At 45.1% G+C, this 288358-nt stretch overlaps 2 protein-coding genes across 2 annotated transcripts; one reads left to right on the top strand and one right to left on the bottom strand.

The window, feature by feature from the left end:
* Window positions 1-166206: 166206 nt before the first annotated feature.
* On the bottom strand, window positions 166207-166656 carry LOC138520312 (ribonuclease H-like). The gene has a single exon (XM_069632749.1). It carries the CDS (start codon window positions 166654-166656, stop codon window positions 166207-166209), a length of 450 nt encoding a protein of 149 aa, XP_069488850.1.
* A 47349-nt stretch (window positions 166657-214005) lies between these two features.
* On the top strand, window positions 214006-214935 carry LOC138520311 (olfactory receptor 4E2-like). Its single transcript, XM_069632748.1, has one exon. The coding sequence runs from the start codon at window positions 214006-214008 to the stop codon at window positions 214933-214935; it is 930 nt and encodes a 309-aa protein (XP_069488849.1).
* The last annotated feature ends 73423 nt before the right edge of the window (window positions 214936-288358 follow it).

Here is a 288358-nt window from a genome sequence, read left to right as displayed (position 1 = left end):
CCGAAAGACGTCCCTGACATCCCACAATACTGCGTATTTGGGCTCTGGTGGCCTTCTGAGTTTCATTCCTCTCAGCAGCCACAAGACTGCCGGGTGTTCGCCTACGGCACTCCCTTTTACCTTGTTGTGCCCGGCTGAGATAACTGATCTATAAACACCCATTGCTCTGAAGGCACCGCCGTCTTGAAATGTAAATGCTAAAACGTTGAGGACCTCCACTGCAGGGGCAGAAACGCGATCCAACTCGTGCTCTGTACACCACCGAGCCAACCCGTTCCATACCGTACTATAGCTCCTAAGGGTGGAAGGCACCCAGGAGCCTCTGATACAATCTGCAGTGAGTTGCGAAATACCTGGCAACTCCCATCGCTTCCTGAAACTTTGCAGGCTATCAAGAGTAATGTGCCTGCTGCCATGAGCAGGTGAACCTGACCGGCCGGGTCAATAAGAAGGTCCGGCCGATGCGGAACTATCCTCAGAAAATCCGTAGAAAGTTACATCGCTACTGGAAACCATGGCTGTGACTTCCGTAGGGGTAGAACAATCACGATCTCTGCTTGGTCTCTGCAAATCTTCACTAGTGCTCTCGTGATCATGATGAACAGTAGGAAGGCATAATGGACCGCTCTGATCCACGGTTGCAGTAAGGCATCTGTGCCAGCTGCAACAGGGTCTATCCTCCAACTAAAATACTTTTGTGTCAGGGCGTTCAGTCTGGATGCAAATAGAGCTAAGTGTAGGGGCCCCCAAAGTTCCTGTAATCAATCGAACACATGGGGGTGTAACTTCCAATTGCTGGAACCTACAAGATATTGTGAATTCCAGTTTTGCCACTTCGTTCTGCGTCCCTGGCAAATGCTCTGCTGATACTGCAATTTTTTACTGGAGGCAGTAGTGCCAGAAGTCTTTTGCCAATTCCGCTAACATTCTGGATCTCGTTCCCCCTAACTTGTTTATGTATCATAGCACTGAGATGTTGTCCATCTTGAGCAGCATGCAACACTGTATCATTTCTTTTTAGAAAGCGCTCACTGCAAAGGAACCTGCTAGTAATTCGAGACAGTTTATATGCAGACGCAACTCCTCTTCTGACCATTTCCCTCCTGTCTGAACGTGCTCGCACATGGCTCCCCAGCCTGATCTGCTTGCGTCTGACTCTATTATAAGGTCTGGGACGTCGCTGAAGATAGCTCGGCCGTTCCAGGCTTCCATATTCTGTAACCAGCAGTGAAGTTCTGTGAGGGCTTCTTGATCAACGGTTACTAAGTGATGATAACCTACACCTCCCTGCAGATGTTTTATTTTGAGTTGCTGGAGTGCTCAATAGTGGAGCGGGCCTGGAAATATCGCCTGAATGGAAGCTGCTAGCAGACCCACTACTCTGGCTAGATTACGAAGCAAAATATCTCTCTTCGCTCTCACTGTCCTGAGCTCTTTCTTGATCGCTCTCATTTTGTTCCCCCGGGAGCTCGAGGGTTGCTTTCATAGGGCCTCATTACGACCCAGGCGGTAAGTTACCGCCTGGGCCGTGACTTTACCACCATGGCGTAAACTACGTTTACGCCATGGTGGTAGGCGGACTTACTGCCCCATTCCGAGGTCGGCGGGGCGGTAAGTCCCCAATCCCCATTTACCCTTCCCCATTCCCATTTTTGCCCCATAGGGCATAATGGGAGTGGGGAAGGCGTTAATTACGCCACCGTAAATTACGGTGGCATAATTAACAACATGGTCCCTTAGCGCCATGGATTTTAACACCTGCTAAAAGCAGGTGTTAAATCCGCCATGGCGCTAAGGGACCTCGTACTCAGGCGGTAAGGGTCGGCACTGTTTACGGTGCCGTAAACCCCTTACCGCCTGAGTTGTAATGAGGCCCATAGTGTCTATTGTGAAACCTAGAAACTCTATCCTCTGAACTGGCAGTAACTCTGATTTGTCTAGGTTCACTAGAAACCCGAGGGAGAATAGGAGAGTGAAGACCCATTGTACTCTCTTGGTAAGTGTTGCTCTATCTGGCCCCAAGAAGAGGATTTCGTCTAGGTAAATAATACAGATCCCTCTTTCTCTTATGGCGGCCCCTACTGGCTTCATCAGTTTGGTGAAAGCCTAAGATGCAGATGATAGGGCGAACAGGAGGCAAGTGAAACGCCATATTTCCTCGTTCCACCGGAAGCGCAGATACTTCCGAAATGCTGTCGCTATTGGAATCGTAAGGTACGCATCTTTCAGATCCAGGCGTGCCAGCCAGTTGACTGTATGTACAAGTTCTTGGAGCAGATGAATGCCCTCCATCTTGAAATGATTGTATACTAGCCATTCGTTTAAGCTTTTCAAGTTTATCACTGGCCTTACCTTCTCTCCTATGTGAACAAGAAACATGTTGTTGAGGATACCTGGGCCTCCCTGGTAATCATGCTCTATTGCGTTCTTGTCTGTTTATCCTTGAAGCTCTCTTTGTAAAAGCGTTGCTTCTTCATGTGCCATGCATATGGGGCGGGGATCCAACCTCTGAAAGGGTATTCCCATAAATTCTAACTGTAGCCCTGCTACTGCTTGCAGCACTCATGCATCGCTCGACAAAGCTTGCCACTTGCTTAGAAATTGGAGAGTTCTCCCTCCCTCCGACTCGCACACTTGCTGCACTCACCGCCTGCGGCCCCAGGTTTCTGGTCGCTCCTCTTCCTCTGCGACCTCTGGGAAATCTTGATCTGTCTGGAAAGAAAGTATCCTGCTGTCTTCCCTCCCAGTACTGGGCACGCGGCCCCTGGGGTCTCTGCTGGAAATTGCACGGACCGGACGAGCAAACCCTATGTCGTCCGTTCCGCCAAAAACTTGCCTGGGAAAATGTTTACTTATGGAACTTTGGGCTTTTTCTAACGCGGAGTACGTTCTTATGAATTGTGACATTTCCTTTGCGAACGCTTCTCCCAACAACAATCCTTTGGCTCTTTCTCCCGCCTCATAGGAGGCCAGATCGCTCAATTTGCTGTCTATCTTTCATAAGACCCCTCTCCTTCTCTCTGAGGAGAGGGCACAGTTGGCGTTGTCAAGGAGGAACACAGATCGCTGTGCCTAATTACCTAGTGCAAGGGAAGCTACTGGTGTATCTGTATCTTTTGCCTTCTCCGCCAAGTCCATCATTTTGTCCAATGAGCCTGCTAGGTCCAGGAACTTGTCCTGACATCCCCTCCAGGCGCGGTCTACACCTTTTCTGACATCTCGAGCCACCTTTGTTACAAAGGTAACCATTTTGCGGTCGAGGTCTGGCATCTCCGCTAGGTTACCTGGTATTTCTGGCCTTGGGCATTCTGATCTCATTTGTGATCTCACTTCTCTATCCAGAGGTTTTCTAATATAACGAGCCATATATAACACCACTGTAGGCGACGGCACCCACTCTGATGACTTGGGGTGTTGAATGGCCTTCGGATCGAACATGTCTGACATGTTTTCCATGTCTTGGGGTTCTTCCACCTCTTTATCAGTGTCTTCCTCTTCTTCTCCCCCTTCATCATCAGGCGAGTAGCCCTCATCCAAATCCCCTGAATTATTCACCCCTGGGGTAGGGGGTCTGTCTTGGCCATCTCTCTTTTTTATCAGGAGGGCTATTTTCAGCCTGGCGACAGGGTCAACTCTGCTTTGGGGAACAGTGTTAACCCTTTCTTCATTGCCCGGGGGGGTCAAAGAGTTCTTGCTCTTCCGGGCTACCTTACACCCCTTTCTCTCAACCCCTTTTTGGGGGTGTCCTGCTGACGTTCCCTCTTCAGGGCTGCTAGCCCATCTTTTTCTGGCTGCCAGCTGCTCTTGCTGTTCAGCCATGATCGTCTCCAGTGTCTCCAGCCTTTGAGCAATAGGCTGTACTCCTTGTGTGACAGCCTGCTGTAAAGAGTCTCCAAGCACTTTCTTGAAGCTCAAGGAGACTCTGTCTCTTGTTAGGGAGGATCTTCCTCCCACTCTTCTTGACTCCATTCAGGTGTAGTGGATGGAGTACTTCTGGGGCTGATGTATTGAGCCATGGTTCTTGTGTTGGCAGAGCCAAATGAGGGGAAGTCAGCCCAAGCGTGGCTCTGAAAGTGCTGTAATCTTTGCTAATCATGTCATAAAGGAGCTGTAGCACACATGTAAAATATGCATTTTCTCTGTTTTTTTTCTTTTTTTTTATGTTTGCTGGAGCTCTGTAGTGATCTGTCTTCATTCACATTCAATTCGAAATACGAATGTCGTAGTATTACCTGGGGATGCCGGGAAGTTGAGGTGGTTCCCGTTCCCCTGGGTCCTGCAGGTCGCCGTGTTCGCCGGCGTGCCTGTGAAACTGTGACTGGGAACTGCCTGTGGCGGGCGAAATTGCTCGCGGCTCTGGCCCCAGGTCCCTCACCACAATTCCCCTCTCCTCACGAACGTCTGCACGGCTACGCCGAAATTCTAATCTTGCTGCAACATACCTCGTGGCTTGCTGCGCTTCTCTTACCTCGCCCATTCCGGGTTTCAATGCAACCTGCAAGGGAGAAGGAACAAGGTCAGCATTAACAAAGCACTTACCTGGGTAAGCAGCGGTTTGATCACTCATCACTCTGGAACATCACTGCAACCTGTAAAAAGAAGAGAAGAGAATACAGGTTAGCAATTAACACCAAGAAACAGCGCAACGCTCCGCGCATCAATAACTCTGAGAGATCGGAACCATCCCAGTGGAAAAAAAAAGAGACATTGTTAGGGAACAGCGTAGTGGAGCAAGACGCTGAGAAGACAGAGAAAACGGAGGGAAAGAAAGAGACAGAATAAAGACGGAAAACACATTATAACTCACCTGGAAGACAGCAAGCAGAGTCAGAGTCACAGCTGGTCTGGACCCCCCCCAGATGCTGGGCAGGCTCCATTGCCAGGAAGTATTCCGCTCGTTCCAGCCACATCCGTCAATCCAGTGCAGGTGGTCCTCCCTGGGGCAGTTCCTTTTGCCCCACGGAATGTTTTACGGGGACACAAGAAAATATGCAGTATTCATGAACCAGTGCCGCCTCCATTTTCTTTGTAGACCCGGAGTCTTTCCTAACGATCAGTTGCGGGTTGCCTTCGTTCTGGCACATCTGAGTGGCAGTGGATTGGTAGATACCGTTATTAAGCCAGGATGACCCACTCCTGCAGGATTTCAGGGGCTTTCAACAGGAGATGGAGAAGCTGTTTGCCCAACATACCCAGGGCCAAGCTATGGATAATGAACTTCTGTCCCTCCGCCAAGGCAGCCAAGATTTGTTAACATATATCGCCACTTTTAACAGACTTGTTGTTGAAACTGGGTGGCCTGAGGAGAAACAAACAACGTTATTCCATTGAGGATTATGGGGGGAATTGAAAGACGTCCTAGCTCAGGTGGTAAACCCGCCAAAAGACTGTGCAGAGTTCATCAACCTAGTGGTGCAGCTAGACCACAGGCTGCAAGATCGAAGGACAGATTGAGCCATAACGGAGAATCGGACTGTGCATGTCCGCTCAACGGAGAACATTCCGCGTTCATCAGAAAACACTTCGGAACCCATGTAAATTGGGGGGGGGGTACGGAGCCCATTAACCAAGGCTAAAAAAGGGTTCCATGTAATAATGTTGCCACAAAAATCTCGCCATGCAAAAATATCGCCGAAAAAATGGCCGTTTTTTGTGGCGAGATTATTGCATGGAACATGCGGGGGACAACCCGCAAACCCCAAACTTTTTTTTTTCTTCTTTTTTTAAAAAAAAAAGTTTTTTTTTTTTGCCCATGTCCCCATATGTTTTGTCACCCAAATAATATCGCCACAACATTTTCCCGCCGATATTATTGACGGCGACCATATATATGGGGATATTATTAACTGATACCCAAAAAAGACAGAAGAAGACAACAGCAATTATGCCTGTACTGCAGGAAATCAGGTCACTTCCTCAGAGAATGTCCCGTAAAACCCCCTAGGAGAATAGTTGGAGCTAGAGAGAAAGAAGGAGGAGAACAAGTGTCGGAAAACTTCCAGGCCCGGCAAGCGTAGAGGTCTGTTTGTCGAGCGAGGGAAAAGAGCCACAGACCTCACACCTTGCCCTACCTGTGATTTTGATCAGTCACCAACAACCATCTCGGATGCATGCTGTGGAGGCATACATAGATAGCAGATCTGTTGGTAACTACATAGACCAAGGCCTGGCAACAAGGATGGGGCTTCCCCTCTGTCAGAAAACGACAGCTGAGAAGGTCACCACTGTCGACGGCACAGAGATAGCTTCTAGTCCTGTAACTTAAAGTACAGCAGAATTGACCATTCTGTGCCAAGATGGACATCGGGAAGTCATTGCCTTTGACTTTATCAAGGCCCCTCAGTTCCGGGTGATTCTAGGGATGCTGTGGTTGGTGGCTCACAATCCTAACATCGGCTGGCGTGCCAAAAAATTCGCTTTCTCCAATGAGTGTGCTCATGTGTGCTACAAAGTGGAAATGCCATTGTCTGACCCAGAGACACCTGTCCAAGATAGAGAGACGTTGGCACTAGGTGTAACAAGTACACTACCAAGCGAATACCACGATTTCCAAGACATTTTTGAAAAAAACAGGCTAATACCTCAGCCCCTCACAGGCCATATGACTGTCAGATCGACCTTGTACCTACTGCACGAATCCCGTGTAGTCGAATTTATGCACTCAGCGAACCTGAAAATCTCCACTTGAAATCATATCCGGACCAATACCTGGCAAACAGTTTTATCCACCCGTCCAAATCCCCAGCAGCCTCGCCCCTATTCTTCATACCCAAGAAGGAGGGTGACTTGAGAACGTGCATCGACTACCGCGCACTAAACGAGGTAACAGTTAAAAACCATTATCCTCTACCCCTTATCCCAGAACTGCTGGACCAAGTCAAGGATGCACAAATTTACACCAAATTGGACCTCAGGGGGGCATACCATCTTGTGCGTGTAAAGAAAGGAGACAAATGGAAGACTGCCTTTCGTATGGTATGGGCTGTACGAATATCAGGTGATGCACTTTGGGCTTTGCAACGCTGCTGCCACATTCCAGTTCTTCATGAACGATGTACAACGGGAATTGATCGACGTATGTGCCCTAGTTTACATTGACAACATCTTGGTGTACTCCTCTTCTAAACAGGACCATGTCAGGCACGTTCGCTCCGTACTTGCAAAACTCTGACAGCACCAGCTATACGCCAAACTTGAAAAATGCTCCTTCCATGTCACTGAAGTCGAGTTCCTTGGTTTTGTCCTCACTCTCAGAGGAGTCCGGATGGATATGCACAAAGTAGACGCAATCCTTAGCTGGCCATCACTGTCTTCAGTCAAAGATGTCCAAAGTATGCTCGGCTATGCATACTTTTATCGCCGATTCATCCTGGGTTTCTCCCAGATTGTGCACCCGATCATTTCTTTGTTTTACGAAAAACAACAAACTGTTCCAATGGACAGAAGAGGCAGAAAAGGCCTTCCAGGAACTCAAGAAAAGATTTACCTCAGCCTCGGTGCTACGACACCCTTGCCCAAACATGCCTCCAGCATGGCAATGGGGGCTGTTCTTTCCCAAAGGGTTCCCGAAACAGGCCAGTTACATCCCGTGGCCTTTTGGTCACGGAAATTTACTACACCTGAACTTAACTATGCAATAACAGACAAGGAACTCCTAGCGATCAAGGCAGCTTTTAAGGCTTGGCAGCATTACCTCCTAGGCGCCAGACATACCATCACAGTAATCATCGACCATCGCAACCTACAATACCTCAAGACGGCAAAGGCTCAATCATTCCGTCACCTCTGATGGGCTTTATTCTTCGCAGAATATGATTACATAATCACATACCGACCTGGAGTTCACAACGGAAAAGCCGACGCCCTATCCCGCATGGGTATTGATGAGAACGCATATTCAACCCCAGAACTGGTGGCCATTATTCCAAGCGACAAACTACTACAACAAAGTTATCTCTGGACGAAATCCAAAAGGAAATTCGGCTCCTAATGAACACAGAGGCTCTACAAGACTGGAGCACTCAAGGTGAACATTACACAACAAAGAACCAACTCCCATATTTCAGAGGGCATTTATATCTACCGAATAAGGCACTACAAGAACAAGTCATTTCTGGTTATAACGACCCCCTTATAGAAGGACATCCAGGAATTGCCAAGAACCTAGCCAAGGTGAAAAGATATTATTGGTGGCCAACTGGGCGAAAGGACATTACGCAGTTCATCCTGTCATGTGGCATTTGTGCACAGAATAAATCGCAGAAACAAAGACCTGCGGCCTTCTTCAACCCCTGGAAATTCCACCTGCACCTTGGCACACACTCTCCCTCAATTTCATCACAGATCTGCCTCCCAGTCAAGGGTTCAACACTGTCCAATTTGTTGTTGACCTATTCTCTAAAATGGACCATTTCATTCCGCTTCAGGGTCTACCAAATGCATCCAGTCTGGAAAAGGTGTTTTTAGAGCAAATCATACGATTACATGGTTTCCCCTCCCTCCGTCCTGATTTCTGACGGAGGGAGTCAGTTTGTGTCTAACTTCCCAAATCGATATTCGTCTGCCCACTAGTCACCATCCCCAAACTGATGGCCAAACAGAGCAGACGAATCAGACACTAGAACAATACCTATGGTGCCTATGGTGCATGTTACATCAAGTGGAAGAAAGCTGGAAGGATGTGCTGTGGATAGCCGAATATGCCTACAACAACTCGCTAGACACTAGTACCGGACAAAGTCCATTCTATACTGTATATGGAAGGCACCCACGTACCTCCGAATTAGATAACCCCATGGCCTTGGAAATGCCCGCGATGAAGACTTTATATACGACCCTCACTCAAGCCTTCAAAAAAACAGCAGAACATCTATTCCAAGCCAAAGAAAGACAGAAAAGATTCTCTGATCAACACCAAAGAAAAGCCCCAGACTACCAAGTCAGAGATGAAGTCTGGTTGGCGTCTCGGCACGTGCCCATAAGAGGAACTCGAACATTTCGTCCCGGATATCTAGGGCCCTATACCATCAAGGCTATTATAAATCCTGTGGCAGTAAAACTAGCTTTACCACCAAATATGCAGATCCATCCCGTATTCCACGTGTCACTCTTAAAACCTGTTCAGCCTGGAACTCGGATCAAAACACCACCAAGTCCAGTACTGGATAACAGAGAACCCAAATTTGAAATCAAGGACATCCTAGATTCCAAGCTCACCAGGTCCAAGTTTCATTCATTTCATTTCATTTCATTTTTATATAGCGCCGGTAGCCCAAGGGCATCAGGGCGCTTTAAACGAACAGAGACACACATAGAACACATAAAGAGGCCAGTCCAAAGCTGAACCCTGAAGATGTCCCTGATCCAACTTATCCCGGTTCATCATCTGAAGAGATATGTTTTCAAACCCTTCCTGAAAGCAAGAAGGTTTGTTTCAGACCTGAGTGTTTCCGGAACACTATTCCACAAGCTGGGCGCCTGAACCAAACCCGATTTCAGCTTGAACTTGGGAACGATCAACAGGCATTTACCCCCGGAGCGAAGACTTCTACTGGGGGTGTGAAGCACTAACCTCCTTTTTAAATACTCTGGAGAAGAGCCATAAAGGCATTTATGAACCAGGCAGAGAGCTTTAAATTTTATACGATCCTCTACTCTTAGCCAGTGTAACGCCATTCTATCTTTAGTGACATGGTCTCTTTTCCTCAAATTTTTGACCAGCCTAACCGCGTTATTCTGAATCACCTGACAACTAGAGACATCCCTAGAGGAAGCCCCTAGCATCAGGGCATTACCATAGTCAAGTCTTGATAATATAATGGCTCTGGCTATGGTAGCCATGTTGCCCTCATTAAGGTAAGGCTTAATGGCTTTCATGAGCCTTAAGTAATATGCCGTGTTTTTTTGTAGATAGCTAGTCTGAGCATGAGAGTCTACCACTGCGTTAACCATCATTCCCAGGGTCTTCACTTTCTGGACTACTTGGATAGTGGCGTTCTTGATTTTAAATGACTTATACTCTGCCCCCAAGTTGGCAAGCTGACGACTAGATCCAAACAGCATAAGCTCAGTTTTGGAGTCGTTCAGACACATCCAATTTGTCTGCATCCAAGCATTAATTATTTTATAGACCCTGGCTATTACTTCACTGTCTGCGTCATGATGGCTGCCATCCAGTTCCAATATGAGTTGGGTGTCGTCTGCTTAATTTGTAAACGACACCCTCTCCTTCACCAGTAAGCTGCACAGAGTGCGCATGTATATGTTAAACAGCATTTAAACAGTTATATTACTTAGTGGACTGGAAGGGATACGGCCCTCAGGACAGGACATGGGAGTCTAGCAAGCACATCCATGCGCCATGCCTGGTAAGACGATTTTATCGGAACCATCCGACCAAACCAGGGCCAGAGAGAACAAATACCTTGAGAGGGGCCTTAGGGGGGAGTGCTGTCACAATCCATGCCCCTGACCCTCTCACGTATAACAGCCACCTGGCAGCAGTGGGGCTAAAGCCCTTCACACTGGCGCCAAGGGCCTTAAAACTCCATCAGAAACATACATGGAGTCAGTCCTGGCGCCTTTGGCGCCAGGCTCATTATCAGGAAAAAAGCAATACCAGTTTTGGACCTTCTTCCAACATGGAGGCCTATTACACAACTCAGTTCTTTAGAACCAAGCCATGCGGCCTAGTGTTTTGGGTGTGGCTGGGCCTGGAACTACTTTACCTGGGCTATTTAAACCACACTCAAACAGCAGAACATGCTTCGCCGTTATTCTGCACTCCTGCAGCATAACACTCACTGTGTCCAGCTCCTACTCATCTGCTTCTCCGGCGGCCCGATCCTGAAGCCCTAGATCTGGATTCCATTAATAACCTGGAAGAACAAGAACAGCATTAGCGAGCAAGAACACTTACCTGTGAAGTAGCCGGTCTTGAATCCATCCTGCGCTTCGCTTACCTCGCCCATCTCCGGAGTTCGCTGCAACCTGCAAAGGTAAAGAAAGGACAGCATTAATAACAATTCTTACCTGGGCAAGCAGCGAGTCCTGGCAGCATCCTGCACTTCTCTTACCTTGCCCATCTCCGGGTTTCAACGCAACCTGCAAGGGAGAGGGAACAAGGTCAGCATTAACAAAGCACTTACCTGGGCAAGCAGCACTTCGATCGCTCATCACTCCGGAACATCACCGCAACCTGTACAAAGAAGAGAAGAGAACACAAGTTAGCAATTAACACCAAGAAACAGCACAGCACTTCGTGGATCAATAACTCACTGTGGTCTCCGCCATCGGCACAGCAACCCCGAGATCGCAACCATCCCTGTGAAAACAAAAAGAGACATTGTTAGGGAACAGCGTAGTGGAGCAAGACGCAGAGAAGACAGAGAAAACGCAGAAAGACGCTGAGAAGACAGAGAAAATGGAGGGAAATAAAGAGACAGAATAAAGATGGAAAAGACATTATAGCTCACCTGGAAGACAGCAAGCAGAGTCGGAGTCACAGCCAGTCTGGACCCGACATAAGAACAAACGGACCAGTGAAGAAACTAGGTCCACAGAACGTCTGCACCAACCACACGCCCCCACACAGAGACGCAAGATGGAAAGCTCAAAGCACAAAAACCAAAGTTGAGCAATAACCCCAAGGGAGGGGATTTTGGACCAGAGGGAGGTGGGAGTCCACCCATCACAGAACCAGTATCTTAACCCTTCATTCTCCTGTTATGGGCTCTACCCAACGTCTCGCACATAACCAAGCAGAGAGGGGTCCGGGATAGCGCTTAGACCTCCATCCAGTATCATGTGGTGCCCCCGTGGATACCAGGTGAGCGTAACATCCTCTGCATGTCACATCATCCTGCTGTCTTCTGTTCATCTCCTGCAAGGAATGGAGAACCAATCATCAGGGTGGGAATTTGCAAAGTCTCTTCATTATATAGTATGTCACATGAGCAAACACAATTTTGTCATTCAGAGTGGGATATAATGCTCGCCTCCTTGTCTTTAATAGAATGAAGACTTCCTGAGCTGTCAGCGTAGGCAATCTTTAGTCTATGACAAGACAGGAGGCTCGCATTATGCTTGTTCAACGCTTGCTACCACCCTATTCGTTATCTCTGATACAGGCTTAAAAAAGAATGTCTTAAATGTGGATTCAGAGGACCAACCAGCCGACTTCATAATGTCCTGTAGAGGCACCCCCGCTGTGAAGGCTCTAGACGCCATTGCTCCTCTAACAGAATGTGTGCCAAAAAGACACAAGTCAATCACTGCCCATTGTATTACCTCTCTCACCCTCTCGCAATGGTTGCTGATGCTACTGCAAGATAGGGCTTTCTATGCGCTATAAGCAATTGAGACACCCCATGTGGCCTAAGATGTGCTGTAGCTTGTTCATAATCTTTGATACACTGCACTACACAAAGCTCCTTGTTCTCTGTAAATTAAGGATAAGTGATAACTCTTGAATCTGTTTTTGTCATTTTAGCAATGGTGAATGTTACTCCCTCCGGATAGTATATCTTTCTGTCGATCTCTAGAGCTTTGACGTCAGAGAATCTTCTGCATGCTGTAAGGCACAGCAACATAGCCAATTTGCCAGATAACTGTGATCGGGAAAGACTCTCGTTATCCAGCCATGTTAGGAAAAGCCGAAAGACGTCCCTGACATCCCACAATACTGCGTATTTGGGCTCTGGTGGCCTTCTGAGTTTCATTCCTCTCAGCAGCCACAAGACTGCCGGGTGTTCGCCTACGGCACTCCCTTTTACCTTGTTGTGCCCGGCTGAGATAACTGATCTATAAACACCCATTGCTCTGAAGGCACCGCCGTCTTGAAATGTAAATGCTAAAACGTTGAGGACCTCCACTACAGGGGCAGAAACGCGATCCAACTCGTGCTCTGTACACCACCGAGCCAACCCGTTCCATACCGTACTATAGCTCCTAAGGGCGGAAGGCACCCAGGAGACTCTGATACAATCTGCAGTGAGTTGCGAAATACCTGGCAACTCCCATCGCTTCCTGAAACTCTGCAGGCTATCAAGAGTAATGTGCCTGCTGCCATGAGCAGGTGAAACTGACCGGCCGGGTCAAGAAGAAGGTCCGGCCGATGCAGAACTATCCTCAGAAAATCCGTAGAAAGTTCCATCGCTACTGGAAACCATGGCTGTGACTTCCATAGGGGTAGAACAATCACGATTTCTGCTTGGTCTCTGCAAATATTCACTAGTGCTCTCGTGATCATGATGAACAGTAGGAAGGCATAATGGACCGCTCCGATCCACGGTTGCAGGAAGGCATCTGTGCCAGCTGCAACCGGGTCTATCCTCCAACTAAAATACTTTTGTGTCAGGGCATTCAGTGTGGACGCAAATAGAGCTAAGTGTAGGGGCCCCCAAAGTTCCTGTAATCAATCGAACACATGGGGGTGTAACTTCCAATTGCTGGAACCTACAAGATATTGTGAATTCCAGTTTTGCCACTTCGTTCTGCGTCCCTGGCAAATGCTCTGCTGATACTACAATTTTTTACGGGAGGCAGCAGTGCCAGAAGTCTTTTGCCAATTCCGCTAACATTCTGGATCTCGTTCCCCCTAACTTGTTTATGCATCATAGCACTGAGATGTTGTCCATCTTGAGCAGCATGCAACACTGTATCATTTCTTTTTTGAAAGCGCGCACTGCAAAGGAACCTGCTAGTAATTCGAGACAGTTTATATGCAGGCGCAACTCCTCTTCTGACCATTTCCCTCCTGTCTGAACGTGCTCGCACATGGCTCCCCAGCCTGATCTGCTTGCGTCTGACTCTATTATAAGGTCTGGGATGTCGCTGAAGATAGCTCGGCCGTTCCAGGCTTCCATATTCTGTAACCAGCAGTGAAGTTCTGTGAGGGCTTCTTGATCCAGGGTTACTAATTGATGATAACCTACACCTCCCTGCAGATGTTTTATTTTGAGTTGCTGGAGTGCTCAATAGTGGAGCGGGCCTGGAAATATCGCCTGAATGGAAGCTGCTAGCAGACCCACTACTCTGGCTAGATTCCGAAGCGAAATATCTCTCTTCGCTATCACTGTCCTGAGCTCTTTCTTGATCGCTCTCATTTTGTTCCCCCGGGAGCTTGAGGGTTGCTTTCATAGTGTCTATTATGAAACCTAGAAACTCTATCCTCTGAACTGGCAGTAACTCTGATTTGTCTAGGTTCACTAGAAACCCGAGGGAGGATAGGAGAGTGAAGACCCATTGTACTCTCTTGATAAGTGTTGCTCTATCTGGCCCCAAGACGAGGATGTCGTCTAGGTAAATAATACAGATCCCTCTTTCTCTTATGGCGGCCGCTACTGGCTTCATCAGTTTGGTGAAAGCCCAAGGTGCAGATGATAGGGCGAATGGGAGGCAAGTGAAACGCCATATTTCCTCGTTCCACCGGAAGCGCAGATACTTCGGAAATGCTGTCGCTATTGGAATCGTAAGGTACGCATCTTTGAGATCCAGGCGTGCCAGCCAGTCGACTGTATGTACAAGTTCTTGGAGCAGATGAATGCCCTCCATCTTGAAATAATTGTACACTAGCCATTCGTTTAAGCTTTTCAAGTTTATCACTGGCCTTACCTTCTCTCCTATATGAACAAGAAACATGTTGTTGAGGATACCTGGGCCTCCCTGGTAATCATGCTCTATTGCGTTCTTGTCTGTCTATCCTTGAAGCTCTCTTTGTAAAAGCATTGCTTCTTCATGTGCCATGCATATGGGGCGGGGATCCAACCTCTGAAAGGGTATTCCCATAAATTCTAACTGTAGCCCTGCTACTGCTTGCAGCACTCATGCATCGCTCGACAAAGCTTGCCACTTGCTTAGAAATTGGAGAGTTCTCCCTCCCTCCGACTCGCACATTTGCTGCACTCACCGCCTGCGGCCCCAAGTTTCCGGTCGGCTCCTCTTCCTCTGCGACCTCTGGGAAATCTTGCTCTGTCTGGAGTGAAAGTAGCCTGCTGTCTTCCCTCCCAGTACTGGGCACGCGGCCCCTGGGGTCTCCGCTGGAAATTGTATCGACCGGACGAGCGAACTCTATGTCGTCCGTTCCGCCAAAAACTTGCCTGGGAAAATTTTTCCTTATGGAACTTTGGGCTTTTTCTAACGCGGAGTACGTTCTTATGAATTGTGACATTTCCTTTGCGAACGCTTCTCCGAACAACAATCCTTTGGCTCCTTCTCCCGCCTCATAGGAGGCCAGGTCGCTCAATTTGCTGTCTATCTTTCATAAGACCCCTCTCCTTCTCTCTGAGGAGAGGGCACAGTTGGCGTTGCGAAGGAGGAACACAGATCGCTGTGCCTAGTTACCTAGTGCAAGGACAGCTACTGGTGTATCTGTATCTTTCGCCTTCTCCGCCAAGTCCATAATTTTGTCCAATGGGCCTGCTATGTCCAGGAACTTGTCCTGACATCCCCTCCAGGTGGGGTCTACACCTTTTCTGACATCTCGAGCCACCTTTGTTACGAAGGTAACCATTTTGCGGTCGAGGTCTGGCATCTCCGCTAGGTTACCTGGTATTTCTGGCCTTGGGCATTCTGATCTCATTTGTGATCTCACTTCTCTATCCAGAGGTTTTCTAATATGGTGAGCCATATATAACACCACTCTAGGCGACGGCACCCACTCTGATGACTTGGGGTGTTGAATGGCCTTCGGATCGAACATGTCTGACATGTTTTTCATGTCTTGGGGTTCTTCCACCTCTTTATCAGTGTCTTCCTCTTCTTCTCCCCCTTCATCATCAGGCGAGTAGCCCTCATCCAAATCCCCTGAATTATTCACCCCTGGGGTAGGGGGTCTGTCCTGGCCATCTCTCTTTTTTATCAGGAGGGCTATTTCCAGCCTGGCGACAGGGTCACCTCTACTTTCGGGAACAGTGTTAACCCTTTCTTCATTGCCCGGGGGGGTCAAAGAGTTCTTGCTCTTCCGGGCTACCTTACACCCCTTTCTTCAACCCCTTTTTGGGGGTGTCCTGCTGACATTCCCTCTTCAGGGCTGCTAGCCCATCTTTTTCTGGCTGCCAGCTGCTCTTGCTGTTTAGCCATGATCGTCTCCAGTGTCTCCAACCTTTGAGCAATAGGCTGTACTCCTTGTGTGACAGCCTGCTGTAAAGAGTCTCCAAGCACTTTCTTGAAGCTCAAGGAGACTCTGTCTCTTGTTAGGTAGGTGGATGGAGTACTTCTGGGGCTGATGTATTGAGCCATGGTTCTTGTGTTGGCAGAGCCAACTGAGGGGAAGTCAGCCCAAGCGTGGCTCTGAAACTGCTGTAATCTTTGCTAATCATGTTATAAAGGAGCTGCAGCACACATGTAAAATATACAGTTTCTCTGTTTTTTTTTTCTTTTTTTTATGTTTGCTGGAGCTCTGTAGTAACCTATCTTCATTCACATTCAATTCGAAATATGAATGTCGTAGTATTACCAGGGGATGCCGGGAAGTTGAGGTGGCTCCCCAGGGTCCTGCAGGTCACTGTGATCGCCGGCGCGCCTGTGAAACTGTGACTGGGAACGGGGCACGGCTGCCTGTGGCGGGCGAAATTGCTCGCGGCTCTGGCCCCAGGTCCCTCACCACAATTCCCCTCTCCTCACGAACGTCTGCACGGCTACGCCGAAATTCTAATCTTGCTGCAACATACCTCGTGGCTTGAAAGAAACTAACTATGCGCCCCGCGAGCTCTAGTGTTGACACAAGGTAAACATTTCTTAACAATCATACTTGGGGAACTGTTATCTCGTTATGCTAACGTTTGATTTCTTCAACATTCAAGTACATAAGAATTGATATTAGGGAATTTTTGCACTTATCTGTGTTCGAGCAGCAAAAAGAAAGAGTAAAGGACCTGGTTTGAGGGGCTTTTATACTTGGGAATGCCACTGATAGGTGGAGAAAGTGGAGGTCAGGACTACCAAAGCCCGAAGGATCATGGAACTTGTATTTCCTTAGTGCTTGAACTGTATAAGTGAACATTTTGGCAAAGAAACTTTAACCTTTTCCATTTTTGATTTCCTAATGTGGTGATTGGAAACCCACAAATGTTCAGTATTAAACTTTGAGTTTTAATGTGCTGGTATGGCAGCAAATAAAGAAAGATTTGCATATTGCGAGCCTCCTGTCTTGTCATAGAATGTAGAAATGAATGAAGAAATGAAAAGTGGAAAAGGGAAATTGTTTAGCACAGGAGTACTAGCAGATTCACTGCATGGTGCCCCTACTGAAGCTGACCCATAACTGATATTTAAGTCAATTGTTTGTTATTCCCTCATCAATGTGTTTCACATCTGAAAAAGAGTGTAAGGAATTTGTACCATGTGCCTAATATCAGCTTTACCTGGCTAGTAAAATTGTGTTTTTCATTGCAATGTAGGAAAGCAGCGTTAAGAATTATTGTGATACAGCAACAGCATGCTTTGGAGGCTATATATAAATGCACTGTGCTAAAAGCAGTATTTCAACCACGACACCCTGGTTATCTCTTTCAACAGTAAGGCAATGTCAGAGAAGCATTTTCATTCCTATGTTATGCCCGATGCGTAGCCTGCCAACCAAAAACCTTTGGACTCTACACATTGTGGCAGTCAGAAGCAGAGGTTTAGAGCAGCCCGTGTATATCTCATTATGCCAACATAACGCTGTGTATTCTTCATGGCATGATAGTGATTAGCAGAAGGTGGGAGGAGGCAGCGCAGTTTACAGCAGATTGTGTGAGGGTGGTTGTAGACACAATATTTACATTTTTTATTGTGCTACTATTTACAGTTTAAGTCTTTGTTTGCAGCATAGAATGAAGTGGTAAACATAAAAGCATATAGGCACATGACATATAGTGCCACTGAAAGATGATAGGGAGCCATACAACACTACAACACAGTAGGCCGCCTTTCAATGTGTGTCTTTTTTCCAAATGCTTAATAAAGAGAGTTAAAAGAAGCTGTATTGGGACATCACATATGCAATTATGCAGAGGAAATAACAGGGATATATATGTATTTTAATCATGAAATGGCTAGACAAACTAACCTTACATAGCACATTAAAAATGTATTATTACACATTATCCATAATACATTACATTTGAATACAAAAAGAAGCTAACATTTGAATACAAAAAGAGCTAACATTTGTTAAAAACAACTACAAACCAATGTCACAATTAAATTTGTAAATTATTATGACATTACACATTCTCCTTACCGATGTTGCGAGATTAGTATAACATTCAAATATTTCCTGAAATAATTTTTCTTTGATCAATATCACTCCTGCCACACCCAACAATTGTAATAGTGCAGTCGTCAATAGAGTCTCGTGGCCACTTATAGCCCGTTTCCAAAATTCGAATGTCGATAACCAAGTAACATTGTGGACACATTTCTCAAAAAATCATACGTCTACAAACTTGAAGGGCTGAACAATTCAGAATCACGTGTTCTCGCGTCTGAATAATTTCTATCTCTTTACATGAAGAACACATGTTCATATCTGGAGGTTTATTCGAACACACATATGCAATCTCTCACGTTAGAACTACACTGAATCAAAATCAGAGCAATTGCATCCTCCAATGCGCGTTCAGAAACTTAACTAAGTTATTTGGGAATACTCTGAGGGGCTTAACACATCTGCTAAGGCTTTAATACAATTCATATGATCTTACCTGAGCTATGGTTTCTCACAATCAGATTGAAACAACTTTGTCTTTGCTCTGCCAGGAATAGTTCTTAAAAGATGCACTAGCAATTATACTCAGCCATTATTTTTTTCAGCAGATTTGCAAAAAAGCCAATGGGTTTTCTTTGTTTCCTGTGTATTAATGTCTGCCTCTAGTTCGTTAAGGGGTGAACCTAGACCAGGTTCCAAAATCTTTCTATAAGAAGCTAACACTTTCCAATAGTACTATCCTTGCAGTGAGACCAGAGCTAGCTGAAATCGAGCTGCCGAGATTGGGAAACATTTTGGAAGGGCTGATATGCTTTTCCAGATCAATGATTCAATTGAATCGCATTCAGTCTCTTTAAGTAGAGGATTCAATGCTGATTCATATAAAAGCACTCAGACTACTTTAGCCCTCTAGTATTCTATCAAGGGACATATTCTGAACATACAGTTTAATAACTTTAGCCATTTTAATTGGGACATACTTTGAGTACCTTAGTTTTAATATGGTCCACCAACACTTTTTTCTTCGGATAAGAATCGATAACCAGGACGAAGTACTTTATATCATTAACAGCACAGAGTTTGCTCTTGCAAGTGTCCTACAAGTGTCCTTTTCTCACTTTCCCCCAGAAGCTCACTGTCTCCAGAGCCCTAGTTCTCTCGAGGCTGGACTACTGCAACAGCCTCTTTCTCAAGCTGTCTTCCTCTACTCTCCGCCCTCAAGAACTAATCCAGAACAGGACTGCAAGACTTGTCCTTGGCCTCAAGACCAGGAATGTATGTCTCCAGCCCTGATCTCCCCACTGGCTCCCGGTGGCTGCAAGGATCAAGTTGAAGACCTTTGGTATCGTCCACAATGCTTTCTGGGGCCAGGGACCGCACTACATCCAGCGTAATCTTCCAAAATACCTTCCTTCTAGGAGCCCTTCGCTCAGCTACTTCAAACCCTCTGAGGGTCAGATGCTTCTCCTGGAAGAGAGTGGGGTTAGATTTCTCTCCTCTGCAGGTGCCTCCCTCTGGAATGGCGTCCCTGCCCCTCTCAAACTTGAGCCGGACCACCTGATGTTCCGGAAGCAGCTCAAGACCTTCCTTTTCTCCTCTGCTTTCTCTCTCTCTCTCTCCTTGCTGACCTACATGTCTTCTGTGATGACTGGTTGCTTGACTACCCTCAGAGTCTACTGGGTATCAGGTTCCTCCATGATCAGTCTCCCCTGTACTACCTCCGGGCCTAACGCACAGTTGGGGGCTGTAACTGTTACCCACAGTCCCCTGCCTCTTTTCACTTACCCAGAGCAGCACTGCCCTGGCTGCACTTACTCAGAGCAATGTTGCTCTGATAGCACTTCCCCCCTTCCCTCTCCCTGGCACTCCCCCTTTCTCCCTTCCCCCTGCACTTTTCATCATAGCACTTGCACGATCTGAATGTCACAAGGACTAGTAAGATTGTTTTCTTCTCATCCCTCTGTCTTCTCCTCCTTGTCTCGTCACACCTAGAAACACTTGTATACAGATGTGTTACAAATGACATATCATATCATATTATATCATAACCATATGCTTTTTGTGATCTTCAGTAATACAGATGATATTAGTTTTCACACAGTGAATAATCAAATCACTCATCATTGCATATTACACTGTAGCCTCAATTAATCACTGGAGACCTTATTGGGTTCGATCTAATAAGATAATAATGTCTGCATAGGGTAACCAACTTGTCACCAGATTGCTGCTCTTAGGCGGAGCAAATGCGACCATATTAAGGGCAGACTTCAAATCAGACAGGTGTAGATTGAAGTGGCAGGCGGCAAGTGCACCGCTCTGCCTAAGCCCTCTAAAAGTGGGTATAGACCCGTTATTGCCCCAAGCCCACTCAACCTCACCTGTTCCGTGGATCTCAAATGAATCGATATAAGTGCATGCAGCAAATAATCTGGAATACTCCAGGCTTTCAGTTTTGACCAAAGGTGTTCCCTGTTTATTCGATCAAACCCCTGCGTAAGATCTATCTCGACTATGTAAACTGACGTTCCTTCCTCACCAAATACTTTCTCCTGTAAACAGTTTATGATAAAGACATTTGTTAACTTATTCAAGCCTTTTCTAAATCTGGTCTGCCTTGTGTTTAATTGACTTGTTTGGGTTGCCCACTCCTCAATTCTTCTATGTACCAATGCAGCAAAAATGTTACTCTCTGGATCCAATAAGGCAGTAGGTCGGTAGCTAGAAGGCTGCGACCTATCGCAACAGTTGTCTAATGGCAAACCGCGTTGACCTCTTTTTAATTTGGATGTGTTAATCAAAACATGGTCACCATTTGGGGATACTCCCTCCCCGATCCTTGCATTTGGCTCACAATTCTTGATAAAATTTGGATTCTCAAAACCGAAAATATAAGAATCTTTTTTCTACCATGATCGAATGCACTACGGTTTTAGGTTTTTCCATGAAGCCTATTTTACTAGCAATTTTCCTCATCATCCTATTTCCTTGGTTATTTACAGTGAGGTTCCTATGAGGCCCCTTCCCAATGTACACTATCCCAATGTTAAATATTGCTTTCAGCATATTATGGTCACTGGCATTCTCCTCTGTTATAGCAAAATTATCACAATGATGAAACAATAGGGGCATTAAGGTCAAACAGTGAAGTTACGAGACAGATATGTGCCCCTCCCAAGTGGGCTTACATGGAACATCCCCTATAATGTTACCAGTGCTAGTATCAAATTCCACAGTTCAAACATCTCAACCCATTTTGATCATTTAGATTTTAATTTCTGACTGTTTCTGGTTAACATTGCCTCATATTCTACAGTCAGAGTTAAGGTCTCCTCCCACAATAATATTGTGTCCTCCTGCATCCACCATTTATACTTTCACAAAGATCAGAAACTTGATCAAGAAACAAAAGAAGATCTTGACATAATGGATTCCAATAGATGTTAACCCCCTACAGTGGATTCAATGTTTGATTACCTTTGAATTTAAGCTTTCCAGCCAATTGAGCAAAAATATCTTTAGCTATAACTTCGGCCACGTCAGCTACTGTTTTCTGTACCATAATGAGAAGTCCCCTTATTGGGCGACCCACTTTGCTAGTCCTTGCTGATTGCTGCATTGTGTGATATCCATCTTCATACAGTGTTGAGGTTAACCATGATTCTCAAAGTACTACTATAGTGTTACCTAAGAGCATTTGTCTAACTAAATCGTTGGTTACATAGCCATTATGCCCTCTTCAATTCCAAATCAGTAAAGAACGTATAGTAATGGATTTCAAAAGGCTAAAGACCCGTACCACAATCTCCTAGTTTCCTAAATAAATTTGGCTCCCCGGTAACCAGTTCCAATTGTTCATGTCTTCTCTGGGTTTTCGTACTAATGTGTCAATCACTTTTACATGTAATTTTTAAAGAATCCCACCTTTTAAAGTATTTTTCATCATCATCAATGTTTAATATTTTACCAAGCTGCCTCACAATTTGCGAAACTAGATCATATCCCACAATTTTAAGTTGTTAAATTTCAGCTATAAGCATTTTTCCACCATTTTCCAAGGAATGGTTAAATTTACTTGATCTGTCGGTTTATCGTCTGTGAAAAAACTATGTCTTTAGTAGTTACAAGCCTCAGGCAAGGCATTTCATGTAATAAATACAACAAATTCTTCCTATTTAAGCGTACAGGCTCTTCTAAGGACTAATTGTAGCATGAATATGTATGGGGCATCTTGCTAAAGAAATCGCTAATTTGCAAGTCCTCCGGTCACTTGAAAATAACTATTTTTTATGACACATATTTGGAGTTGCCCATTATCAGGCTCTCTTCTTGCAGAGCTTTGGGTATTGCCAGAGTACTGATCTAGCTTTTGATAAGAAGTATTGTGTTGTAAAGTCTCAGTAGGAAGACGTTCAAGTAGCAATGGTAAACTATTGTCCATGGATCTCCCAACTAATGTTTGTGTGAAATGACACTTATATGGCCCTGCATGGCTCAATTTGGATGCCTCTTTATCCAAAAGGGCACAGTGCATTGTCCTTGACCCAAAGAACAATCATCAACTATGTCATGATCATAATATTTTTCTCCACCTTTTTCCCTTCCACAGTTTTTGGGGATTCCGTTTGTACAGTCACTTCTCATTTGCATGCATTAGACTGCCGGGTAGATGGACAACTGTGATAAATCATTTAAACTTGGGGTGTCTCTTTTATAGGTACAGATTCTGGCATTGATTGTGTATCTAAAACATTTTTCTCATTCACAATGGTTCCTATTTGGGCTACATCCGGTAAGCAATCACTTCCTGAGACAAAACTGCATCAGTCATCTTTTAGTATTAGCTTTTTGAGGTTTCTTTTTATAAGGGAGACTGGAAAATTCAAACGGTGAAACAAGTTCTTCTCTCATTGTTTTTTGGCCATTGCCTTTCTTCCTCCCTTAGTTTTTGCTTTGACTTTCACAGGAATAGGATTGTTACTGTTATTGGTCGAAAGGAGGGAATTGCATGCTGGCACACTTTGCACATTAGTCCGCACACTTTCTTCTCCCATATTCCATGGAGGACCCAGGGGCATCTGATTCGTAGGCCCAGCTTCACTTGTGTCTTTAGATGTAGTTCCATGGGTCATTAACAAGGATTGCGAAAACCTCAGTTTATAAACCTCAGCTTCATTTGATGTCATGCCAATATTTGTCTGTAAATAATCCAATTGCCCAGGAATCACATTAATGTCAGGCCTCATTGACTCTGGCAGTGTTATTATATTTGTACTTATTGGCCTATAGTTAATATTAACAATAGGCAGTAATAAAGACTCAACACCTTCTAAAGTGAGCTTTATCTCGCTTAACTGTATAGTGCGGGCCACAAGTTCAAATTGTACGTTATCATATATTTCAGCTAATGCAGAATGCTTTTGTGGTCAATCTCTTAGCTTCTCTCTCAAAGTGTGATGTAATTTTCGATTTGCCCTTATTGATATGATATGATGTGGCATTTATAACGCGCCTGTACACAAGTGTTTCTAGGCGTGACAAGACAAGGAGGGGGAAACAAAGGGAGGACAAAATAACCATCTTACTAGGCTTTGTGTCATTCCGATTGTGCACATGCAGGGAAGAGGGAAGATGAGAAGTGCCAGGGGGAGGGGAAGGGGGGAGTGCAAATAACTCACAAGTGCAGCCAGCAGGTGGTTCATAAGTACAGAGAGAAGGGACTGTAGGGTTGTAGATACAGACCTTTAAGTGATTGAGAGAGGCAGGAAGACTGTTCCAGAGGGAGGCCCCAGCCAAAGAGATAGATCTGCCCCCAACTCTCTGCTTGAAGAAGCGTCTGACCCTCACAAAATTAGTGGGGGCTGAGCAGAGAGTTCGGGAAGGAAAAAGTTTTGGAGGTGAAAGTTGGAGGCAGAGTGGTCCTAGGCCCCAGAAAGCATTGTGGACGATGCAGAGGGTTTTGAACTTGATCCTTGCAGCCACGGGGAGCCAGTGAAGAGATTTCAGAGCTCCTGAGAAATGATCCCTGGGCTTGAGGCCAAGGACAAGACTTGCAGTCCTGTTCTGGATATGTTGTAAAGGTAGAAGAGTACAGGCAGGAAGCCTATAGAAAGAGGCTGGTGCAATAGTCCATCCTAGAGAGGGCCAGACCTCTGGAGACATTGAGCCTCTGGGGGAAAGTGAGAAAAGGAAGAATACCTCTGAGGAGGTGCAGCTGATAGTTTGACTTCTTAGAGACATCAGAGATGTGAGGAGAGAATGAGAGGGTGGAGTCGAAGCTGACACCAAGGTTCTTAGCCTTACAGGAAGGAGCAGAAAGAGGTCCTAGAGTGGGTGGCCAGAGAGTATTAGAGAAGGTATTAGCAGGTGTCCCAATGAGGAGGATCTCAGTCTTAGTGGCATTAGGGCAGAGATCATTGGCGGCAGACCATTCATGAATTGCAGCCAGAAAGTCTGGTATGAGAGAAGAAACAGCGGTGTCTGAGGCGAGCCTGAAAGAGAGTTCAGTGTCATCTGCATAACATTTAAAATTTGAGCAGAAAGTAGCGATGCAGTGTGCAAGAGGTGCCAGGTGGTGGTTAAAGAGCCAGTTAAAGAGCCAGGGAGAGAGGTTATGCACCTGGGGAACACCACAGGTAGAGAGAGAGATAGAAGAGAGGAAATACCCCAGTTGGACCAGAGAAAGGAGGTCAACCAGGCCAGGGTCTGATCCGTATTACCAAGGTTATCACGGAGGAGCTTGAGCAGGATGGCATGGTTGACTGTGTCAAAAGCAGAGGATAGATTGAGGAGAATGAGAACAGAATGGAAATTAGAATCAAGATTGGAGAGCAAGTCTTCACAGTTCTTCAGGAGAGCAATTTCCAGCAGCTCTGAAGCCAGACTGGTGGTCATGGAGACAACCAACAGATTCAGTATGTAGATTAAGCTAAGAGATGGCCAGCTTTTCTAAGAGTTTGCACAGGAAAGGATTGATGAGATGGAGCGATAGTTAACCGGAGAGGAAGGATCAGCCAATAGAAATAAAATATCAATCAATAGTGCGCCGGAGAGGAAGGATCGGCTGAGGGCTTCTTTATTGCATCAGAAGCACTCTCAACAGTGCTAATCATCATATTGTGGGGAGAGGGATGCTCCATTAGAGCCAATAGCAGCTCACTTATTGTGGACTTCATTAAAGGGCTCCCTTTGCTCCTTACGTGGCTATTTTCCAGGTATAGCCCCCGATATAGACAACCTATCTTCTATGGGGTTGATCACTAAAATACTGTTGTTCGCAATATAATTGCGGAAAGACGATATGTCAGCCACAGTGTTTGCAATTGCTCTACGAGTCTACTTTAATTGATAGGCATAGCCCCGTAATAGTAGCGGGCACTGAAAAAAAAGTCTAAAATACTACTTTGTGTTTTGACTGCAGGAGGGCCCTTTTTCCCATCTCGATCTTTGTTCGACATAGTAATATCCTGCAAACAAATTACTACCTCTTGGCATGGCCTCTCATTATCAGAGGTTAATAGGAGCTTTTTGATAGAATCTCTATTTATTAGGAGTTGATCTGATTCCCTATTTAAAGGGGAGGTGGCAACATTTTGTCACATCACTTCCCCGAAACCTCAGGTTCTGTATTCCTCCCAAACGAAATGCATATCCTTTCCTCTCTATTGTTCTGTTCTCTATTGACAAGTCAGCCTCTTGCGATTTTCTATGCACTGCTGCTACTTCCCGTTTCTTATTTTCAGTTTCACAATTGATCTGTGTGCGGCAATTATTGAAAGCTCCAAGAGCCACCAAAGGACCAATTTTACTGTTTTCGTCAGAACATGTTAGCTCGGAAGTAGTGGGTGCAGGCAATATATCAAGTTCTTTTAAGAATATGTCTGGTGACATTGGGCCTCATTACGACCCAGGCGGCAAGTTACCGCCTGGGCCGTGACTTTACCACCATGGCGTAAACTACGTTTACGCCATGGTGGTTGGCGGACTTACCGCCCCATTCCGACCTTGGCGGGGCGGTAAGTCCCCAATCCCCATTTACCCTTCCCCATTCCCATTTTTGCCCCATAGGGTATAATGGGAGTGGGGAAGGCATTAATTTCGCCACCGTAAATTACGGTGGCGTAATTAACTCCATGGTCCCTTAGCGCCATGGATTTTAACACCTGCTAAAAGCAGGTGTTAAAAGCGCCATGGCGCTAAGGGACCTCGTACTCAGGCGGTAAGGGTCGGCGCTGTTAACGCTGCCGTTAACCCCTTACCGCCTGGGTCGTAATGAGGCCCATTGCGTCCAAATCCTCTAATCTGGCTACACATGGTACTGCCACATTTACTTTCTCGGTAAGCATATCGCCCGGAGCAGACATAGGGCCTCATCACAACTTTGGCGGTAACCCTTAAATACGGCGGTAGCGCTATTACCGCCGGATTTAAGGGTCCGCCAAATCAGTACTTAGGCGGATTGCGCCCAAGCTTTTAGCTGGGGGGAAATCTGCCGAAAATTTGCGCTCATACCGCCGGCGGTATTAGCGCAAAATTTCCCCATTGAGCCCAATGGGGAATGGGGCATTCCCGAATGTGCTCAATGGGGAATGGGGATTAACATTACCGCCAAACTCGTGATCCGGCGCGATTAGCGCCTGGGAGTTCGGCAGTAGGACAGATAGCACCGGCGCTAATAACGCCGGCGTTACCGCCCAAGTCGTGATGAGGCCCATACTCCGCAAATTGTACATTAGTCAAACGAATACAAAAGACGGGATGTAAAAGGCAAAGGACCCCAATACCTGTCCACTGTAGGTCGGCTTCCCGCTGACTCGCGGACTGCTGACTGCACTTGCTGTGCAATTTCACACACCCCTTTGCACAGAGTCCACCTTTTAAAGGCACTGTCAGGTTTCTGTTAGCAGATTCCAGGTGAGCTGACTGAAAAAAACTGTTTGAACACCAAAATACAGCTGCCTCCACAGCCAACTGCACTTGCTGTGCTCTTTCGCGTGCACCTGCTCTGAAGAGCGGTTTGAAGGTGAACCAGTAGAGGCCCAAACAATACATCATTGCAGTCCAAAATAAAGGAAATGTCCAATCGAGGTTCTATAAAAATATATGTACTTAATCAAAAACACCATCTGCACGTAGAACAAATAGAGAATATTGTACAAAAACCCACCCCAAAGGAAGAGCAGAGAAGATTCAACAGACTGGAGAAAGTAGCTACGAGAGTAGTTCCAGGGGTGGCAGGTAATTCACTAGCCACAAAAAGGATATTGGTGCTGACAACAGGAGCGATTGTGACATAACCAGTCTCTAGGGTTGAAGTGCACCAAGAGGACAGGTCAGAGTCAACAGTACCTGGATTCAGTTCATGGTGGGTGGACGTAGTCAGAACCAGTGTCGAATGTAGAAATAATTGGATTAAGCTTAGTTCAGACACATTAAATCGTGTGGGCACAAGCAGGATTCGGGCGTCTAGTGGCGGTAAATGCATGTGCTCAGTGTAGTAGAAGGGCAGCTCTCAAAGATACAGGTTGTGGAGGTCGCAAGATTGCTTTGCAGTTGGCCAGGCTGAGTTGGGCTTTAGCCACCAAGAGCCGTCGATGAGTGACACTTCAGAGATTCCAGACGGAAGACGATTGTCATTGAACTGGTGATCGTAGACGCGTCGCTGTGCAATCAATGGGAAATTTAAGGGATAGCTGGGTTGAGCCATGGTTGCAATCCTTGGTTAGCATGGTGTGTGACTCTCCGGTGATTCCGTTGGGTTCCCGGCTTTGAGCAGTTGCTTTGGGCCTAGCAGATGATAAGCTTAAGCTAGGACATTATGCAGTGTCAAGGTAGTTGAACGTGCAAGCAATGTTAAATTTGATGGAGGAGCGCATCATCCAACGCCAGCGACTTCCTTCTTGTTCCAGGTGTGGTGAACAAGAACCGACCAGTTCAGTGTGGTAGAACAGGGAGCTTCTGCTTATCTGGTCCTCTGGTTGCTTTGAGGCCAAATGAGGGAACCCAAAGATAAGATGTACAGTTCAGGGTCTGCTCTCCAAGCTCAGGAAATTCCAATGCAGAGAGGTAGGTCCTGATCCACAGACAAGGTTACTCGCAATGGGCCCTAGGAGTAGGTAGGTAACAGATTTTCCTTCTGTTTTGGGCTATTCCTTCTTCACCTCAGGCTGAGGGCTTTGGAAGGTGCAACTCTCCCAAAGGAAGTGAGATCCAGTGAGATCCTCAGAAGGAATCTGCAGCCTTAAAGGATTCAAGAGTAACTGAGCAAAGCTGCAGAAGGGGTGGGAGACTGCTTCCATTAAATGCAAAGGTTCTCTGGGTATTGGACTAAAACTAGCCTGGTTTAGTGGTCCATTCCCAACTCTTGGATGGAATGGACTCTGCCCTTCTGATGCCACACCCAAATTGTTTTGCTCCAGAGGAATTGGAGGGGACAGGAAGGAGAGAGAGAGACAGTGAGAATCAAGATGGTGGAAGTATTCTACCATCGACTAGAGCCCTCCTGCCTATCATAACCTACCTACTTACTTTCTCGCTGAGAACAAAGACCTTCAGAGATGCAGCACCATGGTGTGAGGCTACTCCTTTTGAATGGGTGCTCTCCATTGATGCCCAGGACCAGGGCAGTTGCCTGCTGTGCAGCTGTCTCAGGCAAAGGGTGTTACCTGTATTCAGAAAGAAATGAAGTCACCCAGCTACCTTGCAGAAAAACTCAACATATCTGGCTGACAGCACAAAGCAAAGGACCCGAAAAAAAGCTTTCTCTGCATATGTGCCAAGACTATTACTTTAATTCAGAAAATAACTCGAGACCCACCTCGTCAAGGAGTCTCTCTTCCTCAACACTGAGGCCATCACGGCGCCCCCATGCCACCTGACTCACTAGATGCTGTCTGCCGCTCTTCCCCCTGTCACCCTGAACAGCTGTACCCTTCCTCTGTGCACTGCTGTATCCTACCCCCCTCTGTATATCTGTTCTGTTGTTATGTATGTCAAATACCTAAGAAACTGAGTGACTAGAAATGGAAATAGTGAAAGCCCCACAATGTTCACTCACTTGAGATTGAGGTCCAAGTTGAGGATGGATTACGGGAAGACCTCTCCTTTCCACCTCAATCCAAGCAAAAATAATCAGTGATTAAAGTGAGGACAGGGAAACCCTCATGGGGAAGAAAACCCGAACACAGATACATGCTCTGTGAGACTTTGAAGAATCTTAGTATCGGCTTAAGCAGATGTCTTTATCTGTCTTCCAAATAGAGTATTCCGAGATGTGAAGGATTGAATAATAGAAGAAGAACGAGCAGTGTAGAGCACTGGGTCATCCTGTGTCGGCAGAGCACGTGCAGTGCTCGCTCCATCTGAGAGGAGTTGGGGAGAAGAACAAGCAGCATGAAGTGCTGGTTCCTCCTGTGCTGGCAGAGCCGCAAGCAGTGTTTGCTCTGACAATTAAAGGTTGTATAATGAAAGATGCTGTGGATTTAATTCTGAAGTGATGAACGAGTTGCACTTCAAAGTAGTATAATGAGGGACGAGTTGCGCTTCAGGTCACAATACAATAGGCAGGCAGGGTTGGACGAAGGTCTGCAACGATCACAGGGAGAGGACAGGGAGAATACGAAGGAAGGAAAACAAAGCAAGGCGGGAAAGGGAAAAAAAGAGGAAGAGAAACAAGGGAACAGCGAAAGGCGAGCTCAGATACTTACAAACTTTGTAGAGCCTGAAAGAAGCAACACACCAGGCTGTGATGGTAGGTTGTTTAAGAGCTGATTGGAATTGGAAGGCCGCCAGCTTGGAATCAACTAGACTTCTGAAGTAGCTTCAGTTCTGTGGAACATATTTGATTCATTTTAGGAAGGGTGTGAATGTTCCGGGAATGCATCCTCTTCCATTTGTGCCATTAAGACCACGAAGGGGAGCAAGACATGACATGTTAACTCTGAAAAGCGCTCTGTTATGCAGCTGTACTGTTGTTTACCTCTGTAAAGCACTCGGTTGAGTATCCGTATTGATGTATACCTCTGTAAAGTGCTCTGTTGATTTTTGAAGCTAGGTCTGTGCTCAATAAATAAATAATAATAATAATAATAATAATTGAAGAGAAGGCCCGACCCTCCAGGTTCCTCTCCTGCTATTTGGCAGGCTACACCTGACTGACCAGAATACACATCACCTTCCACAGCAGAGCTGACTCATAGGAGCTAACACATGTGCATCAAATATTGGAATGTGGCAGACACAATCATAAGAGGCGTTGCTAGGGGGAGGCTAAGGGGGCTATAGCCCGGGTCTTTTGGTTGTAGTCCCGGATAGAAGCTCAAGTGCCACAACCAAAATGCTAGCCAGCCCCGAGTCCTGCCAGTCCTGACATTAGCTTAGCCCCTGATCTTTTCCAGACCTGGCAACACTGCTGATCATAAGTAGTGCTATGCATTAAGCCTACATTTAGGCATAGCTTTATTTTAGAGTTTATCCTACCACCATCATGGGTTACTTATGATCAGCATGGTTTGGGAACAGGGGTTCATATGTTTAATACTGCCCCTGTGTACCAGATACTTTTCTGTCAGTGCCGCTATCACATGGGCATCTATGAACTCCAGACCTGCACTGTGTCATGGGTACAGCAGGCGCTGTGACTCAGCATAGTGATGCAGCAGTCCACAGACACATAATATGCTTTTGGCATGGAGCTTACAAAAGGGGAAACTGATCAATAAAAATGGCAAAAAGCCTGGCAGCTCCTCAACATGGTACAAGAGGTGCATGGCATTCAGGCTGAGAAGGAAACATGTGGTGGCTGCGTTGATCTCTCATCCTCCGATGAGTGAGACAGTGGTTGTTGCACCTTATTTATGAGAAACAAAGCACTGGCGGGAACAATGCATGTAAGTCAATTAACCAGAGCAGCATTCACTGAGGTTGCAGGACCAATTGACCACAAAGATCTTTCACAGAAATCAGTGACCTCCCAAGTAGTCATAGAAAATAATCTATTTGTTCTTACAGGCAGATATCTTGGAATGGTCTCCATATCTACTCCCACTCATCTGGGTTTACATTTCCACTGATACAAAATATGAGTACATAACACGAGCGCTATAGCCATATCCTGCATCATTGATGAATATGTTGGCTTCAATTTCACGGTGCTGGCGTACATCCACTAACCCCTCTACAAATCAAGTGGCAACAGCCAACTCAATAACTATACATGATATTAATGCAATATTTATCAGTTAAGACATGGGGCCTCATTACGACCCAGGCGGACTTCGCGGTGCTAAATGCACCGCGAAGCATGGCGGAAAGCCGCCGATAGCGCCATGGGGGTTGGCGGATTTACCGCCCCATTCCGACCTCGGCGGAGCGGTAAATCCCCAATCCCCATTCTGCCCTTCCCCATTCCCATTTTCGCCCCATAGGGTATAATGGGAGTGGGGAAGGAGTTAATTACGCCACCGTAAAATACGGTGGCGTAATTAACAACGAGGTCCCGTAGCGCCATGGTTTTCTCCGGCTGGTAAAACCAGGCGGAGAAAACCTCCATGGCGCTACGGGAACTCGTAGTATGGCGGAGAGGTACGCCATGCACTACGCTGGCGTAATACCCTCTCCGCCAGGGTCCTAATGAGGCCCATGGAGTATTTAAAAATGATAACAGATACTTGGAACATAGCGGGCATTGCAAAACACTTGGTTGACTCTGGCTGGTTAACTTTATCCAAGACTTTGATATTATCGACATACAAAAGGAGAAGAATTGGATACAGGGCTACAGCAGGTTTTTCATCCCAGTGATTAAGGGGCCTAAAGGCAGCTCCAAGGGAGGCCTGCAGACCTGTGTGGCGTCAAGCTTGAATTGGTCAGTAAATAAACACCACGCAGGCAGCCCAGACTTCCAACATCTTATTGCTGTTACTCCAGACAGCAGGTGTATCCACATATTTATTGTTTTTAATAGACCAGGCCATAACCAGCGAATAAGCCACTGTTATTGATGCATGATTTGGTTACTAAACTGTGCACCCAGTCTATTATTCAGTCATTTTTGCTAGTATTTGGTGACCTAAATGTGCAGTTCGAACCATTGATTGACCATGAGGATATATGGGATGAAAAGACCAATCTTGGGGGGGATCCCAAACCTGATGGCTTCTTATCCCCAACGAACACATCCACCAATCATTGAGGTTGCCCCTATTTTATCTAGTTTGAACTTGAGAGTCTGTAATGGTAGGTCTCAATCTGACCAACCCACCGCAAACACCTTCTCAGGCCATAATGGTTATTTGAGAATCGATTATATTCTCATGAGCACCGAGGAATGGCCATTGGTAGAAAATGTTGCTGTCACGCAGTGTAATGAGAGTGATCATAGACCCCTTACCTGCTCGCTGCGGCACCTAGCTGGGGAGGGATATATTGCTAGGCCAGAACAACCTACCACAAAGATCTGCTCAGCAGACCATGCTAGGAAAAGGGTGAAATGGGCAAACGTTATGAGAAACAACACCAGGCCAGAAGTATATTCCCTTATACTGGGCGATATCGATGTGACTTTTTGGTGACTTTGTAGGTTATGAATTTATATTAAGCCACTAAGAATCTATGCTGTTGAGCCTACAACCGGTTTTCACCAAACCTTTTAGATTAACAAAAAAGGGCGCTCAGGTATGAGAGTTGGTTTGAGGATGAATGTAAAATGGTGAAAAGGGATTTACTAGCCTATCTAAAGGAAGGCCAGTCGGCCCAGAAAACGGAACTACAAAGACTTAGGGCCCCCTAAAAAGTTTTAATTACGGGGAAGAAAGATTCCTATCACCAGGATAGATGGGATGACATAACATCAGCATTTAAAGAGAACGATCTTCGCCTCTTTTGGAGGATGGTAGCAGGAAGGGATCAGCTTGCTACACATACACTCTTGTACAGCATACTATCATAATCCTGGCAGAAGCACTTTGGGGAGTTGTATTCCAACCCAGTACATATTTCCTGCTCTGACAGGCATGAGCGTATGAGAAGCAATCATAAAAAAATGACAGAGATCGATATATCAATGAAAGAGGTAGAGGGAGCAATTAAGGCCCTGAGCTGTGGAAAAGCCCCCGGCTCAGGCAAGGTTCCAGTAAACCTATACAAAGACAGTCCTGGGATATTGACACCAGTACAAAATTGGTTATTTAATGCAATCATTAATACAGAAATAGTTCTCCAATCCTGGCATTTGGCGGAAATTATTCAAATTTTCAAGAAAGGCGATAGAGGTCTCCAGGGGCATTATGGCCTAAATCACTCCTTGATGGAGTGGGAAAACTGTTTGCCAAGGTCCTGCTGGAAAGACTCCAGGATTGTGTTGAGCACGCTGTGATAATAAGCCAACTGCAAGCTGGGTTCCAAAGGCAGACCAGCACTGTGGATCAGAGATTTTTCCTGGAGCAATTACTGAACTAATACACAGCCTTGGGCAAGGCAAAGGTCTACATGGTTTTTGTGGACCTGAAAGTGTCTTTGACTGTGTGCCGAGGGATCTGCTCTGGCGAGTACTGGCTAGGAAGAACATACCCCAGTGTTATTGTCATCGATCCAGCTATTATATAGGACCAACAAAGCAACTGTCAGATGGGGGCTTAGAGGGGAAACGTCTGAGCCTATTGAAGTGCATAAAGGAGTTAGACAGGTGTGGGTATTGGTGCCATTTCTGTTCAGCTTTTATATAAAAAAGTGATTGAAGAGCTTGAGATGTGAAATATCAACCCTCTGAAAATGGCCAAGCTAATTTTCCCAGGCCTTTTCTTTGTCGATGACACTGTTCTGCTAGTGGGGCTCAAATTTACTTTGGCATCATTTCTAAACAAGTGTAAAGAACTGAGGCTCTTACTGAAAAAGCGAAAAAACTAAAACCATGTTGTTCAGACACAGGTCAGCTAGGAAGGTCACACTTGTAATGACTGTAGAAGGTATTGAATTTGAACAAGTCACTACTTATGACTATCTTGGGATTATGTTCTCAAAAAATGGCTTATGGACAAACCGTTTAGCAAAGGCCACAGTGGCTTTAGAGAAGTACAGTGAGGGAATAAAACGCTTCCATCACAGCCATGCCAGAGGGGCTATTAGTCTGGCCCTTTAGTTATACTGGTCAAAGGCTCTTGCCTTGTTGCCTTGGCAATGTATGGAGCAGAGATATGGGGCTGCCCAAATGTAGAGGCCATGGGCGTTGTTGAAACAACATTTTTAAAGTCGTTTTTGATACTGCCCATGAGGACGCAGTGAACAAGTCTGCATAGGGAGTGTCAACTCCAACCGGTAGAGGATGCCATCAAACTGAAGCCACTGATTCTCTGGGCCAAATTTTGATCCTCACCGTTACTGGCATGTTTTAGAGAGATCTTGAAATACATGCTGTACCTGGAGGGGGAAAAGTCACTAGTGTGGCAGAAGCATGTGAAAACATGGCCGATGAGGTTGAACCTAGGCCAGTTTTTGGGTTGACCGGGAAGCCATGTCTAGCGAGTCCAAGGGAATTATCAAACAAGCTTTGGTTGAGTTCGCTAGGCACTAGGTGGTGGTAGCATGTGAAAAGCTTTCAACAGGTGTAAAATACGTAAAAGCGGAGACAGACTTTGGTTATTAATCAAATCTAGATATTGTGAGCCCTCGTTATGCGAGACATCTGTACAGTGAACCTTGCATCAATATTCTGAAACTGGGTTCATTTATTAAGGCCTGGCCAGCGGAGGCTAAGGTGGTTTGACCAATCTGTAGAGATCTGGATGAATCCATCATCCACTTCTTGTTCCTTTGTAGGGCATATGACAACCTCAGAGGGAAATACCTAAACACGCTGTTAAGTCAGTCGGGCATACAACAGATCAAGCAGGCACTGGCTTACTGTCTGGACTCCAGTAATGCAACCATGGTCTTTGAAGTTACCAAATACACACACAGAGCATGGTTGTTGATGTGCAGAATGGACACAGTCAATGTTTAGTTGTTATTTGATCTGCTGACATGCTCTAGTGGGGACTAGCCTGAGAATGGAGTTTGCAATACAACTTTGTAATATTGCTATCGTGATATTTGTAACTGCTTTTATTTATTTTTATTGGTCTAAGTTTTATCACATTTTGAGAATGTGCTATGAGTATCTCTACAGCAAGGGCATTAGGAATATAAATCAAGTGGAATACGCTAAAGCCCGCAGCAGATTCTTGAATAGTCTTAATCAAATACTAACGCTGCTGATATAAGTCTGAGACAGTCAAAATTGCTGCTAGTTGGAATATAATATATTTTAACCTGATATGGGTGCATGAATTGTATTGTATTAAATAATATTTAGTTGTAAAATAGGTAATTTATATTACAATACGCTTTTTATTATTGAATTGTGTTTTATGGAATCAAATGTATTTGCATGCTTGTATGGCCTTGTTGCCGAAATAAAGCAATATTGACTGACTGAATATATGACAATGCCTGGATCTGAAGCCTCTGCTGCAACTACGCCATGGAAATATAGCCCACTGATCTCACAAGTGAAGCTCCAAATGTGTTAGCTACTCTGTTGGAAATCCTTTATTAGATGTCACCACTTAAAGCCACAGTGAAAACAATTAACACGTGAACCTCAGCAACACATATGGAACTGATATCTCTCTAAAGAGTTTAAACAACAGGCGGGTGAAATACACGATGGGAAAGAAAGACGGAAATGATTGAGAACAGAGAGAACACATTCAGTCACAGCCACAAGACCAGAAAGAAACCAACACTGACCTGGAAGATTGCAGTAGATGTGATAACATTCATATTTTAGGCATGCTAGGGAACTGCAGTAATTAGACTGAATCGCCTTCGTCGAAAAATGCTTATCAATAATACTTTATTTAGACTTAAACCCTTCTCTTGAGGTGCAAATATCTAAAAAAATCCAACTAAACGATCATATTTCTGATGCAAGGGCACCTCCATTCGTTGCATGTCTCCTACAACATAAGCACACCAGACAGATACTTCAACTAGCCAATATGCACTACCCATTCATGTATGAAGGTCAAAGATCTACATAACAGGCATTATTACAAAATTACTCTGGAAAACATTGAGCATTTCCTACGGTCTACTGAGCCCACTGAAATGCAGAAAGGTGTGTGTATTGCCGCCACTCCTGTCCAGTTTTAAAATAAACAAAGTCATTGAAGAACTCGAGGTACGAAATCTCGACCCTCCAAAAATGGGCAAACTAATTTTCCCAGGCCTTTTCTCTGCTGATGATACTGTTCTGGTAGCAAAGTCCCCAATGGGGCTCAAATTTACTCTGGCAACATTTCTAAGCAAGTGTAAGGAACTGAGGATCTTATGAAACAAGGAAAAAACTTTCAGGCCGATTCATGGAATTCCTCACAAAAGTGTCGCACGCGGCTGGCGCACAGCGTGCCCGTGCGAATGTCTGCGCCAGCCGCGTGCGATAAAATCAATTTCCGCGCACAGCGTATTCATGGATTCTCGCCTCCAAAAGCAGACGTGGCGCAGAGTGGCGCAGCGACCCTGCAGCAGCGCCAGTTACGCCCCCAAGAACGCCCTTGCGCAAGGAAAAGCCATCAAGATCGCAAAACCATCGCAAAGGGCCTTGCCAACCCTTTACCTGTTTACCGGACTGGCAAACAGCAAACACAAAGCGGGGAACGTGTATTACGGGTTTCGGGAACACGCGTGCGCTAGAAGTTTCACACGCGATCTGGCCTGGGGGAGCGTGTGCGTGTATTTCATGGGTGCGCGAGAAGTTCCACACGCGATCGGGCCTCGGGGAGTGTGTGCGTGTATTTCAGAGGTGCGTGAGAAGTTCCATACGCAATCGGGCCTGGGGTAGCAGGGTACGTGTATTTCAGGGGCTCGCGGGTGGTTTTACACGCGATCGGGCCTGGGGGAGGGGGGTATGTGGATTTCAGGGGTGCGCGAGAAGTTCCACACGCGATTGGCCGGGGCGCGTGTAGTTCAGAGGTGCGCGAGAAGTTCCACACGCGATTGGCCTGGGCGCGTGTAGTTCAGAGGTGCGCGAGAAGTTCCACACGCGATCGGGCCTGGGGGAGCGTGTGCGTGTATTTCAGGGGTGCGCGAGAAGTTCCACACACGATTGGCCTGGGTGCGTGTAGTCCAGAGGTGCGTGAGAAGTTCCACACACGATCGGCCTGGGGGAGCGTGTGCATGTATTTCAGAGGTGCGTGAGAAGTTTCACACGCGATCGGGCCTGGGGGAGCGGCGCACTGTATTTCAGGGGCTCGCGGGTGGTTTTACACGCGATCGGGCCTGGGGGAGCGGGGTACGTGTATTTCAGGGGTGCGCAAGAAGTTCCACACGCGATTGGGCCTGGGGGAGCGTGTGCGTGTATTTCAGGGGTGCGCGAGAAGTTCCACACGCGATTGGTCTGGGCGCATGTAGTTCAGAGGTGCGCAAGAAGTTCCACACGCAATTGGCCTGGGCGCGTGTAGTTCAGAGGTGCGCGAGAAGTTCCACACGCGATCGGGCCTGGGGGAGCGTGTGTGTGTATTTCAGGGGTGCGTGAGAAGTTCCACACGCGATTGGCCTCGGTGCGTGTAGTCCAGAGGTGCGCGAGAAGTTCCACATGCGATCGGGCCTGGGGGAGCGTGTGCGTGTATTTCAGAGGTGCGCGAGAAGTTCCACACGCGATCGGGCCTGGGGGAGCAGGATACGTGTATTTCAGGGGCTCGCGAGTGGTTTTACACGCGATCGGGCCTGGGGGAGCGGGGCACGTGTATTTCAGGGGTGCGCGAGAAGTTCCACACGCGATCGGGCCTGGGGGAGCGTGTGCGTGTATTTCAGGGGTGCGCAAGAAGTTCTACACGCGATCGGGCCTGGAGGAGTGTGTTCGCTGTATTTCAGGGGTGCGCGAGAAGTTCCACACGCGATTGGCCTGGGCACGTGTAGTTCAGAGGTGCGCGAGAAGTTCCACACGCGATCGGGCCTGGGGGAGCAGGGTATGTGTATTTCAGGGGCTCGCGGGTGGTTTTACACGCGATCAGGCCTGGGGGAGCGGGGTACGTGTATTTCAGGGGTGTGTGAGAAGTTCCACACGCGATTGGCCTGGGTGCGGGTATTCCAGGGCTGCGCGGGAAGTTTTACACGCTCGCCTACAACACGTATTCATGGAAACGAACGTGGCCAATCCGGAAACACGTACGCCAGCAGGAAGTAGGCGTACGTCCACCCGCACAGCATAAAAGTGCACGCAAACAACAAACAAGCTCAGACGCCAGGATGAACATACCGTTCCTAGCAGCAGTGGCCGTGGGATACCGCAGGAGGAGGAGGAGGATAGTCCGGGCCAGAATTTCTATACCCAGAACCAGCCTTTTTGGGATGCCTGATGACCATGTGTATGGGAGGTAGAGGTTTCCACCTCACATAATACTCGACCTGGTCAGTGAGTGGGAGGATGACCTCACATCAACCACCCTGTGCTCCCAAGCACTCAGCCCCCTGGAGAAGGTCCTCAATGTACTGCACTTCCTGGCCACTGGATAATTTCAGCGGACAAGTGCCATAGTGGGGGGGGTGTCACAGGCCATGCAGTCACGCTGCCTACACCAGGTCTTGGCCATCATCACTGCACGCCCATCAGTCCGCAGGCACATATACCTGCCCAGAACACCTGCAGAAAGGCAGGCTGTTGCCCAGGATTTCTACAGGGTGGCACAATTCCCCAAAGTGCTAGGTGCCATTGATTGCACACATGTGGCTCTACGTCCCCCCAGGGCAACTGAGCACATCTATAGAAACCGCAAGCACTGGCATTCCATCAACGCACAGGTAGTATGTGATGCCAAGGGAATCATCACCTCAGTATACGCTAACTATCCAGGCTCCACCCACAACAGTTTCATCTACAGAATGTCTACCCTAAACCGGGACATAGAAGCTGGGCGGCATGGCGATACATGGCTGCTCGGTGAGTATAAATGCCACTGCGCATGCATGCATGTCAGATACTGAGTAATGTCACAACCCCACTGATGATACCCATCACCACCTCCCCAGGGGACAGTGCCTACCCTCTCAGCACCCACATGATGACGCCAATTCGGAACCCCACCACGCCACCCCAGGTAAGATACAACACAGCCCACATTGCAACCCGGGGCATCATGGAGCGCACATTCGGAGTGCTCAAGTCACGCTTCCGCTCCCTTGACCGTTCTGGCGGGCAGCTGTTATACGCTCCCCCAGTAGTGTGCAGGATCATAGTGGCAGCATGTGTCCTGCACAACGTTGCAACACGCCGGGGCCTGGCCGTGGACATGGTGGTGCCCCCACATCCCCAACCACATGCATGCCCACTGCGCATGGGAGGGGAAAGGGCACGGGGTGAGGCAGCCCGTATGCAGGTCGTGGCTAATTACTTCACATAAAATCACACCCCTGTGGAGTGCACACAGCCCTGGCACATACCAGCTGACAATCAATGATGATTGTAACTGACAATTATGATGTGTCAATGGACAGTCAACTGTCACAACCATACGAGCCTGAGATTGTACATCTGGAAGTGTTCCATTGTGTGCTTCCCTACCTACACAAACACCACCAATGCTGTGTTCAAAAGACACACTTCTATGCTGCTAAAATCATTACCCCCTTGCAAGACACAACATGACAACAGTGCCATGTCACCCAACCCCTCCCCAGCACCGCCACCCAACACACCATGGCATGACATGCCATGCGAGAGTAAACAAAGTCATCCCCCAAACATGACACGTGTCACAAAGTACAGTGTCCCTAATGGAAACTGGCCACACACAATATGCCCACATAAATGTAGAAACAAGAACACAAATGACCAAATACTTAACACAATACAATCGACATAGCATAAACATGACAGTACTAAGGCAAAGGATACGTAGTCTTACAACATGAGAATGCCAGCACATCCACCACCTCCAACTGTACAGTGTTGTTGCCACGCGCATCTGGAAGTCCACTGCTCACAACATGAGCTCCATCTCCAAAGTGGACGGCCTTGTGAAGACATGAGGAATGAACCTGCAAATTAGGAGGGAGACATGGATGCACAAGCACACATCAATACACCATGCAGTGCACAATACAACAACAATATGCACTAGGAATGTATACACAGTATTGACTACAGACTGCCCACACAGCTCATGGGAGTCCAACGTCACTGTGTAATTCACTGTCACTTGGGCACACCCTTTGCAAGCCCATGGAAATGGGAAGCAGGAGGGGTGTGTGTCTCACAAACCCAAGCATCTAACCCAAACTCAGGACAAGCCTGCATGTGCCCAGCCGGAATACAGTGGATGCCCACGGGACCCACACAAGGCAACACACTGCAACCTAAAATCAAAAATCAAAAATCCAAAATGGCCATGTGTGGGCCAGGGGGGTGGGGGAGGCCACCCAGGAGGTCCGAGGACAGGGTGCCCATCAACAGCCACCTGCGTGAATGTTGCGGAAAAAAAACACCTCCATGGGCTCATGGCCTGCACGGCTACTAAATAGTGGGCGATTCACTGCTGGATTCGCTCTCCTCAACCTCTGGTGCTGCTGCACACAAAAGGTGGTGGTGCTATGGCAGGCAGCCCACGCAAAGCCCTAGTTTGGTCCTCCATGGCAGCAAGCATGCGGGTCTGGAAGGCCTCGTTCTGGAGGGATATGGTGCGGAGATCCCCATGCAACATCTGACGTGTTCCCAGGACCTCCGCCCGAGTTGCCTGCATCTCTGCTGAGAGCGTACGGGTGACACGCTCCAGCAGCTGTTCCATCCTGGTGACAGTGGAAGCCTCAAGGTCCACAAGAGTCTGCCTGAGATGCCGGACCTCTCCCCTCAGGGCTTCCCTCTGTCCCTGGGCATCTATAGAAATTGATTCCCTGAGATTGTCCAGGGCCGCCTGTCTGTCCCTGTTGGACGCCAACATGTCCTCCCTGACTGATTGGCAAATGGAGTCTGTTGCCTGCTGTAGTAGCTCCATCTGCCTTTCTGGGGGGACAATGGAAGTGGCCACCCTCTCCATGGCTTGAGCAATCATTTCAGATGATGCTGCCTGTTGGTTGGCCATAGCATAAATAGATTGCTCCCATGCGGTATTGCCTGGTGGCGGACGGCCACCGCGTTGGCGGGCACCACACCTGTCTGGGGCAAGGCGAACTGCGCCTTGCTGTGTCGGCACTGCCTGAGGCTGCAGGACTGCATTTCCCCTCTGAACTGCTGGCCCAGGAACAGGATCAGATTTTGCGGAGTGTGGCCCTGCATCCGTAACCACTACAGGCGCACCTACCAACACTGACATCCCCATAGTGGGATCTACCCCTGGTGCAGGTGGGTCGGACGGAACAGTATCCCTTCCATGAACACATACCTGCGAATCCAAATAGGCCTCATCCGAATCAACACCTGAAAAGAGTTCTGGGGAGGTGCAGCCAGGGACACCCCTGGACAGTATGGCCTGCAGCAAGAGAGGGTTCTCCCCCACCACCAAACCACGTCCCCTACCGGTGCCTGGTCGTGCTTCAGATCCCTCCTGGGCCTGCACCATCTCCTCTCCCTCAACAGCATCAGGTGAGTCATCCTCTGCAAAAACATGAAAGACAAAAAATGGAAACAGGCATTAGCACCATGGCACGCTATTAGGCCAGACAAGCTACAGTACCAGTACTTGATTTACACATGTCTCACATGACAATAACCCTCCCATGCATGCACTGTCCATGAGTTGGAAGGGGAGGAAAATGTCAGACACTGTTGACACCAAGATGGGAGAGCAACACATCAGCTGCATGATGGCTAGCAGTGCCTTCACACATTGGCCTGTGAGTGGCATGTCCAATACACATACATGACACATGCCATCACACAGATGGCATGTACCATAGGCATGTCATATATGTGACAATAGGGCAGAGTGATGCGCTGTAGAACCAGGTGAATTCCTACAATCAGCCTGAATGAACACAGCTAAATACGGAACAATGTTGTAGCAAGATGCCACTTCAAGGGCAACTGGCGCGATGTAGTGCAAAACGCCTACTGTGGCCAGAAGGGATACTGTAATACCCAAATCCCGGGGCGCCAAATGCATTGGATGAAGCACATGGGTGGGCCAAAACACTCAGGCACACAACCCTGACCTGGCACTCAACCAGAACCCCTCCCACAAACAACATACACATGGATCACACACACATGCATGTGCACTCACCGGACAATGCCTCGTATTCTGGCAGTTCTCCCACACCTTGGATCTGCTCCTCTGTGACGTAGGTCCCAGCAACATGCTCATGTAGAGTGAGTTCTATGTCCTCTTGTGGAGACCCACCTCCAGTCACCAGAGTTCCGGCATGACTTGAGGCCAGCTTTTTCTTTGCCCTACGCTTAAGGTCGTTCCAGCGCTTGTAGCACTCAACAGCTGTGCGCCTCATAAACCCAAGGGCACTTATGCTGTCCGCGATGGACTGCCAGTGTGCCTGACGTCGAGCAGGTGTAATCCTACACCCTGAAGTGACCAACATTTCGGCGTCATGTTCGGACACATACTGCACAAGTGCATCCAGTTCGGCATCATTGAAGCTAGGCTTCCTTGGCGTGCCGGACCGTGTAGGCGTGTCGGGGTCATCAGCTTGTACTGGACGAGCACTCTTCCTCTTTCTTTTTGTGGGTGGTGGGGATCCGGAGTGCCCTACGCCGCTCTGGACACTAGAGGCAGGAGCACCGGTGGACTTTGTAGTAGTAGTGTGCAATGGCACACTGACCACATGACTTTCTGCAGGCATTAGCTGAAGTGTGATGATGGCAGGGGGAACCTCAGTCTGATGTACCGGGACCAACACTGTCCTTGCTGGGGGAGTCAGAGCTGTGGTGGACGGAGCTGCAGCTGCCCCTGCAGCCTCCCCACCCCGCCTACTCGGGGCAGCAGATGACATGGCTGCCCCTGTACCATGTGGCCTGTGACACTGGCTTGCGCCGCCACCTGTGGCCTAGACTTGGCGACCTGGAAGTCAGCCTGGGAGTCACTCTGTGCTAGGTCATGTGACACAACGGGCCGGTCCAACAAGGGCTGAGCAGGGATGGTGTCAGCCACGTTTCCCTCAACCATGGGGGGGGATGTGTGGCCCTGACTGGTCCTCCACACGTGGGGGCTAGGGGGAGTCTGCAAATCCTGGCCACGTGCCCACCACGCCCACCTCTTGAGGCTCGGCCACCTTTGCCACCCTTACCACTTGCTCGCCTCCCAGCCATGGCACTGATGGAGTTGTGTGTATGGGAGTTGCAGTGGACAATTGTCCTGGGCAATTGGGGGTCAAAGGGGTAGGGTACTAGATGGAATTCGTACCCAAGTGCTGTAGCAAGGCTGTATGGAACTCCTGGGGAAAGATGGCGGGTCACGCAACGCACAGGCACCCCTAAAACAGAAAATGACGTGCACTCGACCCCTCGTAGACCACGTGCATGGGAAAAGGAACCTGCACTATGCTGTGGCACCCAGAAACACAAAAATGAACGTATGCGTGTCACACGCAGCCTACAATGACCTCTGAAGGGGTACGCTACACACGGGGCTAGCACAGTTGGTAAATACCTGCGTGACTCACCGTCTGCCTGGGAAAAGAGCGTGAAAAATACGCACGTGTCCGCGTTGGCAACACCCCCGCCAAAAGAAGAATTGTACACTGTCTGAGGAGACAGGACAAAAGGAGAAGTCAACGCTGTTTGAGGAAACAGGTCGAAAACAAAATCAGAAAAATACTGACAGAGGTAACAGGGAGTGCGAACTAGAAACGCTGTGAAGTAAATCGCGTGTGAACCGACAAGAAGTACAGATTTCACCCACTCGCTCTCCACGGGAAGCACGTACAAGGAAATGATGTACTACACGCACCTTTTAAACCGCACCACACGTCCGTCACTTCCGTGTATACGCACTGAGGCACTATCCTCCAATTACGCGGGCTGACACTCGGACGTGCAGTTTTTGGTCTTGTAACATTCCCCCGGGTACAGGGACACGCCCGCGCGTGTCACGTCACAGACGCGCCTGCGCTGTCAGGGCCTTTGGTCCAATGGAATCTCGTACACAGGCCAATCGCGTGTGGAACATCTCGCGCACCCCTGGAATACACGCGCCCAGGCCAATCGCGTGTGAAACTTCTCGCGCACCCCTGAAATACACATGCCCAGGCCAATCACGTGTGGAACTTCTCGCGCACCTCTGAAATAAACGCGCCCAGGCCAATCGCGTGTGAAACTTCTCGCGCACCCCTGAAATACACGCGCCCAGGCAAATCACGTGTGGAACTTCTCGCGCACCTCTGGAATACACGCACACGCTCCTCCAGGCCCGATCGCATGTGAAACTTCTCGCACACCCCTGAAATACACGCACATGCTCCCCCAGGCCCGATCGCGTGTGGAACTTCTCGCGCACCCCTGAAATACACGTACCCCGCTCCCCCAGGCCCGATCGCGTGTAAAACCACCCGCGAGCCCCTGAAATACATGTAACCCGCTCCCCCAGGCCCGATCACGTGTGGAACTTCTCGCGCACCTCTGAAATACACGCACACGCTCCCCCAGGCCCGATCGCATGTGGAACTTATCGCGCACCCCTGAAATACACGCACACGCTCCCCCAGGCCCGATCGCGTGTGGGCCTTCTCTGGCGCACATTTTTTTCCTGCGCAGGGACGCTACCGCCTGCTTTCGTGTGGCGGACATATATGGGCCTGTGCACGTCTTTGGCCATGCAATGTTTTTCCCTATTCGATTCCATGAATACGTGTTGCAGGCGAGCGTGTGGGCGTTCTGCGCACTTGCCTCCTGTACTTCCCCCGTGACGCCCACATTTTCACGAGTTGTTCCCCATTCTGCGTGTGACGCCCCGTGTTGCGCCTACTTTTGTTATGTGCGCCGCGCTATGTGCGAATTCGCTGTGGCCTTATTGCACGGCGTTCGATGACCTGTGCGCCAGCGTGCGCCAGCGTGCGCCACACACTTTTTCAGCGCACATCCCACATTTTGCGCATGCACGGGCTTCCATGAATTGATGTGCGATGTTTTCTGTACGATAATCGCACTTGCACTGCGATTTTCGCTATTTCACTGCGAATCGCACGTTTTCGCACGCGTGCGCCGTTTTTTCGGCGCACATTATTTCCATGAATCGGCCTGCTAATATAAACGTATATACACAATGCCCCAACCCACAACCCTGATGGCTCATCAACAAATGAAAGCAGTGTAAGGCAATTGGGAGTGGTTCATCTACGAACATAATCCTAAAGTCAAAAAACCTCCCTTGCTACATCGGACACCTCGCCACTTTCCGAGACGAAGGAACATGTAAGAGACAAATACATTCCACTCTAAAAACACAGATAGAAACTTGAAATGCCTTGAAACACTTCTGTATAGGTGCGTTATAAATGCCATATCATATCATATCAAAGGCAGCACAGCATCCTGACAAAGATTAAAGAACAGGAATATTTACAACTCAATGTTCATTCATCTGCTTGACACCCAAGATAAGAAAGTCCACTTACGACATTGTCTTATTGAATGATGTTGTGCTGCTAAGGTATAGATATAGTATACCCCCGTGTGGAGCTTCCTCGAAATCCTCAAGTAATGAAAAAGTAATACTTGGAAACCGAAATAAGAGATAGTGCTCTAAAGCACAGTCATTAATTCCCTTAATACAAGCATTGGAAATACAATAGGACCAAATGTTTCTTGCATTTGTAACAGTGTTCTTTGTTTGCCAAACACAGAATAGCCATGTATATTTTAAGTAATTCACCTACCACTTCATGTGAACACCACCGAGAGGTTCTGGAAACTGCTGCGTGAAACAACGGATGAGGACTTCTTCCATCATTAAATAGATAAATTGTAAGGTTCCATACACTCAGTTCTATCAATAGCTATACTTAACATTCTCACCATGAACATCAATGGCATGAACAGCTTTATTAGGAAAAGAAATATTGCAATATTTTAAGTCTAAATGGTCAGATGTGGTGTTCATTCAGGAAATTCACTGGACACAGATGAGGCGTTGAAACTTTAAAGTGATTGTGTTGGACGGGAATTTACAGTTGTATAAATGAAAACAATGGAAAACATGGAGTGGCCATCCTTCTCCATAGATCCACGAGTCATAAACACTTAGAAGCATGGCAAGATTGTGAAGGAAAGATCATCCTAGTTAAACTAGACCTTGCAACACACAATATTATCATTTGGCCTATATATGCAACAGCTGCTCCTAAATCTCAATTCTTTTAATCTGAATAGGCTCTTAACAGAAATAGGGTCAACACATGCAATATTAGGAGGAAACTGGAACCTCATCTTTAACTCTATTTTAGGCAGGTTGCAAAAGAATATGTCTAGATCCCAAAAAGATGAGGTATCTTACATGACTTCTATCGGTTCAAGGGCGGATTGAGCCCTAGCAGCTGCAGCATTCAAATTGCAGCACATGCACCAAGTATAATTGCTATCACATTTTGAAACTACTTGTGATAGAAATGGCTAACTGTAAGATTATCCCAGCAACTTTCTCAGATCATGCACTAATATCATTAGAAATGTGACTGTCCCCTCCCAAAACACAGTCTTTAGCTAGAGGATGAATATCGTTCCCTATAGATATACAGCAGACAGGAGTTCTCTCTTAGTGAGAAGTTAAAAGAATTTCTAGAAATTAATGAAGGTACATCCCCCTCTGTAGATGCTCTCTGCGTCACCATCAAAGCCAATACCAGAGGAATAATGATTCAAACCTCCTCAGTACAAAGAAAGTGGTAAGAACAAGCACTTTGGAGACTTGAAGGCAGCATACAGAAACTCTCTACTGTGAATATGTTGTGCCTGACTACCTTGTTGCTTAATGATCTAATTATTGCCCCACCCAAGCTTTGCTCATATTACACTAGAAGGCCAACTATGCCAGTTTTTTTTTTCTAAAGCAGCGATATTATGAGCGAGGTGAAAAAGCAGGGAGCCTTTTGGCAGCCCAACCTAGAAAACAACAAACTGCTGTAGGTGTTCCCTATCTAATTGCAGATGACAGTACCTTTGTCACACACCCAGCTGAAATAGCCTATCAATTTGCTACTCTGTGGAAGCATCTTTGGTGAATCCGGAATAGGATGTCCTCATGGGAAACCTCCATCTAGGTTCCCTAGATGAAAATATGACACTCAAGTTGGGGTCCCCATTTGCAGAATGAGAAGGAAGCAAGACCTTAAAACAAATGGTCACAGGGAAATCCCTGATAGAGGACACAATACAAATTAAATACTACAAATACTATTAACCACATTATATAATGAGACAGACGAAAAAGGAAATTTACTCAGTGAGTTCATTGGGCTTTCATTTCATGTTTCCCTTAGGAGGAGATGACAAGAAATGCCCAAACTATGCACTAATTTCAATGATCAATGTTGATGTTAAAATCCTTGCCACAGTGCAGGCTAACTGACTAGAGTCATAATTACCAAAACAGATCAGCATGCATGTGGGCTAGGTACCAGGCAGCACGGCCAGAGACAATACCAGAGAGGTTCTACAGCTTTGAAACATGATTAATGTGAATTTCTTATTTATCCCTGCCCTTAGATGCTGAAAAGGCTTTCGACAGGGTAGAGTGGGGTATCACCTTCATAATTATGTGCAGATTTTGTCTGAGAGATCATTTTATAAGGAAAGTGCAGCTGTTAAACTCAGGACCAATGGCTAGAGTATACTGTAGTAGGCACTCTTCTGAAGGATTTAATTTTGTATGATGAACAATCCAATGCGGCACCTTATCACCACTTCTATTTATTCTAGCACTAGGACTGCTCTCTGTAGCCATAGACAAACAAATGTATCAACTGTGGTGTACTGCCCACGGGGAAATTAAACTTGAATATATGTGGACAACATTCTACTTACGCTAACAGACTCAAATGATTCCATACAAGCACTAACATACACTAAAAACACTTCCTCTAAATTATCAGCATATAAAATAAACTGGAAGAAACACGAAGCAATGCCAATTTCCAAAATAAGAAAAACAGTCATACTTCAGCCCCCCCTATCATCGCTTACCCAAAGGCTGAAATACTTGGGCATCAAATTACCCCCGGCATTACATGCTGTTGCATCTCATAACTTACATCTGTTATGGGGAAACTTCAGAGCAGATATGGAAGAGACTGTTGAGAAATAAACCTATTCTTTTGCAGAATTGTACGAACAGCAAACATAACAATAATGCCAACATTTAATTATGTCTTTGGGATGCCACCAATTCGACCAGAACACACCTGACAGAAACAATTATTGAACAAAATCAAGAATTTAATTTGAAACCCACCTTCTCCTAGAATCAACACATCTAAACTCTTCACAGCATAAAACAGGGCCTACCAAATGTTGAATTATTCAGCCTGGCCTTCGAGATCACACCATATTTAAACATTTACAACCAGCTTTGAATGTCCTAGAAAATAAACCCTCTGATCTCAACCCACTCATCAGACCATTATATGGGAGGCCAAAATACCTCAACATCTCTATTATAGCAAATACCACTTACTTCTGTGAGAAATCTCATAATCTGCTATGAGTCAGCCCCTACATACATCTTGAAAAACACCCTTATGGATCATCCACAGCCTTAGAATAGCAGGTTGTTCGTTCTTTTGGCAAAAAAGAGCAGAAAGAGACAGAAAATATATAAGGGATGTCTGGGATGAATGCACAGACAATGGTATTGTTCTCCGAGTTACAGACCAGTTTCCAGCTGCTGTATAAACACTGATGGCAAAATCTTCAATGAAAGAACGTCCTTGTAGCAGCAATATAATGCCCCTCAATGGATATAATAAGTCCTCGACTAGCAGCAATTGTTGGAAAATGGGGCAATGGCAGGGGAATAACCTTTGCCTTTTACACAACGCTCACTGATGGAATTTACAATGCATACACATTGACTGCTTTGAAAAGACAATAAAGATTACCCCTGCTAGCTGCGCAGGGAGTATTAATTCTATTAAAGACTAGGAGGCGAGCATTATGCTTCAACTTCTTTAATTTACTCCTCTTCACAGCAGTTTCAACAAACTCAAAACTATAACAAAACACTGAAAACAGTCTGAACAGACTTTTTCCTCCTTGAACTACAATCCCCATAGTCTCTGTAGTCCATCATACTCCAGCTCAGCTATGACCATATCCTGTCCCTGAGCTCCTCCTCTCTTTTACTCGCTCTGAAAGTCACAGTGAAAACTCCACACTTAGTCCTGCAACCGGCAATAACTTGAACCACTCCAAACGAATGTCGCACTCCTTCTACTCAGGCAACGACTTCTACTAGTCTCTCACTTCAATTGTTCTTCTGCTCCTCTCCTAGAAACAATAGAAAGCAGAAAATCAGGGAGGTGTCCATGTATTGCTGCAAGCCTCATATTATTACCACATACGATCATTCAATAATATGCACAATACATCTCTCGGGTGGGAATTTAACGCTCGCCTCCTAGTCTTTAATAGAATTAATACTCCCTGGGCAGCTAGCAGGGGTAATCTTTATTCTATGACAAGACTGGAGGCGAGCATTATGCTTGTTCAAAGCTGTCCCAACACTGCACTCGCCATACTCTCCGTTGGTTTAAAATAAAATTCTCTAAATGTGCGATCATTCGCCCAGTCTGCTGCTGCCATAATATCTTACAAGGGAACCCCCGTCCTATATGCTTTGGACGCCATGGCCCCCCTCAATGAATGCGCACCGAATTTCTGTAAATCAATCCCTGCTGCTAGCAATACTTCTCTGACCCATCTCGCTATGGTAGCTGTCTTTACCGCCTGAAAGGGCTTCCTACGCGCTATCAACAACTGACTAGTACTACTCGCTCTATTGTCTGCCGTCCTGGCCTCATATTCCTTGATGCAACTAGCTACGCACCATTTGACATTATTGGGGAAATAGGGATAGTGCGCTGTGGATGTACTTGATTTCGTCCTTTGCACCACTACGAAGGTCACTCCTTCTGGTCCGAACGTCCTTCTATTAATTTCTAGGGCTCTAACATCTGACACTCTCTTACAGGATATGAGACATAACAGCATCGCCAATTTGCCTGACAACTGCTTGAGAGACAAGAATCTATTCACCGGCCAGCTCTCTAATAATTTCAAAACTCTTGTAACGTCCCATAGCACTGTATATCTGGGAACCGGTGGCGCTTTAAACTTAGCTCCTCGAATGAGCCTACAGACTGCTGGATGTTCACCTGCTGGCGCCCCTTCAATCGGCACGTGACCCGCGGAAATCGCTGATCTGTACACTCCAATAGTGCGGAAAGCTTTCCCATCTTGCAGCAGTTGTGCTAGAAAATTCAATATGGCCACTATAGGTGCAGAAATGGGATGAAAACCTCTCCCGCTACACCAACTCGTCCACCTGGCCCAAGCCACGTCGTAGCTCCTCCGAGTCGATGGAGCCCAGGATTCGGCAATAAGTTCTGCTGCTTGCATCGAAATGCCTGGCAGTTCCCATCGTCTCCTGATATCCTGCACGCGATGAGCGGGAGTGTCTTCTTCATTCTCAGAGGATGATACTGCCCAGCTGGGTCCGTGAGCAATTGTTCCCCTTCCGGGAGGATCCTTGGCAGATCTATTAACCGCTCTATCAGCGTCGGGAACCACACCTGGGCTTTCCACAACGGTGCTATCAGCACTAGCTCTGCTCTCTCCCTCCGACACTTCGCCAGCACTCTGCTCAGCATCATGAACGGAGGGAAGGCGTAATGAGTGCCGCCTGCCCAATCTTGCAAGAATGCGTCCGTACCTCTCGCGTCTGGGTCTAGTCTCCAGCTGAAGTAGCTGGATATCTGGGCGTTGAGCCGAGACGCAAATAGATCCGTGTGTAATGGGCCCCATTTCTGAACCAGCATCTGAAACACTGCTGGATCTAGCTTCCAATCGCTGGAGTCTGTGAGGTACCGGGAGTTCCAATCTGCTATCACATTCAGTGCTCCGGGTAAGTACTCCGCTGTCACTGATGTCCCCCTCCTCAGGCAATAATGCCAAAAATCCTTCGCTAGCTCGGCCAGCAACTTGGACTTCGTCCCTCCTAAGTGGTTTATGTAACGCACTGCTGATATGTTGTCCATCTTTAGTAGGACGCAGGACTTCACTCTGTCTCTCGTGAATGTCTTTATCGCGAAGGAGCCTGCTAGGAGCTCTAAGCAGTTTATGTGCAGGTTCAGCTCCTCTGCGCTCCATCTCCCTCCAGTTTGCAACTCTCCGCATCGCGCTCCCCATCCTATACGGCTGGCGTCTGACTCTATCACGAGGTCCGGCCGGTCCCCGAATATGGCACGCCCATTCCAGGCGTCCATATTCTGCAACCACCATTCCAGTTCCGTGACCAATTCCTGATCTAGCGGTATCAATTGATGATATCTCAACCCCTGTTGCAGGTGTCTGATCTTCAATCTTTGTAAAGCTCGATAGTGTAAGGGACCTGGAAAAATAGTTTGTATTGAGGCTGCCAGGAGGCCCACAATCCTCGCTAGGACCCTCAGAGATATAACTCTCTTCCCTAGGCATGCTCTGATCTCTCTCTTGATATCTCGGATCTTCCTTGCCGGAAGTTCCAGGGTGGCTTTCTTCGTGTCCAGGATGAAGCCGAGAAAGTCCAGCCTCTGCGCCGGCTTCGTATCTGACTTCTCTGTGTTCACTAGGAACCCTAGTGACTGTAAGAGGTCTAGAACCCACTGCGTCTGATATTCCAGTGCCTTTTGATCTTCCGCTAGAAGCAATAGATCGTCCAAGTATATGATCAGCCGAATTCCCTTTTCTCGGATGGCTGCGGCTACTGGTTTCATCAACTTCGTGAACGCCCAAGGCGCTGACGCAAGCCCGAATGGCATAGTCCTGAATTGCCAAAATTGTCCCTTCCAGCGAAAGGCCAGGAATCTCCTGAACCGCTCCTGTACTGGGACTGTAAGGTAGGCATCCTTTAGGTCTAACCTGGTTAGCCAGTCTCCTTCTCTCAGGGAGTCTCTGAGCTGATGGATTCCTTCCATTTTGAAATGATGGTAAACTATCCATCCGTTCAGTTCCTTCAAATTTATTACTGGGCGTACTTTCTCCTTCCTGTGAACGAGAAACATGTTGCTGAGAAAACCTGGGACCCCGGGGCATCTTTCTATGGCTCTCTTTCTCACTAAGAGCTCCAATTCGGTATTGAGGGCTGCTTGCTCCTCTTTTGCTAGCTGCTGGCGATGGGGTGCTCTTGTCTGCACTGGGTCTTGGATGAACTCTAGCTGCAGACCTCTGACGGTTTGCAAAATCCAGGCATCACTGGAAAGCGCGTGCCAGCTTCCCCAGAACATCTTTGTTCTCCCTCCCACTGGAGGGTAGGTTATCGCTCTTACCTGGTGTGAACCCCTGACCTCGTCCGAAGCCTCTTCCTCGTCGCCCTCTGGTATTACGGCCTCTGGCCGGGAAGAACGTGTCCTGTTGCCTGTTCTCCCAGTACTGGGCCCTGTGATTCGGGGGTCTTCTTCCTCCTTGTTGGCGACCGGTCGAGCGACCCCTGTAACGACCGGTCCCGGCAAAAACTCTCTGCGGGAAGATCTTACGGATGGATGCTTGCGCTTTCTCCAGTGACGTGTATGTGCCTACAAATCGGCCCATCTCCTTCCCGAAAGTCTCACCAAACAAGAGACCTTGTGCTGTCTCCCCGGCTTCATAGGAAGCTAGGTCACTGAGCTTCGAGTCTATCTTCAGAAGCAATCCTCTTCTCCTCTCGGAGGCTATCGCGCAATTCGCGTTACCTAGGAGGCAAACCGCCCTTTGTGCCCATCCAGCTAGGGCCTCTGGATCCACCTCCTCGCCTGTATCCTTCGCTCTTTCAGCCAAGTCCATGATCTTAGCGAGCGGACCGGCTAAGTCCAGGACCTTCTCCTGGCAACTCTTCCATGACCTATCAATCCCTTTACGGGGGTCCTTATTGGTTTTCAAAACAAAAGTGAGTATCTTTGGATCCAATTCGGGGGCTTCCGCCACCTTCCCCGGTAAGTCTGGCCTGGGGCATTCCGCTGGCGGACTTCCTTATCCAAAGCTTTTCTGAGCCTTGCTGTCATGTACTGAGCCACTCTTGGAGAAGGCTGCCAGTCGGAAGATCTCGGATTTCTGATGGCGTCCGGATTGAACATATCATCTTGCTCCTCATTGAGGTGCTTCTCTTTGCGGGCTTTCTTTCCCCCGCTGGGCGTTGCCCACTCCTCCTCGACTGGTTCCTCTGGCTCTTGAGGGGACAAGTCCTCTTCCTCTGGCTCTTCTTCCGAGCCTGGGTCATCATCTCCTTCATTATCTTCCCCAGGAGAGGGGGTCATGAGGTCCGGCACGGCCTGACGCTGCAAATATGCTCTCTTAAGCTTCGCGAAGGCGTCGGCGACCTCCGGGGCCTTGTCTCCTGCCCCATCCGTTGGGCCCTGGGGGTCTGCAGAGGCTTTCCTCTTGCGGGCCTGAATACTCCCCTTAGACCCTGCTCCAGAGGGTTCCATGGGCAAGCTGCGAGTCGTCTTGGTGCTTTCCTTAGGCTGATGAAGCATCGCTTCCAGTGTCTCTAGCCTCTCCTGTAAGGGTCTCACCCCTTGAGCCACTGCATCTATCAGGGAATTCCCCAGCACCTCCTTGAAACTTGCAGCCAAGTCTAGGGGCTGCTCCTCCTCACTCCACTCATATTCAGACATGATAAGGGGTGCTGCGTACCTTAATACCTGCGTGCAGGTGTCTTTTGCTGCCCACTTCCTGATAGATGCTCCTCCGAGACCCTTTCCAAGTCTCCAGATATTACTCTTATGCTTACATTTTTTTTTTTTTTTTTTTTATGTGGCTGCACCGGACTCTTCTAATGTCTAATGTACCATGCCTGTGGCGGCTTGTGAGTCTTTAGGTTCTATAAGCCAGCTGTAGGTAGCTCGCTGGCACTGTCCACTTCAATCATAATGTTTTTTTGTTTTTTTTTTTTTCAATTATTCCGGGAAGTTCTCGCTCCTGCTGCCTCTTCTGAGGTTATGCAGGCCCACGCTCGCTGGGCGCTTCACGCGCGCGAGGGGAAGTCAGGGTTCTCAGCTCACGGAGCCTCGTAACGCACCGATCGTGCGAGCTCTTCCTGCTGCAGCCGCGTCGCGTAGTGAAAGCGACGCGGCTCAGCGCTTTGCAAGCTCCGCCCCCCCCAAGGGTGGGGGGGAATCCTCCTGGCCCTCTGCGAGGGCTCGTAGTGCTCGACGCTCGGCTCCTCCTCCACAAGGGAGGGGGCCCGCTGTAGCGTGTCCGCTCCCCGCTGGGGTGAAGGGAGGCTTGGGGAGCTCCAGGGCCCGGCGGACACCCCTCGAGTGCCAGTAGTGCGGCACGGGGCTGGTGGTCGCCGGAGCTCCCAATGCTGCTACGAAGCAGCTGATAAGGTCGCTCTACAAAGTCACGCGAATGCGGCGTTCCTGACCTGAAACGAAGTTCAGCCTAACACATCTTACCACGTATAAAAACCCTGCAATTACTGTCACTAAACCCTACACACTCAGTGTAAACTTGTCGTGGAGGCACCTGAAACCCCTCATATAACCTAAATCCTACGCTAATGCTAATCAAATCCACATTAGCTAAGAGGTAAACAGAAAGTCACTTATCTGCTTGAAGAGCAGTAAAAGAAGAGGAGGAGCTCAGGGACAGGATATGGTCATAGCTGAGCTGGAGTATGATGGACTACAGAGACTATGGGGATTGTAGTTCAAGGAGGAAAAAGTCTGTTCAGACTGTTTTCAGTGTTTTGTTATAGTTTTGAGTTTGTTGAAACTGCTGTGAAGAGGAGTAAATTAAAGAAGTTGAAGCATAATGCTCGCCTCCAGTCTTGTCATAGAATCTGAGTAAGGGCTGCATTATACATGTTCAGATAGAGAATGGTCTCAGATTCAATCCCAGAATGGCACTGATATAGTGAAAGTGAGAGTGAAATGTTCCCAGTTCAAAATACTTTACCATTGGCACTGCACCCAGGTGAAACTTGGTAAACTCGAACACAACAACATAAAAAATGCTGGAATTTTGCATCAATGCTATATCATATATACACTATGGCCTTGCCCCATCAGACGGGATTGGTCAGGGATGTTCTCAGTAATAAACTTTTCTCTTGGCACAGCAACAGCAGCAAGTAGGTTACTGGTCCTCATACAATATTTTCTCAATCTTAAACAGCTGAAAGAGTGTAAATGCACATGGCTGAGATCAGTTTTGATGGAAACAACACAATGATTTCTAAAATATTCCAGGCAACCATTTATATCAACTCTGAATGAATGAATGCAGACAGTAGCCATAATTACTTCATATAATCAATTGGTTTAACGTGATGGATGCAGAATCAACATTTCTAGAACGTTGTAGTAACTTTCTAAGCCAAAACCCCTAATCCAAATATCAAATATAATGCACCTTTCTTATTATGGTACAAAAACCATTAAAAATAATGTGAGGACTAAGTTCTACCACCTGCACCCTCTATATTACGGATGACAATCCTCTGCCTGAACTTTAAGCTTGATAATCAGAATGATGAATAACAATAGGGGGACCCCGTACTTCAGGAAGAATTGGGGAATTAAATGAATAGCATCCAAAAAAGTGTTCCTACTGGGGAAAGCAAAGAAAAAAACAGGCAATATTACAACAAAACTATGTTGAAAATGTTTTGGAAGATGTTAGTTATCTTCAGTTAATCCTCTCCTAGTACACCACCAATACATTTCAAGAAATCCGATGTTCACCACTTGAATCATTAATTTTATTAATTGAATGTATGGTCAGTGAAATATATTATGTATTCTTGTTTCATGTAATTCATCATCCATATACAAGTGGACTCAGACAAATCACAAAAATACATACAACTCAACATATATAAAAGCACACAAATTATATACTTACTACACAAAGCACAAAAAGAATGAAGACAAAAACAGTGAAATATATTGTCAAATCTCTTCTAAAAAGCCTGTTAATGGGACTTGTTCAATTTGAAGCATAAATAGTCTTCTGTAATTTCTAGGTTGACATGTCTCTATGTTGACGTATCTCTGTGTTTCAGCATATCCAAAATTAGACGCCTTCCTCAGGTCCACAAACTATTTCACAAAATCCCCCCAACATCGAGAATAAGGAAATATGTTTTACTGAATATTTAATTGGTGGCTCTACAGATCAAAAACCTAAGAGAGTGAGACATCAAACAATTGATTACAATGAGGTTACAAGCTCACCCAAATAAATCATTAGTTGTACTCTTGATTGGAGAAGGTTTAATTATAGCCATTACTGATTCAAGCTGAACAAGAAATTAAGAAAGGAATTGCTAAATTACATGCTTAATGAAGATTCAATCATTCTGAAAATACCAAAAATGACTATTTAAATGGTATATTACTATGAAAATGGCAAGGGGCCTAAAGCAAGTATAGTATATAGAAATAAACATACCAACTTTGTTAAATCATTGTGGGCAAGGATGCCATAACAGATTCAAGCACTCTTAAAAGATACGATGACATCAACATGTGAAGCGTGATGACGTCACCACATAGAAACATGATGACATCATGGTGTCAAGATATGCATCACAGTGTGTAAAAATTGCAGCTGCTGATGTCCACATTTGTAAAATGTACACATTCCAAAATAAGTTTTTTGTTGGATTTCGAGAGGCTATGTTTCATTTTTAAAAAGCATATTAACAATTGTGATATTATGTTTCTACTGGAGACCTGGCTCATTAACCCTCTTCGTGTGAATGGGTATTCGGATCTGAGCCGGATTGCCACTCAGGCGGGTAGAGGCAGACGAAGGGTGGTTTAGCAATTGGGGACAGGTCCTACATAGACATCAAGCCATTCCCTTTTGATTCTAAATTTCTGTATGTTCTGCTGGACATTATTTTGCTACCGGAAATACATGTTATTAATGTATATATGCCTACGTTGGAACATGTATGGGAATTTGCAAAAATGTTTCATGTTATGAAACAAATGATATCTGATTGGGAGGATATGTGTCCCAAAGGTGTATTCATGATTGCGGGTGACTGTAATAGCCCTTCTTTACAGTGTCATCCTATTATTTGGCTACGCCTGACTGCCCCATGATGAATCAAGGAAATGTAGGTGTTTATTCCTTAAAGTGTCGGAAATGGGGTAGTTTTGTCCAAATACATGATTTGTTTTGTTTAAATGCTAAGGAGCTATGGGGATTGCCTTTGCAGCCTACATGGTGCAACAACATATATTTTTCCTGTTTGGACTATGTCTTCTTTGATCAGTTATTGTTGAATCACTGTGGGGTCCTGAATATTAGCCTTAATTAATTGAGTGATCATGCGATATTGAGATGAAGTACCAGTTTGGGTAAGCAAATTCCTTTAACATATTTGGGTGCCTATCTTACTATAAACAATCAACATAATCATACTGTATGGTCTGATGTCAATGTAAGCATGGTGTTGCCACTTTGAATTGGCGAAGTAATAATGAATGGAATTTCCAAATTTGATGAATATCTTAGCGCAGCATTTATCTTTATATTGTTATTCTAAATTTGGTTCTGACTCCCTTAGCAGCCAATTTGATGTGGCAATTCAGAAAAAGAAAAGGAAGTATAGGAGCACTAGAGCTGCTATTAATAAAGACTCCAGATTGGCTGACTTAGTTAAAAGCTGTCCATTAAGCAATCTGTACAACAGGTTAAATGATCTGGATCTACTTTGTCATTGGGTAGATGGGCGACCTAAATCAACTTTGGTATTTCTATGTATCACACAGCTTTAATTGTGAAACAATTTTCTTTATTTATTCATTATAAAAAACAATATAAAAAAATATAGACAAATGATCATCATTCACCACTTGCATACAACATTTATTCTACATTAATCGGGTAAATGAATTTGCTTTTCTTCAAACATAACCATTGATTAGTTATGCACAAGAGATCGGGAAAGACATATTAAATTCCCTTTGCAGTCGACATGTGTTTCGGCCCTTACAACGTGTACTACACCCTCTCCTGGGTTGTCACTTGATCAAATTATTGGGCCATCTTCAGGACACAAGCAATTTATTCAAGAAGGTGAATTTCATTCCCCAGTGGTAGATTTAGTGATCTGTTGTGCATATATTACTTGGGACTTCTGAACTCGCATACTGGTGAATTAAGTTTGCGGCATCCAGTGTCTTTTTCGTGTTTACTTGTTCTTTGGCTGTGACTTAAACGATCAGCTCGCATATCCTTTGAGCATATATTCTTTCAATGCCCCCAGATATGTTATGGACCGAGTGGGGGCATCACACCAAAATAACTTGTTGCAACGCTCCATTTCAATGAAATCAAAATGTATTACCTCAAAGGGGACAGAAGGTGGGCCAAAACTACCTCTAGGAGTCGATGTGCCCTTTCCCACATTATCCTGCTTACAAACCATACACCCTTGAACGAAGCTTTCAGCTACCTTAGGGATTTTATCATTTACCAACACATTTTGCAACATTTTGGTGACTTTACAAGCCCAAATATGGGTGGGACCATGAGCCATAACAACCATCATCATAATATATGCGTCAGGCAGTAACCATTCCCTTCGACTTTGTCCACCCAACACCCATCATCATCCAATTTTTCCAAACCCTCAGCCCATTTCTTAGATTTCTCTAACGTAGCATTGGATTGAATGTTTCTTACAGATTCAATACCTTCATCCAAAGGACAGGCATTTGTGGCTTCACTTGAAGTATACAATTCTGAAGAGAGATCAGTGGCCGTCTGTTTGGCTAGCTGGTCAACGAAAGTGTTCCTTTTTCCTACATTATCTATAATCTTCTGATGTGCTGCGCATTTCATAATTGCTAGCTGAGTAGGGAGTGCAAGCGCTGAGAGTAACCATACTATAAAGGAGCCATGCTGGATTTTAGTGCTATGTGAGGTCAAGAAACCTTGTTCTGCCCAAAGTCTGCCGAAGTTGTGAACCCCCCCAAAGGCATACTGGCTGTCAGTATATATGTTTATGGTAAGCCCTTCGGAAAGTTTGCAAGCTCGAGCCAATGCTATAATCTCTGCGGCCTGCACAGAGTTATGCGTGATTCTTTTGGTCTCCACGACCGTGCTCAATGTGGTGATTGCATAAGCAGCTGTGGATGTACCATCCGGGAGTTTGAAACAGGAGCCATCACAAAACAGCTCCCCTTGTGGGTTGTTCAAAGGAGTGTCTTTTAGATCTATTCTGCCTTTACAATCAGGGTTAAAGCAGGGCCTAGGACCTGTTGGGTATTTTGTGTAGATTTGGGGCCTGGCGGTATTTTCTTACCGCCGAAAAAATAATTTAGCAATAATCACTCCTTGTATTCAGATTGGGTTATGTATAATAATAATACAGTGGATATGCATTATTTCAGTACACAGACATATTTGGATGGTATACATTTGTTGGTATGCGCGGTTGGTATGCGTGGTTGGTGGTATTTTTGGTGAGCATAATTCCTTTGTTTTATTTGTGGCCCCAATATACAGAACCCCTTTTTTTGTTTAGATTGTTCGTGTGATCACTAGAGAGACCTCAGGCCTACATTTCAGAAATACCACATTTTCATTTTTAGTGTGCCACCATGGGCAATTTCTCACTGAATTATTTACAACAGCGAGCTAACATGTGGTACAACACTCACTATTTTATATACAACAGTGAACTATGTCCCGGGTCTCTATTTCTGCTGACTCATTTACCTTTAGCAGGCTATAACACACACAGTTATTTATAATTGCTCATACTGAATGAAATCATGCACACAGCTGCAGCCAAGTCTTAATTTTAGCTACCTTAAAAATGACAATTGCACTGTCTAAACATCTCCCCACATCATCAGCACTGTAATGGTAAATGCACAAAGGAAAGAGGAAATAAAACACACTACCCGTCTGCTTTCAGATATTTTTGTGTATTATAAAAATTGCATTTAACACGATCTTACTCTTTTTACAGAGATAAATGAAATAGCACAGTCAACATTATCTGTAACAAAATGAGAAGAGGGCGACGAGAACAGTCGCAACATTAAGCATGTTGATAAAATACTGGAATTCTTTCTTCGACACTGACTGAATAGTTTCGCACTCCTGCACACTGCCCCCGTACTTTGCAATGTATAATTACCTAACCTGTTCAGCATGTGAAATTCTTCGGCTGGTCGCCTTCTGGATGTGGCAATTCCCTCTTCAAGCACCCCCAGTGAGAACAGGCATCTGCCGTTACTCAAACCGGGGATTATTGTCTGGAATTCCCAGTCTCTGCAGCAGTGCATCTGCGATCTGCTTTTTCAATCAGGAACTCCACAGCCACCAGTCAGGTCTTTCTCTGAGCTGTGTAAAATGTATTCTGCCTTCTTCTTCCCCCAGATTCTACAGGAAAACTTGGTTACAGCCTCTAACATGATGCTTGTCCAATAAGAATCCCCTATGTCCTATCCTCCTCCTGCACACAATAGAAATCTTTTACAGTAAGCAACTGTAACAAAACTGATTTCCTGCTTATTCAAATCTTTGCTTCCTGCAAATACTGTGGACAGAGCAGCACAGAGAAAAAAAGAAAATCTGGATGCGCGTTTAAAATGACTTTCAGAGTCTGCCTCATTTTGCAGTGGAGAACACATTATATTATTAAGAAGTTAAGATCAGGTTAGTTTTGTTAATGAGGTTAGTTTATTAATTCTCAAATGTGTCTCTTGCAACAGAGGAATTTCAGGTGATAAAATGGTGTGCATTTTGAATGTGAAAAAATGTGTGCTTTTAAAATGAGAAAATGGTTTGTTTTTACCTGTGTAGCCTGTCTTCATTTACATGTCCATAGGTTGCACTGGCAACACATAGCTTGAAACAATTGCATCATAGCAATGCACCAAACCCATGCAGTGGTGCTGTGCTCTGTGCTCCCAAAACACGCCAATTAATCTTACATATCCCTCCTTTTTTTTTAGAACTTGGCTATGATCCAAGCCAATTTTTTAAAAAACAACTTGCTCCCTTCCTTCTTTTAAAATGTAGCAATCCAACAAAATGAATATTCACATGCAAAAACGAAAAAGTTGAAAAACCACTGTCCAATCAACATAATATCAAAATTCATCTTTGGGTCCATATGTTCCTTCACAATGGAAATGTCCATAGTTCAGTACTTCAATTTTATACTTGAAGTCAATCAAAAACAATAAGATAAAACAAATAACTAAAACAAAGAATTAACATAACAGATTAAAATAATTAATTAAAATAATAAATACGTGGAACTCCATACGCCAGGACACTTGTCTGCCTCTGATATGTCCCGACCAGCGATGTCACATCATTTGGCTCATTCGGGTGTTCTTCCATCTTGGTACTCTTGGATCCTTTTCTATAGAAGTCATCTTTTCTTTGGCATTCCGGTTACTTTGTCTTCACCTCCACCCAGAGGCAGGCATCATTCGATCTTCATCCAGGGGACTCCAGGACTCCATCGTCTCCCGAGACCTCCGGTACAAATATGTTAATATTCTAAATCAAATAGAAACGAAACAGATTAAGTATATAGCACAATACTAACTTCACCCTTTTGCCAAAAATAAAACATGCTTTGTAAAACATTTCGCCCTTTTTCTTTCGCCTTCTGAAATTAAGCACAGGTTATAGAGAACAAGCATACATGAAAACAACATTCAATATTTAATGCATTTTCATTCTGCACACCGACTCCATAAACTTCAGCTTCTTTTTTATATTATATATATATTTACATATATTACAGTGTTTATGTGTCATTATAATCAACCATCTTTATTTAACATCTCTGTCACTGCCTCCTGACTGTACCCATTTATTTTACCTTTTTGTGTTCAAGGGACTTTATCTGTTTCTACACGCTCCAGATTTTTTATCTCATGTCTTGGATGACATGGCTGGATTTGGTTTACATGGACAAACTGATCTATTATTGTTTCACCTTCATTCTTCAACATTTTATAAACTACAGGAGAGACCTTATCTATAATTCGAAATGGCCCCTGCCAGGCTGCTAGAAATTTAGAATTTTTCTGTTTACTTTTCCCAAAATGAAACTTATACACCTGATCCCCTACACTATATTCTCTCACTGATGTTCTTTTATCGTAGTATGACTTTGCACTGTCAGCAGCTCTTTCTAGATTTCTCTGTACAAAAGCAAATGCATGTTGCAAATGCTTCCTCAATTCATCAATGTACTCATGAACTGTGGATGCACTCACAAGTGTCTGCTCATGTGTTCTGTATAGTAGGTGTTGTGGTAGGGTCTATTTTCCTACCTGTCAAGACCTCATGTCGGCTAACACCTGTTGCTTTGGCCGCAGTTGATCTGATTGCCATTAAAACCAAAGGTAAACGTAGATCCCAGCTGGAACCTGCTTCTGCCACAAATTTCTTTAATATGTCCACAACAGACCTATTGTTCCGTTCAACTCCACCTGAAGACGCTGCCCGATATGCGATATGTAGTTTCCTTTTCACACCCAGTATTTGCCATACCTTACTCATTAGAGTACTTGTGAAATGACTTCCTCTGTCTGACTCAATTCTTTGTGGCAACCCAAACCTTGAGAACACATGGTTCACCAGCAATGTGGCTGCTGTTTGCACACTACAATCTGGTGCAGGAATACATTCAATACACTTCGACATCAAACATATCACACTTAAAATATAACGGTTTCGTCTGCTCGACCTTTTTAAAGAGCCTACATAGTCTATTTGCAAATCTGACCATGGAAGAGTTAGGCCTCTTTTCATCAATGGGGCTCTATGCATTGGTGAAGCAGGTTTAAATTGGGCGCATACTAGACATCCTCTAGTATATAATTCCACATCTTGGGACATATGTGGCCAGTAAGCATAATCCTTTAGTATTTCCAATGTTTTTTGTGAACCTCTGTGGCCTGCAGTTATTGCATCATGTGCATGTTGTAGTATTAGCCTTCTGAATGAAAGGGGTACCACCCACTGTATCTGTTCTGTTATGGACTCTCTAATCATGAGTCCATCCTGTAATCTAATTCTTTTTTCATTGTTTAATAGCACCCTCAACTCTTCTTTTCCCATACAATCATTTTCTGTTAAAGGGTTTTGTTCAGGATCTATCAAATGATTATAATAGATTACCAAAATTCGATAATTCTTTTGTGCCTCAATCAAATCTTGGTCTGGCGTATTATGACCCCACTGTACCACTGGTTGATCTACCTCCTTTGGTGCTTTAGAACGTGTTACTGCATCAATTTGTAATTCACCCAGTAAAACATCAATAGGTAGCAATTCTCCCATGACAGCCCCAATTTTAGCTAGGTGGTCTTCCTTATCATTTCCCTCCGTATCCTCGCCAGTTGTTTTTAAATGCCCACGAATCTTTCTCCAGTATATTGTTAAATCATTCTCTGACACCAATTTGTCTATGGCTTGTATCATTTTTCCATGTTTAAGTGGCTTTTTGTCGTATTTAATCATGCCTCTCGCTTTCCAGCCAGGTAAATACTCCACAAAGCTATTTCGTGCATAGTCAGAATCAGTCACAAGGACAATTTCACTGAATTTATTATCAACTGCAGTAGCAATTGCTTTATAAATGGCCACCAATTCCGCCACTTGACTGCTTCTAGCTCCAATCCTCATCCCTATACTGGGGACGCCTTCACATTTCAACCAGACGTTCCCTATTCCTGACATTAATTGTTTATTACTGTCATTTTCAATGTAAAAAGCACAACCATCAACATATACAGTTGGTAAGTCCTTGCATGTTTTTTCATCAAAAGCTTTGTGTGGTGATTGTTCAAACTCCTGTAAATTAGGTTCTATTTCCATTTCGTTTGATGCTTGTTCAGCTGCACAGTCGTGTAAATCTGCTAAACTTTGAGCAATTGGGCTCTTTTTATTTTGGCCATATCTCTCTCCTACAGGAAAACCTTGTAATGCTAGCGTCCATGAAGTGATTCTGGACTGCGCTAGATTGCCTGACCTAATTCTTTTACTCTCTAAGAATTGCAAAGGTTGATGATTTGTTTCAATAATCACCTTTTCTCCCTGAACAATAGGGCGGAAATGTTGTAGCACCCACACAGTGGTTAATAGGGCCTTTTCACATTCATTGAATTTCATTTCAACTTGGGAAAATGTTTTACTTGCATAGGCAATGGTTTTGTGATTCACATCATGTTTTTGTGATAACACTGCTGACATACAATATTCAGAGAAACCTATTTCTATAAAGAAATCCCTATCCTTTATGGGGTATGCTAAACATGGTGCCTTTACAAGACATTCCTTCAATTTGGCTACTGCCTCAGACTGCTCTTTCTCCCATTTCCAGGGCGTATTTAGTTTTAGCAGTTTAGTCAATGATTGAGTGATTTCAGCATAATTTTCAATGAACTTTCTGTTATAGCCTGTCATTCCTAATAAACTTTTCACCCCTTTCACATTTCTAGGGTCTTTTAGTTTTTGCGTGGCCTCTATTTTCTTCTTTTGTGGATTTAGTCCATGTTCAGTTACTTCATGGCCTAGAAAATTCACTTTTTTCTTGCACCATTGTGCTTTTTGTAAAGACACTTTGGCGCCTGCTTTCTGCAATTGGCCAAGCACATGCCTTATTTCATCAAAATGGTTTTTTAAGCTTTCATTTTTTATCAGGACATCATCCACATAAACTATGGTTCCTCTTTCCGCTGCATCAGGCATGGCCTTCCTCAAAAATATTCCAAATTCACTCCCACTATTAACGTACCCGAACGGAGTTCTAACCCATGCGTATTGAGTCCTGTCAAATGTAAAGGAAAATACATTCTGTATCTCCTCTGCCAATGGCTCGCACCAATATCCAGAGGTGAGATCTAATGTGGTAAACACTTTTGAACCATGTACCTGAGCTAGGCCCTGATCAATGAATGGCAGTGGCCATCTGGACACTGGTACTCTTTTATTTAACTCCCTCAAATCTGCACAAAGCCGCCATTGACCATTTGGCTTTAACACCCTAAAATGGGCGTGTTGGACGTGCTATGGATAGGCCTGATGATTCCTCGCGATTCTAAATTTTTAATAATCTCTGCCAATGATTCTAAACATGCCAACGGTAGTCTATACTGGCGTACAAATACTGGACTTCTGCTACACCCTTCCGGAAGTGTGGCCACATGTAAATTAGTTAACCCGCAATCATTGGCATCTTTTGCAAATACATCTTTAAATTCCATAAATATCTTCCTCAGTTCGTTTCTATCCTCATCGTTGTCATTCTGGTAGTGGAATCTCGGCGCTTTCCTCTAGCTTTGTGGCTGTGTCTCTTTGTAAAGCTGCCACTTTTAAATGTTTTGTCATGTCAGCTTCCATTTCAATGGGCTGATTTTCCATTTCATTTTCACTTACATCAAATGTTATACAACTCTCTTGATAACAGCACACTGTCTCACTTGAATCATAAGGGTACACAGAATGAATTCTAAATATTCCTTTGGGCTGAGAGTCCAGGTATTCTGGCAACTCACCCTTGGCATCTACATACTTTTCAGGGATATTTCCAATCACCATGTTATTTAGGTCTGCAGTATAATGTGATTTGTGTATGGCCATTCCTAATGGGGAGTTTTCCTCTAAGTGAATATCTTGACAACCCTTATTATTTACCATAATTCTTACAGGCCCTTCACCAATATCTACCAATGGAATGTATTCATAATCCAGGCCTTGCTGTTTTATGGATTCATTCAGGCACACAAATGCACCTGAGTCTTTCATCTGCTGTCCATTTATGCATTTCAGTGTTATTGCAAACTGTTTTGTAAATGCAGGAATAATAGTATCTTTCCTCATTTGTAATTCGATTGCATAAGGAACCAGTTGTGCACAATGATAAGCCCTTCTTTTGTCTTCAAATTCAGTTGCCGGCCCACCTAGGCGTGACCATATTTTTTGATTAAGGAAATCTAACACCAAACACATTCTGTGCATGATGTCATTGCCCATGTAAAAATCATTTTGTGCTCCACTCAATATCCATACATTATGGTAAATTGTTTTCTGCCCAATGCTAATTTTAAGCATGCATCTGCCTGCAATTCGGTTTTCAAAGTCTGGACTGTCCAACTCAGAAACATATTGGTTTTTAATCCTAAATTTCGGGATTTCCTCCCTCTCCATTATTTTTTGCAACAATCTCTCATTAATGAAGCTCCTCTCTTGTTAAAGCGCTAAAGTGGCTTTTATTGTTTTAAAACATTCATTTATACCAACATGAACCCATGGTTGCTCATCTTCCATGTGTATTTCAGCAAGAGTGGTAATGTGTTTTTCTGAATCTGTTTTAGGAGCAATATTCTGTTTGAATGTTTTCTCTTTTAAATAAAAACGTAATGTGTGCTCATCTATGGCAGTCTGCCAATTTTTCCTTGGGTCCAAGTATATTTGTACAGATAGTCTTTCATTGTCGCTCTGCATTTTGTCTTGACACATCAATATAACAGTGACACTAGGTATGCAACTATTCTGGAGATATACCTCCACTGCATCATTTGTTTTGGCAACGGTGTGACATTCATTTATGTTGCTGTTTTGTGATTTTAGTTTCTTCGGTCTCAGCGTTTTTTTGGTAAAGGACCACAGTACTCCATTTACCCCATCTATGAGAGGAGACAATCTTTTCAGGCAATCTGTTCCCATCAGAAATGGAATATCACAAATAGATGTGATCAATACCTCTTGTTTCATTCTGTGCTTTCCTATTTTTATGTCAACCTCAGTGACACCTCTAATGGGAACTTCCTCCCAGTTTAAAGTTATGCACTGGACCTTGATTTTCCTTCACTGTGATCTGATTCTGTGGGGATCTCCCTCCATTGATACACTTTACCAATTCTTTAGACATGATTGTGGCCTGTGCGCCAGTGTCAATCATTGCAAATGTTTGGCATTTTTCTTCTACAGTGATGGGAGCATAATATCTGTCTTCAACTTCCTCTAATACACATAAGAAGTGTGAATTCTTACTGATTTCAGGACTCACCTTTCTCAGGCCTTTTTCTCTTTTGGCTAAGCACATTGGTAAATGGAAAGACATTTTTCCCTCTTTTTTACCCATTTGTGCGCAAGAGACTTTATTCATTTCTCCATGTTCAGAGGTTTTTTGGAGTGTGGCCACTGTTCGCCTATCCATCTGGGTATCATCAGAGGCCACATTACAACCCTCCAACTGTACATGTGTAACAACATCATTCAGCAATCTGTCATTGTCTAATTCTGTGCATTTGTGATCAGTGTGGTACGAGCCCTTTCAGCCTCTTCAAAAATATGTGGCTCAAAGAATTCTTCAGGTGATTGGCATGTACCTTCCTTTGGAGTATTTCCTTTTTCTGCCTGTGTTTGGTCATTGTTTTGACTGCCCAGGGAAGAAATCATAGTATCCCCACTTACTCCCTGTTTACTGGTATTCCCCATTCATGAGTCATTTTTCTTAAATCTGTCTCTTTGTTCTCTTGGAGTTTCAGGTTTTCTTATTTCATTTGTACAAATCTCCAATGTTTGATTTAGCTCTAGGTTAAACCCTCCCTCTCTTTTAGAAGTATTTGTACTTTCTGTTACATGTTCATTTACTGGCATTTTCAGTTTTAAATCATTAGACATCTCAGAGTCATTATGCGAAATTACATCAGAGCAATCTGTCTTTTCGGCGCTCTGGGTATCATGAGTACTTAGTCACTTTTCAGAAGAAGCCCCCTGGTCATTGCTATGGCCATCAGCCCCCTCCTTTGATGACTGTTTTTGTGCTGTACAAAGCTTCCCTATTTGTTCAGCTAACATTTTCACTTGGGCCTCAAGGCACTGGAACCTTTCCATCCATCTAGAATCCTCCCTCTGTGGCCTAGATCGATATTGGTTGCTTTCTCCCTGATTGGGTCTATTCTGATACCTCTCAGGTGAGTGATTTCTATTGGGATAGTTTCTGAACTGAACTCTTGATTCATTTGTGGAGGGGAGCGGGGTGCACCCATCCTTTGGTTGTAGTCCCCTGGTGGGGAATCATTGTACTGACTTGGAGTATAATTCATGTTCTGTCTCATGTCCTGTCTCTCATGTTGTGGGTACTGACCCCTATGTTGATTCCCATTATCAGCAAATCGATCCACATAACAGGGTCTATCCTGATTACCATGTATCATGGTGTTGGGATTAAATTTGCTCTGTGTCCCCAATGTCTGGTAGGGACCATCATTTCTTTGATCTTGATTTTGTCTCTGATTATAGTTCATACCTGACATATCAGGCCGATAGCCTGCCCGGGGTCTATCTCCTAAATACCTAGGACTGATGTAGCTCTTCCTATTACTAGGATCATGTGATTGGAACATTGGTGCAGGAAATGACGATCTTTGTTGATTACCCCTCTGTTCAGGTGTCACATTGTTTTTACCTGGACTTTGAGCAGACTCAAGGGACATTTTGGCTGACCTGATTTGCATCACTGTTGCTGAGGGTTCTTTACATTTGGGTCTAGTATCTTTCATTTTATCACTTTCTCTACCCTGACAATAGAGTACCTCATATAGTTTTGTGCTTTGATGCACAATCCACTCAAGGGACTTGTCACGATCAAATTCACGAACCAATTGGGATATAATGTCTTTCTGTAGCCCATAGAAGTAGGCGGTTTTAAATTCATTAGAATTGGGGTCAAAAGATACATCAAAGCGAGAAAATGCTCTTTTAAAGTCTTGTAAAAACTGGCGAGGGGATGTATTAGGCCCAGCATTAAGTGTGTAAGCAACTTTCTTTGCCTCCTGTAATGACTGGAAAGGAGAAAAATGACGCCTAATTTCTTTTTCAAACTCCACCCATGTCATATTCTGCTGTTCATTTAATCCCCTTATGATGCTGGCCGTCGGAGCATCTAAAGTTAAATGAAAATATTGTCTGTACTGTTCCTTAGGTATCTGGAGTGCTTTAAAAATGTCATGAACCGCTTCTAAGTGATCCTCAATGCAGCATTCCCCTCCTTTTTTAAATGGTTTGGTCAGAGCTTTAATAGATTTCATTATTTTTATGGGGCTACTTGTTGCAATGCATGGAATTGCACTACCTGGTGACTCAATCCTGGTTCCAGGTGTATGGGATTGGTGGCTGCCCCCAATGGGAGTATCAAATCCCCCAAGGGCGCTGCAACCAAGTTCAGTCACCGGCCCAGTCACTGGAGCACTAGCTCTTTGGGCAGAACTAGAATTCACCTCCACTTCATTGAATGTAGTCCCCTGCCGCCTCTCCTGGGACCTGGGAATGCACATTTGTTGTTCTAAGTCTTTGCACTTTTTAAGGAGCCTGCGTGTTTCATTTTGCAGATAGTTGTTTTCATCACTCATTTTATGTATTACCTCCTGCATGTCGCACATTTGCATTTGGCATTGATTGAATTCTTTGTTTCTCTTGTCTCTTTCTTGAATCATTTTAACCATTTCTTGCTCTGCACCTTGGAGATCACTTTCTTTTTCAAAATGTTCTTTTTGTAAAATCTGCATTTCTGAAACAATCTCATCTTTATCCTGTCTAATGTGATCCACTAAGGCTTTTAAGTGTACCAATTCTTGCTCACTGTCTTCAAACTGTTTCTTGCTTTTGGACAACTGAATATCCAAATCTCTGCATTTTAATTACATGTCTTTCTGACATACTTCTAATTCTATTCTTAACATCTCCTCTTTTTTACTTGCCCCATCTAAGTCAGTCTTTAGCCTGTTAATTAGCTGGGTATCATTTTCTTGCATTCGCAGGGACCTATTAAAAATAAACCATATTTTGGCGCATAGCCGTATTAAACAGTCTTTCTCTGCACTTTTATCGGCTGCATTCAATAACCTTGTAAGGCAGACCTGAATTATGCTGCCTTCTGCAAAAATATTGTCTAGTTTTTCTTTCTGCACCTAACCCTGAATGCTTTCAGGCCATGCTGAGGTACTGTTCGATGACCACGTCCCATGTGCAAACAACTTTGCCACAAAATATTACACTAAGTCTGAGAATGTGGTTTCCCTTTGTGACATTCTGAAATTCGTTTTTGGTGACACACTGTTATTATGAAATGGGTTCCCTTTAATGTACAGATGGCAGTGTGAGACACACTTGCCACGCCCAGTAGGTGCTCTATGATCACTTTCCCGGCCTGCAACGCACCATAAATATGTTGGGTATTTTGTGTAGATTTGGGGCCTGGCGGTATTTTCTTACCGCCGAAAAAATAATTCAGATTGAGTTATGTATAATAATAATACAGTGGATATGCATTATTGCAGTACACAGACATATTTAGATGGTCTACATTTGTTGTTATGCAGCGGTTGCATGCGTGGTTGGTGGTATTTTTGGTGAGCATAATTCCTTTGTTTTATTTCTGGCCCCAATATCCAGAACCCCTTATTTTTTTTAGATTGTTTGTGTGATCACTAGAGAGAACTCAGGCCTACATTTCAGAAATGCCACATTTTCATTTTTAGTGTACCACCATGGGCAATTTCTCACTGAATTATTTACAACAGCGAGCTAACATGTGGTGCAACACTCACTATTTTATATACAACAGTGAACTATGTCCCGGGTCTCTATTTCTGCTGACTCATTTACCTTCAGCAGGCTATAACACACACAGTTATTTATAATTGCTCATACTGAATGAAATTGTGCACACAGCTGCAGCCAAGTCTTATTTTTAGCTACCTTAAAAATGACAATTGCACTGTCTAAACATCTCCCTACATCATCAGCACTGTAATGGTAAATGCTCAAAGGAAAGAGAAAATAAAACACACAACCCGTCTGCTTTCAGATATTTATGTGTATTATAAAAATTGCATTTAACACGATCTTACTCTTTTTACAGAGATAAATGAAATAGCACAGTCAACATTATCTGTAACAAAATGAGAAGAGGGCGACGAGAACAGTCGCAACATTAAACATGTTGATAAAATACTGGAATTCTTTCTTCTACACTGACTGAATAGTTTCGCACTCATGCACACTGCCCCCGTACTTTGCAATGTATAATTACCTAATCTGTTCAGCATGTGAAATTCTTCGGCTGGTCGCCTTCTGGATGTGGCAATTCACTCTTCAAGCACCCCCAGTGAGAACAGGCATCTGCCGTTACTCAAACCGGGGATTATTGTCTGGAATTCCTAGTCTCTGCAGCAGTGCAGCTGGGATCTGCTTTTTCAATCAGGAACTCCACAGCCACCAGTCAGGTCTTTCTCCGAGCTGTATAAAATGTATTCTGCCTTCTTCTTCCTCCAGATTCTACAGGAAAACTTGGTTACAGCCTCTAACATGATGCTTGTCCAATAAGAATCCCCTATGTCCTAACCTCCTCCTGCACACAATAGAACTCTTTTACAGTAAGCAACTGTAACAAAACTGATTTCCTGCTTATTCAAATCTTTGCTTCCTGCAAATACTGTGGACAGAGCAGCACAGAGAAAAAAATAAAATCTGAATGCGCGTTTAAAATGACTTTCAGAGTCTGCCTCATTTTGCAGTGGAGAACACATTATATTATTAAGAATTTAAGATCAGGTTAGTTTTGTTAATGAGGTTAGTTTATTAATTCTCAAATGTGTCTCTTGCAACAGAGGAATTTCAGGTGATAAAATGGTGTGCATTTTGAATGTGAAAAGATGTGTGCTTTTAAAATGAGAAAATTGTTTGTTTTTTACCTGTGTAGCCTCTCTTCATTTACATGTCCATAGGTTGCACTGGCAACACATAGCTTGAAACAATCGCATCATAGCAATGCACCAAACCCATGCAGTGGTGCTGTGCTCTGTGCTCCCAAAACATGCCAATTAATCTTACAGACCATTCCCTCTCTCTGTTTTACGGACGCAGCAGCAGCAGCGACAGCTCTCAAACATCTTGGCAAAGCGCATGCAACAGGATCAAGGGTGGAAGAAAAGTAGCCGCACGGCCTATTCTTCCCTCCATGTTCCTGCGTTAATACAGCCAAAGCACATCCATCACGTTCATGCACATACAACACGAAGGCCTTTTCATAGTTTGGTGTGCCCAAACTGGTGTCGAGCACAATGCAGTCGTGAGCAGATCAAATGCTTGCTGGTGTTCCAAGTTCCACGGCAATGGCGAAAAAATGCCCTTCTTCGTCAGAACCAACATTGGTTTAATGGTTTATAGTCAAAAAGTCGAAAACATAATGTCGAATAGCAAAAATGTCGAAAAAAAAATGTCGAATGTAAAAAAGTCGAAAAAACATACATATAATAGGAAAAGTCATAATTTCGAAAAAAAAATGTCGAAAAAAAAATTGAAAACCCAAAACACTCTTTTTTTTTTTTTACCCAGATAGTAACATTTATTAAGGGGGGGTCCCCCCCTAACTCCCCCCATCCCAAACCCCTACCCCAACCCCCCCCTCCTCCCCATCCCCCCCACCCCCCATAGATATACCTTTAATTATTTTAAAAAAATCTTTAATATAATATTAAATAATTAATTAATTATTTAAAAAACCATCCCAAACCCCTATCCCCAACCCCCCCCATCCTCCCCATCACCCCCACCCCCCATGGAAATACCTTTAATTATTTTTAAAAAAAAGTTTAATAAAATATTTATTATTAACACATAAAATCGAAAAAAGTCGAAAAAAAGTCGACATTTTTGTTTTTCGACATTTTTGTTTTTCGACTAAATATTTTCGACATTTTTACTTTCGAATATATTGTATTCGAAATTATGACTGGATACCTGGTTTAATCACTAAGGAGAAATTCGGGATCCACTGTCTACAGTAAGAAGCCATTCTTATCAAGGCTCTGACTTCCTTCTGTGTATTTGGGACAGACATGCTAGAAATGATTGTTATCCATTCAGGTGTCAACCTTCTTCCCTCCTTTGACAGGAGATAGCCTAAATAGGCGACTTCCTGTCGACAATATTGAAACTTTTTAAGTGAAGCTTTGTGTCCATGTCGTGCTAAGTGGATAAGCAACAACACGGTGCCCTCCTTACAGGCGCTCTATGAGTCAGCATCTAAGAGTAGATCGTCTACATACTGAAGCAGTGTACAAGTGGTAGGCAACTCGAGTGTGTCGAGCTGCTCTTTCAAAGCCCTACTATAAATGCTTGGACTATCTGTGTAACCTTGCGGTGCACGGGTGAAGGTAAACGAGCCTCCCGCTAAGGTCAACATGAACAAGTATCTAATGTCTTTATGTATAGGGATACTAAAGAAGGCGTTCTTTAGATCCACCACACTAAAGTGAGTAGCTGAAGCCGGAATCATGGTTAATATTGTAGTCACATCAGGCACAATGGGAAATTATGGAGCAACAATCTTATTGATGGCACGTAAATCAATAATGAAAGCGGAATTGCATTATCGCCTTTGTTGTACATGGGCAAAATCGGACTATTGCACAAACTAACTGCAATTTCCTCATCCACCCCACAATGCACAAAATCGGAGACTATGCATTTCAAAGCTTGCTCACCATCGACCGAGATCTTATACTGGGGAATATGTGGCAATTTCACTCCATGTTTCAAAATAATCTTAACGAGCTCAATTTGCAAAACACCGAAATCATTAACGTCAATTGCCCATAAACACTCAGGAACATCACTGAATTCCGGCGGCAAAGGTCTGGTCAAGAAATGAGAGACAGAAAGTTGCTGTGCTGAAATCGTCAAACGCACTCCATCAGAAGAACAATGAATTACCGCATTTAATTCCTTCAACAGATTCAACCCCAACAAATTCTCTCCACAATTCGTAGTCAAAAGGAATGGACAGTGGTCCATAAATGGACCCAAAATAATTGGTACCGGCGAAGAAACCGGACAGACAACTGGTGTGCCAGAAAACCCTACAGAAACATTGGTTTGCCCTGACAGTGGAATGTTTGGAACCCGTGAATGGTCAATGGAACACTTCTGTGCCCCTGTATATATCAAGAATAGATGCTTCCTATTTCCCACTATCATCTCAATGTAGGGTCCTTTCTGATTAACGGGAATAGGCGTTGGTTCCAAACTCTGCTTCGGGCAATCCTAGTGAAACAGAATGTCGTCGAAAGGAAGTTCTTCAGAGAAATAAGCAGCAGAGATGATCAAAAATGTTTCTATTATCCACACTTGATACCTGATTGTCCTGTAAATAAAGTTGCTGTGAATCCTGTGAAAACTGACTTCTACCAGGACCCCCTGCCCCAGGGCGGCCTCTGGATCGTCTACCCATATTCCCAAATGCGTTATTCAACCTCTGCTGGAGGATCGGGCATTGTGCATGCCAATGACCCTCTTGTCTGCAATAAGCACACTGGTTTATGTTTACAGGACCCAATGGGCATTTCCCTGTGGAACGTACTGACCCCTAAATTGCGCACTACCCCTTCTAGGGCCTCTAACAATTTGCTTTAATAGAACTTTTGTTTTTAAGTCTCCTTTTCTCTTTTCAACTCTTTCTTTTTCGTTATTGACACGATTCTCATAGCACTGAGCCATATGCAATACTTCTGAATGAGACTTCGCTTGCCAAGCGCTCTCTTAAGACATAATTTGCGACTGGATGTCAGGCAGCAAACCATGTACAAATTTGTCTATGAATGGTCGTTTCCCAGACTCTGTGCTTACGTCTTGCCCACTGAAATCTGAAAATACTTGTTCGAACCGATTAATGAACACGGTAGCAGCCTCAGACTTTCCTTGGACACAGGCAGTAAGTTTGTCCCAAATAATCTGTCTTTCTGGAATTATAGTTTTCAATTTTGTAACTGTTCTATCTGGCAAAGTTAGTATTACCTGTGGTGGTCTCTCGCCAGCTGGCCTTCCTCTGTCTAGCCCAACCATGTCATCCCATGTATCTCCTAACTCTGGTACATCATCTACAGTCCTAAAGTGTTTCCACAAGTCAATAGGCAGGAGTACGGGAAATAACAAATCAATATTGCTTAAGGTAAATACTGATGATTGCAAAACAGACTCTATTTCTTCATAGAACCCTGGCAGATTCTTCCTAATATCGGGAATAGATTGTTTTATGGTGTTCACTTCCTGTCTCGAAAACGGGACGTGAACGAACTGCGACACATAATGTGCAGGAATATCTTGAGCACCTGCACCTGTTGCAGGATCAGCTGGAATCTCAACTTTTGGGACAAATGTCGGAGGAACCTCTCTCATAGGCAACTGAGACGTAGGCAATTCCGAACACTTACTAAGCAACAGAGCTAGAACGAGCGCTAACGCAGCCGAAGAGGTGTCAAACGAAAAAGCCCTCTTATAAACATTCAGTAACTCTGCGGGACAACAAATCTTTTTCTTTATGCATTCATCCTGCAGGTACTCTACCATTACCTGTCTGACTTTCCTCTGCATTTCTGGCATATACTGACTATACGTGTCATATACTTCAACGGAGTTATCGACTTTCTGAAATCCACCTAACCACAACTTTTGTACAAATTCACGCTTCCTCATTTATCGAATTACGACAAGGAAAAAAACGTGTTTGTACTAACATAGCGTCCAAACTATTACCATCTACATCTTCATTCCGTAACCTTTCCAACTCCCTTCTATACACAAAAACCCTCTCGACATGCTCATGTACTCTCTCTGCAGTATCCCAAGAAAATGCTTAAGTATTCAGATCCCTTAACCCTTGTGAGAGATCTATAACATTTAGCCTGTTCCACATTATACATAAATGAATTCCTAATCCTTCAATAAAAACGTTTTTCTCACTAAAATTGTCTAAGTTCAAGTGTGTGGCAAAAACATCAGCTTGTTCACCCCTCTCCATACAATGTCTGGCCCATGCAGCCAATTCATGCTTTCTCTCTGAAGACACAGTATTACGAATTACAATTCTTGATTGATCCCACTCCCCGATCTACTACGAGCGGTGTAGAACCACTTAGAAGAGGGAGAATAGGCACATTTTGTACATTCGGAAACAGAGGTGCTATTACTTGTGCAGCAGGCAAGCCCACCGAACCCGTAACAGCAGGAAAAGGTGGAGGAGCAGGTGGAGGAGCGACGACAAGAGGAGGAACAACAGCCGGAGGAAGAGGAACATTAAGAGGAGCAATAGGAGGAGCAGGAGGAGCTACGGGAGCAGGATTAACAGCAGGAAGAGGAACATACAGAGCTGGGGCATTGGCACCAGGCCTTCATTCATTTAAAAGTTTGTCGATCAGCTCATCAGATACATGAAAGTCTTTAGAAGGATACATTTTCTGGACACCAAGTGAAAAAGCCCTATCCATATTCCTAACTGACTCAGACTGTTTAGTCTGGTCATATAACAACGCTTTTTCGGCATTCGTCATATGACGGCGCGCATGCTTTTCTCTACTCTTAAGCTGCTGCATAGCTTCTTTCTTCCAATTCTGTAATACATCGAATCCTGCAGCTCTAGCCTTTTTCTTTAATAATATGGATTCTAAATATTCAATATGAGGAATTTCAAAACTACCATTGATTGGCCACTGAAGTTCGGAAGCTTGTCTAGTTTGTCTGTGCCAAATATCATTAAACACTATACTACCAATGCCGTGCTTACAGTACATAGTACATGCCGACGACCCCTCCATTGGTGCCGGTGGGCCAAATTCCAAAGATTGTCTGTCAGTGCGGAATAATGCCCTGAAGCAGGCAGACAATTTCCCAGGCATATCAGAATACTGGTGTTACCTGGTCAATAATTGTACTCGCGAGTGCAATGCGCCAAAACTAATTATCAGGATACTTAAGAATCGGTTCCCGACTCACCTGATCAAATCCTAAGGAGGTCCGATCGGATTTCAAAGAACTAACAAAGGTCCCACGTGGTTAGTGATTTCGGCAAATCTGCCTGCCTCGATATATGGACCCTAGTCAAGATGCCGACTCGGACCGCGGGCTCACCGTCCAGGGATCGGGTCGTGCAGCGCTGCTGAGGTGTCGCTTCTCATCCAAGAAAGAGTCCCCCTTTTACACCGTCCGATCCCGGTCTGATAGCTGCGGCAACCTTCAACGAGATGGCATCAATCTTGAGGGTCCCTATTCAGGCGCCATCTGTAAAAGCAAAAGGAAATATTGAGGCTGAGTACCCCAAAGGAAATACACCAAACACGGCTTATAAAGATTCAAAGATCTTTATTCTAAGACTGTACAGTTTACAAAGAAACAAAGTTTCAGATAGCTATCTGGCCCTCAGTACATCACAGTGAATACCAGCCCTTTCGGTGTGAGAAGTGAGAGGTACTGGAGGTCTAAACATCTACACATTTTATACATTTCCAATCATAATGTCCTGCCCCCCTACAGATTAATGATACTCGGTCTAGGGTTCATGCCGAGTTCACATCTAGTTTGTCCAAGTATATGCATGTGGATCATTTTCAGTTTTGCATGTAAACAAGTCACAATGGCAACAGTGTATTCTCGGATTTAACAGTAAGTCTTAACAAACGTCCTATACAATGTAGTTCAGCAAGTGCCACGTTCAGTATTTAGACAGCATTGTAGTTGATGTATGTCCGCTGATCGGACTTGTTGGCGCAGGTAATCCTCTGTCTACAAGTCAGGCATGGGACAAGGTCTCTTTACTTGACCCAAACATTCGGCCAACTGACAGATTAGACATTAACTTATGTACAAAGGTCAGGACGGCTCAGTTACAAGCGGGAAACACTGTCCACCATTTTAGAACACAGAACTAATATGGAGTGGAAATCAAAATGGCGGAATGACCTAAAATGGCAGCCAAGTCGATCTAAGATCGGAACTTTGCTACGTGGTTTTCTTCGCAGAGCGACTGGGCTTAGGCCAGTATATACAATAAAGGAGGCACAAAATGATATCCCGTTTAACTCTTCCGTTCTCACTGCAGTTTGAAGTAGAAGGAGTGGACTACAGAATAATATAAGCAGAGGAAGCAGAACAAGCCCTTGGGCACCACACAGCAGACACTGAAGCCGTGCCGAGAAGCCCGGGAAGGCAACCCATGAGGAGAGAATGTGTGAGACAAACACCAGGCCCACGAAGGAGGAGAAGGGGACCAGGAAGGAGGAAGTACATGAGGATAGAAGGGCTGTTGCCTCACAAGACGCCTGGAACAATGGAAAGACAGCTGCACCAAGAATCCAGGAAATAGATGGTGCAAAACCCAGAAGAAAAAGCAAATAAAAAGAGAAAATACATTGGGCAGACAAAAACAGAAATGCAGATGCTGGACTGGAGGGGGTCAAACAGAGACTTGCTCCAAAGTGAGAGAGTGGGCTTCTCAGAAACTGTTGTTTAATGACAGACGTTTGGTTTGTTGATCATTTTATTGTTAAGCTGTGGATTAGATATGGAAATTGCTTTGGGAAAGTCCAATATTGCCCGGGAGACCAGGGGCAACCGTGTGAACTTGGATAGAAATGTGGGTGAAAAACTGACCAGAGAGAGAGGGAAATGTGTAATATGGAAACATACTCATGATGGGGAGAGGTGATGGGAGGAGTGGTCTGGTAGTGAGCACATTGAATGTGAAGGGTCTTAACTCTCCTACGAAGCTGTCCCTGGTAGCGAGGGAATTTTGCAAAGCCCCACTAGATGTACTCTTCCTAGAGGAGAGTCGTCTGATAAGCGGGGAAGAGTGGCCACTCAGAGGGGGGGTATAAGGCAAGTCCACTAGGCGTCAGGAAAGACTAAGGTTGAGTAAGCATAGTCTTGAACAAACAATGCAGGTTACAGGAGGTGTTGCCACTAATCTACAAGTGGGTAGACTGTTGATACTGCAGGCCACACTGAGTAGAGTGAAGGTATTGTTGGCTGCGATTTATGCCCCCAACCAGGGACAGGATGAATCCTTAAACAGGGCTCTCAGCATGATCCAGAGTTTAGGAGAATAACTCTATGTCATAGAAGGGGACTTAAACTCATGGGCAAACAAAATCTGGGCTAGGAAGGCAAACGGAGATCGACCAAAAATAGAAGAGGGAAAGTTGGGGCATCTGGGGGGGCACTGAAGTGATGGGGCCTGGTGGATGTATGGAGGAGCCTACACCCAAGGGAGGCGGGATACACCTTTTTTTCGCCACCTCACAAAACTTATACAAGAATCGACTATTTACTGATAAACGAGGAGCAAAGTGGAAGGGCGATGAGTAGCACCATTAAACCAATGGGATGGATAGATCATGATATGGTGACGATTACCCTCGATATAGAGGGGCTGCATAGACCTGATAGCACGTGGTGTTGTAACAAATCTCTCTGGATGGACCCAATCTTTGCAGAGGACCTAACCAAAGCAATAGCGGAATACTTTGAGCTAAAAAATAACAGAGCGGTATGCCAAGGGATGCTCTGGGTTGCGGGGAAGGCAACCTGAGGGGGCCTCCTGGTCAGGGAAGGGGCAAGAAAGAAAAGGGAGAGGGGACTGTTGGAGGAAATGTTGAGAAAGCAGATAACTGAGTGGGAAGAAAGGATGCATGCCACTGAAGGGGACGTGGAAGGGGTCAGGTATGAGCTCATATTGAAGATAGCCGAACTTAAAGTAGTGAGGATGGGGGAAACCCTATGGAAATTAAGATACTTAAAGCAGAAGTACTACATGAAGGGGGACAAGGCAGATGCACTATTGGCTGCTATGCTCCGGGCACAGAGAGCAGAGAGATGGGTATCCAAGCTGGAGGGCCCCGAGGGGAGGGATCGAGTCCTGCCAAAGGATATTGCTGAGGACTTTGCTCGATACTACGAAGCCCTTTATAAGTCCGAAGCTCCCACTGAGGGAGATATAGTGGTTGAATATTTACAGGGAGTGTACATGCCCAGGCTCACCCACCCTGAAACAGAACACCTGGAGAGCACTATAACGATAGAAAAGGTGAAAGATGCCATATCGCCCCGGGGGAGGACGGATATACTATAGGCTTTTAAAAAAACACATGGGGTCCTAGCGCCACACGTGATGCGACTATAGATCCACTTACTGGATACAGGGGAAGCACCACTGATGTTTAGTAAAGCCCTAATATCAGTGATACCAAAGGAGTGGAGAGATCCGACCCAATACTCATTTTACCATCCCATATCGCTCTTGAACGTAGATGAGAAAATCTTCACCAGAATCCTTGCTACGCAATCAGAAGAGAAATTACCTGGGACAAAATCAAGGGAATTCAAATTAAGTAGAGGTACTAGACAGGCATTCCCTCTGCCCCCCCCTGTTGTTCACGCTAACGATGGAACCGCTGGGAGACAGCATTCACAAAGGGGATTAATGTGGGGACAGATAACTCTAGATAAGCATGTACACAGACAACATACTACTATATCTCTCAGAGGTGTTGGGTTTGGTAAGGAGGACACTGGAGATATTGGAGGACTATGGGAGAGTGTCGGGATATAAGGTAAATGTAGGAAAGTCGATTCTCCTGCCACTGCGGGAGCAAACGGAAGAACAAGGTGTGTATGGGCAGAATTAGGGATACCCTTGGAAAAAGAAAGCATAAGATACCTGGGGGTGAGGATACCTGTGAATTTAGAGGCTCTGTGTGGACTCAACTCCCCCCCCCCCACTACTGCACAGGCTCTTCAAAGAGCTAGAAGTTTGGTCACATCTAACTATTTCCTGGCTGGGCAGGCTGAATGCCCTAAAAATGATTCTACCTCCCAGGGTTTTATGCCTGTATCAAGCACTGCCGATAGAATTAACCGACTCCCACTTTGCAGACTTGAAAAAAGAATGGTGCGGTTTCTGTGGCAAGGTAAGAAACAAAGGGTGGGTTATAGGCTCCTGCTACAGCCCAAAGAGAAGGGGGGTGGGGTAGGGTTGCCAGAGATGCAGACTCACTATAGGGCAGCACAATTTAGAGCTCTGGTCCCACACCTCCGTACGGACAGGGATAAGCAATGGGTAAGCATTGAGAACTTTCCATTTTGGACAGTCATGCTGGGAGAATGGCTGTGGGCACCTGTCGGGATGACCCTCAAAAGGGTGCATGACGCAGGATACTGGGCCCATTCTGGAGGTTGTGGAGTCTTAAGAGGGAAATGGCAGGAGTCACAACCTGGCCTTCACAGCTGAGCTATATATGTGCCCCAACGATACGGGACCGCATACCGGGTAATGAGAGATTCCAAAATTGGCTAGACGTTGGGCTATGAAGAATAGGCCAAATCCTGAAAAAAGACAACTTTATAGATATAATGCAACTAGAAGAGACACTGAATATAGGGAAAATCCCGGTATTCCAATATCTGCAGCTGAAAGGGATCCTACTGTCTCAAGATTGGAAGGAAAAACTACAAAGAGATCTGACACAAACAGAAAGAATATTAGACACAGAGAGGGGAATGAGGGGACTTATTTCTACACTGTACCAAGCACTGATAGAGGCGCAGGGAGGGGTGCCTGAGACACATAAAAAGAAGCAAAGAAGCAGGAGCAAGACCTGGGAATAGAAATGGAGATGGAACAATGGGAAAAACTATGTGTAAACACACATCGCCCGTCAGTGACCTGCCAATTTAAGCTACATGGGCTCAAATTGTTATACAGATGGCAGTGAGATCCAGTACGTATATCTAAGATGTTCCTGGGGGTGGACCCTCAATGTTGGAGAAAATACGGACAAATAGCAGACTACTGGCACATGTGGTGTGGGGGTGACAAAGTGCAGCAATACTGGAAGGAAATCCTGGGGTGGATAAGGGGCCTGGAGGGAACTGAAAGGAGACTAGATCCCTTGCTTATACTCTTTGGACTGGAAGAGGAGGAGGGGAGATGAGTGAAAATTTCACACATGCCATACTACTTATTGCTGGCAGCCAGGGCATGTCTGGCAGGGGGGTGGAAGAGGGAGGGACTCTCAGGCAAAAGAGAATGGGCCTTGAAGGAACTAGATTTGTGTAGAATGGAAGAACTCACAAGACGGATACACAATCAAACACTGACAAGGGCAGTGGAATGGGCGCCATTTCTTGAAAGGTATGACCCTTAGAGTCAGAGGAGAGGATCGGTTGGGAGACACAGGAAAAAGAAGCAGGGAAAGGAGTCAGGAAGACCCAGCCAATCTGGTTGAGGTGGAGGGACTCTGTGAAGTGGAGGGACGACCATCACAAGTCAATGGAAAAGTAGGGTAGTAACGAGATGAAAGTGCCACATATATTGGACCACAAGTAGCGTATCCTAACCCCATGATTGGCCATGATGCAAGAGAAGACATAGACTGAAGTAACAGCCGGTAACACTGACTCGAATGAGACTCCTGGAGTTGCAATCTTATAAGAAGAGAGCACAGAAAGGTTGGGGTGTGGGGTTGGTAGAGGGAGGAGGGGTGGAGTTGGGAGTTAATAGTTGACAGAGAGAAAATGCAAACGCTCTAATGATGAAACTTTATCTCAAAAGCAAATGTCTGGTGGTGCATGTTGTAAACTACAAGTTCATCAATAAAGCTTATTTGAAAAAAAAAAGTGAAAGAACTGTAAAAGTGAAGGCAAACAAAGTTAACCCCGATAGAAGGTGAGAGGAAAAGCTGTACATTGAATTCTGAGTAAAAATGGTCCTGCGGTGGTCTGTTACGGAAGCCCTGCTCCTTCGAAAGTCCTTGAAATCCAAAAAACAGTCTGAGCCTGACTGAAGGAGACCCGGACTGTAAAAAGCTTGGGGAAGGGAGCCCTGGCCAGTGTGGTTGAACTGTGAAAGGTCTGAGCCCGGCAGAGGGGGACCAATGTTGAACTGTGAAAGGTCTGAGCCTGGCTGAGGGGGACCAACCTTGAAATGTGCAAGGTCTGAGCCCAGCAGCAACTTTAAACTTTTGTGTTTTTTTAAGAGATCTGAGCCCAATAGAAGGGGACTGGTGTGAACTTATTGTTTCATTGTTTGGGATGTTTTGTTGTTTGGTAAATACTGGCTCAAGAGCCTTTGACGTGGAAGACCAGACGGGCCTCGATCCACGTTCCATTTCAGTGTTAAAACCCAAGCCAGAGTGTGTCGTCCTGCCTACAGAGACTGCCTTATTCTGCGTAGTTTGACCATGGGGAGGAGACCTGACTCAGCCACATTGATTTCTTATTGTTTGCGCATTACTTCTTTGGCATGTACATTTTCCCCACACATTTTGTGTGACCTCTGTGCCCATTGGCTGTACTGCGGTTCACGCTGCTTTGGCAAATTTGAAATTTAGTTTTGCCCATTGGATGTACTGTGTTTTACCCTGCTCTGCTAAATTTGAAATCTAGCTGTGCCCATTGGCAGTCCGTGTTTCACCCTGCTCTGCTAAGTTTGAAATCTAGCTGTGCCCATTGGCTGTATTGTGTTTCACTCTGCTCTGCTAAATCTGAAATCTAGATGTGCCCATTCGCTGTACTGAGTTTCACTCTGCTCTGCTAAATCTGAAATCTAGCTGTGCCCAGTGGCTGCATTGTGACACCCTGTCCTGCTTTCTCCTGTCTTGTTCACCCTCTTCTGCTTGCCCCACCACTCTCTCTCCTCTTCCCGGACCTCCACATCACCTTTGGCGCTCTCTGTTTCTCCTATCTTCTCTAACTGTTTCTCCTTACTAAGTCTGGTAGGAAGAAGTTTAAATGATCTTCTTGGTCTCTAACCCTGATCTCACTATTGCTGATACCTATACCAGTGCATCCTCCAGAAAGACCCTCACCAACATCCTCTTTGTTGTTCCTTTGCCAGACCTATTTACTCCTCATACGGTCTCTGTGCTCTCTCCTTTATCTTCTTGTCCCATTAATTTTGTCACCGGGTGGGAGGCCCTCCTGGCCCCCTTCCATTCCTCTAAGATTATCATTACTATCTACATGAATGGTACCGTCCTGGTCCAAGGCCCGCAGGCCAACCTTCTCCTCTTTGATAGAAGCTTCCCTCGCCTCATCAACTTCCTTCCTTCTCCTGCTTTTCATTCTCTACCGTTGCTTCCTTGTCTCCCACCTCTGACTGCTCCTCGGCTACCTTGCCCTCTCCTCCATCCTCTTCTGCCCTCCCTCAGGCTCGTTCTACACCTCTGCAGGTTGTACCTCTGATTTGTACCCCTCCCCAGAAGTCTTTCAAGGTTGGCAACCTTCTCCATATTGCCACTGTCAACTCTCACTCAGCTGTCAAACACTCCTCTAACATATGATGCCTCTTGGAAGAACTCAACCTCAATATACTCGGTCTCACCAAGACTTGGTTCATGGCCAGCTCTGTCACAAGCTTTGATACTCTGCTCCCTGATGGTTACAAGATGCTCTCAGCACCCAGATCCAACTACCCTGGGGTTGTTGCCCTGATCTTCCCGGAGTGGATTCCCGCTTCTGTCATTCCTTTTCAGGCCTACTCCTTCAAATGCCTTGTTTGCAGGCTTGCTCTCTCTCCTGGCCACTTTCTCATCATTGCCACTATCTATCGTCCACCTGGTCAGACTACCTCTTTCCTCTCCGAGTGGGCAGACTTCTCCTTCTCCCTCCTGGCCTTGACCACTCAACTCCTTCTCCTTGGAAACCTCAACATCCACCTGGATGCTTCCTGTCCCTCCTCAAGACTCTTTTGCGACCTCTCTCTCTTTCTATCCTTCCCACTGGCCTGACTCACTCTGCAGGGCATCTCCTCAGAACTCCCCCTCCCCTCTCTAACCCTCTCACAGCTCCTCCTTCCTTGAGCAATCACTTTCTCATTTCCTCCCATCTCCCCCTCTCTAACCCTCAGGCAAAGGCCAACTCCAGCACTGCCACCTACCTTCTCGGTTATCCGGCCCATGAAGCGTGTGTCAGTTGAGGCTTTAGCTGCCACTTTCTCTCCCCCCTCCCAACTCTGACTGTCTCACATCCTGACACAGCCCTCTCTAAATTCCACTCTGCTATCTCTCATTCTCTCGATATTCTCGCCCCTGTCATGAGGATCCGCCTGAAGCCCAAAGCCAAGTACAACTCTTGGTACGACTCTGACCTCATCACGCTTAAACGCAAGTGCAGGGTGGCTGAGTGAAAATGAATGGTATCTTGTGCATCCTCTGACAAACTGGGCTGTTGTTTGCTCCAAAGGCCATACAGACTCTCGGTGCATACTAAGAATAGAGCCCACTTACAAGCCAGCATCTCTGTGGAATCTATCAACTCAGCTGAACCCAGGCATTGGCTTCTCATTCATCGCTAAAACTCAGTACATCCTGTCCACCCATTCAGCCTTTCTTCCTCTTCCTGCTTCTGCCCCTCTACCTCTGGCCTCCCTGCGGCCGCCTCTCCTCCCTCTTTCTCTCCCTTCCCTTTGTTCTCCCCTGATGATATTTCTAGAGAAGTCTGTTCCATGAAAGTCTCGTCAAAATAGGTTCTTTCCTCCTCTTCCAAAACTATCAAGGACCATATTGATACCCTCGCTCCTGCCCTGGCCGACTTCTACAACCACTTGTTTGCCACTGGAGCCTTCCTCTCCCACCTGAAAGCACTCTCCTGTGCACCCTCATCTCAAGAAACCCTCAGCTGACCCCTCTTGCCTGGCAAACTATCGCCTGATCTCTATCACTCCTTTCCTGGGCCAACCCCTGGAAAAGCTGGCCATCTCCCAGCTTAACCACCACTCTGACTCTGTTGGTTATCTCCATGACCATCAGTCTGTCTTTAGAGCGGCCAGAAGCATGGAAACTGCTCTCCTGAACATCTGTGAAGAACTGCTCTCCAACCTTGATTCTAATCTCCCCTCACTAGCTCGGCCATTTGTGTAGTTCCGCCCCAGGAAAAGAGACCTGAAAATATTACCTGTTTTCTCTTGTGGAGATGAGCTAAGGTTTGAGTTGCTCAACTTTTCTTCTGCTCCTACAAATATACATAGGGTGAGATACTGGGAAATCTCGTACAAAAGAGTGTGTGGGAACCCCTACCTAAAGGAACCACTGAGAGCCCAAAATTATGAATAGGCCCCAGACTGAACATCCAGATGGGTTCACAGAAACAGGTGAGAAGGTTTCTCCGCCTAAAAGGGTTAAAACTCTGATATCTACACTCTTGTCAGATAAAAAGGTACCACCTGACAACCCACTCCTTCCTTCCAATGACCTAGAACCTTTATGGCAGGAGTTGGAAGGTCTTATGGAAACCAGTCCTCTTAAACTTCAGGAATATAAACGCCTGTCCTTAGAAACATCTCTTTAGGATGTAACAGAAATAGGACATAACAACATGACTAAAACATTTTTCAACAAAGAAAAAGGAAAACATCCCTTTCTGTCTTGTACTCCACTGCCTCAGAAGAATCTGAATCCTCCCATATAGAACAGTGTTATGTCTGTAGGGATTGGGACCATAAGGTAAGCTTTTGTCCCAAAAACCAAGAAACAGGAGATAGACTCCTTTGAAACATCAATCCCGTAAGAGCCTCTAGCTAAGGTTCATTGGGCAGAAGGACAGTCTTTTAGGGGAAGCGTATGTGAGAAACCCGAAGGTGTTCTCAAGGATAGACCGCAGGGATCTTTTGTTCAGGTGGCCAGGGCATGGCCATCGCCTTTAGAACCAGACCCTGGTGGTGGACCAGTGCGGGAGGATCACCTGGACAAGGAGTCCTTGGGGACTATGGGAGGAATGCCCTGGGAGAGATGCAGTATTCCCCCCTTTCTGCACTTACCTTGCACTTGCCACCAGCTGGCCCTTATTATTTATCTTGTTGGTTTTTTTTACTAACCCTGTATTGCACTTCTTCTCTCCCTTTCCCCCTTGCACTTTTCCCTTCCCCTCTACCAATGCACTTGCACGATCTGAATGACACCTGGCCTAGTAGGATTGTTGTCTGTCTCCCCTTGTTCCCCCCTCCCTGCCTCGTCGCGCCTTGAAACACTTGTGTATAGGCGCATTACAAATGCCATATCATATCATATCATACCCCCTCTGCCTACATGGGATACGTTAAACCCAATTTACCCATAATTACCAGAAACCACTATGGGCCTCATTACAAGTATTGCGGAATGGGTTAACAGGTGCTGCTAATGGTGGCGGGGCCATTAAACCCATTCCGCAATATTACGAAGTCTCCTTGCGGGACCCGCTCTGGACGTCTGGGTTTACCAGACGTCCAGAGCGGGTCCCGCGAGGGGACCAGGGAGCTAACAACGGGCCGATCGTAATAGGCCCGTTGTTAGCTCCCGCACCCATTCCCATTAAGCCCTATTGGGGCTCAAATGAGAATGGGGAAGGTCTGGGCCCGGGTTCCCTGAAGGAGGAATTACCAGGCCCTCCAAACTGGGAATGGCCCGGTAATTCCCCATTCAGGGAACCCGGACACGGTTATTAAGGGCATGGCTACCTCCAAAGTCGTAATGAGGCTCTATGACTTCCCAACTCCCCCCCCCCACCTTTTCTATAGAAACACTGAGACGAAGAAGAGAGGGTCTGAGAAGATGAAGATCACTGAGAAGAAACACACTGAGGCACAGAAGACAGACTCTTACCTTTTAACAGAAAACTGTCCCCTTAACAAGGACAGGCAAGGTCAGGCCTCCCTTAACAATCAGTCTCACCTGAGAATTGTTAAGCCTTCCCCTCACTATAAAAGGCAGAGCTGACAGGCACACTCTGAGTGAGCTGGGGATGCTGTATGGTGCATGGAAGCCAGAGGGAGAAATCCCGAGCTGGAGTGACCCTGGAAGGGCTGGATTAAAAAGCATGCCCTGATTGCTGGCCTGTGAGTACAGGAGAGTCTGAATTGTGGAAAGGGAACTGCACCTCCAGGAAGCCAAACCAGGGGCAGCTGGGGTTTCCTTGTGGTGCCCACACCAGAGCTCCTCCCTTGGGCAAAACAGGCAAGTCTAGGCCTTTGAGGTGCAGGTGGCGAGACCCTGACCTCAACAAGTATCCTTATAAACTCCTGTAGCTCCCAAAACCACCACAATGCCAAGCAGGAGAGCTAGTGAAGTGGGAGCAAAATCAGAATGAATGATTCTGGGACTGGAATTCCAAAGACATTTATTTTTTCAGAACTTTAAGAGGGGTCCGAGTCTGGCTGAGGGAGACCCATCTGTGAACTTCAAGAGGGGTCTGAGCCCGACTGAGGGAGACCCATCTGTGAACTTTAAGAGGGGTCCGGGCCTGACTGAGGGAGACCCATCTGTGAACTTTGAGAGGTGAGGGATACCCATTTGTGAACTTTAAGGAGAGGGTCTGAGCCTGACTGAGGGAGACCCCTGTGTGAACTTTAAGGAGGGGGTCCGAGCCCAACTGACGGAGGCCCCTGGAGAGAACCAAGAAAGAAGAGACACACATAGCTGGTGAGTTGGTAAATGACCTGAGAGACCAGTGTTTATAAAAGAAAGATTCAAGTTTGTAACAATATATCACAAGTGAAGGCTGCACGAATGTGGATGAGACGCAAGGAAGGTAGACCTGTGAATGAACTTTAAAGACAGGACAGATGTGGAATCAGCGATACTGAGTAACAGGGTGATCCGGTGAAAGGGAGTAGCCCACTTCAAAGTCTCAGTGTAAGGTACATTGTTTGTAGCGATAAAAGTGAATGAACTGTAAAAGTGAAGGTGAACAAAGATAACCCGAGAGAAGGCAAGAGGAAAATCTGAACATTGAATTCTGAGTCAAAGTGGTCCTGCTGTGAAAAGCAGTCTGAGCCTGACTGAGGTAGACCCGAAGTGTAAAAAGCCTGGGGAAGGGAGCCCCTGCAAGTGTTGTTGAACTGTGAAAGGTCTAGGGTTGGCAGTGGGGGACGAACATTGAACTCTGAAAGGTCTGAGCACGACACAGGGGGACCAACATTGCCCATCAGAGGGGGACCAACGTTGAACTTTTTTTTTGTTTTTTGTTTAAGAGGTCCGAGCCCGACAAAGGGGACCAGTGTGAACTTTTTGTTTAGTTGTTTGGCATGTGTTGTTGGTTAGGAACAACTGGAACAAGAGCCTTTGATGTAGAAGACCAGACAGGCCTCAATCCAAGTTCTCAACTGTTTCACTGTTAAAGCCTGAGCCAGACTGTGTCCTCTTGCCTACAGAGACTGACTTATTCCATGCTGTCTGAATGTGGGGAGGAGAGCTGACTCCGCCACATTGATTCTTTATAGTTTTGCACATTACCTCTTTGGCATATAAATGTTCCCTACACATATGTTGTTACATTAGAGTCAGGGCTAGCATAATGTTTTGTTAGCATAAGGCATCTTCTTTTGACAGACTCCACTAGGACTGTGTTATTTAATATTTGATGGTAGAGCATGCCCCCATCCTAGACATAGGGCAAGATAGGCATTCTTCCATCCCCTTTTTTGAGAACAACAAATGTTTTCCAAATGTATCTTTTGTGTCTGTCTTGCTTTTGATACCATGCTTCTCTTACAGTATGCAGGGGGTTCTAACCTGCAAGGTATGATTGTTGTTTACCGTACCTTGATTATCCCATGGATTGTATGTGGTGCTGTTTTCTTGCCTTATGTTAAGATCTCCTGGTTGGAAACTTTGGAAGGTAAGATTTTAAGCTCTAGTTTGAGAGTGCCCCAGTTGGTGCAGTTGGAGGCACTGACACTGGAATTAGGAATACAGTCATTAATATTGATATGGCTGATTGCTAGGTCTAAATTTGTGTGTACTATATTGTCAGCCCTGCCTGTTCCTCTTCTTTCACTCATAGCTGAAATATCTATTAACGTGAACACTGCCTTTATGGCTGGTCTTCAGGGCACTGGGTATCACTGTTTAAATCCATGTTTTATAAATGTTTTATCTTTGTGGCACCATTTATTCATGCGGAACACCAATAGATTGCACTATACTTCTTGACAGACAACAGGAATATATAGATGTTAAGACGGATTTCTGAACTCTGTCCTAGAGGCGCAGAGGTTCAGAAGGCCAACCTAATTACTTGGAACAGGGTAACCTCTGGACAAGCCAGACCAATCAGGGTAGCGATCGCGGCGGTCAAGACTAGGTCTCAAGAGGGGTGAGGGTGACTGAAAGCCCGCAATGAGCACACAAAGCAAGGACACTTACAAATTACTCCAAACAGGTGTTATATTAAAAATATATACACATTTTTTCCAAGGCCTTTGCAACAATGACCGTAGCGAGAAATCACAATAAAACTCTAGTAAACCAACACATACCAAACCAATACAATATATATACAAATACAAACGAGTCTAAAGAGTTAGATGCACGAAATGTGTAGTCCACCTAGAAGGGGAGGAAAACAGGCAGTGCGAAATAATGATTAGACCCAGTCCGCCTTCAGAGGCACCTAACTAAAAGGAAGTCCAAGCCCTACGAAGAGTGGAGCATTGTGCTCAAAAGTACCTGCACACGCTGGTGCCAACGGGCAAAAAGGGGAGTCTCTTTGAGGGAATCAGGCAGTTCAGTTTGGTGCACAAAAGAAGAGGAACAGAGTTCTGCGACTCAAGCGCAGCCTCCACTGTGGGCAGAAGCAGAGCGCGAGTACGGAAAGGCGTGCTGTTTGACACAGCGGGGAAAAGCTATGGGCTCCTGCAGGAGGGAGACCAGTTCCTAGCTATCCTACTCACCGGTCCCCGATGCAAGCAGACTCAGGCTTCTCTGTGTCAGTTTCAGTGCTGGCAGGTTCAGGGGAGCAGGGGACGTCTCGTCGTCGTGTAGATTCTGCAGCAGCAGAGTTGAGTTAAAGATGTCCCAAACGAAGTGAACCCGCACAGTTTGTTACCACAGCAGTGCAACAGAGCGGCCGTGTGTATCTCAGCCAAATGTACACTACTCACTTCAGACCTGGGAATGCCAAGTGTACGAATCATGTGAGAGTGACAAGGACTCGAAATACAACACAACCTGGCGGCGGTTACAGAGCAAGACTCCAGGGTAGGCTGGTCAGTCTGCTGGATGGCCCAGAGACACTTCCGAAGGCTTACGTGCAGGAGATGGTGAAGATGCCGAGAATAGCTGTCCCCGCTATTCCAAGGGTCGAAGTACCAGTACAGGCCTTCTGGTTCGATCAGAGGTAGAAAGGGTTTCACAAAGCGACAGCAGTGCAGAGGAGCAGTCCTTCAGCGGGTCACCAGCGATTCCTCGGTTCAGCCTCGTGGTTGCAGGATACTTGGCTCCTGTATTCCCTTGTTCGTGAGAACTCAGGAGATCGACATGGTGGTGGCGTTTCCATCCCCCTTTTATCCACGGTTCCCTTCGCGCCGAAACTGAGGGGACCCATGGGAGATCTGCTCATCAAACACTCACACCATACGTGGACCCATCACGGACTACGGTGGTCCCAGACATTCACACCACACTAGACTCTCTGGCACCCAGGATGTGTATTGGGACCAGACATCCCAGCCCACATCCTGGAGGCACACACAAGGCCTGTAGAAGCCCGCGAAAGCATCTGTGTTTCGCGGGAAAGTACATGCCCAAATAAGGAAGGCCCCGGGTCGGCTCGACCTGGGGAAGGTGAAGGGGGCAAGACGGTCAGCGGACAGGACAAAGGAGCCACGTGGTCTGGCCATTTTGGGAGCCAGGTCACCATTTTGGGCTAAGCGCGAGAAATGCACTTACAATGCCAAAAGGAGCTCAAAAACACAAGAAACGATCGCTGCCACCATTCCCGTCCGTGATTCACTTGCACCGATCATTACAATCCAAACAGAGTATCTAGGGCCTGTAGAAGACTAGAAACCCAAGAGAGCAGTAACTTAGCTTACAGTGCCCTCTTGTGTCATGTTGCACGAAAGCTGCAACATGATAAAGAAACTACGGAAAACAACGTTCTCCGGTACTGACTGTCTTAAGGGCATGTCAGTTTCCCCGTAAGAATGGAGCGAAAACCCAGAGGAGTGCGGCAGAAGGCTGCACTTCTCTGGCAAAGTCTAGATCATGGTGAAAACAACAGAAAAAAGTTTAGGGGTTGCCACATGGAAGGAAAATTACCCACAATTAAGAAATCTTTCCTAACACTCGCCCCTCCCCGACTATGGACAGGGGGAACTAATCCACCCCTGGATGAGTCTCTTGTTCAGGTCGGTTAAACATTCTGGACAACCCATCAGCATTGCTATGTTGGACACCTGGCCTATGCTCAATAGTGAAGTTGAAGCCTTGTAGACTTATGGACCACCTAAGCAACTTTGGATTCTCTCCCTTCATGTTCATTAGCCACTTTAAGGGCTTATGGTCAGTTTGCACAGTGAAGTGGGTCCCATAGAGGTAGGGCCTCAGCTTCCATAGGGCCCACACAACAGAGAAACATTCTTTCTCTACCGTGGACCATCTGAGCTCTCTGTCCTTAAACTGGCGACTAATAAAACCAACAGGGTGTTCCTTACCCTTCTCATCTACTTGCGATAGTACAGCTCCTATCCCAGTGTCAGAGGCATCCATCTGCACAATAAAAGGTCTTTGATAATCAGGGGCCCTGAGGACAGGGGCCTGGCACAAGGAGTCTTTTAAGCCATTGAAGGCCTTCTCACACTCGTCGGTCCAAGTTACCTTCTTGGGTTTCTTTGGAGTGGTGAGGGCAGTCAGAGGGGCAGCTATGGTGCCATAGTCTGCTACGAAGTTGCGGTAATACCCCGTGAGTCCTAAGAAGGCTCTCACTTGGGTCTGTGTAATGGGGGTAGGCCAGTCTTGTGCTGCTTGTACTTTACTGGGAAGAGGCTGTATCCTCCCTCCACCTACTTCATGTCCAAGGTAAACCACTGAGCCTTTTCCAATCTGGCATTTACTAGCCTTTATGGTCAAGTGTGCTTTCTGAAGAGCCTGGAGCACAATCCCGAGGTGTTTCACATGGTCTTCCCAGGTGGCACTGAAAACTGCTATATCGTCCAGATATGCAAGACAGAATTCGTCCAACCCATTCATCACATGATTCACAAGCCTCTGGAAAGTGGCAGGTGCATTTTTCAACCCGAACGGCATTACCCTGAACTGGTAAAGGCCGTCTGGAGTAGAAAACGCTGTCTTCTCCTTGGCATGTTCTGCTAAAGCTATTTGCCAATAGCCAGCAGTGAGGTCAAACGTGCTGAGGTACTTGGAGGCACCCAAAGTATCCACCAGCTCATCTGTTCGAGGCAAGGGGTGTGCATCTGTCTTGCTGACAGCATTCAGAGCCCTGTAATCCACGCAGAACCTCAATTCAAAAGTGCCTGCCTTTGGAACCAAAACCACACGACTACTAGAGGGTTCAATCACCCCAAGGTCTAACATCTTGTTGACCTCGGTCTTAACGTAAGACCGTACTTTGCCTGACATCCTGTATCCCCTACTTTTGGTAGGTACACTGTCTCCTGTATCTATGTTATGTTTGCACCAAGGTGTCAAACCAGGCGACTGTGAAAACATGGCGGAAAACTGCCTAAGCAAACTTTTCACCACAGCCTGCGGATTAGAAGTCAGGTGAGGGGCCACTCGGACACCCTCAAAGGAGCTATCTGAAGGACCGCTTTGGAACAGGTCGGGGAGAGGTTCAGACTCCTCTTCCTCAACATCTGAAGCCAGTAGCAGTGCTGCGATTTCGACTCTTGGGACGAAAGCCTTCAGCCTATTTACGTGAAACACTTTTGGAGCCAGTCCAGGCCTTCCAAGGTCCACTAAATAGTTAACCTCACCCAGGGGCTCCACCACTGTGTAAGGGCCTGACCATTTGTCCTGTAACGCTCGAGGCCTTATAGGATTCATGATCAGGACTTGCTGACCAGGTGTAAAGTTGATGAGGGAAGCTTTCTGGTCATACCAATGTTTCACCAGCGCTTGTCCTGCCTTCAATGTATCACTAGCCAAGCCCATCAGAAGTACCATCCGTTTTCTGAGCCCCAGCACATAATGTACTACGTTGGTAGTAACAGGGGGAGTGGGCATCTCCCATCCCTCTTTGACTATGGCTAAGGGTCCCCGTACAGTATGACCGAACAGAAGTTCGAAGGGGCTGAAGCCAACACCCTCCTGTGGTACCTCTCGGTAGGCAAACAGTAAGCATGGTAAAAGAAGATGCCATTTTCTTCTCTGAGGTTCTTCCAGAGCCCCAATCATGCTCTTTAACATTCTGTTGAAACGTTCCACCAGACCATTGGTCTGGGGGTGGTATGCAGAAGAGAACTTGTAGGTGACCCCACATTCTTTCCACATAGCCTGCATATATTTCGACATAAAGTTGCTGCCACGATCCGACACAACTTCTTTAGGGAAGCCAACCCTAGTAAATATGCCAAGTAACGCTTTTGCAACTGACTTGGCAGTTACAGTTTTCAATGGGATGGCCTCAGGATATCTGGTTGCATGGTCGACCAGCACCAGGATAAACCTATTTCCTGAGGATGTTGGCGGGTCAAGGGGACCGACGATGTCAATCCCTACCCTTTCGAATGGTATTCCCACAACTGGGAGTGGTACCAATGGAGCTTGGATTGTCGAACCAACCTTGCCAGATAACTGGCAGGAGACAGAACTCCTGCAGTAACTTTCTACTTGCACCCCCATCTTGGGCCAGTAGAAGTGCATGGATAACCTTTGCTTGGTCCTCTTAATACCAAGGTGACCAGCAAGGGTCACTTAATGCGCCAACTGCAGGAGGAAGGGTCTTACAGCAAGGGTAACCACCAACCTCCTATGGTCTCCTTCTGTAGACTCTGTGGGCTCACTATACAGGAGTCCACCTTCCCAATAAATCCGATGCGTCCCAGGAGGTTCACCCTCAAGCTGGGAGCAGGCCTGTCTCCTTAGGCCTTCCAGAGATGGGCACTCAAGTTGGCCTTTACTGAATTCTTCCCTGTCAGGACCACCTTCTACTAACAAGTCTTTTAGTTCAGGATGGTCGTTGGGGTCAAATACTTCAGGCATCGCCACCTCCTCGTCAGGCAACGGGCGATTGACCAACTTCCTCCACCGCAGTGGTAGGCGAGCTCGGGGGAATGTTCTCTTTCCCTCGTCTTGACTTGTTTACTCCTTTCGCCTTGGGTTTCCCCTTCGGCTGAGGCGGCGTATTGGTCTTGGCCAATGCTGCCCGTGTTTGAGACTGTGTGCAGGGTCTGTCGGCAGTGTCTCCTACGAGCCCTAAAGCTCTGAGATCATTGCCTAAGAAGACCTTTCCTGGGACGTTTCTCTGAATGCTCACTGGAATCCTGACTGCTGTACCATTTAAAGTAAGATTTACAGGTATTACTGGAAAGATGCGAGGTGGGCCGTCAGCCAACTTAGTGGGCATCAGAGTAGCTCTGGCAACTTCCTCTGAGTCTACCAAGGTAGAATCCACTACAGTTCGACTGCACCCACTATCCCTAAGAGCTGGAGTATCTACCCCATTGATCAGCACACTGTCTTTAAAGTAGTGCTTGGTATTATCTGGAATCCTAGCATAAGCCTCTGCGACTTTAGGCTCCCAGGAACCCAGGGAAACTAAAACTACCTCAGCTTCTATTCCACTGGGGAAGGAGTCTGAGGAGAAGGATGCTCCTGTAATCTCTTCTTCCTCGTAGGAGGAGAAGGCCAGATTAGCGGAGTGGACCCCCAAAGGTTTAACCTTACACCGGGGATCCCCCTTCACGTGGTCAGTTGCTCCACAAGCAAAACAAGATCCATTGGATCTGTTTACATAGGGAGGCTTATTGTAACCAGAGTTCTGTTTCGGAGGCTAACCTCCACTACCCTGTGAGTTCTCTTGTGTCTTACCCTTATTTTTCTTTTTGTGGCCCTTTTGAGAAGAAGATTTATCAGATTTTCCACCCTCCTTATCTTTGGACTTTTTCCCTTCCTCCTGCTTACCAGGATGAGTTTTGTCCTTATGGGACACTCGATGTGACACCCATAAGTCTGCTGCAATGGCCAACTTCTTAGGATCTATCTCCTTCGAATCGGCAAATGCTGCTTAAGCTCCGTGGAAGAAGATGCAAAAATGTGTTCCAGCATGACAAGATTTATCATGCCTTCAAAGGTAGAAACCTTATAACCTTCGACCCAGCCAGTCAAGTTTTTTAAGGATTCGGTGACATAAGATACCCAAGTACCACCTTCTTTTTTCTTGTACTCTCGGAATCGTTTTAAATATTGGGCAGGATTCTTTCCAAACTTTAAAATGAGAGTTTGCTTTAACATTGCGAAATCTGCTCGCTCAGCCTTTGACATTTCCATAATGGCACTACAGCCAGAATGGGGCAGTCTGCTGAGTAACCAGGCAATCTTATCAGCATTGTCAATTTGTTGAACTTCACATGCATACTCAAACGTATTCAGCCAGTCCATAATGTCATTCCTTTCCTCGTACACACTGAGCAGATCTTTTGGAAACCGTGGATGAGAGGAGGCCCCAGACCCATGTCCAGGACCCTTGGATCCATTTGCAACCTGAAGCTTGGCCAGTTCCAACTGGTGATCCCTGTCTTTCTGTTTTTCTGCCTGTTCGATTTTTAGCTTGACCCTATTGAACTCAAGCTCTTCCTGTAGTTTGGCCATATTGAACTCAAGCTCCTTCTGCCTAAACAGCAGCTCTTGCTTCTTGAATTCAAGCATGGCCTCCCCATCGACACTGGTAGAGGAAACATTAGACATCACATCCTCCCGTCCTCGTGGTCGCGGTGGATCAGTGCAGCGGCAGAACCGTCGGTTCTACCAGTGAGAGCAGCCCCACCTCCTTCCGCACTGTCCTCAGAAGTTATAGCGTCAAGCTGCACTTCTTGCCACGCCACGATTCTTTGGATCATATCCAATTTGGTGCCTTGAGAGGAAACACCTCTCTCCGCACACCTCTTTTTCAATGTTTCAGATTTGGAAGCATTTAAAGTTAACAAGGTATTTGTTTCCATACTGTTAGATAGGACTATGGCCTTTTTAAAGTTATACTACGACAATTCACTAAGTGTCCTGGTAGGAATAACTTGAAATGCCTTAGTTTGTGCGCAACACTGGATACCTTCAGTCGTATCCCACCGCTGTACACCAATTTGTTAAGACGGATTTCTGAACTCTGTCCTGGAGGCGCAGAGGTTCAGAAGGCCAACCTAATTACTTGGAATAGGGTAACCTCTGGACAAGCCAGACCAATCAGGGTAGCGATCGCGGTGGTCAAGAGTAGGTCTCAATAGGGGTGAGGGTGACTGAAAGCCCGCAATGAGCACACAAACCAAGGACACTTACAAATTACTCCAAACAGGTGTTATATTAAAAATATATACACATTTATTCCAAGGCCTTTGCAACAATGACGTAGCGAGAAATCACAATAAAACTCTAGTAAACCAACACATACCAAACCAATACAATATATATACAAATAGAAACGAGTCTAAAGCGTTAGATGCACGAAATTTGTAGTCCACCTAGAAGGGGAGGAAAACAGGCAGTGCAAAATAATGATTAGACCCAGTCCGCCTTCAGAGGCACCTAACTAAAAGGAAGTCCAAGCCCTACGAAGAGTGGAGCCTTGTGCTCAAAAGTACCTGCACACGCTGGTGCCAACTGGCAAAAAGGGGAGTCTCTTCGAGGGAATCAGGCAGTTCAGTTCGGTGCACAAAAGAAGATGAACAGAGTTCCGCGACTCAAGCGCAGCCTCCACTGTGGGCAGAAGCAGAGCGTGAGTACGGAAAGGCGTGCTGTTTGACACAGCAGGGAAAAGCTATGGGCTCCTGCAGGAGGGCGACCAGTTCCTAGCTATGCTACTCACCGGTCCCCGATGCAAGCAGACCCAGGCTTCTCCGTGTCAGTTTCAGTGCTGGCAGGTTCAGGGGAGCAGGGGACGTCTCGTCGTCGTGTAGATTCTGCAGCAGCAGAGTTGAGTTAAAGATGTCCCAAATGAAGTGAACCCGCACAGTTTGTTACCACAGCAGGGCAACGGAGCAGCCGTGTGTATCTCAGCCAAATGTACACTACTCACTTCAGACCTGGGAATGCCAAGTGTACGAATCGTGTGAGAGTGACAAGGACTCGAAATACAACACAACCTGGCGGCGGTTACAGAGCAAGACTCCTGGGTAGGCTGGTCAGTCTGCTGGATGGCCCAGAGACGCTTCCGAAGGCTTACGTGCAGAAGATGGTGAAGATGCCGAGAATAGCTGTCCCGCTATTCCAAGGGTCGAAGTACCAGTACAGGCCTTCTGGTTCGATCAGAGGTAGAAAGGGTTTCACAAAGCGACAGCAGTGCAGAGGAGCAGTCCTTCAGCGGGTCACCAGCGATTCCTCAGTTCAGCCTCGTGGTTGCAGGATACTTGGCTCCTGTATTCCCTTGTTTGTGAGAACTCAGGAGATCGACATGGTAGTGGCGTTTCCAGCCCCCTCTTATCCACAGTTCCCTTCACGCCAAAACGGAGGGGACCCAATGGGAGATTCGCTCATCAAGCACTCACACCATACGTGGACCTATCACGGACCACGGTGGTCCCAGGCATTCACACCACACTAGACTCTCTGGCACCCAGGATGTGTATTGGGACCAGACATCCCAGCCCACATCCTTGAGGCACACACAAGGCCTCTAGAAGCCCGCGAAAGCATCTGTGTTTCGTGGGAAAGTACATGCCCAAATAAGGAAGGCCCCTGGTCGGCTCGACCTGGGGAAGGTGAAGGGGCAAGACGGTCAGCGGACAGGACAAAGGAGCCTCGTGGTCTGGCCATTTTGGGAGCCAGGCCACCATTTTGGGCTAAGCGCGAGAAACGTGCTTACAACGCCAAAAGGAGCTCAAAAACACAAGAAACGATTGCTGCCACCATTCCCGTCCGTGATTCACTTGCACCGATCATTACAATCCAAACAGAGTATCTAGGGCCTGTAGAAGACTAGAGACCCAAGAGAGCAGTAACTTAGCTTACAGTGCCCTCTTGTGCCATGTTGCACGAAAGCTGCAACATGATAAAGAAACTACGGAAAACAACGTTCTCCGGTACTGACTGTCTTAAGGGCATGTCAGTTTCCCCGTAAGATTGGAGCGAAAGCCCAGAGGAGTGCGGCAGAAGGCTGCACTTCTCTGGCAAAGTCTAGATCATTGTGAAAACAACAGCAAAAAGTTTAGGGGTTGCCACATGGAAGGAAAATTACCCACAATTAAGAAATCTTTCCTAACAATAGACATGGGCAAAAGCCAGGAATAATATTCCTCTGCAAAGAAATGAGCTACTATTTTAGGGGTAATCATTTCAACAGTATGCATTTAGAGGAAAGAGATTGTCACATTATGGGTGATGCATGCATATGCATTAGTCCTATTCATTAGTCATCAAACTAATCTGAAATCCAGCACTTTTATTTTGTCAACTGTTGTTCTGTTCATGCTTTGTTACTTTGAAAAAGGTCAATAAAATGTGAATGACAAAAGATGAAGTGGGCATTCATCACAAGGATATGTTCCAAGACTCACTCCCTGCAGTGGGATATGAAGATAGACACGTGCAGCATGTCACTGGCTGATGGATCGGCAGGTGAAGTAAGGCCAAAATGGCTAATAAACAAAAATGTTTTATTTGCTAAAAACACAGGTGCTGGAGAATGTATGTTTACCACATAATTGTTGTTGGTTTCAAGGAGCAAAACCATCTGAGAGTGTAGTTTCAAGAAACAAATCCTAATCTACAGTTAGACCGTGGCCCTAAACCCAAGAGCCACAGTCAATAATCATTTGTGGTCAGGATGAGATTGTAGAGACCCATTCACAGTCTCTTTTGGCATCCCAGGATCGGGGACCATGTCATATATGTTGCTTTGACGGTTGGTCCTATTGACCTTTGGTCACAGTTGATTTCTTCTTTGGCTGTCCCTGGCAGATTTTCAGGCTGCTGTCATTATTTGTGTCCAACATGTGCTGGCAGCATTGATCATCCTGAAGCGCAGGCAGATACATCTAAAGAGCCCAAAACATACATCTTCCTGGTTTAGGTTCATAACGAGTATCTGGGGGCACAGATGCTTCATCAGCCCACCAGGTTGCCTTTTGCAACATGCCTTTCTAAATCAGGTTCTCTGAGAGTCCTCATATTTCCGATTCTCAGTAAGCCCTCTTGTGAGGAACTTCAAAGCGCAATACAGCTTTGATGTGCTGTTGGTAGTTTCAGTTGGGAAAGAACAGTAATTATGTGCTGATTTGTTTTTGGTTGGTAGTCGTTATGTGGTGCTTCGTCTGTGAGTGTGTGCATAGACATTTGTGTGTAGCCTCCTTGGTTTTTGTTCTTTGTTGTGTGGCGTATTCAGCTTTTTGTTTTTTTGTGGTGGTTTATTCTTCGCTGCAGTAGAAGTATGGCACATTTTGTTCCTGTGTTTTGGGGTGAGTAAGGAGAATATTTGAAAGTTGTTAGTGGATTTGTTGACAGTTACATACATTTCATCTAAATTCAATACTTTGGCTACCCTAAAAAAAATCTAAATTCAATACATTGCCTATGCTAAAAAAATATCTAGATTCTATACATTGGTTACACTCAAAAAATCATCTGAATTTGATAAATTGGCTACCCTCAAAATTCATTTCAATTCAATACATTAGCCACCCTCAAAATTCATCTAATTTCAATATATTGGCTACCCTCAAAATCATCTCATTTCAAACCCAAAGGCTAGGATATGCCTGATTCCAAGACAATTGCTATACTCTATGTATGCATCTAGCTTTAGCACAGTGGTTATACTCTACATATGCACTTGAATTTAAACGGTTGCTACACAGAGGAATGCTGTTAGTTAAAAGCAGGCATTGACTGTACTTCATTTGCTACGTCATTCAGTGGGGAAAATAATAAAGTTGTTGTCATTTACCTGAAGGTTGCTGTAGATAGTTTTAGGGCAGGGTTTTAGATAGGTTTATATGACAAGTCCCCTTGGAACCCAAATCCCATTGCACCGGGAAACTATCTCTCCCAGTATCCCTGTTTTCTGTGTCGTATCCGAATACTCCGAGTCATTCTCCTCCCCATCCCTCGGATTATTATTTCCTGAACTCCCAGTTTCATTTGACAAAACACTACCCTTCCCATGGTCTCCCATATTCAATTCACAAACTCTACAAAGCTCACCTTTCCGAGTTTACCAACCACCGCCATCCTTATCACACCTTTTCCCTATCATACCCTGTAGGATATTTAGAAGCTGTACCCCCCTTTTCCGACACAAACACTTTCATACATTGTAAAAGACAACACTAGAGCAGTTTACCTGACATTTGTCCCAGGAGGATAGCTCAGTGGCAGCGTGCTCGACTTGGAAACAAGATGACACGAAGCAACACAGGTTCGATCCCTGGGTCTGCGCTTAGAAACCTCTGGGTATTAAGCGCGTTATAAATAACCCATCATATATCATATATCATATATATCCCAGGACAAGGGTCAGGCAGAGTCAGGCAATTGACAATAACTACACACACCTGATGGCTCTTTCCACAGGGATAAAGGGCAGAGCACAAGAGCATTCTTTGAGCAAGGCCAAACGCACGAGGAAACAGCTACACCGGACCCACAGTTCAAACAGAGGAGAAAGGCGGTGAGACCTGGAGGGACGATGAGGGGGGAACTGCCCTTGACCTTTTCAACTCGACCTGCAAAGCCTCTGAAAGGGAAATATTAAGACCGGGAAGTCCAGCTGGCTTGTAGTGTGACAGGTGTCAACAGCACAAGGGGGCCCTCCTGCGCTGAAAGTCAAAGCGGGGAGCGCTGTGGTGCCGTCCTTGACTCCCGAGACAAGAAACTCCAACAGATCAGCACAGCCGGTGAGTCAGAGAAGACAGATAGTAAAACAAAACTGTGCTGGGCCGAAGGTTGCAGGTGGTAACATTGTTAAACAAAGAACTTGTGTAATTGAACTTTAAAGGAAACTGAGAAAAAAGGTTCATAAGTAGAATGGCCAGGCGTCGCAGGGCACTCATTCGACGGACTCTGAATGAAGCCTTTTTTTTTTGGGGTTGTGTTTTTTTTTGTTTGAAACTATGAAAGCCAAGGAGCCTTAAGGGACAGAGGCCTTAAGAAAGGCCGGAGTGAAGTGTCAAAGTGGTCCTACAAGGGTTGAGCAAAACCCCTAGTACACTCTTAAATCTTTGACACATTGAAGAAAACTGAGAGAACTGTGAAAATGGCAATGTGAACCCAACAAAAAGGGATGCCAAACTGATTGAATTGTGAAACTGGCAAATGTGAACCTGACAGAGGGATGCCTGCATATTGAGGGTAAAAAAACCCATGAACATTTTGATAACACGTGTGAACCCGGCTGAGGGATGTCCGCAATGGATAATTGCTTAAAAGGACATTGAGACTGTTGAATGATATGTTTTTGAGTGAACGGCCGTAGTGAACCTTATTGGGAGAGACTAACATTGCAAGAAGGATCAGAGCCTGGCTGAGGGGGATGCAAAGGGGCAAAGAGCAATTGTCCATCGTGAAAGATTTCCAAAGGAACTTTTGCTTGTTTATTGTTTGTGGTATAGCAGGCCTTCTAAAGCAAGAGACCTTGCAGGAAAGAGACTTGGTCCCAGAAGGTCCTGGCATCGTTGAAAGGAACTGTACTCTCATGTTGGCGAGGCCCAGGATTGTGCTGTGCTCAAATGTCCCACCTTGTCCTGTGCTAAATATATGGGGAAGGGAGACCCCAGCCCTACCATCCTGACTTATCATTTGGTGAACACTTCTTTCTTTTCTTGTGAACATTATACCACACTACTTTGTAACTTAGTTGTAAGGATTGTCAGTCTTTTTTTTGTATAGGCTCTTTTTATTTGACAAGATGCCAGTACTACTGTCTTTTTATTATTTGATGGTCGTAGCTTGCTCCCATCTTAGATTTAGGTTTAGATTAGACATTTTTCTCACCCATTATCCCTTTAATAAACACCCTTGAACTGTGATCACTTGTGTCTGGCTTTACTGTTGCTACCATAAGTTCCTTACCTATGGTGTCAGAGTGGGATATGATCCAATACTAGTGGGTACTAGTTAGAGAGCCCACCTATATGATGAAAGACCAAATGGAGATTTCCATGCTTTACCCACAGTGTTAAAGAAAGAGTGAATGAACAACTCTCCCAAGTATGACTCAGAAATCCTGGAGTCAAGAGTCAAACCTGATGAAGCCCCTTTTTCCATCAATGGGGAAAAATCTATGGAAAACATGACACCACCCTTCCAGCCCTTGGAACAGAGAATGGCAGTCCAATTTCTTCCCTGGACCACTCACGCCATTTCACCTATTTGAAAGGATGCTGAGGGCAACACCTATTATATTTTCTTGCCCTCAGGAGTATTTGGTACAGGCAAGGGACAAGGATTTAATCTCTTTGCAAAAGTAAAATATCCTTTGGGTTGGTTCTTTTATATTTTACCCTGTAAGAAAGGTAAAGTGAAAATGTTACCTCTTTTCTCTTGCAAAGACGAATTAACCTTTGTTTCCTGAATTCTCCATGAGCCCCATAACAATCTATAGGGGAAACAGAGTAGGAATCATAGTGTATGAAACCCCTTGGAAAACACCCAGAGAGAAGCTTGTATATGCAATCTTAGGGGAAATATCATCTAAGGAAACATCAAGAGGAGACCTAGAGATCCCTTCTACTGAAAATAAAATCCCAGAATCCCATCCTTACTATTCAAAGGGAAAGGTAGGGGTAGAGCAAGCCAGAGAGAAGGTGAGAAACACAAATGGGAAGATGTGAGAAGAACCCTATTATAACCAGGAGGGTCAAGCAAAACTCCTCGTAAACGTGGGGAAGGGAGACCCCAGCCCTACTATCCTGACTGGTCATCTGGTGAACACTTCTTTCCATTCTTGTGAACATTATCCCACATTACTTTGTAACTTAGTTGTAAGGATTGGCAATAGTTTTTTTTAGTATAGGCCCTTTTTATTTGACAGGATGCCACTAGGACTGCCTTATTATTATGTGATGGTCGTAGCTCGCTCCCATCTTAGATTTAGGTTTAGATTAGGCATTTTTCTCCCCATTATACAGTTTAATAAACACCCTTGACCTGTTATCATGTGTGTCTGTCTTTACTGTTGGCACAATAAGTTCCTTACAGTATCTCATCACAGTTCGAATTTATATTATCTGTCCTCTGATGAAAACATTGATATGTGTATTCGGATACAAAATGAGTACAATATTTACAAGTGGTATAGAGGGGTGCACTTCCAGAATATTTATAGAGTGACGTCCTTGCTGACTTGTAGCACTCTTTATTGTTATGATCAGATGAAGGGCTAGCCAAGTGTCTAGCATCTACAGTTGTGGATTACTTTGCTCGGATTGCTTCACAGATGGCAGAAGGATCTGTACAATTGCCAATTACAGAAAATCTGTTTCCTTACGGAGTGTCAGGTGTGATACAGAACTTGGGTGTCAGCATATTTCTATCAGATATATTCATGGGCGTCTCAGTCGAGTGATTTGGTGTATGGACCATAACAGGCATTGAAAAATGGCTCCTGCCCTCCTGTGCTGCACACTGTGTGGTTTCATACAGGGTTAAATCTTCTACATCCGTAGTTGAGGATTTAGAGGCTGGGTTCTAAAGTGCTGCTGGGCCTACCATAGGTTTTGGGAACATTAATTTTGACTGGGTTAGCTTACGAATGGCCTTGAGACTGTTCCTTTTCCCTGTTGCCCCTAAATGGACTACACTGTATTGGGGGACTTTCAAGGCAAGTTAGGACTGGGACACCAAAGTAATCCAAAAAAGAGCATACAACAAGCAGGAAGTAACGCCCTTTATTTAGGCCCAAGAGCAGCTGGGAGAGCACTGTTGAAACAGTTTGGTGGAACAGAACAGAGTGAAAAAAGCTGTCAACACCACCCACTGTGGGCAAACCTTTTATACGCAAACAACATAATTAGCATGCGCAAAGTTGAAACATTTGTTAGATAATCCTACAAAGCTAATTGGCTGGACTATGACAGTCCCCCATATCTATGCATACATTGAATACCCACCATCCAACACCAACCCTTGTGACGTCATGGCCCTTCCCCCACCGCCCCATAGTGATGTTTCACAGCATTACGCGATTGTGCTGACCATTGGAGCGTTATTCATCTGCCATTGGTCAGTTCTCATTTGACACACAAGACAACCTGAGTTTGACAAACGGAAGACATTCACACGGCATCTGACCAATGAGGTGCTCTGAGGACATCAGCATGGATACAAAACACTGTTTACACCTTAGGGACAACAAAACCTCTCCTGGCATTCGTTCCCCATTGCTTGCCCACTCTTTCCGCAATCGTCTGCCAAAGGGTGATTTGAAACTGCTCACCCTACCATGGTTTGAATTTTAGTTTACTGCATTTTATTTTGAATTCTCTACACTTCCCAGCGAGTGCCCAGGTGCCTGGCTCGCTAGTCTTGAAAGTATATATTGGTCCCATTCCCCTGCAACTAGGTTCCCCTGGGAATGGTCAACTTGGAACATTTATCCAGCACACTGCTGCAGCTGAGCCCTCTAGAAATGTACTTTTGCCCAGGACATGGGGTCTGTGGCTGTGACAAGACAAATCTTTAACTCACCTGTGGTCTAGACTCCAGAATGGCTATTATATTGTTTATATTGTGCTACATTACCATTTCTACCCACTACCCCTGCTCCTTATCCCTAGCCCCTGAGTGTCCCTCTTCCCTGTGCCCCACCCGGTGCTCCCAATCCCACTCTTATGCATGGACTTCTCTGGCTGCATATGCACACATGGCGCATAAATTACCCATGCCAAGATGTCAATGGTGTCCTCACCTCCAGGAGTGCCCCCCTGCCCTGCTGCATCCCCCCATCAGTAACATAATTGATAGGTGTACCACCCTTAGCAGCGCTCAATGTGCACCTTTACCCCATCCCCCCTTCGATCAATCTATTGATCAACACTTTCTTATTAGTCATGTTTTTAATTACTATGGGGATCCATACCATAGTTACCTTATCCATGCTCCCCATTCTTCCTCATACTCCCCAAGGGAAGATTAATGTATCACACACTCCTGATCATCAGCTGAGCATGCCGCCCAAAAGGTGTCATAATCATTCATATTTGCAGGCAGCATTGTAAGTGCCCCATGTGCATCGTGCTAATTTGCTCTTTGTGCTTTATCCCCTTCTCCACCAACATTTAGGGACATTAGGTATCTCCTCCTCCTCTTTGTGCATTTACAGTGTCGTAATATCAGCTGGCCTGCACAGAAACCAAAACTAGAGCCTTTTAAGAAAAAGCTAAAAACGTGGCTGTTTGAACACATTTCCAGCTTTTCCTGGCGGTTCCCTAATTATGTTTTATGTATTTGTCTCATTGTAAAGAAGGTGATGATGACTAGAACGAGCACTGGGACAGTCACTTTAAACATTTTCGCCAACCACACAGACAACCAAGCAAAAGGAGAGTCAAACCAGCTGTCTGATGAAACTGAATTTGTTTCTCTTGTCATAGTCTCATGGACTGTATGAATTTCCTCTATGGCTTCCGTCAATTTTACATTGGCTGCGTCATTAGCTTGGATTATTGTACAACAGCTGCTGCCAATTTTGCGGGAGATGCCACCCTCCATTACGGTAAGCATGTCCAACACATAGCGGTTCTGGAGTAACACCAGTCTGACTGCCCAAAGCTCCTCCCTTACAACATTTAATCCTTTTTCTGTCTGACTGCCCAAAGCTCCTCCCTTACAGCATTTAATCCTTTTTCTGTTGAGTTTGCCAATTGTAACAACTCATAGTGGGTCAGCTGCAACCACTTAGTGTTAACGACTGCTTGGACCCCTGGAAGCAGGAGAGACACGAAAAAGGTTGATGCCTTAGAAAACAAGTGAAAATGTGGTGTAACTGCAGTCAAACATTCTGCTGAGTTGCTGGACCAATAGTTGTTGCTGCGCATGTCTCTTTTCAGTGTTTGTGCTCTGGCCTCTTGCATCTTCTCTTCCTCTGCCATTTTCCTTTTCAGCACTGCATGATGTTCACTGAAGGGCATCAATTCTGCATGAGGCACTTCCAAGGCAGGGCTGTGCAGTGTGACGAGGGATCAAAGCTCCTGCCCCCATTTGGGTTTCAGCTTCCCCATTGCTGCTTTTCTTCGTTCTTCAGTACAGAGAACAGTAAACAGGTCCCTTGGTAATATGCATGTCACAGAATCAAGGTGCTAGCTAAGACTGCTGGTATGCATTCCCTAAAATATAGGTCATCATAAACTAAAGGCTGTCTCACTTTAAATGAGTACCTGCTGGTCAAAGATAAATCTCTCAAAAATGTGCTTAATAATCGCAGACTATTTTCAACCTGGTTTCTGTTATTTGCTATGGTGGGTGCTGTAATAAATATTTTTTGGAGCTTAGTTAAATTGAAATTGTGGCTCATATTATGCAAATTCAACAAAGAGAAGAGCAACTTCATCCATTGCAATTTGTATCAGTTCTCCATTGTATACCATAATAATATAATCTATATTATCCATTATAATTTACAAACAGCACAGCTGACTCCCTCAAGTAAAGTTCTACACCTATGTTTCACTGAATATTTTCTTCCTATTCCTTATCATATATTGATTGCGTGCTCAGATATGCATACTTCTCAACCTTTGCGTTCCCGACGGCAGGTGAAATCACAAGATTTCCTTTTGGAGTGAGGGCCCATTGAAATGAACAGATGAATTTATGACTTGGCAGGTGATTGAACTAGTTCCCGGGAGGGTGACACCGGCCAGACCCGTGTGAGTTGAGAGGTATGTGAATGTGCTTCAGGGATACAAAACTCCACCACCCAAAATTGTGTATTGCAGAAAAAGATAATTTTGCACCCCCCTTTTGATTTTGAAAACCATAATCCAAATCTTTGTTAACAGATACTGAGGTAGGGGTTTCCAGGTGCAGGCATAGCCTCCTCACCCCTAAATATCATTTTGAAAAAGGCCCCACTTCAGCTGCACTTCATACACCCACAAGATAGCTTTCCTAGCAATCCCAACAGATAATCTCAAAAAGAAATGCCAGTGAAGTGCGAACATGTACAACATTATAAATCATATGTGCCTGCCCTCTACAGACCCTCTTTCAAAAATGGGATTAGTCATTCATTATGCTATGCGCATTTTCTCAGCTGCACTACGGAAAAGAAAAAAATGCAAACACATGCCATGAAAAATGCACAAACAACACATCTCATATTTGAGGAATAAAAACCCTCTATCATTACAATGGGTATGTGCTCATAGAAATTGGCACCAACGGACAACCCGCAGTTCCAAGCTCCCAGCCATAACCTCATGCACAGTGAGCCCTCTCTAGTATAGATGAGTCTGGTAAGGGTAACAACCACTCTTGGATCTGTTCCCAAACCCTAGCCCTATTTTGCACATTAGCATGCAGGACACTCTAGGCATCACTTTATTTACCAGGCACTGGCAGGCAGAGGCCAGTGTCCGCATCCTACCATTGGAGACAGTGCAAGACTGTCACTGCTGTGCGTGACAGTGAGGCAATTGGTGAGGGTGTTGCTTGGGTCTTGGGTTGTGGCTATCTTGACAATGAGTTGTGTGTTGTCTGTTGTCTGCATAGTTGTAGCTGGTCATTCCGTAGTTTTGAATGATGAGGGGGCATGTAGATGTTGAAGAGGAGATGGGAGATACTGGAGCCTTGGTGTTTCAGGTAAAAGGCGGTAGGCAGGTTCTTTTAGTCGATTTGTGAGGAAGAATTTTAGCCAATTTATGCATGCCTTTCACCCATGACTTGTTATTCAGAGTGCTACATCTTGCTATTATTGCTTTTATCGCTTGTTCAAGGGTGGGTTTTGTGTAGTGTTTTCTGTTTAGTTATTATTGCATAAGGTGTGTGTTATTAAAATATATATATTTGTATAGAACCTCTGTGACTTTAATACCATTTCGAGTGTTTATTGCCGCCCTGGCTCTTGTTGCTCTGTGTTATGCTAAATGCCAATGTCAACTGCCGTACTTGCTTAACTGTTCTGCGACATGTCCAATTTGTCGGAGACCCAAATAGCCATATAGTCTTTTAGCCTAGTCTGTGACTTGCCAACTGCTAACTAAAACACCAAATGTTTACTGCTGATCTGGCTCTTTTGCTCTTTGTTCTACTAAATGCCCCATGTCAACTGCCATTTTTGCTCATCTGCTTTGTGACATGTTAACCGCCATTTAGTCGTTTAGCCATATCTAGCCCACGCAAAGAGTACACACACCCAATCACCTCCATATACCTTCCCACCAAAGTTATATCTTGGTGGCCTCACCTTACCTTACCCCCTGTCATGCATCTATAGGCGCGTTTTAAAAGCCATATCATATCATATCATGTCTTCACTCACTTAGACCATCCAAACTGAATCTAACACAACGCCTTACCACAAACCCACAATCAGTCACAATCTCCATGACACTCAAGCTCCCCAATTCTAGTTCTGTCTAACCTACTCGCTTCCTCCAATCAGCTCACCATCTACCCTCTAGCCCACCTAGGTTGTGGTGCACCTATCAGACATGGAGGGAGTTACCACCCAGAGCCTCTCCTTGCAGTGCTTGTCTAACATTAGCTGGCCCTGTCTGCTCATTCTTAGAAACTGCAGGCTGGCCATGCGAACAAGGCACAGTAGAGTCACTATCCCAACATTCATACTTTCAACCAATAGAAGGAACACACTCCTTAACCATAGAACACCTATAGAACACCTAACCTCGCCACGAGACAGCCAAATCGCACTCTACTAGTCCTAATACCAGATGTTCCCCAATACCAACCCTGAACCACTCTACCAGGATACCCAGTCCACTTGACACTCTAAAATCGCCCCACAGTCCTATGACAGACACTACAGGAGGCACCCTAGCACACAACAGTACCAGCGAAGAAAGTCAGGAGATCCTGGAGGACCTCATCAATGCAAGGTCTCTCCTTGCATATGCGTTAAACATCGCTGACATCATCACCACTGACAAACTTGACTTCATTGTGATGACTGAATCCTGGCCTCATGCTGCAGCAGGCCCCACCCTATTGTTAGCCATTCAGGAAAACTATACGATCTTTAGAACGGACAGACCCACAGCCAAAAGGGGCAGGGTAGCTATTATTGCCAAAAACACCCTTAATATCATAGAGCTACCAAACAACACTTTCCATTCAGGTGAATTACTCTCAATCAAAATGGTCCTATCTCATATGGCTACACTGAATATTCACCTAGTCTACCGACCTCGAGGCCAGTCACTCTCCTTCGAGGACGATGTAACTCAACTCCTTTCGTCTAACACCAAACCTAGCTCTCAAACCCTATTTCTGCGTAACTTTAACATAGGTTTTAATGACCCTAAGGACAACAATTCTCTAGCCCTTGCCAACACCATTTCAGTACTAGCTTTCAGGCACCAGATGAAGAACCCTACACATATCAAAGGTCGCACACTTGATTGGCTCACTGACCTTAACTGCAATATTGACATAACCTCTAACTTCTGTTGCCCCTGGTCGGCCATCACCTTATATCCTTCAAGATCACCAAGAACTCAGGGACTGACAATCACCCAGTAGTAGCAGCAGCTGCCCTATCCAGAAATAAACGAAACATCACAGCGAACAATATTCTACTTCCTACTTCACCCCATCATGGCACACCAAGACATAGGAATAAATTACCCTTCCGCAATGGTCGAACTATACAACCATACTATCCTTGCAGCCATTGACAAAGTAGCTCCTTTATCCATGAGAAAAGCTAAACCAGTAGCCCACATTAACTTGTCGTACACGCCTAACCTAAAGAAGAGAGAACTAGAGTGACCAGTACCAGCGCCAGAGGTCTGCAACAAAGATGCAAGTTGGTGCACTGACATTCAAAAAGCCTTCTCTCATAAAATAGCTCTCCTACAATCCAAAATTGAAATGAAAAAAAATCACCATTAAACCTGCCCCACCACCCTTACCGACCCACGTGATTTCCACTCACTCCGGCAATAAAACTGCCCCACAATTCAAATATACACCAAGTTTCTAACTCCGAAGTCCTAAAAATAATCAATAGCCCACAACCATCAGGATGTCAAGGTGAAGTGTGCCTAGCGGCGGTCATCAAAGACTGTGCACCAGATCTTACTCTTTTCATCACAAGTCTAATCAACACTTCCTTTGAAAATAGTTCTGTTCCAACTGTTCTCAGAAAAGCCTGGGTACTCCCCTAACTAAAAAGAAAACCTTCATTGACCCCAAAATTCTGACAAACTATCGAGCTATCACAACATTGCCTTTCCTACTCAAAATACTAGATCGAGTAGCATACCTCCAAATTCAAAACTACTTGGAAGACAACAACTTCCTTGGCCTTCAACTACCAGGCTTCTGCCCAAGACATGGGAAGGAAACAGCTTTACTGGACCTGAAAATTCAAATGGATGCGCTCAAAGACAAAGGTAAACCAGCCCTGCTCCTCCTACTTGACCTTTCCGCAGCGTTTGACCTAATGAATCATAAAACTCTCTGTAAGCATCTATCGTCAGCAGCCCACTTCTCACCAAAAGCCATTCAGTGGATCCAATCCTTGCTTACAGACAGAACGATGAGATTATTCTCACCTAGTGCAGCAGCTCAGCCAATTCTGGTCACCTGCAGCGTACTGTAATGTTCCTGTGTCTCCCCCACACTCTACAATATTTTTACAAAACCCTTATTTGACCAACTTGATGGCTGGGGTTTTACCTACACTAACTATTCTGATGACACCCAAATCCTCATTCCTATCTCTGGCTCTCATGAGATCGATTCAGCCTCACTTAGCGCTATCTTTCAAACTAGCCAAACCTGTATGACCCACCACGGTTTATGTTTAAACGTTGAAAAGACTGAACTTCTCCTCCTAGGATCACAATCCCGCCTAAACAAACTTGAGGACACTTTTAAAGCCTTCAATACAGATGGCAACATCAGAAAGGTCTCTAAGGTAGTAAAAACTTTAGGTTTTTACCTTGGCTCATCCCTTAACTTAACCAAACAAGTTAATGCAACAGCGTCAGCAGCAGCATACAATTCTAAGCGTATCAATGCTTGCAGACACGTTCTATCGCCTGACAGTTGCATTACCCAAGCCAGAGCACTCATTTTATCCAGACTGGACTATTGCAATGCCCCACAAGCTGGCACTAAGAACCACAATATTAAAAAAAACTACAGGTGATACAGAATAACTAATAGTATATATAGCGAAAAAGGAGTGTAAACACCGTACAATATACCCACAGAGATGACAAACACTAGGAATCAAATATTCCCAAATATACTTATTCATACATAAATTTATTTAATTATAACACTCTTAAAATGATCACATTACATAAAATTCATAGTTGAACACACAATATATAAAAAACATCAAGAGACTGTACTTTACAACACACATGAAAATCCCAAAAATGGGTTGATTCTGTTGATTTTAAATTGACTCCGTGTGAAACTCCACACTGGAGTGATTTCTCTTTTGACTCGGTTTTATTGGTACTTGCTCAGTAACCCAACCCAATTGACTCCGTGTGAAACTCCACACTGGAGTGATGTTCTCTTTTGACTCGGTTTTATTGGTACTTGCTCAGTAACCCAACCCTACTTGTACAAGTTTCTGTCCTGAAAACACAGATTAATGTGGGACATTCATCAGGGGTAAAGTGATATGTGTTTTTTCCAAAAGGTGATGGTGTTTCCTCCTATCACTTTCTTGCAGCCATAAGATTTCTAAAATTATCTCCCTGTGGAATAAAAACAAATTCTATTACTAAATTTGTACGACTGTTTCGTGTCTTATAATTTAGACTACAAAACTCAGCACCCTGATCCAAAAAAAGGGTGTTTAGGATATGTATATATTTACATACCTTATAAATTGTGGTAATAACTTCCACGACAACGCCAAATCTTTGGTATTGATAAAAGCGGCTTCCAATTAGTTTAAAGAAGGTCGCTCCAAAACTTCCTCTCAAGTTCTACAAAAAACACATAGGGAAAAAAACTTTTTTCTAGGAAAAGATTTTTCAGGGGTAGGTTTCAGAATGGTAAAGGAACTTTACATGATCCTATATTTCTTTATGAAATACTCAAATCTTACTTACTGATCCTATTACATAGATCGGTGCTCGGGATAAGAATTGGCCTCCATCTTGAAGGATGGTGAATCAATGGACGGAAAAGAAGGGACTTCCTGTAGAATTTAAAAACACAGGAAAAACGCTTACTTCTGAAATTTTTATTTCAAAGTTTAGATTTCAAAAAATATTAATTTCAAAGTTTAGATTTCAAAAAAAAGGGGGGGGGAAGTTTTCTACATTTCCCAATATATATACTTTATGTAATAGGAAAAAAGATTTCAAACTACACCCGAGGTTCTAAAGGTAAAGATAAATAGTCTGCCTGCTGTTTATTTTCTAATGGCAGTTTCTCATCACATCAAGGAGTATCCACTCCCTCTTACCTTAAAATGGAAAAAGGATGAACGAGAAAAATTCAGGCCGCAGAACAGGTTCCTGGTACGTCTGTGCCGTTTTCGAAAGGAAAACGGGACCGCCTTTTAAATCCCTTAATTCAATGCGGGTGTGTTTCACGTGACGCGATGACGTTATGCGCAAAATGACACGCGCGATGACGTCATCACGCGACGCGCAATAGCGTCATCACGTTCCGCGCGACGCCAAAACTGGCGTACGCCCAATTGGTTGGGGCAAAGAACCAAAGATAACTAGGGAACACACGAAGTGAAGTACTACCTCGTTTCCCTAGGTCTACTGGGAAATGTAGAGTGAAGGAGCCTGGTCATGGCAAACTAAAAAAGGACCAGAGACTGGACACAACCAGATTCATAGTGGCCAAATAGTAAAAAAGAAGTACAGGAGAAAAGTACAGGAAAAAAGGACCTCGTGGCGCGATGTCGTCACGCGTAACATGACACGCCTGATACCGTCATTACGCAAGGTGCAAAAGCGTCATAACGCTCCGTACGACGCCATATTGGCGTGCGCCCAAAATGTTAGGGCAAAACACCAAAGATAAATGGAAAAACAAACAGACTAAAGTACTACCTCATTTCCCTGGGTCTACTGGGAAATAAGGAGGGAAGGAGCCTAGTCGTGGAAAGGTAAAAAGGAAAAAAGAAGAAGACCAGAGACTGGACACAATCTACTTCATAATGGCCAAATAGTACAGGTAAAAAAATACCATTGCAAAGTTTTGTGAAACCGAACCAAAACCTGTTTAGAAAAAATACATATTTATTTGGGAAATTTCTAGAAGGTCGCTATTGACTCAGGCCCACAACAGGAGGGGGGATTGGACAACAAAATTAGTCAACCAAGGGCTAAATATGTCAAATATAGATGTAAATGAACAACCCTACAGATATAGGAACATAGTCACCTCATGATTTTAACAAAAAACTATGTAACAAGAATTACTGCAGAAAAAAGGAGAAACATTAAGCATTATGCCACTCTATATTTTCGTTCAAGCCCCAAATATGACTTTTTGTTTGGAAAATTAGTTTTTGTTCCAGGTTCAAAAGTTTCCTATTGATCAAATTTTGTGTTTTACCTTTCATATGTTTTAAAATTGTCCAATTAAAGTCTGTACATTTATGATTTTTTTCTAAAAAGTGCTTCACGAGTGGTGCTTGTTCTACCTTGTTCCTGATACAACTTTTATGCTCAGTCATTCTTATTTTACACTTGCGACTGGTTTTTCCAATATAAATGCATTGACACGGGCATTTGATGACAAATATAACATTCTCTGTATTACAATTAGTATGTTCAGTAATGTTCCATTCTTTTTTAAGGCCTAAGTCCACCTTAACAGTTTTTTTGGTCTGTGTACACATGATACATTTACCACATGGGTGGTGTCCTACTACTGGAGGTAAGTTCCACAATCTTTTCTGCTGAGACCCTTTATTTTCATTATTGCCAATATCATTCCTCATCACCAGATTACGTATGGTGGTACTTTTCTTGAATGCTACTAGCGGTTTCATATTCTCCTTTGGCATCACCTTTTTCCAGTTTTTATTGATGATGCCTTTGATTTTATAGGATAAATTGCTAAAAGTGTTCACAAACACTAAAGGGCTCTCCTTGCGAGTCCTGTTCTGGTGTAGTTGGTGATCAAGTAGGGCTTCTCTGTTATTGTTAAATGCCCTCTTCGCAGCGTCTTTGACCAAACGTTTTGGGTATCCTCGAGCTGTGAGTTTTGTAATCAATTTATTGGCACCTTCCTCGTATGACTCTCTAGTACTGCTGTTTTTCTTAATACGAAGAAATTGACCAAAAGGCAAATTATTTTTCACATGTTGGGCATGATGACTAGTGAAATGAAGGAGAGCATTTCTATCTGTCTCTTTATTGTAAGGTTTAACCAAAAGGGTGCCTTGGTGATGGTATATAGAGATGTCTAAAAAATTCACCATATCATTACTCATATTCATTGTAAATTTAAGGTACCTATTTTGTTCATTCAGCCATATGTTGAATTGATTGGCCTCTTCTGTTTTACCCTTCCAAATAACAAAAATGTCGTCTATATACCGTAGCCAACATATTATGTTGTCTTGAAAAGGGTTGAGACTACGATATATGATTGTTTCCTCAAACATGTTAACGTATAAATTTGCTAGATTGGGTGCCATGGCAGCCCCCATGGCAGTCCCTTCAATTTGTACATAAAACTGGCCCATGAATTGAAAAAAATTGTTTGTCAAAGCCATCTCCGTACACCATTTTATAAAAGAATTGGAGACAGGGTGATCATCTTCTCTTTTGAGGAGGGTTTCTTCTACAACTTCGAGGGTAGCTCGTTGAGGTATGTTGGTATATAGAGCTTGTATATCCAGACATAGTAATAGATTAATATCTGGGTTGAAATGACTGCCCTCAATTCTAGTTATGGCATCGGTAGTGTCTTTCACGTAACTTTTCATGCTGGATACAAACGGGCGAAGATAGTAATCCACATACTTGGATATAGCGACCTTCTAGAAATTTCCCAAATAAATATGTATTTTTTCTAAACAGGTTTTGGTTCGGTTTCACAAAACTTTGCAATGGTATTTTTTTACCTGTACTATTTGGCCATTATGAAGTAGATTGTGTCCAGTCTCTGGTCTTCTTCTTTTTTCCTTTTTACCTTTCCACGACTAGGCTCCTTCCCTCCTTATTTCCCAGTAGACCCAGGGAAATGAGGTAGTACTTTAGTCTGTTTGTTTTTCCATTTATCTTTGGTGTTTTGCCCTAACATTTTGGGCGCACGCCAATATGGCGTCGTACGGAGCGTTATGACGCTTTTGCACCTTGCGTAATGACGGTATCACGCGTGTCATGTTACGCGTGACGACATCGCGCCACGAGGTCCTTTTTTCCTGTACTTTTCTCCTGTACTTCTTTTTTACTATTTGGCCACTATGAATCTGGTTGTGTCCAGTCTCTGGTCCTTTTTTAGTTTGCCATGACCAGGCTCCTTCACTCTCCATTTCCCAGTAGACCTAGGGAAACGAGGTAGTACTTCACTTCGTGTGTTCCCTAGTTATCTTTGGTTCTTTGCCCCAACCAATTGGGCGTACGCCAGTTTTGGCGTCGCGCGGAACGTGATGACGCTATTGCGCGTCGCGTGATGACGTCATCGCGCGTGTCATTTTGCGCATAACGTCATCGCGTCACGTGAAACACACCCGCATTGAATTAAGGGATTTAAAAGGCGGTCCCGTTTTCCTTTCGAAAACGGCACAGACGTACCAGGAACCTGTTCTGCGGCCTGAATTTTTCTCGCTCATCCTTTTTCCATTTTAAGGTAAGAGGGAGTGGATACTCCTTGATGTGATGAGAAACTGCCATTAGAAAATAAACAGCAGGCAGACCATTTATCTTTACCTTTAGAACCTCGGGTGTAGTTTGAAATCTTTTTTCCTATTACATAAAGTATATATATTGGGAAATGTAGAAAACTTCCCCCGCCCCCTTTTTTTTTAAATCTAAACTTTGAAATTAATATTTTTTGAAATCTAAACTTTGAAATAAAAATTTCAGAAGTAAGCGTTTTTCCTGTGTTTTTAAATTCTACAGGAAGTCCCTTCTTTTCCGTCCATTGATTCACCATCCTTCAAGATGGAGGCCAATTCTTATCCCGAGCACCGATCTATGTAATAGGATCGGTAAGTAAGATTTGAGTATTTCATAAAGAAATATAGGATCATGTAAAGTTCCTTTACCATTCTGAAACCTACCCCTGAAAAATCTTTTCCTAGAAAAAAGTTTTTTTCCCTATGTGTTTTTTGTAGAACTTGAGAGGAAGTTTTGGAGCGACCTTCTTTAAACTAATTGGAAGCCGCTTTTATCAATACCAAAGATTTGGCGTTGTCGTGGAAGTTATTACCACAATTTATAAGATATGTAAATATATATATATCCTAAACACCCTTTTTTTGGATCAGGGTGCTGAGTTTTGTAGTCTAAATTATAAGACACGAAACAGTCGTACACATTTAGTAATAGAATTTGTTTTTATTCCACAGGGAGTTAATTTTAGAAATCTTATGGCTGCAAGAAAGTGATAGGAGGAAACACCATCACCTTTTGGAAAAAACACATATCACTTTACCCCTGATGAATGTCCCACATTAATCTGTGTTTTCAGGACAGAAACTTGTACAAGTAGGGTTGGGTTACTGAGCAAGTACCAATAAAACCGAGTCAAAAGAGAATATCACTCCAGTGTGGAGTTTCACACGGAGTCAATTGGGTTGGGTTACTGAGCAAGTACCAATAAAACCGAGTCAAAAGAGAAATCACTCCAGTGTGGAGTTTCACACGGAGTCAATTTAAAATCAACAGAATCAACCCATTTTTGGGATTTTCATGTGTGTTGTAAAGTACAGTCTCTTGATGTTTTTTATATATTGTGTGTTCAACTATGCATTTTATGTAATGTGATCATTTTAAGAGTGTTATAATTAAATAAATGTATGTATGAATAAGTATATTTGGGAATATTTGATTCCTAGTGTTTGTCATCTCTGTGGGTATATTGTACGGTGTTTACACTCCTTTTTTGCTATATATACTATTAGTCTTATCCATGTGGTAAGGAGTGTATTTTGATCCATTAGAGCATGGTTTTTGCCGTCTGAGAAAAACGATACAGAATAACTCCCTTAAAGCAGCTTTAAACATTCCCAAAAACACTCACATTTCCACGATGAGAAGGAATTCCCATTGGTTACCTGTTAAGAGCACATCCTCTTCAAAACACTCATTCTGACGCACAAATGCCTACATAAGTCAACCCCCACCTACCTTGCAGACAACATTACTAGATCCCAACCTAACAGGCACACACACTCAGCACACCTACACCTCCTATCCACACCAAGATACAAACTGCAGAAAGCTGGTGGCAGCAGATTCCCAGTAGTAGCTACTAGACACTCTACCAGCCAAACTAAGGTCAGAGGACACATTCAGGACCTTCCGTAAACTACGGAACTTAGCATTAAATTCTTAGCAACACAAATACCTCTCCTACTCAAGATGACGCTATAGCCCAGCACGCTTCAGACTGTCTGTCATGTTTATGTGTAACTATGTAACCTTTGCTGCTTGACTGTCTACTATTGTAAGAACAGCACCTAGATACGTCCGGGTTAGGTCTGCTATACAAATTGCAACATAAATAAACAAATAAATACATAAATAAATTAATAAACCTTGACTGGACATTCCTTTTGGACTATTATACTTTGTTATTTGGGTTGTAACTGAATCACATTCACACCCATAAAATTATAGCATTCCCTCTACCCACATTACCACAAAAGGCGAATAAGGACTATCTTCTAACTATGCCTGTTTGAACTTGAAGATTTAGGTCACGCTTGTTTTGTAGCAGTTTGAGGGCAGAGTAGGTGCTTCAGCCACTGTTCACCCATGTACTATTGTGGGGCAGGATTCATTTTGTCACAGTCCCCACCAGCATGTGTGAATTGCAGACTCCCTACGGTGCACCCTTAGGTAGAACTAGTGCCCCGGTTTGAGCGAGTAGTAGAGTCCATCAGGAGGTTCTACTTTCTTTATCTGTGAATACAGAAGTATGGTTGCCTTTACACAGGACTTACAGTAGTTCAAAACAGCTTAATCTTCAGGCTGCCTTCAGGTGGAGGAGGGAATGTAGCCAAGAACATTGGGAACCCTTTTAGAATCACTTTGGAAGACAGACATTGCTTTGGATTTGGGTTATTAAGGGTATTAAGGGAATGAAGTGGGACTAAATGTAGGACCTCAAACCATATGAGACCAGCCTCTTGGCAAATGGACATATTGTGCCACAGATATATGCTCTCCAACTTGTCTAGCTTGTACATTAGGGTCACCCCCTGTCTGATGGAGACCCTGGAAACATCCATTCAGTAGACCAAAAATAGAGTCTGGTCCTACTATATGCCTTATTATATGCCATCTCCTGGGATGTCTGTGGGTTCCAGAGAGGTGTCATCAACCACAGGAGCTTGGGATGGCTAGTGTCACCTGCAAATACAATGGGGTTTGGTGTTGGTTGCGGAACAATCAGCACGTGTACCAAGTAGTCATGATGTGGTGGTCTACATTTTAGGTAATGAACATATGGCAACATTGTTATTTCCATCATTGTCTCTGTTTTGCTCTTGACTCATTAAATTAGAGGTGAAATGCTTAATGTTGCTAGGGAATCACCCTTTTCCAAAATCAGAGATCCTCCCCATAGATAGCTGACATACCCTGTAACTGGATTGCCTATGACATGAAATCTGTGGATTTTCAGTACTGGGCACTCATGCATGTCCTCTGATATGCTTTCTGATTATATTGGGCACTTTGTTATTGTAAATGTGTGCTTCAGAAATTGTATTAATGGAGTGCATCCTTCATGCCATAGCTGCCCGTCAGGGTTGCACAGTCATCCTTTAGAGGGGAACTGTGCTTTGTAATGTCTACACATGCTTTCCCTATGCATTGTGACACCTGTAATTCAATATTTGTACTTTGGGATTATGCTTTTCTGACATGCCCTGACATTGTCATGCGCCACCTATTACTTTGTATGGGCTGTGTCAGAGTGCAAGCCCTTCATGTTCAGAGCTGTGGAAGGGCAGGCATTGCATTGCTATTACGTAGGGAACCCCCCCCAGAATAGTTCCTACACCTCTCAATTGTATACCCTGCATGCATGACTTGTTTGTGTATGTTTGTTCTTATCCAGGATCCAGGTTCATTGCCCACTGTTGATCACCATACATTTCAGCAGTGTAATGTTGCACAAGACTATGGTATCATGCTTCAACCCTGGGAAAAAACACAGCAGTGGCTCAAAGTGAGTTCTGCATCGCACGTCACTTGCACATTTTGGGAATGCTGAGGTTTCCTGTTCTGGTACACCTCTTCCAATGTCTGGGTTCCACTAATGAATACACTCCATACCATCTTCTGGCAGAAAAAGATCCCAAGGTTCTAACGCCTATTCTCATAGTCCTCTGGCAGAATAAAATTCTGGGGTTCTACAGCCTATTTCCATCATTAATTCCGCCACTGATCATTCCTGCAGCGAAATCAGCACTGGGATCTTACTTCACATTTTCCCAAACAATTTGGCAGAGTGGTCAAGTTGCAGTTATTCCATCGCTGCACTTTTTCCACTTACTGCCAAACTTGGAATGTGTGAGGATCATTCACTTTTGTATTTTTACGGGTGCATTGGGGATTGATACTTTTACAGAACCAAGTAACATATTTGTGAATGGTACACAAATGAATATGAGGGGTGATGTTTATGTTCACGTTGTATCTTTCCTTGTGTTTGCCTTCAGATTGCAAACAAGGATGGAGGCAATAACACCTGATAGAACAACCCAGCTTAGCCATTGCTTCCACCTACTAGCTTGAGATAGAAGGCCTACATTAAAATAATTTTTACCTGGGATTAGTGCCCGGCGGGGGGGAGGGTGGGGTCCAGCTTCCCAGCCAATGAGGAAGTTCCGAATGTGGGATATTACCAGATGGTAATCCTGCCTCTCTGAGCCTCCCTAAGCCTCCTCAGGGCTGGAGGCTGCTCTCTTCCCCACCAGGTAACAAGGTAAGTGCCTCCCTTTCCCCACCCCATTCACAGATTTCCCTCCCCCCTCTTACCTTCTTTTGGATCTTTTTCTGGAGTGGACACACTGGAAACACTTCTGTCCCCAGGGCGTCCGCTCCTGATCTGCGACATGCCGCCATGGAAAGCAAGAAGAAACTATGTGTAGTCCCTTCTCTCCTTTCCATGGTGGCAATTTTCTTTTCTTTACTTGTTTTCCTATTTTTTGATGGCTGCCATGGAAAGGGAGAAGGGACTACGTTTAGTCCCTTCTCCATTTTCATACAGGCAATTGTGTTTACTTTCCTTTTACCATTTGCAATGGCTGCAATCGAAAGGGAGAATGGACTTTGTTATCCCTTCCTTTGCAGCCATTTTCTTTTTTCTATCTTCAGTTTGCAAAATGCCAGAGCGTCTTTATGGGCCAGGGTACTAATAGCAATAAGCCCTTCATGGGGTGGTGGAGAGGAAGCATTATATGTGTAACCATGTGTAACCATGTGGAGAGGAAGCATTATATGTTTAACCATGTGTAACCATGTGTTGTGTCAGTAATAGGCCTTTAGGTTTGCCTTAGGTTCAGACGTATGAGTCAATAACATGGGAAAGTTATACAGATCCTTATAACATTCTAGAACATACTGCTAATATTAGGCTGGCTATGTCCCTCATTCAATTCAGGAAATAAATGAAATACCTGCTCTTCAAGGAATACCTCACTGACAAGTACGAACCATCAACTGACAAGACAATACCAGCCTGGAAGTGTTCAGAAAGTGTAACTGCAGTTGGCAGTCCACGAATAGCAGGGAGTTGGGGAGTGGAAGCCTGAGCTGAAGCAGAGGAAACTCACCAACAGGTATTTTATTGACACTTCAGTGTTTCTGGAGATTTCAGTGACATTAATTGAGTTTTAGTTATAGTTATAAGTGGATTTGATGCATGGCCTCTTATGATGGAATTGAGTGACTTTTAAATTGCTGCAGTGCTACTGTTTTTTATAGATCTTACCTAAATTGGGAACCTTGATATTTTTTAATCCAGTCAAACTCTACTAATGAGGCAATCTGGGGGGAAACTGGCATAATCACAGATACAACTTTCTTTGGATTATAGTAATTGGTGTGAGATTGAACAATGATGAGTGGGGGTGCAGTGGCCTTTTGGGAGCTGCAGTGGGTTGGGATTGAACTGCGGAATACCTACAACTCCTCCGTTGGTGGGAAAGCAATACACTGGTGCTTAAGAGAGCTGTATTAAATAGTACAGCTCGCAAAGACGCAATGTATAACTTAAGGAAAAGAGACACTGCAAGCAAACCCCACCCGGATATACCTACAGCCCCTTTGATTTTCACGAATAGACGAGACAGTCTCAGTCTGGCAACGGCCGGGCCTCTGATCCCGTCCCCAGTGGAGTAAGTTGTGAAAGTTATAGAGGGGATCAAAAAGTGGAAAATGGGGGGAATGAATGATCATTTCACCACGATCACCAGACCTTATATCACGTAGGTATCAGCCTCCCCTGGGGATAATTTGGGCACCTTGCCGCAGACTATGGAAAATCAGATAGTTGGATGTAGGAAGATTGAAAAGGCCCCATCCCAACAACTCTGAACCCCTCTCTTCTAATTACTCCACCTATGTTCTCAGAGGATGAACACGTATGGTTGTTGGTCTCTGAATATATTCAGAGTGGACAAGGAAGTGGGGCTGGAGTCTCCCGTGCCCTAGCGCAGTCATTTAATGGCTTCCTTCATGGGCATACTTGCTCATTTCGTCCTTAGAAAAAGTATGTGAGAATATATGTGGGGAATTTAGAGAAGAATCTGCCTATTTGAGCAACATTTCCCTGCGCTTGATCACTTTAGAAAAAGCAGCAAAGATAACCTTAAAGGTAGACCAGGAAAGAAGGGACTTGGACATTGTAAAAGGGGCAAGTCTGAAGAAGTGGCGCCTCCTTTAGGAGAGGATGTGAAGGCCTTGGAAAGTAGTTTAACGTGTAAGGAGCAGTGCAGAACAATGACTTAATCAAATAAACTGGATAGGAAATTGGTGAGACCTGGGTCCAAATCAACAAAAAGGCAGAACAAAAATTGTAAGAAGAAGAACGAAAAAGATATGGCCAAATCGTCAAGGAAGTCCTTATAGAAGGTTGTTTCTTTGATAGGAAAACCTTGAATTTAGAGGAAAATTATAATTTAACATTATGCAATCCTATATGGAATAGGACATTAATGTCGGATGAAAATGTCTCAATCGTATTATTGGGCTTAGAGGAGGATGGCTGAAAACAAGGAAATCAAAGCTTTGAACCCTTGCGTGTAGGTTTGTCTTTGGCAATGAAACATAAGGGTCTCAAGCAGGGAGGGAAGGAAACATCAGTGTTCAAAAGAATAAAGATAGTTGAACCAGCTCTCCTCCTCACATTAAACCTCATGGAGTAAAGCTGTTCTAGGCAGGATGACACACTCTGGCTCGGTTTCTAACACTCTAAGCATTTCCAAACCGTGCATTGAGGCCCACCTGGCCTTCCACATTAAACTCTCTTCCTTGAGTTTCAAAATTGTATTCCAATGTAAAGTTTACAAAAGTCCCCCTCTGCTGGGCTCAGACCTGATAGCACTCAGTTCACAAAGATCCCTCTCTGTCGGTCTCAGACCTCTCATTTCACAGTTCAACACAAACCTGCAAGGTGGCTTCCTTCCCAAGCTTCTTGTTCTTCAGGCCTCCCTCAATCGTACTCGGACCCCTTTCGGATGTCGAAGACCTTCGAATGTGCGTGGTTCCTTTTACAGACCACTGCAGGACCACTTCAACTCAAAGTTCACATTTATTTTAGCTTATTTCACTTTTGCAGTTCACTCATTTTTTAGCTTCATACAATGTACCTTTCACAGAGACTTTCGAATGGGCTACTTGCATTCACCGGATCATTCCATTATTTAGTATAGCTGATCTTACAACTGCTTTTAACTTCAAAGTTCATTCACAGGTCGGCCTTTCTTCGTGTCTCATCCACATGTGTGCAACCTCCACTTGTGATATAATGTTGCCATTTAATTCACTTTAAGACACACCAGTCTCTAGGGTAGCTTGCCAACTCACCAACAGTGTGTGTTTCTTTCTTGCTTTGCTATTTCCAATTCCCAAGTCAAGGCTATTACCAAAGGCTCGGCCTTGCCTCCCCAACACTGCCGTTCACCCGGCAGGGTCGCTTGCATCCTTGAAACACAATGCGATCTTCACTTGTGCAATCTGGCCTTCTCCACGTGTCTTTCATGATCTGTTGCATGCAACAACCTCCAATAGGGAGCCCTTGGAGTTTTCAGCCCACTGCTCTCATCCCTTGGTCCGTTGCTCTGCTCCAGTAGGTGTGTCTTTGTCTGGAAGTTCTGCTCGTACTTGTGTTCCGTCTTGCTTAGAGTGTGTCTTTAGGTGTTGCCTTTTATTTGTGTGAGGATAGCTAACTGGTATTAGGTGTATGCACTTAGTGTAAAGTGCCTGCCTTTGCCTGACCTGATTAATGGGACAGGTCCAGTACGATGTGTTTACTCTCAGTCACCCTCTTCAGCCCAGTGTTTGTGTAAAAAGGGGGGACTTTGGAAAACGGTACAAAATAGGATGTGTTTGATTAACAGAAAAGGGGGAATACTGCACCTCACCATCGGCTATCTCACCCCCACTCCCTGCAGACCCCTCACCCAGGTGATCCTCCCCCACTGGCCCATCTCAGGATCTGGATCCAAAAGTGATGGCCATGCCCTGGCCACATGAGAGAGAGATCCCTGGGGACTAGCGGGTGAGGTGAGACACCCTCTGGTTTCTCACCCCCCCCCCAGTGCCTGGCCCATTTTAGTGCTTTGCTTCTGTATATGACCCAGATTCTTCCAATTAATCAAATGTGGTTGCCCGCGGTATTACCTAGCCATTACTGGATATGCTGTGCATCTTCCATTTTTTATTTTCCCCTAAGAACAGGCCATGATAGCCGATTTGCTTGTGTTTATATTTAAATCCAAGTTTGTCATAACATCATTATAGACATTGATGACTTTTTGAAGTGCCTTCGGTGTGCAGACTATAATAACAATATCATCTGCGTGTGCCAAAAGCAGGAACGCTTTCTTCCCAACCCTGGGAAAATCTACATCTGAGTCGACAAGTTCCTTATAAAGACCATTAATGTACAGGGTGAATAGAAGTTGGGCCAGAACACATCCCTGTCGAACTCCCGTCACAACATCAAAATAACTGGTACATTGACCCTATTCGCCAAAGCGTACACATACCTTAGTGCCCTCGTGGACTCAAGCACCCACCATAATTTGACTCTGTTAACCTTGTCAAAGGCTATGCTTAAGTCCATGAAGGCCAAGCAAATTGGCTCACCCTTAACACAAACTGATGTTGTTATATCATTGTGTACATTTTGAGATTATTGACAGTAAGACAAGGGACCATAGTATGTTGATGGCTGTATTTAGGGGTAACCCAGAGTTTAATCCTAGGAAGGGTATGAGCAACCTGGAAGTAAATGCCAGTCTTAATCACCCAATAATTGCAGGATGGGAATATACATACATGTTGTCTGTTTATAGCGCACAAGGTTGCACAATGCCCTTATGAATCCAAGATGAGCGAATACTCTGTTAGGGATATACATTCTGCCATTCAGGTGGCTATTGCTTCTTTAAATAAAGGTTGTGCTCCCAACATTTTGGGGGTGCCTCATACCCATAGATTTGATTCTTATGTTCATGGACTTAAAGGTGCAGGTCAGAAGGGGATGCTTGATCTAAAAAGCTCACATTTTAAGGAGGAGGAAATAATTCTGTGTATTAAGAAAGTTAAACAAAAATTGAAGAATTGTATGATAGCCGACCGACATCAGCTACACAACATGATGGTGAGGTAATGTTGGCCATAATAAATGGGAGAAAAGAGGCTAATTTCTGGTCTCTGACCAATGCAGTGGAGTTGAATTAGTTGGGGTGCAATTAAATCCCATATCTGAGGAGGTGTGGGCAAAGAATTGTTGGAAGCTATATGTGAAACAGGAGTAGGAGGGTGCTGGATGGCAAACTCTGACCTCTGACAAATGGTCCCTTTAATTTAAGATATTGAAAGGAAGATTGCCAAAGCTGGAACCTCTCGGGCGGTGGGGGGCACATATCCTTTCAAATAAAATCTTCAAACATGCCCCGGGGTTTGGACCAACATAATGATGATTTTATTTAAATATATCATTGGAGCATGGCTACTCCAGCCTCATGGAAAACAGCATTTGTAATTCCCATTCACAAAAAAGGTGAGAAAAGATCACCTTGTAACTGTCAACCTACCACCTGTTTGTGCCCTCCCCATTTTTCTCATGCAAGGGAATAAAACTGACACACCCCTGACGGGGAATGAGGCAAAGAGAGCAGGCTGCGAGAGTTCAAGGCAAGGTTTATATAAGTGAATTGCATTCAAAGATCTCTGTTGCCTCTGAGAGCGCTCTGACCAAAATGAATGTTAAAATACATTTTATAAGGCAATTGGCACAACTAACATAAGATACTACGTTGGTCCCGGATTGAACAGTCCATATGGTGCCCAACGTGTGGGTGGCATCTCTTCCTCCAGGTTGGCTGTTGGTTGACGGGAGGGTGGACGTCAGGCATCTGTGCTCCAAATGGGTGAAGGTCAGGTCGCTGTGAAGCAGGGTGGTCACTATCTAAGCTAACATAATATATTTTCAAAATACATGCACTAAATAATAATCATTTGTAGTGTTTGAATAATTCATCATGTCTCTATAAAAGTCACACATATATCTATACTATCAATTACATTGGATTATAAAGGCTTTAGGTTAAGGGTGTTGACCACCATAATAACACTGGTTGAAGTTAGGGTCTGCGTTCATAAGAATCTCTGGTATGTGACATTTGTTAGTGGTAGACAACGATATGCTGCAGCAGGGGTCTAATGTTAGTTGGGGATCTGTTGGGTGGTCATCATGGTTTGGTCAGTGAGCTGACACATGAAAGGAATACCTTGCAGGGGCACGGGGTCCCACTGGCAGTAAGTTTCCACTGGCGAGGGCGTGGGGGCAAGGACACGTTTGTGGAGATGGACGAGCTATGTGCTTAGCTCATGCTGGTTCACATGCAGGACAGTGATTTCAGAGGAAGAGTGATGTGTTACATTTATTATTTGTTGCAAGCACCTCCGGCTTCAGCGTGAGAATGGAGCCATAGAGCTTTCCAGTCTGAGTGGGAACGATGGTTGGGGCCATGTGCCCTGTGCTACTGGTCGTTGCGATAAAGGGAAGAGAAGCGTTTTTGTACTATCGCAGTGAGGTCTAGTCACCAAGATGGAGCCGAAAGGGGTACAAAAATGGATGCCCTGTGTCCTGCACAGTGGTCCCATCTACGCGAATGTTAAACAAAATCGACATCGCATAAGGTCGAGAGGCAAACCCATCACTGGAGGCACTCGGTCCGAGTTTTGTACTGAGAGTAAAGGACGCAAGGGGCCTGATGGCCCCTCGCTCCCACACATTCCCCCCTTTTGTTACATCTAAAGTAACGAATTATGACACTTTATTTCTTTCATTCTCCCTTTGGTAGTACTCAGCTTCAGCAACTGCTTCTTCCCAGGCTGGGGTACCCTTTATTGGCATCCATGCTCTGCATACACTTCTCAAGATATTCCCTCTTCTTGGATATTCATCTGGAGTGCATGTTAAGTATATCCCACCATCCCTGGCCAGGTCTACCCATACCTCGTTATACCATTGCAATTCTGTTGGTTCCTTGATTGTGGTGTGGTATAAATTATCAACCCTGTCCCCATATTGCCTGTAGATGGCAGTCATCCTGTACTTTGGAGTGTTATGTTCCCCTGTTTGTATTTGTGCATCTATCATAGTTGCTACCGTTGTCGGTCGGCCCATTGTTACCATCATCATAGTTGAAGTAGGCATACTTTTTGCACAACACCGGAGTCTTAATTGGCACACGCAGAAGAATAGTAACACAAAGACGATGATAGGAACAAGTATTTTCATCATCACATTTACCCATGATGGTATCCAGCTGAACAAGTTGTCAAACCATGTGCTTTCTTCTGCTCCGCCCTCGGTTCTCATCCTCTCTCCTAAGTTGTGAACTGCTGTTATCACATGTGAGAGTGTCCGTTATCTGAATCTTCAGATGGCACATGTGTAACACCCCGTCCCCTGATTTTTCGGCAAACACCACCGTCCATCGCCGTGATGAGATCTAGAACATATCGGTTTTGCATTGTCATTAGACGCAAGGCACAGAGCTCTATTTTTATGACGTTGAATACTTCTTCAGTGCCAATGGCCAGTTGGATTAGATCACAGCGCACTATTTGTAACCATTTGGCATTTGCTCGTGCTTGGAGCCCTGGTGCTAGGAGCAAGGTGAAAAATGTCTCTGCGGATGAGAAGAGCTTGCATTTTTGTGGGATCTCAGCAAGGAGTTTTGATGATTCAGACGAAATATAGTTGGATGATCTTTTGCTTCGTGATAATTTTGTTTTCAACTCGTTTTCTGACAACAGTTCATAAGCTGGAAGCTCTGTGTTGACTTGTTGGGGCGCTGTCGATGGGTCAGCCAATTGCCCTGCTGCCGATCTGCCAGCCGATTCTCCTGCCGCTCCTTGGATATGGCTTTCTGGTATTACCATCATAGCTGTATGGAGGGTGGCTAAGGCACAAGTACCTTCCCAGGATGCAGGTAGATACAGGTAGGCTTGGTTGCCACAAATCCAGTACATGTCCATGAGGGCTGCGGTGCCTTTCTTCATGTCAGGTATTATTACTGTCTTGTTGCATCTCCTTGCTTCCCCCATGTTCACTTTCCCTTCCCCATGGAAGCATAGGTTGTGCAGTATTTCTTGTTGTATTTTTATAGGCTTTTCCAGTGCTGTGATCCATGTTAGCTTAGTGACGTGCTGTGACCAGAGAGGGGTCACACTTCCTTTATCCATTGGAACGCGTCCTCAGAGTGATTCTGCTTTGCATTCGATAGTTTCATCGTGTCATTTGTTTTCTGCATAACTCGTCCCTTTTATGACAATAAATGGTTCTCTGAGGCAGATTACTCCTTGACGCCGGCTCGTGCATGTTCTCTCACTTTCCAGCCTTTGTAGGCTGACGGTGTGTGCCTGGAAGGTGCTTTTTATCCTACATAGAACTAAGTGAATCAAACATTGAGCCTCCGACAAGGGCACTTTCTGTGGTACCAACATTTTGGGTGTCCCTGATGCATGTGGTATGAGTGAACAGATATAGCAGCTTTCATTTGTTGCTTGCTTTGCTGTAGCTCTCATGTCCGAGTACCATTTGTTAGATTGATCAGGGTGGCGGGGGTCTTCTATTTCATCTAACCCCAGGTCATGATAAATGTTGTATCTTTCCCTCCCCGCACCCCTTCTTTCTCTCCTCCCCCCCCCTCCTTATAGCTTCTCACTTTCTGGTAATGTATTGGGAACATTCCAGCCCAGGCAGTGTCATTGCTGTGGAATATGGCTTGTGTATACTCATTAGTAGCAGCAGCGTAATATGAGGTAGGTTCTAGGGTTGTCTGTGCATGCATACTTCTGTTGACTAAGTTACTCGGCCAATAATAGTTGCCATCATATTCATTTGATTCATAATCCTCACTCATATTTATTCCAGGATGTAACAAGAAGACAATTGTTGGATCAGCAGGGGTGTGCTCTGAAGGTTGTGTTACATTTGTATGGTTAATACTAATGATATATGCTTCTCCCCATATTGTCTTTACTCCAGTCCATATTAGGCTTGAACCTTCTCATATCAGCTTAGCCCCGCTCCCCCCCTTGTGCATGTCATTAACCAGAGACAAGAGAGAATAGTACCAGGCCATGAAAAACAACATCACAGAAAGCAAAACAGCAGCGCATTTCAAAACACATTCAACATTGCTAAACTTATTAGCCCTGATGGCATCCCTATTGCTATCTAGCATTAATGTGTTCTCCGCGGATGTACATCGTTGGGCCATTTTGTCACCTGGAGGGACGATATAAATTTGTTAAGTCACCAGAATATGTACATTATTTATATATTTACACTACATGTTTACTCATTGCTTCCGTTACAGCTACTGCACTTATTATCATCATACATTTGTCATTTGCTTCATTTATATCCTCCTTTTTTTTGTGCATTTTTATAGCAAGAGAAAGATATAGTAATGAAAAGAGGATGAAAGGAAGGAAGATAGAGTCGTAGAGTAAGGCAAGTCAGAGGACACATCATTTTCTTTTGCTCCTTACAACTTTCTTTTTATATGATCAGTTTGTCATTGCTGCTCAACCTCACTTGTAGTACCACTTGCACATTCCTGTTCGCTCTGAGGGAGTGTACTATTGCGTGCCCTCCTCACATCTGAGAGGTGCACCCAATATTTCAGTCCCTTTACTTTCACTGCAGTGGACATACTATAAATCACTTCATAGGGGCCATGAAACCTTGGTGAATTCCACCGCCTGACAAAACTCCTCAGATACACCTGTGCCCCTGGCATCAGCGGGCCAGTGGGCTATCTGTGGCTGGTGTGGTAGTATCAGTTGCCACATTTTCAGTAAAGGCAGTGCTATTTGCAGTGCGATGCTGCGAATGCGTGCGTCAACTGAGTCAAATATTCCTTGAATTCTTCCCCCAGCACTGTGGCAGCCCTGTGTGCATCTGATGCTATCCTAATCAGGGAGAGTGGTGTGTGTATTCGCCTCCCATTCACAATTTCATGGGGGCTCAAATGGTGATCCTTGCATGGTTGCGTTCTGAGTTGGAACAGTGCTAGGGGTAAGCAATATACCCAGAATATACCCAGTTCTTTTTCAATGTATTGCACAATTTCGATAACTTACTCTTGAGCAGGCCGTTGATCTTTTCCACCACTACATTAGCCATCGGATGATAAATGGAACACAATTTGTGCTTCACCCCCAAGAGTGATGTCACTTCCTTGAAGAGGTCATTCACAAAGTGTGTGCCATTGTCTGACCGTATCACATCACATATTCCCCACCGGGAAAACACTTCTCGTACTAGAAACTTCGCCGGCCACTTGGCGTCTGGGTGGGGATATGGACCTGCCTCCACCCACCTTGAAAAAGGACATACTACCACAATTAGATACCTTGCCCCATTACATCTCTCTCCCATGTCGGCGTAGTCTATATGGAGTTCCCTGAATGGCCCTGCTGGTCGTGGCAAAGTGCCTCGCAATGTCCTCAATGTCATCCCTGAATTGTATGTTTGACATGTTGTACAATCTATGATAAATTTTGACAAATGTTCCTGTAGGTTGGGGAGAAACCAATGTTCCTGGATGTCTGTGGCGATGTGTTGTCTCGCTACATGGGCTGGAAATAGCAACTGTTGGAATGCTATCTCTAGTAATTCTACCGGCATCACTACCTTCCCTGTTGTCTCCTGTCTCCAAATGAGGTCTGTGGCTGATTGTTTGCACCCCTGCTTGCTCCATAATTCTTGCTCCTCCGGTGTTGCTCTCCTCTGTAGTTCTATTAGCTGTGCTATGGGCGTGTTTCTATAGGCTTATTCCAGTGGCTCTGCGGTAGCTGCTTTTACAATGCATTCGGTTGCTGGTGTTATATTGAAATACGAGGCCTCCTTCGCTGCTGCGTCGGCTGTCACGTTTCCCAATGAGATTGCATCTGTGTTGTTGGTATGGGCTTGGCATTTTACCACTGCCACTACTGATGGCTCTGCCAATGCCTCTATTAATTCATTCAATAGCGTGGCGTGCTGTACGGGTGAGCCATCTGCTCGTCTGAACCCTCTTCCACTCCAGCGCGATAGTCCTGAATGGACAGTGGTAGTTGCATATACTGAATCTGAGTTTTTAGTCACTGTGCATCCTTTGGCTGTACGTAATGCTTCAATTAATGCGGTTAATTCAGCCGCTTGTGCAGAGTAATGGGATGGGAGATGTTTTTGGACGATTGTTTCATAGCTATCTTCCTCCATTCGTACTACTGCCATCCCTACATGCTTTTCTCCTGTTTCTGGGTTTATTGATTCTGAACCATCTATTAAATATATTTCTCCTTCCTTCAGGGTGTTTTCACTCGCTTTGGGAATATCATCACCCTCCCCCTCATAGGTGGCACAATTGTGTTCCTGCATGTCCTCCATTGTAAATGGCTCTGTAATGAATGTTGCTGGGTTTACTGTTTTACACCTGACCACATGCACGTTGGGGCTTGAAATTATTATCTCATATGCGGTTGCTCTCTTTGTTGTCAGGGTTGATTTTGACCGCTCAAGAATCGCAAATAATGAATGCTCTGCACATCCCATTACAATTGTGGCACTTTTTTCGATGGCGAAGGCCGTGGCTGCGAGGGCCTGTTCACACGCAAAGTGAGGTTGCATCACTGCATCTAGTGTTCCACTGTAATAGGCCAATGGTTTGTGGCCTAATGATGTTTTTTGTGTCAGCACTGCCGTCATCAGTGTTCCATTGCAGTGCGAGAACAAGAAAAATTCTCTCTCATAATCTGGGTTCGCGAGGACTGGGGCATCTGCGATAAGGTCTTTTAGTCTGAAGTACTGAGCCATCATGTCATGTGTCCATTTTATTGGGGCTCTACTTGTTTGCACTTCTTTTAATTCTTGCAATAATGGGCGTGTGTATGCTGCATAATCAAGGATCCATGCTCGGCAATAGTTACATATGCCAAGAAATGTTTGCATGTCCTTCACTGTCTTAGGTATTATTATGTTACATATAGCAGTTGCCCTGTCAGGGAGTATTTGTTTTCCATCTTTCGATATCAACTGTCCGAGGTATACAACTTCGGCAAGGCAATACTGTAGCTTCCCTTTATCGACCTTATATCCTTTGGTGGCTAACACATTTAACAGTGTTATGGAGTCCTCTCTGCACTTTTCTTCTGTTTTGCTACAGACGAGTAAATCGTCTAGGTATTGTATAATGGTGCTCTCTACATCTATATTTCCAATGTCTTTACGCAATACTCTGTTAAATATACTTGGGCTTACACAATATCCCTGTGGGAGTCTGCGATGTTCATATCTGTTGTTTCCGAGTGTGAATGCTGTGAAGTACTGTGATCCTGGGTCAAGTGGTATGGAGAAGAAGGCATTCTTCAACTCAACCACGGTAAAACATGTAGATTCTTTAGGTATGCTGCACAGTATAGATGCCGGGTTAGGCACTAGTGGGAACTCTTTTTGAATGATGTCATTAAGTGGGCAGAGATCTTGGATCATCCTCCACGCCCCTCCTTTTGCTTTTTTAATCGGGAAGATGGCTGTGTTACACGGGGAGTTTGATGGTACTATGATACCTTGGTTCAGGAGTGCATTGATTGTCTCTCTAATTCCTTCCTCTGCTTCTCTGGATATTGGGTACTCTTTCACTCTTGGCAGTATGGCACCTGGTTTAATTTTTATCTTTATTGGTGTTACTTCATGTAATAACCCTACATCATGGGGGTCTGTAGTCTAAATTTCTGATGCTACTTTTGCCATGTATTCCTCAAATATTGTTGGTGGGGCATTAACACTGGCCATAAGTGGGTTATGTACCTCTCTGTACTGGATCATGATGTCACATGGTATACTTATTTCCATTATTATCTCTCCATCATCTTCATTGTCAGTGAATAATTCTTCATCAGTTAGGTCTCTTAACATTATGTTTGGATCTATGCATAGCACGTTCTCCACTCGCACCCATGCGTGTCCAGGCCTATGACCACAATAAGTTTGCTCGATACCTCAACTGCTTCAGCGTGAGAATGGAGCCGCAGAGTTTTCCAGTCAGAGTGGGAACGATGGTGGGGGCCATGTGCCCTGTGCGTCTGGTCGTTGCGAGAAAGAGAAGAGAAGCGTTTTTGTACTATCGCAGTGAGGCCTAGTCACCAAGATGGAGTCGAAAGGGGGTACAAAAATGGATGCCCTGTATCCTGCACAGTGGTCCCATCTACGTGAATGTTAACCGAAGTCGACATCGCATAAGGGCAAGGGGCGAACCCATTACTGGAGGCACTTGGTCTGAGTTTTGTACTGAGAAGTAAAGGACGCGAACGGCCTGAGGGTCGCTCCCACACACACCCTACTAGATGCGGATTCCAAAATATTTGCTGCACTCATCCTGGAAAAAATAGAGGTTTGCAATTTGGAAAATGGTATCTTATCTACATTTCAAGCCATATTCAGAAGGCAGGTGGGAACAGACTGCGGGGGCTTCCTAATGTCCTGTTTACAAAAATGAGCTTGCGCAGAGCAGGGAAGTCCCATCTATGATGTGTCAATCAGCCTATTTATGGCCTTTGATCTGGCTGACGGCAGAAAGTTATGGGACAAACTAAAGAGATGGTGCCTACCGAAGGGCCTTTTTTGAAAATCTTGATACACATACATGAAGGAACTTTGGTGCAAGTTAGGCTCAACAATGAGGAAGCATTGTCTAAACCCCATTTTTTACAAGGAAAGGCCTTCGACAGGGGTGCATTTTGACCATGTGTCTTTTTAATTTGTATATGTCTGACGTTGGTGAATCCCTGTTAAAAGCCTCTTTTATAGCCCCAATTATAGGGAAGCTGTGAATGCCATGGTTGGCATACGAGGCTGATTTTACCCTGTTTGATTGCACACCAATAGCCCTGCAAAGATCAATTAATGTCTTTGTTGCATTTATACAAGAACACAAATTAAGGATTAATCCAAGTAATATGGTCATCATGAAACTTTGTAAAAGGGATACAAAAAATAATTTGATATGGCATGTAAATGAAAGTAGGCTGTCTTCTAATGAAAATATGTTGTATTTAGGTTTCCCAATTTTAGCACATACTCCTAACACATTTTAGCAGAATTATTTAAAGCAAAAGGCAGTGATGCTTGCCACGCAAATGGCTAAGGTGGATGCAAAATTTGACACATTTTCTTTGCTCAAGGTTTTAAAATGTTACATTGGTAAATTGGTCGTGAAATTCACATATGGTCTGGAGATTTGATCAATGTGGTTACTGGATTAACTTAATCACTACAAATCTATCATTTAGTGAAGCATTTTTGACTTTATTCCACAAAGTGTTTCTATAGCGACTGTCCATCATGAATTAGGGGTTCAGTCTCTGAGGAGCAGAGTGTGGTGGAAACAGTTAGATGTGTACTATATATTTTTAAGCTCCCCCTCACATCTACTTCATGTGGATTTTGGACAATTAGGAAAAATCAAGCAAACCCATAGAGAGAATTTAGGTGAACATTGTACAAAGCTACTATCAAAAATGAACAAAACGGTTTATATGTTATCCTCTAACCCTTTGAAAGGGAAAGAAAATAACTGACAGAGAGATTGGATCACTACAAGAGAAACATTGGTTAAAACTCCCCTGTATACCACCTATTTAATGGTTATGTAAGGATGGACATTCTGGAGGGGTACTTGAGGAGGTTTCTAGATCGCCCCTTTAGAAACAAGTATATGTACTTTAGGTTAAATGTCCTCCCAACAAATGAGATCATTTGTATTAGGAACTATTTCCCACCAGAGATGCTATTTTGTAGATTTTGCAAAAATCTGCATACGAAAGAAAATCTGCATGAATTGCATTTAATATGTCATGCGTTATTATCTTGGCATGTTACATATTTTGAAAAATGTGTTTATAATTTAGCATATTTTGACACTGAGACTATTTGGAGGAATATGCTGAATGGGAACTCTGTGGCACTAAAGCTTGCTGTTGTGAGGTGTTTACAGATTAGTAATAATTATAATTTATAGAGTAAATTAGGTATTTTTTAGGAAGTAGAAGACATTCATTTTTGTTTTCATGGAAATGTGGTGAATGCATTTTAAAATGCTGAATCTTAATTGGGATGTTTCTTGAGTGAATAACTATGTGATGTGATTTTTATTTTTTGTATTTCCTTTTTGTGTTTGTAAAGGTTTATTTTAAACCATGTACAAACAAATAAATTACTGAATAAATAATAAATACCAGTCTGCTGTATACCACTCCCTCTATTGCCTAGCACACTATTTCTTTCTAGTTGGGTTTGTGCTATATAGATCACCTATATACCTCTATACAGCACATATTATAACTAACTCTTATAGAGTGAATGTGCGGTAATGACTGTGGGATAGAAAACCACCCCCAAATTAATGAATGAGGAAAAGCCAAGGCCTATAATCTAGGAAGTGTCATATGCCAAGCAATCATGGCCCTAGTGAGACCTGCAAGACTATTAGGACATTGAACCTCATTACAGGTTTGGTAGTAATTCTGTGGCAAATCTGCAGAATTACAGCCACACTCTGTGGAAATTCCGCAATTGACTCAATGGAAATTTTTGGGGGATTTTGTGCTGACGGAATTACTGTGCATAAAAACTGTACTAATGTTGTTGCTGCTAGAAGAAAGTGGAGGAAACAGAATTACATCCACTTTTTTCCTGCACCACTAAACTTGTTATGCGACCTAAAGAGAAGTGCATCTAAATTTTAAGTCCCTTCTGAATTCAGAATGTATGAAACAAGGTCTATTCCGGAACCGATAAACTTAATTCCTAGTCTGATTGCTTGAGAGGAGATCCATAATGTAATCAATGTGCAAACATGTCATAGTGAATATACAGGAGTGAATAGAGGCCATAGAAAAAGTCTATATAAATAAATAAATGTGGAAAGAGGGGATGTTAGTCAATTTGAGATAAATAGTAAGTAAAAGAACTGTCACTGTGCAAACATGAAATGTTGTTCATAGAGTAAATATCAATTTTAAAGCAGAGCTTCACAATAAGAAACAGTTATGCATAAAGTGACACACATTCGTGAATCTCAGGCTTCAAAAATGGTAGTTGCAAGAAACTTATATTAGAAAGAAGTTATGCTCTTAAAAATGTCATGCCACAATGAACACGTGTCCAACATGCTGCCCAATGTAGACCAGTGTAGACACGTAAGAACATGTTACAGTAAAGCCTGCCAGGACACATTTAGACATACCTAAAATGCCAGTCAAAGCAATAACACTTATCATGGTTATTTTGTTATCACAAATGCCCTGAACAATATTTAATGCCACAGTCAGAAATGGCTAGACTGGCAGCAACCAAATGCCAGTCTAGCCAGGTAATTGTACTTAGCAGGACTGCTTTATCAGAGATGTCCCGTTAAAATAAAAGTCAAGCCAAACAAAGAAATGACTAAACTGCTGCACCAAAATGCCTCTATAGCCACTAATACCACATATCATGCCTGCTTATCCTGGACATGGATGACCATTATGATTTATTGCACAATCCCTGTCCCACCCCACCCCACACATCCCCTCTCCCTCCCACCTTTTGACAAAACCTTCAAAGTCAGCTTCTCGGCCCATAATTACCTCCACGTCCCTTTTCCTTGTCCCAGTACTTTCCTTGCCTCACAGGTAAGTACTGGGATGAGGAAGACTGGGACTAGGAGTAATGAAGATTACAGGTAGCTAAGCCAGGCATTATCTCCATTTCCCTCTACCTCATCCCAGTACTTGTGTATGAGGCAAAGTGCATAATGCACAAGTACTGTGCCAAGGAAGAATAGGGCTATGGGTAATTAAAATTACCAATAAGTAACCAAGGGTTTAAATTAAAGTAGTGGTTCAACACCATTGAGCTGACTGTGCTTCAGCACTTCCCCCCTCGCAACCCCCACTGACATTTTGGCCTATGTAGACTCGATCTGGCTAACCTACAGAACTGTTGCAGGACAGAACAGGACAGTGATGTTAAACAGCACCTGGGTTTCGCTGTAAACAAAGGCCCAGCAATTACTAACGTAAAGCATTTCGCTGTTAGTACCTGCATTCAAATGCATAATTTGTTAGGCAATTGAAATCTTGATGTGGGTTTAGTACTTGCATGCCAGGGAAGTGATTGGAAGGGTAGAGAAGGGATGCTTATTCTCACAGCAGTCCATAAGTGTGTGCTTTCAGACTTAAAGGAGAGAGTTAACTACTTGTAACATTGAAGGTGCACTAGAATAGTCTCATTAGAATGCATAAAGAAGTTAGATGCCCCCACGCAAATAAGTTTGCCCCTCTCCCACCGCCTGTGAATTTAGCACCTCTCCCAACATTTGAAGAGGTAGCCCTCCCCCGAAATGTATGTTTTGTTGCACCCCTAAACACAAGGACACACATCATTCACCAAACACACACACATGCACACCCAGCCACCCATACATTTAAGTGTGTATCCTTTCACCCTGCAGGCACACTGAGGCAGCTACCCACACATTTAAATGTGCATCCTTTCATCATACAGCCACACACACCCAGACAGCCACTCATATATTTAATTGTTCACACTTTCATCATACACACACATAGGCATACATTTAAGTGTGCACCCTTTCACCATACCGGCACACCCAGACAGCCACCGATACATTTAATTGTGCACCCTTTCAATGTGCACTCACACAGGAAGCCACCTATTCATTTAAGTGCACCCTTTCACCATACACTGACACACGTCATGGGTTGATGGGAGCCCTATTACTTCAAATAGAATTGCTTTCTTTTTAAAGTCACTCCGACTTCAAAAATACATTATTTCCGTTAAGGACCAAACCATAATATAAATAATTTCTTTATGAAGGCAGAGTAACTTCAATAAGAAACTATTTATTTTTGAATTCATAGTGCTCCTCCCACCCCATGACATGGAGGCCTTCAGCCTTGAGGCTTCCATGCCATGGGGTGGGGGGAGCCCTTGGACTTCAAAAAGAAAATATAGTCACTCTGCCTTAATAAAGTCATTATTTCTGTTACCCTGTAACAGAAATAATTATTTATGAAAGCAGAGTGACTAAAAACAAAAGTGTTTTTAATTTTAAGGTAGGCCTCCCCCCAGGACATGTGAGTGTCTCTGCACTACAGTTTGCAAGTCATTGCAGAAGGAAGCCAAGAGCAACTTTTTCTTTTATCCTGTAATGAAGGTAGAGTGATGGACAACAACAGCGAGGGAACAAGATGGTGGCCACCTCTTTGTAAGTATAGGTGATGGGGCTTTGTTGCTGAATGGACACACACAGACATTTTGTAGTTTATGCACATGATACCCAGACACAACACTACGCAGAGTCAACTAAAGACTATCCCTCAATCACAATGTCAGGGAAAGCCGGCTGGAATATAAAACAATGTCTGGCTTTGGGAAGTTGGTGGGAGCTATGTTTCAAAGTCAGAGTGGACTGGAGATTGTGTGTTGTTGTGGTACAGAGGCTAGTAGTAAAGGGGAGATGAAGGTGAAAGAGTTGAAACATACAGCAGCGGCGGTGGTGAAGGAGATGGTAAACAATACAGTGGAGGTGGTGAGAGGTCCAGAGGAGGCAAAGAAGAACATGACGTGAATACAGAGAAGTGTAGAGGAAGATGGGAAGGAGAAGAAACGTGCCCAGCACAAGCCATCCACCCCATGTGAATAAAATATGAACACAGCAATGGCTGTAGCCCTGAGTGTATGTACTATAGAAACATGTTTTTCACTAGACAAAATAGAACACCCTGTGTGACATAACCCCCCTACCACTACATCCTAACCATTTGGATATAAATGGCTCCAGCCCTAACCCAAGTCTCCACAACACTTCAATCTAGCTATGCAGGCATTACCCGAACCCTCTCTAGGCAAACATCAGTAACAATGTGTACAAAAGCCATTCTGGCATGGCATGCCCCCATCCTAGCCCGAATATCAATAATTATGCAACCAATCCCAACCATTCCTCTCATCTCGTCAATCCCCTTTGGGCCTGCTGCCCCCTTGTAGCTGCAAGAGGCGTCTAGTGGCCATAGGAGACTTCTGTTGGCGGCTGTGAGGGACAGGCTCTTCTATGGTGGTGGCAGAGGTAGTGTACCATCACTGAAGCAGTCCTAATGTTCCTTAATACTCAATCCTCTCATGGAACCGAGCAGCAATTCCCACATCCTGTAGGTGGCAAAGCCTGCTGAGGTGTCTGCAATCTTCATACTTATGCCTGCAACAGTCTGAAGCACAGAACCTCCCCCTGAGATATTGCAAGTTATTAACATTCATCGTGCGACTGATCCATGGCACAAAGCCTGTCCATGACCAGTTAGAGACTGGATACAGGGTTTAGACTGGAGCCACCCTCCAGATGAGCGGGCACATCCCGAGTAGGTGCTAGTGGTTTTAGGGTTTTGGGGCTTCTGTGGCCCAGCATCAGCTGCATAATTGTGTCCCTAGGCATCCGCAATATTGAGTGACTCATAGTACTGCTAATGTCTAGCGACATTATCTTGTGATCTTGTTGATGTTGCTCTCCTGCGTTAGTATACTTTCCTTGTCTCCTGGAATAAGATTGGACTTCACTACTGTCCCCACTGGCACTGGCTAACCAGGCTACAGACCGCTTAGGTCCTCACCATGTATGTCTGTAGGGTTACTTGAACAGGAATTGGGTAGCTGAGGTGAAATGTTGTGTTTTGTGCACTTCCTGCAGACTTCCTTGGGGGGAGCTTGCTGTATTTTTAATATCCTACTATGGCTTCATAAGCAGGAGGGGAATGGGAAGGGCTGAAACATGGACATAGGCTATATGGACATGCCTATAGGAGCAGCCATTGCAATGCTGCTAGCAAAGATAGTAGTGCTGGAGATGAGGTCTAGAGCACTCGGATGAAGGGAGGTCATTGCACTGATACCACTTTCATCACTTGCGTACCCTGTTGGAAAGCATACCACATGCAGTTACTAGCAGGACTGATTTAGTTGAGAGTTAGGCATACAGGGACCATTGCCCTGTCCTGCCAGTGAGAAAGGAAGCCCAACAATTGCTCAAGGATTTTCACTTCTTCCATCTACGGCGACCGGAGCTGCGACCTGGATGCCTCCCCTCTTCCATCCTGAGGCCCTGCAATGCACACGGTGCATTTTCGAATCTGCAGGTAAGCCCCCCTGGGCTTATTGTATCGGCACATGATGGCACCACAGCATACTTATAGCACTCTGCTAATTTGGACTACGTGACTTTGCCATCAGCCACATGTACTTTCTTGGCTTGAAATTGCAGATTGCTGGCATGCTTTGTGTGTTGTTGTGTGTTTTTGCCTCACTGGGTCCTCGAGGCACGGCCATTCCAAGATGGCTCTTTCTTTCTTTGTTGGGCACCGGAGTGCCTTCCATCCTGCTGCTGGTGGCCTGGGATTGGCCCTGGCCCACTACATCTGGGCCAATGAGGAGGCCGGCAGGCTTGGCCGGCCCTCCTCACAAGGCCCACTCCTAAGGCCCTGTCTACCGCTGTCCACCGCGGTACGCCGGATTGCCGGCACCTCCGTGAGTGTCTATGTGCCCCCCTGCCCCCTGTGAGTATCTGTGTGCCCCCCCTGCCCCCCGTGAGTATCTGTGTGCCCCCCCTGCCCCCGTGAGTATCTGTGTGCCCCCCCTGCCCCCTGTGAGTATCTGTGTGCCCCCCTGCCCCCCGTGAGTATCTGTTTACACCCCCCTGCCCCCCGTGAGTGTCTGTTTGCCCCCCCGGAGATTCTGTTTGCCCCCCGTGAGTATCTGTGTGCCCTCACCCTGCTTGCCCCCCCTCTTGCTCTGCGCTCCACCCCCTCCTCATCTCCATCCTCTTCAACTTCCCTCCACTCCCCCCTCCTTTTCTCCCCCCTCTTTGACTCCGCCTCCTAGCACTTACTTCTATCATCTGTCCCGTGACTCTTGATAGCAGCTTGTCTGTCCCCCCCCCTGTTGTTCTCCCCCTCCCCCCTCCCCTACTTTTCAATTTGTCACTGACTTTTTGCTCAGTAGCGTGTCTTGTTCTCCTTCCCCCCCTCCTTCCACTTGCCCCCCCTCCCACCCCGCCTCTTGTTACCACCTGCACTGCGTAAATTGTCGTCAGACTTAGTAATGTTACTGCTTGCTCTGTTTTCCTTCCTTTCCATTACCTCTTGCCTTACGCGTTCTATGCACTTGCACTATCAGTAATGTCGACAGGCCTATTATGATAGTTTTTTCACATTCTGTATTGTTTCAAGGACTTTTGCTGAATGTAACTGTATTTTTCCTATGTCCCCTCCCTCCTTGAAGCACTTTGAAACACATTGTGTATAGGCGCTATATAAATAAACTATCATATCATGTACATGTTCATGAGTGTTGCTCAGGAAAATACCACATGGCCCATACTCATGTGCTCAATGCGAACTGTTTTTTTTTGCAGTGGCAATTCTTGTTAATGGCTTGTGTCACTATGAAGCCATAGCTTTGTTGTGGCATGTTGCACACGGCAATGAGAAGATGTTTCTGATCAATAATACCGGGAACAACATACTATTCTGCTGTACATACAACTATGATAGGTGTTTGATATACGCCACAATCTTTAATGTTGAGGCACTCAGGAGTGTTTTCAGGTACTAGTCTTTTAAGGTGTTCGCTCTCTGACCTGGCGAAGACCAGAATGTCGTCGGACATGTTAATGACACCCCTCAAGCCGGACAACGCTCCTCTTATTGCGTTCTGGAAGACCTCAGCCGCGGATGAGATCCCGAAGTTGAGTCTCTTGTATTGGTACAACCCTTCGTGCGTCGTGAACGTGGTGATGTACCTCGACTCGGGGTGCAGTTCCAGTTGATGGTAGCCTGATCTGAGGTCTAGTTTGGAGAAGACTTTGGCGCCTTGGAGTTCACCGACGATGTCGTCCAGGGTGGGCGTGAGGTGGCGTTCTCTTTTGATGGCCGCATTAGGTAGCCTCATGTCCACGCAGATGCGCACAGCCCCTGGTTGCTTCGGCTTCGGGGCCACTACGATGGGTGAAACCCACGGGGTGGGCCCTTCTACCCGTTCGATGATGTCTCGGTCCATTAGCTGCTGCAATTCCGCCTCTACTTGTGCTCTCAGGTGAAACGGAATTCGGCGGTGTTTGAGGGCCGTCGGCCTTACGGACTTGTCGATGTGCAATCGAATGGGGTCAGCGTTCAGTTTGCCGATGCCCTTGAAGAGGCTCGCGAACTTGTGTAACATGCCTTTTAGATCTGCATGGTATACCCCAAATGTGAAATGCACGATGTCAAGCGCTTCTGACGCAGCGCAGCTCAGCAGCGAATGGGGGCTGACGTCGGTGACGAAGAATCTTGCCTTGATGGAGTTCTGTCCATGCGATACTGGGGCGATAAATGCACCTTGGATGGGTAAGGGGGTGTCGCCACCGAATGCATATATCCTCGCTGTCGACGTCGACAGTTCTGGTGGGCCTGGCAGGGCTACGTAGTGTTTGGTGGCTAGCACGCAGACTGAGGCCCCGGTGTCAATGAGGATGGGGGTGGGAATGCCCTTGATGTCGACGGTGCACTTGGGCTGGCGTTTCGTGCTGGGACATCTCGCGATGCTGGAGATGAAGAAGACTTCTTCCTCTTCCTCCTCTTCTTCTTCTGCGAGATCCAGGTCTTGCAGGCCTTGGTCAATGGAGGGGATGCCTCTCACTCTGCGGGAACTGCTTCGCTCCGCTCTCTCTGGTCCTCTCGTTGTTGTGACAGGGGCAGCTGCACGGCACGTCCTGGCAAAGTGGCCTGGTACGCCGCATCGGGCGCATGTTCTTGACCTGGCCGGGCAGTCACCGCTGTGGGGGAGGTCATACCCACAGTTCGAGCACGATGTGCTTGGAGCGGACGCGGTGTCAGGCTTTCTCGGCGCCCATCTTGGCCTATTCGCAGACGACCGCCCTACTGCAAATGCGTCTTCGTTGTGTCCTGGTCGCGAGGCAGCGTCCATTTTCGCGCCTCTGGCCTCTGCTAGTTCGTGTGCTCTGCCCAGGTCTAGAATCTGCTGGAGGGTTAGGCCAGGCTCCCTCAACACCTGCCTCCGGAGTTTACCGGAGCTGCACCCCTGCAGCAGTTGGTTGCGGACCATCTCCTCTTCGTCGGCCCATCTGCAAGAGGACGCCAGGTGTCTCAGGCGGGCGCAGAATTTGTCTAGGGGTTCATCGTCTAACTGTTTCTCAGCGCCCATGACGAATCTATCAAAATCCACATTGGCCATGGGTAAGAAGTGGTCTTTGAGTGCCTGCTTGACGGCGTCATAATTGACCACGGGGATGGTCAGGGAGTCATTGACCTTGTGGACTTCTGCGCCTGCTGAATAGATCATGGTCGCAATCTTTTCATCATCGTCGTCAACCCCTGCTGCCCTGAAGAACATGTCCAGTCTTTTGACCCACAGCAGCCACTTCGGTCCTAGCTTGGAAGGGGGCCCAGTGGCATCAAACTCTGGCATGGGGGCTAGGGAGCTGCGGGCTCTGCGGGGAACTGGGGCTGCGGCACCCTCGTCGTCTGCGCCGTCACCCATTTCTTCCTGCTAGGTACTCACAGGTGGTAGATGTGGCCTTGTGGTAGTGGTGGGAGCGAAATTCCCTTCTTTCTTCTTGTTTGCCACAGCCTTGCACCAGCAAGACTGTGGGGGTTCCAAAAATTGCTTGTCTTTTTTTTCTCCTTCTAGCGCCGTCGGCGAGTGGCGCACGAGCACCCTGTTGGGCCGCAACCACGGTCGCCGCACATGACGGGGAGCGGATCGAAGAAGAGAAAAAAAAATGGCCGCCGGTGCGTCGTCAGCGTGAGACGCGGCGGACTTAACTATAGCCTTGTAGCCGGGCACGGGAGTGGGCCGTGGCTCGTCCTCGTCGCCAGTGTGATGGTCGGGGGGGCCGCTGTGTCAGGAGGGCCCCTCCGGTGTATGTGGCCTGCGCGCAGCAACGCCGCGCAGGAACAGACACGGAAGCGTCTGCTCGTTCCGGCGCTCCGGCTCCAACTGCCGGGCGCCGCCTTTATTCTTAACTGCGCATGCGCCGGCTTGCAAGCCGCGCATGCGCCTTCGGTGTACTACGTACACAACAAACACTGTAGCACTTAGGGTCTGGCTCATGCGATTCACTTTTGGAAAGTGAGTACTAGTAGTCACTTTATAAACATGCGCCATGCAATTAGGTGTTTCTAGTGGTGTACAGCTTGAACGGAATTTGGGCATAACTTCCCTATGCCATTAGATGTTCCCCATGTGCCATGTAGCCATCTAGGCAGTTCGCATTATTGACTTCAAATTTCAGGTTTAGAACATGTGCTTGTTACACATGTTCTCAACTATGCAATAGGGAACGCTGCTCCAACCTCGTGTTACATATGCCCACCCATGCCAGAAAAGACTAGGGTTGCCTCAAACCTCAGCAGTTTCCTTTCTACTCGGCATGGCCTCCAGCGCTGTTCTGATAACATGGCCCTCGCCAAATGCCTGATGTCATTGCACTGATTGTGGATGTCCTCCCCTGTCCAGTGGCGATTGTGTGAACAACAGTGTGCCATATCTGATGTTTTTTGACAGTGCTGGTCTTGATGCAGAGGGTTCCATACAGGAAGGTGGTGGATCTCCCTGATGGCTATGTCATTAAAAACAGTGAGCTCTCCTTGGCTAGGCCTAACTTTTTGGAGCCATAAATCAACTCCTAACCCCCTGCACCACTTTGTTCTGCCTTATCTGGTGGGTATCCCGACAGAATCAGATCAATAGTTTCCTGTGCCATCAAATTGTTACCCAGTTCAGATAGCTTTCCATGCAAGTCTCTGAACTGGTTATGCAATATGGCCTAGTTTAGTTTACTTGGCTTTGAGAGTGATCTTTATCGCTTTCCTGTCTTTATTAATTATTAAAAGTAGTCTTTTAAAATAGAACAATCTTGAAGGTTTATGCAATCTTTCTTTGAATCTTAAATTCCATGAATTCTAACCACATGGTCACTAGCTAACAATACCTACAACAATTTGTGTGCCATTTTTGAACTTTGATTTGCCCACAACTGCATGCAGAGCTCCGTACTCCTACTTTGCATTATTTATATAATGTAAGATACATATAATTCCTGATGTGATGTATATGGTCTGCAATACATACTCTGTGAAATTCAATCAGTGGTTATTGTCATGAAAGAAAGCTATCAAGGGATTTTAACATTCAGAAGGGCGTGTTTTAAAACAAATCATGTTAACTACAAATGAGGCAGAGATCTACATATTTGTATTACTTAAAAGTGCTGTATACTGACTGCAACTTTATTAATACTTAGGGGGTGCTTCAGCGCCCTGTCCCCATCTTCAGCGCCGCCCCTGCCTGATGGTAGCGTTTGGTGCAAGGACTCAGGTGCATTAGGGATTTCGAGGTGATGCTGTTCATTCCACATATCCAGAGTTTGGGACCATGATATGGGGACTTCCAAATATGTTTGTGCTTGTACAGAAGCCAGACCCCTTTGTAGTAAGAGCCTATGCAGTAGCACCTATGAACACTATGGCAGTGGAAGCAATTCACTGTACTGCAAAATAAATGCTACAAATATACTGTTTGTCAGTGATAGCTTAATTTGAATAGTTAAAGGGCAACAAATAAAACAACCATTTCACCAAATATGTCCCTCATCCATAATCTGTACTTTTTGGAACATCATCTGTGATTTCCAGTCTTCTGTAAGACACGGTTAGGTTTGGGTGTTGATTGCTTGGGTACATTGTATTACATAGAGCAGCACACAATTAAACATGTATAAAGCTTCACCTCAATGAATTTCAAATAAACCCTCCATAAATCAGTAAAACAATATTCCAGTGACAGCAAGTGATAGAGATAGAAGACTGGAATTTAAAGGCTGTGGAAAGGTAAGCATTCTCCACCCTAAGGATACTATTTACAGCCTGTATACATCATTGAAGCAGCTCCCTACTTGGTGTGCTTTTAAAATAGGCAGGATTTAAATCTATACCTACTTTTATCTAAAAACATTGACATGAATTCCACACTTGATTTCGACCTCCTTCCTCTGAAGAAAAAGTTCTCTCATTCAAAGGGTAAGATTATGAACTCTATTATAAAGCAAACGTGCTTTCTACTTTTCAATGTGTCTGCTCGAATTATCTGCTCAGAGAAAAAGTCATATAGTCCAAATGTAAAAATATCCAGCTTTCCTTCTTAGCAAGGTCCGCAATGTGTGGAGAGAAGGAGAGAGAGGAGTCAAAGATGACACTAAGGTTTTTTGCCTCACAAGCGGGTGAGGGGGGACCCAAAGAGGGCGGCCAGAGGGTAGGAGCGATGAGGGAGCAGAGGTCCCAATGAGAAGGATCTCAGTCTTACTGGCAAGGTAGAGATCATTGGCAGCACACCATGCCTGAATAGCAGTCAGATAGTCACGGATGAGAGGGGTGGAAGAGGAGGCAGCTTGAAAGAAAGCTGTTTGTCTTTTGCATAACAATGAAAGTGAGGAGAGATGTAGGAGATCAGATGAGCCAGAGGGGTGAGGTAGATATTGAATATCCACAGCAAGAGGACAGAGCCTTGAGGGACGCTGCATGTGGAGAGTCTGACTGGGGGGAGAAAAGGGCCCAGTTGAACCTTGGAAGGATGGTCAGAGAGGAATGAGGTCAACCAGTCAAGCGTTCAGGCCAGTGATGCCAAAGATGTAACAGAGCCAATTAGTCAGGGTCGCATGATTCACAGTGTTGAAGGCGGAGGAAAGATCCAGAAGGATAAGAACGGATGGAGAGTTGGAGATGAGATTTTAAAGCAAGTCTTCACAGGTTTCAGGAGTGCAGTTTCTGTGCCTCTGGCAGCTCTGAAGCCAGACTGGTGGTCGTGGAGACAGCCAACAGATCCAGTGTGTTGGATCAGTTGGGAGATGACCAGCTTCTCCAGGAGTTTGCCCAGGAATGGAATAGTGAAGATAGGATGGTAGTTAGCAGGTCAGGAGGGGTCAGCAGTGGCCTTTTTGGGGAGAGGATGCACAAGGAAGTGCTTAATGGGTAACAGGAAGGAGCCAGTGGCAAAGGAGTGATAACAGAAATCTACCAAGGCTGGCACAAGGGAGGCAATGTTGTCCTTGATGGTTCAGGAGGAGCAGGGGAGCACCTGTTTGGAGGAGACGTTCATATGATATGATATGATAGGCTATTTATAACATGCTTAATACCCAGAGGTTTCTAAGCGCAGACCCGAGGATCGAACCTGTGGGGCTCTGTGTCGTCTTGCTTCCAAGGCTCATATAGAGAGGACTTGTCAAGAGACCTCATCTGGTGCCCTGGGTGAGATAGAGGAGGAAAGAGGGGATGGAGGGCAAGTGAGGCCTATGAGCAGGGGAGGGATGAGGGAGAGGTGTAGAGGAGAGTGAGGGCGGGATGTTCTGAGATTTGGTTAAGAAGTGTGAGTCCAATGAGGTACAGAGGGTCAGGGATGGCAAGAGGAAAGTGGAGACTGCAGTAGGATTGGCAAGTTCCTTGCAGATTTTAAACAATTTGCCAGAGTAGATAGTGGCTCCAATGATGTGTGCTTTTATATGGGCCCTCTTCTTTGAGTAGATGGAGTGTCTGTTATGCCTTTGGAGCAGGCGACAGGTCAGTTTGTGAGAGGATGTGCCTGATGCCTGCCACTTCCGCTCAGGAACTCTGTACTTGCGTTTCAGAGAGGGTAGGTCAGACTCAGCCGGTGTTGCACTTGAAGGCAGGCTTCATGCGTAGCCTCATGACAAGGTCAAGGATGTCCAGGGTGTTGGTGATAGAGAGATAAAGATTAGCAAGGGCAGAGTCAGTGTGGGAGTCAGTGGTAGGAGTGGGAGGGGGTATGAAAATAAAAGCAGCACCTGACACTTGCTTCATCGGTTGAATGACAGAGATGGAGATTGGATGTGCAGGTAGATGCTTAGCTGAGGGACCAACGAGATCCAGGTGAGAGGACAGTAGAGCATGGTCAGAACAGGAGAGAGGTATAGTCAGAGTGTTGGACATGGGGATGTGTCCTGAGATGAGAGCATCCAAGGTATGCCCGGCTGAGTGCGCCAGACCGGAGGGATGAATGGTGATGGAAAGAAAGTCACATAGGTTACGGAAGAGTCAGTAGAGTCAAGGTGAATATTAAAGTCTCAGAGGAGGAGGTGGAGGCAAGAAGAGAAGAGGTCAGACCACTCTGAGACCACTCTGAGAGGAAGTGGGAGACTGGACCAGGGGTCCTGTAGATGATGGCGAGAGTCAACAAGCCTGCAGACAAGGCATTTGAAGGAAGAATAGGTCTCAATGGGAATGATAGTAGCAGTTGTTTTTTCAGGTTCTGCTGAGATTGTTCTGCTGACATGCTCATGTAGTCCCTTTATTTACTTTTTTGGAGCTCATTAAATGTTATCTCCAATCTCCAGTGCCAGGCTTACATTTCTTTATCAGTCCCTGTGCTTGTTGCTATATCTTTGTTTACGTAATGGTCATTTTTGTTTATAAAAAAATGGCCCTACATAATTGGGCTTTCTATTACCTCATCAGTCTCCTGACGCTATTCCTGTGCCCTGTCTCTTGTTGGTTATCTTTATTTGATAAAACATCCCTACAATACTCTGTCCTGACTGGGTCTTATTACCTCAGCACACACTTAATGTTAGTCCAGTGTCCTGTCTCCTGTTATTTTATGTGATAATAATTATCTCTATACTTATTGCAACCTTGTCCTTTTCTTTATTTGTCCAATTTCTCGTCATATATTCCATCTTGCTTGGCCTAATTGGCCGATGAGATTACAGAGGGGACTTTTCAAAATGTGTTTTTTTCCAGACTGTGCATCAGAAATATTGCAGACAAATCTTTTGAGCTTTTCAATTGCTAAATGTAAAAGTATGGCTATATTTGCCTTCTAGGCTATTCTACATGAATCAAACCTTAATGCATGTTTCTAATATTCTCATTAGGTAGGGTCTTTCTAAGCAAAATAAAGTGTATAGAATGCATAGTGTTTTATGACCTAGTACTGGCCCTTCAGTAATGACATATGTATCTTTAGAGAATGCATACATTATCTTGGGCCATGAGGATAGCTCAGGGATTATGCATGGGTCTTAGAAGCAAGACAACATGGGGCAACACAGGTTTGAATCCTAGTTCCGCGCTTAGAGACTTGTCTCTGGTATTAGGCGTGTAATAAAAAAAGTATTATTTGGCACCTTGTGTTGGTGCTTCAGTATTGAGATATGTGTCTATAGTAAATGCAGAAAGTTAGTACATTACACTCTATATAAACTCTATTATTTTAAACTGGCTCTTGCCAATCTATATGTGAGAGTAAGCATACCTAGTGTGACATATATTCTGTACACAATTCTAATCACGCAGTTGTTCACATATACCCCTGCTTATGTTTGTTTGTTTGTTTGTTTGTTTTATTTGTTTATAGCGCGCGCCAGACCCAAGGGTATCCGGGCGCGTGTTCAAGGATACTTTAAGCTTACGTGTTACAGTTACACATTTCAGGAAGGTTACAGGGTGCATTAACAGTAAATGATGACAGTATACGTGTTACAGTTACACATTTCAGGAAAGTTACAGGGTGTATCAACAGTAAGTGATGTTAATATGCGTGGTTACATGCGCAGGTGAGTGTGCACAGGGGTGTGTGCACAGTATGCATTGATTGTCGGGAGCAAGGTGGGTTAAACGGGTGATGAGCGAGGTATGCGTTCGGCTGCAGATTAACAGGTGGGTCAGACGTGAGTAGTCCTAGTTTAGTCGGTTATAGGTCATTTTCTTTGAGCCATTTAATGCAATTAAGTCTGAAGCGTGGATAAGATTGGTCAGACCTTAAGGATGATGGGAGGGAGTTCCATAGCTGGGCCGCTTTGACGGGGAAGCTGGTGCCTCCGGCTGTGCTCAGCTTAAATGGGGGCACGGCTAGTTGGTTGGTGTATGCTTCTCTGGTAGGTCTGTTAGAAGTTCTCCTTTTGAATCTTTCTGTTAGGTATTTGGGGGCTAGGTCATTAATACTTTTGAAAGTCAGTGATGCTGTTTTGAGTTTAATTTTGTCAGCTGTGGATAGCCAGTTAGATTGTCTTCTGAAGTCTGAGATGTGCTCTCTTCTTGGGATTCCTAGGGCGGCTCGAAGGGCGTTGTTCTGCAGGGTTTGGATTTTTTGCAGTGTGTGTTTATTGGACCCTATGTATAGTGCATTGCAGTAGTCCAATTTGGATAATACTAGGGCTCTTGATAGGGTGAGACAGCTGGCGGTGGATAGATATGGTTTAGCTGCTCTAATCAGCTTACAGGTGTAAGTGGTGCTAGAGGCCATCGCATTCACCTGCTTTGTTAGGGAGAGGCAAGAGTCGAGGTAAAAACCTAGTGTTTTTACTTCTTTTGCTACTTTAATGGTGTTGCCATCTCTGACAAACGATGAGTAGTTATCGTTCAGTCTTTTGATATTTTGTGTGTTCCCTAGTATGATGAGTTCCGTTTTGTCATCATTCAGGCATACACCATGATGGGCCATCCATGCCTGGATGATGAGGTATATTCTGTTCACCAAGGCCAAATCCTGTTCATAATCCCCCGAAAGTGGGATGAGGATCTGAGTGTCATCTGCATAGTTTGTGTAGGTGACACCCAGAAGGTCCAGATCATCGAACAGGGGCTTCGTGAAGATGTTATACATAGTCGGAGAAACACAGGATCCCTGGGGAACGCCACATGTGATAGGTACTGGGTCAGCCGCGGCGGAGGTGGAGAAAACCCTCATGGTTCTGCCGCTTAGGAACAATCTGATCCATGCAATGGCATGTGTGGAGAAGTGGGCCGCGATTTCCAAGTGGGTACAGAGGACATCATGATCCACCAGGTCAAATGCTGCTGAGAGGTCCAGCAGGAGCAGCAGGGCAGTTTTTCCAAGATCTCTCAGCTCATCGACCTGGGTTTTGAGATCGATAAGTGCAGTTTCGGTGCCATGTTGAGGCCTGAAGCCTGACTGTCTGGTACCTAATAGTTGGTGCAACTCCAGATATTTTTGGATCTGTAGGTAGGACACTCTGTCTAGGATTTTTAGCAGAAATGGTACCGTGGTGATTGGCCTGTAGTTAGTCGGGATGGCTGGGTCCAGGGTTTGCTTTTTAAGGAGCGGGAGGACCCATGATTGTTTAAGATTGTCTGGTAAAGTGCCTGATGCAAAGGAAGCATTAATAAGTTTGGAGATAAATGGGGAAAGGTCTCTGGCCGCATCTTTTATCAGTTGGGCTGGGCATATGTCACCTCGACAGTTAGTTGGTTTGAGCGAGAGTATTATTTTTTCAATCTTCAGGATTGTTACTTTGGTGAAGTTAAATTTATGTTCTGGCTTGCTTGGTAGAGGTAGGTGGTTTACCACTTAGTTGGTTGAGGTGGGTATATTTTGTTTCTTTTTCTCAATTTTGGTTTGAAGTGTGGCAATTTTGTTGTTTAGAGCTTTTTGGATGTTAGAGCACCATGTTTTATTTTTATCGCAGTTGTCTGGAGTAGGGATGGGGTTTTCCAGTTCCTTTAGTATAAGAAATAGTTCTTTGGTTACGGATTTAGCCTGTAGTATTCTGTTGTTAAAGTTTTCTTTTTTGGCCTTCCTTATTTCATTTTTGTAGATCTTGGAGGCACTGATGAGAGCTATTTTATTAGTCTCTGATGGAGTTAGTCGCCAGGCAGATTCGCATTTGCGTTTTTCAATTCTTAGGGATTTGAGGTGAGGGGTGAACCAAGTGTTTAAGTGTGCTCTGGGCTTGCTTTTTCTCATTTTCAACGGGGCGATAGTGTCCAAGGCTGTGGCCATGGTTGAGTTGAATTTGTTCACTAGGGCTGTTGGGTTTAGCGATTCAGATAAGGAATTTAGAGTTGGGAGTATAAGTGGTAGCAGTTTGTCTGCAGTTATGTTTTCTTTGTTTCTGGTCGGTAGGGGGGGCTAATACAATTTCCTTGGGTTGGGTGGTGTTTTCATTTATGAGGAAGGTTATAGTGCATGGTCTGTCCAGATTTGTGGACAGACATCAGTGATTGTTACATTACAGTTGTGGTTGGCTACCCAGTCGAGTGTTCGACCTTTTTCGTGGGTAGGTTGTGAGATTCTTTGGGTAAATCCCAGTTCTGTGATGACATTGGCGATGTTAGTCGCTTGCAAAACTTTGTGGTCATTGAAACCTAGGTACATGTCTCCCAGGAGGATGGCTTGTGAAGAGTTTTTTAGATTGTTTGAGAGGATCATAGAGATGTCCTCCTCAAAGGTTCCAATGGGACCTGGATGCCTATAGATGAGGTGTATGTTGATAGATTGAGAGGGTGATGTTGAGAGTTTGGCGGTTAAGGATTCACAAGATTTGGTGATTGAGGGCATTTCTATTGTTATGGCGAGGTTGTTTTTAGCGATGATGGCTAGGCCGCCTCCTCGAGAGTTGGTTCTGTCCTCTCTGAGAATGTTGTAGTTAGGGGGCAGGGCGAGCATCAAAGCGGGTCCTGCTGCTTGGTGAAGCCAGGTTTCCGTTATGGCTAGAAGGTCATAATCGCCTATTTGGATGAGATCGGCAATTTCGGTGGCATGTGCTATCAATGATCTAGCATTAATGAGGGCACCCTTCAGCGGTATGTTTGGTTTGGGTGTCGCAGTGGTGACATGGCTTTTCTTTTTGGTGGGTCTGATGCTTGATTTGTGGTGGTTGTTAATGGGGCTGTCAGCGTGGGAATCTCTTTTGGTGGGGGAGGTGTCTAGTTTGGGGGCATTGCGTTGGTGGTTTCTTGTATTGCTAGGTTTGGTGGCTAGTCTGGCTAGGGATTCATAGATTTTGGGTAGTCTTGATCGTAGTTTTGCATTTCTACTTAAGGTATTGCATGGGATATTTGTTATGGGGTGGTGGGTGGTAGGTATCTTTATCTTTATAGTTTCTGAGTTAGTGTCTGGGATGCTGGTCGGTCGGGGCTCGTCATCAGAGTTTGACGTTGCAGTAGGCATAGACTGTGGTGGGTGGTTTGCTGCTGTCATTGTATAGCAAAGGGTGATCAGGAGGAAGAGGATGGGGATCATTCTATAGAGCATACAGTGGCTGTCAACATGGTGGCTAAGTATGGGCAGTGGTAACACAATGGCTAGGTATGGGCGGCACACTGGCTAGGTGTGGGCAACACAGTGGCTAGATGTGGGTTGCACAATGGCTGGGTAAGGCAACACGGCGGCTGCGCGATTGAATCTAGATACGCAGGGGCCACCCAGATTCAGAAATCAGGGTAAGGCTAAAGTGCGTGTGCAGACAGGGTTCATCTAAATTCAGGGGTTCAAAAGTGGGGCTAAGATGCATGTGCAAGCAGGGTTTACTTAAATTCGGGAATCGGAGGTAGGGCCTGGGTGGCAGATACCTATGCGGCACCTAGATTAGTAGTACAGTGGGCTAAAGCACAAGGCAGCAGTACAGTAGGCTAAAGCACAGGCAGCAGTATAGTAGGCTAAAGCACAGGGCAGGGCATCACCTAGATTTGAGACAGCGCAGTGGGCTAAAATGCAGCACTTAGATTAGCAGTACAGTGGGCTAAAACACAAGGCTGCAGTACAGTAGGCTAGAGCACAGGCAGCAGTATAGTAGGCTAAAGCACAGGGCAGGGCATCACCTAGATTTGAGACAGCACAGTGGGCTAAAATGCAGCATCTAGATTAGCAGTACAGTGGGATAAAACAGTAGGCTAAAGCACAAGGCGGCAGTACAGTAGGCTAAAGCCCAAGGCAGTAGTACAATAGGCTAAAGCGCAAGGCAGGGCATCACCTAGATTTGAGACAGCGCAGTGGGTTGAGATGCAGCACCTAGATTAGCAGTGCAGTAGGTTAAAAAGACCAGATGACTAGGCGTGGCAGGACTCGGGTCAGAATAGTTCCAAGGGTCTGATGTCCCGCCTGACCGCGGGAGGTATTGGCAATATCTTTCATGTGGAGAAGTATGTAGTGGCAGGCAGTAGTGAATTAGCATTAGACGTTATAGTTGCTAGCAGGCCAGAGAGCAATGGTGGCAGTGGGATATAGAGTGGGGCAAACAAGAGACGCTGATTGCTATAGCAGGGACAAGATAGTAACTGGCAATCTATGACAGACAATCATGGAGAGCTTGGCAGATGTATGGCTCTGTAGAAGGGCTCAACAGTGCAGTAGTCATAGGCACATGTGAGCAGGTTAAGTCAGACAATGTGGCCGGGCTCTGTGAGAGGGCCTAGCAATGCAATAGGCATAAATACACGTGGAGCGGTTGCGAACAGGATGAATCCAGCAATACGGCAGGGCGTGAAACGCATGAGGAGGCTTATACAAGAGCCATATGACCAGATGTGTGGGCTTAGAGACAGGTGGCTAGCAGTGCGCGCAGTGCGCAGGCAAGGCTAATCCGTGTGAGGACATGACGTTTGCGCCGCAGGGTGGGATAATTGCAGTTCGTGGCGTGAGGCAATGTTTTGCAGGAGTGCAGTTTAGGATACAGTGATTGCGCTCTCACGATAGGGCTAAGTAAAGTCATGCAGTGCAAGCTACTGACAAATGCTACTGATTTATGGTCTAAATGCTGTATGTTGAGGTTTTAAAACGTATGCATACTCCAGAATGAGCTGAATAGATGACAATTGTAATTAGAGGCACAGCAATATACCTGCCCTTTATGACCTTGTAGATCGGTTGCAGCTATGGGCTGTCCTATAAGAGATGAGATTACCTGGGGTCTTCTACAACTCCTCATTGTTGTTTATGATTACACTGAGCAGCTCATGATGTAAGTAATGGGTGTAAAGTGCATTGGTCCAATCTAGGACAAGATGAAAATTGAAACATGGTTGTGCTTGCCACCATACTGTTCAACCTGTTTGAAATGCACTTCAATTGACAAAAAGTGTAACCTGATGTTCCCAAGTTTGTCATGCGTAGGCTGCTCATTCTTGTGTATGTCGATAATGTTGTGAAATGGGATGTACATCCAAGGCTCTACAATTTGTCATTAATAAAAATGCCACATTTAGCATTAACTCCAAAATCAGCTATATTAAAAGTCAGAGTTGTTCTAGAACGGGGATAAGGTAAATGGTAAAGTGGAGTTGTTACTTGGATGTGGCACCACAGCAGAAAAAGGGAGAAATTAATTTCTCAGAGGTTGTGAAGGCATCATAAAGCAAGACACAGACAACAGATTCAGAGTTCAAACAAAAAGTCTTTGTTAACTCCAATGTCAGGATTAAATAAGCCTAACTTTCCCTACTAAGGTGGAATTCCCATACCTAAATGAACTAGAAATAGTTTGAGTCGGTAAGTTCAACTTAACAACTCCAAAACATATACTTTCCCTGACAACTAAAGCTGAACAATGTTTAGGGAGGTCAGCAACCAACGAAAAAAGTGTTCAAACTAAAGTCCTGAGCCTCTTCCAGCTCCAGGCTTGTTCTCAGAACCCTTAACCCAAGTTCAAACAAGTCTAACCAAATGGTCTCAGGGTTCCTTTCCCCAAGTTAAACACAATTCCACCAAATTGTCATGGGGTTCCCTTCCCCATGTTCAACACAGTTCCACAAGATGGTCCTGGGGTTCCCTTCCCCATGTTTAACATAGTTCCACAAGATGGTCTGGGGGTTCCCTTCCCCAAGTTAGACACTTTTCCACAAGGCTTTAAATTTGAATATGTGTGATTTTATCGAATTATGAAACAAAGAATGAATTTTGAACAAACCCAAACCAAATTCTTTTTTCAATGTTTTTTGGGGAGGATCTCCGTCAAACCGCACCTTTTCTAAAATACTTTTCCCCACCCCAAAAACTACTATTCCCTTTCCCAACCACATGTGTAAATCTTTTAAAAATTCATAATTTTTTGGATGTTTTGGGTTTGTTCAAAATGCATTCTTTGTTTCAGAATTTGATAATATCACTGCACACCTTTAAATTCACAAGTACATCCACTTGTTATGTTTGCCTTTTATTTTCATCACTTGCACAACTCTTGGGCCGCCCAGCCTCAGTCTCTGGATTCCTTTTGGTTCACTCCAAGGAAGGATTCCTCAGTCTAGGCACAGTTGTCAGACCACACAGTCCACCCATCAAAATTCGTGCCACCGATAACCCTATGCACTTTACAATAGTTCATACTTTCTCATAGGACTTCCTTGACAACATAGGTTTCCTATCTGCCTGTGTGTTATAAATCCACATATTCTTCAGGTATACTTTTTGATTCCTCTTGCCTTTATCAACATGTGACTCTCACAAACTTTCCTTTCTGGTATTTCATATGGCTACCACCTTGCTACCACAATATCCAATAGTGTTTCACTTTGGTCTTTTATTTTTTGTTGGTAAATTGAATTTTATTGATTTAAACATAACCAAGCATTGAACATCTCAATCAAACATGAAGCATGGACCCTGTACAAGCAATACTGATATCATAACTTGCCCCAAGAATTAAAATCCCTGACTCCCCCCCGAGTAAACCCATCATCTAGCATCTGGATTTTTAAAACTGTGCACAAGTATATCAAACAATGTCTGAGTTGTCTCAAGAGCCCAACTCACATCATACTGTACTTTGTGATGCTCTCCTATTGTCTATTGTCCACCCAGGCCAGACCGGGTCTCACTTTATAGTCCACTGACGCCCTTCCACCTCACCCAAAGGTATTACAGCATTGTTGCCAGTCCATCTCTATGGATGCACTCCCTTGGTGAATCTCTGCATTGATCTTCTCCATCAAAAATAAGTCTTTAGCTGTGTTTGACCACTCCTTCAAGGTAGGAAGGGCTGTCCTCTTCCAGTACCTAGCACAACATGCTTGTCGCTACTAGGAGGGGGAAGTGCACCAGTGGTGAAAGGACATGCCACTCGTCCTCCCGTCTTTCTAAACCAAATAGCAGCAACATGGGATCAAGCCTGCACTCCGAGCCTCCCACATCCTTGCTCCAACCCAGGAATTCTGCCCAGTACATCTGCACCCTGGGGCAGTCCCACCACATGTGCCAATAGTCTTTTGCATTACCAAAGCTGTGCCAGCACTGAGGGTTCACTGTGGGGAACATCTTAGAAAGACTCGTCAGATCATATTGCCAGTGGTGTAATAACTTCAGGCCATGGAGCTCATACTGGCATGATATCGATGTCTTAAAAGCTCTTTTGTTTATCTGTTGCCAGAGTTGTTCATCCAGCTCCATCCCCATGTCCCTCTCCCACCTCCTGTGAAGTTCCTGCACTGCTCCTACCTTTGGTTCTAGCAGCGCCCATAGAAACGTGAGATGAAACCTTTCATTTCTGTGTACCTGTCAAGGACTTTTTCAATTGGCATAAGATCCCTCTGAATTCACTCTTTCCACTTTTCTGCTGTGAATATTCCCTTTAGCCTAAGGTACAGGATCACCGATAATTTGCCTATATCCAGGGCCTCTCCCAAATCCGGTATACATATGGCTTTCCCTCTTTTCCACAGTTGACCTACCCTGGTTAGCCCAACCTCAAACCATGACTGAAACATTGCGACCTCTGGTATGGCATCTCTTACAGGTGGGGCCCAAATGTGGCTCAAAGGGAAGGGCCATGTAGTAATCCCGCCCACTCTCCCTCTCATGCTCAACAACTACCAATGGACCCCGAGGATCGTGTGTTCTCGAATTCTCCTCGGAAGCTTTCCCCTTTGGACACAGAGCCATTCCCCCACCGTTGCCGGGAGCATATGCTGATTTTCCAAGTATATACACTGCCTCCCGGAGTCCTCCCTCACATGTGAGACCATTGCCCTAAATTGTGCCACCCTGTAATACAGCATCAGGTCCGGGAGCCCCGCACCTCCATGATCCTTTGCCAGTATTAACGTCTCGTATCCCACCCTGGGTTTCTGATTTTGCCAAAGAAACCTTAAAATGTGTGTATTAGGAGTGGCCAGCAGGGGACGCACAGATGAGCCCAACCTCTGTGTAAGCTCTGTGATCCTTGGTCCTGAAAGTTGCTTCAGACCCCACCTGCGGACCCACCACCCTGGAAGCAATGTGTGGAGTAGATGCATGAACCAGCCCCCGTGCTTTTGAATGAAAGTCTGGAAGAAATCGGTGGCGGATTTCCTGAGAAGCGTGCCTGCGGTGGCCTTCCTTGAAATGTGTTGCAGAAAAAGGAAATGGTCCGGCGCCTGTGAGCACGAAAAGGAAGACACTCTGTGGACTCGTATTGTGGAAGGCCAAGAGCGAATTGCAAGTTACCAACGGAAGGTGTGGGCTGAGGCAACAGTCCCAAAGACGTGGATGCATCAAGGAACGACACCGGTTCCCACATCTGAATGGAACGGGAGATCCGTGAGTGGATGAGCGAAGTCTGGCAAATTGCCCTGGTAGGGCCCGGGAGGTAAGCCAGTGGGCCTCCTCAGCACCTGTGGATACCAGCTGTGCCCAGGACCTCTTGCCCACCACACACCAGGCAGTGATCGGGAGAAGATTGAGCGGCCCACTTCTGAGACGGCATGCTGTGGAGCTGCGAGCAGAGCCTCTGCCGACCCCAGGGGCAAGCCCTGGATGAGAGACCCGCTACATCTGCCCAGCTCACTGGATACCGCCCAGCTAGACCACCGCTCGATGTGACCGTTAAGTCCAAACCTACCATTTGGTGGGACGGACACACAGACCCTGACCCAGTGGGCATTTGAAGCACATAGTGGCTCTTGCTCATGCTGGTCTACCCTAAGCATCGATAAAAAATCCAATCGTAACAACGGAGGCTGCATGCTCCATACGCACTTTGGTTCTGACCCCGCTGCAATGTGAAAGGACATGCCACTGAAACAGAGAGATAGGACCATAAATAATTCACAGCCTCATACACATTTGGACCAAGATACAAGACAACATACTTGAGTCTCTACCCGTCCTGAAGTTATCCATCGCACGTGGCCTCTGAAAGTGAGAGACCCCCAAAAATGCAGTTAATTTTCCCAATTAAGTCAATCAGGACACTTCCCTTGAGGGAATGAGACCAAGACCAAGTGCTGGTTATATCAAAAGGCTTTATCTAGAATAGGGCAAGCAGAATCTACTCTGCTCACGCCAAGAGCGCTCTGCAGAAAACATGTTACAAATTACTTTTATACAGCTTTATCGTCATCAAACAGAGGGAAGGCCTAAGGGGCACATGAACAGTTGGGATTGGTCACTAGGGGTGAACACCTATAGGTGCCATAGGGTCAGAGGGCTGTGGTTGGCTCAGGAGCACGTGATGTTGTGATGATGCTTCTCGGATCAATCGGTCAGCTGGGCTCATCAAATTGGTATGCGGGATCGGCAACTGCTGTGATATTTCTTATTAAATAACCATTTGACATTTGCCCTTGTGGCCACACACTCCCATTCATCCAATACCATAATCTGCTTTGTCCAGCGTGCTCTGAGACCTGTGAGCTTAGACACTAAAGGAAAAGACATTGGCATTTTGGCATTGTTGATACAATACAAGATATATTGGCTAAAGAGGTGCACCTTTTGAGGTCATTGTGTGGTCTGGAATGTCCATCTGATAAACCACAAAGAGGACTCTAAATCTAAGGCCTGAATTACACATTAAAAGACTAGGTCACAAAGAGGCAAATACCACAATGGTCATAAGTCTTATTGTGGGGGTTAAAGGCCGGTTGTTTAAACATCATTACATCTCTGCTGATCTGCTTTAACACTATGAAGGGTGGAGGGGAATCAAAACACCTTTGCAGTGTAGTTTTGCATTGCACGGGAAAACAGGGCTTTCAGAAGCAGTTTTTACATAAAGGCTTTTCACACGTGGCTTATTACATTCTGGTTATATTCGTCTAAAGTATGTTATATTTTCTACCTGGCTGAGTATTCTCGTTGTTACAAAAATCATGGTGAGAATCTGCATATACTTAGGTGTTTTGTTCATGCTACGTTGAACAGTTCATGATTAGATTCTGCACACACAGGTCTTAACACAAATTGTCATAATACGATCATACTGGTTAGGGCGATTGGCTGCTGTACTGGTTTTACACAATATCATGCATATATTTACACTAAACTTAAAAACGAGGTAGCGTTGTGCTGACATGTACAGCGTTATGCTCTGTTATGCATTTTGTTATTGCAATCCATCTCTATTAAACAACATCATACTACATGCTAACACACATCACACTTTTATAACTGGATTCTAACATTAAGGCTTTTGAGTACGCATATATTGTACAGTGTGCTAATGTTCTAGTACAATTCTTGCATTATTCTGCATGAAATGAGCAGCTTACTCAGATCGCATGCAGAAAGACACTTTGGTTTTCTTCTATTAAAGCGCGAACAATCAAACATACTTGACGGTCGTTCTAGCTGTTTGACCATGTTTTAAAGAATATGGGGATGGTATTCTTTATGGCCTGGGTCTGTCAGGTGGGGGGCAGGTTTATAGAGATGAACGACTTCTGTTGCTTGTCCCTGTGCTGGGCCGTGGCAGGGTCAATGAGGTAAGACGGAAGACAGAAGATACAGTGTAAAGTTTATTGCATTCTCGCAGCTAGTCTCCCATGAGAAACGAACCACTGCAGAGATGGCAAAGGGGAGGAAGTGGGGGTAGTAACTTGTCTGCTGTGTGCCTGGCTGGGAGAGCTGCAGGCCAGCGTTCTTATTTCATAACTGGCCTGCCATTATTAACTAACAAAATGGAGTCAGTGGCCCACCAAATGGAGTCTCGTTCAACTCTAGTCTTATGCTGTCTTAAGTGACGTCACAGTTCCTAGGGGTGTTCCCGCGCAGGAGCTCTGGGTTCGGGGCCCTGAACCCAAAGCAGCCGCACTGGTCCTAGACAGGAAGGACCGCCGGTCAAGTGGCAAAGCGAGTAGAGCGCTCGGTTTGACATCTGTGCAGAGCTCGCTAATGCAGGTTCGAATCCCGGCAGAGCCAAACTCAGCCTTTCATCCTTCCGAGGTTAATAAATGAGCACTACACAGCGTGGGTAATAATAAGCAGCGCTCAGATACCTGAGGGTTCGTAGCACTATATAAATGCCAAATTATTATTATTATTATTATTATTGTTATTATTATTATTATTATTATTATTATTATTATTATTATTATTATTATTAATAATGATAATAATAATAATAATAATAATAATAATAATAATAATAATAATAATAATAATAAGTGTAAGAATGGAGGAGGAGGAGGTTCCAAGACCCCCTCCTACCACACATTCCCCTCTTTCATTTCTTAAGTAACTAATATTGTAACTGCCCCAACCTCTTACACTCTTCTTCCTCAGCCACTGCTTCATCCCATGCAGGTGTTCCGTTTATTGGCATCCATGCTATACATACTGCCCTGAGGCTTCCCCCCTCTGGGGTGCAGGTCATATATATACACCTACCTTGTACCATTGTAGCTCTTTGGGTTGCTTTATAGTTGTGTGATATACATTATCCACTAATGCCCTTTATTGTATATGGCAGTCATTCTTTATTTGGGCTCTGAACTATCTCCTATTTGCACTTCTGCCTCGTGTTTTATTTGCGCCACTCCATTTGCATGGCCCATTGTTACCATTATCAGCGCACCATTAGGTACAGCATTGGCGCAGCATCTGAGTCCTAATTGGCACACACAAAAAATAAGGAGCAAAAAGACGATAAGTGGTATGAGGAGTTTTACTGTCATTCCAAGCCACAATGGAACCCAGGAAAAAAGATTGTTCGAACCAGGTGCTGGGCTGGGCTCCCCCTTCATCTTTCATATGTTCTCTGAGGTTGTGCACCGCTGCTATGACATGAGAAAGGGAGCAGTTGTCCGCATCTGCAGAAAGTACAAAAGTGCAACATGCGCTCCAGATTTTTCGGCAATCACCTCCATCCATTGCTGTTAACAGGACTAGCACATACCTGTTCTGCATGGTCACTAATCGAAATGCTCAAAGTTCCACTTTAATGACATTGAATCCTTCTTCAATGTCATTGGCCAGCTTGATGAGTTCCCATCTCGTTATCTGAAGCCATTTTGCATTCGCTCTCGCCTGGATGCTGGGAACTAGGGACGCGAAAAATGTCTCGATGGAGCTGAACAACCGGAATCGATCAGGGATCTGCGCCAGGAGTTCTGATGATCTGGCTGAGATATAGTTTGATGATCGTTTCTTCCTCTGCATTGTGCTCTGTAAACTTTATTCACCTATGGCAAACACAGGAACCTCTTCAGGTGGCGTTGGGGACAGTTCGTTTGGCGCTGCCACTCATGTGCCTTCTCCTTGGATGTGGCTGTCTGCAATCACCATCATTGCGGAATGCAGCGTTGCCAGAGAGCACGTGCACCTCCATGATTGCGGGAGGTGCAGGTACGCCAGGTTGCCGCAAACTCAGTATGTGTCCATCATTGCTGCCGTTCCTTTCTTCATGTCAGGTATTATGAGAGTTTTGCTGCGGTTTTTGTTTTCCCCCATGGTCTTTTTACCTTCCCCATGGAAGCAGAGTTCGTAAGAAATGTCTTTTTGCAGTTTGAAGGGTTTTTCGATTGCAGTAACCCAAGTGAGTTTCATTATATGTTCAGTCCATATGGGAGCGCATGTTCGCTGTATCCATGAAAGCTTTTCTTCAGACATCCCTCGCAGTGCTTCTGCCTTGCACAATATTTCTTCATTCTGCCACTTATTGTCCGAGTGCAGCGTCCCCTTTATCAGCAAGAAAGGCTCCTTTACACAAATTACTCCTTGCGGCCGGGAGTAACATGTCCGCTCGTTTTGTAATAACTCAAATGAAACTATGTGTGCTTGAAAAGTATTTTTGATTCCACACAGCGCGAGATGTAAGAGACACTTTGCCTCTGCAAATGGAATTTCTTGTGGCAGCAATACCTTAGGGGTGCCCGAGGCATGGGGTATAAGCATGCAAAAGTAAGAACTTTCATTTGTTGTCTGCTTTGCCTTGTTGCTCATATCAGCATACCATTTGTTTGTTTGGTGTGGGTGCTGAGAATCATCAACTGTATCTAGGCCGGATTTATAATTCTCTTCCGATTTTTCCTGTTGTGTTGCCCTCTTTTTCCTCCTGTGTCCAACCCCCTCATTCCCCTGGACCTCCTTGTCATTCCCTTTTCCCTCCCACTCTGTTTATAGGTTGGAGTAGCTAATGGCCATGTGTTTGTTATCGCTGTTCCCTTTGCTGGTGGTTGTGCTACCTAATGATGTAGTTCCTGTAACTGGCATCGTTGTTGGGTATGGGTGGTTTTGTACCCACGTGAGTTCTGAAGGTGTTCTATCATTCATTGTATAAACACTAAAATCAGATTCATTCAAATATTGGGGCTTTTGAGTGGCCTGAATCATTTTACCATTTGTAGTAATATTGTATTAATTCCTGTGACTCCCGTCGGCCCATATTAACTTAACGCCATCCCAAATTAAATGTGTTCCTTCTATAATTGATGTTATGCCCACACCCCCCTGGCTTATATCAATTGAAATAAAATCTATTGTCCGATACATTACCAGGCCAAATAACGTTGAAAAAAACACCACAGCACACACATACAACACACACTCATATGAATAGCTAAGATAAACACTTCTTCTTCTTCTATTCCGATCTACACTATCATTCATTGCCGCTGGGGCCTCTTCCATGCCCATTGTAGCTCCAAATAAATGAGATATAAGCATTTGTTAAGCATGCATGTTGAGCTTTCATTATTTACACCGTTTACTCGTAAAACACTTCATTTTTTCAAGTTTTCTGCATTTGCTTTTTGTTTCTTAATACAAGTAAATGTTTTGGCATCCTTCCTTTCTTCCTCCCCACACCTCGAGTTTGGGGAAGAGGAACTGAGGGAGACAATTTACTGTCAACTTGAAACCAACAATGAAGAGAAATGGATCATAAAAGAGAGAGAGAGAGAGAGAGAGAGAGAGAGAGAGAGAGAGAGAACATGGAGGTTGTTTATCCTCATCTTTGTATAGATATTTTGCATTTCATCAGAAGTTTTTCATCTTTACATCCCACACTTATCATTACTCATTGAGGTTATGCACCCTTTTGAAAAACTCTCTTTTACTCTTGGTTTACCCCTGTTCTGTTCCTGCAATCTATTTCTATACTCCTGTTTTTTCACTTTCTATGTTAGTGCACTCTGCTCATTTCTGCCATCTTCATAGTCTGTGCACTCTGTATTACAATGAGCCTTCGAAACATCTGTCTAGTGCACCCAATACCCTAAGCCCTGCACCTTGACTGCCGTAGGCATGCAGTATATTACCTTGTAAGGACCATGGAACCTTGATCCGTCCCATCTTCGCACAAAACTTCTCACGTATACCATGTCACCTGTCATCAACTGGCAGTCTGGGCTATCTGTTGCTGGAGTGGTCTTGTCTGTGGCAATTTCCTGTGTAAATGCGGGTGCTATTTGTTTTGCTCTGGCTCGTGCTGCTCTTGTAAGATTTCTAAGATACTCATGAAACTCTTCTTCTAGTACTGTGGCACTCTGATGTGCAACTGACTGTCTGCATAGGGGTGAGTGGGCTGTGTGCATCCTTCTACCTGTCACAATCTCATGGGGTGACAAGTGGTGGTCCTTACTGGGCTGATTCCTCATCTCAAAAAGTGCTGGGGGTATAAAATATACCCAGTTCTTTTTGAGTGTATGGCACAATTTTGACAATCTGCTCCTGTGCAATCCATTAATTTTATCAACAACTCTGTTCGATTGCGGATGATAAATCGTACAGAGCTTGCGAATTATACCTAGCATTGCAGTTATATGCTTAAGCATGTCATTCACAAAGTGCGTCCCATTGTCAGAATGTATGATATCACAAAAGCACCAGCTGGGAAATACTTCCCTGATCAAGAATTTGGTGGCACACTGTGCGTCAGAGGCTTACTTGGTGGCAGCATCCGCTGCAGCATTCCCCAATGAGATGACATAATCATCTCGTGTGTGGGCCTGTCATTTCACGACTGCTACAAGTGTAGGCTCTTTCAGCACGTCACTTAATTCCCCTAGTAGTGTTGCATGCTGGACTGGGGACCTGTCTTCCCTTCGGAATCCTCTCCTTCCCCATCTTGCTAACCCTCCATGTACTGTTGTTGCCATGTAGGCAGAGTCTGTGTAGATGGTGACTATGCACACTTTTGCTGTTTGCAATGCTTCTATGAGTGCCACTAGTTCTGCTGCTTGGGCTGAGAAGTGTGGTGGTAATCTCTTTTGTACAATCACTTCAAATTCCCCATCCTCCACCTGAACTACTGCTGCTCCTACGTGTTTTTCTCCTGTTTCATAATCTATGGAGGCAGACCCATCAACGAAATACATTTCTCCTTCTGGCAGTGCATTTTCGTGTGCTGTAGGTGCGTTACCATCCACACCTGTGTATGTGGCACGGTCATGCTGCTGCATGTCTTCTACTGTTCATGCTTCTGTTAGAAATGTAGCAGGGTTTACACTTTTGCACCGTATGATATGAATGTTCGCACTGGATATGATGAACTCATACGCTGTTGCTCTTTGGGTAGTTAGTGTGCTTTTTGATCTTTCCAGTATGGCAAAAAGAGAATGTTCTACATATAACGTGACGGAGCATCCCATCACGATTGCAGAGCTTTTTTCGATTGTGAACACGGCGGCTGCGAGAGCCTGTTCGCAAGCTAAATGTCCTTGAATTAATGCATCCAGTGTTCCACTGTAGAATGCCAGGGGCTTGTGACCTAGGGATGTTTTCTGTGTTAGTACAGCTGTCATGAGTGTGCCATTTCAGTGTGAGAACAGATAACATTTGCACTCATGATTGGGGGTTGCTATAACTGGGGCAGTGGATATCAATTCTTTGAGTGTGTCAAAAGCTGTGTGCATTTATTTTGTCCACTGTAATTTAATGTTTTCTTGTTGCGCTTCCTTGAGTGCCTGTAATAGGGGTTTTGTGTATGCTGCATAATCGAGTATGCAGGCTCGGCAGTAATTACACATGCCAAGGAACGTCTGCATCTCTTTTACTGTGTTAGGCTCTTTTACTGCTTTTATCGCTGCTGCTCTGTTAGATATTATTCTCTTACCATCTTTGGATATCAGCAGACCTAAGTATAGCACTTCTGTCAAGCAATATTGCAGTTTTTGTCTGTTCACTTTGTACTCTTTCTGTGCCAACTGTGTTAACAGGGTGATGGAATCCTCCCTGCACTACTCTACGTCTTTACCGCAGACCAACAAATCATCTACGTACTGAATGATTGGACTTGTTGTGTGTATGTTTCCAAGATCTTCGTGCAATATTCTGTCAAAAATACTGGGACTTTCGCAGTACCCTTGAGGCAATCTACAGTGCTCATATCTTTTCCCCCCTAGTGTAAATGCTGTTAGGTACCAGGAACCTGGGTCGCATGGCATTGAAAGGAATGCATTTTTCAGATCTGCCACTGTGAAATGGGTGGCTTGTGTTGGGATGCTGCATAATATTGAAGCAGGATTTGGGACAAGAGGGAACTCCTTCTGTACTATGTCATTGAGGAGGCGTAGGTCCTGGATCATCCTCCATGCCCCTCCCTTCGCTTTCTTGATTGGGTAAATGCAAGTGTTGCAGGGCGAATTGGATGGCACTATTATTCCCTGTATCATTAATGCATATATTGTTTTTTTTTATTCCCTCTTTTGCTTCCCTAGATCGGGGGTATTGTTTTACCCGGGGTAAAATGGCTCCGGGCTTGAGGTTTATCTTTACAGGTGTCACTTCATGCAGCAACCCTACATTGTGTGGGCATGTGGTCCACAACTGCTGTGGTACTTGGGACATGTCTTCCTCAAAGTATGCTGGTGGTGCTTTAATGATTGCTACGAGGGGTAGTGGCACCTCTCTTTTTTTAATCATTACATGACAGGGGATTGCAATCTCCATCACTATTTCCCCATCATCTTCTGTGTCACTAAAAAGTTCCACGTCTGTCAAATCCTGCAGGGACGTATTGGCGTTGATCCACAGCACTGCTCTCCACTGGCATCCCTGCATGTCCATTGCAATTACTGCTATTCTTTGTGACGACACCTCTACTGCATGTATATCCGAGGACACTATTGAGCCTGGCACTATCTCTGGGTCTGTGATTGGGCGAAAATGAATTCTGAAGGCACTCTCCATTTTTCACTTTTCAACTGTTGCACCACTCCCGCTAGTATCCTCAACCCTTGTATGAACATATCTGATCTACAGGTATGCCACATGTTTGCAGGAAGTTTGCTTGAGTGTGTATCACTAGCATGGCGTGAATCGCGCATATGCCTGGTGTAGAGCACACTATTCCTCTGCCAGTGAAGGATATGGTCATGTTGAGTTTGCTGAGAAGGTCCCTTCCCAACAAATTAATGGGCGACTCTTCGTAGTACAGCAGGGGTGCCCATACAGTTTTCCCCCCACCGTTATGTCTAGCTCTTCAGTGCATGGAACCTCGACCACCGCCCCAGAGAATCCTTGCGTTTCCAAAGTCCGGTTAGAAAGCAGGAACCTGCCCTCCTTGATGCATGATTTTTGTGCTCCCAAATCCACCATAAAAATGAATTGTTTGTTTCCTATTGCCACCCCCACCAGTGGTTCCTTTGCTGCATTAAGGGTCTTCCACAGTACTGGACACGCAAATGTTCCCTGTGGGCTGTCCTATGCTGAATGCCATGGGAGTTCATCAGTGTCAAAAACATTTCCTGTTGCCATTGCCGTCCCTCTACATGGTATAGGTGCTCCGATTGTAGTGGTAGCGTAAGTGTTGCCACGGTTGGGGGTGGTACGTTCATGAAACTAGGGGTGTTGGGATGTGTTTTGTGGGGGCATCTGGCGCTCATTCATGTACCTAAGGTTGGGCTGGCTCTCCCTTCTATTTCCACCCATCAGTAACCCATAGGGGTTCCCTGGGGGGCGGTGTCCATTCTGTTGTTCGGTTGAGTACAAATGAGTGGACCTGCTACGACATTCTCTCATGAAATGCCCCCACCTCCCACAATTACAACACTGTCCTGGCCTTCCTGTTCGGGGTCCTCCGTACCCGGCACCCCCTCTTCTTGGCCCCCTGAATCCTCCTCTATTGCCACGGCCACCTCTCAACAGCCACTGTGGTCCCTCATACTGATTTTCCCCTGACCATGAGACCTGGCTATTACCTGTCCAGTTTAACGCCATTTGCATCGGTATTCCCATCTGTCTGTCGTCCTCCTCCCGCTCCCTTTCTGCCGTGCTGGATGCTGCTACTGCACTAACCTTCAATAGTTTGCTTTATACTAATTTAGCCTCATCTGCCAACCGCTGCTGAGCTATCTCCTTTTCCTTCTCTTTGATCCTTTTACAGTGGTGCACTATTATGCTTTGAATTTCAGGCCATCCCTTGGCTTCTAGCCCAGCTATTTTATCAAGGGCCTTCTGTACTTCCTTTGGGAGCCCTCTTTTTTATAATGAAATAAAATAGGGAAGTTGATTGGTCCCAGGCCGTGCCCGTTTCACTCTCCACATGTCCTGCACCCGGAGAATGAAAGACATTGCATCTTCCTCCTAATCTCCCATTGTACACTGCATTACTGACTGTAAATCTGGTGTGTCTGTAAATGTTTCTCTCAGTGCATCCCACACTCGTGCTCGTACTGTGTTGAATGAGGCCCCATCACGACAGTCACAATCCAATGTTATTCTGGGAAACCCCGCCTTTACCCAGTCCTGGTTTGCCTGGTCTCTCACTGCAGATACCAGCAGGCTTTTCACATCCCCCACTGTCAAGAGCACTCCTGCTGTGTGTTTCTCAAATGTGTATATCCACTTACTGGTGCCTCCGGACAGTAGGGGTAACTGTTTGAGCAAGTTGGCCTTGTCCATTTGGGCCCATGGTATGTAATTTGGCCTTCCCGCCCCCTGTGTATTAATGGCAGCTGTAGATGTTTCCCCCCCCTTACTGATACATGACCTTTTTCCCTTTCTTCCCTATTACCTCCATGCAACCTGCTCAGTCACTCAACCTATCTCTCCACTCTTCCATGGGGGACAATCCCTCCCCAAATGAAGCCCCACCTGTGGCAGCTCCTAACCTCCCTTCTTCTTCATCCTGCTCCTCTATGTCACACCAATATTCTTCCTCCCTGTCCGATGCCATCCCTCCCTCTTCTAACTCGCGTACACAGTCTACTGTGTTTATTTCTATGATTCGTGTGGGGGTGTCATTTATTTGAAATAGTATCTCTCCCTTTTTCCATCCTTCTTCCACCTCCCCTTCTCTCGGCCAAGGCATTGCGTCTTGTTCTACTCTGGGGGTGAGTGACCCTCCATGTTCCCCCATGGCCCTAAGGCGGGACAGCTCGGTACAAGCCATCTGTAGTCGTGAGTCTAAATCCTGAGTAAGTTTTTCAACATCGATCGTGGGGCTACTCACCTGTCCTGTTACTCCTTGGCTCTCATATGGGGTGTTGCTGTGGCAGATGGCTTCGGTATGGATGGTAATGTGGATTGGGCTACATATACAGGGTCACTATATCCTTCTGCGGGCACTGGTTTCGTCAATAAGGGATATACGCATGTAAACTCTATCTTATTCTCATTCTGTGTAATTGGCCCATCACTGCCAGTTGTTGTCAGGGGAGATGCATTACACTTGCTACTTTTACCCAGGGGGACTTCCTCGAACAGCCGCCACAGGTCCAATATTTCTTTCCTGTTCTGCAAATGTTTTCCTTTATATTTAATGAACAGACAGGTGGCAACCATATCTAGCACAGTCTTAGCAAAGGACCTTCCCTGGGGCCAAACTTGGGGCAATCCTTCTCCCTTCAACTCTGTGACCCATTGGTCATGGTTATTTGTTGATTTTCTCTGCATATCCTGGCAGAGTTTTACAGATGTGGGCTAGGGGTGTTTCTGCACCCATTTTAACCAGCTGAAGGCGTTACTCAACTAACAATCTTGTTCTATACTCTCACCCTTCTTGTATGGCCAACTCAATGTATTATGCAACCCTTGTTAAGAGGAACGGACTGTTTACTCACTTTTTATCAGTTATAAACCACGTCAATTTGAACAAAATTTTTCTTCAACACAAGTTTAAATCATTTTCATTGACGTTCATCAACAAGAAACAATGACCAAAGTCCGACACTTTTACACATACTACGTACAACGAATAACACAGACAACATAAATTCTACCTCACCTTCCCTAATTTTCCCTACCTACCCCACCTTGATGTATATCCATTATTCTATAATCCCCTTGAATAGGTCTCTCCCTTTACCCTACCTATATCCACTTGAGAGGGAGGAAAATAGGTTAAAAAAAGTAGGAAAAAGCATTTCTAAATACTACTGCGGGTCTTCCTTTGAGCCCCCTATGTTTTTTCTTTACCTCAGTTTTCCCATATCCATATATCCTGTACTAGTCAAGATAGCACTATGCAGCGCCGCCTTCCACCCCCCAACAGAGATAGGATCCCTTTAACCTCTTTTCGCCTTATTTTCTGTGACCGTCCTAATGGCCATATGCGATAGAAGAAGAGTAGAATAGAATATCGAACAGACCCAGGCCCCCAGGTTCCCGCCTGTGCTACAAGTCTCTACACCTGTTCAACCCTACTTGTGCTGTATTTCCCAAACCTCCTACTCTGACTCCAACCCTCCCTTTAATATCACCCACACTTGATACTCACATGTCCGTCTTCATCCGAGACCCTCTGGACCCGATCTGTCAGTGCAGGGGGACGTCTCGTGCCAGAAGGATGAAAAAAGAACGATAACCGTTCGGGGTCACCAAGAAAGTTAGAGACCCCCAAAAATGCAGTTAATTCTCCCAATGAAGTCAATCAGGTCCAAGTGCTGGTTATATCAAAAGTCTGTATCTAGTATAGGGCAAGCAGAATCTACTCTGCTCACGCCAAGGACGCTCTGCAGAAAACATGTTACAATATACTTTTATACAGCTTTATCGTCATCAAACAGAGGGAAGGCCTAAGGGGCACATGAAATGTTGGGTTTGGTCACTAGGGGTTGAACACCCATAGGTGCCATAGGGTCGGAGGGCTGTGGTTGGCTCAGGAGCATGTGGTGTTGTGATGATGCTTCTCAGGTCAATCGGTCAGCTGGGCTCATCGAATTGGTATGCGGGATCGGCAACTGTTGTGATATTTCTTATTAAACAACCATTTGACATTTGCCCTTGTGGCAACATACTCCCATTCATCCAATACCATAATCTGCTTTGTCCAGCATGCTCTGAAACCTGTGAGCATAGACACTAAAGGAAAAGACATTTCTCAAATACAGATTAATTTATCATTGGGCATAGGTCAAAATACAGCTATTAAAGGCAGTGTTTTATCCATCGAGTCGATAGGCAGGCTTAACTGTGTATTGATATAATACAAGATATATTGGCTAAAGAGGTGAGACTTTTGAGGTCATTGTGTGGTCTGGAATGTCCACCTGATAAACAACAAAGAGGACTCTAAATTTAAGGCCTGAATTACACATTAAAAGACTAGTTCACAAAGAGGCACATACCACAATGGTCATAAGCCTTACTGTGGGGGTTAAAGAATGGTTCTTTAAACATCATTAAATCTCTGCTGATCTGCTTTGACACTATGAAGGGTGGAGGGGAATCGAAACACCTTTGCGGTGTAGTTTTGCCTTGCACGGGAAAACAGGGCCTTCAGAAGCAGTTTTTACATAAAGGCTTTTTACACGTGGCCTATTACATTCTTGTTATAATTGTCTAAAGCATGGTATTTTTTCTACCTGGCTGAGTATTCTCGTTGTTACAAAAATCATGATGAGAATATGCACATACTTAGGTTATTGTTCATGCTACGTTGAACAGTTCATGATTAGATTCTGCGCACACAGGTCTTAACACAAATTGTCATAATACGATCATACTGGTTAGGGCGATTGGCTGCTGCACTGGTTTTACACAATATCATGCATATATTTACATTAAAATAAAAAACGAGGTAGCTTTGTGCTGGCATGTACAGTGTTATGTTCTGTTATGCATTTTGTTGTTGCAATCCATCTCTATTAAACAACGTCATACTACACGTTAACACACATCACACTTTTATAACTGGATTCTAACGGTAAGGCTTTTGAGTACACATGTATTATACAGTGTGCTAATGTCCTACTACAATTCCTGAATTATTCCCCATGAAATGAGGCAGCTTACTCAGATCGCATGCCGAAAGACACTTTGGTTTTCTTCTATGAAGGCACGAACAATCAAACATACTTGAGGGTAGCTTCTAGCTGTTTGACCATGTTTTAAAGAATATGGGGATGGTATTCTTTATGGCCTGGGTCTGTTGGGTTGGGGGCAGGTTTATAGTGATGAACGACTTATTTTGCTGGTCCCTGTGCTGGGCCATGGCAGGGTCAATGAGGTAAAACGGAAGACAGAAGATACAGTGTAAAGTTTGTTGCATTCTTGCAGCTAGTCTCCCATGAGAACCGAACAACTGCAGACATGACAAAGGGGAGGAGGTGGGGGGAGTAGCTTGTCTGCTGTGTGCCTGGCTGGGAGAGCTGCAGGCCTGCATTCTAATTTCACAACTGGCCTGCCATTATGAACTAACAACTAACAAAATGGAGTGGGTGGGCCACAAAATGGAGTCTCGTTCAACTCTAGTCTTATGCTGTATTAAGGGTGGTCACAGTTCCTAGGGGTGTTCGCGCACGGGTGCTCTGAGGCCAGGGCCCTGAACCCAAAGCAGCCGCACAGGGCCTACCCAGGACGTGTAAAAATGGAGGAGGAGAGGGTTCCAAGACCAACTCTTCACACTCACCTCCTACTGGCAAGAGGCAGTGCACAGCGCCATAAACGGCCCACATTACTGTTCGAGTCCCACACGCTTCGGGCCCTTCCTGATGCCTTAATTATGCCCGCTATGAACAACAGGAAACACCCAGAATGTTCACCAGCCCGCTCTGAATTAACCAGAAACATAATAAACAAACCCCCACAGGGCTGCATGCTTGTGGAATAAGCCCAGGGGCTTAAATTAGAGTGCTCCATATGGGTACTACCAGGCGCCTTCATTTCAACATCCAGGGAAAGTGAAGGCCCCATTGGAGAGATGCCAGCCACGAGGGCCTGACTCATACTCGAGTACACTCCTGGAACCATTCTGGAGCCCCCTGGCTCACACAGACCACTGTAATTGAGACGCTTCGACGCCAGTTGTCCTGGGTGGCCAACGTATCCTGTGGAAGTCAGCGCGTCGGAGCACAGACGGTTGATTACGGCCAAGACACAACTGACAGAGGCACAGAGTAGGATCATCCATACTCCCCAAAGGTCACCACTATATCGCTATACCACGTGGGTATTACTCTCGGGTGGACAGTGTGGCCTGATCAGCACATGCGAAACAGAGGGTATCTCTCTAACCACTCTATATACCGAGGTGGACCTCTTACACGATTCGGGTTGATTCCACCTGATGCTCCATCCGTACTCACGATCTGCAGCAAGAGACAATAAGTAGGCCCATCTGCCCCCAAATATGGTACTGCATTAACAAACTCACCTCTCTTTGCAGAAGCAAAATTATGAAGTGGATCCTGGAACTTAAAACGGTACACCCCTTACGAACATTCTAAAATACCACTTGACCCCTGGCAAGGGACGTGCAGGCCCAAACTAAAGAACATCACTTATCCGAGTCGGGAGTATGCTGGGGTTAGTTCCTTGAACCATTCTGGTGCCCTCTGACCACCCATGACTGTCATTTTATGTGTGTCAATATCACTGGACCGGAGATATCGGCGCGGTGTAGGTTAGGACTATCCAAAAGGTTGGACACCCGAAATGGGGGAGTGTGCCCGCCTCCGGCCGGCCTGCCATTGTCGGACGCCAGTCAGCAGACCCCATTGAGCTAAGCAGCCTTACAATAGAGTCTACGCCCAGAAGATACCCAGCAGGCCCACCATTGTCATTTTGTATACAACTCTCAGAGACTCTGACCATCACCTCCCCGCACTAGCGGCACACCCACCCTCAGTCAAACTACCATTGGAAGATCTGCATTGGGTCTGCGTAGGCAATGGAAGGGTTGGGCCCTCACGGACGAGGAGTGTGCCCTCCTCCCAATTCCGTCCCTGAAGAAAGGGAGTTAACCAGGCTCCCCGTTAGATGAGCAGATTGTCTGAACCCATGGAGTGAAATGAACCATAGGTCTGCGGAGTGAACCGGCAGAAATAGGTGGTGTTGTAACACTCAAAGTGAATCAAAGAATGTACCACCCCTCAAACTGCACATGAACTGTATTTCCTACCACACATTAGTGACCTCAAGCTTATACTGGAGAGCCTGCCTATAAGTACATGAACATAAAGTCAAAACTAGCCAAATTTGCTCACTCTCAGTTCCCTTCTGCACTTGAGGCTCCCCAAGACACAAACATGGCTACCTCTGGAACCAAAGCAGCTGCTACCAAAGGATATGTTGCGGCCTTATTGAATGAAATTAAGAACATGGGGGGACAATATAGGTGGGAAAATCGACAAGATCACACAACAGATGGATAAGAGAGAGACTCGAAGGAGTCGAGAATAATCAAACCTCTCTAGATATCCTCGAGACTCAAATGGAACACAGGATTGTGGACATAGAACAAATAGAGGAAGAGTTCTGTCTTAAAATGGACGATTTGGAAAATCTTGAGAGGCGAAATAATTTGCGCTTCTTTGGCATTCCGGAACATGATGGTGAGTCAGAGAATGACCTCAGGAAGACGCTACATGACGTTATAAAGCTATTATTCGAGGACAAAGTGATCAATGAACCAAAGACAGAGAGAATACACAGAGCGGGTGGTCCAACATCCAGACCTAGATCGGTCCTTGCACGCTTCCACAACTATCAGGACAGGGCCAGAATCTTGGAGAAGGCCAAACGTAGTGGGCCCGTCACCTTTGGCGAGGTGCAAATCACAATCTTTCAGGACTTATCTTCCCTGACTCTCAGCCTGAGGCGAATGTGCAGCCCTCTTACAAAATGGTTGAAAGAACGCGGAACACGCTATAGGTGGGGCTACCCATTCTCCCTCTCATTCTTGCATGAAGGTCAAAAGATATGGCTGCAGTCCAAAAGAGACATCAAGAGCTGCATATCAGAATTACTGGACACCGGTGAAGTAGGGAGAGACCAAGGAGAGGAGGGACAAAGTGGATGACAGTGGCGCATTCAAGGAGGAGGTGTGTTAAAGGATCGAGGAAATTCCAAAGAGCAAATGTCATGCCAGAGGGCGAAGACTGATCATAGGTGATAATGTAATAAATCTCCCAAAGTCTCACACCACTCAACATTGAAGGGGTCTCAGCGCTCATGGATAAGCATTGCCTTGGGGTGACGCCCGACACGATGATCCCGCTGCAGAGATTTTCCCCCGCCACCTGGACCATGCTGAACTGAAATTTTGCATGCCTTCGATACCAGGGGAGTGATGAAGTTTGCTGGTCGGGACCTTCCCTGCCCTGATGCCCTGATGCCGAAAGGCTCGGGAGAGGGGACGACGCTACCTACTTGGACATCCCTTGCCGGGGAAAAGGAGTGAGTTATTGTGAATGGACTCATATGGGGAGCATATTTTATTTCCTTAAGGTGTTAATGTTTTTGTTCGGGGAGGGTTGAGGGGTGGGAAATGGGGGCTCAAACGTTATTGTGATTGTTTTATGCAGGGGGCCGTGAGGTAACGGTCTCCACCTGGGGTCCGGTACCGACTCAGTGACTTCAACTGGGTTCAATCGGATGCCTACAAGGGGCAAGGGGTAGTAGAGAGGGAGAGGAGAGGAGGGGGAAGCAGGGTGGGGGGTGAAGGGATGGGAACAAAATCCTTGTTAGGTTACAGATTGGTGCATGCGCTGATGTTTCACGGTTCACTAGGTTGCCAATCCCCATTGAGGGGTCACTTGACATACATCAGAAGAAATGTCAGATAATTCAGATTCACAGAGGAGAGGTCTCCTTAGGGTAGGAACTCTAAATGTCAAAGGACTCAACTCTCTGACCAAAAGATCCCTGGTATGTCGGGAATTTCGCAGAGCAGGACATGATGTCCTGCTCCTACAATAAACTAAACATGCCTTAGGGGAGGAGCGAAAGATTCTAAGTGTGCGGATGGGGACAGAGTATTGGGGGTCAGGGCTCCTGAGGAAGGGGGGAGTTAGTATACTCATTAGAAAGGGATTAGACTTCACGGTCACCAAGATATGGGCTGATGTAGAGGGGCGATCTCTGCTTGAGGTAGGCTCTATAAAGAAGGTAACCATCATTTTTGCTACAGTGTACTCCCCCAATTCAGGACAGTCCTGTTTCCTTACCAATACGATTCCCAAAATTATGTTGGAAGCAACAGGTCATGTCCTCCTTGGAGGTGACTTTAACTTATGGGTCAATCCCAGATTGGACAGGAGAGCAGGTAACCCCAGTGCAAGGGAGCCAGTCGATGGGGGCCGCACAGGAGTCATGGACATGATGGAACTATACCAGCTGAAAGATGCATGGAGGGGGCTCCATCCTGATGAAACACCTTCTATTCTGCTCCCCACAATAAGTTCACTAGGATCAACTACATATTCCTATCTGAGGAACTAAATGACGCAATGATGAGATCAGAGATTGTCCCGGTTGCCTGGTCTGACCATGACCTGGTCATGGTCGGCATGCACTGGGACAATTTACCTACGAAGGGGGGGTTGATGGAGGTGCAATGAATCTCTCTGGAAATATCTCTTTAAGACAGTGATGGAAAATGAGATTAATGAATACTTTAGGATAAATAATACAGGAGAGATCTCCAAAATGACAGTGTGGGAAGTGGGGAAGGCAACATATTGGGGTATTCTAATCAGAGAAGGTTCAGACAAGAAGAGGGAAAGAGCACTGGTTGAAAGCAAAATTAGGAAAGAGATATGTCTCATAGATAGGGAAGGAAGGGAAACTGAGGAGGGAAGGGCAGACAAGATTCTAGAGGCAAAACAGAAGAGGGAAAAGCTCTGACTCCTTGAGGAGGGGCAAATAGTCTGTAAGCTGCAACTTCTGAGACAGAAGTTTTACGAGGGGGACAAGGCAGATGCCCTGTTAGCCGCCAGATTAAGGGAACAATGGGCGTAATTTAGGGTTCTGGAAATAGAGGGTGGGAGGAGTCCCAAAGTGCAATGAGTGGAGATATCCCTGAAGCTTTCGCTACTTTTTACGAGATGTTGTACAGATCAGAGGCAGACCCCAGACAGCCAGGAACAGATGGTTATCTGGCTTCGGTTGGGATACCAAAACTTTCATACAATTAATCTCTCGATTTAGAAGCCCTGATAACGGAAGAAGAAATCAAACATGCAGTTAAGACGCTGTCACTTGGGAAAGCCTCTGGGGAGGATGTATACACCGCTGGAGTTTACAAATCCTTTCTCTCCCCCCTTCTCCTTTTTATGGTCGAACTCTTTAATGAGATCCTTGACACTGGGAGAGCCCCTTACTCCTTGTCCAAGCCCTCATTTTGGTGATTCCAAAAGAGGGGCGGGACCACAAGCAGTGTGGTTCTTATCGCCCCATATCTTTGTTAAATATAGACGCTAAGATTTATACCAGAATCCTTGCAGCGAGGCTAGAGACACTCATGCCTCGCCTGATACATGCCGACCAAGTCAGATTTAAACTGGGCAGGCAGGGAGCTCACACAATGCGGAAGACCCTACACCTGATTAATGAGTCCAGAAAAATGGCCCACGACCCTGCCCTCCTATCGGTAGATGCAGAGAAGGCCTCCGACAGGGTCGAATGGAGCTTTCTGATGGTGGCCCATCCAAAGGTATGAATAGTCCCGATATTTAGAAGCGGGATCCAAGCAGTGTATACATCCCCCTAAGCCTCGGTTTTCATGAACGGGGAATACTCCCATTGGTTTGAATTGGGTAGGGGAACACGGTAGGGATGTCCACTTTCAGCGATACTCTTCGCGCTCTCATTGGAGCCACTAGCCCAGAAACTGAGACCTCGATGGAATTCAAAGAATAGCAGATCCCCTCTTAAATCTATTTGGGTCTGAAACATGTGAGGAAGAATAGAGAGGAATCAAGGGTCTGGCAGCCCCCCTCTTGCTAGCAGCATGCGCCGCCCTGGTAATGAAGTGGAAATCCAAGAGTTTGCCGAGCAAGGGTGAGTGGGTCAACATACATTGCCTTGAATATCTGTGTAATGGAAAAGATCACTGCGGCCCTATATGCAACATCTATGCAATGTGATCTACTGTAAGGAGACCTTGTGTGTAAATACATGACTGAGACTGTATGATGTCTGAAAGAAAGAGGACTGGACAACTTTGCCCACCCAACCAGCAAAACATGTTAAATGTACTACCGCAAAAGACCGTTATGATTGCCCCGAAAAGGATATAAGGAGGCAACCAAGCTTATTGTTGTTTGTAAAGCGTAGACACTATGCACCAATCACAACCAGAACAATTCTAATCTTTTTATAGTAAGAGGAAGCACTGTTCCGTAGGGGGGAGGAGGGTGGTTGGGGGAAAACTATCTTGAATGTTCTATGCATAAATTGTTGGGGGGGAAAGTCTTGGTCGAATGTACACTATCTGGATATGTCCCTAATATCTACTTGTATTGATCTTTTGCCTGTTTTGAAAATCTCAATAAAGTTAAATTGAAAAAATAAAAAAGATTTGTGAATTAGCTTCTTTTAAGAGTGCTTCTGGGGCATGGACTGGCAGCATCTGAAACAGGTACAGCATACTCGGGTGGAGGTTCATTTTAATTGCATCGAACCTCCCCTTCCATGATAGCTGCCCCTTTACGCAATCCATAATTTCAATTCACAGCTTGTCAATGAGGGGGTGGGTAATTAGCACAACCCAAGTCTTCCTCCGGTTTAACTATAGTGACGACTTGATATTTGACAAAAAGTACTGATTTTCCTTTGTCGACCCTGAAGCCAGAAAACCACTGATACTCCTCAATTACTACCAGAGCTGCGGTGATGGAGCTGATAACATTCACTAGGTGCAACAGCTCGTCATCCGCGTAAAGCCCCACCTTAAACTCCCTAATGCCCACCTTAATGCCCTCCACCCATGCGGCCTCCTCAGCCGCTCAGTGAGCACCTCCATCATTAATGCGAACAGGAGGAGAAAAAGTGGACAACTCTGCCTCGTCCCACTCTGTAGTTCAAAGGGCCTTGACAATCACCTATTAACAGTCACCCGGACCACCGGGGCTGCGTAAAGCGTCCGTATCCCTCTCAGGATCCGCTCACCAAATCCCAAATTTCTGTAATACCCCATTTAAAAAGCTATAGTACACACGATCGAAAGCCTTCTTTGGCATTTAGGATGACTAGCATCTGGCTTCCCTCCTTCCTTGCAGAGGCCTCCATTAGGTGTAATGTTTTACAGAGGGTATAAGCCCCTTGCCGACCCTGAATGAACTCCACCTGATCCGAGTGACCAGCCGCCTGGTAAAGATGTTTGCGTCAACGTTAAGTAAGGAAATAGGACGGTAGGACTTGCAACATTCTGGATCCCTACCAGATTTTGGTATGACCGTTATTAGAGCCCTCCCAAATGACGGGGGAGGCACTCCCTGTGGTCAAAATGTTGCTAAATAATTTTGCCAGATGTTGAGAGAGGGATCCAGCAAAGGACTTGTAAAACCCGACCGTGTACCCGTTGTCTCCCGGAGCCTTTCCCAGTTTAAGCCCAGCACTTGCCCTTAGCACTTCCTCCTAAGTAATTTGCCTTTCCAGTTCAATGTTGTCGCTACTTTGGAGGCTCGGCTAGGGCACCCTCCAGGTATCTTCACAACTCCTCCTCCCCTGCTCCCCCTCTCTCCCATAGGGATGTTTATAGAATGTGGCAAATTCTTGCACCACCTCTCCTGCTAAGCAATGTAACTGCCCTTCTGCATCCGTAACCCCAGATATCCACCTCTCTGCACATTGACCCCAAAGCTTGACTGCCAATAGGGCATCAGCCTTATCCCCCTTTTCATAGTATGTCTGTTTCTGATACTGCAGGCCAGTGATCATCTTGCCCATCTCTAAGTCTCTCAACTCTTGACCCTTCTCTCTTGCAAGCCTCAAATCTGCCTCCTTCTTCCCTTCCCCTTTGCCTTCTACTCTCTCTAACTTACAGATCTCCTCCCTGAGTTTCTCCTCCAGGACGGTCCTAACTCTCTCGAATAAGGAGGCCCCTCCAGGTCACCTTAGCCACGCCCCATGTCATGCCCAGTTCCACCTCTGCCCAATCATTAACGAAAGAACTCTTCAATTGCATCTTTCATTTCCCCCACAAAGACAGGATCCTTCAACAGGACATCGTTACACCGCCACTGCGATTCCCAGGGCCTCAAACCCGTCAGTATTATGCCCATATCCACCATATCGTGATCTGACCAAATAATAGGGGTGTGGTCACTTGAGATGACCCTACTGACGTGCTGCTGAACCATGAACCAGTAATCGATCCTTGCTCGGAATCCATGGACGGGGAAGAAAAAAGTAAAGCCCCTTTCAGTGGGGTGACATTCCCTCCATACATCTATCAGCCCCTGATCTGACATACAGTCCGTGAGTCTGCATTCCGATTGCCCTGCCCCACCGCCCACAAGAGTTTGCCCACCACTGTGGTCCATCCCCCGGTCTGCCCACATGTTGAAGTCCCCCCCATCCAATAGCAATAAGCCCTGCGTGCAACCAAGTATCTCTCCCACGGCTTCCCGTAAGGACTGTATCTGTCCTGCTTTTGGGCAATATATAGAGGCAACGGTCAGTCGTATTCCCTCAAGGGTCCCAGAGATCAAAAAAGCCCTCCTATCAACCCTCCTCCAAAACAGTGGGTCAACTATCTGCATTCTCTGGTTGAGGATAATACCTAACCCCCCACCCTCTTGGAGGGCCCAGAGGCCCAGAAAACCTGTCCAACATGAGCTCCTGGGACAAAACTTTCTTCCCCCTGAACCAGCCTCGTCTCTTGCACTAGCAGTACATCAAGAACATGATTCCTCATTTCCCTACCCAACAGTGAGCATTTGGTGGGTGAGTTCAGGCACTTAACATTCAGGTTCCCCATCCTGAGAACCTTTCTCAAAGTGTGCCATCTGGAAGCATGAACATGTGTCCCACCCACTCGGCCCCTCGCAGTTCAGTAATCCCCATCCTTATGCCACTCCGGCTAGCATTCCCGGTCCTCTGCGACAACTGTGCAACCCCCCATCACTGAAGAGTTGCTCTGGGATATCGGGTTGCAGTGTTCGGCTCCGGTGCCTCACTCCGCTCCAAGAAGCCTGTGCCCACACCACTGTGGCGGCTCTGTGGGACAACACAGGCCACGGGATGGGTGAGCCCTCTACGGCACACGTCTCTGGCCTGCAGCCACAAGTGTACACCCCCTCTCACTGGGGGGGCTCTGGAGTTTTCCTCTGCTCACCTGCGCAGCCATGTCCCGCACTCTCCGTCCACTATGTGGGACTGCCTCAGCGTTTCGCTCCACAGGTCCCACCAAGGGTGCAAAAACAGCAACAGTAGCCCCTGCCTGGGTCCTGGGGGCTCTGGGTTGTCGTGCAATGGCTCTGTCTTCACTGGGGGGAGAGCCATGATCACTAGAATGGCAATGTGTGGAAGAGCAGCTTCTTTACGCGGCCATTTTGGCCCACGCCCCCTAGTGGTCTCTCTCACTTTTGTGCATTTTTCAATTGATTTGCAACTGCTTATTCTTTAACTTTGATTCATTTACAAATGTTCTTCACATTCTGTTTCATCTATCACATATTCTTATTTCTTTCTATCATTCAGTATTTCACGCTTATTTATGCGTGTCACCTTGTTTGATAATCAACAATTCCTCTGTGGTCTTCCAACCTATTCTTTATTATTCAAAATTCACTCTGTGATTGGCAATTAATTAAATATTAAATAGTTTGCCGTTTCAGGTCTTCAGACCCTTTTAACTTGTGTGGCAGTTTGTCTGGCCTTTGCCATTGCCCACACCATGCCCTTGGAGCACCATGGCCCGAGTAAACCTTTCCCATCACTCACTCACTAGTGTGTGACCGCTCTTCCGGGTACACTGTTCTCATTAGCACATTCTCTCTTGTTCCTCCTCTCATACCGAGGAGATCCAGTGAGCAGCGCTTTCTCTGTTCAGTTTCTCTTGCAGTGGTCCGTGGTGTCTCAGTGTTCCCCACTCCCAATGGGGAACACACAGCAATAGGATTCACTTCGGACCAGACCCTCTTACGACCCACAGTGGCCCTGGTGTCTTCCTGGCATTCCTTTTCGATGCATCCTTTTCAATGGCCTATATGATGCTAGTTCCACCTTGGTTGGTTGTGCACTCCAGCCCAGCTGTTATCCTCTTATGCTGTCTCTGCCTCCCTTTATACACCTGCAACCATTCTACAGGTTGCATGTGTGAACACTCAGTGTTACTTGCCTAACCAAAGTCATTAGGACATTAGGAAATACTTCTCAGGCCTCTTCCTGGTCTCAGTACTAGAGTGGTGAAATGAACTGTTAATCTTCACTACTTTGTCGCCTCTTCCTTGTCCCAGTACTATCATGATTCAAATGAGGAGAACAACTGGAGATGATTCACAAAAGCCTATAAAGGCAGGGGGAGGGTGAATGTGGTTCTCAATAGAAAAGGGGGGATACCATGTCTCGCCTGTGGACATACTCTCTCCAATACCCAAAGACCCTCCAACCAGGTCATCATTCCTTGCATCTCCACCCCCAGGAACAGGATCCAAAAGCAATGTCCTTTCCCTGGCCACCTGAGCAGAGGATCCAAGGGGGGTAGATGTGAGGATACCCTAAGGTTTCTCACAGGGTGCAATTTACAGCTGTCCTGAAGGATAAAAGCCATGCAGCCAAGCAAGGCACACAAATGGCACAGGCCTTGAGTGAGGAATTTTGATTGAAGATGATTCTACAGTGCCAACCAGATTGTGTTATTTTGAGAGCCTATAGGATCAAGGTGGAGTCTCTGGCTGTCTATGTGGTAGATCAATGATGTTTCAAGATTTTCAAACCAGTTTTGCTTGTCAAGAATTGATTTTGCAGAAATATGTTGGCCCTCCCAAAGTCAGCCAGCACCATTATTTGCTACTCACTCATAGTTGGGACTGAATTGTATTAACAACAATGAGGTAATAGCCCTGATTCTCTTCTGGCTGGCAGCATGATGAATGATCAAGCATCCCTGTTTAGTTTATTTCTTTGAGATCCAATGGGTAGTACAAACCAATTTTGTATATTGTAGTGAAGAGAGTCAAGGACAAACTTTTTGCCATTAATTGTGAAGCCTGCTTTATTGTTCTGGAAGCTATTTGTGTAGGTGACAAACAAAGTACAATGACTCTGCTGTTGAAACGAGCCCAATCTGTCAGCAAAGATATTAGGATTGCGCAAGGAAAAAATAGGGGCCTTGCCACAGTTAGTGTGCTCCAGGTATACAGTCAAATGTATTGTGGTGTGCTGGACAAAGTCAGCAATTAATACTAGGTTCAATTTATTACAGCTGGAAATTGTAGTGGGAGGCTGATTTGGCAAAGACCGCCCTGCATGCAGTTGTCTTTGTTGCGCCCACCTGAGGGGCCTCATTACGAGTTTGGTGATATCTCGGTGGTAAATTCTCAAAGAAATAAACACATTCAAGATGTTTAACAACAAAATACATCCCTAAAATCAGCATCAAATCTTTCTTCTTGTGAAGGACTTCTCTTCTCAAGTTCTACAGCATTCCCCCTCTAAAATTGTTATCATTGTCCTTAATAAAAGCAGCAAAACAATTCTTGCTTGAAAAAAAAAACAACAGCCACTTATAGAAAAACGGGAATTGTCACTGATTTATTTATCAAAACTTGACCTTCAAATGTCAACTTTCTCATTTGCCAGTAGCCAATCTGTTTTGCAGTTGTATTCACTTTCTTGTCGCATACCTTAGACGCACCATCCAAAGCATCAATTTGCACTCCTAAAATCAATATACTATCTCAAAACGCTTTCGAACATGTGTTGATTATCTATTCAACAGTTCTATGTTCATTCTTTGCCGTTTTCTTTTTCGCTGCACTTTTTTCTGAAATCGTTTTGCATTTCTTTGTTGTTTGGGGGTGGGTCGCCCCCAAACTCCCATGCCCCTGTTATTATTCCCACATATTTTTCGATGTTTTTGTTCGGCAAAAATGTTTGCCAAAAAGTGACGCAAAAAATAAAACGCCGTTTAATGACCGTCATACCCTATTCAACACAATCACACTTTTTAACATTTAATTTTAGACAAGACACACCAATAATGTTTCTGAATGTTCAATCACTGTATGAACGTAATCTTATCTGTACATAAAACATGCAAATCACCATATACATCACACCTTTACACTCACTACCATCTCCTCCTGTAATGTGCACTTGAGTCACATCCTTATCTTCTCACAACTTTATCCCCAAAAGGTACCAGGCAATTCCCAAACAGTAACAGTTACATGGCACATCCTTGTGTCACACCACATTAACTCCCGTCCCATCACTCAACTAACCATTCACCAAAACATTCTCATTTATTAAAAAACATAAAGCAAATCATTATGTAACAAATCTTAGAGTATGTCATAAAAGTGTTTTGGTTAGCCATATTTGTCTGTGGTTTCGCCATTTTTAAATTACTTAAATACAAAAAGGGACCCACCAGTCTGTTTTCTTGGGTCTGAGATAGGATACTATGAAAATTACATAAATTGTCTATTACCATGTTTAGTCTATCTTTTTACCATCATATAGTCTGTTATAAAAATGGTTGGCAATGGCACACATTTCTTGGGCCTTTATTCAAACAACACCTTGTTCATCTTTCAATCCTGTAATTACTATTAGTGAATTTACATTTATGTTTAAAATAACATAATTTATCTGCTTCAAAGTATAATTTGTTTACTCATTGTATGTGCCCACAGCAAAACAATTTCTTCAAACAATGCTAACCAGCATGTAATACATTATACCCTTTTTAATTCATTTTGCAACATAACTTGCTACCTCCAATTCAAATAAACTTTCAGCTGTCCCATTGTTGAAAACATGATTCTATATTTGACAAAAGCCCACACTTCAGATTTTAGAAAATAAAAATATTGGCCCTCACTATAACTCTGGAGTTGGTTTTTTTCCAGCACCCGTGAATGGGCAGTAACCGGGTCATGCTGAGTTTGGCAGACCCGGTAATTGCCCATTCGCAGGTGCCGTTATGGCCGGCCTCCCGATTGCCCTTCTGCCCCATAGGGCAGAATGGGGGTCAGGAGCATGGTTGCACCGGTACCATTTATAACGGTGCTGGTGCAATCATGAGTTCTGCTCACGGGTGCCGGTATGCACGCCTGGTCAGACCAGGCGTGCAGTCCGGCACCGGCGAGCAGAACTCGTTGTGTGGTGGAGAGGTAACAACGGCGCCGGTAGCACTACCGGCGCCATTGTTGCCTTTCCGCAACACTCATAATGAAGCCCATTGCAATGACCATCATCCTTTATAATCTTTCCTAAAAAAAACCTTTATCATTTGATCCTGTAGCAGTTGTACATTAAATATCCAAATCCCTTTTGCATAACGAATGTTATTTGAAACCGGAATTGTAGATTACATCATACAATGATCAGAAAACAAAATATTAGAATAACTTCACTTGACAACATTCCATTTTTTCAGAAACAAAAGGAAAATAAATTCTTAAGCTATATAATTGATCAGGAGAACTTCACGTTTACCCTGTTTAAAATCTTTCACAATTTCATTTAATAACCCAGATGATTTATCCACTTTAACTTTGTCATGCTCAGATGTACACACATTAAAGTCCCTAGTCAAAATTACACCTATATGATTTTCACATTTGTCTGGAGCAGCATGCACATTCATTAAAAAAATCAGCCCTTTCAAAATTAAAATCCATTCTTAAAATTATTCCTTCTTTTAAAACACCACATTCCGATAGTGATATGTTTATGCTTTATTAATAATGCAATTACACTACTTCTACTTTGTTTGATGCTGACCAGAAAGAAACCCCATGGTCCCATGACATATTCTTGCAAACAAAACACATCTGCCTGAATCAAATTTAAATGTCTCAAAAATATAACACATCTTCTGAAATTTGTAATGCTTCGGACATTCAATGGCACAATTTGTAAGGTCATAAAATAATGATGGATTAAATAGATGGTGACATCAGTACTGCAGCTTCAAAACATGCCACATCTGATTAAGAGGCTTCACACCCCACTGATGCCAACACAACATATTTATTAAGACTTAGTGGGCTCACAGCCACCCTAAATCCAACACATCAGGCATACATTTTTTTAACTCTTACCACACCCACTTGCTTTTCCTCACTTCAATCAGTCTGACACTTCCATGCACAACTGTTGTTTTTCATTTATTTTTAGTTGTAATAGTCACAACATTCTCAACACCTACCTTTTGTTTATCTTATCCACACATTATTTCAATTGCATCCTCTTCCATTTCATTCTGTTTTCCTCCACCTTGACCAGCAGATGTCATTCACACAAACTCACATTCAGATTGACTTTCATCCTCAGCAACCATAGCCTCCCTAGCTATCAGCTCTTCCATTACCTTCACAACACCAAAACCTCAAATTACATGTAGCACTTCACCTTCCTCCTGCATACCAACATTCACATTTTTTTGCACCCCTTCTACATTCCCACTATCACTACAATCATCATACTTGCATTTATCTAAAACTTCTGCATTCAAATTTCCAGAGGACAGGTGTTCAGTTTCTCTAGTCTCCATAATAACTTGTGAACATTTAAGGGCATTATCAAATGACACTGGACAATGTTATGCACATTATCTGGTTGCATTTCTTAAACACTATACTTTTCTGATAAATGAAATATCTACTTGTCTTTGAACAGATATTTATTTCACATTCAGCTGCAACATATCCAGCTTCTCCATATTTATGATAAACTTCCTTGGGTACTTCCGCTACCAAAAAAGCCAACGCTAGTCCCTAACAATCCGTCCAACTACAGACCGATCACCACAGTACCTTTTCTTTTGAAAATACTAGACCGAGTGGCATACCTGCAGATTCAAAAGCATCTTGAATCAAATAACCATATTGGTCTAAGACAATCAGCCTTGAGACCCAGACACTGGACAAAAACAACCTTCATTGACCTCAAGACTCAAATTTAAGCTGTCAAAGACAAAGGAAAACATACTCTTCTCCTCCAATTAGATCTATCTGCAGCGTTCGACCTAGTAAACCACAAAGTCCTTTCCAACCATCTAAGGTCAGCCGTACAAACGCCTGGATCCAGGCATTCCTAAACAACAGATCGATGATAGTCTTTGCAACATCAGCTTCTACAGAGCTAACACCTGTTACCTGTGGAGACCCGTAAGGCTCTTGTGTGTCCCAAACTTTATATAATGTGTTTACAAAGCCACTGTTCAATGACCTTGACTATTTAGGTGTCACTTACACCAATTACGTGGATGACACCCAAATACTCATCCCCATCATGGGGGACCATGTTACGGACAGTAACATTTTGAATGATGTCTATCTCATAATACAAGCCTGGACGGCTAAGCATGGACTCTGTCTTAATGACGATAAGACAGAGTTACTCCTCTTAGGATCCCCAGCAAATCTTAACAAAGTAGATCTACAGTTTTCCTCCTTTAATATTGACGGGAACATAATTAAAATCTCCAAGGATGTACAAACCTTAGGTATTTACAATGATTCCTCTCTCACACTGACTAAACAAACCAATGCAATTGCCTCCTCCACGGCCTACACCTGCACATTGATTACCACATGCAGACCATTCGTCACCACTACAAACTGCATCTCAATAGCTAGAGCACTAGACCTCTCAAAACTGGACTATTGCAACACGCTATACCTGGGAACTAACCAACAGAACTTAAACAAGAGGTAAGTCTTACAAAATAATGCCATTAGATCATCAATGAATATCACGAGACAACAACACATCTCCGAAACTAGGCGCAACCTGAACTGGCTGTCTATCAATCAAAGAATTGCACTCAACAACCTATCATTTACACATAAGTGTCACACTGACATGGCGCCTAAGTACCTGACCAATAGTCTCCCACGTAATATACCAACTCGTCCCACCAGTCCCACCAGAACCCCCAGGTTCAATCTAAAAAAAGTGGGAGGTATTAGCTTCCCTGTACTGGCAGCCAAAAGCTGGAATGCTCTTCCCATACACCACACCAAGATCTGAACCCTCTTACCAGTTGTTCAGAAAGTAACATAAAGCTGTGGCTCCACGTGCAAGATACTAGCAGTTCCCCATGACACCACCCATCCTGGTCTGCATCTCGCCCAGCACTTTCACTGTACCCGCTGTAGTATACTGATCTGCATGTAACTATACTGTATGTAAAAATGTAATTTATGTTAATTCGCCCTCTATGACCCCTTTGGCACTGTACCTCTCTACTTCTCTGTATGTAACTAACCGTATGCAACAATGTAACATGTAAGACTAGCACCCAGATGCCTCAGGGCTTTGCACACTCTACAAATAAATAAACTAAACTAAACTAAACTTCAGCAGCTCCCACTCCCAGCTACACTGATCTGCAGCCCAACAGACAATCCTCACCAAAATTCCAGCCATGCAGCACAGCTCTCCCTCACCAGGAAGTCTGAGCTTCCCTACTTTCTCCACCTCTATTGCAAACCCTCATTGAACACCTCCTACATATGATTATGTATATTTTCTTTAATTTTGCCCAGCCTTTTTCTGTGGTGTCACTTCTGCCCATATCATATGCCAGAACCTTCCAGCTCCCATCTTGCCCCATCTGCAACCTTTCAGCAGTGTTCCGCTTAGCACAATCTCCCATTAATGTTGCATCTCTCACTTTTATCCTTCCTTCCCCATTCCTGTTTTGTACAAACAAAGAGTGTTCTATTTTCGAGGCACATTGCCTATGTTACATAGCTCTGCACACCATGAATATTTCCTTCATGTTTTTCTTTTAATTCTGCTTTATTTTCAGAACATGGCCATGTTCATGTGCCTTTGGCTACAAGTATTTCCGCTGCCTAAGCAAACCTAACCCACTCTATTTGCCCCTGTACTAAGTGTTAATATCAAATGTTAAACTGTAAATAATGCAGATCATAAATGCTCAATCACATTATACAGTTTCAGAATTACAACATTCATACTAGCTTCTATGAAGTACTCCACATTAAAGTACTGTAATTCATAATAATGTTTTTTCTGTTGATAAACATTCTAAAAGTAGTTAAACTGGACTTCCCTAAATACACACATTGCAGGTATTGCAAAAGAAAGAAAAGGGAAAGCACTTGAAAAGCATAAAATCCACATCATTTCATATGACATTTCAACTTCTAAAAATAATCTAAAACAATCAATATGTTCTAAACTTGCTAAAAAAAAAAGGGAAACTGCAACAAAAAGAACCTGCCTACAAATGTCACCCTGTCTTCTGTAACTTGAAGCATGGCATCCTTCTTCTAAAATGCATCACAATCCAGTTCATGCAAGCAATTCTGTCTTTACCATAGAACAAATTCCGTGATTTACCCCAATACAGTGGAATCAGTCAGGTAATGTCCATTTTCCGTTTAGTTCTAACTCATGAAAAGCCATCTAGACGGACATCTTGATTAACAAAGTCTCATATTTTAACTTTACCAACTTTTCAGCTGCATCTATTGTTAGCAAAATATCAGACAATAACAGAAGTTTCCTTGCTTTGCAAATGCTCATTTTAACACAAGAAAGGGGAACTCTTCAGATCACAATCCATTTTGTTTTTTTGTCAACGCCTTTTATGCACCCATCAAATGACTACATTCTTTCCCAATTTTGATCAATCATAGGGTTCCTATCATAGATAAATACTAACTTCTGGCCAGACCACCTTCCCAAATGAAAAATCCCACAATGTATGGATGGCTGGCTCATCTTCACCATATCCTTCTGGTGCCTTGCTAGGGATCTTCTGAACATTGTTCTTTTTACTGGTAAAATGTCATGCAGTCTGCCAACAAAGTCTTCAGTGCTGGTGCAGAAGAGTGAGATATGACACCAGTACTCAACATCTTTCAACATTTTTCAGTAGCTGGTTTTCTACCGGAGTCATGTTTGTACTATCAAGCACAAAAGTTAAAACAGTGTTAATACGTTTCCACATAGAAACAGTATAAGTACACACATCAAATTCCTTCAACATGGTTTTCACTAGGCCATAACTTTGTTGACATTTAAAACATATTCACTTCAATAATGTTGGTTGCAACATCGTGTAAGCTCTTAACTTTTTGCCCAAATAATATATTTCAAAACATAAAACAAATAAGTTTCATCAATCACAACAAAAAACTATCTGAAAACCAATTAAATGTTCAACAACGCTTTCCCTCCATATTTCTTTCGCTTAAATGCAATCTCTCCATTAAGTGTTATTGGTATCAACAATTTTAAACCGCCCTATATTATAGTACATTGCGAGACAATCGTATGTTCACCTGTGTGGAAGGACCTATCTTCCCTCCCGCCCTGCTGCATTACCTGGTAGTTGTTCCAGTCTTCCAGCTATCCCCTAAAAGAAGTTACAACTCTATTCATGTCCAGCAAATCTGGGAAAAGCCCATTGCCTGACTTCCTGCCCTCTGACTTTTCTTTATTCCTATGTGGATAAATGGGTGGCCATTCTTACGGTAGCCTTCAATTCTCTTCTGTCCAGGATGGAACTACGGACAGCTGGAAAGAAGCAATAAGATGCCCAATCTTTAATTCCTCCTCAGGCACTTAAAGACCCATTTCATTATTAAATAATGTATGTTCGCCGACCCAGCTGGACTTTATAGCAGGAATGGGTGCTGTGCTACTGGCCTTATTTTATAGCATCACAATACATTTTTGGGAAACAAGGAAATCTGTATGCTACTTTCACAGACCTCGCCACCGTTTTTGACTGTGTTGGCTGTTCTCAGCTTGGGTTTACATTATCTTCTATGTTAATTCTGAAAGAGCTGTTGTGGTTAATAGAGGAAGTCCATGAGGGTAACTGTTGTGCCCTGGGCCAGGAAAGTAAGACAAGGGGCGGGAAAAAGTCTGACCCAGGTAGGTGCAAAGGAAATGATGTTTCTTTATTCTTAGTTACAGGTTACAGGTTAGAGGTGGGAGAGCAGTGCCTTTGCACCCATCTTCACTTCTAGTCCCGAACAACGTTTCTTGGAACATCCAGGTTCCCCAGGTTCCTCACAGCTCATCAAATTGTACAAAGCCTCTCAATTCAATAACACAGTAACATACATTTAAAGTCAGAACAGTAACACTGCAGCAGTGCGTTGTTCGAGGGGTAGTAAGGTGACAGTGTCCATACTAATAAAAAAGGGTCATTTATCAGTGTTTTGTGCTAGCCCTCTATTATTCAAACTTGTACAACCTCTTTCTTCCAACATCTTTGTACACTCGCGGTGGCTGCTCCTGACGTGAAGTGTTTTTACTTTCCAGTGTTGTCGTAAACTGAAGGCAGCATCCTGCGTGTGTGAGGACCGAGAACTGTTTGTAAACATTAATAAACGCATATGTCAAGTTTATGAATAGGTTCAGCATGACAGAGAATGCCTAGACATGTTGACTTTTGGGAACCAGAACAAGATACAGTGCCGATAATGCACCCTTTTTGGATTACCTGGGAATTCACTGTATGCCTTGCTGATTAGCAACACTCTTGTAGAAAAGCAAGCAATGCACATGGCACATGCGACAGGCATAATTTTTACATTTGCTCAAAATTTTAACATTCAACATCTGAGTTACATGATGGGGACTTAGAAAGTAAGGGCAAAGCCGGTAGGGTCAAGTGGCATGGGACTGTAGGGGCAGATGGCATGGGAGGTGGGACTTCAATGACTCAACAAAATTACAAGTTATTGAAAATATTATTGGACGTCATTAATTCTTCTCCAATGCTTTGTATTCACATTGAACTGAGCATGTGCCAAATTGAAGATGACATTGGCCTGGTCCCAATCTTACTTGTCTTGAGCATCATTACAAACAATGCATTTCTATTGAAACCTTTAACTTTATTATTGGTGCCACATGTAGAGCAAATCATCTCTGGCTTCAATATGTGGCAAACATATAATTCAAGAGGAGGCACAGGCAATGCTGTATTATAGAAATAATCAGAAACACCAGGCTAGGTTTGTAGGCTTGTACAGGCAATGCTTTACCAAAAAGAGCAATAGAGAGAGGACCAAGAGATTCAAAAGCCTCTTCATTCAGCTTTCAGGGCAATTTCTAACAGAGACATCTCTCTGATAAATAAGGCTACAAATGTGGGCTATGAATAAGTTCAACTGTGAGCCCAGACACAGAACTTAATTCATATCCTTTATTTATCAGAGATATGTCTGCTAACTAGAGCCGGATTGAAATGCTGATATCCAATGGTGTAAGCAATTTTAATATTGACAGACAAGTCATTGTAATAGCAATAGTCTTGGTGTTGGCACTATTATGAACAAGGCTCGATTTTGCCCGTACTGGTCATCGGAATCAGTTCTGAATCGCATCATTGAATTCTGTTGGCCAATTTAGGCTTTAGACCTTATTTATTAATAATTTAGAGTGAAACATGAGCACCTTTTACATGTATAGGATTTTTAAAATGTTATTAAATTGTATACCTTATCTATTTTATATCATTGTTGTTGTTGCACCGATGTTTGTGTATGTTTTGTATTGTTTTATGGGAAAGTGCGCTAAATAAACAATGTTGACTCACTGACTGCATTGGTGAAAACTGAGCACAGCCCCGGGACAAATAAGCAAACTTATCACATAGGTTACATCTTTTCTGTTCTGTGCATTTTATTCATTCATAGCATAAAAGCAGGTGGCAAATGCTTCAATTGCCCTATCTCTAAGGGTTGAAACCTAATTCTACAAAAGCTTTCCATGAACTAGTTCTCATTTTATCTCAACAAGAGAGAGACCTTTGTACAGCGGATATTAAATCATATTGCTAAATCTGTTTCAGGAACTGTTACATCAAAATTATGTCTAATCATTGTTTTTGCTCTTGCAAAGATGAGTGCCTTCACTTCTAATTTCTGCACTGTCAAGCCCCCTTTTCACTTTGGTATGTAGCCCAAAAAGGGTTACATTCTGAAAGTCCATAGAAACTAATGTCCCATGCATACCTACTGGGGACCAATAATACAATAAATGTCTTCTGCATCTTATTTTCAATGAATTCTGCAATATAATTCCACTAAACTCCAAGCTGTTCATCTAAATTGTCTCATCACCTTTAAAAAAACATGTTTTAACATCAAACCTAAATCAAAATCTCCACTGGCCCCATCTTTTGAGAAACCATTTCTCCACCAAACTACCAAGTACTCATTTCAGAAAATAACCAAAAATAGGAAAACAGAAAAAGGAAAACAAAATAGCAGAAGATTGGACAGCCCCTGAAAGAGAGCTTCTGATTCAAGTGCCCCACTCAACCACAACCCCTATACAACCAAGGGGACTAAGCTTTATGGGCAAGGGTATGTCTCTCACCTTCTATTACCAGGTTCCTGACACTGGTGCCCTTTCATCTCACTAGCACCCTTTCAAACCTGCATTCCAAATACTCCTGCTAAACAGCAGTTTTAGACATTCTTTTTGAGCACAGCATCAAGGCCAAGAATCAAAAAAACTACATCCCAAATTACTCTGCCTCATTGGGCATCATCAGTCAGGTGTAGCTTGGAGTAGTCCTTTGTGGTCACTTCTCCCAACTGCTCTTTTAGCCACAGTTTATCTCTACTTTTCTACCAACCAACTATAATCTATTTAACAATGTAACATTTCTACAACAGGAATTAACAAACCAAATGTAGGACAGCCCCTAATGCCTAATTCCAGGGACTATTGAACCACAGGAAAAACTGAGAGTGTGGAATTAGGATGAAGCTAATAAGATTACTAAATAGATCGTTATTTAATCATTCATTATCTTTTCAAAAGCTGCCATAGCTGGCTATTATTAATGCTAGGCATACATTAAACAAGACAATACATAGTTAAGACAATTTCATCAATTTAAAATTCATCATCATCTTCAAACATATTCAATAGTCATAAAGTGAGATGTGAAAATGTGCAATACGTATAATCATGCATTCCATCACAATCCGACCCTGCGTATGAATGATGCAATGCACACAGTGCAATATTAGTTCATGAATGTATTAAAAAAAACATTATATAAAACCCCTTAAATGCAAATACTACAAGTCATGAAAGATCTTTTCCCCATGATGTGACAACCACCATCACCATAAAGGGAGCATAACTACATATCTGCAACAAGGCCACTTCTTATGGGCTATGTATGCATGATAAAAGTGAATAAGCGTCAATGAACAAAAGGCCATCTTGGTAATGGCCTGATGTGTATGGTGTTACTGCTATAAGAACTTTTCACTCAATGTGGATACAATGCTTTCCTTAAGACAAAGGAAAAACAAAGAGGAACATTAACATTTTGGAACAGAACACTTAAAGAAGCCATTACTGCCATTTTCCACTGCATTGTCTGAAATCGAATGTGAAGTGAACGGTACCTGACACTGACAGCTGACACTGGACCTTTGTTTGTCCTCAGGTAAATTAATTTGACACAGGGTGACTAGAGGGAACATCCACTAGCACATCCTCATCTTGTGAGCACTTACTCAAACTGCCTTAGCTAGAACTTTCACGCTTTTCTCACGCCAAAATTCCAGAGGAACATTTTACACAGATGTCACTGGTGCTTCATGTTTCAGCATATACCCAGACAGACACGAAGATTACTGCAAACAGCACATGTTTCTGTATGCTGCCTATACAAATGCATCACCGCACATAATGTCTCGCCTTTCTGACTAATGTGCAATGTGCAGAATAGGTTGATAACATGCATTATTGACAACCTTTTCTTGCTCCTCTTATAGGCCAAGGTGGTGATGGCCAAAGTTCAGGCTACAAGAAAAACAGGTAGGAGAAATGCACAGGTAAAACATTCTATCTTTCTTTCAGTGATCTTCCTTTAGAATCTTTAACAAAAATGTAGCATCGAGTTTACCTTTGAAAAAGTAGAAATGCAGACATTTGTATGTATATTTGAGGTACGTTTTTATAAAGCACTCATATAACCCTAATGGGTATCATTGTGTTAGTGAGCCTAAGGAGATGAACAAATACATGTTCCTTAACATAGGTCAAATCCATATGAAACCATGCAGAGCAATGGCGTATATGCAAATGAAATTTGGGGCCAGCAGAACATTCAAGAAGCAACCTCAGTGGGGAATGTTCTGTCATTCAGTCAGTCAGAAAATACATTTATTCGGATGAAAATCCATCAAGTTAGTACATTATACTCTCAACAAATATCACATAACTAGATACCAACATTAAAATACACTCTTGCTTATAAAATCAATTGCAATAATGGTATAAAAACTAATAAAAGTACTAAAACCAAATATGGAAAATCCAAGAACAGTTAAGGTTGCCTTTCTTAAGCACAATTATTTTTTTCAAAAAAGTCAGCAAAGCCCATGCCACGTAAGGAGAATCGGCTGAGAGAAGAAAAAATAAAATGGGGATGACATTGTCTAAAATTGAAATGCCTATGCAGAAGCAGCATGGTTGCTGTTCTAATGGCCTTACATGTTGAACAAAACAATACAAGATGCATAAGATCTTCCACAGCATCTCCTCAAAAGGGACAAATTGCCATGTCAGAGAAGCCTTTACATCTAGCTCTGTCATTCCTTAATAATGGACAGTCAAATCTGCCATGAATTAACCTGACTAATTAATGGCTGCGTGCAATCTGTTGGTTCAGACACACATATCTTTACACTCATGCCTCGCGCTAACTGCCAAAACAAAGAGGCTCTTGTAAAGTTGTTTGCACAAGTAGGAACAAAAGGTTCAGGTGGGAAAGGTGCAGGTGCATTGAATTGTATCAAAAACGTATTTATAAAGGAAAACCAGGGGATTGTATGCAAATCTTCCCAGGCCAATAAAGATTTAATAATACAATGGGCTAAACCTGTTTTCACATTTGCCCACAATCATAGCCAAAAGAGAATGGGAGCAAGTGCCCAATGATCCTGTAAAAAACACAAGCTCTAGGCAGTTGATGTGTAATTCTAGCTCTCCCTGAGACCATTTTCCCCCTGTCTCTATGAGGCCGCATCTCGCTCCCCAGCCCGATCTGCTGGCATCTGACTCTATAATGATCTCTGGTAGGTCTCCGAATATGGGCCGGCCATTCCAGGCCTCCATGTTGCTGAGCCACCATTGAATCTCTGACTTTCTCTCTTGGTCTAGGGGGACTACGTGATGATATCTCCACCCTTTCTGTAAGTATCTTATCTTGAGCCTCTGAAGAGCTCGATAATGTAGAGGACCTGGGAATATCGCCTGGATCGACGCCGCCAGAAGACCAACTATCCTGGCTAGATTCCAAAGCGATATAACCGGTCTCCTCAGAGCTGATTTCAGATCTTTCTTTGTCGCTCTGATCTTGGTCAAAGGAAGCTCTAGCATGGCTTTCTTTGTGTCTATCATAAAACCTAGAAATGCTATTCTTTTGCACAGTATTAGTGCCGACTTTTCTGAATTGATTAGAAACCCTAGACCTGAGATCAAAGACATTGCCCATTGAACTTGTTGCTGCAACCTCTCTTTGTCCTCGGCCATAAACAGAATGTCGTCTAGATAGATGATCATTTGAAGCCCTTCGTCTCTTAAAGCAGCCGCGAGGGGTCTCAGAAGTTTGGTGAACACCCAGGGGGCGGATGCGAGGCCAAACAGCAGAGGTTTGAACTGCCATCTCTGTTCCCTCCATGTAAATTGTAGGAAGTGATGATACAGAGGTGCAATGGGTACCGTCAGATAAGAATCCTTCAAATCTAAGTGCGCTAGCCAATCTTCTTTCCTGAGAAGATCTGCTAGTAGATGGATTCCCTCCATCTTGAAATGCCTGTAGACTAGCCAACTGTTTAATTCTTTCCGATTGATAACAGGCCGCACCTTTCCTTTTCTCTGTACTAAAAATATGTTGCTCAAGAAACCTACCAAGTCGGGATGCGCTCTTTCTATAGCCTGCTTTCTCGCTAATGCTTGAATCTCCGTGTCTAATAACTCCTCTGCTTCTGAGCAGTGAATATGTGGCGGAGGGCTTTGTTGACTGGGTGGGCAAAGGAAATCTAGTTGATAACCCTGTGGTGTCTGAAAAGCCCAAGCATCTATTGAAAGCTTGCAACAATTGTGCATAAATAGCAAAGTCCTGCCTTCCACAGGTGGATATGTTGCATTACACCCTCTAACCTGAGTTATTATTCTGGTGCCTGAAGTATCCTCTGCCTCTTCTTCCTCTGAAGCCTCTGCTTCTGTTTGGAAAGAAAGCATCTTGTTGACGTGTTTCCCAGTATTGAGCTCTCGGTCCCTGTGGCCTTCTGTTCAAGTTGAATCGGCCGGTCGAGCGGCCTCTGTATCGACCTGCCCTGGCAAAAACCTGTCCGGGGAACACCTTTTTGATCAAAGCTTGTGCTTTCTCCAGTTCCTATGAATCTGCTCATCTCTTTGATGAAAGTGTCTCCGAAAAGCAGACCCTGGGCGCCTTCTCCCACCTCATAAGAGGCTAGGTCACCCAGTTTTGCATCTATTTTGAGCAGCATGGACCTAGCAATCATATGACACATTGTGCCCAGCCTGCAAGGATGAATGGGTCCACTGGTTCTCCCGTATCTTTGGCTCTCTCTGCTAGATCCATGATCTTAGCAAAGGGCCCTGTCAAGTCTAGAATCTTGCCCTGGCAAGATCTCTATGCGCGCTCCATACCTCTCCTGAGATCTTTGCTTGCTTTGGTGACAAAAGTGAGCATTTTAGGATCTAGCTCCGGGGTCTCGGATACCTTGCCGCTAAGCTCTGATCTGAGACACTCTGCCTTAAGGCAAAATCTTTTCTCTTTCTCCAATGGTTTTCTAATCTTTTGTGCCATATAAACTGCTACCCTTGGTGACGGGTCCATTCTGTGGACCTTGGGTGCCAAATTGTCTCCGGTTTGAACATATCAGATATTTCATCCACTGTGCTGGCTTTCTTGGTACTGTCTGTTTTGGTTTGCTCTGGCACCTTGTAAATGCTCAAACTCTCATCCTCCTCCTCCTCCTCCTGTCCAAACTCTTCAGATGATGAAATAGCATCCCCTATGTTATCCACCCCTGGGGTAGGGGTGAGAGGCAGGGCACTGCTGATTTCGAAAGGAAAGCATCCTTCAGTCTGTTGTAAACATCATCTTCCTCTTGGGGCTTCAGTCTTATCCCCTTAATAGACCCGAGGGTGGGGTGGTAGAAGAGTGCTTTCTCTTCCAGGCCACCTTACGCCCCCTATTAGCATTTTCCAAGGCTTAGTGGAGGTCCCCTCATCCGGATCATCCTGTAAGCCAGCCTTAGTGCCCAATAAAAGAGGACTAATAGTCTCTCTTGTATGGGTTGCACTCCTTGAGCAACAGCTCTCACTAGGGAGTCACCTGGCACTCTCTTAAAATTGAGTGACAGGTCAATTTCTTCTTCTTGCAGCTCTGCATCCTGCTCCTCATATTCCTCCCAATATTCTTCACCCTTGTCAGATGCCATTATATATATATATTCTGAGGGGGAACTGTGTCACATGTGACTGGAGGAATTGCCTCTTAGACCTGTGCTGGGGTAGCAAGATAGGTCAGGTTTCTTGAAGCAAGAACTTCAATTATGTGAAATATAAGATTTCTTCTTTTTTTTTTCTTGCTCTTCTGAGCATTGAAAGCCTCTGGATAGGAGCGCAAACGCCCTAAAATGGAGTTTCCCGCAGCTTGTAAGCTTTGGGACCGAGCTGCATGCATCATTGTCACCTGAGCGGCCATTGGAGATGAAAAAGACTCTTCGTGCATGCGCAGAGCTGTAGAAAGTCCATCGCAACAGCCTTCTTCAGGCGCTCGCTGCTCCGGTTAACTGAAAGAACACGTATAGCTTAATTTCAGGAGGAAACAAGCCCTAACGCTAGCGATAACGCTCGCGGGCCGTTTCCTTCATCTGTACCATCTTAAATTGGAATAAAACATCTTAATTTGCGCACAATGCAAAATGCCTCATACATGCCTAATTATACGTTGCGCTGCTGCGCATTAAGTATATATAATTAACACATGATATCAATTGCGACTACAATACTTATATCAGTCACAAGGTAAACAAACTCTGGAAAGGTAGAAATAGTACTTAGCTGTGTCAGCAGCAAAAAAGAAGAGGAAGGCACCTTGAAACTAGTGACACTTATACCAGCAGGGGTATCCTCATTGGAGGATGAGACTGAGGCTAGGACTACTGGATACATGAGGCCTCATGGGAGTTGTAGTGGGGCACTACCTCCAGTTACTTACAGACGCATGAGTTTTCAAAGTTTTCTTTTGTGTCAGTTTTACTATAAAAAAGAAAAAAAAGGAAATTGTTCTATTTGAAAAGCTGTGATTTGGCAGTATTAAAGAAGAATAAGCATAATGCTCACCTTCGGTCTTGCCATACAATCGTAAAATGAATCATACTAGAATAAGCATAAACAGATGCATATCTACATTTTTGGTTCAACAGAAATAGTTTATATTTAAGAAATATTATTGAATGCCTACATAATGTACTACAGTGATGGGCTGCTTTACTTTTGTGTGTTGAAAAAGTATAGCCAACCTTTACCAATGGTGATTGTGTTTATAAAAAAGTGTGCTGTATTTCGTTGTTTTAGAGTATGTTCTACTGTGTACAGATTGGGGTTGCGTATGGTTCTTGTGTTTATAATTATTTTGGCTACATTCAGTTTTTAATAAAGATTGCTGTATTTCGTGATGGGCTGCTTTACGTTTGTGTAGTATATTTTACACAGCACCTTTACTGAAGGCACTTGTGTTTTTAAAAAAAGTTTTCTGTATGTTGTTGCTTTGGTGTATGTTGTAATGTGTATGCAGTATGTGTGTGTGCGTAACTTCCATGTGTTTATAATGTTGCCTGTATGTTGTTGATTTCCTATGTGCTGCACAGTGTACGCAGTTGGGGTGTGTGCGTATAGTTGGTGTGCAGTTTGTTAAATGGCATGTCGTGTACGTTGTAATGTGTATGAAGTGAGGGTGTGTATGTTCTGTGTCTTTACAATAATGTTGACTACATTGTGTTGCTTTATTGTGTGTGGTACTGTGTACACAGTTGGGGTGTGTGCCTATAGTTGGTGTGCAGTTTGTTATATGGCATGTGTTGCTCTTGTACTATGTAAACAGGGTATATGCATATGGTTTGTATGTGGTTTTGTACATACAGCGTACTATTTCAATTACATAAATGTCATCAGTATTGTTCATGTGTCATATACGGATTCATATTAAATTGTTAATATCTCAAAAACGGCAATGCTGATTTTCAATTATTTATTCTGTAAACAAATTCCAGATGAGGTCTATGTGTATGCCAAACATTGGGAAAATCAAAGTGGCCAATGTTGAGATATGTGTGCCCAAAAATATATAAGTTTTCCTTTGGGAAAACCCATGATAAATACTGTTCAAATTGCAATAATCTTTGACGCTGTTAATTTACAATTGTGAAATTTTGAAATTATCAGGCGGCTGTCTCAAAGTATTACTGTGGGATATATTCAGATTTTTTCATGCAAGTGTTCGAAGCCTTAATTATGTGATGAGCTAGTTTGATGGCAAGTAGTAGATGGACATGGTATGGTTATGGTAATGTTTATTTATGTAGCGCCTATACACAGGCAAGTGTTTCAAGGCTGAGAGCCCTTAAAAAATGAAGACGATTATAGTCTGCACAGGCAGAGTAAGAGCATAAAATACATTTAACAGTATGGAAAAGCAAATAGGCCTGACAGCGATTCTGCAATTCTGGCAGTACAATTAGGGGTGAAGACCGGGGAGAAACAGGTATACGATCTTCAGGCGTGGTGCATACGGATCGAGTAAGTGCACAGAGGGTCACAGGGAGGGGAGGGTCAAGTGTGCCTGGTTGGTTTAGACTTGGGTAAGTGCAGAGAGAAACACTGTCTTGGTTTAATTTTTCAGTGCATGTAGTGTGGGTGGGGTTTAGGGCCCTAAGGCAAGTGCGAGAGGACTGGGGAACAGTGAGACTCTGAGGTACACCAGGCGGCCAGCCAGCATGATCTAAGGAATAGGAACGAGAGAGGGAAAGTACAAATAACATGGTTAGCAGGGTAGAGGGAGAGAGAATGAAGAGGAGAAGAGGAAGATCTTGAGGAGTTTCCTAAATTTCAGGAGATCTGGCTCAAGACGTAGGGCTGCAGGGAGGCTATTCCAGAGAGAGACACCTGCTGAGGATAAGGACCTCCCACCAAGTCTCTGCTTGGAGAACTGGCTCACTCGCAGTAGGTTGGGGGTAGATGAGCGGAGGGTTCATTAGGGACAGTATTGAAGGTAGGTGGGTTCCAGGCCCAAGAAATCCATGTGGACAATGCAAAGGGTCTTGAATTTGATCCTTGCAGCCACAGGAAGCCAGTGGAGGGATTTCAGCGCTAAGGAAATGTGGTACATGGAATTGAGGCCAAGAATAAGTCTTGCAGGTCTGTTCTGGATAAGTTTCAGAGGGCACCGGTCAGAAGAAGGAACGTTGAGGAAGAGGCTGTGCAATAGTCCAGCTGGGAGAGAACCAGGGCTCTGGAGACAGTGAGCCGTGGGGGGAAAGTAAGAAAGGGTAGTGTACACCTGAGGAGGTGTAGTTGATAGTTAGACTTCTTAGAGATGTCTAAAATGTGAGAGGAGAAGGGGAGAGTTGAATCAAAGATGACCCCAATGTTTCTTGCTTCGCAGGTGGGTGAAGTGGAGGGCCAAAGGAGGCCGGTAAGAGTGAAAGTGGGAAAGCGGAGCAAGGGTTCCAATGTGAAAAGTCTTGGTGGCTTGAGATACAGGTCATTTGCAGCACACCATAACTGAATAGCGGACAGACCGTCAGACATCAGCGAGGAGGAGGTGGTGGCTGAGGGTAGTCTGACATGCAGAACTGAAGTTGCAAATCCATATTGCCACGAGTCATGCCCTTCAATTCATGTTTTCTTCAATTTTTACAGTAATGTTTTAGATAATTAGTGATAAAATAAATGTCCTGAGAAAATAAATGTAACTAATATTTATCTGAAAGGGTCTGTACCCATGCAACCACTAAAATAGGTTTTAAATAGAAAACTGTAGGGCATTGCATTTTGACTGATTGCATTTCATGTTATTATTTGGAAAGCTAATGGGGGTCATTACGAGTTAGGAGATAGCCATGCCGCTATTAGCGCCATGGCTACCTCCAAACTTGTGTCTGGGTCCGGGTTCTCAGAATTGGGACTTACCGGGTCATTCCAACCTTGGAGGACCCGGTAAGTCCAGATTCAGGAAACAATTCCCCATTCCCATTCGAGCCCCCATAGGGCTCAATTGGAATGGGGAAGGAGCTAATTAGGGGCTCGCAAATAGCAGACCCGTTATTATCTCCCTAGTCCCTTAGCGGCTCCCGCTAAGGGTGGCTGGTAAAACCAGCCGGCCTTAGTGGGACCTACTAATGGTCCTCGGAATGCGGCGGTAAGGGGTTAACGGCACCGGCATTCTTAACGGTGCCGTTAACCGCTTACAGCCGCACTCGTAATGAGGCCCAATGTCTTCCTTGCTAAATGGCTGCATACAATTTCTCATCTTTAAGCATACATTTGTTTACCAAATGCATAATATTCTTCTTGTGCCATTTTACCTTTTAGGAAATATCATCCTTGCCTCTGTCATTAAACAATTGCTTGGCCTGGTGCTCAACACACTCCTCTGCATTAATAATGCCTCCTTCATCAAAGGGTTTTTTCCAGGGCACTCTCATGAATGGCTTTATTAGTTCTCTAGTCCCAGCTGACCTGGTCATTTAGTGGCCCATTACGAACCTCTTGTTTATCGGCAAAATCTTGAAAAAATAGTCACTGCACAACTACTTTCAAAGAATCAAAGAACAACACCTCCTAAGTGATTTGCAGTCAGGGTTCCACCACAAGTGCAAGATCGAGCCAGCAATCATCCAGGTGATGGATCACGCCCTCCAAATCATGAATAACTCATGCCTTCTCTGCCTGCTTGACTGCATTCACCACATTCAACCACAACATTCTCCTCTCCCTCCACTCTGACAGGATGGGATTCTCTTGTACTGTCCTGTTGCATTCTAACCAACTCCCAGTCTCCTGTAGAGTCCCCCAAGGCTTCATACACTCACTGATCCTTTTTAAACTTTACATGGCATCTGTAGACATACTCCTCAATGATCCCGATATAGCCATACACCAATACGCGGATGATACTCAATTGTACATGAAAGTGAAAAGATAACAGGACATCAATCATTGCTGCGATTACCGCCATGTTACAGTCCTGGATATCGGTTGACTACCTCAAAATTAATTACTCCAAACCAATTTGTCCTCATAGGTCTCCCTGCTAAACAAGAATATGTCCAAGAATGTATCAATGATATGCGCCTTGAAGGATTTCATCCACAACTCTTGGATCCATCAAAATCCTTAAGATTCACAATTGACTGCAGTCTGTTCTTCCAGAAATAGAGAGTCAAGAAGGGCCAAATGGCCTGCCGCCAAATCTCCACCCTTAGCAAATTCAAACCCTTCAACCTGCCTCAGGTCTCCTGTTGTTATCTTGTATATATCGATGGTGGAAATGCCCACCTGATGGGGCTCCTAGCTCCTCACTTGGCTCCCCTAAAAGCATTCCACCATGCTGCAGAAAGTCTTATTTGACCAATCACCCCTGTCCTATGCAAACTACATTGGCTTCCGCTCCAGGTCAGGATACTTTTCAAGACTGCATGTATATTATCTATAAAAAAGATGGAATCCACAGTTACAGTGGAGTTAATGGAAGGAGCTGAAAGGACTCGAGAACACAGAGAGAAGCTGCAGGCTAATTCCATATAGATGTGCAGACCAGGCTTCCAATGCAGCCACTGTGCATACATTTGCCAAGAATGCAGAGGGGGGGTATGTTTCAAGTTAACAGAAGTGATAGGGCACCTGCGTGTGTAATAAGCTGAAAATCCTCATAAATGCAAGCCGGATAAATGAAGTTTGGGGGCCCTACACACGTGATCTGAACCTGCAAGACAAAGCCTATTAATTCGAGCCAGGCTAAGGTAGCTGTTCCCATCCAAACGAAGGCAGAATGATACAAAAGTAATACCAGGTTCAAAGCCAAATCTTCTGTCTTAAGGCCTAGGATATCGGAGATGGCAACTTGTTGAGAACATACAGCACCTTTGGGGCAGTTCTCACCACCTTGAATAGTTGCACTTGTGCTGGTAACTTTTCAAAGCTCCAAGGCGGAGAATACCCTCTTTACCCAATCCCAATTCACATTCCAAGCTAAGTTTACATTTTGTTGCCACACCCAATTGCAGCACAATAACCTGAAATATTTGTAGTTACAACATTTAGGAGGTGGTCGCAGGAGAAGACACCAGATATGTTTTATCCATTTAATGTACTAATCCCCTATGCAATATATATCTGTAGTTTACCTCACTAACCAATTCTGATCCCCATTAGGTTTTTTGGGTGTATCTTTAGTTTTGTGACATCACTCAAAACTGGATGACAGGCACAAAATTGTCGAGCCAGTATTATAGAATGTTGTATTGTCTATGTCTCAATCCCTGATAAATGCTTTTGTATAAGCAGTAAACCTTTGTCACATGGCTGGACTCTTGTATTTGGTGCAGGGGATTTCCTCAGCCCAGTTCCTCTTGCTTGTAACTGGGGTGATTGATATTGATTCCCCTGCCGACTTCTACACTAATGTTTAAAGGTGCAGCCCCAGCATGCTGTAAAGCGCTTTGCTGCTCTCGACTTTGGTACACACTTTAAACAATAAAATAAAATAGAAATGTCTCCAAAAGTTTGTAAGTCTTGGAGTTCTCTAATTTCCATTTGAACTACTGCTCAATACTATGTATTGATATTACACATAAGAACTGTGTCACTTTTATCTACCCTTTAATATTACACTTTGCAGTTCTTTTCACAGTCGTCTTTGTTATGATGCACATCTTGAGCAAATGTGCCACTTGATCAGAAGTCTGCTATGTTGTTTTCTCTAATTTGTTGGAAAATTGCTTTAAAAACAAAATGTTAGTATATCTTCCAATGTATCTGTTTAAGCAACTTTCAGAATTAACTTTACTTCAATAGGGGGGGCGTGGCTAACTAGCCATGGACTAGGACGTGTCTTCGTGTTGAGCTCCTGTTGATCCGACATCCATTGGAGAAATTACGCCTGAAAAATGCTGCACGTGCTTGGTAACTGAAGGGACAGACGTCGGAACACATGCCCTGCAAGAATCCTCAGAAGCAAGTCCCCCGTGTCTATGAATCGGAAGATATAAGTCTTTTCAAGAGGCGGCCGTGTGGACAAATTGTTGCCAAAGATGGCGGACAACAAAGGGAGCGTAATCGCAGCCCCGAAGAGAATCGAATCCTGTTGAATTGCACGGAGCGCGAGGAAGTTAGCCGCCAGTAGAAACCCTGCTCTATTTACAGTAATAATGAGGCGGTGCTCCCGGGCTCGAATGATTGTAGCGACCGCAGATTGTAACAGTATTCACAGACATACGCTGTATGCGCGCGCGGCTCCCAGCCGCTCACAAAGGCAACTGTGTATGAACGTTGCGATCCGTGACAGGGAGAGTGGGTGGAGGTGAGTTCGAGGAGGGAAACACTGACCGCGAGCTACATCAAACAAAGCGAGATTTCCGTTTGGGTTCCTTTGTATTGCAGCAGTGCGCTGCAAGCATGAATCGGTGCGCTGTTTAAATTGGAATGCAGTCGGAAATTAGTGCCACTCAGAATGAGATTAACAATGGATCGGGGTGCATTGTAAAGCCGGATTTGCCACAACAAAGGCCTGAGAACTGACCCCCTTCCACTGCTGAGATTCTCGGTAAATGCAAACCGCTGGACTATACAGTAGCACCGCTGCTGAGAAGTAGGGCTACGTGGACAAATGAATGCAACACTGTGAGCTTTGACGGAGGTTGGAACCTGCAAAGAGGACATGGACCCCAAGTTGAAACGTTGCCAGGAAGGGGGAAAAGTGGAATGTGAGCACAGGCACGCTATTGAAACACTGCTTAAAGGAGAGACGTGGGAAGACACAGCCCACTCCAAGCTTGACCTTGCGTGCCACCTTGCAGTATAGCCCACTGAGGACACCCAAACACTGAACTGAATTGGGGAAGCTACAGTGACACAGGAGAGCTGATGTAGGACACAAAGTGAGATTGCAGGATGTCGGTGAAAGGGCTGAAGTCCAGGAGCAAGCAACCCACTATTGACACCATTGAAAAGGCGCAGCGGACCCCTTCGACCTCAGCACAAATACGGGGGAGGCATCGGGGGATGACGCCCCTGAAGGAGAAAACCAACAAGACCTAGCGGCCATAACGGACCTGAGTGCTAAGTGGGGCACGGTGATGGCGGAACTGCAGACAGCCCTGGAGAACAAAATAGATGCCGTAGGAATTGAAGTCACCCTGCTGCGACAGGACGTCAGAGCGCTGGCAGAAAGAACTAGTGGTCTGGAAAGCGTAGTAAAGACTAACCTTGATGTAAGCACGAACAATGCGAAGGAGGTCCATGTACTCAAGCAACAGGTCGCCAACCTTGAAAACAGAGTGGAGGAAGCAGAAGGACAGGCGAGACGGAACAACATCCGGGTGGTTGGCCTGCCCGAAGGAGAAGAAGGCCAAGACCCCACAGACTCCGTGGAGAACATGATCCTGCAAGAAGTGGGAGTGGACAAACTCTCACAGGGGTTCACGGTAGAGCGGGCACATCGAGCCCTGATGAGGAAACCACGGCCTGGAGCTCCACCGCGGCTGATAATTGCAAACATTTTGAATTACAAAGACAGGGAAAAGAAGATTCTGGAGTATTTTCGGAAGGGCGGAACGATAGAAAGAGCCTCCTCCAAAATTACAGCATGCCCCGACTATACTGTGTTGGTGCAAAGGCAGCGATATAGTTATGTGGCGGTTAAGAGAAGACTGCGTGCAGCGGATATCAGGTACATGCTATTGTACCCAGTGAAGTTGAAAGTTCTGCATAAAGGCAGAGCGCTGTTCTTTGATACCCCCGAGGAGGCGGCGTCATGGTTGGATCTACAGGGCTGCCCGGCACGGAATGAGGAACAAGATTTCCAGGAGCACGATAAGTGAAGATACTATATCATGTACACTGCGAGGATAAGAGGGTGGGGAATTCTAGCATAGCGCCTTGATGAACTTGATAGATAAGGTGTAGCCCTTGAACTCTATGACTCTGTTGGACTGGTATATGGTGTATAAAAGCGCACATGAAAATGGGAGTATTAGGCATAGCAACTTTAAACAAATAGGAGCAACAGGATCGCAGTTACCTACCCCCGAGAATTAGTAGTAAGGCAGCCAATAGGGGGGTTGTTGATGGAGCTGGGCAGCAGGTGGGGGGGTAAAGTTGGGGAAGGGAAGGGAGGTGGGAGGGAGAGGGGAAGGGGTGATTGGGGTGTTTGTAGTTAAGGGAAGTTTGAATTGGGAAACTAGTCTATATGGACTGAGACGGAAGTGGGATCTGGACTGCACCAATGGGAGGGGAAGGGGGACTCTAATGGGCCATGGGGGGACCTTAAAATAATTACGTGGAATGTCAGGGGACTTAATAGTTATCTAAAAAGGAACAATGTTATGTTGTACCTGCGCAGACAAAAAATAGACATCGCACTGTTGCAGGAGACTCACCTGACACGGGAAAAGATGGAGATGGTTGTGAAGAAATGGAAAGGGGTTGTGGTGGGCTCGACATACTCTGCTTATGCTAGAGGAGTACTAATCTGGGTGGTGCCGCATGTCCCATTTCAGCTGTTGTAGAAAGTGACGGAAACGGATGGGAGGATGGTCATATTGAGGGGATTGGTGGAGAATAGGGAGATAAGCATTGTAAATACATACGCCCCAAATCAAAATACGGCAGCATATTTTAGAACTCTGTGCACTAACCTTAGCATATGTATGGGGAGCGTGGTGATCTGGGGTGGGGATTTTAACTGTGTATTAAACCCCAGGGTGGATAGATCAGATGGAAAGATTGATATACCCGCCCCAGCGGCCAAAGCATTGCAGACACTACTAGACGACTTCGGTCTGGCAGATGTGTGGAGAACGAGACACCCCCAAGAAAGGCAATACTCACACTACTCCGCCCCGCAGCAGATACATACGAGGCTGGACTATGTCTTTGCTACGTCGGAGGTAGTAACAGAGATTACTCAGGCAGAATATAAAGCGAGGGTCCTCTCGGACCACTCGTCCCTGGTTATCGGGTGGCAATACTGCCCCTTCCCCCCCGAGGGCAAGGATTCCGACATGGCGCCTCCGGGCAAGGATCCCGTTTTCAGGGAAGATATAAGGGAGGAGATTACAAACTACTTTGAGACAAATACGGGTAGCGTTGACTCAACAAGCACATTATGGGAAGCCTTCGAGGTGGTGATGCGAGGTGTAGCCATAGCAAAATCAAAAGGCCTACAAGGTGGGATCTTGGCTGACCTACAAGAAACAGAAAGGGAACTGGAAAAGGCATTGAAGGGAGGAGGTGAAGACATGGAGCTGATACTTAAACTGCAGCAGAAATGTGCGGAGCAATGGGAAAGACTGTGCAACCTCAACTATAAAAAATATAGAGAGAGACAGCACGCGGGAGGGGATAAAACAGGAAGGCTTTTGGCATGGTTATACAAGAGCGAAACTCCCAGACCCACGATTAGAACGCTAGCGAGAGAAGATGGTAGTGTAGCTGACACCCAAGAGGGAGTTAATCAGGAGTTTGCAGACTATTATAGGTTACTATATGGGGATGAGGAGGGAAGTAGTCTTGGGGAGATAACAGAAACACTGAGGACATAGCGCTGCCTATGATAAGTGTTGAGGAAAGAGAGGAACTGGATGCACTGATTACTTTGGAGGAGTTAGAAGAAGTGGTGAGGCAGCTGCCTACTAGTAAGACCCCAGGGGCGGACGGGTTCCCAAGTGAATTTTATAAAGTATATAAGGAGGAAGTGCTCCCCCCAATGTTAGAAATGTTAAATGAAGTGTTTGAGGTGGGACGGCTTCTGGAGTCACTTAGAGAAGCGATCATAATACTGCTTCCCAAACCCAACAAGCCTGGGCATAGCTGTGGCTCTTACAGACCTTTGTCGATGTTGAACCAAGGCAGCAAGATATTGAGGGTTGTCTTGGCAAACAGACTGCGGAGAGTTATTGGCAAACTATTACAGCCCGACCAGACGGGCTATGTCCCGAATAGAAATATAACTCATAATCATCGATGATTCCAACGGGTTGTTGAATAGGGGAGTAAGAACGAGGGCGAAATGGCAGTTGTGTCCTTGGACACGGTTAAGGCTTTCGATTCAGTCAAGTGGCCATGGCTGCTGGCAGCCCTGGCGGGCTATGGAATGGGTCCTGGATGCATAAGGTGGGCGAAGATGCTATATAGTGAACTGTTGGCCAGGGTTAGAACAGGATCAGTGATATCTGAAAGATGGCAATTTAGTAGAGGCACCAGACAGGGGTGCCCATGGTCCCCAATGCTCTATATACTAGCCCTGGAGCCCGTAGCAATATACCTTAGACAACAATACGACACTATAGGTATCGAGGTGGGAGGGGAACGACACTTGGGGCCTCATTACACGGTAGGCGGTAAGGGTTTACCGGTACCGCTATTTTACCAGTACCAGTAAATCCTTACCGCCTTACTACGAGGTCCCTTTGCGGGTTGGGGAATTTAACGCCTGCTTTTTGCAGGCGTTAAAAACCAACCCGCAAAGGGACCCAGGGAGCTAATTACGGCACCGCAATTTGCGGTGCCGTAATTAGCGCCTTCCCCATTCCTATTATGCCCTATGGGGCAAAAATGGGAATGGGGAAGGGCAATGGTGGAAGGGAGAATTACCGCCCCGCCAACCTTGGAATGGGGCGGTAATTCCCCTTTCCACCAAGGCGGTGCCAGTATTTTATCGGCATGAACCATGGCGCTAATAGCGCCATGGTTCTCCGCCTACCGTGTAATGAGGCCCAAGATCTCCTTACATGCTGATGACTTGCTGCTGTACTTGAGGCACCTGGAGGAAAATCTCCAGTACATCCTGAAAGTGATAGATAGATATGCGGGGCTGTCTGGTGTAGCGGTGAATCCTCAAAAATCTAGGCAGTTATATGGGAATCCCTGTGGGACGGTTACCGGTGTTACAAATACCATGGCCGGTTAGCACATTCCGGTTTCTTAGGATAGATGTGTACCACATGGTGGAAGAGGTGCGCAGGCACAATACCAAGGTAGCCATTGAGAAAATCGAGAAGTGTATGAAATTCTGGGTGAAGTTGCCCCTAGCAATGATGGGACAAGGGGCAATGCTTAAGATGGTGGTCCTACCTAGGCTCCTACATTATTTCGGGAATATTCCATATCTGATACCCAAGACATTTTTCACCAAACTGAATAGCATGTGTCGGGATTTCCTGTGGCATGGTACCCGGAATAGGGTGGCACTATGGAAGCTGCAGAACTTTTATGAAAAAGGGGGAATAAATCTGCCTAATTATGAGGTCTATTATGTAGCGAGCCAACTGCAATATATTGTCAAATGGCTCTCAGATGAACTGACCCCCGAATCCAGGTTGTTTGGACATGATTGTGCCCCATTTTATTTAAAAGAGATGATCTGGCTGCCCAAGACAGAAATGGAAGAGCGCCCTAAAATGATGATGCTTAGGTGGAAGATGTGGCGCCGGGCATGCCAGATGATGGAGAACCCATTCCCATGTTCCCCGCAGGTACCACTAGTTGCACTGGCAGGGGGAGATAAGCAGCTGAGGATGATAATCAGGAACCACTGGGAGTCGGTGGGGGTAGTGACAATGGGAGATATCTGGCGGGAGGGGACCATCATAGATTTTGAAGTGCTTGGGAAGGAAATGGGGTTACACACGTGCCAGTATATCACATATAACAGAATGGTGCAGAGAATTAGGAGTACATGGCCCGAAACGGTACTGGAAGAAGAACCAGATGCTACTTAAGATACGATATATGATATAACGGAGAGGGGGGGCATGAGATCTCCAGACTGTACGAGATGATGATGTCTAAGGTAGGGAAGGAATTAACACAATTAAGACTAGACTGGGAAGCGGAAGTAGGAGCCCCGATAGAGGACGGGATGTGGGAACATGCCCTGGGGTACCACAAGAATGTGTCAAGGAATGCGAGACTAAAACAGATACAACTATATATTACGCACAGGGCATATATGACACCCGAGAGGATATCTAGGTTTGAAAATGCTGGGAGACAAGCATGTCCCAAATGCGACGTAGAAAAGGCTGGCATGGTACACATGTTTTGGTCATGCCCAGTAATTGAGCGTTTCTGGGGTGAAGTAGCACAGAAACTAGCGGAAAAGGGGGTCACGATTATTATAGATACAGCTTGGGCCTGCTTGCTGGGGGGTTCCCCAGATTGCAGAAACTTAAGTATGTTAGCAAATTGAAAGATCTAGCATATGTGCTCACAAAAAGAAGGATTGCCATGGGATGGTAGACATGTCACAGGCCACGAGTGGAGGTGTGGTGGAAGGAGTTGTAGAAATGGGCGGAGGCAGAAACCATGGTATGGCAAGAGGCGAGCAATGTAGGGGGAGAGGAGGAGGCGGGAACCCTGATGGCATGGAGATCATTAATAGCGGAATTGTTTGGAACGATACAAGATCTGACAGAATCCATGGAACGTGAGACCCCACCACGCGAGGCAGATAAAGAGTGCACGGAACAAATAGGCTCATAAGGGAGGGTGGGATAAGGGGAGCAGTGACCGAAATTAAGCAATGAACAATTGTACTGTTGATATATGCACTGCATGTTTGGTTTGTATTGTTTTTGTTTGAATAAATCAATAAAATTGTTTTTTAAAAAAAAACTTTAATTCAATACATGATAAATAATCTTACGTAGCTTGCTGCTTGAAATTAATATTACAAGGGAATGCAATATCTTTATGGTGTTCAAGTAAGTTATTTCGAAATAGCCACCAGTTTACCCCCAAAATATTGCACAACCCTGACTATGTTCGGATACTATACTTTGTAAAAACTTTTCCTTGAAAATAAAACATGGTGGTATCTATACATTTGCTTGTAAAACACCATTAATCAATAAAAAGGCGACAGTGAACTCCACAGTCTATTTTACTACAATAAGTGCATCCTGCTCTAGTGGATGTCCATGCATTATGTGCAGTAGTTTGCAGAGTTCAAACTTATATATATGTATAACAGAGGCACGTATCACAAATTACTATCACTATTATTGATTATGTGATTCTGTTTTTTTTCTCCAGGGTTAATAAGCATGCATGAATACCTACACGCTTGAAAGTTTTGTTCTGTGCTACAAAAGAGCTACATTTACCCAATCAGTCCAAACATGGGCAATGAAACAACAATTGAAGACTTTGTTCTGCTGGGTCTCTCCCGGAACCACAATGTGCAGATCATGTTGTTTTTCATATTTATTTTGTTCTACATTGCAACACTGTTTGGAAATGTGCTCATCATGGTAACAGTAAATGCTGACTCTTCTCTTCACTCTCCAATGTATTTTTTTCTCAGTAACTTGTCATTCATTGACTTATGCTACCCATCTGTAACTACCCCCAAGATGCTTGTGAATCTTCTGTCCAAAGATGAGACCATATCTTTCAATGGGTGCATTGCTCAAATATTCTTCTTCCATTTATTTGCTTGTGCTGAAATCTTCCTTCTTACTGTGATGGCTTTTGATCGCTACATTGCCATATGCAACCCTCTACGGTATGCTTCCATCATGAGCAGGACAACATGCATTCTCCTGGTCTTTTCCTGCTGGGCAGGAGGAGCAGTGCACTCTATTGTGCAAACATGGTTGATGATGACTCTACCTTTTTGTGGCCCAAATGAAGTTGACCATTTCTTTTGTGATATTCTCCCTTTGTTGAAACTGGCATGCAATGATACCTACATAACGGGAGTCTTGATAGTGTCAAACAGTGGGCTTATATCTCTGGTATGCTTTATTCTATTGCTTGTTTCCTACATCTGTATCCTGCACAGTGTTAGGCACCGCTCTGCTGAAGGAAAGCATAAAGCCCTCTCCACATGTGCAGCCCACCTCACAGTTGTGACTATCTTCTTTGGACCGTGTATCTTCATTTACACACGACCATCCACCACTTTTCCTCTGGATAAGAGCATTTCTGTGTTTTATGCTATTATGACTCCGATGCTGAATCCGCTCATATATACTTTGAGGAATACAGAAGTGAAATCAGCTATGAAAAGAATACTAAGTAGGAAAATGTCTGTACAGAAAACTTAGTCAAACAAGCAATGATTTAGTTGATTTAACTTGATTGATGTTAAATACAGTGTACTATTCTTGATGTCATCAGGTCACCATTTAGCAGTCGACAAACATGTGTCTAGTCATTAATGTATTTGTTTATTAATGTCAAATTTTGATATTGTAGAAGTAATTGTACGTGAAAGGTCTATTCCGATTCATTCATACTTGTAAATTTATGTTTTCTTGAATGTTATATAAGTGGAATTCTAAATGTAGAAATTAAACATGCTTGGACTCTATTGCAAAAGACAATTTCAAAGGTAAAGAAGTGTATTGCTATGCCTGTTGTCCACTTATTTATGGTCTTATATAACAGCATTGAAATGTTGTGAACGGTATAGCAGATAGCAGTCTGAAATGTACATTAATCATTTATTGAACAATGCTTGCCAAAGAAACAATCATTTTTTAAGTGTTTTGGCTTATAATCGAAAGCTTCAAATCAAATATAAATAGTTAAGATAATACAATGAATCTGTATTATAAAGAATTACATGGCCTGTGGTAGCAGCCATGTAGTTATGCTTAAGTTGCTAAACCCATAGCAAGAGCACTTTTTGGGCGGCTTATAACTTTGCTCCCCCTGGATGAATCCTCACCAAACCTTGCAAAAAAAGTATATGGCTCACTCTGAATATAAAAGTTTGGTGAGGTTTGGTCAAGCAGGGGCACAGTTGCAGGGGGGGTCCCAAAAAATGTTTTTCCCATAGAGTTAATGGAGAAAAGGTTTTGCGCACGCCTACAGCCCAAACCGCTGGACAGATTTTCACCAAATTTGTGGCAGGAGCTGCGGCTTGGTCCTGAAAGCGTGCTTTTGTAAATTTGGTGAAAATCCTTCCAGTAGTTCTTTTGAAAACAACCAAAAAGTGGGTCTCAAAAAATCATTGATATCTATGTCCACTCCGCGGAGCGAACAGGACACCGATTGGATAATTGGTTTGCGTCGTGTCCGCAGAAACATGATGTGTTCGCTGATTGGTTGGGGTGAAGCGTGAGGTGCGCCAAATTCATCTGATGCACCCGCCATATTGGATCCGCGAACATTCACGGACATCGCAGCGTGGAAGTGAGCATAAATGCAATTTTGGGGAGTGTGTTTGTGTGTAGTAGTGCTTGGAGAGGGTGGGGGACTAAGAGATGGATCAAATGATGTATTTGTTTAGGTGGGAGAAGGCCGTAATGTACTTGCAGTGTCCGTGGTCACCGCGGTAGTCCGCAGACATACTAAACACTGGGCGCACTATTGGTTATTTTACTTTACTATGATGTTGGTTTTGGGTTGTTAGTAGAGCATTGGGTGAAGAGGGTATGTATTGAAGAGTTTGTGCGTTGGTTATAATTATTATTTTAGAACGATAATTGAAGTGGATAGGTTTTGAGGTGGATGTGTTATGTTTTTGGGTTTTGGTAATTCGGTAGCTGTTTATTTCTATGGGTGTATTATGCTGCGGTGGTTGTGGCCAGGGCCTAGAGTCTAGGGTGCTTGGCCACAGGCTATAGACTCTAGTCCCTAGCCACAACCACCGCAGCATAACACATCAATGCCACCAAACATTTTGACTGTGGTTTGTGGGCTGCTTAGGGGATATTTTTTTCAAAAATTTGAGTACTAGTTGGCAGAAGTGTCATTGTGTTTGTAGGATACTGAGATGATGTGTGTTTGTTTGTTTGTTGGATTGTGTTCAGAATGTGTCTTTATTTGTAAGGTGGATTGATTATCTGAATTGCAGATAGTACATAATCTGCTATGGTTTGCATTTTGGATGAGTTGCTGAAATGGAATGGATTCCCAGTTAGGTATGGCTACATATACGAAGCGTTCATTAGGAACTTCTCCTTGTGCGACATGGCTGCAAAGAGTGCATGTATGTTTCCACATGTATGAAATCTGGAAGATTTCATGTATAGGTATGTTTTTGTTTTCTAGTACTTGTAGTAAGTACATTAGACATTCTTATGGATCTTCTTGTGTGTTTATAGTGATTTTGACCATTCCAACACAGTAGTCCAATTCCTCCTGCCTTATTCCAGAGACACTGTAAGTGTTGTCAGGATTGTTGGTTGCATTTCTGTGAAGGACTAACATTTGCAAACACAATTGGTCTGTCCCGCGTAAGTAGATGTTGTCAATAATTGGTGGCAATTGGAATAGAATATTGATTGCTACATTCGTGTAGCAATTTACACCAGTTATATTTCAAAATTTGAATGGACCTGACAGTTCGGTGTCCAAGTCATTTGTTCGGGGTGCTAGTTGTTTCTTTGAAGAGGTAGTTGACTTTGTTTTTGCAGTAGATTCTTCTTTGGTTGAGGTCATTGATAAAGTGGTAGCTTCTCTTAATTTCTTTGGAGGAATTGCTGTGAGATCCTGCATAATTTGAAAGTGAAGTAGTTTTCTTTTACAAAATGTTGCTTTTTGCAGAACAGGATAGTTTTTAGATGGGGTGTAGTGTGACCTAAGTCTATTGTATTCTAGAATACAAGGAATATCAGCATTTACTTTACTTGCATCAAAGTTGATTAGAAATAGTATGTCAAGTGTACGTAAGCATGATAGTGCTACATAGCTCATGCCTTCTTTGAACACTGTGCTACCAAATATCTATAAATGCTTTATCTAGGGTAAGGCCTTGTGATTTGTGAATGGTGAATGTGTATGCTAAAGTTAGAGAAAATTGTTCTCTGCGTACATACATGTCTTTGAAAAGAAGGGAACGGATGGTTGAGCGTCCTATCCTTTTAACTTCTGATAGTTTGTGGAAGAGAATAATGACAAACTGAATGTTGTTGTCACGTGGGTATGTTTGAAAACCAGCAACTGTACCAAGTGCTCCATTAAGTAGTCCTTGGTCCACGTCAAGGTTACGTTTAAGCATTACTCTACAGTTTAAATATCATTTTAATATTTTCTCCAAAACAGCTGTGAGAGATATTGTTTTCTAAGGTATTTAGCATTGTCGTGGCTTGTTGACACACGGGTAGTGTTATACCATGTACGTCCAGTTTGTCTGTGGAGCAAATTTGAAGTATTGGTTGCATTTCTTTTTTTTAACATTGTTTCATAAAATTTTGAACAGCATACACAAGTTGGCATCAAGGACATACAGTTTACATTTTTGTGTGGTCATTGTTCCATGACATCTGTAGCACATGAGTTATGGCCATAGAGTGCATGGATGTGGCTGGTTTTCAATATAGATTGTGCTTCTTCAGATAGTACACCAACTCTAATACTTTTCAAAATGTTGGCGTATGTGAGGTCTGCAGATTGACGCATGTTTTCAGTTAATTCTCTGTATTGGAAATGTTGCCAAAGGTTGACATTTCCATGCTGCCAAGAGCTTTACGGCATACTTTGTGCTCTAAGGTTTTAAAAATAGGTTCACCTCAACTGGTGTTAATTGAAGAAGATATCCAAAAACTATAATGTGTTTTCCTCCAAAGAGCTCTTCACCGTCTGTTTTCAGGGCCTCTTGTAATCTGAGGTAATGAAGGCTAGCATTAGATTGGAAACTATGCTTACCACATCTATTAGCAGCATTTTCATTTGTTTGAAAACTCTGCGTAGTTCCATTGCAGCTTCTGACGAAAGTTTGTAGTAGTCCAATTTGTTTTGCTGTTCTAATGGAAGGAGTAGTAAGCAGTCTAAAGTGACACTGCCTATGTTGTAGGCAGCTAAACCTGTGGGGGCAGTTACAACAGCTGACAGTTTGCTGTTTGTCAATTGTTGGAGGAACTTGCTGGTGATTTTGATTAAGAATGTTCTGCCTGAACCAGCTTGACCACTCATGTATAGGTTTGTAGACTTGGCATGTACAATTTTTACTTTCATGCTGCACACCAGGTTCAATTTGTTTTGTTATTTCTTGGAAAATGCTACGCTGCTCATTGTTTAGTTGTGATTTTAGTAGAACAAAGTCTTCTGTAGATTGCTCATACGAACACATGGTGTTTTCTACTTCTGTCATGGCTAATTCTGCCTCATTTGCTATTAGTGGCTTTCCAAGTGGTTCTTGGCTTCCTGTTACAGAAGGTTGACTACTGTCAGGAGTGTCCACATCTAGTTGCGCCTGGAGTTCTTCTTCTTGTTGCTGTTCATTGTGCAACATTGTTTTGTACTGTGTAATGTTTACGTCTTTTATAGTGCTTTCATTTGATTTGAAAGCATCTTCATAGGAGTCATAGGTATCTAATAATTCTTCTTGTTTTCGCCATGCTTTAAAAGGTTGTAGCAGGGACATGTATGTTGATGAGTTTTTATTGACAATTTGATATGATTAATTAAGCTTCATTTCGTAAGTTTCACTAACCTGCTTTCACACTTTTCCACTCTATATCTACCTTTCATCTCATCTGGTTTAATATTATTTTTGTATGTGTAGTTGTGGGCTATGTGGCATAGGCACATGGGTTCCAAAGAGGTACTCCTGTTTGGGTGGCATATGTCTAGTCAATTGTTTTTCAAAATGTCTTGGCTGTTGGGCTCATTTTTGGCTATTGTTTCTATGTATTCATATGATTTTTATGATTGATTTTCCATACAAGGCAGTGCCGGTTAAACAGTCTGCAGCTTCGTAGCAGCCACATTATCCATGGGAGAATATTTTTATGTCTAAGATGTACAATTTCTGTGATAGTGTTTTGTCAGATGATATGTCATCCCAGAGGACCTGCAGCTCTGTTTGTTCTGCTTTGGTTAAGTAGGCTGTGACATATCGTGCAACTGTAGTGGAGTTGTCTGCAATGTACTGCACATCTACATTTACATTCCATAAGAGGGCATGATTGCATTGTAATCATTGATGTATTTTGATCCTTCTGTTCTTTTTATGTAATTGTGTTCTTAGGTGATTTACCTTTGACACTATATCTAACTGAAGACATGAAGTTGTTTACTTGACCTGTTGTTGAAACTAGTCTAGGGAAACCAAAGCACCATTTGGTGTAGTATTTCCCTTTGTTTTTATATTTGCAATGACAATACTTCCCACATTTGTGTCTTTTAAATTGTAAAATGTGTGCATGAAGGTATTATGTGTCATTTGTGAAGGGATTTCACAAGTGGCATATTTTTGGATGAACTGCAAAACAGTGGCATCACTGTCCTGACCAAATTTGGGAGCATCTTTAATCCACAAAAGCATGTGGATGTGTGGTGCTCCTCTGGCTTGGTATTCTTTTCTCCAAAAGAAGTGTTGCACTTCTCCGAGGGGTGGAACATCTTTATTACAAATGAAGTGGAGCATAGTAATGAAGCGATGATGGAAATATCTTGATACATTTACAGGATCTAGAGAGCAGAGTTCTCCTGCTGTTTTTATATCTATATTTGTTTTGCTTTTGTTTGCTATGCGTAGGAAATCGTGTCAATCTTCCCATGCTTATTCTGCACAACTTAATGTCACAAACCAAGTGGGTGGGCCAAGGTTTCTTATTAGACAGCGTACAGCTCTGTGACTTCGGAACCAGTATTCTTTTGTACCAGGCATGTTTGCTAAAAGATTTGCAATGCTTGTCTGTAAAACCTCATCTTTTTTTGCACTTTTTGTAGTAATTGAGTAGCTGACATATTTTGAAAATTGGTACCTCATTTCAATGTGTGTGCAACTCTATAGCATAGAGTTGCTAGTTCAGTTTCAAAAGAAGGTGGAATATGCATTCCACGTTTTGTCTGAATCTAGGGTCTTCAGAATACATTTGTAAAGAGCGGTATTCTGATGCTGTTATTTGTGTGGGTCTATCATCGTACCTTCCTCCTTTTCCAGCAGGAAAGATTAGAGGAAAGGCACGTGCTTCTATACTTTTTCTCCATATGCTGATTGGAGATCCTTTGGCTTGTCGCATTTGGTACGTTTCCAGTGCATCATCTATGGTGTCTTTAGAGTGCAATGGGTGAATTGTATAATGGTCTAAAATATTGGATTCTGTAGCAGGATCTAGAAGATGAAATTTACCAGTTTCTGATGAGTCTTGAATTATTTCAGTGGTTTCTCTCAGGTTTTCTTCAATATTTATTTCTTTGTAGTATTCATTGTTGTCTTGTAGATATTACAGGGTTTATCTAACTTTATGTAAGTCCACAAGTTGTTGCCAAATTGTTTTGTCTTTTGTAGGTACGCCATTTACTAAGATAATTAAAGATTGATCGATTCTACATTGCTCTCCCCGAGTGTGTACATTTTCTTTGAGATCTAATGGCAAATAAACTACTTTGCCACAAATGCCTTTCAGTAATTCAGAGGGAGGTAGTTTGGCTGTTTTCAGTTGAAGGCGTATTATTGCCTAAAATGGGTGCACTGTTTGAATTATGATGCTCCCATACAAGTTAAGTTGGTGCAGGGGTTTTGGTAGTGGGAATAATTCCAAGTTATTTGATATAGCACGTGAAGGTGTTTGGTTGTTGTCAAGTTTTGCAGTGCAGTAACTGCAAAGTATTAACGGGTCAGTAATTTCGTATTTGTTTTCTTCTATAAGATAGAGAGCTAATTGGAACCATTTGGAATATTCATTGTCTTCTGTTTTGTACATTATGTCTACAGTTTTTGTGCTATTCTTATAAAAAAAAAAGTCCTACGGCAACACGCACACTCACACACATGGTATGGTACTTCATCAGATGTACTTTTAAACTTTAGTATTTCTTTTTTGTATGTGTGTAGTAGAAGGTTGCCATCTGTAATGTTGTTGCTAGTCTGTTGTGAAGCAATTGAATTTTGTAAGTGGCTTTCACGTCCAAAATATTTTCTCTGGATATGCTCTATTTCTTCGAGTAGTTCTTTGGCTGTACCATGTAGAAGATTGTTATTTAAATTGGTTAGTGCTAAAGCAGAACTTTTGGCATAGTACAGTAAATGAACCAGATTTCTTATAGTTGAATGGTGTGTTGATATAATTTTGATATGGTGGAAGATGCTTTTGCAAATACGTTCAGAAATGCAGGTTAATGAATGTCCTTGTAGTCATGTGTATCTGCGCACTGGACAGGGCTCCATACTTTGTAATAGTTTTATTTTCAATGTTTCTTTGCCTTTCACATACTGATTGAGGAACTGGCATAAAGATGTGAAAGATTTTTTGGCAATGTTACAGATTGTTGTGCACGTCCATTTGTAGACTGGACGCATTGGTTCAGTTGAATTGAGAGTTCATACTAAGTTTTCCGGGGATATTTTTGTTAGCAGCGTTTCTTGTTCCATAATGGTATTCTTAACTTTTTCATACCCTTGTCCACTGCTATGTATGGCAATTGGGTTTATTTGCTTTTGTTTTATGCTTCTTCATTGAAATATGGTTCTGTGCTGGTGGTGTGAGTCCATTCACCTCCACAGAGGTTTGCGAAGCTATCTTTGTTGATATTTCATTTATTTAGAAGTCTTTTTTGTAGTTTAGTACTTAGTTTTGTTAGTGGTTTCATTCCATTTAAAACAAAAATAAATAATTTCCTTTTGAGAAGGATTGCGAGCTTCTAGGATTACTTTTCTACGGTAGGTTTTAAGGGCTGTGCGTGATTTCTGTCCTGTTTTTATAAGGTTCTGAAGGACTCTGTGGCGGAAAATATTTTGTAAAATAATTTTTTTTGTATGCTTACTTGGGGCTACATCGAGATTTATAGGTGCAGTGTTAGCACTAGTGGTAGCTGCAGTCTTGTTAATCACTTTCTGTTTCATTTTAAATTTTGAAAGAGGAGGCAACGTTTCCTTATTCAAAGCTGATTTTGATTCGCTTAGTGACTGTATTAGCTGTTTTGTATGAACTTTTTGTACGCATTCTGCTAGAGGTGGTTTCTTATTTTGGACACTTTTATTTTGATTTTGTCTACTTTTGCATTGCTTTCTACAGAGTTGCTTTTTGGTAGGCATTCTTTGGTTTCGGTCTGTTGGAGAGAAAAAGAAAGTGTAGGTTGGGATGTTGTGAAGTGTATGAGTGCTTTGTGCATGAGTGTCTGAGTATGATGCTAAGCATGTATGTAGAGGCAGGGGAGTTGCTAGGTCTGGAAAAGACCCGGGGCTAAGCTGATGTTGGAACTGTTGGGACTGGGGGCTAGCTAGTCTTTTGGCTGTAGCTCCTAAGATTCTATCAGGGGCTACAACCAAAAGATCAGGGGCTATAGCCCCCTTAGCCCCCCCCTAGCAACGCCACTGTGTAGAGGTGTGTGATTGTGCAATGGGCTGTTAATTCAGGTTGGGTAGGCTATTCTGGTATTTGATTTAGATGACAATACAAAGTATGCAGCTGATGAGGGACAAGCAGTAAAACTGAATCTAATGCTGCAGGATTAATACAATTGTTTGTTCTACAATACTAGAATTCAACAGTTTTTAAGTAACAGTTACAATGGCAGTATTGCACTTATTTCTTTGTATGGAAAGAGTATGTTTCTTATGAGTTCTGGTTCGTACTTCAGACGCTGCTCGTTTTCAGGAGAGTCGTCTTCACTGCAATTGTGAAAGAAAGAAGTTAGTAAATGTGTGTGGTAATAGTACTGTTGTGAATGTAGACATGCATTTGTTTCTTTTTGCAGTAGCAGTGCTTTCTGATAACTGTGCATAGCATGTAGATGCACTTTCCTTTGTCTATGTGCATTCTGTATATTTTACTTAGAATCTGTCAGTTGAACGTGCCTTAGAAATGATAACAATCGAAAGCACACAGAGTACACTGGGCTTTTTAAGGTAGTGATTGAATGTTAGGAGATAGGAGAAATAACTGTATGCTTTTCTTGCTATTTATACAGGGTAAATGGCAGGAACTCTGGGGGAAAAGCATGCAATGTATGAATTTGTGAAGGTGTGACAAATAAAGCAGAAAGATTTGATGGGATCAGCAGCTTATTAATCGCTGGATAGTTGTAGGGCAAAAGGTTCAAATAAGAAAACTTGGAAAAGTGGCAAAGGGACAAAGCAAGTTTACCAGACTGCAGGTGATTAGCAAGCTAGTGGGTGGTGGTGTGATGTTTGGAGATGGGAGAGTCTGAAATAAAGTAAGGGTTGTAATGAAGGGTGTGGTGCTTGCGTTGCAGACTGAAGGAAAGGGGGGAGATGTTGTACGTGTTGGTTTACACACACTGTTTGCACATAGTTGTACATGATGTGATAGACATGACTGCACCTGTGTATAGTTGAATGCTGTGGTAAATTCTAGAACAGAATGGGCAACAAGCTGGAATGAGAGAGCTGTCTAGATTAGAAGAACAGTTGTAGAGGCAGTGGTGTTGTTTCAGCTGGGAGCCTTTCAAATGATATTGGCTATCTGTGTGCATGAATAAAGATGCATGTACTCATCCTGGCTGTGTGTTATTTTATAACACACTACAAAGCCTCCTCCCACAAACATATTGTTATTTCTCACATCTTTTAACATGAAATGACACTTTGTTAGGCAGCTGTGTGTGTTGTGTCTGATTACTATTGTAATCATTTTTAAAGGAAGTTGAAATGATAGATTGTACGTAAAATATCCAGAATTTATAGAAAGGAAAGTGTATGTACATCCTATGCACTATAATGGATTAAATGCTATTATGGTTGAAATGTGGATAAATAGGTGACAGTCGTTACATAAGTGACAGAATGAATTAAGAGAATAACCGTTTGCACATTACAGTTCGTAATATGGGTAAATAAAAATTTGGAGAGCAGACAGCTTTGCAAGCAACACTTGATCTCAGCAGATGTGAGAAATGACAGTAAGGTTTTTTTTACAGGTTATACAGGGCAGTTACCCAGTTTATATGCATTTATACAAGAGCTATAGATGTACTGTGCAGAAAATATTCGTACCTGTAGTTTTGTTCATTCACGTGGATGAATCTGCTAGCAGAAATCTTGGAGAGTTTTACAGTAGTTGCTGCGGTACGTGCTTTGCAATCACAGCCCAATTGTACTCACAGTGATCAACAGTATATCTAAAGCGCTGAACTGTGATGATGGAGTTAGATGTACAGTTCTTGGATGTGATTGGTGGATGGTTGTGTGACTGCTTAACAGTAGCCAAAGAGGGAATGGTGCAGAGAGTGAAATGGAAAGGGTAGAAGGGCTGCCCCAGTGTTACTTACACTCTCCGCGGACAGCGCAGCTGTTCACGGACAGGGTGTGCCACATCCGGGGCTTCTGAGCATCAAATGGGAGTGTTTTGTTTGGATTAGCCATCAAGTGTTGAGGTTCTGCTTTGTATTGAGAGAGGCTGTGTGTATTGAAGATGGTGGAGGTGGAGAAAGTCAGGATGTTGGTGGTTGGAGATATGTTTGTGAATGGTTTGGAGCAGTATGCTAAATCTAGGACTATGGCCAACAATTTTAACATAAAAGGAGTGGAGGTTGTGTGGTGCACTGTGCCTGGTTTTAATTTGCAGGCAGTGCTAGAAGTTTGTCAGGATATGGCTAGGTTTAGTAGTCCACATGTGGTTGCCCTGCACTGTGGTGCTTTGCATTTGGGCTATGTCAGTGTCCCTACTTTGTTGCAAGATCTGTAAAACTTGGTTTGGGCAGTAATGAAAGTACTTCCAAATGCCATGGTTATTTGTTCGGCTTTGGTACCTAGGGCAGTATGGGACAATAGTTTTGCTTTTTGTCCTCAACAAAATGTTGCTAGGTGATTAATTAACCAAGGCATGTTTGCTTTTATGAAGAGAGCTGGCATGTTCTTTTGTAATAATGACAACATTGATTCTGGTAATGTTGTTTACTTTAAAGAATATGGGATGTCTTTTACTTTTATGGGAAATGCCATACTGTTTTGGAACATAAGGATTGCTTTAGAGAAGCTAATGTGAAGATATTTGGAGGAAAATAAGAAAAAAAAATTACAAAATAATAGGTGTTTCTGAAGCATCTTGAAAAAAAATTGCTCTTTTCAGAGCCAACCTCAAAGGGGAAATGGGGCACACGATTGAAATTTTCATTCCCCACTTACAGATTTTGTGGTTTGTCTGTGGACACCGGGGTTTTCCACGGACAGCACGTATTACATACAGGCATTTTGAGGCTGAGAGGCAAGCAAATGAGACGTAGCAGGGCAAGGGATTGGTCAATAAGGTTTACTGGGTGTGATGCGTAAGGAGGAACTTTGTCAGAATGTCTTTTTCTTGAGAAGAGAGCAGATAGCTATGGCTGTGTCTTTCAGAAGCCAGATTGTTTGGATTTTGGGAGGCTTGTGGATAAATTGGTTGGAGATACATGCAGATCGCTGTGGAGTGGTTGCACATCTTGGATTCCCTCATGTGGAAGTGCACTGGCATGGAGTGCGTGGAATAAAGTGGCTCTTTGTGCTACTTTGGTGATGCAGCGTAATCCAGAAATTATTATTATTCATTGTGGAGGGAACAGTTTAGGACATGTCTCTGGAATCTCTTTGCAATTTGCAATGAAAGAAGGACTTGGGAAAGTCATGGCCATGTTTCCAAAGTCCCAAGTATTTTTTTCTTGTATTGCGTAGAGACAAATGTGGCTGCGTTCTTCTTCATTTGGTCCACAAATGGAGAACGCAAGGCGCAATGTTAACAAGGCTGTTTGTGCCTTTTTGAGAGATGTTGGCATGTCCTCTTTTCACAATGAAAATATTATGTTTCGAAGAGATGGAGTACATCTTACTTATGCTGGCAAACAGATTTTTCTGCGAAATATACAAAATGCATTGCAACCCTTTTTGGAATTATAGCAAACCTTTTTCCAGTAGGTGTTGACCATTTAAGGTTTTTGCAAGCCAAAAAAAAAACACCACCAAAAGGCTCTTTTCAGAGACACCACTTCCTCCCGGAGAAGAGTGCAATGGTTTTGATAGGGCAGCATCCCAGAAATGTCGATGTCCGTGAAATTCTAAAAATACACAAGGCCCTGCAGTATTGCATTGGCACTTCTATTTTCGAACTGTGAAAGGAGGCTCTGAAAAGAGCCTTTTTTTCTTTTTCTTTTTTTTTCAGACATGACACATAAGGAAAGGCATTGAAGGGATGGAGGGTAATGAAGGGGCACCAACCATGGGGACAAGAAAAGGCAGGTGGAGAGAAGAAGATGTAGTGTGGGCCTTACTCAAGTAGTTGGCAGTCCTTCTCATGCTCCTGGACCGCAGCCTCGAAAGCACTTCGAAGGGTCTCCCCCCTGCAGAGTACTGCGTCACAGTACATGCATAATACTGTGACCCTCGAAAGGTAAGAATCTACAGAATCATGTATGGCCTGCGAGGCAGCTGCAGGGATGCGCTGCCCAACAAGAGTGTTTCTTGTGGTGGCAGGAGCAGAAACGGAGGATGCTGCAGAGGAACTCAAACTACTATGTTTATCGCAACATACAACCTTACTAATAGCCCCACCGTGGAATGGCTTTAGGTGTCACTTCATTGAGGTAGTACCGTAGCTGTACAAACCTGTTTGCCATGACTCAGCACCTTCTGGCACTGAGTGCAGCACATCTTGTTTGCTCAAGCTTTCGGTACTCCAGCAAGAGTGGAAAACAACCTCCACACCCAAGGCTCATGGTGAGTGCTAGAAGTAGGGACTTTGACTACCTCATCCTCATCATCCTCTTCATCCTCCTCTGTATCCTCATGCCTGTTCCCCTCTGCAGGCCCTTGGGGAGGTGGTGGTGGAGGGGTTGGGGGGGTTCCTGCGACAGAAGTAGCACCAACAGTAGCCAGGGATGCCATCAGGACAGCTGTCACGAATTTCCCAAAAGGAATTAATGCAGTAGCAAAAGCAGGTCCACCAAGGATCAATATCCAGCAATGCTCTGTCTTGCATGGAACTCAAAAAGCAGAATGAGGATCAGCTTTGGGGTGTGGCCTTTTATAGGGGTACTAGGGCACACTTCGCGGACACCCACGCTGTCTGCAAACATTTTGAAACACCAAAAAAGGGCTAATAAAAGTTCCAAAAGTATGTAGATCGCTAGGGACATTGTCTGGGACATGTGCAAGGATGAATTTTCCCAGGAAAATACCTTGGATTGCGCAAAGAAGCACGTTTTAATGTCCGGGGCTCAGTCTGTGTTAGCAAACAAGGACCCACACTTAGCGTGTGTGTGGTCACATGATGACATCACGGACACGTTCGCCAATGGGACGGGTGTCGGTAGGACACCAAATGTGCAGGGTCAGGTGTATGCATGCGTGCAGGTGTTCTACAGATAATCTTAGTGTTGATGTCCCGAACTAATTAAAAGTGCGATACATGTGCGGCGGACAGTTATGTAATGTTTGTAATACTGTCATGCCTGCGACTGCAAATATCCTGCCCGCAAATATCCCACCCAGAACCACCCCACACTACAATACCTGCATTAGGTCCCCCTCCCAACAACAGTGGGATGCTCCGGCGGTGCCTCACCGTATCATAAAGGCCACAAGGAGATGGTGGTACCCCAGGACATGGCGGCTGTGGCCGCGGTGGCGTTGGGGGTCACCATGGTCCTCAATGCAGAACCGAATCAGGTGGCAGACTGCGCCCACTGCTATTTCCCGGTCACATGATCACACGCAGCGCCGCTCACATGATCTCGTGAGGACACGCTCATGTGACCAATCAGGAAGTTCTCCAGTATAAGAGAACACCGGGCACACACAACCACGCTTCTCAGCTGTTTCCTTTATGGTGAGTGGCGCTTTTGGACCTTTTGACCCTGTTAACCGGTTTTTGGACCCTGTTACGTTTTCTGGACCTGATTCTGCTTATTCCCTCGGATTTGGCGATTCTGATTTTTTCTTCACGGTCTCTGGATTACTTATGACCATTGAATCATTGACTTCTTTTGGACTACTATTTGGCAAAGGTTATTGAGCACATTGAACTTTGTGTTCAAGGAGCTTTTCACCTCTCCCTTGTGACCAGGACTCCTGATTTCAACCTGCAACCAGGGCTCCTGACTTCGACCTCTTCAGGTGCAGGTGACATCCAGAGCATACTGCAGGCATTGGGGTACTGCACATCTCTGTTACACCCCACTATCATCTTGCTGCTGTTGGGTTTCCTTCTCCTCCGTTGTCCATCTTAGGGAGGGATACATAGAGAATCCCCTCACCTACAACTTCTTCACAGGCATTCTGTTGGTAGGTGTCATTTCATTCCTTTTGTTAACGTTTATTCCTCACATTACTTGCTTTTGGAATTCCTGTGTAATTGACTGTTCCTTTGCAGCTACCTGGGTACCCGTGTTCCTGCTTTCATCACCTGTGGCCTCAATAACTGGCCAGGGAGTAGTTATGATCACTCCCTGGCCAGTGCTTGGGGACGGAGGTATACATAGTCATCCTGGAGTCTATCCTTGACAGACTGAGAAGCCTTCGGCTTTGGCTATGGATGCCGCTGCCGGGGACTGGTTGCTGCCTTGGTGCAGGCAATCACAGTATTGCGAGCTGATATGTCGGCGGCAACGGCCGCCATTCATCAGCAGTTGGACGCAATGCAGAGCGAGCGCCATGCCCTACCCGCTGACCCTGAGTTTGGGGATGCACCCCTGAGGCGAACCGTCCAAGTCCCGTCCCAACACCGCCACCCGTCTATGTCCCTACCCCATTCCCTCTGGCACCCCCGAGATATTCCAGGGTGACCCCCGTAAGTTCTGCACCTTTCTAAATCAGTGCAAGCTCCATTTACTGTGTCACCCACAGGCTTTTCCAGATTCCATAACAACGGCTGCATTCACTCTCTCACATTTGGGGGTTATAGCGGTTGCCTAGGCCAACCCATTATTAGAGAATGATAGTCCCGTTCTGTACGATTTCAACTTGTTGGTAACGGAGATGACCAGGGTATTCGACACCACGCACAAGGCCCAAGCTCGGGATCTGGAGTTGTTGGAATTAACCCAGGGCAAGACCACATTGGTTGACTACATCGCCTGCTTTAACCAGTTGTCAGTAGAAACAGCCTGGCCAGAGAACAAGAAGGCTGTGGTGTTTTACCGAGGGCTTAATGATGCCATGAAAGACGCCCTGGTGTTGGTGCACTCCTTACCAGCTCAATATCCCGAGCTTGTAGACCTGGCCTTACAGGTGGACGCCCGAAGGCTAAGAGAAGACTGGATACTGGAAAGTCCATGCCTTTCTCTTCTGGCCCTTCTCCCAGCGACTCCATAGGTGAACCCATGCAGATTGGGGGTGTTCGCAGTCCTATCACAGCCACGGAAAGGGAGCGCTGTCGTTCTTTGAATGCCTATTTCTATTGTGAGCTGAACGGCCATTATGTAAGAGAATGCCCCAGGCGTCCCAAACCCAAGACAACGGTTTTTCAGAAAGCCCATCCCTAGATGAGGGGGGACGGACGGGCCCACCTTTAACCTCCTCAGGAGACCAGTCCGGTCTTGTGGGACCTATGTACATTCATGCCCTTCTGGTCTCCGTAGACAACACTCGCCACAAGGTACAGCTAGTTATTGATTCAGGGGCAATGGGTAACTACGTGGACATAGCCTTGACTGCCTCTCTTAACTTGCACCTTCAGAATAAACGACCGCCAGAACCTGTACAAGCTGTTGATGGTTCCACTCTAGTGTCAGGCCTGATCAAACAACAGACAGCCACTTTGATGCTGAGCATCCAAGAAGTACAGTGAGACCCTGTCTTTTGACCTAGTCTCCACACCTCAATTTGGACTCATTCTTGGCATTCCCTGATTAGGAACCCACAACCCGGTTATCGATTGGTATCGTGGAGGTATATTCTTCGAATCTGCCCACTGCCAGAACCAATGTCTTATCTATCCAGGCAAAGTAACGTCACCTTCCCAAGTATTTGGTGCATTGGCCTAATGGCAGCTCAATGAAGAACAAACCATGGAATTTGACCCAGCAAATCATGTTGTGGGGGACACTGTTTCTGGTGTTCTTGCGGAATACCATGACTTCTCGGAAGTCTTTGATAAGAGGTGCGATGAACATCTCCCACCGCATGGGTCTTACGATTGTCCCATCGACCATGTCCCTGTGGCGGTTATACCTTGCGGGCAGATCTACTCTTTGTCACCCACGGAAGACCTAGCCCTGAAAGAGTACCTCCAGAATGCTCTAAGAGTGGGTCATATCCATCCTTCCCAGTCGCCTGCTGCTAGTCCCATCTTTTTTGTGCCTATAAGAGCAGGAGATCTACATCCATGTGTGGATTACCGTCGCCTTAACCAGATAACAGTTAAGAACCGATATCCCATTCCCCTTATAACTCCTCTCCTCAATAACCTCACACATGCCACTATCTTTACCAAGCTTGATCTCAGGGGGGCATACAACTTAGTCTGAAACAGACAGGGTGATGAGTGGAAAACTGCCTTTTGCACTAGGCATGGCTTATATGAATATACCGTCATGCCCTTTGGCTTGTGTAATGCCCCCACAACCTTTCGGAGGTTCATGAATGACATATTCCATGACATCATCGATTCCTATGTTATAGTATTCCTGGACGATAACTTGATATTCTCACCAACTCTCCCGTCCTATGTAGATCATGTCCGAGAAGTACTCCACAGACTCAAAACCAATGCCTTGTTTGCGAAACCTGAAAAATGTCTTTTTCATGCAACAGAAGTGGACCCATAGTTCTCAATGAAATTCCTGTAATACCCAGTGAGACCTAAGAAGGCTCTCACCTGGGTCTGAGTAGTAGGTGTTGTCCAATATTGCACAGCTTCAATCTTACTGGCCAAAGGCCTTATTTCTCCAACTCCTACCTCATGTCCAAGGTAGACCACTTTACTCTGTCCAATCTGGCATTTACTTGCCTTTATGGTCAGATTGGCCTTTCCAAGAGCCTGCAAAACATATCTTAGGTGGTCCACGTGTTCCTCCCAGGAATTGCTGAACACTGCTATGTCATCCAAGTATGCCATGCAGAAGTCCTCCATCCCATTCAGAACCTGGTTTACTATCCTTTGAAATGTAGCAGGTGCATTTTTCAATCCAAAAGGCATAACCTTAAACTGGTATAAGCCAACTGGGGTAGAAAATGCAGTTTTCTCCTTGGCATGGTCTGTCAGGGCTATTTGCCAATAGCCTGATGTCAAGTCAAATGTGCTGAGGAACTTGGCTGCACCAAGTCTATCCACCAACTCATCTGTCCTTGGCAAAGGATGGGCATCAGTCTTGGTGACCGCATTAAGAGCTCTGTAGTCCACACAGAATCTAAGTTCTTTAGAACTTGCCTTTGGCACTAACACAACTGGGCTAGACCATGGACTAGTAGAGGGCTCTATTACCCCGAGAACAAGCATCTTGTTGACCTCACATTTGATGTGGGTTCTTACATTTTCTGACATTCGATAACCTCTGCTTTTGACTGGCAGACAGTCACCAGTGAGTATGTCATGCTGTCCCCAAGGGGTCAAGCCTGGTGAAAGTGAGAACAGAGAGGCAAACTGATTCAACATAGATTTGCATTCTTCCTGTTGCTCAGGTGTCAGAGTTGAAGAGAGATTTACTCCTTCAATTTTTTCATCCAAAGGTAAGCCTCGGAGGAGATCAGGAAGAGCTTCACTCTCTTCTTCTTCCTCTGATGATGCTAGAAGCAAAGCGCCTACATTAGGTCTAGAGACATACGCTTTTAGTCTGTTGGTGTGGAAGACTGTTGGAGCCTTCTTGGGGTTGCCCAAGTCCACCAGATAGTTGACCTCTCCAAGTTTACCCACAACTTTGAAGGGTCCCATCCATTTGTCTTGCAAGGCCCTCTGCCTTGTGGGAATCATAACGAGAACTAGCTGGTCTTGAGTGAACGCAACCATGTTAGCCTTTTGGTCATGCCAGTGCTTGACCAATGCTTGTCCAGCTTTCAAGTTATCACTTGCTTCTGCCATAATGTGTGACATTCTCCTGCAGAGACCTATCACATAGTCAGTCACTCTGACTGGCTTGGGGGAAGGAGCACTCTCCAGCCCCTCCTTGATCAGGGCCAATGGACCTCTGACCAGATGACCATAGAGATGTTCAAAGGGAGAATAACCTACTCCCTCCTGAGGGACTTCTCTATAAGCAAAGAGCAGGCATGGCAGTAGAAGGTCCCACTTTCTTTTAAGGGGGTCCTCTAAAGCACCTTTCATGCTCTTCATGGTTCTGTTGAACCTTTCAACCAGTTCATTTGTCTGAGGGTGGTATGCGGTTGAGAACTTGTAAGTAACTCCGCAGGTTTTCCACATGGCTTTCATGTAGTGGGACATAAAATTTGACCCCCTGTCAGAGATTACTTCCTTAGGAAACCCAACCCTGGTAAAAATACCAAGGAGGGCCTTAGCCACAGCCGGAGCTGTAACAGTCCTCATAGGAATTGCCTCAGGGTACCTAGTAGCATGGTCTACTACAACAAGTATAAACCTGTTGCCTGAGGAAGTTGGAGGATCAAGGGGACCAACAATGTCAATCCCTACTCTCTCAAATGGGACTCCCACAACTGGGAGAGGCACTAAAGGTGCCACATTCTTGGAGCTAACCTTACCAGAAGTCTGGCAGGTGTGGCAGCTCCTGCAGTATTTATCTACTTCGGCCCCCATCTTTGGCCAACAGAAGTAGAGTGAGAGCCTTTCCTTAGTTTTCTTGAAACTCAAGTGACCAGCCAAAGGAATCTCATGGGCTAACTGCAAGAACTGTGGTCTGTCCTCTTGAGGTACTACAAGTTGTTTGTGGTCCCCAGGTGCAGACTCGGTGGGTTCACTGTAGAAGAGGCCATCTTCCCAGTGTAACCTGTATTTTCCAGGCTCTTGCCCTTCAGCCTGAGCATCTGCCTGGTGGCGAAGACCTTCCGGAGTTGGACATTCTCTTTGTCCCCTACTGAAGTCTGCCCTGTTGGATCCACATTCTGCCAGTAAAGACTGCAGCTCAGGATGGTCAACAGGATCCAGATCTCCAATGAGTTCCTGGCCTTCCACTAGCTCTTCTTCAGAGGCCCTCATTACGACCCTGGCGGAAAGCGACTGACCGGACCGCCACAGCGTAAATAGCGTTTCCGCCATTGCACGAAGGAGCAAAGTGCGGCCCATTCCGACCCATCGGGCACGAGCACCATGGCATGGCGGAAGTGCAAAGTCCGCGATGGCGGAAATGACCCCAAAACGGCCCACACCGCCGCCGTACGGCGCCCTAGGTGCAATACCGCCACCCATCACAGCGGACACCGCAGTGTGCGCCTACCGGAAAGTACGGTGACCGGAAATATACGGAAACGGAAGTAAAGACATGGGCCCGGAACGGGAAACATCCCGCCGTACACCTATAAAACCACAAAAACCACACAACCACTAAAAACACTACCCTGAGACACACCCCAACCCGTCATCCACCCTAGCGAAACCAAGAAAAATGGGAAAAGTAGCGAAGAAAGCGTGCGACCGCAAGCGGCAGGTCCACTTCTCCCGTGAGGAACTCACCGTGCTAACAGAGACCCTCCAGGAGAATGCTGCCGTCGTCTTCTCCACGCAAATGACCAGGACGGCACTTGCGAACAAGAAGGCCATATGGGCTCTGGTGGCACAGCGGGTAAGTGCGGTGGGGACCGCACCCCGCAACCCACAGCAATGCAGAAAGCGATGGGACGACCTGCGGATACGCGTCCGCAGCATACTCTCTGCCAACCGCAACATTGCCACAGCCACCGGGGGAGGTCCTGAATCACCGATCAAGTTGACCCCCTGGGAAGAAATCTGTGCCTCCACCATCGGAATGGAGAGCATAGAGGGAGTCGGAGGGATGGAGAAAGGAGTGCAGACATCCGAAGATTCAGGTAGGTGGGCCAGATAAAACAATGCTAAATCCACAATGTCCAATCATGTGAAGTACCATGTGTCCACATAGTGCAACAGAAACACATGTCCAGGAGAACGTCCACACACATCGGCCTGATAGCGCACTTTAAAACTCACAATAAATACATAAATAATTAAAAACCCCTAAAACACGCACTACACGTGCAGCAGGCACACCCTAACTGCAGGCTGCCAAACAACTGCACCCTCACTCCACACACAAATGAAAGCACCTCCAAGGCCCCGACCCAAATCACCCTCAGGTACCACCCCAATGCATGTGATACAATGCTATTCCAATTCCCACAGCCCCATTAATAACCCTCGCCCTCCTTTACTCCACCACAGGGTCCGATCCAAATGACGAGCATCAGGACACCCCTACCAGCACACCTGCAAAGAGGGCCAAGACCAACGGCCAAAGACCCTCCACCTCAGCTGCACGCATCAAGACACGGCAGCAGCACAAATCAGGTGGCAGCACAGAGGAGGGAACATCAACAGGCACCCCAGCAGCCAGCATGCCCACAACACCACCACCACAGGTCCCCCCAACGGATGCCACAGAAGGCACTGCCTCTGGTGGCAGCAGCACCATAGGTGACACCCCATTGATGGCAGCATGCTCCGACACAGAAGACGGGGATGTCGAAGTCAGATCCATCCATGACCTGTCCCAATCCCCCTGTCTGTCCCATCCCGTACAACATGAGGATACCACGCAGGGGCACCCACAAGACGACGACTGGCCATCCCCCACAGGCCCTGTGGCAAGGCAACATGAGGTCAACAGCCCCTCTGTGACACCCCCGCAAATGGCCATGGCACAGCAGAGGCAACAGTCCCTCGACCAGTTAATCGTGCAACAGCAGCAACTGGCCACGCTCCTCAAGGACCATGCCGATGAATGTGGGGGCACTAAGGCAGACATAGAAACATCAACTGAGACACTTAGGGCAGAAATGGAGAGGAGTACAGAGACACTAAGGGCACAAATGGAGAGTAGCACCGAGAGCCTGAGAGTCCAAATGGAGAGTAGCACCGAGAGCCTGAGAGTCCAAATGGAGAGTAGCACCGAGAGCCTGAGAGTCCAAATGGAGAGTAGCACCGAGAGCCTGAGAGTCCAAATGGAGAGAAGCACCGAGAGCCTGAGGGGGGAACTGCATGCGACGTCCAAAGACGTATGTGCCGAACTTGCCGCAGTGCGCCGTGTGCTCACTGAGCTCTCGCAAACCCTTAGGGACATGCATGGACGTGAGCAGGCAGAGACATCATCCGTTTCAAGTTCCGTCCAGGGCAGCCCCCAACGTAGATCTGGGAGGAACCTGCGCTCCACAGGCAGGGGTGCCCCTGATACCCGCAGAGGGGGCTTGCAATAGCGACAGCCCACTGACAATGAGCATCTTTGGACACTGGTGTTCGGGGGGGAGGTAGGAGGGTGGAGGGGGTGTGTTGGGCTCACTTGGGTGGCGGGTCGATAGGGTGTTCAACATGATACCACATATGCCATAAACAGTGCACGATCAACCAATGAGATGTGTGGACAATGATCTTTGTGTACTAGGCCATCATAGGCGTACAGTCCATATTGTGCATGTACCAGACACACACAGTGCCACGAGTCCCGTGTCCATGTATCAGCCACCAGGCGTGAGTGCTAGAAGCATGCATCAATGAGATGCTGACGAATGTCACGGCCCTCCGGTGCCTCGCAGACTCCTTGAGGTGCTGCCACATCCCCACCCTCATCATGACCATCATCAGGTGCTTGCAGTTCTGCGTCAGGGGGCATGGGCACATTTCTACGAACGCACATGTTGTGGAGCATGACACATGCCATGACCATCTTTGCAACCTTCTCATGGCGGTACAGGAGTGCCCCGCCAGACCTGATGAGGCAGCGGAAACGAGTCTTCAGTAGGCCGAATGCCTGTTCAATGACTACACGGGTACGTGAGTGGGCATGGTTGTAGTCCTCCTCATGCTGGTCCCGTGGGTTCCGGACTGGTGTGAGGAGCCATCTCTTCAGTGGATACCCAGCATCACCTGTATGTGGACGAGAAACGTATGATGTGGAATGCCATTGCTACGTACGCACACCCCCCCCCTTCCTGCCAGGTCATTGCCGCATCACATACCCCACATCATCATGCATGAAATGAGACTCACCGAGTAGCCAGGATCTGTTCCCTGCGTGTCGCTCCATGTAGCGTGGTATTGTTGAGTTCCTCAAGACCATAGAATCATGGGTTGATCCAGGGAATCTGGCACAACAATGTGTAATGATCCTGTTGGAGTCACACACCATTTGTACATTCAGGGAATGGAATTGTTTTCGGTTGCGGTACTGGGCCTCCATGGCATGTGGGACGACCAATTCCACATGGGTGCAGTCGATGGCACCAATGCAACCCGGTATGCTGGCAAGTGCATGGAATCCCACTTTTGTGTTGGTAATTTCCTGCTCCGAGCGTGGTAGAGAGATGTAGTCGTCTGCGTGCTGCAGGAGGGCATCGAGCACTTGCAATAGTGTCCGTGAGAACAGTGGCTGAGAAATGCCATGCAACTGTCCCACTGTGTGCTGGTAGGTGCCTGTGGCCAGGAAGTGGAGTACAGACACCACCTTCAGTAGGGGTGGGATGGCGGTTGGGCTATCTATCATGCTGACAAGGTCAGCCTGTGTCATGTCCACAATGGCGGCTATGGTGTCCCGGTCCAAACGGTAGAGGGTGTGGATCTGCTCATCAGTGAGGTTGAACGGATGTGCTCGGAGGCGTGGGATTGCGGGCTGCCTGCGTGGTGGTAGTGGCTGTGCTGGCGGCCCTTGCTGGCCCTGCCTTGCCCTCCTCCTCCTCCTGCGTCTCCTCCGTGCGGCCGGTTGTAGTTGGTGTTCGTCTTCTTCTTGGAGTTGGAGTACTTGCAGTGCTATCAGGTCCCCCAGGGCCAACATCGCGAGTCCTGCCGGTAGCATTTCGGAGTGGGTGTGGTTGTGGGAGGAGACTGGGTGTGCAATTTATGTGTTTTCAGGCTGTATGGCCTCCACCTGTGGTGATTCATTCCACCTGTGCAAACTGCTCTCCCCTTTGGCCGAGCACGTCCCGCACACAACGCTGCAATTCGAGGAATGGCATCTTGCTATTGCAATCATGTATTTGTACCCGATGGCCGTGTAACATTGGTTGATATGTTCATTCTGCTATGGTCCCATTGTTTCACATACTATCTGTGCAGTCGCGAACAGACTTGTGAAGGGTCAGTGGAACGTAGTACTCGAGTAACTGTGGGCCCTCATGCATCACTGTACCGAGTTGCAACGACGGGCGGGGCGTCCCATTTGTGGGTGAAGGCAGTTGCCATTTCCACACACAGCTGCACTAGATGGATTAATTAGTGATTTCAAACGGCCACAGATGCCTTTTCGACGTGATGTTGCAAATGAGGAATTCGAAGGGCGGCGCTTTCGGTTTTCAGCTAGCGGCGAGGAGATGCCCACAGGTCTGACTGCAAATATAACGTTCTATTGTTCAATGTCCTTGAGACAGGGGCCATGGCGAGGATGCAATGATTGATATGAATGATTTGGGATGCGCAATAGCGACGTGGGCGATGAGGCCGGACGTTCCCAAATACATGTTACTTCACAACACTGGAATTACGGGCTGGGGCACTGTGGATTTTGCAGGCTGCATAACGCACAGACTCAATGGATATTTCTAATGTTATGTGAGTAAATATTCAGGCGTTTTTATACCGGGATGAGGGAATGATGAATGGATGCATGGGCAGGTGATTTGATACAGAGTTTGCCATGTACAGGGCTTCTTGGAATCTATCCGCCTCCCCTGCGCTATGTGATGCAGGGCTGCCATAGTGGGACCATCGTCTATCTGGCCTTGTTGAGCCCTCCCTGTCTCGACGCGCCCTCAGACACTTGTGTCCATGCACGTTACCAATCCCATCTGATGGATTCTGTTTTGACAGACGCATGCACAGGTACACTCGTTTGTGATGGTGTTTACACCTCGATATAGATGGTTATGAGTCGCAAGTGGTTTTGGGGTGGTGATGATCCTTTGGAGTGGGCTAGCATGCATATGGCTGTGGATTTAGTGTGATCATTGAAGTGAGTTGTTCGAATGTAGTTCTGATGGCCATTCTATTCTTTTTCTTTTCTTTTGGTTGACAGGTATCTCCTCCCCTTTTGCCACTGCCATCTGTATGCCACTCCTGCAGATGGCTTTTACTCCCGACACCTGCTGCTTCGTGTTAATCAGTGGAGCAGCATTACGATCTTATGGGACGATCGCCAATGGGCCACATGCCCTTACGCAGTACTAGTGGCTCGGAGCAACATTTCGGCCTTTCAGCTGGACTAGTGCCTCCCCATTGGGACGGCCCTGCGGTTCTGTGCGCTTCCATGTTGCCTTTTCGTACGTGAATGTGGCTCTGTGTACCATGATGGAACAGGGCGTCACACAAGTAGTGGCTGGTCATTTCTTGCGGATGCAGCCCACAATGGTGAAATGTGTTTTGGAGTTCATGGCCTAATGGCTGTATGGGCTTGGTGATTTTGTTGTGCATTAAATTTCTATTCTGATTTGGCCCGTGTAGCGTTCTTCTTTGCAAGTGATTTGGCATATTCCTATTTGGGGAGCGATGTATTGGGAGGAGATCTGCATTGGGTTCCAGCTTCGGAGTTTAGTTGCGTGGTACTGTACTGGGCGCGTTTGCCTACGAAGCCCAGTGAGGTCAGGGATGGGGGCTGCCAATATGACTGTTTGAATGTTGTCATGCTCAGGGGCGGGGGATTGGGTTTTGTGTAACAGATGGCGGTCAGCCAGGTGGACTGGTGGAATGATGTGATTTTCGGAATATTGCTGGTCACAGGTGCCTGTGTTTGCGTGCGTTTCGGGGGGGGGGACTGTGGTCATGTCCATTGGAATGGCTTCTGTATTCGTGCCATCTGTGCCCTGCAGCTCCCATTGGCCCCTCTTGTGATTCTTTTGTTCGTTGGCATGCATGGGTGACTTGTACATTTCACTGGTTGCATTGTGACTTCATTGCACCTACGGGGAGTTGTACTTTGTGGGCAGGGAGCGGTGTACAGGCACTCAGTGGGGCCGTTTACGGTTGATTCGCGATGCCGTACTTCTCATCATGGCGGAATGGTACATTCCGCCATGCTTGATGGCGTTAGGTACATGTCCGCTAGGGTCGAAATTCGCGTACCCTTGCGCCATGGTGGTATTTACGGTTTGGCATGGCGCGCGCGCGCGTACTTGGTGCAGTTAGCGTTGGCGTTCACTACGGTGTCGCTAATGGCTTCGTACTTTGCGGTGACGGGTCATAGTCGCACCGAGCGCTATTCGATGGCGGTATTGCATTTCCGCCATCGTTTTCCGATTTCCGCCAGGGTCGTAATGAGGCCCAGAGTCTAGTTCAACCACACAGGGTTGTACCTCCCTCTCAGCCTCAGCTGGAGGGGGAGTTACGGGTGTAACTTTGGACAACCTAGGGGAAGTCCTTGTTGGCTGCACTGGAGTGCTGACTGCTGGTTTCTTGTTAGAAGTCTTAGGTTTCCCCTTGGCTTCTGGTTTCTTAGAGACAGCAGCTGACATCTCTAGTGGAGCAGGAGTGATCTCTTTCTTCATCATCTCCTGGGGAGTACCTCTCATGGCTCTCTCCCTTGCAGGTCTGGTGAGCTCCTGTAATCTTTTACTAGGAGGTCTGGGGGTGTGTGACACTACTCCAAGAGTTTTCAAGTCATTACCCAGCAGAACCCTTCCTGGCACCTCACTTTGTATGCTGACAGGTAACTTCACAGTCATGTCATTACACTGGATGAGAACTGGTAATTGGGGAAGCATCTGCACAGGCCCTCCAGCTAACTTGGTGAGGCATTTGGGTGCCTTAGCAACATCCTCAGCCTGAAAAAACGATTTGTCCACCACAGTTATGCTGGCCCCAGTGTCCCTAATGGCAGGAGTCTCCTGACCATTCACCTGGACACTGTCCTTATAATACTCTTTAGTATTGTCTGGGATAGAATTATAGACATCTAAGTTATGTTGTTCCCACAAACCCAGAGATACTAAAGAAACACTGGCTGAGACTCCAATGGGTTCATCAGCTAGTAATAGAAAGTTTCCACTTGCCATTTGTACTTCCTCCTCTGGAGCGAAGACTAAGGAGACAAGCTGGACCCCTGAAGGTTTACCCTTACATCTGGGATCTCCTTTCACATGGTCAGTAGGGCCACAAACAAAGCATTTACCAAATGCTTTCTGGAATGGGGGCTTGTTCTGACCTCCTTCTAGTTTGGCACCAGAAGGTACGCTAGCCTGATTTGGTTTCCCTGGTGGCTTACCCTTTTGGTTCTGTTTGGGGCCCTCTTTGGAATTGGAATTATTGGAATTCTCTTTGGAGTCCTTTTTTGGCTATTTCCCCTCATCCTTTTTCTGAGTAGCCCCAGAATCCTTGTGAGTGGCCCTGTTGGCAACCCACAAGTCAGCAGCCTTAGCTAACTTCCTGGAATCTAACTCCTTTGAATCAGCCAAGTGCTGTCTGAGCTCAGGAGAGCAGGCATCATAAATTGACTCCAACATTACAAGATTCTTCATTCCTTCATAAGTGTTAACTTTGTAACCCTTAATCCATCCCTTTAAATTTTTCAAACTTTCACTCACCCAGGTAGCCCAAGGGGTACCATCATGCTTTTTGAGGGTCCTAAACCTCTTAAGGTACTGGGAAGGGGTCTTCCCAAATCTAGCTATCAAAGCTAGCTTCACACATTCATAATCCTTCTTATCCACCTCCCCCAACTCCATTACCACATCAGTTGCAACAGGGGGAAGCCTAGAGAACAACCAGGGAAGTAACTCATTCCCTGTGATGTCCTGGAGCCCGTGATTATACTCAAACATTTTCAACCAATCCAACACATCCAATCTAGGTTCATACATACCCACTAATTCCTTAGGCATCCGGGGTCTTTTGGGACTGGAACTCCTAGAAGAACCAGAGGAGAGAGAAGCATTTTCCACAGACAACTTTTTCATTTCTAACTCATGATTAAGCTCTATTTTTCTGAGTCTTAACTCAGCTTGCTTCTGCTCAGCCTGGGCATTCATTCTTCTGAACTTTAGCTCTTGGTTTCTTTCAGATTGAGCTAAAAAATGTTTGTACTCTAATTCAAGCTTCATTTTTTCAAGTTCAAAATAAGCAGGGTTACATGTGGGACCTGGTATGGGCCCAGTAGGTACAGTAGGTAAGGCTTATAGAGATTCAGAGTGGCTAACTTCATTAGGTTCACTTTCCTCTTCTGACTCATTCTCAAGACCTTGATTCAGATCAATACCATCACTGTTTTCTACATTTGCTGGGGGGGTAGATTCCTCTCTGCCACCCAGACTTTGGTTTTCTAACAATCTTTCTATAAGTTCTATTTTCTTGCCCTTCTCAGAGGGATTCTTATGTCTACATAATACTTTTAAGCAATCAGTAGTTTTGGCAGACAATGATTCTAGGGTATTACTCTCCATAGCAGACATAGTTTGAAAATCAGCTTTTTAGTGCTAAGCCATGTGGTAGTTGTCCTAAAGTGTCCAACAAGCACTCTAAAATGTATACTCAATACAAATCCCACCGCTGTACACCAGTGTTAGGCAGAAACCTGTGCAGTTCCCTCTGGGACCACTGCAAAAGATTTAGGACTACAGGTGTTTGGCAGTAAACCCACTTGGTAGCAGTCTGTACCACACAGATTCACTTGGTAGCTGTGACTGAGCAGTCAGACTTCCCTCAAGAAGAGTTAGGCAGTATACAGAGTATTCACAATAGGTCAGGAGCACACAATAGAACAAGTAAACACTGACCAGGGCTTGGTGTAAAAGAGATATCATTATTTATTAAAAACCACATCTAGAAAAACACACAGGCACTAATAATGAGCAATTCAAAAACACGGTCACTAAAAGATATACACTCCCTTAAAAGAATATTAGACAAGTCTTAAGTAAAGCCCCACTTATTTTCAGACAGCGGTGAGCGCTTAACGCAGATGGCACTCTAATAGTTTGTTTTTAAAAAGGGAGATAAAAGCAGAGAACAAATTGAAACAGATCCCAATGCTTTTTCAAGAACACAACAAGGGAGGAAGGCAAAGTAAAACCGTGAAGTTAGAGTTCAAGAGGCCGGATCCACCTTCGGAGGATCCAAACGAAATGTGTCCAAGGTCACACGGTTGCAGTGCACAAAGGTCTTGTAAAGGTTCAAAATGGAGTTGGACCACAGAAAGGGACCAGTTAGAGGGTCAAGGCGGCCAGCCCAGTCCAGAAGTTTAAGGAGTTATTATTACCTTGTAGCAATCTTTAGAAAGGGAGGCCTGGCGGACACGGTACCTTAAAGTGGTGAGAACGCTCCAGTGGGGGCAGTTGTTCCTGGCAGCAGGTGCAAGTCAGTGCTTCATCCGGGGGAAGAGAGGATCTCGTCGTGGAGGAAGACAGGAGTCTGTTGCACTGCCAGGGAAGAAACCAGCCGCGGAGTTTCTCAGGTACAAGGAGCGGTCCGGTGATTCGCGGTCCAGTGGTGAGTGGCTATCTGGCTGCCGGGGTGCTTGGCACGGGCAGTTCGCCCACAAACCGGGCTGGGGTGCGAAGAAAGAAAGGAAAACTGGTTGTGCCCACCAGTCAGGGGAAGAAGCCCCTCCAGCCGGGAGATCTTCTCTGTCGTCGGGAAGTGGTGAGTCGGTTCTGCAGGGCTCCACCGGTGGTGTCGTCGTGGTAGGTCGGCTCAGCTTCTCCCTCATCGGATTCTCAGGTCCTGTGGCGACTTCTGAAGTTCCAGTCCCCAAAGCCCTGCTTTTATGCAGCATACCCCCATTCACTCAGCCTAGCTGTCAATCAAACATGCTAAATGGTGAACCGGCCGACTCACCACTTGGGCCAATCACACAAGAGTGCGACCTGAGTTACCTTGGTAACTCGGTCCAGGGTGCCTAAACCCCCTCCCACACCCCCTGTGGTACCCAGACAGAGTGGCACCACTTTTGGAGGCTTCTGTGGAGAAGCCCGCCAAAAAGTGGAACAAAGGGCTCGACTTGGGTTGGAGTCACAGAAGAGAACACAAACTCCATTTTAGAATCGAGTCTTGGCAAAAAATACCAACCGGAGAATTAATATTAATTAAATAAACCGGCGGTATGTTCGAGGCTATGAGAATTAAATAAGTAAATTTCGTAGCCTCGAACAATGGGAAAATCCCATAGGAAAATATTCGCGGTCGAATATAAAAAGTAGTTTCCACTGCCACCAGCCAAAACTCGATCAGGGGGGACAGAGACGTGCCCCCTCGACTAACAGACCCCGGGGCAATCGAATTGCCCTGACCAGTACGTCCACAATATGATGGTTTGTACTGGTTTCTGTTAATAATTTGGGACTAGTAAAGCCAATGGTGACTTTACATGCCCTGGGAGACAGTAGTCAGTCCCAGGGTATGGAGTCTATGGTGGGGTGTCACTATGACACCCCTGTGTTACTGCACGGAGGGTGCTGTGTAACACACATAGGAAAAAACACATGAGACCCTATGGAGTAAAGGACCCCATAGCCCATAAAACACATTACCAATCAAAGGAATACCATGAATCATGTCCAAGAGTGGGAGAAAAAGAGTCTCACTCTTGGCAGGAGGAAAAAAACAAACTCCAGAAATCCAGCAAAGCTGCTGGGGGACTCACTAGGTTAGGAAATTCAGCCTAAAGAGAGAATTCTCCCTAACACCAAACACCAGATAACTGTCTATTCCGATCACCGCAATTTACAATACCTAGCAACCGTGAAATGCATTAACAGTTGGCAGGTACGCTGGCACCTATTTTTTTCCACCTACGACTTCATCATACGTCACCGCCCAGGCGTGGGTCATGGCAAAGCAGACGCTCTATCACGCCTGCCGGGTGGGGAGTCCCTTCCGTTCGTTCCCGAAACCTTACGGGACAGAAAATATGTTATCTGTCTTTGTACTCCACCCATTAGTCTGCTTGACTACATTCGTCAATGGGTTTCCCTAAATCCCGACATCGCTGATGAATGGAGTCTGGTATTCCATGAGGGCTAGCCTTTCATACAGGACCGGTTACAGGACCGGTTGTATCTACCCACCGGGGATACCCGTGTACGGGTGCTTGAATGGTCACATGATTCCTCGATCAACGGACATTCAGGTCAAAAACGGACCCATGCTTTATTACAGAGATGGTGTTGGTGGCCCACTGTGCGCAAGGATGTGGGTAATTATGTGTCTAGCTGCTCGATATGTGCCCAGTGTAAGAACAGGAAGGGTTGTCCCTTAGAAATGCTTCAACCCCTGCCCATTCCACCACACCCCTGGCACAAGGATTACCATGGACTACATCACTGATCTACCTAAGGTCCAGGGTCACGACACTGTTTGGATTGTTGTAGACGCATTCACAAAGATGGCACACTTTATTGCCTATATAGGCATTCCCTCAACTCCAATCTTAGCCAAACTGTTCTTCCAGTCTATCTTCTGCCTCTTTGGGTTGCCTTCTGTTGTTGTATCCGATAGGGGTTCCCAGTTCACTTTCCGGTTTTGGCACTCCCTCACCAGTCTTCTAGGTATTGACACCCGGTTTTCTTCCTCCTATCACCCCGAAACGAATGGCCAGACAGAGCGTGTTAACCAAACACTCGAGCAATACTTACACTGCCTCGCCTTGCAACGCCAACACTCTTGGTATCAAGTGCTACATTTAGCTAAATTTGCCTATAATAATGCCCCACATTCTGCCACTGGGTTTTCCCCGTTCTATTCCTTGTACGGCCAGCATCCCCGGATCTTGCCTTTTCCCGATCTTTCTGCTGCTCATGCTCCTGCTGCCGCTGCTTCTTTAAGGGATTTGAGGGACATTAATGCTCAGACCATTACCCATTTTAGGGAAGCGCAAGCTACCATGTGTCACTCGGCGAATAAGAAACGCACTCCTGCTCCCTGCTATGCAGTTGGTGACAAGGTCTGGTTGTCCACCCGGCACCTTTGCATACCTGGTTGCCGGAAACTGCTTCCTCGTTTTGTGGGACCTTACTGTGTCACTAGAGTCATCAACCCAGTGGCTTACCGCTTGTCCTTGCCTTCTGTGTGGCGTATACACCCTGTGTTCCACACGTCCCTGTTGAAACCCTGCCCGCCTGCCATGAGAGCCATATTACCCACTTCCCCACTTGTGCGTAGCTCCACGGATGAGTATGAGGTCAGTGGTTCCCGCATACGCAGGGGGGTGCTTTATTATTTGGTGGACTGGTCTGGATTCGGTCCACAGGAAAGGTCTTGGGATCCCGCTTCTAATGTTCATGCCCCGATCTTAGTTTCCAGGTTCCATCGGGACAATCCGTCCGCCCACACAGTCGTGGGTCCTTGGGGGGGGGATTCTGTCATGCCTGTGCCCACAAATATCCCGCCCACAAATATCCCACCCAGAACCACCCCACACTACAATACCTGCATTAGGTCCACCTCCCAACAGCAGCGGGATGCTCCGGCGGTGCCTCACCATATCAGAAAGGCTGCAAGGAGATGGCGGTACCCGAGGACATGGCGGCTGTGGCTGCAGTGGCGTTGGGGGTCACCATGGTCCTCGATGCACAACCGAATCAGGTCGCACCCACTGCTTTTCCCTGGTCACGTGATCACACACAGCGCCGCTCACGCGATCTCGTGAGGACACGCTCACGTGACCAATCAGGAAATTCTCCAGTATAACACACAACCACGCAACCACGCTTCTCAGCTATTTCCTTTACAGTGAGTGGCACTTTTAGACCTTTTGACCGTGTTTGCAGGTTTTTGGACCATGTTACGTTTTCTGGACCTGATTCTGCTTGTTCCCTCGGATTTGGCGATTCAGATTTTTGTCTTCACAGTCTCTGGATTACTTCTGGCCATTGAATCACGGACTTCTTTTGGACAGCTGTTTGGCAAAGTTAATTGAGGACATTGAACTTTGCGTTCAAGGAGCTTTTCACCTCTCCCCTGTGACCAGGACTCCTGATTTCAACCTGCAACCAGATCTCCTGACATTGACCTCTTCAGGTGCAGGTGACATCCAGAGCATACTGCAGGCACTGGGTTACTGCGAATCTCTGATACACCCCGCTATCATGTTGCTGCTGTTGGGTTTCCTTTCCCTCTGTTGTCCATCTTAGGGAGGGATCCATACAGATTTGCATCACCAACAACTTCTTCACGGGCATTCTGTTGGTACGTGTCATTTCATTCCTTTTGTTAACGTTTATTCCTCACATTACTTGTTTGTTGGAATTCATGTGTGATTGACTGTTCCTTTGCAGCTACCTGGGTACCCGTGCTCCTGCTTTCGTCACCTGTGGCCTCAATAACTGGCCAGCCAGTAGTTCTGGTCCCTCCCTGGCCGATGCTTGGGGACGTAGGTATACATAGTCATTGCAGAGTCTATCCTTGACAAATACGCACGCGTGCGGGAGTTCTATGGACAGAGTTCAGGTCCCCGACCAAATTAAATGTGCGTCAGAACCTTGCGGACAGGCGGATGGGCTATGTGTTCTACGGACGCATTCATTGTGGTTGCGGACAGTGCGAACAAAGGGTATGTTCTAAGGACACCTTTTTGTAAATAGTTGCACACCTCCATTTTGATTGCGGACAGTACGAACAGGCATAGTGTCCTGAGGACACCCCATTTTGGTTAATTGCGGACGGGCAGACATCTTATGTGTCCTAAGGACACCTCCATTTTGATTATGACCAGTACAAACAGGCATAGTGTTGTTAGGACACCCCCATTTTGGTTAATTGTGTACATCCCAAACACCCTAACTGCCTTTAAAAAAAAAAAGAAGACTCAGAGGAATATAGTAACAGCACACTTCATATTTTATCATTGTATAAAAATATAACAATTATGAAAGGGATGGGGAAACAGAAATTGATACAAATACAGCGGAATTATGGGGTTTGTAGATGTTGAAATGTAGGGGAGGAAGGGATTGAAGTCTCATCATAACATTTTTTGTTGCTGAGTTTTTGGTGATGGTTGGCTGGGACATGGAGAAGGGGTACAGGTACATGTGGGACAGTGATATTTAATTCTTTTCCTTTTTATGGTCCTCTACAAAGTTTTTTAAGAGATTGAAATTTGTCATTAATAGATCATTTTTTTGCTCTATTTGCTGCAGAGGATTTTCCAAGGTGTCTGCTTCTGTATTGTTCTTGTTGTCTGTATGGTCTGTTAAAAAAATATATGTTATGTACACATAAAATAATGGTTATCAATTGGTTTATTTAAAGAAGTGTAGTGTCTACCATTACTATCACTGTTCAGTCATTTCGTCCCGAGGAAAATTTTCTTCTAGCCATTCCAAAGTACCAGACATTTCTGTGTAAAAAATATATATTATTGTTCAGTGTACCCTGATACAGAAGGTTTATAAATATATGAAATGAATATAGTGTACTTAACAGTTTCTTCTTAAGGTTTGGCGCTACTGCTGCATAAGTGTGCTGTTGGTTTTTGCTGTGCAGTTTCTGTGAGGTAATTCTGCTGGAGGTACATGCTATTTTCTTTTGGTATGTTCCATTATGTTGCATATGATGTGTAATTGGACTGTTGGTGTCTTACATACACAGTTTGCACTTCTTATTTATTCTGGAATGTAATTTATTTATGTGCCGCTCTTTGAACATGTTCAGTGTTTTTATTGCATGATACAACAATGTAAGATACCCTCTGAGTTTTTGGAAAATGATGATGTTGACCGACACAGTCCGCAGACATGCGCGGTTCGCGGACCTCAGAACCACTAGCCTGGGGCAGGGGGTTCAGTATGTTCTATGTTACATGTATATTAACTAAGGAAATTCTACTAAAAACCTATCAAATTCATGCTATCTATATCTATATTCAGTGAGAAAACGTTGTTAAATGGATGTTATGGTTAAGTTGCACTACTAAAAACCTACGAAATTCAGTGAAAACTTTGTTAAAGGGACGTTATGGTTACAAGTAAAACTGAAAAACCACAGATATTCGCCAGTTATGGTACGCTAAGCAACCATAACTCACGCCACCACCATTCACTAAGACTAACACCCAGGTCATCAAAGATGACATCACAAATATCATTGAAGCCATCACTGATGATCACATGTGCATTTACTTTTCATACAAGGGGTTGTGCATGTAATGTTGGCAAAAATGTATTAGGGATTATCGGGAGATGTGTATTAAACTACATACTTCATTACGCAATGCAGTGTTCTAAAGATCATTCCATTGCAGTGTTCTTTCTAGTACAGGAAAGTACTCATACAGAAATGCAGGTATTGGCTGCAGCAAACACCATAGAGGTGCAATATTTGTAATTTTCCAAAGTTATGTGATAAAACGGTAAATGCTTCTGTAGCACACTTTTTCATACTGTGAAACATGTACTAAGTAGCTAATAATGCATCACTTACTACATACTTCTATTAATACACACAAAACATAAATAGCCTACAATGCATACAAATATGGCGCTTATATATGGAGAGTAAAGTAAGCAAACAAGAGGCAGTATCATTAGCAACTGTGTATAACCTACATGATTGTATTCACGCACAAAAATGATTGCTGTGTTTCAGGCCTGCTTCTTCCCCTATATATGAACATCATAAAATGCCATTAAATTCTAAGGAAAAATGTTTTTGACTGTCACTAAATAAAACCACCAGGCCTAGATATGGCAGTGAATAAAAAGGAAGAGGCTCGACATGCAGGGGGTAATTCAGAGAATTTAGCGCACAAGTGGCGCACGCGGTTGGTGCACAGTGTGCGCGTGCAAATCTCTGCACCAGCCGCGTGCGCTAAAATCCATTTCCGCGCCCAGCGTATTCATGGATTTCAGCTACCAAAACCAGCTGTGGCGCACAGTGGCGCAGCGACCCTGCAGCAGCGCCAGTTACGCCCCCAAGAACGCCCCTCGCACAGGGAAAAGCCATCAAAATCCCCAATCCAGCGCAAAGGGCTGCGCTAACCCTGTACCAGCACGGCAAGCGGGGTATGTGTATTACTGGGGTTCGTGGGAAGTTTCACACGCGATTGGCCCTGTGCAAGCAGGGTACGTGCATTTCAGGGGTGCGCGGGAAGTTACACACGCGATTTCAGCAGGGTACATGCATTACAGGGGTGCGTGGGAAGTTTCACACGCGATTTTAGCAGGGTACGTGTATTTCAGGGGTGCACGGGAAGTTTCACACGCGATTTCAGCAGGGTACGTGTATTTCAGGGGTGCGCGGGAAGTTTCACATGTGATTTCAGCAGGGTATTTATATATCTGGGGTGCGCGGGAAGTTTTACACGCGATTGGCCTGGGTACGTGTATTTCAGGGGTGCGCGTGAAGTGTTACACTCGATTCCAGCAGGGAACGTGTATTTCAGGGGTGCGCGGGAAGTTAAACACGCGATTGGCCTGGGTACGTGTATTTCAGGGGTGCGTGTGAAGTGTTACACTCGATTTCAGCAGGGTACGTGTATTTCAGGGGTGCGCGTGAAGTTTCACACACGATAGGCCCTGTGCGAGTGGGGTACGTGTATAACTGGGGTTTGCAGGAAGTTTCACCCGCGATCTCAGCAGGGTACGTGTATAACTGGGGTTTGAGTGAAGTTACACACGCGATTGGAGCATGGTACGTGTATTACGGTGTTCGCGGGAAGTTTCACACGCAATTTCAGCAGGGTACGTGTATTTCGGGGGTGCCGGGGAGTCCTACACGTGATTTGGCAGTGTGGGTCCTCCCAGGTGTTCCCTGTACACCCTCCACGGTCCCTGCAGGCAGCCCACACCACAGGGGACTACCCTGCACCCTTGGTCATGTCCCGCAGGCAGCCCACCCAACATGGGCATGCCCCCCAGCAAAGCCACATGTCTCCTTGCACTACTGATCTCCAACTCATGTCCCCTTGCACCCCCACCCCCCAGCAGAGCAGGGCACCTGCCAGCAGGTCCCCACTCATGTCCCCACTCATGTCCCCTTGCACCCCCAGCCCCCAGCAGTGCGGGGCACCTGCCATCAGGCCCCCACTCATGTCCCACTCATGTTCGCCTGCACCCCCACCCCCCAGCAGTCAGGGGCACCTGCCAGCAGGCCCCCACTCATGTCCCCTTGCACCCCCACTCCCCAGCAGTGCGGGGCACCGGCCAGCAGGCCCCCACTCATATCCCACTTATGTCCCCCTGCACCCCCAACCCCCAGCAGTCACGGGCACCTTCCAGCAGGCCCCCACTCATGTCCCCTTGCACCCCCACCCCCCAGCAGTGCAGGGCACCTGCCAGCAGGCCCCCACTCATGTCCCCTTGCACCCCCACCCCCCAGCAGTGCAGGGCACCTGCCAGCAGGCCCCCACTCATGTCCCACTCATGTCCCCCTGCACCCCCACCTCCCCAGCAGTGCGGGGCACCTGCCAGCAGGCCCCACCCATGTCCCACTCATGTCCCCCTGCCCCAGGTCATGACGATCCTCAATCATGGCCCTTATGGCCAGCCTCCCCAGCCCAAAGACCCAACCAAGTATTGCATCCATCCACAAAGAAAAGGCTGTTACATGATACAACCCCAATGGCAAGTATGTAAATGAACACATGCCCGTCACACACACACAATGGTTGCAAGTGAATGTGAAAACCCATCTCATGACATGCATGAAACCAATGAGATAATACCACACATCAAAGTATGAAGAAATAAATGTCTTAAACACAACATGAATGTAATGAAAATCAAACAAACAACAATGGTAATAAAAAAGAAAAGCTGCATGTCCCTGAAAAACAGAAAAACAAGAAATCATAATCCAAAGAAATCCAAAGCAAATGGTGTCCAAAGTCACAGTCCAACAACGCAAATCCAAGGGAAAAAAGAAAAGTGAAAACCATTGCTCCATGAGAAATAAAAAAAAAGAGAATAATCCAATGGTGAACTATATACAGATGAACAATCCAGGGTCCATGAGCCTAACTGAAGAAATGAAACCTATCAAAAGTACTACCTAATAAAAAACTATATACAGAAACGTGGTGCATTGTCCAAGCGCAACCAAAATAAAGAAAAAACAAAAGGAAACCTAACACTATCTAACTATATAAAATGGCGGCGGGCAAGTCCAGCGGCTCACTCTGTGGTGTCCCGGGCTAGGGCATCATCGAACTCCATGTCGATGTCCCGGAGGCGGGCCTCTGTCCTGGCCCCGAGGTCTCGCAGGGAGGCACTCATGGCCTGTTCCAACTCCCTGTGAGTTGCCTCAAGGCACTCTGCCCGCCTCAATGCCCGACGCATGGAGTTCTCCGCCCTGACCATCGTGAGCTGCGCTTCTTCCGCCCGCCGCCGCTCTGCACTGTTAAGACGGATTTCTGAACTCTGTCCTGGCGGCGCAGAAGTTCAGAAGGCCAACCTTATTACTTGGAACAGGGTAACCTCTGGACAAGCCAGACCAATCAGGGTAGCGATCACGGCGGTCAAGACTAGGTCTCAAGAGGGGTGAGGGTGACTGAAAGCCTGCAATGAGCACAAAAAGCAAGGACACTTACAAACTACTCCAAACAGGTGTTATATTAAAAATATATACACATTTATTCCAAGGCCTTTGGAATAATGACCGTAGCGAAAAAAATCACAATAGAACTCTAGCAAACCAACACATACCAAACCAATACAATATATATACAAATACAAACGAGTCTAAAGCGTTAGATGCACGAAATTTGTAGTCCACCTAGAAGGGAAGGAAAACAGGCAGTGCGAAATAATGCTTAGACCCAGTCCGCCTTCAGAGGCACCTAACTAAAAGGAAGTCCGAGCCCTACGAAGAGTGGAGCCTTGTGCTCAAAAGTACCTGCACACGCTGGTGCCAACGGGCAAAAAGGGGAGTCTCTTTGAGGGAATCAGGCAGTTCAGTTTGGTGCACAAATGAAGAAGAACAGAGTTCCGCGACTCAAGCGCAGCCTCCACTGTGGGCAGAAGCAGAGCGCGAGTACGGAAAGGCGTGCTGTTTTGACACAGCGGGGAAAAGCTATGGGCTCCTGCAGGAGGGCGACCAATTCCTAGCTATGCTACTCACCGGTCCCCGATGCAAGCAGACCCAGTCTTCTCCGCGTCAGTTTCAGTGCTGGCAGGTTCAGGAGAGCAGGGGACGTCTCGTCGTCGTGTAGATTCTGCAGCAGCAGAGTTGAGTTAAAGATGTCCCAAACGAAGTGAACCCGCACAGTTTGTTACCACAGCAGGGCAACGGAGCGGCCGTGTGTATCTCAGCCAAATGTACACTACTCACTTCAGACCTGGGAACGCCAAGTGTACGAATTGTGTGAGACTAGAAAAGGACTAGAAATACAACACAACGTGGCGGCGGTTACAGAGCAAGACTCCTGGGTAGGCTGGTCAGTCTGCTGGATGGCCCAGAGACACTTCCGAAGGCTTACCTGCAGGAGGTGGTGAAGATGCCGAGAATAGCTGTTCCCGCTATTCCAAGGGTCGAAGTACCAGTACAGGCCTTCTGGTTCGATCAGAGGTAAAAAGGGTTTCACAGAGCGACAGCAGTGCAGAGGAGCATTCCTTCAGCGGGTCACCAGCGATTCCTCGGTTCAGCCTCTTGGTTGCAGGATACTTGGCTCCTGTATTCCTTCGTTCGTGAGAACTCAGGAGATCGACATGGTAGTGGCGTTTCCATCCCCCTCTTATCCACGGTTCCCTTCGCACCAAAACGGAGGGGACCCAATGGGAGATCCGCTCATCAACACTCACACCATACGTGGACCTATCACGGACCACGGTGGTCCCAGGCATTCACACCACCCTAGACTCTCTGGCACCCAGGATGTGTATTGGGACCAGACATCCCAGCCCACATCCTGGAGGCACACACAAGGCCTGTAGAAGCCCGCGAAAGCATCTGTGTTTCGCAGGAAACTACATGCCCAAATAAGGAAGGCCCCGGGTTGGCTCGACCTGGGGAAGGTGAAGGGAGCAAGACGGTCAGTGGACAGGACAAAGAAGCCTCGTGGTCTGGCCATTTTGGGAGCCAGGCCACCATTTTGGGCTAAGCGCGAGAAACGCGCTTAAAATGCCAAAAGGAGCTCAAAACACACGAAACGATCACTGCCACCATTCCCGTCCGTGATTCACTTGCACCGATCAGTTACAATCCAAAAAGAGTATCTAGGGCCTGTAGAAGACTAGAGACCCAAGAGAGCAGTAACTTAGCTTACAGTGCCCTCTTGTGTCATGTTGCACGAAAGCCGCAACATGATAAAGAAACTACGGAAAACAGCGTTTCCCGGTACTGACTGTCTTAAGGGCATGTCAGTTTCCCCGTAAGAATGGAGTGAAAGCCCAGAGGAGTGCGGCAGAAGGCTGCACTTCTCTGGCAAAGTCTAGATCATGGTGAAAACAACAGAAAAAAGTTTAGGGGTTGCCACATGGAAGGAAAATTACCCACAATTCCGAAAATCTTTCCTAACACGCACGTATCTGCTGGCCCAACCGCAGCCACACGGAAGACACTCCCGTTCCTGGGTCCTCCTGCCCTATGGCCGATGCCTGCCCCTCCGATGTTGATGGCCCCGAGCCATCATTGCTCCCACCTACAGCCTGCTCCTGCTGCTGCTGCTGCTGTCCATGTGCCCTGTCCGATGGTGCCTGCACATCCTCCATCTGCTGGTCTCCAGTTGTGGTGTCCACCCCTGCTGGACCGACAACTCCTGACTGTGGCAGGGATGGGATCTCAACCAAGCTGGCTGTGTTGGTCAGGCCAGATCCACAGGGGTCCCTGGTGGAATCTGGGCCGGAAGACGATGTGGAGAACGACCGGCGCATAGCCTCCACAGAGGAGGAGAGGTCTGCCAGAGTGCGCGTCACATGTAGGAACCCACCGACCAGGGCCCCTCCCAGCAGTGCCATGTCACGACGCTGCTCTTCGTGATGGCGTGCATTCTCCGCCCAGGAAGAATGTACGTCATCACGAATGACATGCGTGCAATACGCGACACCGACCAGGACGGATCCCATACGGTTGCGGGACCCCTCGACCGCAGGTAGTGGAGAGGCAGGTGATATGGCACTCTCCCCTACCTGCGGACGGGCCTGGGACAGGGCCTCCCTGCTGGTGCATGATGGTGCAGTCACAGGGTCAAGGACAGCGACATGCACAGGCCCCTCCACGGTGACCTGTGCTGCCTCCTGACTTTGGCCCTAGACTGCACCACTTTCACCAGTGGTACTACCCCCACCAGGCCCCATGTGCAGCTCAGTAGCGGGCTCCTCCTCCTCTGTGGAGACCACCAACCTGGATGTCTCCACACTGTCTTCCGCCATTGGAAGCCCCTGTGGGGGCTCAGCCGGCGCTTCCGCCACAGCTGTTGTGGCAGACGCGGCACCAGCCCCCTCGCTCCCGTATGATGGTAATTCCTGGGAGGGTGGCTGGGCCATGCGTCACCGCCCGGTGGAGGCATCCACGCCGCTTGGCTCCACAGCGCCATCTCCACCCTCTTCTTCACTTGACGCTGCGTAGAGGGTTGACATAGACATAGAACACAAGCATCAGGGTACAGTACAAAATACCCTAGACAGGAAGCAATAACACATGAGTGGCACTGTCAAATGTCACTTCCATCCTGCCCTTCCACAACACATGGGTAAATGCATGCAACACACATCAGCATCAACACCCATGTACAAGGGCCCCTGTAAACCAAAATCACATGCATCCATGGCGTTTCAAAGTCAAACACACACTTCTCTGACACACACACACACACACACACACACACACACACACACACACGTGTGCATTCTGCATAGAGGTTCCCATGTTGCATTAAAACACATGCACCTACCATGTGGTTCACACATAACTGGTCCCACATGCATGGCCATGATGTCCCTGCACACACACATCCATACATGGCCTATGTCACACATAAAGGCAAGTATCAGACTACCAGCACACTGCAACATGCCCTGTCTCACACAGCAATGCTTGGCCACTTACCGCTCAACTCCAGACGGGTCTGCCTCCAAAGGATCTGGGTGTGGAGTGCTGGGCCTACGCGTTCCAGGACCCTCATCTGGATGTTGCTCAGGCTGACCCGGCCCCCCTCCGTGAGGCGCCGGGCCTTGTTGAGGGTCCTGGACCTGAAGTCCTCCCAGCGCTTCTTGACATGTTGGAAGTCGCGGACTACAACCACCTCCGCGTTGATGGCAGTCACGATGTCCGTCCAGATCTGAGTCCGTCCTTCCTTGTCGGCGCGCAAACTTCCGAAGAGGGCATCATACTGCCCCAAGACTTGCTCCACCAGGACACCAACTTCAGAGGTAGTGAAGCTGGTGGCCCTCTGCCTCTCTGGCTGGGGGTTGCCAGTGGTGCCAGATGGTGTAGTGCCCGACATGGCAACCCCAGAGGCAGGTGTGGGTGGGCAACTGGGTCCTGGGGCTGGGCTGTGGAGCGATGGAATAGCAGTCGGGAGTCTTCGGTTCCAGCAGGGGCGGTCACAGCAACAGCACCCCTGGCTGACGTGCAGGCAGCAAATGGCAGGGCATGTGGGCAGCAGACAATCAGGCAGCAGCAGATGGCATGTGGGAGCGTGCTCGGGGCTCTGGGGGGGCAGTAATTCAGCCTTCTGGGCAGGAGCGTGGTCTTCCGTGTGTTTTCGCGTGGACAGCTTGATACGGAGTGATTTGGCACGTGAAAATCTTGCACGTCAGCGTGTAATTCGAGGAAAGACCCTGAGCGCGTGAGCACGTCAGCGATTTCATTGGACCAAAGGCCCTTCGCGTGTAAGCGATTGTTGGGGAGAAGCTGGACCCCCCCCCAGGGCAGTAGGGGCCAGCAGCCATACCCTCACCATCTATGGGAGACCCCAACACATCCCATATGGCCCCCAGAAATGCAACAGAGTCCCAAGCAGGCAGCAGCATGTTCCAAACTGCGTTTATTTCTGGGCAGCAAAAAAAGAAAAAAACACGCAGGGCATCGTGCACATCGAGAGTTCAGGCGCCGTCTTCCCCGGGGCTGGCTTGCAAGCCAGCTTTGTAATCACACTGCAGGCTGACCTCACAGAATTGGATCAGCTCCCAGAAACCTATCTCCTCCTGCTATTGGCTGCTAAGTGGTAGGTTACCTATGTAGCCCTTATAGAGAGACTGACAATTGGATATTAACCTTTTGCGTCAGTGGGTTGATTTAGCTGTGCCAGCCCCCATTACCTAATTCTACCTTGTTGCAATATGACCTTGTTCCCATAACTTTTTAGCTGAACAAGCAGTTCGCACCTGGGCTCTGGGCGCTGGGCTGCGCCATTCTTGTTACAATTTATGTTTCAAATGTTGTGCGAGTCCTTGAGAAAGTGTCTTTCTTTCCCAGAAAGAAAAAAAAAGCACACTGGGTTGCCGTGATTTATTCGCATTTGTGGATAATTAAAAAATGTCTGTCTGCAGAAAGCAATCTTATCTTGAATGTGCGGCCTTGGCAATTCAGAAGTTTTGTGAGGAACATTGCTGAAGGCTCCCGCAGCCAGTGTTCAGTGAGAGAAATGAACTTGGCTGTAATTTTCCTGAAACATGGCTTTACACTGTGCAATTAGACCATGTTAATTCATATAGGCATTTGCAAGCCTTTAAACAGGGATTTTTGTGTTTGTAGATTCTGATATTGCAGCATTGATTCTAATGTAGCATGGAAGTTGCACTGTTGGTGAAGTGGGTGTGTTTCAGCATATTTGTCACCCATGGGTGCGCTGGGGCCTGGTTCAAATGATAAGTGCGCTCCTTGTTCTTCCTGCTGTTCTTCTGTATATGCGCCTGGGGTGAGGGGGCATGGGTTTGATCTCGATTTTCCCTCTTCACGCTTCTGTGACGTGAGGCGCGGGAGCGTGTGCGGGCGTTTCCCCCATGACGTGGGCATAGTGGATTAGCGCGCATGCAAAAAAAATGCACGTCCCCGTGTGAATGTGTGTAATCCGAGGAAAGGGCCTACACACATAAGTGACGTGACACACGCGGGCGTTTCCCTCAGCATGGGTTAAAGGTGAGCGGGGCTGTACGTGCCTTTCGTGGAGACCGACGTGTGTTGATGCTTCCTGTTGTTTCGCGCGCCATCACAACTTCACAGCTATCAAGGACGTATCTCTTCTTTTGGCGGGGGGATTGGCTACGCGTGTTTTTCTGCATCGCGCTAGTCAGACGGTGAGTCGCGCACGCTATTTTTCCCACTGCGGGTGCCCCTGTGTATCACACCGTTTTTGATGTCATAGTAGCCTGCGTATCCCACGCATACACGTTTTTCCTGTTACTGGGTGCAACCACATACTGCGGGAGGTTGATTCCACGCACGTAGGCTGCAGGGTTGCATGCACGGTTTTCCAGCAGTTTTGGGGTGCCTGAGCGTTGCGTGACCCGTCACTACATCACCGGGGTCACATACAGCCTTTCAGGTGCAGGGGGGCGGTTAACATCTTGCTTCCCACCTCCTTCACCCCAATTGCCCAAGTCAATTGTGGTGTACACCTCCCATTGGCACAACTCCATCGGTGCCGGCACTACTACATCTGTGCCATGGTTGGGAGGCCACCAAAGGTGAGGGGCGCCTCAGCTGGGTGTACTCCTCGTGGCGGGCGTGGTCAGGGATGTGGCTGGGGTGACCAGGGAGTAGGGGGACTCCAGGGTGTCCAGGGCAGCCGCAGAGGGGGAAGAGGCAGGGGTGCGCCACTTGAGTGCCATGTGTCGGTGCAGTCATGCTACCACCCCCTGTAGTTCCGTGAGATGCAGCTTCTGCATCTGGCACTGGCGCCCGTGTTACCCGGCAGTCCGTTCCATCAACTGCCACGGGCCCAGGGGTAGTGGTAGCTGCAGGTGCAGCTGTGGACACCGCCACCCAGGCTCAGGGTCTGCCAGCGTAGCCTGCGTTGGCACTGGAGGAGCCCTTGGAAGATTTCCAACAGGCAAGGAGGGAAACCGTAGGGGCACACAGGGTTGCCCTGACCAAGATACATGTCCCTGGGGCAGTTATGTCATCTGCTGCCCCAAACAGCCAGGTGTTGGCAAGTGCAGGGGCAGATGCACCCAACAACACCCCGGTTGTGAGTCTGCCAACCAGGACAGTTGCGGTCAATGACCCTGACACAGCGGATGTTGCTGTGTAGGGTCCATTAGAGGGCACCCAGCTGCCACTGACAGAAGTCAGGCCTTTGGTCGTCCCTCCGCCTGCCACTCCCTTGGCTCAATCCACCGAACCCACTGGCCATACTGGTCAGGGCGGCATTAGCCTGCCAGGGTCTGAGCCACATTCCAAGAGGAGGAAGGTTGCACCTGCAGCACAGGCTGGGACCTCACTCACAGCCACGACCTCCTGCAAATCGAGGAAGAAGCCATTCTGCAACCAGGAACTGGACTTCCTCGTGGGCTACGTGCGGGGCCACAGCCGTGACATGATAGTGGGTGCCAATAGTTAGACTACGGCTGCCCAACGTGACGCCCACTGGACGCATGTTGCGGAAAATGTCAGTGCATTCGGCCATGAGGTGCGCACGGCGCAAGAGTGCAAAAAGCGTTGGAATGGCATCAAACGCAGCGCTAAGGCTAAGCGTGCCTCTAATAACAACTTGACTCTGGTGACTGGCGGTGGGCCTGCACCAGAGGAGGAAGTCCTCACTCCGCATGAGTCACTTGTTGCGGAGTTCATACCATCTGAATCGGTATAAGGAGTGGGAGAGATGCCGGACTTTGATGCCCAGTCCAGTGAGTGTTGATGCGTGTTTGTTGAGGATGTGTGTGTTTTACTTGTGGGATGTGTTGTGCATGATTGCCACTACATATGAGGTGTACATGGTTCGGATGTGCAAGTAATGCAATGCTTCCATGATGCATGTCTGCTCTGCTGGATGGTGGACATGTGGAGCAGACGGGGACTGTCGGCATCAACACTATTGCATCCTACTCACATGCAGGTTACCAGGATGCCCCTCCAGTCCATGTCCCAGCGCACTGGCCCTTCTGCATGTAGCGTGGGGTGACCTTCCTCTAAGCCCAGGCACAATGTCATAGCATGACTGATGTGCATGTGTCCTCTGCCTGCATGGGGGTACTCCATGTAGGCATGCTCCCTTGCCACGCCACCCCCCGCTCTGCACCCCAATTCCACCTTTACACTGGTCTGCTTCAATATTGCCGTTGGGTACTTCCCTGTTAATGCTTCCTGTGTGCATGATATCTTCCCGCAACCAATCTGCCAGACATATGCTGTGTGGTACAGCCTTAGTTCTTGATGCAGGGTATCTCACTTGTACTGTGCAGAGGTCGGATGCCCTGCAGGGACATGAGTGCCCATTCATGCTCCATGTGCATTGCACGCATGCCCCTATGTGTTCTTGACTGGATGATCACTGTAATACAAGTCCTGGGTGACATACATTGCATGGCATTTCATCAGCCTTCCCATGTCTACTGTGGCTCAGTACTGCGTTGCACACATGTTTAGGGTCTGACAATCTGGTTGGGTCACAGGCCTCAGCCTGTTTAATGGCCAATGACTCTGTCCAACTGGTGTAGTGTCCTCTTCACACGTGGGTGGCCTCCAGACTTGTCATCATGTGTCCTGCTTACTGTCCCATCATCATTTTCAGTGTTGTCACTTGACTCACATGAAGCTGTTGATGCTAGTCAACACTGTCTGTCAATACACAGGTCTATGGTCAGCCTTTTGATAACATGCTAGGCATCCGTGCTTTTGCACTTGGGTGGAGGGGTGCTTTGTTTGTAGATATGCTACCCATGGAATGCACATTGCACGTGATGCCTGAAGTTGACCTTGCACTGCCTTCACATTTTCTGACACACAACATGGAGTCCTTGTACATGTAGGTAGTGAGTAACATACATATTTGCTGCACTGCATAGACCCACTTCAATGCAGACTGCCACCTTTCAACAGGTCTAATCACAGAAGCAATTCCAAGTTGACCCAGCATGCATGCCAGGTTCTATTTTGTGTGTCACATGTCTGCCTGATGTTGTCGGTGTGTGTGTGTTGTGTGCTTCTGACATGTGTAGTGACCTTTTTTTTCTCTATTTTTCAGATGATGACGCAATGGAGCCAGAGGATGGTGTTGTCATGCCAGGCACAGGGTTGGTATCACTACATCAACCCGGCACAAGTAGGGGTCGTCGGGTGGCAGGCCATGAAAACCCCCAAGTGCTACAAGCCATCTTGTCTCTGGCTGCCTATGAGTCCAGCCCTGATGACGACTCTGACGTCCATGTCGAGTTGGATGAGCATCAGGTCCATGTGTCAGGGGTGAGTGATTCTGATGTGGATACTCCTCTGTCCGCGACACCTGCACTGAGGGGTCAGACTGTCTTGGAACCTCTGCCCGTGGTGGATCGGGACGCAGGGTCACCCTCCGCACCAGTCACTGATGTGCCTGGGACATCACGTCAACGGGGGTATGTAGTCGTGCAGCCGCGGGCGGTGCCAACACGACGAGGACAACCGGTCCTTGGATCCCGCAGGGGTCAAGCCCAGCAACGCGGTCGCCGCACGCAACCGCTGTATAGTGAGTGGGAGCAAGACATGACTGCCAATTCAGAATAGCAGGGGGCAGCAATGGAGAACATCACTGAGAGCATAGAGCGTGTGGCCCGATCCATGCTCCCCCCTGCTAGGCAGATGCTTCTCCAGCAGCAGGCGGCACGGTCCACGGCCCGCTCACTCAGGCTGGGCATGGCGGTCTCAGACAGGGCACGCCTGGCTGAAATGTCGTCTCTGCGTCAAGCAATTGCTGCTCACGCAGAGGCACACATGGAGGCCCTGAGGGGGGAGTATGCTTCCCTCAGATCCACTCTGGGTGTCTTTCTGATGTCCCAGAGGGAGCGGTCAGAGGAGAGGTTTGCACAGCTTGAGCGTACCATCTCGGCTGAGCTACAGGCTTGCCGGGAGGTGCAGCGGTTGTCAAGCCAGGCCTTGCAGGAAGAACTCCGTGTTACACGTGCTACCTTGCAAGAGGAAGCACGTGTATCACAGGAGGTTCTGCATGCAGACCTACGTGTCATCGCCACACAGAACCAGGCTCACCCGTCCGGCAGACTTGCTGCCGACGAGGGGCAAGCTGCAGCTAGGCATGGCCAGGCTACTGTGCCACGTCCTCCTTTCCAGGATGAGCCAGACTCGGACAACCCTCTATCTCCCACATAGGTCGGGCTGTGCAGGCGTTGAGCCCATGGAGGTTTTTCTTTTGGCTCAGCATCATCGCATGTGGGTGTTGAGCAGCACCCTGTACCTCCCCACTCCTGGGTGCCCCCCCCCCCGGGTCGTATGTGGCCATTTTTGATTTTTCTTTTACTTTAGTTAGTTAAGTTTCTGTTTGATAGTTAGTTTAATTAGGTAAAGTAGGTTTTTCGTAGTTAGTGTCATTAGTTAATATAGTTTAAAATTGCTTGTCTATTGTACTTTCATGTGACAGTGTGGTGCTTTGTGGCTTTTGAAAGCATCCACTGTCTGTTCCAGCCGGGCCCTTCAAGCTTGTCTTGTGTATGTGTTTGCTGCTTGGGATCCTTGACTCACATATGCCACTCCTGCTTCCCTTATCCATGGACTTGCAAGGATGGTTCGGTGTAACAGCCTATTACACAAGGGCTTTGGACTGTCATATCTGTGGCATGTCTGATGCTGTGGAACTTGTGTTAACACCCCTAGTGGGGATGATTAGGGTGTTATTGACCGCTGTTCTGCTTTTACTAGATAGGGTGTTTCATGATTCATGTGTACATTCATTGCCATGCATTGTGTAGTATGTTTCTTATCTTTACTGTACATGTTCTTGTTGCAATTCATGCCGTAGATAGTGTGTTCCACACTTTGGCTGTGAAAGACGGACTGTGGTGTGATTTCTGATGTACATCTCTGACATGGTCCAGTGATGTGATGCCTGAAGAGACACACACAGATGAATCTAATGCATTAATCATGTGTTTCATGCCCTTTCTGCAGGGGGATTAGCCTCCAGACCACCTTTGCCAGCAGACAAGGGCCATTGGACGTCTGGAATCTAGACACGTATGGTGGTGCCCACATGCACATGTGTGCGCAAGCAGAGGCACAGGGATTGCAATCATACATCCGAAAACTGCTGACGTGTTTCAAGGGACTCCAGGCAAGGTGAGCAGCACAGGGGGGCCACAACACAGCAAACCTTCCACCAGGCCAGTTGCACATGCATGCTTAGTAGCAGCACTGAGGGTGAGCTTGGACGAATATTGGTGTTGAAAAGCACAATACAGCTCAGATGTGTTGGTGGACTCATGGCTAGTTGATTGTAAGGTTGCAGGGGCAGTGGCACATTCCCTCCGGTCCACCATGGTCCATTGAGGCACTTGTATCACCCAAGTAGCATTCCGAGACATGTAAAGAAGCAGCTGACAGGGACAGACAGCCAGGGACAGACTCGGGTGCAGTGCATTTCATTTCCATGTAGAATTTGAAACATGCACTGCCTACTTTATTTGGGTTGTGGTGGAACACGACTTGTTTGGAAGTCATACCTTGCTATATGCGTCTGTCTGCTTACCCAGGGAACATTGCATGTTGTGTGATTTGTGACACATTGGTGTTCCATTTGCCACGCACCCACCGGCGCCTGACATACTGCTTTGACTGTGTATGAACCATCACAGGGGTAATGTTAGGTATGGGTACGAAGCATCCACACCAGATTGTCTGTTTGTAGAGTAGTTTGTTACTTTGGGGCATATTTGCTGGTGTGTTTGTGTGTTATGGGCACTCACAGATTTTTAACTGTGGCTCTCTTTGCAGCATTGAGGTGCTCCTGTTACCGGACCTGAGAGTGCGCAGGCAGGAGGCCAGCACTCACGCCAGAGATAAGTTTCTCTTTGACTTCCATTTCAGTGAATTGCTGCTATGTTTCTGATGAACAAGTTTGGTATGATTGTGTATGTGTTAATGTGAGTACTACATTCTTGGCCATTCCCTACTTTCCTGTGTCAATCCTACTCCCCTCTCCTGCCCCTCATTTTGGTTATCCAGTATGCCAACGCCTGTCCCGACTCCATATACCTGACCCTCCTTCCCCACCAGGGTTTCAGAGGCCTGTGTGAGTTTGACCTTGCAGCCACCCAGACCACGGTGGGGGTGGTTGGTTCGTGCCACTCCTGCACCTGTACACAGGAGCAGTGACAGTACACATCCGTTTGTGGTGCCTCATTCTATGTTATGTAGCACACATGGTACACATCCTGTTGTGACATTGTTTTACTGTGCTACCTTGGTTGTTACGTCATTGTAGTAGTACTTGGCCTTTGTGAGGTACTGCTACGTCAAGTCATCTACTGGAGGCTGTTCTGGTTAGTTTTTCTGCCTGAAAGCTTTTTGCTTGGCTTCTGTGTTGGCCTGCTTTGAGTTCTCTTCGATGTAGTGTTTTTGCAAATCAAGGTGGACTCTGAGGGTGCAGGCAACTTTTTACACACAAGGTGGGAGATGGTGACAAAGGGGAAGGGTGATCCTGTGGCCAGGTGAAATTCAAGGATTTAGGCTCCATAACCCCGGTGCAGTTGTTCAGTGGGTCATGGTGATTTGTGAGGGAGGGGTGGTGCTTGGTTGGTGATAGTTGCCTTGCCCTGCAGTGTGATGGGCGCCCTGACATTGTAATTGTGGTATTTTATGTACATGATGTGTTCTGCTGATCAAAGCCTGTTCATGTGTTGTGTTTACATTTCAGGTGTGAGGGGATAGTTGTGGTTTGACATGCAGGGGTGTACACATGGTGAATGTTCACATGTGATGTGTAGAGGACACTGATGGTCACTTGATTGCACATGCATATGTTGAGTGCATGTCCCTACTGACCCACACACTCGCACTATAATGCACTACATGTACAACCACCCTTCCATGTCAACGTGTACACTCTGTTTTCCTTCTGGTGCCCACTGTGTCCCTGCAGCTCATGTCCTATGACCAATTGGGGATCCTATACATGCCTAATTTGCTTTTTGATGTGGTTTGTCGCTTAGATGTGATGCTCAGGGTGTGCATCACACGCAATGGCTCATAACTGTGCTGTGCACTGAGCAGTGTGTTGCAGGAGGTGTACACGGCACACAGAAGCTGCAGTGTTAATTTTTCAATGCACAATGTGCATGTAGACAGGCATTCATTGTTATGTTACAACTTCGACTTTTGGAATGCATTTGGGTATAACTTCTTTTGGGTGGGAGGTTGTTGGTCAGTCATTTCATCTGATTCGATGTCAGGCATCATTGTCTGATGCCAATTTACATTTTTCACATGGCAATGTGTAGCTTATTGGTACTGTGTTGGTGTATATCCATATCCCCACCCATGGGCAGCGCCTGTGCCTATGGTTGGGGATGTGGGGGCACCACCATGTCCACGGGTACGCCCTGCCGTGTTGCAACATTGTGCAGGACACATGCTGCCACAATGATCCTGCACACTACTGGGGGTTCATAGAGTAGCTGCCCACCAGAGCGGTCAAGGGAGCAGAAGCGTGACTTGAGCACTCCGAATGTGCGCTCCACTATGGCCCTGGTTGCAATATGAGCCGCGTTGTATCTTACCTGGGGTGGTGTGGTGGGGTTCCGGATTGGCGTCATCATGTGGTTGCTCAGAGCGTAGGCACTGTCCCCTGGAGAGGTGATAATGGTTGTTATTATTGGGCTTTGGGGTTTGTGTATTTGTGTGTGTGTGTGACATGCATGCATGTGCAAGGGCATTTGTACTCACCTAGGAGCCATGTGTCGCCATGCTGCCCAGCTTCCAGGGCCCGGCTCCGGACAGACATTCTGTATATGAAACTGTCATGGGTGGAGCCAGGGTAGTTTGCATAGACAGAGGTGATGATTCCCTTTGCATCGCATACCACCTGTACATTGATGGAATGCCAGTGCTTGTGGTTTCGGTAGATGTGCTCAGTGGCCCTAGGTGGACTTAGGGCAACATGGGTGCAATCTATGGCACCAAGCACTTTGGGGAAGTCTGCCATCCTGTAAAAGTCCTGGACAATGGCCTGCCTTTCTGCGGGTGTTCTGGGCATGTATATGTGCCTGCGGACTGAGGGGCGTGCAGTCATGATTCCCAACACCTGGTGTAGGCAGCGTGACTGCATGGACTGTGAGACCCCCCTTACTATGGCAGTAGTCTGCTGAAATGACCCAGTGGCCAAAAAATGCAGGACATTGAGCACCTTCTCCAAGGGGCTCAATGCTTGGGAGCAAAGGCTGGGGGATGTAAGGTCATCTTCCCACTCCCTGACCAGGTCTAGGATGATACGGGGTGGAAACCTATACCTGCCGTAGACCTGGTCGTCAGGCATCCCAAAAAGGCTTGTCCGTGGTGAAAAAATGCGTGCCCTGGCTATTCTCCTCCTCCTGCGGTGTCCCACGATCAGTGCTGCGACAAATGGGGCATTCATGGGGCATTCATCGTAGCTATATATACGTGTTTGTTGTTTGTGCGCACTTTTATACTGTGTGCGGGGACGCTTCCGCCTGCCTTGGTGTGGCGGACACATTCACGCCTGTGGGCGTCTTTTGCCGTGCGCGGTTTTCCCGTATTCGTATCCATGAATATGGGTTGTTCGCGTGCGTGTGGGCGATCCGTGTAGTTCCCTGCAGTACTTCCCCAGTTACGCCTTCTTTTTCACGCGTTATTCCCCATTCTGCGTGTTACGCCCACTGTTCCTCCTACTTTTGTTGTGTGTGCTGCGCTATGTGCGCTTTTGCTGTGCGCGTAGTGCACGCTGTTTGATGACGTGTGTTCCCGCTTGCGACATGGACCTATTTGGCGCACAACCAGTGGGAAACAAGCTCAGCGCCTTCCTTGAATCGCACGCGTGCGCGTGCGCTTGCTTTCTCACGCTTGCGCCACCTTGCGCCTGCTTGTGCTGGGATTTTCGGCGCACGTTTGTTCCATGAATCGGCCCCGCAATGTCATCGGAGATGTCATCAATGATATTTGTGATGTCATCTTTGATGTCCTGGGTGGCGCGAGTTATGGTTGCTTAGTGTACCGTAACTGGCACATTTCTGGGCGTTTTCTGGGTTTTTTCAGTTTTGCTTGTAACCATAAAATCCCTTTAACAAAGGTTTTTCACTGAATCTATATATATGTATATGTATATATATATATATATATCATAATTTTTCTTGCACCAAACATTGGCGCAAACTCGAGCCGCACTCCCGGGATGCTGTGAGTAATTGCAGAGTAAATCAAAACGTTCGTAACAAAAGCCAGCTGCACCATCGCTCAGTTTAAAAAATCTTCTTTATTTCCATACAAAATTTAAAAGTTCCATGTGGAAACCTCCAGCCCATCAACACAAAGGAAAACCTCAGAGATGACGCGTTTCGCTACGGCTTGTAGCTTGTTCACATGAATTCAGTTTTCCAAGACACAGTATTTAAACCCTCCCCCTACAGTTTGACCTTCAAAATAAAGGTAGGACTAAAATTAATTCAGTGCCCTCTGCCTATTCAAGCTGTCCGCCATTTTTAAATAGGTTCAGTTACTCAATATAACATGGAGACTGGGTGTTAAAATCAATCAATATCGCATCATTATTATATGTGCACATGTTCTTTTTATAAAAAAACCCCAGTTTCAACAAATGGCAATTCGAATCTAAATTCGTATATTTATGAATTTGATTGCATCTGAAGGTTTCTTAGAACACATCTAATTCTCCAGCCCAAACAGTGGTTTGTGAATATCTTCCATTAATGGGGTGTGGAACCAATGCCGTATCCCTTCGGATCTATGACTTATGGTACATAATTCATCCCTTCAACGGGTACGGTTACCGCAGAACTGTAATACGATGCATAATGCATACAATCTCATTTTTACCGCGGCATACCATTACTATTATCTGCCACAGATTGTTATATACACCTTTTATTAGAGTGACTGGTGCTGACAAGAAAATAATGAAAACACCCAATCATGAACATCTCCCTCATCTAAGGCAGGCAGGCATGCTAATTTAATATGGCTCTATAAGGGGGTAGGATAACCTGAGTCTAAACATAATTAAAAACAATGACGCCAGTGGAACCCATCTGGCGGAAAAAACCCTCTTACATAGGGGGAATTCTAAGGGAAGGCTTAACAATCTTCAGTGCATAGTCATTTTACTGATTTTCCAGGAGGGGGATAATATAACATCCCAGTGATTTATTCGCCCAAGAAAGTATAAAGTTCCTCATCGATATTATGTCCCGATGGGAACTTGCTCTCGAAATCAATGATGACTCTCGTTTCTCGTTGTCTGAGCAGTTTCTCTCTATCTCCTCCCCTTGGTCCAATCTTCACTTGTTGTAACCCCATAAACGAAAAGTCACTTAATTTTCCTTCATGTTTCTCCCAGAAATGTTTGGCAATAGGGTATGAATAGTCTTGATTTTTGATGGCTCTTATATGTTGCTGTATGCGAATCTTAAGTTTGCACTTGGTACTGCCTATGTACCACTTATTACAAGTGCATTTGAGTGCATACACTATGTACTCTGAGTCACAGGTTATTCTGTCCACAATGGAGATAGTTCTCTTGAGTATGGGGTGTAGAAATGTGCTGCACTCCTCCGCATATTCACAAATCTTACACTTTCTACATTTGTAGAAGCCATCCTTCCTACTGCTTAGCCAAGTGGGCTGCTGGGGTATGGTGTCAGGTGGCATAAAACTACTTACTAGTTTGTCTTTAATAGATTGACATTTTCGGAAGGCAAAATTGGGATATTCTCCCAATGAATGTCTCAAGTCCGGGTCCACTATCAATGTATTCCAGTGTTTGCGTATGATGCTTTTGATATATTTTGCAGATTGTCCATACGTCAAGATCAGACGAGTTGTAATTTCTTGATCCGTACTAGGTGTCTTACTGCTACGATCTAGTAGCAATATGGACCTCTCGCATTGACGTGCTTTTAAATAAGCTCTCTCGATGACTCGTTTGGGATAACACTGATTTTTAAAACCCCAGGCTGTGATTTTACTCTCATCGTCATAAGTGCTGAGTTCCGAGCAATTTCTTCGAAGACGGATAAACTCGCCGTACGGAATACTCCAGATTAAATTTTTGCAGTGGGCACTGTTCGCGTGTAATGGGGCATTTGTTCCTGTTGGCTTGCGGAACATTTTCGTTTTTATTTTCCCCGCATCAATTTGGACCGTGACATCCAGAAACACAACTTCCTTGGGACTGTGAGTTTCGGTGAACTTTAGATTGTACTCATTTTTATTTAGATGTTCCACAAAGTCCATCCAGTCCTTTGGAGAGCCCTTCCATATGATGAATAAGTCATCAATGTAGCGTTGCCACATGATCACCTTATTCGTGAACTTTTCGTTACTTTCCTTCCATGCCTCATATTTCTCCCAATACCCCATTGTGAGATTTGCGTATGACGGGGCAAAAGTCGTTCCCATCGCGGTACCTTGCTTCTGTCTATAGTACTTTTGGTTAAATAAGAAAACATTATTCGTCAAGCACAGATATATCATGGCCAAGATCATTTCGGAATGTTTGGAAAAATTCAACGACCTGGTATTCAAATAATGAGTACAGGCTTTGATCCCTTGCTCATGTGTGATGGACGTGTATAAAGAAACCACATCCATCGTGGCCAATAGGAAGTCTGATTCACAGGGTAATTCATTGATCTTCGATAAGAAGTCCTTCGTGTCTCTCAGATATGAGGGTAGTGTTAGAACGAAGGGAAACAGAGACTCATCAATGTACTTAGACATGTTTTCTAATAATGACCCTGTTAATGTAACGATGGGTCTCCCCGGAGGCTTTGAGATATTCTTGTGTATTTTAGGCAGGAAGTATATTGTCGGGGTTATAGAGTGAGATTTGTAGAGAAACTTTATGTCATCATCTTCCAGCATTCCTTCTTCTACCCATTTGTTGAGGAACGTCTGTACTTTCAATTCCAAATCCTTCATAGGATTGTCACTAACTTTTTCGTAGCAAGTTGTATCATTCAGTTGCCTATTGGCCTCATATATGTATTGATCTCGGGTCATCAACACAATGTTTCTGCCCTTGTCTGACGCCTTGATGATACAATTGGGCAAGAGGTTCAGTTCTTTCAGAGCTTTCGTATATTCTTTTCCAATGTTGGGTTTATATTTTCTCGCCTCCTTATGTCTTATCTTTTTCAGGTCATCTATCACCAAATTTTGAAATGTTTCCACAGTGCCTCCTATAGTCATAGGGGGCATGAACTTGGATTTACTTTTCAATTTTGTACTTTTATACCAATCCATATTGATATCCAATTCATCCAAATCGGATTCTGCTGGTTCAAAAGTTGGATCTCTATCCTCCTGTAGGGATATGAGAGTAGATAAAGTGTCCAAATCTGCTTTAGAAAGGTCAGTCCGCCCAGTTTGGGCAATTCGTTTCTTCTCTTTGACAGGATTCATCATAAAGAATTTCCGTAGTTTTATTTTCCGTATATATTGGTCAAAGTCTATCCTGGTCTGCGGATAGTCATATTCTGATGCGGGACAGAAATTCAGACCCAAACTTAGCACTGAGCGTTGTGTTTCCGTTAGGGTATGTGTGGACAAATTGACAATGGACATTTGCAGACTTTTTTCCACGGTTGTTTCTTTTAATTCCCAGAGCGCAGTGATCGCCCTGAGGTATTCCTTGTCGGTTTTTTGGCCCCTCTGCCCCCTCCTCGTTTTTGTCTTCCTCCTTGAGCTTGTCCCCGTGTTTTGCCTCCTCCAGTCTGCTTGTTTGCCCTTCCATCCTGACAAAGCAAGCGCATCTCTTCTAAAAAATTTAATCTAACTGGAGGTTCCTCATTTTCACTTTCTATCACATCGGATTCAGAGGCTGTGGAGTCTTCATTGGAGGTACCGGCTCTATTCTCGGCAGTGGGTTTCTTCTGTGCCTTCGTCTGTGCCCTCATTTGATCGAACCGTCTAGCAAAAGTGTAGACACGACCATTTTGATAGTCCTCTTTATCTCTCAGGAATTTGCGCTGCTTTCTTTGTTGAATTTCTTCCTCGAAGACTATGAGATTCTTGTCAATATTCACTTTCAGTTTCACACTGTCCTCGCCCAGCTTTATTTTTTCTAGTTTTTTTTCAACTTCCGAAATCTTCATTAGGATCTTTTTTCTGTCATTCCCTGCATATTTCACCAATATTTCCAGTAGGGTTTTAGAGCATGAATTGGTTGCAGCACCCCATTCTTCCAACATTTCGGGGTCCTGCTCTTCAAAGGACGGTGTCGTCAAAATCCTCAACCCCCTTGGTATTCTTTTTACATCTATATAGTTCTGGAGCGAATGCTCCTCCCACCATTTGCTGATTTCCTTTTTGGACAGTTTCTCATATTCCTTTAGGAGCGTGATTTCATTAGATTCAACAAGTGCAGAAGTCTTACTCTGAGTTGTACCTGTGGTAGTTTTTAATGTCTCACTGAATAGATTCAAAGCCAATTCCCTTCTCGAGGCTTCCTTCGTGGCTAAGGCATGTGCCATATTGGGCGGAGGTATTATGTGCACGTTGGCTATTGGGAGCGTAGTTTCATAAAATGTCTGACAGCAAATCCGCCCAAAATGTGTAAGGGACTGCGTGACATAAGAGTGGATAATTACCCCCTTGGGGGGGATCAGGATAAGATTTCCCAATACCCCAACAGGAACAGAAGGCAGATGGCACTCACCAGGGTCAGATCCGCTACGCCGTGTCCTCCTCCGATACCACGGTAGCGGCGTCCTCGCCGGTTACGTGCCTCTGTCTCTGCTCACTGTGGGCGTTCTCACTTCCATATAAAGAGGCTCCATTCCGAGCAGCAGCAGGACAGGGTGTTAGTCTTAGCAGTGCACGGTGGTGGCGTGAGTTATGGTTGCTTAGCTTACCATAACTGGCGAATTTCAAGGGTTTTTCGGTTTTACTTGGAACCATAACGTCCCTTTAACAAAGTTTTTTCACTGAATTTCATAGGTTTTTAGTAGCGCAACTTAACCATAATGTCCCTTTAACAAAGTGTTTTCACTGAATTTCATAGGTTTTTAGTAGCGCAACTTAACCATAACGTCCCTTTAACAAAGTTTTTCACTAAATTTCATAGGTTTTTAGTAGCGCAACTTAACCATAACGTCACTTTAACAAAGTTTTTTCACTGAATTTCATAGGTTTTTAGTAGCGCAACTTAACCATAACGTCCCTTTAACAAAGTGTTTTCACTGAATTTCATAGGTTTATAGTAGTGCAACTTAACCATAACGTCCCTTTAACAAAGTTTTTCACTGAATTTCATAGGTTTTTAGTAGCGCAACTTAACCATAAAGTCCCTTTAACAAAGTTTTTTCATTGAATTTCGTAGATTTTTAGTAGTGCAACTTAACAATAATGACTTTCACTTTATATACATATCATACGGAACTGACTGAATCTCTTCTACTGTACTTGATGTCCGCAAACTCATTGAATGTTCGCGGACATGTTCGAAGAACAGTACCACTACCTAAAAAACTCTGGGGGGGTATGTTTGATTGTTATATCATAACATAGGAACATTTAACAAATTCGAAAAAAAGCACACAAACACATTATATGTACTAATACATAAGAAATGTAACCCATATATACAACACACTAACCATTCATTTAAATGCACTATGTTCTAAAATGGAATATACCCCAAGAAAATAAATTGGCTTCCAACATAATTACCTCACAACACAACAGAACTGAGAACAAGAGCAGACCCACTGAGTACATAGGACATATCTTACCTGCAATAGTAAGTGTACTTAATTTTATTCATATATTTATAAAATTTCTGTATTACATAAAAAAATATATTATCTTTTTTTTTTTCTCTCACAGAAATGTCTAGTACTCTGGAATGGCTAGAGGAACATTTCCCACATGAAGAAATGTCACAAGATAGTGAAACTAATGGTAAACACTTTATAATATAAACCATTTAATTTTTATTATTTTGTATACATTTAACATATATATATATATATTTTTTGTACAGAGCATACCAAAATAGAAAATACTTCAGAAAAACCTGTTATGGATAACACTTTTCACAGTATAGAAGAAAAAATTGATTTATTGTTGACTAATTTTAATATTTTGAAAACTTTTGTGGAAGATCATTTTAAACCAAAAACCTCGTACCATTGCCCCACATGTACTTGTCCCTCCTCACCATATCCCAGTCAATTATCCCCAAACCCTCTCCATAACCCAAAACGTTTTGATGAGACTTCCATCCCTTCTTCACCTAATAACAATCATGATGAAACCCCTAATTCTCCTGTTTTTGTTTCTGTTTCTGCCTCACCTTCTCTGTCATAAATTATTAATATATGTTAAATAAAGTTTCATTTTTATATTGTGTAGTAAATAGTTTCGTTTTTTTTTAAAAAAAAAAACAATGTAGGTGTCCGCGGACAGTGCAGTTGTTCTGAAATGTTCGTAAATAAACAAAAATGGAGGTGTCCTGAAGAACACTATACCTGTTCGTACTGTTCGCTAGCAAGATGAAACTATTCTAAGAACACACGCGGTGTCCTGAAATGTTCATAAAAAAAATAAATTAAAGTGTCCTAAAGAACACTATATCTGTCCGTAGTGTTCGCTAGCAAGTTCAAACTGTTCTAAGAACACACGCGGTGTCCTGAATTGTTCGTAATTAAACGAAAATGGAGGTGTCTTAAAGAACACTATACCTGTCTGTACCGTTCGCTGTCAAGTTGAAAATGTTCTAAGAACACAATTGGTGTCCTGAAATGTTCGTGTACATAAACGAAATTGAACGTGTCCTGAAGAACACTATATCTGTCCTTACTGTTCGCTAGCAAATTTAAACTGTTCTAAGAACACACGCAGTGTCCTGAAATGTTCGTTTCACGTGTGACGCAATTTTAATTAGTTCAGGACCCGAACAGTGTCTGTAGAACATCAACGCGCATGTGCTAGCCAATCTCTGTGCATTTGGTGTCCTGCGGATATGCGCTTCCTTCGCGGACTTATTTGCGAACGGATCATATGACCGCGCCCATGCTGATCGCCTGTTCTGAATGCGGACACTGTTCGGGTCCCCGAACAAATTAAAAGTACATTTTCAATTAATCCATAATATTTTTCAATAAAATCTCACCATGGCCCACATAGTAATCCTGAGTTTCTACATACCTTTTGAAACTTTTCAAACATTTTTTTGTGTTCGATCTGTCCACGGACAGCGCGCATGTCCGCGAACCACGCACAAGCACCCTTATAAAAGACCACGCCCTAGAGCTTATTCTCATTGTGTTTCTGGCTATTTTCAGAGCACAGCTATTTCTCCAGCAACCTGCTGATTACACCATTGAGATGGCAACCCTGGCTGCAGAACTGCCACCTGGTGCTGCACATGCTTCAGCACCACCCCCACCCCCTCCACCTCCACCACCTCCCCAAGGGCCTGAAGAGGGGAACAGGAGTGAGGATACAGAGGAGGAAGAAGAGGATGATGAGAATGAGGTAGAGGAAAACCCTACTACCCACACTAGGCGTGAGTCTTGGGTGTGGCGGTTATTTACCAATCATGGTAATGTTCCTAAGGCTCGTGCGAACCGTGTGACATGCAATGAGTGCAAAATGATACTCAGTCGCGGGAAGCACGGTAAGTACAGCTTTCGGACCACTACTATGAAGCGACACCAGAGGTCATTTCACTCTGGGGCTATTCGCAGGGTTGTACCTTGCGAAGAACGTAGCAGGTTGATTTCCTCTACTTCATCATCTGTTTCTGATCCTGTCACCACAAGGACCACCTCTGTGGGACAGCGTCTTCCTCAAGCTGCCTCACACGCCATACAGAATGCTGATGACCCTTACCTTTCGAGGGTCACAGTTGTATGTATGTACTGTGACACAGTACTCTGCAGGGGGGAGCGACTTCGTAGTGCTTTTGGACAAAAAGGCAGGGTATGAAATCAACTCGGTACCAACACTTTTACGAACAAATGCAAGGCAAGTAAGGCAGGGTCTACTGTAGATAGCAAAGTTCAGAGGCCAGGCCCACTCGGAGAGAGGCAAAGCGATATGTTCCAAAAAGTATCACAGTGGAAATAAACTTCGAGTCTTTGTCGCAAATTGTTATAGAAAGATTGGACCAGTTCAGAACAGAAAGTTAAGAAAGCTTGGAGGCGACCCAATGGAGAGGCAAGGATTAAGACACCTCACGCTACCCGTCACGAGGGAAGCCAGGCGGACACGGTACCTTGTATGTGGAGAGACAGCTCCGGCGGGGGCAGTTGTTCCTGGTGGTGGATGCAAGTCGGGGCTTTGCCAAGAGAAGAGATGATCTCGCCGTCGAAGGAAAGTTGAAGATCGTTGCACCACCAGGGAAGAGACCAGCCGCGGAGTGTTCCGTCACAAGGCACCACCTTTTGGTCGCGGTACAGTGGGTAGTGGCTATCCGGTTGCCAGGGTGCTCAGCACGGGCAATTCGACCACTACGTCCTGGAATGAAGAAAAAGCAAAGGGGGACTGGTTGTTCCCACCAGTCAGGGGAAGAAGACTCTCCGGCGGGAGATCTCCTCTGTCATCGGGAAGTGGTGAGTCGGTTCAGCAGGACTTCACCGGAGGTGTCGTCATTGCAGGTCGGCTCCGCATTACCCTCGTCGGATTCTTAGGTCCTGTGGCGACTTCTGAAGATCCAGTCCCAAAAGCCCTGCTTTTATGCAGAAAACCCCCATTCATTCAGCCTAGCTGTCAATCAAAACACGCTAAGCGGGGTGGCTCACCACTTGGGCAAATCACACCAGAGTGCAACTTGAGTTGGCAAGGCAACTCAGTCCAGGGTGCCTAAACCCCCTCCCACGCCCCCTGTGGTACCCAGACAGAGTGGAACAAAGGGCTCAACCTTTGGTTTAGGAGTCACAGAGACGAACACAGACGCCATTTTAAAAACCGAGTTCTTGCAGAAAATACCAACCGATAGATTTGTTTAAGACAAATAAACCGGTGGTATGTTAGAGATTAACGAGAAAAAGTATTAACCTCCAACAATGGGAAGAATCCCATAGAGTTATATTCGGGGTCGAATATAACAAGTAGTTTCCACTGCCACCAGCCAAAACTCGACGAGGGGGGATGGGATAGTGCCCCCTCGAATAACAGACCCAGGGGTTATCGAATTACCCCTACCAGTACGTCCACAATAGGATGGTTTGTACTAGTTCTGTTAGTAAATTTAGGTCTAGTAAAGCCAATGGTGACTTTACATGTCCGGGGAGACAGTAGTCAGTCCCCGGGTATGGAGTCTATGGTGGGGGTCCTCTAGGACGCCCCGGTGTTACGGCACGGAGGGTGTGTTTGTAACACACATAGCAAAACACATGAGACCCTATGGAGTAAAAGACCCCATAGCCCATAGAACACATTGACATGCAAAGGAATTAACCACATTCATGTCCAAGAGTGGGAGAAAAGAGTCTCACTCTTGCAGGATGGAAAAAAACAAACTCCAGAAATCCAGCAAAGCTGCTGGGGGACTCACTAGGTTGGGAAATTCAGCCTAAACAGAGAATTCTCCCTAACATCCCCCACCCCCTGCTCATGCCCCATGTCTCCCCTGTTCCACCCCAGCCCCTGCTCATGCCCCATGTCTCTCTCCTTTTCCCCCCCAACCCTCTGCTCATGCTCCATGTCTCCCCTGTTTCCCCCACCCCCCTGCTCATGCCCCGTGTTTTCCCTGTTCTCCCCACCCCTCACTCATGCCCCTTGTCTCCCCTGTTCCCCCCACCCCTGCTCATGCCCCATGTCTCCCTCCTTTCCCCCAACCCCTGCTCATGCCCCGTGTCTCCCCTGTTGACCCCACCCCCCGCTCATGCCCCGTGTCTCCCCTGTTGCCCCCACCCGCCGCTCATGCCCCGTGTCTCCACTGTTCCCCCCACCCCCCACTCATGCCCCGTGTCTCCCTCGTGTTCCTCCCCACCCCCCGCTCATGCCCCGTGTCTCCCCTGTTCCTTCCCACCCCCTGCTCATGCCCCGTGTCTCTCTTGTGTTCCCCCCACCCCGCTCATGCCCCGTGTTTCCTTCCTTTCCCCCCAACCTCTGCTCATGCCCCGTGTGCCCTGTCCCCCCCACCCCTCGCTCATGCCCACGTGTCCCCCTGTGCCCTCCCCACCCCCCGCTTATACCCTGTTGTGTTCTCTTTATACACCCCGCGTTCCCTTTCTATGGTGGCCATCTTGGTAAAAGATTTTCCTTCCTACACCGGGACGCCGCAGGCGTCCCGGTGTAGGAAGGAACATCTTTTGTGCTTACCACCCGGGGTTCCCACTTTGAGGACTTAAGATGCTAGTGGTCTTCATCTATTGAAAAGGATGTTATGGTGATGTTGCACTAATAAAAACCTATGAAATTCAGTGAAAAAACTTTGTTTAAGGGACGTTATGGTTCCAAGTAAAACCGAAAAACCCTTGAAATTCGCCAGTTATGATAAGCTAAGCAACCATAACTCGCGCCACCACCGTGCACTGCTAAGACTAACACCCACGACATCAAAGAGGACACCACAAATGTCATTGATGACATCACTGATGACATCACATGTCTGGCTCACTCTTTTTTCTTTTGCTGAATATCTAGGCCACATGGTTTTCTTCAGTAACAGTCAGAAACTAAACAATTTATTTTATTTGTAGACAGATCCTTCAAGTAGGTTCTTACAGTAATTCCCTTAAAGTCCAGTCACATCATATGAAACATATACATACGGGAAGACACAAGCTTGAAAGACAGCAATGCTTTTTGTGCATAAAGATAATCAATAGACTTATGAGCACTTTCTGACAGTTCTGTTGTTTTTTTATGGCTGTACTTTCCCTGTATATGGTCATATTTGTATACATTGTACTCTCACTACTTTCCTTAGGGTCCAATCACATCAAGTGATACATATACATAGGGTAAATAGCAGCTTTGAAACAGAGCAATCATTTATTTGCATGAAAATAATCAGTTAAGTTATGAATTGTTTCTGCTACTACTTGTGCTTTTTTGCTAACTTCTCTTTCCCTGTATATACCCATATTGGTATGTGTTCTTGTGTCTTTGTGTTTTGTCTATTGTAATGCAATTCTGTAATACATGGTTTTATTAGCTACTTATTACATATTTCACAGTACACAAAAATCTATTAAGAAAACAATTATCATTTCATGATTCAACATATTAACATTACGAATATTATACCTTCATCTTGTACGCTGCACACAATGTTATGTTTCTGCATGAGTAGCTTAGTATACTAGATAGAATCCCATAATAGAATGCCATTTATATCAATTCATCGTTCAATGCACTAATTAGGGTATTATATTTATTGCAATGATCCTTGACACTTTTTTCGCAACATTACAATAAGAATCCCGTGTACACATATTTCATGAAAAGTACATACACATGTGATGTCATCAGTGATGTCATCAATGACATTTGTGATGTCATCTTTGATGTCTTGGGTGTTAGGCTTAGCAGTGCACGGTGGTGGCACGAGTTATGGTTGCTTAGCTTACCATAACTGGCGAATTTCAAGGGTTTTTTGGTTTTACTTGGAACCATAACGTCCCTTTAACAAAGTTTTTTCAATGAATTTCATAGGTTTTTAGTAGCGCAACTTAACCATAACGTCCCTTTAACAAAGTTTTTCACTGAATATGTATATATATATATTACACTGCCACAGTAGTGGCTGTGTAGTTATGGTTAAGTTGCTGTTTCCATAGAAAGAGCCCTTTTTGGGTAGCTTATAACTTCGTTCTCCCTAGACGAATCCTCACCAAACTTTGCACTAAAACAGTATATGGGCCACTCTGAATTTGTTTGCAAAGTTTGGTGAGTTGTGGTCTAAGGGGGCAAAGTTATAGGGGGGTCCCAATTTTTTTTTTTCCATAGACTGAATGGGGAAAAAACTTTGCTCATGCCTACAGCCCAAACCGCTGGACAGATTTTCACCAAATTTGGACCAGGAGCAGCGGCTTGGTCCCGAAAGCGTGCTTTTGCAAATTTGGTGAAAATGTGTCCGGTAGTTTTTTAAAAAAATGACCAAAAAGTAGGTCACAAAAAATTAGTGATATCTATGTTCGGTCCGCGGACACACTTCCCTGTTCGCTCCGCAGACAGGGTCCTGATTGGCTGGGCGATGCGCGTCGAGTCTGCAGACATTGGACGTGTTCACTGATTGGGTGGTTGAGAGCGTGCGGTGCGTCAGATTTCCTGGGCACGCCCGCCATCTTGTATTTGCGGACATCCGCGGACAGCGCGGTGAAACTTGGTGGAAAAATATTATTTAGTGAATTGTGTTGGCGTGTAAGACTGTTTGGGGAGGGTGGAGGAGTAAGAGATGGGTTAAATGTTGTATTTATTTAGGTGGCAGGCACCCCTATTGTGTTTGCTCTGACCGCGGACAACACGGGTGTCCTGAAATGTTCGTAGATAAACGAAATGGGGGTGTGCTGAGGACGCTATACCTGTTCGTACTGTTCGTAGGCAAGTTGAAACTGTTCTAAGAACACATCATCTGTCCTAGGATGTTCGTAAATAAATGAAATGGGGGTATTCTGAGGACGGTAGACCTGTCCGTATTGTTCTCTAGCAAGCTGAAACTGTCCTAAGAACACAAGTGGTGTCCTGTAATGTTCGTAAATAAACAAAATGGGTGTGTCCTGAGGTCGCTGTGATTGTCCGTATTGTTCGCAGGCAAGTTGAAACTGTTCTAAGAATACAGGCGGTGTCCTGAAATGTTTGTAAATAAGCGAAATGGGGGTGTCCTGAGGACGCTGTCCGTATTATTCGTACGGAAGTTGAAATAGTTCTAAGAACATGTGTCCTGGGATATTAGTAAATAAACAAAATAGAGGGGTTCCTGAGGACGCTAGACCTGTACATACTGTTCGTAGGCAAGTTGAAATTGTTCTAAGAACACATCAGGTGTCCTGGGATGTTCGTCAATAAACAAAATGGGGGTGTTCTGAAGAAGCTAGACCTGTCTGTATTGTTCGCAAGCAAGCTGAGACTGTCCTAAGAACACACGCGGTGTCCTGAAATGTTCGTAAATAAAAGAAATGGGTGTGTCATGAGGACACTATGCCTGTCAGTATTGTTCGCAGGCAAGTTGAAACTGTTCTAAGAACACACGCGGTGTGCTGAAATGTTCGTAAATAAACTAAATGGGGGTGTCCTTAGGACACTATACCTGTCCGTACTGTTCACAGCCAAGTTGAAAATGTTCTAAGAACACTCATAATGTTCGCAGACATTAAACGTGCCCATATGGAATAGATAAAATGTTTGACTCTATGGGTGTGATATGCTGCGGTGGTTGTGGCCAGGGCATAGAGTCTTGGGAGCATGGCCGTACATACGGCCATGCACCTACAATTCTATGCCCTGGCCACAACCACCGCAGCATATCACACCCATAGTGGTTTATAACTTTGGGACACAAGAACAAATTTATAAGCAATGAAGTTATAAACCAGTATCAGTGTGATATGCTGTGGTGGTTGTGGGCAGGGCCTAGAGTCTTGGGTGCATGGACAAGACCAAATTTATAAGCTCTGAAGTTATAAGCTACTATGGGTGTGATATGCTGCGGTGGTTGTGGCCAGGGCCTGGAGTCTTGGGTGCATGGCCAAGACCAAATATATAAGCACTGAAGTTATAAGTCACTATGGGTGTGATTTGCTGCGATGGTTGTACTTATTATAATATACTTACTGTTTGGTTTAGTAACTGAAGTACATATATTTCTTGTTAATTTCTGTGATAAAAGAAAAGATCATGTTAGTATTGGTATTTTGTAACGACTTATAACATTGAATAATCAACATTTTTTTTTACCCTCATATTTAGTAGATTACAAACCAGTGTACTGTGCAATTTGCTCAGTTTCTGTGTTTGTTGCTAAAATGATTGGGTCTGTGAAAAAAAACAATCCATGTTGAATTAAAAAGAAACCTTTTTTTTGTTATGCTACAGTCTATTTGATTGTTTGTTTTCGGTGTTCACTTGTTGTTTCTGTTTACAGTTGTATTTGTTGGCTTGATGCAGATTTTTGGAGCAGTTATATACCTGTTGGCATATTCTAACTGTCTATTTTTTGTTATAATGAAGTGGTATTCATTTATCTGTTTGGATATTGTAAAATGTTGGGGCAGTTAGATACCAGTTGGCGTGTTCTAACTGTCTATTTTTTGTTATAATGTAGTGGTATTGATTTATCTTGTTGGTTATCGAAATTCTTGGGGCAGTTAGATACCAGTTGGCCTATTCTAACTGTTTATTTTTTATATATAATTTAGTGGTATTCATTTATCTGTTTAGTTTTTGTAGAATCTTGGGGTAGTTGGATACCTGTTAGCATATTCTGTCTATTTTTTGTTATAATGAAGTGGTATTGATTTATCTGTTTGGATATTGTAAAATCGTGGGGCAGTTAGATACCAGTTGGCGTATTCTAACTGTTTATTGTTTGATATAACTTAGTGGTATTGATTTATCTGTTTAGTTGTTGTAGAATCTTGGGGCAGTTAGATAGCTGTTGGCATATTCTAACAGTTTATAGTTTTTTAATAGAAGTTTTGTTAATGTTTAAGTACAGATTAGTTAATATATTTTGGTTTTAAGAAGATTAAATAAGCGTTTGTAAGATTTGCTGGTAATCTCTGCTTTAGAGTAATGGTACTATCATTACATTCGAACCATCCACATTTTTTTTATACATGCAGTATAGTGACCTGCATTATTTGTAGCTCCTGTGTGGTAGATTATACATATTGTTGTGAAGAATTTTTTTACCAAGTGATACTTGACCATGTGTGAATCCAATCAGCTTGCAGTTGTTTTTGGTACCATCTGCATTGTGACGTAGAAGCACTAGTATTACGTATTTACTATGTGTTTGTATTAGTAAGGTAGAGCGATTATCCGAATTGCAGGTAGTGCATAATCTACCAAGGTTTGCATTTTGTACAAGTTGCTGAAATGGAACTGATTCACAATTAGGTATTGATACATACACAAAGCGTTCATTAGGGATTTGTTCTTGTTTCACATTGTTGCAGAGAGTGCATGTATGTTTCCACATGTATGAAATCTGGAAGATTTCATTTATAGGTATGTTTTTGTTTTCCAGTACCTGTAGTAAGTAGATTAGAAATTCTTGTGGATCTTCATGTTAGTTTATAGTGAATTTCACCATTCGAGCACAGTAGTCCAATTGTTGTCTTATTCCATGAACACTATATGTGTTATCAGGATTGTATGTTGCGTTTCTATGAAGTACTAACATTTGCAAACACAATTGGTCTGTTCTGTGTAAGTAAATGTCAACAATTGGTGGTAATTGAAATAGAATATTCAATGCTACATTTGCGTAGCAACTTACACAAGTTATATTTGAAAGTTTAAATGGACCAGGTAGTTCTGTATCTGAGTGTTTTTTTTTGGAGTTTGTCTTCCATCATTGAAGAAGTACCTGGTTTACTTTCCCTAATAGTTTCTTTTTTGCTTGTGGTACTTGATGAAGTATTAGTTTCTTTTACTCTCTTTGGAGGATTTGCAGTGACATCCTTGTTCATTTCTGTTTGATTTAATTTTCTTTTACAACGTTTAACTTTTTGTGGAACAGGATATGTTTTTAGATGGGGGTGTATAGTGAATGAAGTCTATTGTATTCTGAAATTCAAGGAAGATCAGCGTTTACTTTACTTGCATCAAAGGTGATTAGAAATAGACCGTCAAGTGTACGTAAGCGTGATAGTGCTACGTAGCTCATGCCTTCTTTAAAGACTGTGTTACCAATATCTATCAATGCTTTGTCTAAGGTAAGACCTTGCGATTTATGAATGGTGACTGTGTATGCAAGAGTTAGAGAAAATTGTTCTCTGCTTACATACATGTCTTTGAAGAGAAGGAATGAAGCTGTTGAGCATCCTATCCTTTTCACTTCTGAAAGTTTGTCAAAGAGAATATTGACAAACTGAATGTTGTTGTCACATGGGTATGTTTGAAAGCCAACAACTGTACCCAGAGCTCCATTAACTAGTCCTTGATCCACGTCAAGGTTACGTTTAAGCATTACTCTACAATTTAAGGATCATTTTAATATTTTTTCCAATCCAGCTGTGTTGGAGATTGAATTTTCTAAACTATTTAGTCTTGTTGTGGCTTGCTCACACATGGGTAGTGTCATACCATGTACGTCTAGTTTGTCTGTGGCGCTAATTTCAATTATTGGTTGCATTTCTTTTTTTAACATTGTTTCATTGAATTTGAAACAGCTTGCAAGAGTTGGCATTAAGGCCATACAATTGAAACTTTTGTGCGCTAGTTGTTCCATAACATCCATAGCACATGCATTATTGTCATAAAGTGCATGAATGTGCCGGGTTTTCAATATTGCTTTTGCTTCTTGAGATAGTATACCAACTCTAATACTTGTTAAGATGTCAGCATAAGTGAGATCTGCAGATTGCCGCATGTTTTCTGTTAATTCTCTGTATTGGAAATGTTGCCAAAGGTTGACATTTCCTATGCTGCCAACAGTTTTACGGCAGAGTTTGTGTCCTAAGGTTTGAAAAATAGGCTCACCTTTCACTGGTGTCAATTGAAGAAAATCTCCGAAAACAAGTGTTTTCCTCCAAAGAGCTCTTCGTAGTTTGTTTTGAGTACTTCTTGTAATCTGAGGTGAATCAAAGCCAACATTAGGTTGGAGACCATGCTCACTTCATCTATTAGTAGCATTTTCATGTGTTTTAATACTCTGCGTAGTTCCATTGCAGCTTCTGTAGAAAGTTTGTAATAGTGTAATTTGTTTTGGTGTTCTACTGGCAGGAGTAGTAATCGGTGTAAAGTGACACCGCCCATGTTGTAGGCAGCTAAACCTGTGGGGGCATTGACAACAGCTGACAGTTTGTTGTTTGTCAATTGTTGAAGGAATTTGCTGATGATTTTGATTACGAATGTTTTGCCAGAACCAGCTTCACCACTGACGTACAGTAGTATAGGTTTGTAATTTTGGCAGGTACATTCTTTATTTTCATGTTGTACACCATGTGCAATTTCTTTTGTTACTTCTTGAAAAATGCTACGGTGCTCATTGTTTAGTTTTGATTGTAGTATAGTTAAGTCTTCTTTATCTTCATACTGACAGATGGTGTTTTCTACTTCCGTCATAACTAATTCTGCCTCATTTGCTATTAGTGGCTGTCCCAGTGGTTCTTGGATTCCTGTTATAGAAGATTGGCTAATGTCAGGAGTGTCCTTATCTAGTTGGGCCTGGAGTTCTTCTTCGTGTTGCTGTTCATTGTGCAACATTGTTTTGTAATGTGTAAAGTTTACATCAGTTATAATGCTTTCATTTGCTTTGAAAGCATCTTCGTAGAAGTCATAGTTATCTAGTATTTCTTCTTCTTTTATCCATGGTTTAAAGAGTTGTAGCAGGGACATGCAATATAGTTGAGGAGTCTTTAATGACAATTGTATATGATTAATTAAATTTGGTTTGGTGAGTTCTACTAAGCTGCCTTCACAATTTGTCACTCTGTATCTACCTTTTTTTTCATCGGGTTTTATATTATTTTTGTATGTGAATTTTTGGGCTATGTGGTATAGACAAAGTGGTAATTCTGTTTGGGTAGTATGTGTCCAGCAAATTGTTTTTCAAAATGTCTTGGGATCATTTTTGGCTATTGTTTCTATGTCGTCGTATGATTTCAGAACTCTTTTTCTAGATTTAGCAGGACCAAGACTTAGCCCTACTATATTTTCAGATTTTCCATACAAAGCAGTACCGGTCAAATGATCTGCTGCTTCATAGGAGCCACATTCTCTGTGGAAGAGCATTTTTATGCCCAAGCTGTATAATTTCTGAGACAGTGTTTTGTCTGATGACAGGTCATTCCAGAGGTCTTGAAGCTCTGTTTTTTCCTCTTTGGTTAAGTATGCTGTAACATATCGTGCAACTGCAATGGAATTGTCTGCAATGTACTGCACATCTCTGTTTGCATTCCATAAGAGGGCAATGATAATCATTGATATATTTTTCTTCTTCTGTTCTTTTTATGTAACATGTATTTTTAGGTGATTTACCTTTGACAGTATGTCTAACTGAAGACATGAAGTTGTTCACTTGACCTGTTTTTGTAACTGGTCTAGGGAAACCAGGTGTAGTATTTCCCTTTGTTTTTGCGACAACAATATTTGCCACATTTGTGTCTTTGAAATTGTAAAATTTGTGCATGAAGATCACTATTTGTTGCTTCCGATGGAATTTCACAAGTGACAAGTGTAACACAGTGGCATCATTGTCTTGACCAAATTTAGGAGCATCTTTAATCCATAAAGCATGTGGATATGTGGTGCTCCTCTGGCTTGGTATTCTTTTCTCCAAAAGAAATGTTGCACTTCTCCGAGGGGAGGAACAGTTTTATTACAATAAAGTGAAGCATAACAATGAAGCGATGATGAAAATATCTTGAAACATTAACAGGATCTAGAGAACAAAGTTCTCCAGGTGTTAGTATATCTATGTTTGTTTTGTTTTTGTTTGATATGCGTAGGAAATCATGTAAATCTTCCCATGAATATTCTGCACAACTTAATGTAACAAACCAAGTGGTTGGGCCAAGGTTTCTTATCATACAACGTACATCTCCAAGACGTTGGAACCAGTACTCTTTAGTACCGCGCATATTTGCTAATAGATTTGTAATACTTGATTGTAAAACCTCATCTTTTTCTTGCACTTTTTGTAATAATTGTGTAGCTGACATATTTTGAAAGTGAGTTCCTGATGTGTATGCAACTCTGTAACAGAGTTTCTAGTTCACTTTCAAAGAGTAGGTGGAATACGTATTCCACATTTTGTCTAAATCTGGGATCTTCAGAATACATCCGTAACGAGCGGTATTCTGATGCTGTTATTTGAATAGGTCTATCATCGTACCTTCCTCCTTTGCCAGTAGGAAAGAGTAGAGGAAAAGCATGTGCTTCTATACTTTTTTCCCAAATGCTGATTGGTGATCCTTTTGTTTGTCACATTTGGTACGTTTCTAGTGCATCTTCTACGGTGCAATGAATGAATTGTATAATGGTCTAAAGTATTGGATACTGTAGCAGGATCTAGAAGCTCAAATTGACCAGTTTCTGGTGACTCTTGAATTATTTCAGTGGTTTCCTTCAAGTTTTCTTCAATATTAATTTCTTTGTAGTATTTATTACTGTCTTTTAGATATTGAACGGCTTGTCTAACTTTATGTAAGTCTACCAGTTGTTGCCAAATGGTTTTGGGCCTCATTATGACCCAGGCGGTAAGTTACTGCCTGGGTCGTACCTTTACCACCATGGCGTAAACTAAGTTTACGCCATGGTGGTTGGTGGACTTACCGCCCCATTCCGAGGTTGGCGGGGCGGTAAGTCCCCAATCCCCATTTACCCTTCCCCATTCCCATTTTTGCCCCATAGGGCATAATGGGAGTGGGGAAGGCGTTAATTACGCCACCGTAAATTACGGTGGCGTAATTAACATCAAGGTCCCTTAGCGCCATGGATTTTAACACCTGCTAAAAGCAGGTGTTAAAAGCTCCATGGCGCTAAGGGACCTCGGAATCAGGCGGTAAGGGTCGGCGCTGTTTACGCCGCCGTAAACCCCTTACCACCTGAGTCGTAATGAGGCCCTTTGTCTTTTGTAGGTACACCATTTACTAAGATAGTTAAAGATTGCTCCATTGGATGTTGCACTCCCAGAGTGTGCACATTTTGTTTTAGATCTAATGGTAGATACACTACTTTGCCACAAATGCCACAAATGCCTTTCACCAATTCAGAGGGAGGTAATTTTGCTGTTTTTGGTTGAAGGCGTATTATTGCTTGAAAGGGGTGCGTTGTTTGAATTATGATGCTCTCATATAAATTGAGTTGTTGTAGGGATTTTGGTAGTGGGAATAATTCCAAATTATTTGTGATAGCACATGAAGGAGTTTGGTTGTTGTCAAGTTTTATAGTGCAGTAACTGCAAAGTATTAAGGGGTCTGTTTTTTCGTATTTGTTTTCTGCTATAAGGTAGAGAGCTAATTCAAACCATTTAGAATCTTCATTGTCTTCTATTTTGTATATTAGGTCTACAGTTTTTGTGTTACTTTGATAAAAAGTTCTGCGGCAACATGCACACACATGGTTTGGTACTTCAGCAGATGTACTTTTAAATTTCAGTATTTCTTTTTTGTATGTGTGTAGTAGAAGGTTGCCATACATAGAATTGTTGCGAATTTGTTATAAAGCTATTTCATTCTGTAAGTGGCTTTCACTTACAAAATGTTTTTTCTGGATATAGTTGATTTCTTCAAGTAGGTCTTTTGCTGTACCATGTAGAAGAATGTTATTTAAATTGGCTAGTGCTAAAGCATAGTACCGTTTATAGACTAGATTTGTTATAGTTGAATGATGTGTTGATATCATTTTGATATGATGGAAGGTGGTTTTGCAAGCAGGTCCTGAAATGCAGGCCAATGAATGTTCTTGTAGTCCTGTGTACTTGCGCACTGGACAGGTATCCATATTTTGCAGTAGTTTAATTTTGATTTTGTCTTTGCCTTTCACATACTGATTGAGGAATTGGCGTAAAGACTTGAAAGATTTTTTGGGAATGTTACACATTGACGTGCATGGCCATTTGTATACTATACGTTCTGGTTCAGTTGAATTGAGAGGTAATTCTAAGTTTTCTGGGGATATTTTTGTAAGCAGTATTTCTTGTTCCATTATGGTATTATTAACTTTTTCATAACCTCATCCACTGCTATGTATGGCAATTGTATTTGTTTGGTTTTGTTTCTATGCTTCTTCATTAAAATATGGTTCTGTGCTTGTAGTGTGACTCCACTCACCTCCACAGATATTTAAGAAGTTATTTTTGTTGACAGTTTGTTTATTGAGAAGTCTTTTTTGTAATTTAGTCATTCGTTTTGTTAGTGGTTTCATTTTGTTTAACACTAAAATAAATAATTTTCTTTTGAGAAGGATTGCACTGGGCCTCATTACGACCCTGGCGGAAATCAACCGACCGGACCGCCATAGCGTAAATAGCGTTTCCGCCATTGCACGACGGAGCAAAGTGCGGCTCATTCCGACCCATCGGGCACGAGCACCACGCCATGGCGGAAGTGCAAAGTCCGCGATGGCGGAAATGACCCCAAAACGGCCCACACCGCCGCCGTACGGCGCCCTAGGTGCAATACCGCCACCCATCTTAGCGCACACCGCAGTGAGCGCCAACCGGAAAGTACGGTGACCGGAAATATACGGAAACGGAAGTAAAAGCATGGTCCCGGAACGGGAAACATCACGCCGTACACCTATAAAACCACAAATTCCACACAACCATTAAAAATACTACCCTGAGACACATCCCAACCCGTCATCCACCCTAGTGAAACCAAGAAAAATGGGAAAAGTAGCGAAGAAAGCGTGCGACCGCAAGCGGCAGGTCCACTTCTCCCATGAGGAACTCACCGTGCTCACAGAGACCCTC

This window comes from Ambystoma mexicanum, chromosome 13, assembly GCF_040938575.1.
Source record: "Ambystoma mexicanum isolate Mex_15411 chromosome 13, UKY_AmexF1_1, whole genome shotgun sequence".
NCBI classification, from domain to species: domain Eukaryota; kingdom Metazoa; phylum Chordata; class Amphibia; order Caudata; family Ambystomatidae; genus Ambystoma; species Ambystoma mexicanum.
This window is presented reverse-complemented; position numbering and strand designations above follow the sequence as displayed.

Coding starts and splice junctions, on each gene's coding strand:
- LOC138520312 (XM_069632749.1), bottom strand. CDS start 166,656: ATGCAGCAGCATGACCGTGCCACATACACAGGTGTGGATGGTAACGCA.
- LOC138520311 (XM_069632748.1), top strand. CDS start 214,006: ATGGGCAATGAAACAACAATTGAAGACTTTGTTCTGCTGGGTCTCTCC.